The sequence below is a fragment of the Pelodiscus sinensis genome, chromosome 1 (assembly GCF_052426305.1).
Source record: "Pelodiscus sinensis isolate ZL-2025 chromosome 1, ASM5242630v1, whole genome shotgun sequence".
NCBI lineage: Eukaryota > Metazoa > Chordata > Testudines > Trionychidae > Pelodiscus > Pelodiscus sinensis.
Window position 1 is genome coordinate 105,435,405 of NC_143052.1, and position 288,358 is coordinate 105,723,762.

Below are 288,358 nucleotides of genomic sequence, written 5' to 3' on the forward strand. Positions count from 1 at the left end.
TCTTTCCTGAAGAATATAGAAAAGTGAACATATTCCACTTTCTTTGGGTATGTCTACACGAGGCGTACAGATAGATTGGAATGGCTACATAGTTCGAACTATCTAGCCCGGGCCGCGTGTAGCCGCGCGGCACGGGGTTCGAACAAGCCGGCTTTTAAAAATGGCGGAGCCGGCTTTATGCTAACGAAGCCCGGGAAATTCAATTCCCGGGCTTCATTAGCAAGTTCGGTATGCATACATTACCCCCCTAGTTCGAACTAGGGGGGTAGTGTAGACATACCCATGGATATTAGTCTCACCATTTAGATGAGACTAAACAGCACAGACTGCTGAAACATGGCCAGATAACTTCCTTTATGTCTTCAAGACACATCAGGTGAAAATAACTTTGACAGCTATTCAGGAATCAATTTTGCAGCCCTTACATTGAGCAACAATTATTTACATGAGTAATCACAGTAAAGTTGGACTGGTGGGAGTTAATGCTGTTCAATATAAGGATTGCCGATTCAGACCCGTCGTGAACAAGCATTTGCTGTGTTCACCTAATGCTTTGACGTGTTGAAGTCTATGGAAAGTTTTCCATGTACTTCAAAGAGATTTGGTTCAGGCCATTAATGAGTTAATTATTTTATTTGTCAATAATGGCTCCTAATGGCCACTGCAATTTAAGATAGCGATTGTGAAAACAATCCGGCATAGGTGCTTTTGCACCTTGTTTTGTATAGTGGTTAATTTTCCTTTTCTGCCAGGAACTTTGAACTGGTCTAGGTCAAAAAGATCCTAAAGTGATCCTAAAAGGTCCTAAAGATCCTAAATGATTTCTCAAGTGAACTAGTTCATAGTTCAGCTGAGCATCTGAAAAGTTTAAATATTAAATTATCCAGGTTAATTTCCTTTCAATATGAAAAGCTGCTATTTTGAAGTTCACTGTGGAAGACTGATATATAATAGGATGATATTCTGAGATGATTTAGTGGTCTAGTTGTTGTGTGAGCATCATTCCAGATGACCGTGGATATTTTTGGCTTACAATGAAGGAACCTCATAGTAGTGTCACGGTGAAAGGTTAGTCTTAGGATAGTAAAATCCCGGGACATACCTTTATTAGAATCTGGACATGTCAAAGAAAGGGAGGATATTGACATATGCAATCTCACGGGGTACTTTAATCTGATGCACTCTGCCATACTCACACAGTATGCTAAGTTTTGCCATAATTTATATCAAATACTGCAAAAGTATCTCTTTTACAGGCAGGAGGACTCAAATGTAGATTATGACAATTTTTGGAACATTTTAAAATAATTATATTGCACTGCCTATGTCTGTTTAACCTCTGTTTTCCTCTCTGCCCCTTTACTACCATTATCCCTTGATTAGTAGTGATGATATTGCTCCATGCTAATACAAAAGGCAACATGGCCAGCACTGCATTTTTTTCTATAAAATATACATCATCCCCACCAATTCCAGGGACATGCCCAGAGTCACTTGCAGGTGGACACACTGATCTAGGCACAGTTATTCTCTTCTGTAGGACAAATATATCAATAGGAATCTTCTCTCTTTCGGACATTAAGATGGACTTTCTTATGTTCACCTTTCACCTCTGGTAGCTGCAAGCAAATCCTGAACTTAATATATGTGACCATCAGAAATGGCTATAACTCTCTCCTTACCTATTTACCACGTGCTCTTGCTGGGCTCAATTTACTTCCTTGATTTGGACCACATGGTTGTTAATTTGATGAAAATATGCAATTCACATCTTGCTTTGGTTTTCAATCCTAATCCTAGGCAGGGAGGGTGCAAAAAAGAAATGGCTGAAGAAAAATACAACTTCATGGGGGATATTACATAAAAGAGCTTAAGTGAGCTAAATCTTCAAAGACTTTGGCTTATAAGGGCCTCTACACAAGCTTTGTGATACAGCAAACTGGAAGGGACCTCTTCGTTCCCCGCCCTTTTCATTTTCATCTTCATTTTCATTGGCACCAAAGGACCAACCCCCTCGGTAAGAGAGAGGTGAGATGCTTGGAACAATGGATAATGAATCATCGGATCCATGGTGAGATAAAGAACACTTTTGTCTCATATATTTTTGGTGATGGGAGAGAGGTATAGATAATATATTAGCTGTCACAGTTAGCCTATAGTTAGTCTCAACATGAGACCCTGATAAAAAAAAATCATTGTTAGCTTTTAACTTTGGAAATAATCTTTGCAAGATGAGTTTGGATTGTTCCATGTCTCTCTCTCTCCTCTACCTTTCCCCTCCCCAATTCTATTTTATTTCTTGTTAGAGTGCCCTTACAGCTTTTTCTTCAGACAGACAAACAAACAGACAGAATGACAGACAAGACACATAGACAAAGATTATTGTTATTCTATAAAAATGGACAAAAATCATAGATTCAGAAAGCCCTTCTGCATGATACTGTCAGAGAACCAGGAACTGTGCCTCCCGTCCACATTGCCTCCTGACCCCTCCTTCAATCACCACTTCCCCAAGACTCATGGATAGCAACAACAACAACAATAGTAAAGGTTTTAAGTGCAGTTCTCAAAGACTGAGCTGAAGGTCCAGGTCAGTGACTCCACTAGGTTCCTTAACTGCACGTTCCACACTAGAGCATAAAGTGCTGTGGCATTGTTTGTTTTTAAAACTCGAAACATCTCTCCTCTTTCCATGTTTTTTTCTTTTTACCTTGTGGCTCCTATGTTCTTGTAATGACACATAAGAAGGTGCTTAAAGGTTTTCTTAAAGGTAGCATTGCAGAGCGCATAGCAGGCAGGGTTGATGGTGCTGTTGATATAACAGAGCCAGTAACCAATAGTCCATACAGTGTTGGGGATGCAGGAGATGCAGAAGCTGTTGATGAGCACCATCACATTGTATGGTGTCCAAGTAATGATGAAGGCCAAGAGAATAGCCAAGATAGTCCTGGTCACTTTTTTTTCTCTTGAAGGAGGGGGTTTCTTTTTGGCCGGCTGCTTGGTCATCTTGACAATTTTACGTGCCACAGTGTTTTGCTTTTCATCCCCATTTTGGCCATTAGTACCTACAATCTCCACGGTGGTGTTGGTGGGAGCACAGCTGTCACCCTTTTGGGATTTAGTGATTATCCTGATGCACGTCAGCTTGGAATTCTCCCCTTTCACATGGGCGTGGGAGACAGAAGCCGTGGTGGCCTCTTTGGTAACTTCATCCTCCTTCACATTGGAAGCAACAACGCTGACCGAAGTGGAGTCATTAGAACTCTCCTTCTCTTCCCCTGGAACACAGTTCTCTGTCACAGCCTCTCCAGTGGCTTTACCATTCTGAATTTTGCTGTGCTCCAACCCATCCACGCTGGGTGGGATGTTGTTGTTGTTTGGTTTCACTATTTTACCTTGGACCAAACTGGGAGAAACTGGATCCTGGCTTTGTGCTGGTTCCTTTTTTCCTTTTTTTATCCTGCTCTTGCTGGCCCGAGATATCTGCCAGTAGAGGATGGTCATGATGATAACAGGCAGGTAGAAGGCTGCAATAGCAGTGCCAAAGGTGACAGCAGCATTGGAAAAAAATTGGATGTAGCACTCCCCATCAGGAACAGTTCTTCCCCCCACAATAAACTGCCAGAAAAGTATTGCAGGTGCCCACAAGATGAAGGACAGCACCCAAGCGGCTGCAATCATCATGCCCGCCATCTTAGTGGTCCTCTTTACAGGATACGACAGAGGCTTGGTGACACAAAAATATCTGTCAAAGCTGATGATGAGAAGGTTCATGACAGAGGCATTGCTGACCACATAATCAAGAGCCAGCCACAGGTCACACACTACAGGCCCCAAGGGCCAATAGCCAATCACTGTGTAAAGTGTGTACAGGTTCATGGAAAAGACACCAATAATCAAGTCAGCACAAGCCAAGCTGAACAGGAAGTAATTGTTGACAGTCTGTAGGTGCCTGTTGACTTTGATGGACACCATGACCAGAATGTTCCCAATGATAGTCACTAGACTGAGAGACCCTGCCACCAGGACTATGAACACCACCTCAACAGTTTTATAGGGACTCCCCAAGGCCAGAACATCTCCAATGGAGGAGTTTATATAAGTTGAGTTATTCATTTCTGTGACTCTAACAAGAAGCCTGACGACCAATTGTCACTTAAACCTGCAGAGGAAAGAAAACAAAAGAAATATCGTTATGAAATGAGTCTTTTGATTCTGGCAAATGTAGCCCAGAAAAAAGCGTAAGGGAAGAACTCCAAGATAACATGTTGTGGTTTGGCAGAACCACATGGACATGGTTTATCGAAAACATTAGGCTGTTTGTAATTTCCTGTTGCGAACAATATAGACAGGTGGTTAAATTAAAGCTTGAACCAGGATGAAAAATTTACATCCAGAACTAGGCTTTGGACACAGTAATATGCATATTTGTTCAGATCCAAGTTTTTTTCTTGTGACTGATTATAAAAATAAGAACTATTCACAACATTTGGAACTGAATCTTGGTTCCAAGTCCCTCCCCATACCTTCAAAATTTAGACATGTTTTGATCCAGGGTTGTGTTTCAATCCCATATATAAATTAAATATCTCTTGGAAAATAGTCTTGGAGGGGTAAACATGTTAGTTTGTAACTTTAAAAAAAACGAGCAGTCCTGTGGCACCTTAGGCCTGGTGTAAACTAGGACCTTACACCAAAATTAGTTCCCCATGGTTGATTTTCTAAGCAATGCATCCACACTACCAAGCCCGTTATTCCAGAATAAGAAGCCACTGAATTTGAATTCTGTAGTCCTGCTTTTCATGAGGAAGAACACTATTCCCGAACTTGTATGTCCAAAAGAATGTTAGCGTAGGCACTCTGGTGCTGCTAATTCAAACAAATTGGCCTCCGGGAGACCACCTGCAGCTCCCCAGAGTGCTTCCTGAGGCTCTGAGTCCGAGACAGGCTCCATTAATGTGGATGCGCTACCTCGGACTACATTTGATTCTTCCCTGTAATGGGGACAAGGAACTTCGAATTTGTAAAATTGGGTGCCCAGAAGTCAAACTTAGTAAATTTGAAATAATCACCAGTTTAGACATGGCCTAGAAATTAACATATAATAAATGTGTTAGTCTCTAAGGTGTCACAGGATTGCTTTTTAACCTCAGAGAAGTTTGTCAAACAGAATATACAGTTTTTAAAATATTGAAGGAGATTATTTTTTAAATTGGATGGTAAAACGATAACTTAAGTTTCTCTCTACCTGGCAAGGTGAAACCAGGAAGTTTTCTGTGAGGTCAAAGAACTTGCAAATAAGGTTTCATCCTACAAAACAGCTAGCATCACACCTAGTACTTGCTACTTCTGACTCATAAGAGCCAGAGCTCTACCAGATAGCAAAGATCTGGTCTTAATGCAATATAGTTTACCACGTATTAATTAGTAACACAGGGTTTTAAAAAAATCATTAAGATCAGAGTTTTAGATATCTGCAATACTCAGAAAAATTCAGTTAAAAGAATCTTTTTCTTTCTTATCTTAAGCCATTACACCTATGTAAACTTTGTTTGAAATGTAATTATGCAAATACGCTGGCAACACCCCCTTCTTCTCCCCCAATGCAGCTTACTTCAGGTCATTTCTAAAGGAGCTCTTTTGGTACTAAAATAAGTCCTCCCTCCCTTAACAGCCTAAGGTAACATCTACAGATCAAATTTACCAGAGGCTCTAGCTTGCACAGTTCCCAAGGAAACACATAGCAGCACAATCAAGAGCTGTTCTTCCTCAAAAAATAAGACTTGCACAAAAGGGGGTTTTTGCGCAAAAAGGAGCCGTCTACACAGCAAAAAATCTCTTGCACAAAAGGGATCCAAGGAGGAAATGCAAATGAGAGAGAAGAGAGAATTTGCACCTATCAACAAATGAATGCTCCATTTGCATTTCCTCTTGCAGAAGAGTATCGTAGTATAGATGTAGCCACTGACTCTACTAGTTATCACAGCACATCCATGGATAGTAACTGCATGTTTGCAATGAGTAAGAATGGTAAAGGAAAGAAATCTATGACACTTTTTGACCAGAATGGTAATTGGTTTATAGGTTTATGGTCTGTAAACACCATAATGATATATGAAAATGTTCAGTGCTATAAGAATTCACATGTAAAAATGCCTATGTTAATAAGTAGATTGGAAAGCTTTAAAAGTGAAATCTTCCTTGCAACCCATCTCCCATCTCCACTGAACAACTTCATTATCAGTAAACCATTCCCATCCCTTCCTCCTGACACTAGTTTTCGCACATGGGATAGAGGCAGAACTGGTGGATTTAAGGAAGCTGCAGTGGCTGTGCACCCCTGGTGTGACACAAAACACAGCTGCTTGAGTGGGGAGTGGTTGGTGTGGCTGGTAGAGGCAGAGTAGAGATAGGCTGCTGAAGTAAAGGGGATGAGGTCAGAATTTCTGCTATCATGCAAACTCCCCAGGCCTTCTAGTGTGGCAGCTGTTGCAGTAGCTTCCATAAAACATCTCCATAGCTACAGCACAGCTCTTGGGAGGAAAGATTTTTTCCTATTGTTTTTCATGGAGCTCCCTCGCATCCAGCTGAGATATTCTGAGAGGGTTCGGAAGAGAGAATCTGCACCTATCGACTGATGTTTACTATAAATGGGAACTGCCATTTGCACAGTGAAGCAAAATGGTGAAATTCAGTAGGTTAATTCTGTTACAATGCAGACCCCCAAAAGATAAGCAGCAATCTGAACACATGAAGAACAGACGAGAATCTGAAGTATATCACTTCACCAGCATTGTTATCCAATGAACTATGCAGGTTGGAACTCCATGATCTGGCACCCTCAGGAGCTGACGGGTCCTGGAGGAGGGATTTTGCAGGACCAGGGAAGGTCATTTCTGGCTGCCCTGCCACCGGCCCCCACAGTTCTGTGCCAGCCTCCTGGCTGGCTCACCCCCTGCTGCTGGTCACCCACTGCACTGCCGGCAGACCCTGCTTCCCTGCTGGACAGCCCAGCTACTGACATGTGGTGGACTCCTGGTGCCATGCCAGGCTTCCACTGCTGCACTGGGCAGCCTTGCTGTTGAATATTGGGCTCCCGCTGCCTTGCCAACCTACAAGGCTTCCTACTGGACCATGGATGTACCTGGATCAGAGAGTTCCGGTTTAGAAAGTTTCATCCTGTACTTGTAAATTACATTTCCATAATGTGCTTTCCCTAGACCAGTGATTTTCTACATTTTTAAAGTTGCGGGCCCGTAAAACATTTCAACTGATGGTGTGGACCTCTTTGGACTTCTTAGAGATAGTGTTCAGACCTTTCCACCCAAAGTCTGCGGATCACAGGTTGGAAACTTCTGCCCTAGACTAGTGTTTTTCAACCAGTGGTACAAGTACCCTTAAGGGTACTCAAGAGAACCCTTAAGGTATGTCAACACAACTGAAATTTGAAGAAAACTATTTTTTTTATGTTTTGCAGTGCTTTATTATTTTTGTACCTTTTGCACCAAAAAATTTCATTGCCTGCCCAGCTATGATTAAGTTGTTTAAACAAATGTGTTGCAGTGGTAGAAATTTTTGTGTGTATCTGAAAACTAGGTACTGGGAGTACTTAATTTATTTTTTGGAAAAGGGGTACTTTATAAAAAAAGGTTGAGAAACACTGCCCCAGGTTCTCATAGGGTACGTCTAAACTACATGCCTCTGTCGGCAGAAGCATGTAGATTTGTTTGTTCAGCAAAGGCAAATGAAGCCGCGATTTAAATGATCGCGGCTTCATTTACATTTACATGGCTGCCGCGCTGAGCCGACAAACAGCAGATCAGCTGTTTGTTGGCTCGCGCGCTAGTCTGGACGTTCCCCCTGTCGACATCAAAGCCCTTTGTCGGCAGCCCCGGTAAACCTCATTCCACGAGGAATAATGGGGCTGCCGACAAAGGGCTTTGATGTCGACAGGGGGAACGTCCAGACTAGCGCGCGAGCCGACAAACAGCTGATCAGCTGTTTGTCGGCTCAGCGCGGCAGCCATGTAAATGTAAATGAAGCCGCGATCATTTAAATCGCGGCTTCATTTGCCTTTGCCTATGTGTCTAATCTACATGCCTCTGTCGGCAGAGGCATGTAGTCTAGACACAGCCATAGTGTCACACCAGTAAGGTACAGGCTAATCCTTTAGCATAGGTGCAATTCAAAAGCCCTGATTTAGAAGATATATTCAACATCCCACACAAAGATGATAACAATAATTTTGTGTATGTTCAAAAATCTAGCTGATGTCACAGATCTGCCAAGGTTTATCAGGTAAGTACTTCCTTTTTTTCTTTAAGTCCCCAAGTTTAATATGGTGAGTCTGGAAGGAGTTCACTGGTGCTTAGGACAAAACACACAGTGAAAAAATTTGGGAGACATCATTGGAGAATTTAAGAGATGTTACAAATTTCACCTTTGGTAACAAATAACTGAAAATCTTCCATGTATGGGTGATCATAGGGAATCTACCAGAGTCAGGAAGAATCTATATGGAGTGCTATTGCCTCTTTACTCTTACCTTCCCCTCACTTCTGGCTCCCTATACCTTTTCCCTCTCCTCCCTGCACACAGCACATGTTCTTCAAGAATTGTATTTCAGGAGTTCTCTTAACCCACATTTTCCCTGGATCCCCCAGAGGTGGAGTTAAGGACATTCTAAGAATTCTCTGTGTAAATTGTAAGCAGAGCACAGTCCCTTAATATCAACAGAATAAATGCATAGTATGTCTCTTGCAACAGTAGAAAGACATAAATATAAAACTCCCTTAAGAACAGTGAGGAATGATACATGAATAGGTGGCAATGCCTAAGATACTGTCTTAATTCTGTCTTCTGGGCTTTGGGATTTGTACAGCACTTAATTACAACTTGTTCACCTCTGTGCTGATAATCTAAAACTGGTTAATTTACTTACTTTAGCACAATAGTGGGAACTCAAAATTGCACAAGGGAAAACCAAGTCTTGGTAGTATCTCTGGCTGTGGGAAACTCCAGAGAAGAATCTCTGAATATTATTTATTTATTAATTATTAATTATTTTTATCATTATTCCGAAAGGTCCCTATCAGGCTCAAGCTATTTAGTGTCTGTTCTTTAAATGTTTCTCCGGCACCTATTTCTTTGTGGTGAAGTATTTGACCATCTGTATGATCTTGAAAGTATTTACATTCTCCTCTGATCATGGACATCGCTTCTAGTTTTGCTTTTGCTGGGTAAACCAGAAAAATACAAAGTGAACATGCAAACCTTATACAACCCCTTTGGTCTACAAAACTGGATTTTATGCCCTCAAACAAAATACCCACCATGATTCAAAGGTCTGGTCTCTTTGTTCTTGCAGATTGAGTCTTTCTCCCACAGACTAGTGAGAAGATTGTCAAATTCTACCTTAGGGAAATGCTAGTTCTTCTCTACACAGTTCTGGTGAGATTGTACCATGACTACTGTGTGCAGCTTTGGGCACCTGAAACATTATTATGGAGTGGAGAGGGATTTGGAGAAAGGAAATTCAAAGTTAAGGGTCTAATTTACCACTTGATTATTTCAGTTGCATACTGGTGCAGTTCATCTGATTTCAGTAAAAATAAACTATTTGGAGCATTTTGGCTATAGAGATCTGAAAAAGAGACAGATTGGTTAATTTCCCTATTTCATGTTAGGTTGGATGAGGACCTTGGAAATCTAGTGGCTGTGATTATGAGATACCAAATGTCCAGGAAGCAGTACAAAGAAGAAAGTTCAAAAACAACAAATAGTCTAGTAGCACTTTAAAGACTAACAAAACATGTACATGGTGCTACTAGTCTAGGTGTTACTAGATTATTTGTTGTTGTTTAAGTTTTTCCTGTTACAGACTAACTTGGCTACCCCTCTGAAGCTTTTTAACAAAGAAGAAAGTGTTATTGTGGATTTGTTTTCATGGATTCTGAGGCAAACGTGAGCTATCACTATAAGCAGAAGGAAGAGGCTATTGTTGTTCTCTTCATTGCTTCAGCATTGACTGGTTCTGTGGCATTTCACCTGACATTTACCTCAGCTGCAAGTCAGGGCTCTGGAAAACAAAGCTGCAACCTCACTTGACTTCCAATTGGACTGTTCTTCATTTTCCTTTTGCATCTCAAAGATGTATGGAGAAGGAAAGGAAAAGAAAGAATGATCTACCATTCTCTTTTATTTGCTGGGATCCTTTTGGTGGTAGGCATAGGAGGAGATGGTAGCCCTTGGGCTGCTGCAAAAAATAATGTCAGAATGGAGTAGTTACAGTGATATGAAGAACTATGGAATTATAAGGGGGGAGGAAAGGGCACAGAATGCCAATAATGAAAAAGGAAAAATAATGCTGGTTGGAAATTTTCCAGCAGAATGTTTTTCTATCTGAAAATGCTGATTAATTGAAAACTAAACATTTTGCATTGAATATTCATTTTGAAGGACAGATGGAACAGAGCATTCCAATCAGGTTGAAATGAAATATTGAAACATTTTTGGAAGTGAACATTGTAATTTTCTACTTTGAAACAATTGTTTATTTAATATATATGTACATAGTATATTGTAAAAAAAATTAAAAGTCAAAATTGAAATGGAATATTTGGTTTTACTGAAACTAAATTTTTTGATTGACCAAAAATGTTTTTTTCTCTGAAATTTCATTTCCTGGGAAATTTCTTTTGTGTGTGTGTGTGTGTGTGTGTGTTGCAGAATAGGGGGAAAAAATTAAAAAATGGATTTTCCCATCAAACTGAAAATCTTTTTTGTCCAGTTCTATAAGGATATGTCTACACTACAGCATTATTTCAAAATATCTTATTTCGAAATAGTTAATTTGATATATGTTATTTCGAAATAACGCGTCTACACACAAAATGCATTTCAAAATAGCATTTTGCTATTTCGAAATACCGCATCCACACTGAGTGGACACTGATTCGGAGTTAAGGCTGGCCACAACCAGATCAGAGTTAGGGTATCAGGTAAGGAGTGTCTTTGTGTGGCTGTTGCCTGAGGCTATCTGAGGCCTGTGCTTAAAGGGACACTCCCCTCCCCCAGGCAGCCGGTTCTCAGGTGTCCCTGCTTGCTTGCCTGCCTTCCACATACCCCTCCCTAATCCCCCTTCTTGATGTCAAATAAAATACACGTATTTTAAAAAAATATAAACTCTCTTTATTTAACAAAACTGGGGGGGGGGGACTCTGGGGAGACTGAAGAAAGGAGGCAGGAGAGGGGAGAAGAGAGGGTGGGAGAGGGGAGGGTGTAACTGGGAGGAGGGAGCTGGAAGGGGGAAGGAAGGGGAACAAGGCGGAGGGGAGGCTCAGGGCACCGGTGTGGGGGTCTCCTCGAGGTGTACCGGTAGTTCGGAATAGGAATCCTAGTCCGAACTACCTAGTTCGAGCCCCGTGTAGCCGCGTTGCACGGGGTTCGAACCAGCAGGGATTTAAAAATGGCGCCGGCCGGCTTTATGCAAATGAAGCCCGGGAAATTCAAATCCCGGGCTTCATTTGCAAGTGCGGTATGCCTACATTACCCCGCTAGTTCGAACTAGCGGGGTAGTGTAGACATACCCTCAGTGACAGACTAGTTTGCTCTTTAGCTGTAGCCTTTTTGCACTGATGGTCCAAGGAACCCACTATTCAAATGAGTGATGACAAAAATTGTTCTGCAAATATTCATTTGGAGTGAGATGTTCAAAAACAGGAACATAAAGTTAGGCCACTAAATCCCTATTTTGTCACATAATTAACTGATACTGCTTTCATATAGCAGCTCACAATACATTTCTGGATTTCAAATAGTGCTTTAGCACCTATTTTTGAAAGTCTGGGCTTTGAATTTTTAAACAAACTTACTTCAACTATTCTTGTGTGTTGTAGTGGATCCACTACTTCAGGAGACAGTCAAGTAACTCATTTATTTTAATGCAAATGCCCATGGAAAGCAATATTTCCTTTTTTCTGATGTTTTATTTTATAGAGTCATGGATAGAAAGGAAAGAGAGTATAGAATGATACTGCTCTGGTCTTGGAGCAACATATTGCTTAGAAGCAAACAACAAAGAAAATGATGGTTCCACATGGGTGTCAGAAAAAGCAAAGACAATAATCTTGAGTATGATTCAATGGGTCACTAAGGTACATAGTCAGATATCTAAGTCACTGAAGTATCCAAATCAGCATGGTTTACAAGAATCAACCAAACAGCAAAGCACATTCATGTGACAGAGCAATGTTTGTGACAATTGGTTATTCTTTGCCTTGACCAGTATAGTCCATGCTTGACAGTACTACTGCCCAACCTGGGAATCAGGAAGATACACCATTTTTTAAAAATAACATCAGCCAGGTGGCAATGCTGTGGGATTCTTTACTTTGAGAAAATGGTGAATATTTTAACTTGCCCAGGGAGACCAAATTGGAGCATAGGTCAGAAAACTTAAATTATAGCACCAGCATGCATCTGTATCAGAGTTCCCTATTTTTTAAGAAGTGGGAAGGGCTGGAGGCACCCTATTTAAAAACAAGTGTCTACACAGTGCTTATTTTGAATGAGCTATTTCGAATTTGGCATTCTTCCCCGTAGAATGAGGTTTAACTAAATCGAATTAAGCGCCCTGCTTAATAAATATCTCTGCAGCCAGAAAGAGCCACAACCATAAAGTGTCACCAATGTGAAAGCAAACCCACCAACAGGGTATGTAAAGGGGTCCATGGCCCCGGGGTCTGGCAATTTTAAAGAACTCAGGACTCCCAGCCACCGCTACTATGGCAGCGGCAATGGCTGTAGCCCTGGGTCCTTTAAATCACCATTGGAATAGCATGTGGGGCTTTGGAGTGCAGCCTCTGGGCAGCTCAGAGGACTGGCAGAGATGAAGGGGACAGTGCAGTCCAGGCCACACTGGGGGCTGGCAGCCCTGCCTCTTCTTTCCAAGGTCTTGCCCCTTGCTCCTCCCCACATTGCTCGGGGGCCTGGTAAAGCTGTCCCACTTCCCCCTGAGTGAAAGTTAAATAGTAAAGCCAAGATTTTCAAAACTGTCTAGAGCAGTGGTTCCCAACCTAGGGTCTGAAAACCCCTGGGGGTCTGCAAGGGCATTGCCAGAGGTCCATGAAAAAGATAAAAGATAAATAAAAATGATTATAGGAAATAAGTTTTAAATAAATTTCAAAGCTACAGTCAATTATTTTTAAATTAAATATCTTCCAGTAATGTTATTCGTTGTCTGAAAATCCATGTTGTGGCACCTTTGTGTGACAAAACGATCCCGATGATTAGAAGCATATAAACGTTAGCCATACATTCAACATGGATCTGTGGCTGCAATCAGGCTTGCTGAACAGAAAGGCGACTAATGAGCAGAGTGAAGAAACCACAAGTGAAACGTCTAATCAAACAGACATAAGTAAATGAAAAGTGAGAAAATACTACATTGACTACTAGAGTTGCAGCAGGCATTGGCTTTCACGGGGGTCCGCAAATGGTTTGGGAGAGGGGTGACTGGGAATCCGTGAATGGTTTGGGGAGGTGATTGGGGGTTCACACTAGTGAAAAGGTTGGGAACCACTGGTCTAGAGGATTGAGATGCACAACTCCCAATGAAATTAATGGGGAATTGTGCATCTGCCATTCCAGTGGTTTCGAAACAAATTTTTGACATTTCAGTGAATTCAGAAGGTGAAACAGTACTCAGGTCTTAAAACATATTATTTGTCCTGGTGATATTCAACTGTGAGAGCCTCTGTAAAAATGCTGGCTGCTGCATTCTGTGCTTACTGTATTCTAGCCAACATATAAATGGGAGCACTGCAGACAAAACAATTGCAGCAGTCAACTCTTGACCAGCTGAAAGCATTTGTACAATAATTAAATGAAGATCTCAGCGTGGCAATATTCTGATAAGAAATGTTCTTATTTCAATGGTGTGAATCCTTAACATTAGAGGGCCTTAGAGATCCTGGCATAACATTAGAGGGCCTTAGAGATCCTGGCATAGTGTCCGTTGAGGGATCAGGATTAGGGTTACACAGGCAGAGGGTTCATTCCCCAGGAAACAAATTCTACAATGGAGCAAAGACAATTAGCATGAGCTGGGGATCTCTTGCATGAATGCTATACCCCAGGCATATAAGCTCTGCGAGGGCTCTCGAATCGCTACACATTTCCATGCATTAGGTTTTGAAGGGCAAGACAGACAATGGTCAAGAGAGGAGCAAAGCTTATGGATCCTGCATTGAGAAGAAAGCAAAGCAGTGATACAAGTGTGGTGGATGCTGGTGCAGCCAAACCATGCATCAGCTGTGCTGCTGGTCTGCGCCTATGATGGCAAATTCCTTTTGTCTCCGGTATCTTTGGAATCACCCTGGGTATGTCTACACTACCCCGCTAGTTCGAACTAGCGGGGGTAATGTAGTCATCCGCAATTGCAAATGAAGCCTGGGATTTGAATTTCCCGGGCTTCATTTGCATAAAGCCGGCCAGCGCCATTTTTAAATGCCGGCTAGTTCGAACCCCGTGCCGCGCGGCTACACGCGGCATGGAGTAGCTAGTTTGTATTAGGCTTCTAGCTGTGCTCCCCCGGGCTTCATTTGCAATTGCGGATGACTACATTACCCCCGCTAGTTCGAACTAGCGGGGTAGTGTAGACATACCCCCTGTTACTTAAGCTTGGTACAGGGCACAGGATTTACAACACATATTGACATATCCTATTGGTGCCCAAGTTCTTTGTAACAGGAGCTGTGCTCAAAGAAATGCATCACCAGACTGCATGCGCCACTCAACAGATGCTTGGAACCAATCAGAAAATGTTTTATTTTGTTTCAGACTGTAATGAAATTAGGCGTTCTCTCCAGGGGGATATGCTGAAAGAAAACCCAGGCAGGCAAACTGATGGAATCCTGAGATTTCAGTTGATTTGAGTCACATCTGCCAGGCAATAAAATAAAGAATTGAAGTACATGAAAACTACCTCTTATTCTAATTAGAACAACATGTGGCCAAAGAAAAGGAGTAATCCTAACACTGATCCTTCAGGTACATCAGTGCACAAGGGAGTAGGCCTGGGCCTAATTGGATCCATGTTGATGGCCATTGTTTGATACTGCTGACAGGACTAGAACCAAATCAAAGTGGAGCCTCACAATATATGGTGAATATGTCAGAAGAATGTCTTTATCAACTACATCAAATGCTAGCAAAACTTGGCCCTACCTCTTCAGCTTCTCCCCTGGAGCTGGCTAAGCTTGCTGCCATTTTAATTGCTCATAACATGACTCCTGACACCCCAACTGCTTCCCTGCCTTATCCCACCCAAGGCCTGACCCCTGCTCTGCCTCTTCCCTTGAGGCCTCACCTTCTTTCCTGTCTCTTCTCTCAAGGCCCTGCCCCCATCACTTGCTCCTCTCCCTCTCATCCCTTATTGACTCATCTTCACACCCCGCACCGCAGCTGGGCTTTCTCTGCTCTGGGACTGGGTTGGGAGCTGATGCAGCCTGACAAGGACCCTGCCAGCAGGTAGGTGGTGGCCTCTGTTGATCAGGGACTGAGGTGAGTCAATGACTAGGCACCGCCTCCTGTCCCACAGTAACTAGACTTTTGGTGTCTGGTCAGGGCATCTGACAGGACACTTTTCAACCAGACTTTCTAGCTGAAAACCAGGCACCTGGAAACTCTAAATTGCACCCAAAAAAGTCAAACGCTGGACTGCCTGGGTAAAACCAAATACTATGTTGTTTTACACCAGGCCCCTCAGGACATTCTACCCTCTTTGCCACAGCATGCTGTATGCTGCCCTGCCATCTTGACAGACTCATTGGAATTCTTGCTATTCACTGAGCTCAACAAGATGAGTTTGTATTTGAATATAAATGATTTCTTCGAGAATTGTAGACAGAATACTTAAATTACAAACCTGATGAAAATTAGTCATAGCCTCAGCTGCCAAGGAAAATTCTCCTCAGAAAAAAGGAGGTATTTAAACTTCGTTTAAGATTAGATGGAACAATAACAGATTCCAAGGAGATATTCCTGGAATAATTGATGTCATGACAGGTAAACACGCCCTCTGCAGCCCAGCAGGAACAGGATTTAAAGCACTTCATTACCTTCAGCCAGGTGCCATGTCTGCAATATCAGAGACATCTTTTAGAACTACTCAAAGTCCCTGACTAGCAGGTGAAAAAAGCCACAGGTGGAGGAGAGGGATCAGAAAGCAGACTCAAGCTCAAGCCCATTTGCTCCGAACATTTGGAGCTAATTCATGACATGACCAAACATCTTACTCAGAACTTCCATAGGTGGAACTAAACAAACAAACAAACAAACAAGACTTTCAAACTGATTTAAAGGTTGCAGGGCTATTGGTAGTGAAATAACGATAGCAAACAAATCACTTTAAGGCTTTAAGCAATGTACAGAGTTTCTTGGGGATCACTTGTAACATTGCAGGATGCCAGAAAGTCAGAAAATTCCCACAAAGTCCTATGTTGCTCTGGACAATCACTCCAGATCTCCTGAAGTCACACAACATTCTCACAGAGTCCCAGGGAATTCTACAGAAATCCAAAGAAGCCCACAAAATCCCAAAGTGATTCTGCAGCCCATAATATTTCATAGCTGTTTCATACCAACTCTCACTGCAGTCAGTGGGAGTCTTTCCATTTACACTAATGGGAACTGGTTCTAGCATTTAGCTGTTATCAGTGACTTCCTTATTTACAGCAGTGCACAGCACTCACCTGTCATCTAGCCAGGCTCAAAGTCCCTTCACAGACACCAGCCTAACGGATAGCAGATAGCTGAAATTCCCCTGGATGCTTTTCTCACCAGCTATAGAAAGTATCCATCTGTTCCTTGCCTCAGAAGCTAAATACCTCACTGAATGCTGAAGGAAGGCTTTGCTCCCAGTCATTGCTCTCACTAGTACCTCAATGATTTTAAATAGAATTGTGCCAAGAAACTGTTAGATCAACAGCTACAAATTCTCATCAGTGCAGAGGAGCTTGAGTCTGTTGACTTCCCGGCAGCAAAGTTTCCAAGAATGTTCACTCAGCTACAGCTAGAACTGGGCTGGAAATTATTTTCCTATCCCAAAGGAATTTTTTCGAGTTCAATTTTTCCTCTGTTTCAAACTGGAACAAAACATTAAAACGTTGAAAAGACTTGCTAAACAACAAAACCAAAAAGAAATATTTTTATGATGGATTGGACCTCACTTTCGGAGTGCCACTAGATAGATGAGGGTCCCACCGAGCCTGCCAGCTATACCAGCCTGAGTTTCCCTTGCACTGAATTCCTGTGCCAGTCCCTCAAGCCCCTTTCCAGGCACACACCCAAGCAGTGATGGCCTGTCAATACAGGCGAACTAGGCAGTCACTTAGGGTGCCAAGACAAACGACCATTGAGGGCTTTGGAGGCAGGGGCGCCAATCGCGCATTTCACCTAGGGCGCCAGTTGCCGGCAGCTCATCTAGGGCCGCTCTTGCACCCAGGCAAGACCACACCCAGCTGCAGACACAAACTGTAGTCAGATTTACTCTACTTTATGGTGCACACACCATCTGGAATGTGAACCCAAAATAATGTTGTCTGTGCTATACAAAGAGCTGCACAGCACAAGCTCATAAGAATTCCCCACCCACTGTAAGAAGAAAAACAAAATATTACTTGAGATGTATTGAAATCATTTAGCCACTTACGTAAATTTGGAATTCAGCCCACTCCTGTTTCTTTATTTTCATCGTCTTTGCTCATCTGTTTCTCTTCTGGCACAATAAACTTTTGTCACTCACTGAGTTCTGGAAACCTGGAAATGTGGTCCATTTCTACATCTTCTCTATCCGTCCATTTTGGTTGTTACTTACTTCCCTTGCCACAGAACAAATCTGTGCAGACCCTGTGTTGACCTATGGAGAGACCTGGCTCAGATTAAAGCACTGTCCCAATCCTCATCATGAAGTTGGACAAAACTCAAATCCATTTTTTAAACTAAAAAAAAAAAGTTTGGATAACTTAATAATTTATGTTTAACCACCTCTGCAGGTCATAGTCCCAGCTGTGACTATTGTTTAATGATATTTCCTAACCCACTAGAAATGGGAAATACTGGAATTCTCATGATAAAATCTGTTCTTGAAAGATATTCAGCCAGATGTTGCAGTTCAGAAGGTTTAGATAATTTGAGAAAGCTTGAGAGAGACGCATCCTACGGTGTATGTGTCTTCCTCTGTGAAATGGGGAGGATATCCGTTTTTGTAAAGTGCTTCGAATTTTTCAGACGCAGGATGTGATATAACAGATAAGATGTTCTTATTAATATTGCTTTGTGTTTCTTTGCTATGAGCCTGCACAAATTATCTCCCCTTTTTATGAGACTAGAACCTGAATGTTTATTTCTTTGAGGAGCAAAAATTCAATTAGCAGTTTGTCTGTAGATGTAGCCTTTTTCATTCACAGTTGCTACATTTTTAATAAGTGCTATAACTCTCTGGCTGTGTTATGTCTCAGTAAACAACTGGTACCTGCTTTGCTTTTAATTACATAGGTTGTGGTTGCCATCAAACTCACTTTTTCTCCACTAGAGATTTAAAATATCCTTGCAAGAGTAATTCTGGCTGTGACGCATAGTGACCAATATTGGTTGTAATACACTGAGTTTTTGTTTAACAAAGTACCATATCTTAGCTCTGGAAATGAATCATTCACTCTGTGCAGTGGGGGGTGGGAGAGGAAGACAAGCCCCTTATCCTACATTCACCAGAAATATAAAACCTAACAGAATCAGCTTAATAATGGGTGATTTGGGATTTGTTTCTGACCTCATACACCCATAGAGCATCTTTGTACACAGGACTACAACACTCAAGGAAATAGCCCCAGGCTGTTTTCTCATTTTTGTTGTGAGATACTGTAAAGTTTGGTCAGATCAATATCTGACCTACTTTGTCTACTGCAACAATCTACATGTGCAGCCCAGCATCTATGAAAACCTTCATGACACCAAACTAGCTGTGAACGTGAAAGAGCAAAGGAAAAGACATGTCAGGCTTCCAGTGGGGTTATTTCTAATTCAAACTTTTAAGAGTTCTAGATATGGTTCTGAATGACACAGTTCAGATGGGTAGGGAAGAGCAGATTAGATTGCTACAAATTAAGAGCTATACTGTGCTTAGCCTTCTGTGACCTACATTAGGCTTATTTCAATTGCAAGATTTTGGACCCAGGGCTGTATTCCTGCTCCTCCATCATGGGAGGCAGTAGTCTGTGATTATGTGGCACTACCTCATGTCATCAGCTTACTGGCCACTGGAGCTGGCTGGATGCATATGGGTTGATAGAGATTCTGCTGTACTCCATAAAAAGATTTTTCAGTTTACCTTCCCGCAGTTCAACAGAGACAGCTCCACTGCCTCCCAGTGGGAGGATGGCGCATATCTGTGACGCCCCTTTTGGTGGCCTGCCTGCAAATGTTAGACCAGACAAAGTGAATATTAAAAAAAAACAAAAGAAAGAATACTCTTGGAAGGATGGTTTAAAGTTCATATTGATAGTGGCTGGTATATAAATATGTCACTGCATTGTGAATGGCTTTGCAACACCAGTGCAATGTCTAGAGATTGGCTCAGACAAAGAGCTCATCTTTTGCACTAAGGTCATCACAGCTGTTTTTATTAATACGCTATAATTCTATTTGTTTTTTAGTTCTTTTTTCCTTCGTTAGTTCACTGCTCAGCAATTTCCCGCTTATGTGCTCCCTTAGTTCAAAAGGCCCCTCTCCACTGCAGAGAATACTTGCAAGTTATAAGTTGTGCTATCTGAGTTTTCACTTTACTCTCATTATCTGGAATGTCACTGGCATGACCTAATTCTCTCAGTCTAGTTCCATATTTACCTAACAACTCATTAAAGAGGTTCTTCCACACTGAAGCAAATTTATGGGAAATCAAATATGGTCTGGAAAAGTAATTTACTTGGGGGCATGCACCAACAAATTTAGCCTAATTGTAAACTCAACTGTAAAAAGCAAGTTAAAGTTCATTAATGGTCACAATGACTTGTTATATGAAATGGCTGTTTATAAAAAGGAAGAAGGAGACAAAAATTACTGAATTGTTTTCAACAGAAAGTCATTTACTCATACCACTTAAGGACTGTGTTAAGATTATGACTGGTAAACAAGAGGCCTACAGAACGAGAAATCAAAGAAACTTAGATTGGTGTGTTGGAAATTAGGCCCATTGATGGACAAAATAATTAGAGGATCAACTATTTCTCCCAATATTCCTTTCTGCAGTTCTTTAAAAGAAATAATGATGAGGAAAATACTGGCTTCAATGGCACTGGCTGATGAATTAAAAAACAAAACAAAACAGGAGAAGGAACAAGCGTCACCATCATGGATGCCAACCCTCACTATGTCTTAGGACCCCAGACTTTCTTCATTCTCATTCTCATTCTGAGAACTATTCCCGCAAGACTGGGGCAGAGAAAGCATTCCAGATGACACTGCAACCTCCACTGGCTCCAGCTGAATCTCAAACACCATCTGGGCTTTGAGATGTTGGGCAGGTTTATCCTAGAAGCACTACATTGCCTTGTGGTGGCAGTAATAGCTGCACAGAGTAGTTGTGCTGTTCTTGTATGGCGTGATGGGATCAGATTTATTCACAGACATGTCACCCCAAAAATGCTGAAGTGCCAACACTAGTTAAGTCAAGCTCAGTGTGAGGTGTATGGATGTGGGGGGATGGGACAGGAGGTGGGGGGAGGGTGCATTGATGTAGATGGAATAAAGGGGTACAAGAAGTCAAAGATGTTAACATACATCTGAAATGGTTCAATATTAAAACAGTTTGAAGTAAGGTTGTGGATTTCATATACAGAGACCTCAGTCTTCTCAATACCATGTCAGCATTATTAATAATGTTTAATATTAATTAACATTAATGATTAAAGTTAATAATTAACATGATTCATAATCCTTTAAACTAGGGGTGGGAACCTTTTTTGGGTCGGGGGCTACTGACGCACAGAAAAATCATTTGGGGCCTTTACAAAAGTGAAAAGCAACTTCTCCTGCCTGAGAAGGAGAAAGACACTCCCCACATTGCCCTCACACCCCAGAGTCTGTGGGAGTCCAGGATAGTAGATTTTGTCTGCTCCAGCCCCATGGTGGAGTGAGAGCCAGCATAGGCTCCCCAGTGCTGGGGTAATGAGCTCCGAGTCCTGGGTGCTGGATCCAGGCAAGCTGGGGGCTGGATGCAGCCTCTGGACCTGAGGTTTCCTATCCCTGTTTTAAACCCTCTATTAAAGATACAGAGAAGAAGAAAAAACAGTGAGAGGATTTGAAATTTAAAGAATTAATGCTTTCATTTTAACAACGTTCTTTGTTTCCTTTCCCCGTGGCTATAGAGAGCCTTTAAATGAAAAAAAAAAAAAAAAAAACCATCTCTTTGATGATAATAACTGTTCTTTTTGGGAAAAAAGAAGAAGTTAGTTAAGATTGAAGGGATCTATTGTCATGGCTGTTGTTAAAGTTCAATCCCATTTTCTAGAAAACAAATCAAGCCAACACACACACACAAAAGGGAAAAGAAAAGAAGAGGAAAAACACAGGGGCAGAACATGCTCTTATCAGTCACTTGGAGACCTGGCACACTGGTTCCTGCACTGGGCTGTTTAAAGCATTGCTTTTAACGGCCTCCATTTGGTCATAGGCACATGGCAGTGATGCAAATTATGCCACCTTGGACAGCTAAACTAGACTCCTATTAGACTGAAGGCAAAAGGAGAAGTATATTAAAGAAAGAAAGGGAAGAAATAAAGTAGGGAAGGAAAAGGTTACATAGGATATGGAGTGGGACAGGAGAGATACAAAGGGTAGGTGTTTACTACTACTTGTCAATATAACTGATGTTGATCAAGGGTGTGAAAAAGATACCTCCCTGAATGACACAGATTACCCCCAATGCCCTCCCACTAACATACCTTCTGAATCTTACAAAGGTGATGTAATTATAACAAAGGAGAGCACTCTCTCATCGGCATAGAGTGTCTTCACTAGACATGCTACAGCGGCACAACTGTGCCGATGCTCTTTAAAGGACTACTAGCATACTTGATCGGGTTTTCAGGATGCTACAGTGATGGGGTGGAGCACTGCAGCGGAAGATGCTTTGTGAGGGAGAACTCAGGACTGGAAGGATTGTTAATGGCCCCTGACAAAAAGTGGACAGGGGAAGCCAGCGTGTGACCTGTATGGTGGTAGGTTGGCTGGTGGTGCTAAGGACATGAGCTACAGCACCATAGCCTTTAAGGTACTCAGAGTTGTAAGGCACTGAACAGCTTACTGGCTTAGTTGAAATTCAGGGGGGTCACATTAACTCTCTTTTGAAAACGGGACTTAGATGCTTTTTAAAATGTTACCCTTCTAATCATTTGCAAGTCCAGCACTGACTGTTCCACTCCCCAAGGGAGGCGTGGAGAAGGGGTGAGATTATTCCTTTGGACAGTTGTTTTAGGTGGCTTCCTTGCTATTACTTATCTGTGAATAAGAGCACATTCCCTTACAGACAACTCTGTCTTTTCTTCCTGATTCTACTGGTTATAATGATGGGCCAGTCTTGAAAGCTTTGAAGATTCAGGTACACATCCATATGTTCAGATGCTTATCCCTTGGTGTAATTCTTTGTGACTGAATACAATCATTGATATCAGTGGTATCACCACCGCTATAGAATTGCAACAAACCTTGTACAAAATATGTCATTTCAAGTGTCAATGGAACTTAGAATTTTCTCAATATAGTTGTTCTGTTTATAAGCATGTATCATTTTTATATCTGCAGTTACACATATTGCCTATGTATTAGCATTATACACATGTATTGTATTCCTGGGCAACACTCACCAGATAGACTTTACATTAGAGCCAAACAGCTGTGTTAACGGCCCATTAAGGATGCCTCATTCTCTTAGTCTTCAGGACCTTAATTTAAAATGTGCCTTAAAACTATTACATTAGAGTGCTACTGAAGATTATAAAATCCCATCTCTAAAAACTCATCATCCCCCTCTCCCGGACGGTTGTCAGGGATAGGTGCACCAGTTTAATAGTGCTATGTAGGGCCCCATAAATCCTAAGGATGCCTCTGCTTCCTGCTCTCAGTTATTCACATTATGAACCTGTGACTTCAAAAGGGTGGCTTTAAAGGGAAAAAAAGAGATTGCATGAAAATTACTTTTTTTCTTCCCAGGATATAACCAGTTTTAGAATATTTTGGTATGACTGCTTCTTGGTGTGCCTTCCTCCCCTCCCCCCCATCACCATCACTTTATTTTACAAACAAAAAGAACTTGGCAGTGGAAGAGAAAACACAGCTACAGACTCTGAGTCCACTTACTAGTAAAGTCCCCCTACTAGCATGCTTCTCTCTATCTTGATGTATACTTTTTAGGTCAAGATGGAATGATGCATGCGGGGAGCTATAGTTCTCATAGCCTAAGGCCATGTCTCCATTTACTGGGGGACCTTCTGAGGTTCGATTTAGCAGGTCTAGTAAAGACCCGCTAAATCGAATTGACCTCAGTATTCCTTAAACTAAGGTCCTGTTGTGAGAGTTTCTCCCATCGACCTCCCACTGTGGTGCTGCCTCAGAAAACTGATGTATGGTACATCACCTCAAATTACACAATTAACATAGCTAAAGTTGTGTATCTTACATCGATTTTCTCCACCAGTATCAACCTGGAGTAATGGTTTTCATCCTTTTCTGTATTTTGACTGTATGTTACGCCATAGAGTCACAAAATGGACTCCCGTAATGCATTTAGCTATAGAGACTCAGGAAACCCTGAGACCTGTTTGTGATGATCGTCGTGCTTGTGCCCCATCCTGAGTTTCAACATGCTATAGGCCATATCTCTAAAATGGTTTAGATTCAGTGTTCCCTGGTTTTATTCAACTAAGATTTGAGTGGAGATATTATTCACACGTGGGTCTATCTTGCAGCCCAACTCCATAGTTAGTACTTGAGCACCTTCAAAATAGAATCAATAACAATAGTGAAGTGGCTAGTGGTTTTCATGGAATTTCTGGAGCATCTTTTTAGGGTATAAGTATTCTGCTTGTGGCTACGGTTATATTTGGCATATAAAAAGTATAATTAACTATAATTCAATGTAATTTTACTTAGGGTATAAAATTCTACTTTGAGTTCAATTGTGGTTTCATTTGTCTTACTGACGTATTAATTAATGATTTGGGAGGAAGGTATTTTTGTTTATTTTGATTTTTGAATGGCACTATGTTGTCCTTGATTGGTTAAAGTTTGGATACTCCTGTCATAAGTTGCATGATCAAGTGATTTACAGTTGAGTACACACTTGACTGATTATCCAGTTGCATGTCATGGTGGGGAATATCCTTTATATTTTTAATTATCTATATCTTTACATTCAGCTACTCTGCAAAAGAGCATTCGAAAATGTCAGTAGTCACCCTTTTTAGATACCCATAACTGGCTTCCACTCATAGTTAGTGCAGTCATCCTAAAGAAATGCCAGTAAAAACCTATGATCCATCCACACCATTATATATTCACTTTATATACATGAGTTGGCTTAATTCTTCCTTCCTTGGTCCATATCACTCAAGGGGATTGCTGCCCTTCTGTATTTCCCCATTCATTTGTGCCTGGTGATGTGCATTTCAGAACATTACAAAATCTTAACAATCATTATCATACATTTTATGTTGTGTACTTCCTTATTAACAGTCACAGGGGAAAGGGCTGAGCTGTCCTGAAGAAGGAACCTTTTGGAGTAACCCATGGAGGGAAGAAGAGATAAGCTAAACTTTGTGTAATAGACAGGGGCTGTGTCTAGACTGGCCACTTTTTCTGGAAAATCAGCCGCTTTTCCAGAAAAACTTGCCATCTGTCTACACTGGCCGCTTGAATTTCCGAAAAAGCACTGACATTCTACTGTCTGAAATCAGTGCTTTTTCCGGAAAAGCTTTGACGCTCCTGTTCGGGCAAAAGTCGTTTTTGCGCAAAACTTTTGCGCAAAAGGGCAAGTGTAGACAGCTGAGATTTGTTTTGCGCAAAAAAAGCCCCGATCGCGAAAATGGTGATCGGGTCTTTTTTTGCGCAAAAGCGCGTCTAGATTGGCCATGGACACTTTTCCGCAAAAAGTGCTTGTGTGGAAAAGCGTCCGTGCCAATCTAGATGCTCTTTTCTGAAAATGCTTTTAACGGAAAACTTTTCCGTTAAAAGCATTTCTGGAAAATCATGCCAGTCTAGACGTAGCCAATTTATCTTGACAATATAGCAGAATCTCAGGAAAAAGCTTAGTTTGGATTCTGCATCGTGTGTGGACTGTGTTCTTAGGGTATCAGCACACAGTGCAGTATTTACAGACCAGCCAAAAAAATTACTTTTTATTTCAGTCTCTCACTTGCATGGGGAGAGCAGGGAATGGCCTGTAATACCTATTTTGTGTGTGTTGGGCTGGCGAGGGACAGGGGTTGTTCTTAAAAACATTCACCATTCTGACTTTGAGTTGAGGCAGGGGTGGAAAGAAGCCTTGATCTAATTATATGATAAGGATGGCCAGGGTCAGAAAGCAATAGGGTAACACAGAGCTATGTATCACTAGAGCGTCTGATCATGTTGGGGCCAGCGACCCACCTGGTGTTATCAATTAATGAAATCCAAACTGAGTGTCATTCTGGGCTATGTGGTCAATGGAAAAACATACAGTATCATTTACTAGGGAAATGAAAAATAGCTCTGCTGCCCCACTTCACATGCTCATGCGCTAGGAATGAAATCCCAGTCAGCTCTATCTCAAAGGCAACAGGCTGGAGAAGGCACTGCCAGTGGAATCTGGCCTGAGTTTTCCTTGCTCTGTCATTAATGATGGCTGTAGCCTCTGTACATGACCAATGTCTACACAGACTTCAGCGGCCACTCACACATCTCTTTAGCATTATGGCTTGTATGCCTCAACATTTATTTTCCAAGCAAGGCCTTAGCTGTGTATGTGTGTGAGATTGTGATTGTCAGTACTTGTGTGTGATTTTGTGACGATCTGTTTCTCTGGGTGTGCACGTGTGTCTATGCAAGAATGCCTGCTTCTGTGTGACTGTATGTATGTGCAAGTCCATTAGCAAAAATTTTTAATAAATCTCTAAACTCAGGGGTTGTACCATTTGACTCGAGAATTGCTAATATAGTTCCGATTTTTAAGAAAGGGAAAAAAAGCGACCCGGGTAACTATAGGCCTGTTAGTTTGACATCTGTAGTATGAAAGATCCTGGAAAAAATTTTGAAGGAGAAAGTAGTTAGAGATATTGAGGCTAATGGTAATTGGGACAAATTACAACATGGTTTTACAAAAGGTAGATCGTGCCAAACCAACCTGATCTCCTTTTCTGAGAAAGTAACAGATTTTTTAGATAAAGGAAATGCAGTGGATCTAATCTACCTCGACTTTAATAATGCATTTGATACAGTACCATATGGGGAATTATTGGTTAAATTGGAAAAGATAGGGATTAATATGAAAGTTGAGAGGTGGATAAGCAACTGGTTAAAGGGGAGACTACAGCGGGTCATACTGAAAGGTGAACTGTCAGGTTCGAGGAAGGTTACTAGCGGAGTTCCTCAGGGATCAGTTTTGGGGCCAATTTTATTTAATCTTTTTATTGCTGATCTTGGCACCAAAAGTGGAAGTGTCCTAATAAAATTTGCAGATGACACAAAGTTGGGAGCTATTGCCAATTCAGAAAAGGATCGGGATATCATACAGGAAGATCTGGATGATCTTGTAAATTGGAGTGATAGCAATAGGATGAAATTTAATAGTGAGAAGTGTAAGGTTATGCATTTAGGCTATGTCTAGACTGCAAGCCTCTTTCGAAAGAGGCTCTTTCGAAAGATACTTTCGAAAGAGCCTCTTTCAAAAGAGAGCGTCTAGACTTCACGTTGAACTTTCAAAAAAGCGGCTTGCTTTTTCGAAAGAAAGCATCCAGTGAGTCTGGATGCTCTCTTTCGAAGAAGCCCTATTTACATTGAAGAACCCTTTCTTTCGAAAGAGGAACTTTCGAAAGAAGGCGTTCTTCCTCGTGAAATGAGGTTTACCGCCATCGAAAGAAAAGCTGCGTTCTTTCGATTTAATTTCGAAAGAATGCAGCTGCAGTCTAGACGCAGGTGAGGTTTTTTCGAAAAAAGGCTACTTTTTTCGAAAAAACCCCTGAGTCTGGACACAGCCTAAGGGATTAATAACAAGAATTTTAGTTATAAGCTGGGGACACATCAGTTGGAAGTAACGGAGGAGGAGAAGGACCTCGGAGTCCTAGTTGATTATAGAATGACTATGAGCCGCCATTGTGACATGGCCGTGAAAAAGGCTAATACGATCTTGGGATGTATTAGGCGAGGTATTTCCAGTAGGGATAAGGTATTTCCAGTAGGGATAAGGCATTGGTGAGACCCCATTTGGAATACTGTGTGCAGTTCTGGTCTCCCATGTTTAAGAAGGATGAATTCAAACTGGAACAGGTACAAAGAAGGGCCACTAGGATGATCCGAGGAATGGAAAACCTGTCTTATGAAAGGAGACTCAAGGAGGTTGGCTTGTTTACTTTAACCAAAAGAAGGCTGAGGGGGGACATGATTGCACTTTTTAAATATATTAGAGAGATAAATACCAGGGAGGGAGAGGAATTATTTAAGTTTAATACCAATGTGGACACAAGAACAAATGGATATAAGCTGGCTAGTAGGAAGTTTAGACTTGAGATTAGACGAAGGTTTCTAACCATTAGAGGAGTGAAGTTCTGGAACGGCCTTCCAAGGGAAGTAATGGGGGCAAAAGATCTATCTGGTTTCAAGATTAAACTAGATGGGTTTATGAAGGGGATGGTTTGATGAGATAACATGATCTTGGTAACTAATTGACCATTCATTATCAGTGGGAAATAGGTCAATGGAGGGATGATAGGAGTTACTATAGAGAACCTTCTGGGTGTCTGGCTGATGAGTCTTGCCCACATGCTCAGGGTTTAGCTGATCGCCATATTTGGGGTCGGGAAGGAATTTTCTTCCAGGGTAGATTGGCAGAGGCCCTGGAGGTTTTTCGCCTTCCTCTGTAGCATAGGGTACAGATCACAGCTAGAGGATTCTCTGCATCTTGGGGTCTTCAAAGTATTTGAAGGCTTCAATATCTGAGATATAGGTGAGAGGATTATTCTAGGAGGGGTGGGTGAGATTTTGTGGCCTGCACTGTGCAGGGGGTCAGACTGGATGATCATAATGGTCCCTTCTGACCTTGAAGTCTATGAGTCTATGAGTCTATGTCATAGAAGCATATGTGGCTGTCTAAGTGCTAGCGGGCAGAGAAGCAACCACTCCCATGACCCATATTTGATCAGATTCATTCTTTACACCAGGAATACATTCGGCCTTTTATTGTCAACCACACTTTCATGCTTCCACCAGCCAGCTCCAAAGCATGTGTCACTCATCAAGGATAAACAGAAAAGGAGCATGGGGTGGAGGAGAGGAAACTGGAGGAAAGGTTACAACAAATGGCAGGGGTATGAGAAATAGGCTTTTCTCTTGTTGTCAGCTGAAGCAGTTATTTACAAAAAACTCAGTATTTTTTTCAAAGCAATGTTACCACTAAGTACCAGTTTATATCATACATGGGCAATGTGAACTGTCATATTGATGGAAATAAGATCAAGCATTAGGAAGACAATCTTCCTAAAAAACATAGATACATCTGATAGTGTGACAGATGGAGTTCCTGACTACTCCTGCTGGCCAGGAGAATTAACTTTATTCATTCTTTGTTTGTCTCTGCAAACATTCCTATCGCAGCTCAGAAACAAGTCCATGCCTCAAGATGGCTAAAGGTTTGGGCAAGAGACTGGAAAAGCAGCCTGGTTCTTTGGATGAAGAGCTTCTCACCCTATCCTGTACTCTGCATGGAGAAAGATGGCCTCCCCTTCTTCTCTTTGTGGGTGCATTTAGTGCTAATGAATGTGAGGGGCTGATACAACTATTTAGAACTAGGCAGAGCCTATGGGTACGTTTACACTGCAGTGCTATTCAGGATACCGGAGGTATCCCGAAATAGTTATTCCGCGTCTTTTAAGTGCGCCCGTTATTTCAAAATATAACGGGCTCGCTATTCTGATGTCCCTGTAAACCTCATTCCACAAGGAGTAAGGGACATTTCAGAATAGAGATTTATTTCTAAATAAGTGCTGTGTAGACAGCTCCAAATTTTGAATTAAGCTATTTCGAAATTGACTTGAAATAAGCTATGCAATTTGCGTTGCTCACATTGCATAGCTTATTTCGAGCTACAGGTGCATTGTAGATGCACCCTATGAATCCTAAACTACTGTAATCACGTACTTTGATCTTAATATGTAACAAGTTCCAGTTTGTCCAGTCTTGGCTTTCTACACAGCACAGCCAAAGCACCTCATTCATGCCCTACCATACCTTCGCCATTTCAATATTAGAAAGGAGGCACAGTGGTCTTTTGGCATTCAGTAAATAGTGATGCACTGCAGAAAATGTACTGACGCTTCACAAAAGACAATGGTAATATACTTAAATGAAAAAAGTTGTACCATCTTTCATATTTTATCAACTCTGTGCACAGACCCACTGATGGGGTGAGTGAGTGGCAAAGGGTGCATTTGTCCTGTAGCCCAGTGATTCAAAATAGCCTGGAGCTCCCAGCTGCAATGGTAGTGCCAGCAGCCAGAGCCCTGGGCCCTTTAAATGCTCCGAGTGACACAAAGGGCTCCTGGGGTGTATGTGGGTGTGTACAGTTCAAGCAGTACCGAGCACTGGGCTCAAAAATAGCAGGTTGAGTTGTGGGCAATGGTTAGGTGATATATCTGTCCCTAAATGTTGTATCCATCAAGGTTGAACTATCATGGTTACAATTTTCCAAGGCAGCCAGAGTTACTGGGAGATGTGTGTGTGAATCCCCCAGTCGGCTCCGAAAATGTCAGCCTATGTATAGTGTTGCTCCTTTGGCCTGAGCAGTTAGTCAGTATTCAGAGCCTAACAAGATTGTTTCCGTTATAATAAGAAACTGATGATATGAGTCAGAAATATTGTTGGTCTAATCTTGTTTACTTACCCAGAATGTACACAAATCCCAGTTTCCCTGAACACAGACACAAACAACAGCAGAAGGTTCCTTGTCAGAAACCCAAGGTCTGTCCTTCCAGTGAGCTACATACCCAAGAAACCCTGGCCTCTTTTTCCTCTCAAAGCTGTGCTCATGACGCCTTTTGGCTTTCTCTGCGTCCAACCCACACTCGGCCTAATACCAATACACTAGCCCCTGTGTTTGGAACTTGAGAAATCTCTCAGTCTACACACCATAGTGCTGAGCTACCATGTGACATGGTGACTTGGGCAGTAGCCCCATAGCACTCACCTGTTTTTACTACTCACTGGGCCTTGATTGCTCCTTCTGATAAGCCTGATCAAGAGGGGTTGGCATATTCATTGGCTTTAATGAATTCTCTGGTTGACTTTGGACCCAAGATATAGCTCCCAGTAGCCATTACCACCTGTTTGCATAACAACATGTCCTAATGACTCATACATAGGTGTAACATAAATAGTGGTGTCATCTATACCCTCAGTATGTGTGTAAACAACGCACTGAGAAATAGCAGCCCTATAAAGAGAATGGCAATTAACAGCTGTGAAATATTGTTAAGATGACTTCATTTTACAGCCTCCTGTTATGTGCCTCTTTTACCATCACTCTGCCTTTCCACCTCGTGCTTCCTTGGCATGTAGCATGCATTTGCTGATGTGAGGCTTATACCCATTGACATCACCTCAGAACTGAACCCATAGAGAGTTGGTTAGTTGCTGCATATAGATGTCATTCTAGACAGAAAAGACTCTTTTTCTCTATTGAACACCATCAGTGAATCCACCCAAAATTAAAGTTTCACTGAGTGATGTCCAAAGAACTTCTTCCATGGTGGTGGGGGGCGCTGGTAGTGCACCCCAGGACCTAACTGGAAAAAGGACTTCCCTGCATAGGTATTCAGTATCTTATGCTGCCAGGATGGAGGTGGAGCTGTAATGAAATGAACAGGAAGTTAGGTTTATTTTTGCAATTTTAGGGGTTGCCCCTAATCCAGCCATGATTTGGAAAAGTATTAGGCATTGGAGAGTGCATGCTTGGCATAGCCAGGAAGAGTTCACTTGTAGTATCACCAAAAAATCCAGTTGTTTGTTCGTATTGTACAGATCTAAGATGAGAATGAATGGGGAGCTAGGTACATTCTGGGTAAGTATTAATAGGACAGCAGCACAACAAATAAACTAGCAGCAATGAAGTGCATGCCAGTTATCAAACCACATTGCAGACCCATGTGGTTGTATTGTGCAGGAGGTCTGGGTTTGTTTCCCATTGTGGATGTCTGGCTCTCCCAACTTGTATGGACTGGGAGGGCCACGGTGGCGGTTTATTTAACTTCCAAGAGGGGAGACAGTATGTCCATGACTCAGTGGCGACCACTCTAGGCACTTAAAGGTGTAGCATTTGGGGGCACTAAAAGGAATCCTATCCTATTCTCCTTAGCCGTCAAGCAAGGCAGTGAATTTCAAAACTCCATTTTGCCTATACACCCATTTGAGCAGGGACTGCCCCTTGCTTGTGTGTGGCTACAGCGGCTAGTTCAGTGGGCTCCAATATCAGTTAGCACCTCTAAGTGCTGTGGCATTATAAACTAATACATAAACATAATAATAATACCAGTGGTAAGTGAGAAGACGTTCAGATACCCAAAAGAGTTCTGGGGAACCCCCTTCACAAAGAAAAAGTCTGTTAATTAGACTTGATTAAAAGCATACATTGTTTATCTGTTGACAATTTGCCATATATATTAGATTTTTCTTATTTGTGCAATTTTACTACATTTTCCCCAATATGGCATAAAATATTTACTATCTGAAAATTTTCTCTTACTCTTTCCTTTGGGTAGAAATATTAGCTAGATGTAAGGAGCAAGTTTAAGCAGAGTGGCTGTGGGCAATTTGCATGCACCAAACACTTCTGTCTCATAAGAGGACACAGCCTGCTGGCTAGCTAAGTAATGCAACCCATCTCCCATCACATTACAAACATTCAAAAGATACCTTGGAATCCGTTTCTCATCACGGGAGACATGCAGTAAGTGACTGAATGAAGAGCAAGAACATCCAAGTGCTGTATTATAATCTCCTGTGTCTGTCTTCTCACACAGAGGCAAGATCCACTTGTGCAGTGTATATCTGATTCTTCTCAGCTCACCTCACACTGTTTGAATTCAGCATTTAATATTTCTTTCTTTCCCCTTCTTTCCTTTATTTTTTACAAATAGCCCAAGTATTTCTGCTTTGTTCCTATTGTGAAATCTGAGGTATCTCCTATTCTCTCCCTATTTTTATTCAGGAAGCTTCTATGGCAGAAGCAGCAGCCTCCACTGCAGACATTGTAAAATGTAGTCAAAGATAATCATGATTTGGGCTATTTTTTTTTCCTATCTCTTTTTTAAAAAACTGATCTGCAATAGGTGAAATATCAGAAATAAAAGCAATGCCTGGGAAATATAATAGGATAGATATACAGAGATATTCAAACACCTATCTCTCTATATAGATTTATTCTTTCATTTCCCCTCCTTTTTTTTGGTCCTCTTTAATTTTATTGCCTTATTTTTCTCTTCTCATCACCACCTACAAAGGTTCTGGATTTAGTTATGGGTATAGGCAAACTGTAATTCCTGTATAAACCCTAATTATGTGAGCTATTTAAATAAATTGGCGTTTCAATTAGGAAAGACAGAGCCCACTAAGTCTGAGATATTTTGAACCTCTCAAATGCTTTAGGAATTAATATTTTTTTCTGTTTTCACAGCAGAGCTAGGGTTTAGCTAAAATAACAAGAATATTTGCATGAATAAAAGCAGAATTCACTTTTTCTGCTGTATATTCATGCCACTTTTGTGTTTGTCTCTTATTAATATTCTAGAGAATACATTTAGCAGTGGGAAGATTAATAAAAACATCAAAATTTTAAGTGGATATTAGAGAATAGTCATATAAACATTTTTTTAATTCATACTTAACAGCATTTCCAATGAAGCTTGATTTACCTGTATTACTAGTCCAAGCTAATCATCACTGCTTGAATTTCAGATTGTCACAACTGCTCTCAAATAAAGTACTGGCAAAAAGCCTGACTGAAGTCAAAGGGAAAAAAAACTCTCTTACCCTGAATCTTCTGAGACCCTGACTTCTTGAGCTGTTTGGATACTCATTTTGCTCACCAGAATGAAGCAGAGGGGGACAGAAAGTGGAATGCAGTCATAGAAAAAAAAAAAAGAACAAGAACTGTCCTGGATTTGTTCTCGACAGATCTCCAAGCAGAGAAGTTTTCCAAGTTGCTGTCAGTCTTGTAGACCTCACATTGTGGGACTGACAGATACATCATGCTCGGGCTGGAAGTTTTATTTTTGTCTTGTGTTTTAGGTTATGTTTAGAGAGTTCCAGCCCCACACTATCTGTGTTAATGATCACGTGTGTGTCACTGGATGCCGCCCTACCTTCTAGTGTTGAAGAGATATAAAGCAGGCCAGAGTGACAGCATTAAGCCCTCATTCAGATGAGATGTAAAACAGAAGTCTTGAATATTCTATCATGCAAGATCCTCAGGACTAGGGACTTCTTGTCTTGTCCAAATCACAATTTTGGTAATTACATTTTGCCTCATTTCTTAAGTATCACAGCTGGCTCATGGGCAGCCAGACCTACTGGTTGGAGCCAAGGTTCACAGTTTTGGGATGGGAGTCAAGAGTCAGCCAGGTCAAGATACTGGGAGATCAGAAGCAGGAGACAAACCAGAGAGCAAAAGCACATATCAGTAATCAACCAAGATAGGCCAGGGTACCGGAGGGTCAGAGGCAGGAGACAAATTGGACATGAGAGCCATAGGTCAGGAGCTGGAGTCAGCCCTGGTCAGGATACCAAGAGGTAAGAGTGAGGAGACAAACTAGAGTCTGGAACCACAAGTCAGACACAAGGAGTCAAGACAGTTTGAAATGCCACAAAGGCCAGGCAGGAGAACAGTAGCCACACAGTCCACAGCAGGGTAGAGCCCAGTTGCATGGACAACTTTCTGTCCTTTCTTTTGCTGAGTTTATATAAAAGCTGTGGACCAATCAAAGCTCCCAGAATTCTGCCAACCAGGGTATCTTTACACTACAGAGCTTTGTAAAAACGACTGTTTTTCCGAAAAATCTTCAATTATGTCCACACTGCAATCGAGTTCTTTTGAAAGAAAACTGAAAGAACAGAGGGATTTTTCTGGCATTGGTAATCCTCTTTTTATGAGACAGAAGCCTTTTTCTGAAAGACCTCTTTCAGAAAAAAGCGTGTGGACCGGGAAGAGGGAAGAGGGAGTTCTTTTGGAACAAGAAGAAAAAAGTGGCCACTCCATCCATAGTAATCACAGTTTAAATGTGAGATAGCGTCCATTCAATGTGGACCCTATCTTTCGAAAAAGCAGATTGCTTTTTCAATGTGCTTTGCAGTGTGGATACTCTCTTTCAGAAGAAGTTTTTTCAGAAGATCTCTTCCAGAAAAGCTTCTTCTTAAAGAAGCCTGCAGTCTAGACATAGCTCCAGAGTCCAGGCCTGGAGACCTCCATCAGGGCTCAGCTTCTGTCTTAGGAAGTGTTAGCAGGTCTATGGGGCTATGTCTAGACTGCAAGCCTCTTTCGAAAGAGGCTTTTTCGAAAGATACTTTTGAAAAAGCCTCTTTCGAAAAAGAGCGTCTAGACTGCAAGCAGAACTTTCGAAAAAGCAAGCCGCTTTTTCGAAAGGCAGTCTGGATGCTCTCTTTTGAAAAACCCCTGTTTGCATTCAAGAACGCCTTTTTTCGAAAGAGCACTTTCGAAAAAAGGCGTTCTTCCTCGTAAAATGAGGTTTACCACCGTCGAAAGAAAAGCCGCGTTCTTTCGATTTAATTTCGAAAGAACGCGGCTGCAGTCTAGACACAGGTGAAGTTTTTTCGGAAAAAGGCTACTTTTTCGGAAAAAAACCCTGAGTCTAGACCCAGCCTGGGTGGCATATTGGAGCTTACTAAACACTTCCTCACAATATGGAAGAGACTTTCAAAGGCTATGTCTAGACTGCAAGCCTCTTTCGAAAGAGAGCGTCTAGACTGCACGCGGAACTTTCGAAAGAGCAAGCCGCTTTTTCGAAAGAAAGCACCCAGTGAGTCTGGATGCTCTCTTTCGAAGAAGCCCTATTTACATTCAAGAACGCCTTCTTTCGAAAGAAGCACTTTCGAAAGAAGGCGTTCTTCCTCGTGAAATGAGGTTTACCGCCATCGAAAGAAAAGCCGCGTTCTTTCGATTTAATTTCGAAAGAACGCGGCTGCAGTCTAGACGCAGGTGAAGTTTTTTCGAAAAAAGGCTACTTTTTTCGAAAAAACCCCTGAGTCTGGACACAGCCAAAGGCACGGATGGTGGTGAGAGGCCTACATCCTATTAAAGCCAGCACCTTTGACAAGCTGCTAATTAAATACAATTTAGCCTGTGTTTCTGTCTCCCCCCCACTTCCACTGCAAAAAAAGCTGGAAGAGAGCTGCAAAACTGCTCTTCATTCAGATTTGTAAACACTTGGCTTTATCTGTGTTCACACCCGTTTGTGTTTTCTTTCATCTAATGTTTCATCTAAAGGCTGCGATTTTTGGAGGAGCCTAAGGGAGTGAGGTAACTGACTTAATGAATTTCAGTAGGATTTTACCTCCTAACTCACATGAACTCCTTTGACAATCTCAGACCTTGAATAACACTTCAAGCTTCTAACGTAATCTGGGGTCCTTAATAAAAGAATAAAAGGTTCTTTTATGTATGAAAGATTATAGTAAATAATAAAAAGCATGTTAATAATGGTAAATGATACTATTAATGCAGCTAAGAAGGAAAGACTGATCAAAGGAAAGCAATTCAGTCTTTGTCATTAACTTATTGTGTGAAGAAGCCTTGAACAACATATTTTAAAAACCACCTGAAATTAAAACTAAGGAAATAGCCACAGGGGACAAGTTACAGGAATGGGTCTGAAGCATTCCTGGCAAAGATTGGATCTCTGTGTTACTAACAGAAGGAGAAAATAAGTTATATGACTTCCATGGGCTATTGTGTTTATGAATAATATCTAACTCCATAGAGATCTAAATCATCGGTATCATTGGGTGGAACAAGAACTTGTTACCAAGTGATTAAGACAAAGAAAATATTAAAATGCTAAAAAATACAAGCAAAAATATCTACTTCCTACTTTATAAGAACATATGAATGACCATACTGGTCCAGCTAGCCCAGTATCTTGTCTTCCAACAGTGGCTGGTGTCACACATTCCAGAGGAAGTGAATAGAACAAGGCAATTCATTGAGTGATTCATCTACTGTTGTTCTGTTCCAGCTTATAGCAGTCATAGGTTTGGGGATATACAGAGCATTAAGTTGCACCATTGGCCTTCTTGGCTAACAGCTATTGATGGGCCTATCTTCTATGAGAATTATCTAATTCTTTTTAATCCAGTTATATTTTTGGTCTTCACAACATCTGGCAATGAGTTCCACAGGCAGACTACTCCTTGGCTATGTCTAGACTGCATGATTTTCCACAAATGCTTTTAACGGAAAAGTTTTTTCGTTAAAAGCATTTGTGGAAAAGAGCGTCTAGATTGACACGGACGCTTTTCCACAAAAGCACTTTTTGTGGAAAGCGTCCGTGGCCAATCTAGATGCAGTTTTGCGCAAGAAAGCCTCAATCGCCATTTTCGCCATCGGGGCTTTTTTGCGCAAAACAGTACCGTGTTGTCTACACTGGCCCTCTTGCGCAAAAGCATTTGTGCAAGAGGGCTTTTGCCCAAACGGGAGCAGCATAGTATTTCCGCAAGAACACTGACAATCTTACATGAGATCGTCAGTGTTCTTGCGGAAATTCAAGCAGCCAGTGTAGACAGCTGGCAAGTTTTTCCGCAAAAGCAGCTGCTTTTGCGGAAAAACTTGCCAGTCTAGACACAGCCCTTGTGTGAAGAAGTACTTCCTTATGTTTGTTTTAAGCCTACTGCCTTTTAATTTCTTTGGGGTTCTGGGTCTTATGGGTAGGGGTAAATAACACTTCCTTATTCACTTTCACCAGAACCACTCATGATTCATGTGCCTCACTCAGTTGTCTCTTTTTCAAGCACAACAGGCCCAATCTTTTTAAGCTCTCCTGTGTAAGATGGCCCATACCCACAATTATTTTCACAGCTCTTCTCTGTACTCCCTCCTTTCCCCTCCCCCGCCCAGTTCTAATGTATCTTTTGGGGACAGGAAAACTGCAAGAAGTAGTCAAGGTATGAGCATGCCATGGATTTATATAGTGGCATTATGATATGTTTTGTCTTATTATTTATCCATTTCCTACTGTTTCCTTATATTCTGTTATCTCTTTAACTGCTGCTGCACATTGAGCAGTTGATCTCCGAGAACTATTCAGGCTGACTCTTAAATCTCGGTCTTAAGTGATAACAGCTAATTTATTTCCCCCTCCCATTGTGGTATATGAATAGTTGGGATTATGTTTTCTAATGTGCATTATTTTGTATTTGTCAACATTTTTTATTAATATTTCATCTGATGTTTTGATTCCAGTCCCTCAGTTTTGTGAAATCCCTTTGTAACTCTTTGCTGTCTATTTTGGTCTTAACTATCTAGAGTAACTTTGTATTTTCTACAAACTTTGCCACCTTACTGTTTGTCTCTTTATCCAGATCATTTATAAATATATTGAACAGCACTGATCCCAGGATGGATCCTTGGGGGACCCAGATATTTACTTCTCTCCATTGTGAAAACTGACCATTTAGTCCTACGCTTTGTTTCCTAATTTTTCCAGTTACTTATATTTACTTTGCTTAAAGCTTTTGGTGAGGGATTTGTCAAAGACCTTCTGAAAATCCAAGTCGGCTATATCAAATAACTTGCCCTTGTCTATATGCTCATTGACACCCTCAAGGAATACTAATAGATTGTGAGGCATGATATTCCTGTATAAAAGCTGTGTTGTCTCTTCCCCAACATATTGTGTTAATCTATGCGTCTGATAAGTCTGTTCTTTACCATCGATTAAACCAATGTGCCTGGTACTGAAGTTAAGCTTACTAGCCTGTAATTACCAGGATCACTGCTACAGTCTTTTTTTTTTAATGGCATCACATTAGCTATCCTCCCATAGTCTGATACAGAAGCTGACCTAAACAATAGGATACATAGCATAGTTAGTCGTTCAATAACTTCATATCTGAGTTCTTTCAGAACTCTTGGGCGAATACCAACTGGTCCTGGTGACATATTAATGTTTAATTTATCAGTTTGTTCTAAAACCTCCTCTACTGACACCTTAGCCTAGGACAGTTCCACAGATTTGTCGTTTAAAAAGAATAAGAATGGCTCGGATGTGGTGCTCTCCCTCTATCCTCTGCAGTGAAGATGGATGCACAGAATTCGTTTAGCTTCACCACAACTGCCTTGTCTCTTTGAGTGCCACTTAGTACCTCTCTTGTCCAGTGGCCCCAGTGATAATTTGACAGGCTTCCTGCTTCTAATGTACTTAAAAACCCCTTGCTATTAGTTATTGTGTCTTCTACTGGTTGCTCTTCAACTTCTTTCTTGGCCTGGCTTATTATAAAACACTTAGGTTTCTTAGGACCATAAAGCTGAACTAGTCAGATTGAATAGTGAGTGTTCTCTTACTGTAAGGAAATCCCTAGGTGGTGCAGAGCTGACATTTTAAAACACTTTCAAATGTGATTAACTAGAAAATACCACAAGTGGGCATGTTGGAGACTTTAATACAACAAGCACTAATTAAAGCCATCTCTGTTGAAAAGTGATGGCATAGGGGAGTCCTATGGCATATTTGGAAATTTTCCATTCCAAAAATCAATGATGACTACAGGAAACTCATAGAGCACATCAGCACCATTTGCCTTAAAGACCACAACTTTCAATGTACCCATGAATCTGTTCAGAAGGGTAATGGTAGAGCAAGATTCCTTCATTCCCAACAAGCTGTCTAAGCCTGTCTCTAAGCAGGAGGAAAGAATCATTACACAAGAGGTATTTTATACTCAATGCCATTTCAGTCTTTGACTTGACTTTGCTGAGATGGTTAACAGTAGAGCTTATTATCAGTGGTGGTGATGGTGGTTGTGAAATGTTGGTGAAATGCCCACCAGGAACTGGACTCTAGCCACTAGCTCTTTTCACAGCAGCCGGCACACAGCTGACAGATGGCAAATACATCCAGTCACTGTTGCAGTTGATGAGGCCAGAGATCTGTAAATGCAGCTGTTTGTTTGCCTTACAGCGGCCCTATCTTGAAAAGTAGTGTGATGTCAAATCACAGATGGGAGATCAGCAGTGGGGTCATTCTGCATGGTCATCAGCAGGACTGGGCAATGAAGTTGGCAATTAATAGAAATATTTCATATTTGTGTAGCACCTCTCGTTACAAAGCTCTTCGATGGTAGGTCTATCCTATGCACTCCTGGCAATGGTAAGTGTAGCTATATGCTACAGTTGAAACCAAGCTGCCCCCACACTGTGGTGTGTGGTTACATGTGGCAGTGAAAGGCCCTAGCAGAGAGGAGTGGGGAGACAGCAGCAGAGTAGAGCTGCTGGAGCCTCTCTCTGCTACCTCCCTCCTGGCAGAGCCTGTCTCTGTGGCAAGGAAATATTACAGCAGGGAGGAGGAAGCGGGAGGAGGAAGCGGGACACCACGCCGCTAAAAATAGCAGTGTAGAGGGGAAAGGCATTGCTTGGGCATGTAGAGAGCCATGTATGGTTTATACCCACAGGCTGTGTCTAGATTGCATCCCTTTTCCGTAAAAGGGATGAAAATTAGACACATCGCAATTGCAAATGAAGCGGGGATTTAAATCCCTCCTGCTTCATTTGCATAAACATGGCTGCCGCTTTTTTCCGGCTCGGAGCTTTGCTGGAAAAAAGCGCCAGTCAGGACGTGGATCTTTCAGAAAATAAAGCCTTTTCCGAAAGATCCCTTATTCCTCTTAAAATAAGGAATAAGGGATCTTTTGGAAAAGGCTTTATTTTCCGAAAAATCCGCGTCTACACTGGCGCTTTTTTCCGGCAATGCTCCAAGCCGGAAAAAAGCGGCAGCCATGTTTATGCAAATTAAGCGGGGGGGGATTTAAATCCCCACTTCATTTGCAATTGCGATGTGTCTAATTTCCCTTTTACGGAAAAGGGATGCAGTCTAGACACAGCCACAGGGTTCAGGCATGTCTTTCCTTCAGTGGGTCCGACAGCCACTGGGCAAGGTGTAGGGAGGCCAGCTCCATGCCCCTTCATGGAAGGGGCGGGACCAGGGATAGCCAAACCTCAGTGCTGCCCAGACTGCAGCACCCCTCCCCAGCCCTCAGAGCTGCACAGAGCACCCAGAGCAGTGCTCCAGTAGCAATTTAAAGGGTCATGCACTTCCCCCCTCTTGGGCTTTGCATGGATTGTTCCATAAAAAAGCGAGGGACAGAGCCAATCTGTTACTTTGTAGATCCTCAGGCACCCTGCAGATTGAGGCAGCACAGACAGCAGGGCCAGATTAAGACCTTTAGGGTATGTCTACACTACCCCCCTAGTTCGAACTAGGGGAATAGTGTAGACATACCCTTAGAGGCCCTAAGCACTGAAAAAATTATGGTACCCCCCATATGTAATTCAAAATAAAAACAATACCATACCGTAAAATCTCTTTTTTTTTTTTGGTGCCCCTGCTTTGCTGGTACCCTAAGCATGTGTTTAGTCTGCCTATTGGGTAAGCCAGCCCTGACAGACAGTATTGTGGTGTTATACCCACAGAGAGATGCAAAGGAGACCTGGACAGGTGTTGGACCCCTCCGCAGAATGCTCTCAGCATAAGTGGCTGCTATGACAAATAGAGATCCAGCTCTGCCAAAGCTGTACCACTTCCACAGGGCCTTCTAGTTCTATGGTTGGCGCAAACTTATTTGCATCAGTGCAGCAGCTCTTTGGAAGTGCATCTGCAGCATGAGGTAAAGCTGCCCATAGGCAGAGATGAATTTGGCCCTGTGCCTCCATTCATCCCCCATATTTCGTTCCTGTCTCATCCTGTGATAAGAAAATGGAAGCATCTTTGCAAATGGGAACATGCAGATTCTTTTCCAATACAAACAAAGGTCAGTGGATAGGTTATGACCATGCAATCTAAAGAAACTATTGTTTTTCCAGCCTTCATGGGATATTAGTAGCACAGGTTTGCTACAGAGGTGCTTTCTCATTGCCTGAGCTTTATCCTAGTAGGCTCTGCATTCTCTCTTTCCTCTGTCCCTCCACGTACTTTACCAGCAGTTACCCACCAGCTTCAGCTTCTGATCCCAAACACACATTCCTTGAGTGACTAGATGTTTCCTTCCTCACTACAGTAATCCTGACACTCCCCCAGTCTACAGGGATCATTCTGCTTTGATTCTTTTAGATTTCTTTCTAGGAAAACACTCAAAACAAAAGCATCAGTGAGGTCAGTTACCCATAGCTCACTCATGAAGGCACCTAGGTGAGTTTTAGGGTTATTTATCATATCAGTGTTTGAGCCGGATACATGAAGGGCCACGTCCCCTCATATAAATTGGCATGGCACTATGCCATACCACTGAAAGAGCTGTTCCTACATTTGTAAATAAAACCACATTTCAGGAATTCCATGACATTTTCAATATTTGTTTCCATTATTTGCCCAGGTCTAATCATAATAGATAGATTAGGCTTAGCATACATGTCCCTCCCCAGGACTGTCCAGATTTTACTGCACCATTCCTATGTCCTGGAAGTTTAAATTGTAAAGTATAAAAAGAACCATTAAGGCTGTGCAAGTATAAGTGTTGGATCCTTACATGATGCCATTGTATTTATTTACCTTGAGAAGGAAATTAAACATTTTTAATATCTGGGCCTCTATTCCCAATTTTCTCCTTGGAAGTTTTTCCCGCTTTTCATCTGTGTTGCTATTTGGAATGTAGTGTGTACAGTGCAGAAATTGGTTCTCACCAAGTGCTAACACAGTGCTTTGCACAGTGGCATCTCTGGGTGCCACAAATAATAATTATAATAAAAATAATAAAAAATATGCCACAATTCTGCGATGCATGTGTTATATCTCCCCCGAAAGATAAATTATAAAAGGTGCTGAACCTTCATTGCTAAATAAATTATATGCCATTTATTTTTAGCTGTGTGCTACCTGCAGTAAATTATGGCAATAAATTGGTAGGAATTAGTGGAATTCCTCTGCAAGTCATTGGTGGTGGCCATTTACTCATGAGACTCCTTTCCTAAGGGAGAATGTTCAAAGATAATGGAAAAAGCAGGTGCTGAGACAGGAGTAAAAAAACCTAAGAGGATTCATTTAATGCAACAGTGCTAGGCTAAACCCTGGATCAAAGCCGAGAAGTTATTCAGCGAAGTCAGTGTGAGTCATGCAGTCCTGGTCTAAGAAAGCCCATTAAATAATAGGTGATTCATTCTTATCGCTCCCCTTCTCTTTCATCTTTATGGGCTGAACTGTAAGAGATCCTTTATTCCATATATCTCTGTTCAATGGAACAGTAAAAAAGCAAGTGCCAAGCTCTAGCTGCAATAACAAGAATTGGCAAGAGCCCAGTTGGTCTGCACTGTTTGTGTGGTTTTTTTTAAACTTTTTATTTATTAAAATTCTCTGGATACAGATTTACTTTCCTGGCTTTTCCTATATTATTGCTTCACCTGCCTCAATTTGGGAACTGCAGGCACTTTGATAAATGGATTGTAAACTTGTGTAGATTCATTGTGACTTCTGTAACTGCCTGTGTATCCTCTGCCGAAATGCAGTTTTGTAACTTCCTGCAGCAATTGCTCCTCAGTGAATCACAACAAATATTACTCTGCCACCCACAGACCAGAACACGAGGGGGGCTATTTCCTTTCTTCCTAGTGGTAACATTATACCTGCATCACAAAGAATTTTATAACATCATTGAAATCATGTAGCTAGGGTTGCCAGATGGTTTCAACAAAAATACAGGACACACTTGACATTACATCACAATCTACATTACATCTTCTTTAGAAAATACAGGACATTTCTATTTTCTCATTTATATTTTCTCAATTTGTTTCCCAAACAGAAAGCTCAAATACTGGTCTGTCCGGTTCAAAACCGGACACCTGGCAACCCTGCATGTAGCCTCAACTGGTCCTGGCTTTAAAGGTGAACAGTAAAGCTTAATCACATTCTAGGGCTAGACTCTACTTTAGGCCTGATACAATATTCATTGACCTTCTCTGGGAGTTAGGTGCCTCAGTCCCTTTAGACGTCTGTCTGTCTCTTTAGGCAGCTAAATACTGTACCTTTATACATCTATTCTTTACTCTGCAAAGAATCTCACTGATTTCAGTGGGACTCCTTGTGGAGTGAATTACTGTTTATTAATCAGGAAGGGTGTCAGAATCTGGCCCACTGAAACATAGTGTTTCATTGGAATCAAAGTAGCTTATCAGCAATGTAAAGCTAATGCACTGTGGAATATTTTCAGTAAACCAGAGAAAGTGATGAAGGAATTCACACAGGGAGTGGTCATTTTAAAAAGCTATGTTAACAAATGTATTTTTTTGGCTGGATTCCCTCCTCTGAGCCCAACCCTACATAGCGAAGAGTTTCTCCACACAGATCTGTGCATAGTTTAGTGGGTTCTTTTTAGTTAATGATTTAACTGTAGGTCTAAAAAAAATGCACTCTTCTCCATCAGAACACCGGGTAATGATCAGTTCTCTGGAGATAAATGGCAGCTAATTTTTAATGTTGCTTTTCAGTGCCTCAATTGATTTATTGTATACACACACTCTACACACATATACTCCATACACTCTCTCTCTACACACATGCATGCACCCCCACTACAAAACAGCTTTTTCTGGAAGACAGCATATCTGATTTACTATTTTAAGAGATCAGTTTATGAGTCATACAGGATACATTTTATCTTATTCATCCATCTGGGCCTTCCTGATATATTTTTCATGAGTGCTAAATAAGACAGGCTTCATGCAAACAAGGGCTTTTTTCTGTGATCACAAATTCTCAGATGATTCTGCTTGGAACACAGGTGTATTAAAATACTATTCTTAAGTTCTTTTCATTACAGCTTCAGCCTGTGTCAAAATTATTAACTTGCCTTTAGCTTAATCTTATTTATCATTACAGAGTCTCAAATCTACCTGAAATATATGTGTGATGGAAAAAAAAAAAAGAAAGTGAAGAGACAGTTGGTAGTTGTCTTTTCCAGAAACTGAAGAAAAATCACATAAGCTGAGGAAAAGGTCAATGCCTAAAACTTTTTTTTAAGTGATAAAGTGTTACCAATTAGATGTTTTATTTAAAATATGTTTTTCAGTCCAAATCTTAATTAAAAGTAAGGGCCTAAAAGCCAGATAATTGACTCTGTTAAGACTATAGCAGTGGTTTTCAGCCTGTGGTCTGCAGATCCCTGGAGGCCCACAAAATACATCTAAAGGGTCTGTTAAAGATTGTAATTTCCATAAAACAGTGATTCTCATCCATAGACTCGTGGGGGTCAGCAGACTATGTCTGTGATTTCCAATTGTGGTCCTCACCTCCCACTCAAAATTTGCAGGGGCTTGCAAATTAAAAAGGATCAAAAATCACTGGGCTATATCATTCCAGGGACAGAAGGCCATTTTAAGTGACCCACTGAGAGTTTCCATAGGAAGAGGGAATCATGACATATGCCTCCATACACATATGGAGCACATATGAAACATATTCATGGCTTGATATTGATTTCTCAGCTACCACAACAGCTACCTAAGTGCCATTACAAGGGCCATCAATCTGCTCTAATGTAAGACATGGGCCAAACTGCCCCTCAGCAGCCTTGGGGATTAGGATAGCACAAAAGTGGCCTAAACCCAACTTTACTTTCATGCACCTGAGCACCCCTTGTCTGGACCAAAGAATTATGTCCCTGAACTGTAGCTACGCTTAGAAAAATGACTCTATACACGGCCTCACGGAGATCCTAAAGGGCAAACTGGCCTGGACTCAGGTGTCTATATTTCCTTTCTATGGCATTAAATGGCTCTCTTGTTTGGTTTCCACCTGCAGTTTGATCATATTCAGTTTCAAACTGTCTGACCCAGGTATTGGTAAGTTGGATGCAGTCCAAAGAAAGATACCACTGGGCAAAGATGATATATGAAAACTTTGTTAGAAGCACCCACCACCACAGTAGGGGAGAGTTTATGCAGAAACCCAGGTGTGTACATTGCCAGGGGGGCAATGAAGAGGTAGGAAGGAGGAACTCAGGATAGGGCAATTGTGGAAAACCAAGGAATGGGTGAGGGAGAGCACTAGGAAAGTAGGGATGAGAAGAGAGTGAGAGACAAAGGGATAGAAGAAGGGGAAAATGTGGGAAAGAAAGAGGACAGAAAGGGACACCCGGGGGAAGAAAGGAACACCAGAGGAATGCAAAGGGCAGAAAAAGAACAAGAGGAAGTTCAAAAGAAAAATAACAGTGAACCAGAAAAAAAGGCAAGAAAAGGCAGTGATTGTTGATATGGCAGGAAGAACTGAAGCTTGATGAATGAAGCTTTAGAGAATATTAACATTTCCCCTCTTAATGGAAACCCAAGATCATTTATGTCTAAATGGGCCAAAAATTGCTAAGAGAAATCACTACATGTGAGCAAAAGAGAGAAAAGAAGAGAGGGAACATGGGCCACATTCACTGCTACATTGGCTGACTTTTTTTAACCATTCCAGTGATGTAACATAGCCATAAACCAGACAGTTAAACTATGTTTACAGTTTATTTCTGCTTTCTATTGCCTGAGCAATGCAAAGTGTTTAGCATGTGCTAGGAAATATGGGTCTTTACATCACACCTAAAGCTACATTAAAAGAACATTATTACAATTACAAAGTCAAACACATTCAAGATAGAAAATGGTAGAATTAAGGCCACTTTGTGAGTGTGCATTCTGATACAGTGTAATTTTTAGTCTGGATTTGTTTGTTGAGTTCAGGAGTTCTGTGTACTTTCAAATCCTTAGAAATGTCATTCAGTAAGTCCTTTAAGTATTTGGAGGATATGCCTTATTATTCTTGCAAAACAAATAAATTCAAATCATGCTTTGATTACATCTCTCAGCACAACCTTAATTATAGAGCCAGAATGGTGCTTCCATAACATAGAGAGATGGAACCTAGATTTACCTCATCTATCTTTTGTAACATTTGCTGACTTTTCTAAAAGATATTTCTTAATAATTGTGCACCACACACAGGCAAAAGAGCAAACATTTCCTCAAAGAATTCCCTTTTTCTTGACCTACAGTTTGCTACTAATTGAAGCATAGGCCACGGTCAAAAAGCTGTTTGCATTTATCATTACACCTTTCCCTCCTTTTGTTTAACAAAAGATCTCTCAAAAAGCCAGCTAGAGAACTCCCAGAAATGTTCATAGCTCCAAACTCATTATAGTCAACAATCTGTATACCTGATCATCAGATACCAGTTCAAGGAACCTATTGAGATGATTCCAAACACTTATGTTCCCCTACAAATTGTTTGATACATATTATCGGTCTTTTCCTTCCATTAAACTTTACACCAAATCTTGCTACTTTACATTGACTCCCTTCCCCGGCATGTTAGCAAAGATACATTGATTAGGTTTTTCCTCCTTCTTGAATGGACTCAGATGTGAAACATATTCCGCTTGGTATTTCTACTTCCTGATCATCTTTTCCTTTTCTTTCTCTAACACTCTGCCAAAGAAAAGCACTGAATCTGGTATTTGAAGTACAGTGTGTTTAAAATATCCTTTTGGAACCTTCCAGGATTTTTTTCATCTTCCATATAACTGTCCCTGCTAGCAGACCTCTCCCTTTACATTTTATGAACAACAATCACACTCCAGGCACATCCCATTGTCTTGGCACACACACAACCAAACCCTGACCTTACTTTAAGTTATGATGTGAGAAAGCTGCATATCAAATTTGGTAGTTCTAGCTCTTACTGTTTAGGAGGAGTTCTTGAACAAACAGACTCATAGATGGACAGACACACAAAATCTCTCAGATTCATAGTAGATTAGATTACATGTAGTTGCATGGAATCCCATGTTTCATTTGGCACATGGTTGTAGAACTCAGATGCTCTTTTTCAGCTGCTGGATTTGTTCTGAAGGTGACCTCAGGGGGAAACAAGGAAAACTACTGTTATTGTTCCAGAAAATGGGGATTTAATTTCCAGAATGTTCCTCCAAAATGCTGACAGAAAGGGCCAGACAGAGACTTCTTTGCTTGCCAGTGATGTGTGTGTATTCATGAGACACCAAAAATATCAGCATTTAGAAATAGATAGGTCATGAGATAGTTCTCTCTTTAGATAATATCGTAAGGGAGGGTTGCTCTGTTAAGCACTGGTGACTAGAAGCCAGGAGTCCTATATTCTATTCTCTGTTCTGCCAGTGACTTACAGTGCATTTTTGTGCAACTCCTTTAGACTCACTTAGTTTGACACTTGTGAGGACTGAATATAATAATACAGGGCTGACTCATAATGAACCTTAATAAATTGTGTGATATTGAAAACATTAAAAAGCATTATTAATAGGATGTCAGATGGCCATGTATCTGACACTGATGTGTCTACACTGCTCCTGAGGCTCGAAGTAAGATACGCAATTTGAGCTATGCAAATTGCATATCTTATTTCAAAATTTGACATGGTCTACGGAGAACTTATTTAGAAATAAATCGCTATTCCGAAACGTCCCTTACGCCTCATGGATGAGGTTTACAGGGACGTGAGAATAGTGAGCCTGTTATATTTCAAAATAACGGGTGCGCTGTTAAGATGCAGGATAACTATTTCGGGATACCTCTGGTGTCCCAAAATAGTGCTGCATTGTAGACACATCCTGCAGGTTTGGGGAAGAACATTACAACAATGACCAGCTATCATCACTGAATTTCCCAGTCTGGTGAATGGTGAGGGCTGAGCAATCTACGTTTGAGAATGCTCAGGAGCTAGGATTTTCTGCACTGAGATATGTGAACAAGTTGTTGAGCTAAAGAAAAGATCGAAAGTCTGACAGGGAGGAGTCTGGGGAAACGTGTAGCAATGCATGAGGAATGCAATATATTATGATTAAGGCATTGGCTACCCTGCACAGCTTTTAAAGACACAGCCATGTCACTATGTCGCTAAAGGTTGGCCAGTGTAAACACTACGGCTGTGTCTAGACTACATGGCTCCATCGACGGAGCTGTTTGTCGGCTCAGCGCGGCAACCATGTAAATTTAAATGAAGTGGCGATTATTTAAATCGCCGCTTCATTTCCCTTTGCCCAATAAACAAATCTACATGGCTCCGTCGACGGAGCCATGTAGTGTAGACGTACCCTACTTTTTGGCACTTTTGGCAGCAAAAAAGTTCCACCCTTTATACACACTCTCTTGCTGACAATGCAGTGTTTGCACTAGCACTTGCTGCAGCAAAGCTTTTGCCCTGTGGTAAAGGGGAGAGGGAGAGAACGTTTAAGCACCTGTCACTCAATTGCCAGTGTAGAGAAAGCCTAAGAGATACCATGAGAGAGGAATATGGATGTTGCTATGCTGGAGTGCAGCTCTAGCCCATCAACTGAAGTTTCTTCTTTCCAGATAGATTTATAACATTGTAGAGGAGATTGCTCCATAATACATCGAGTTAATGAATTGTGCACAGTATCTGGCCATCCCTCACCCTCTGATTCAAATCTGGGAATACCTGGATCTCATCTCTTTTCCTGTCTCCAATTTGCCCCCTCCCTTTTGTGTAGAGTCTGTAGAAGAAAAATGACAGACTATCGCATATATTATAAATACCTTGAAATGAGTGGAGTAAACAATGTGGTAATAACATTTCATAAAGCTGGCCAGCCAGCCAGCCTCCCTAGTGAGACACTTTTTATTATGTTCCGCTCCAAGTGTCATTTCCCTAATGCTGCCCATACATCTTGTGCTGTGTGACAAATCAAATCTGTATTCACCCTTGCTTTCTCTGGCAGTGAAGAGGCACGGCAGTGGCCGGCTCATGGCATACAAAGTGCGTCATAAAACTGCAAGGGTTCCCTCGTAATTTATTCTCCTGGCTTTTGTTTTGTTGTTCTGAGGGAGGATGGGGATAGCAGGTGACTACAAATGTGCATTCTTCGACTGCCTTGACTGATCTGTTTCCTTCAGGCGCTGTGTGGCTTGTTTGCTTTGACAGTTGCACATGCCAGAGAAACAGCAACAAGCTTCAGGTGGGGCTTGAAGGTCATGCCCTGTCTCAAACATGTGAAGTAGAGTCTTCCATTAAGGAGTGCTTGATGTGGGTGACTGAGGAGACCAAATAAACAAAAACAAAATAAAACAACAAAGCTAGCCCTCTGCTGGTTATTTGTTGGGGACAGCAAAGATAGTGTTCTGAAAGCCTTTGCTTACACACCCACCTGGGCCTGGATGACCTGAAGGGAGAGGCAGAGACAAAGGGTCAGAGGCACACAGAGTTACTAAAGGTGATCTGGGTCTAGTCCCCATTTCACTCACCAGTGAAGTGAGTGTGACCTTTTCATTCCAGAGCTACAAAGAACATGCAACCTGATTTGTGGGACTGAATAATATTAAATTCTGCCCATCTCCCCAATAAGGAGAGACCAATAAGTGTAATTCAACAACCCACACTGAACCATCCCGCTAATCTGCAGTCCCAGGGCAGGAACATCTAAAACCCTCAAGGTATTTACATCTTCTGGAATACTAGTCCCCTCCAACTGAAACAGCTATGATAGTCAAAGACCTCTCTCTCCTCACCATGAATGTCCTTGCTCCTGCTCCCAATAGAATGTATGTGGTAAGCTTTGAAAGCCTCTCCATTGGAGAAAGACACAAAATCTTCACTTTCATCCCCCTAACCCATACCAGGGTTTAATTTTCTTAACTCTTACACTTTTAACTCAGTGTAGTCCAATAATGAAAAAAATAGAATAATTATTTGAAGGAAAAAATATTAATAATATTAATTATTCCAAGCAGTTCTGCTCTCAAGCCCTGCAACTGAGCAGGCCTGACACTTTGAGAATCAAAAGTCTTCTCTCTAGATATTTCTTTCACTTCTTCAGCCTGCATTAAGGTTTATTTAGCTGGTCCTGTTCCCACTGAGGAAGTGAAAAGATGGGTAACATTACTTTAGAGATGAGACAGTTAAGAAGAGACATGATAGTTATGTGAAATAGTGAATGAGATCAGGTAGGTGAGGTACTATTTTTATTGGACCAACAATGTTATCTCACCTACTTTGGCTCTCTAATAACCTGGGACTGACAAAGTTACAACCACACGGCATAACATAATGAATGCCATACAGACGGGAAATTAGGCACTCCTGTTTAGTCCTTCTCAAAATACAGTAACCAGGGGACGTTTGATGTAACAGAGTATCAGCCAATTTATAATCAGTAAAAGGAAATTCTTTTCCACACAGCGCACAATTCACCTGCACAACTCATTGCCACACAGCTTTGTTGAGGCCAAGAGCTTAGCAGGTCCCAAAATGGATTGAACATTGATATGGTGAACAAGACTATTTAGAGTTAGAAAGTAAAGGAGTATGGATACAAATAGAAATTCTTCCACTCAGGGACTTCAAGTCTGGGGGCTGTCTCTAACTATTTGGGTACGTCTACACTACATGGCTCCGTCGACGGAGCCATGTAGATTTGTTTATTGGGGAAAGGGAAATGAAGCGGCGATTTAAATAATCACCGCTTCATTTAAATTTACATGGCTGCCGCGCTGAGCCGACAAACAGCTGATCAGCTGTTTGTCAGCTCAGCGCACTAGTCTGGACGCTCCGCTGCCGACATCAAAGCCCTTTGTCGGCAGCCCTGGTAAACCTCATCCCACGAGGAATAACGGGGCTGCCGACAAAGGGCTTTGATGTCGGCAGGGAGCGTCCAGACTAGCGCGCTGAGCCGACAAACAGCTGATCAGCTGTTTGTCAGCTCAGCGCAGCAGCCATGTAAATTTAAATGAAGCGTCGATTATTTAAATCGCTGTTTCATTTCCCTTTGCCTATAACCCTAATCTACATGGCTCCGTTGATGGAGCCATGTAGTCTAGACACAGCCTTTGGGTTTAAGAAGAAACTTTCCAAAAAGGACAGGTTGTCCCATAACTGTTTTCTGCAGCACTGCTGAACACTATGGAAGACAAGGTAATGAACTACATGGACTATTGTGTTTTTCCAGTGTGTCTTCTGCTTCCATTATTTACCATTGGCTGTCTACTGAAGGATGTTTTGGATCTAGGACAGACCATACATGGTTCTTCAGCCCTGATTAGAACATTAGCTCTCCTGTATTTGCCTGTCGCCAGAAAAGGAGACATCCCTCCACCCCTTCCTCAACTCACTGTGCTCTGTGGGGCTCAAAGTAAGAGCAGAGGGTTTTATTTCTGAACTCTGACATTCAATGGCATAATTGAAATGATTGATAATAGTAAACAAATGCACCCATTCTACAATGTGCAGCGACATTTAGCAATTTGTAGCAATGTTCAATAATTAATGATGCATTCATTAACTAAGCAATGCATTTAATTACTTTGCATGTGGTGTTTAGGAAGGTCCCTTTTTAATTAAAGGCTTAAGGACAGTAAGAAGTTCCCAAGAATACGTACTTAAGTAATTCCGAGTAAATACAGATAAATTGTAGATAGCTATTTTATTCGGTACCAGAAGCTAAAGGCAATGTTGTTGTTGTAATAATGGGGATCCTACAGGTCAGGAGGAAGGTAGTTTGGCAGATCTGGATGGAGTGCTAGGACTGAGGGTCTTTATGTTCTGGGAGGTCTGAGACACATTGTTATATCTTTGTGTGGCCCTAAAATGGAAATATCAAGGGAAGTTGTTGGGGAAAACATTTAGCAGGGCTGTGTGAAGGTATGTTTACCCTACAGCTGTTTATGTTCTGCACCAGACTCTCCTCTGGTTATAAAATAGCATAGCTCCGCTGAAGGCAACAGAGGTAAGCCAACTTGCATTGCCAAGTGTCTGACACTATGTCTGGTTTTAACCAGAACTCTCAGGCTCTCACTCACTAGCACAAAGACTCGCATATGACTTATATGATGTTTGCAAAAGGCAACGATGAATTATGGGGGCAAGTGGCTGACTCGGAGGACTGGATGAAGGGACAATGAGGCTTTCACACCTAGAATGCTACTCATTTCAGGCTGATAGTGACTGAAAGTTGTTGCCATCTGATGGCTATTTAGTAGCCATGTGTAAAATGCATTGCTGAGCTCAGTCCATTTCCCAATAGCCAGGTTTTCACATGCTTCCCCTCCTTCCCGCTGTTCTCCACACAGTATCACAATCAGCACTAATTACCATCACTGCTGATAGTCCTAGTAGAAATGTCAAGGACCAAACAGTTCTGAAGATTAACTATCCTCTCTGCATGTCAGGGTTGAAGCACAGAGGTAAGGACTCTGCTCCTTTCAAAGCTGTGCGTTTGACACCTTTTGCCAGCACATTCTTCCTGAATCTTTTTAAAAAACGTTTGAAATGATAACAGAGAAAATCCCCTCTGTTCTTCAGAATCTCTCAGCTGATTTCTTAGCTTTAAAGCCTCTCCTAATCTCTAGAGACAATCGCCCACAAGTCCTGTCATGAGCGGAATGAAGATGGCACCCTAGCTCTCCAGAAGAGCACTGAGACACCTTTAACTGTAACAATCAATGTTTTTATGGCGTTCCGGATCATTTACTGGTATTGAACATTGCAGTGGCTTAATTCTTCCTCACACAACATGAAAACAAATAACAGTTCGATAGACTTCATCGCTCACAAAGGGCAGACAGAGCAGGCCAGCCAGCATGAAAATACATTAATTAAACTTCACCAGAGAGATAGCATATGCCATGAAACAAAAGTGCATGTTTCTTCCTTCGCCTCTTTCCTTGGGTGGGAGGGAGTGTTATTTTAGACATACAAATGATTGATTAAAATTACTCTTGAGTCTAACCATGGAGTTTCCAGTTGATTAAAAAAAGAGACACCTTTGATACAAACCAAAGGATTCACCTTCAATGGACACCAGCAAGCACTCATTGGAGCAACTCCTCCATTGACTCGGCCCCTTATAGCAAAGCCTGACCAGTGAGTACTGGGTACTCTATTGAAACACTAGACATATCTGATCATCCCTTTGCTTGAATTTAAGAAGGACAAGTCCTCCTTGATAGACACCATGGAGATTTATGCTTTCACTGGCACATGACATTTCAGAGGAGTAGCCTCACTGGAACATATAAAGAGCATTCCTTTGATGACTGATCAGAAGTTCTCCTTAGCCACTGAGGGTCAGATTTTAAAAAGTATTTAGGTGCCTAAAGACACAAATAGGAACCTAATGGGATTTTCAAGAGCACTTGATGCCAAACTTTCATACAGATTTGTGCTAATTACAAAGTCTCCACAGTATTTTTCTCTCTGCTCAGGAGAGACTCAGCTGAAATAGCAAGGGAAAAGCCATGAAGAAATTACATGCATTTTTGGCGCTTAATCCATTGACATTCCAGGACTGCAATGAACTTTAGATTAGGTCTTTGCAAGCTGCATAAAATCTGGTATAGCAGGGAGTATTGAAGATTATCTTACAGTGCATTGGGTCTCTGTACATCTCCCTCTTTGTCTTGTGCATCATCTAATATTTTTATTTTGTGAAGAACAGCATTTGGTAAGAACTTCAAAACTACCCATTTCTAAAGTCCAAGTGATCTGTAAACACATTTTTGTGTGAGTACCTGTATGGTAAAAGTAACTACTCTGTTTATAGTGTGCCATGGTAAATGATAGCACCAAAGAAACTTACCAAGAAACTAGGGCAAACACGAAAAATAATTCTGCTTTCTCTTCCTTGGCAATTTTTGTAACACATTGCAGATGACTTGAATGGCTAAAAAGGGCCACATAAAAGAAATATGTAGCAGAAATGTTTTACTTATGTTAGTTGGCTGCTGGAGCAGGAACAGAGAATGCTGGAAAAGGCCAAAACAGCCAGTCTCATCAGCTGTGCTATCTATCTCCAACACTGATCACCACTGGATACTTCAGAGTTAGAATTAAAAGTGGGATTTCAAAAAGCTCCCAGCATTGACTGACCTCTCCTCCCAATGATGTAGAGTTAGGCCAGTGCTGACTGCTTTTGAAATTTCCATCCTCAGGCCCTAAAACTCTAGTAATGCACTCAGTTATGAAATAATATAGCAGGCAGGGAAACTTTTTTCCAACCCTCCTTGTTGATCGACTAATGCCCAAAAGCACAAGAATTGATACCCCTATGTGATTCATAAGCATCACTCTTTTCCAAATTTTACTAAGCAATTCTTCTTAGTAATATTTTATTGCAGCGAAGGAGACCCATTTAATTAAATGTTGCATACAATTATATTACTTCTAATCCATTTAATATCTATTGCCTATCTATTTGTCCAAGACAGGGTAAACAGAAGTGTCCAGTTGGTCTTCTCTCTGCAATATATTAGTTTTTTGACCTTTCTCCAATTATTTTTTAAACTAAGCCTTCCTAATCTTTTCAATCAGTCCTCATACTGAGGCATTCCTTCAATGCCTTTAGAACTTTAGTTCTTCTTTGTCTTTTTTTTCCCTAGATGGAGTTGATCTAAAGCGAATACAGCACCAAAGCTGAGCTGGAAACATTAATTTATACAATAGCATGATATTTTCCATTGTATTAATTTTCACCACATCGTCTTATCCATTTTTGACCAACACTAGAGTAGTGAAAAGAAGCACTCAACAACAATTTTCTTTCCCCTGAAAGGTCTGGTTCAAAGTCTGTTAGGGTATGTCTACACTACCCTCCTAGTTCGAACTAGGGGGGTAATGTAGGCATACCGCACTTGCAAATGAAGCCCGGGATTTGAATTTCCCGGGCTTCATTTGCATAAGCAGGGAGCCGCCATTTTTAAAACCCCGCTGGTTCGAACCCCGTGCAGCGCGGCTACACGGGGCTCGAACTAGGTAGTTCGGACTAGGATTCCTATTCCGAACTACCGGTACACGAGGTGGTTCCGGTAGATTCGGAACCATCGGTATCGTGTACCGGTAGTTCGGAATAGGAATCCTAGTCCGAACTACCTAGTTCGAGCCCCGTGTAGCCGCGCTGCACGGGGTTCGAACCAGCGGGGTTTTAAAAATGGCGGCTCCCTGCTTATGCAAATGAAGCCCGGGAAATTCAAATCCCGGGCTTCATTTGCAAGTGCGGTATGCCTACATTACCCCCCTAGTTCGAACTAGGAGGGTAGTGTAGACATACCCTCAGTGTGTAGGGGTAGTCTAAATTGTTCCCTCTGAATTGTATTCACCACTACATTGCTTAATTAGGTCCTTCTAGAGTTCCTCAAATCCTTCCTTGCCTTTCCTGACTAACCTACATAACTGCCCTCGGCAAATATTGCCAACTCACTATTCACCCACTTTTCCAGGCAGCTAATAAATATAATGAATCACCAAACTCCCAGTACTGTTCCCTTGAGCACCCCTATTTATTAACTTGTTCTGATGCTGAGACTTAATCACTTATCACAGCTTCTTGCTTCCTATCTCCACAAATTTCTCCTTGTGTGCTATTGCAACACTTCAACTCAGCTCAGCCATTCAGGATAATAGTTTCTGACTTAAATAGGAGCAGAGTGGTAACTTAGCAGTGTCAATGAGGTGTCATTTGTAGAATGGACTACACTCATGTTCACTGATCTGATCTTTAGGTAGTACTACATAGCCTCTCTCATGTACAGTTGTTGGGGAAATTATATTTTTGTCCCAGGGGAAATTTTGAAATCCCAGTATTTGTTTTTATTCCAATAAATAATATAGACAGACATCTGAAATTCAAAAACTTTCACAGAGCAAAAAGTTGCAAAAAGAAAATTTCAGTTCTGAAATATTAAACACTAGGGCTACGTCTACACTGGCCCCTTCTTCGGAAGAGGCATGCTAATTTCTAACTTCGGAATAGGGAAATCCACGGGGGATTTAAATATCCCCCGCGGGATTTAAATAAACATGGCCGCTGCTTTTTTTCCGGCTTGGGGAAAAGCCGGAAAAGAGCGTCCAGACTGGCGCGATCCTCCGGAATAAAGCCCTTTTCTGGAGGATCTCTTATTCCTACCTGAAGTACTACCTGAAGTAGGAATAAGAGATCCTCCGGAAAAGGGCTTTATTCCGGAGGATCGTGCCAGTCTGGACGCTCTTTTCCGGCTTTTCCCCAAGCTGGAAAAAAAATGGCGGCCATGTTTATTTAAATCCCCCGCGGATTTCCCTATTCCAAAGTTAGAAATTAGCATGCCTCTTCCGAAGAAGGGGCCAGTGTAGACACAGCCAAAATGTCTCAAAAAATATCAACATTTGACATTTCAAAATCATCACTTTTTAACAAGTGGAAATGCTGAAATGTCAATTTGGGCACGTCTATACTACAGATAAGACCAAAACAGCCTCAGTCAATTTTCTGGGGTTCGAATTAGTGGGTATAGTAAAGAACTGAGAGGGTGTTCCCAATGATGCCAATAGTCTTGCTTCTACCAGGAGTAAGGGAAGTCACATGCTCCCTTTGACTTCCTGCCATGTGGATGGTGCCAAAATTCAAATTAAGACACTTTGATTTAAGCTACACAATTAATGTAACTGAAGTTTCATATCTTAATTTGAACTTACCCTCTAGTGTAGACCAGGAGTTTGCAACAAAAGTTTCATTTACAATTTTCCCATTGAAAAATCAGAAAAAAATGTTATAAGTCAAATTTTCTCATGGGAAATTTCATTTTTGATTAAACTGCATAATTTGCTAGGAAAATTTTTTGATCAAAAATTTTAACTGGGTCTTTTATCAAGTATTCCACAGCTAAAGGGGACTTATTTAGGGAGAGTATTGTGCCCAGTTTCCCTCTTGGTATAAGTGCACTGAAGTTAATTAAGGGAATTAAAGAAGTCAAGTAGACGGAACAGATGCAGGATTTAAATGTAAAGGAGGTTTAGAATTTCTTTCCAAATCAACTATACAAAGGCTATCTGACTTTTTCATTCCAAGCAAAGAGGGGAAAAAAATTGTAAGGAAACACTCCAGACAAATAAATGTATTTGTGATCTGGAGAAGTAATGTGGGACTGGGAATAGCTAATGTCATATTTATACCTACAAACAGGAAAACAAAATTATCAAGGCAATACGGACCTGCTAGTTTGATTTCAAAAGTATACAAGGCTTTAGAGCAAACTGTGAAGGAAACAATCATTACATTTATAGAGGTAAATGGTAAAGGTGATGAAATGCAACATGGGTTTCCTGAAAGTAGGAATAAGAGATCCTCCGGAAAAGGGCTTTATTCCTGAGGATCGCGCCAGTCTAGACGCTTTTTTTCCCGGCTTTTCCCCAAGCCGGAAAAAAAGCGGCGGACATGTTTATTTAAATCCCGCGGGGGATATTTAAATCCCCCGCGGATTTCCCTATTCTAAAGTCTGAAATTAGCATGGCTATTTCGGAATAGGGGCCAGTCTAGACGTAGCCGAAGAGTTGTGGAGACAGACAACAACATTTATGAGTGTGATTGTATAAGGGAGGGTGGGAGGTAGTTGTCAACGGCCCTGGCCTCACTTCCAGTTTGTGTTATATGGTCCTAAAAGCTCATGCTTCAGGGCTTTAGCAGGCCACCTTCAGGGGGTCAGAAAGGGATTTCCTCCTTCCCCCAATTATATTCTGTGTTAGTTTGGTTGTTTTGTCATGTTTCCTTCCTCAGGCACAGCCACAACTGGAGACTGGGCGGGCCCAGGTGGTACTGAGCATCCTCTCTCTCTCTTTCACTTTCTCAGTTGCTTGGCTGCCTGATTCTTGCTCATATGCTCAGGATCTAACTGACTGACATATGTGGGGCAGGAAGAAATTTTCTCCCAGAACAGACTGGCAGTACCTTCAGGGGTTGTTTTCTGCCTTCCACTGAAATATGGGAATATGGGTCACTTGCCAGGATTACGTGGATACATCTCAATCAGCCTATGTCTATGCTACCACAGAAAGTTGACTTAAAGTACACAACTCCAGGTTCACTATTTCCATAGCTAAGTAGCTAGAGTTGACATGCCATAAAGATCAACTTACTGTAGCGTCTACACTAGTGATTCCCAACCTTTTTCCCATGGAGGAACCCCTAAAATAATTTTTCATATCCCGAGGAACCCCTACTTATGAAAAATTTTGCTTGGCCAGAAAAAGTTGACAGCAGGGAGCACAATTCAATTACAGCTAATTTTTTTCAAGAAAATGTATTTGTAAAGAGCTGTTTTATATATGTCAGTTTATATTGTAAGAAAAAAAGTGGGAGCATTTTTCCTGTCTTTTTTTGTATTATCTAATCTTTTTTTTTTCAAATATCAAATCTCTTCCTCCTCCTGCCTCTCACTCTCTCTTTCTCTTCTCCTCCTTCTCCCTCCTCTCACTCTCTCTTTCTCTCCTCCTCCTCCTCCTGCCTCTCACTCTCTCTTTCTCTTCTCTTCCCCCTCCTGCCTTTCACTCTCTCTTTCTCTTCTCCTCTGCTCCCACGTGGTGGCCCGGCTGAGCTATGCAGAAATCAGACGAGCACCAGGGAGGGAGGCGAAGGGTGTGACAGACGCTCCAGGCTCCACCCAGTGTTATTTATTCCACGATTTCTGGTGGAACCCCTGATGATGGTCTGAGGAAACCCGGTTGGGAAACACTGGTCTACACTAAACCCATTAAAACAACTTCTGGTGGAATACTCTCATGTCATAGATCCCTGCTTAATTTGATGTAGGTTCAATCAGTTCCCTGCCATTGTGGGGGCTTTGGGAATTGGTACACAGCAGTCCCTCCTATCCTCTCTTTCTTTTCTGCACTGCAACTTTGGTCTCATTTTGGTTGACAGGTGCTCAGTCTACATGATCTGGTGACCCTGTCTCAACCTTAAACTCTATGGGTGCATCTACAATGCACCCATAGCTCGAAATAAGCTACACAGCTTGAGTATACAATTTGCATAGCTTATGTTGAGTTAATTTCAAAACAAACCACTATTCTAAAATGTCCCCTTAATCCTCGTGGAACAAGGTTTACAGGGGCTTTGGAATAGCGAGTCTGTTATATTTTGAAATAACAGTCTTGTTTCATAAATGTGGAATAGCTATTTCGGGATCCTGAGAGTATCCAGAAATAGTGCCACAGTATAGACGTACCAGTGTAGAATTTATGACATCATAAAGGATGAACCACTGTATTGTTAGTGGGGATAGAAAGCATTTATGGACTTTGCTCTTTTTGTGCCTTTCTAAAATAATTCCACATGCACTGAAAGACTCACATGGGTGTGTTTAAATTGAAATAAAAATGAGAGTGCATTTTCCTCTCATCCAGTACTTACCAAATTTCCTTAATGACCTCTATTGACTAAATTTATTAAAACACGTTTGAAAAAAATACATCGATTTTATTCATTATCTTGTCTCCCCCACCTTTATTATCCATTTTATTGATGTAATACCCTAACAAATAATTGTATAAAAAGTGACAAAGGGAAAATACTAGGAATAGATGCTAACCTACAAAAATAATTCTGAAATACATTTATTGGGATTTTTTTCATCTTTGTGTGTTCAAACATACAACTGTGAAATTTTAACGTGGCAATTATATTTCCAATGAAGACAAGAAAGTTTGGTGACAAATGTCACACTGCTTTCCAAATTTCAAAGTGACTTCATCTCAGCCTCTAAGATTTGTATCTATACACTGACATCCTGTGTAAAGTAGAGGTAGAAATCTAACTTATAAACCATGGCTGTCGGAGGACAGAAAAGCAGGCAGATTTGAGTGGGTAAGATTGTAAATTAAAACCACTGACATATGTCTAAGGCAGAAAAAATGTTTAAAGCATGTGTGCAACATGGCATTGTATCTTACATAACACGAAAACTGACACCAACGGTCTATGTTGGATTTGTAGGGGGTGCAGCAGCTACCTTTTCATCCTGTTTGCTGGATGCTAATGGAGTCAGGGGAAAGTGCCTGCATTCTGTGAATGCCTCTCACACCAGGCTGGTGTGAGAGGCATGCACGGAATGCTCATGGCTGCTGCCCCTGCCACGTGATATTTTAAATTTATTGTCATAAATCAATTTGTGCTGATTAGAAATTATAGGCATTGTCCTTAGCTGGTATAAATCAGTGTACTGCACCCAGGCCTGCCAATAGTGGGGCAATTGCCCTGGGGCCCAGTGATTCTAAAGGACCCGGAGCTCCAGGCCCTTTAAATCATCACCAGAGCAGTGGCCAGCACACTCCGGCCGTGCTAAGGGCTGGGTGGCAAGCATGGCATACCCCTGGTGGTGCTGAGGGCTGGCTGGCCTGCCCTGCCTCTTCTGCCTGAGGCCCCACCCCTTATGGAAGAACAGAGCTGCCCTCCCCACCTTGTTCAGGGGCCTGATGTGGCTGTCAGCTCCCATGATTGCACCAGCTGATGATCTGGCCTTGAATGTATAATAAAAGTGTCCATTCTTGACCTTTTGCCTATTGATGCCTGTATATATTCTGTCTGGGTAATGGTGGCCTTCTACAAGATGGTCTTTTCCCGCTAAATCTGCCCTGAGTAACACTCTCAGGGGCTAAGGGATTTCACACTTATCCTGAAAATGGCATATTTATGCTGATTGTTAACACTGTGGCAAATTAACAGTTCCAGCTGAGGCACTGAGCTGGTCCAACAGCATTGTTCTGCAGCTGAGCCATATGTAAAAGAGGGAATGGGATTTTTCACTTGGTAATGATGAAACATAAAGATGTCAGGCCTGGGAAATCCATATTGAAAGTGATAGAAGTATTTGGCCAGAGAGCAGAGTAAGCTGTAATCAGAGGATGATTAGCTGCAGGCTTTAGTCAATGCACTTTTAGATGTTATCAAACCACACAGAGAAATGACTGCAAGGAGACATTTCATTTTCTAAATTAGTTCTGGCCTTTCAATCATCAGCTGGGGTCATCCAGCACCATATTAGATGTATCTGTTCACCTTGCCTCTGTCCACCTTTATTGTTTGTGTAATTTAAGAGACTCAGAGCAACTGCTCTTTTGTGGCTCAACTTTAGTTGCTTCTTTTGCTACATGGGTGAAATGATACGTATGCTTTATAATTGTTTTTATCCAAAGATCTTAACACCCTTCATGGACAGGGGCTCTAGAAGCCATGCAATAACCCACTGGGCCAGTTTGGTTTCAGCATATATATTTAACAGATGAAGATCTTACAGCACAGCCAGGTTAAATGATTTGGTCAAGGTTACACAAAAAGTCAATGTCAGAAGCAGGAGTGGACCACAGCAGTGGTGACTAGAGCAATGTGAACTATCTGTTGCAAAACCCCAAATCACTCACAATTTCCTAGACTTCATGTTTTATTACAAACTTGTACCTGATTCCTCAGCTGTCACATCCTTTCCAAACAAACATTGAACCAATTTCAAATAAACCAGGGCTCATTTGTGGGAAGCTGGGTGAAACTTGGAGGGTTCACCTGGATGTTTTGCGTCATTCACATAAAACATTCAAAGTTAACATGAGCCCATAACGAACAGAAACCAAAGAGAAGGTTGGCATGAACATCTATCAGCCAAAGCCATCTGAATCCTCACACCTTTAGTTCTGACACCAAGATCATTAGTGCAACTAACAGATACATTTCTTGCACCATTCTAAGCTGGAAAAAATGTCTTTTTTTTTCGGCAGATGATCTTCAAAGACTAGGAAACCCCAGCTATTCAATAGGACAGTTTCACCTTGTCGTGCTTCCCCTTTGCTCCTGAAGACCCCTCTTTCAGCTGGGTACAATACTGCCAGGGTGATCACCTCAGGTTTCTGTCAGGCTCCTCAAACACTCCATCACATGTCCTCCCAGGTACAATATTACTCTTTCATGAAAGCAGTTTCTTATCCCCAAAAGTGCAAGTAGTTCTTGAAAGCCCCAAAGAGCCCATTTAGCCTACACAGTGCAGATACAGGCAGTCCCCGGGTTACGTACAAGATAGGGATTGTAGGTTTGTTCTTAAGTTGAATCTGTATGTAAGTCGGAACTGGCATCCAGATTCAGCCGCTGCTGAAACTGATCAGTTTCAACAGTGGCTGAATCTGGACGCCAGTTCTGACTTACATACAGATTCAACTTAAGAACCCCAGGCATCCCCAAGTCAGCTGCTGCTGAAACTGATCAGCGGCTGATTCAAGGAAGCCCGGGGCAGGGGCTTCCTGTAGTCAGCCACTGGTCATTTTCAGCAGCTGCTGACTAGGGGACACCTGGGGCAGAGCAGCTGGGGTGCTGCTGGGTTGGTCCAGTGGCACCCAGAGCGGCGCTACGGGACCAACCGGCAGCGCCCCAGCTGCTGTACCACAGGCGTCCGGAGCAAAGCGGCGGAACACGCGGGCAGCGGGACAGCCCAGACGCGCCGTGGCTATCCTGCTGCCCTCGGGCTCCGCGGCTTTGCTCTGCTCTGCTCCCCGTCCCCCAGGTCTGCAGACCAGGGGGAGGGGGAGCAGAGTAGAGCAGAGCGGCGGAACGCGCGGCCAGCTGACAGCCCAGACGCATCTGGGCTGTCAGCTGGCCGCGTGCTCCGCTCTGCCCCCCCCCCCCTGCAGATCAGGGGGAGGGGGAGCAGAGCGGAGCAGAGCAGAGCGGCGGAACGCCCGGCCAGCTGACAGCCCAGACGCGTCTGGGCTGTCAGCTGGCCGCGTGCTCCGCTCTGCTCCCCCTCCCCCTGGTCTGCAGACCAGGGGGAGGGGGAGCAGAGCAGAGCGGAGCGGAGCGGCGGAACGCGCGGCCAGCTGACAGCCCAGACTCTGGGCTGTCAGCTGGCCGCGCGTTCCGCCGCTCTGCTCTGCTCCGCTCTGCTCCCCCTCCCCCTGGTCTGCAGACGGGGGGGGGGGGAGCAGAGCGGAGCGCGCGGCCAGCTGACAGCCCAGACGCGTCTGGGCTGTCAGCTGGCCGCGCGTTCCCCCGCCGCTTTGCTTCCTCTCCCTGGTCTGCTCGAGACCAGGGAGAGGAAGTGCCCCGTTCGTAACTGCGGATCCGACATAAGTCGGATCCGCGTAACTCGGGGACTGCCTGTAGTCCCTTAATGTCCAAAAATATAGTTCAATAATATACAGGTATCAGAATCTACTGCCACATCTGGACTTTCCTCCAGTCCCCAACTATTCTTTTATCGAAACAATGCTCCGGTCCATCTAGCTGAGTTCTTCCTAGGCTTCTTCCTGGTTTCCAGCTCAGGAAGGAGAGCAGGCTAGCCCCTCTTCTGGTCTCTTAGTTCTCAGCTCTTTTTCAGTCTCCTCACACTTACTTTCTGGTTCAGGAAGGTCAGCCAGTTAGCCCCTGTACTACTTTCCTCCCTTCAGCCTTCCCAGAGAAAGCCCCCAGGGACCTCCTCTCCAATTACAGCTGTCTTCCTCTAATTTTCATACCCTCCCATACTTCTCCACTCTCTTAATTGGGCCAATCTGGGATGTACTTGCACTTGGGGCCAGCTACTGTGTAAAATAACCCTTCCTTCCAAATTCAGAACCAAATCTCTAAGGGTACATCTACACTAGCCCTCTAGATCGATCTAGGGAGGTTAATGAGGGCGACTGAAATTGCAAATCAAGCCTGGGATTTAAATATCCCAAGCTTGATTTGCATGTTCCAGGCCGGTCTCCATTTTAGAAATTGACTAGTGCAAAGTAACTGCCCAGGTCTACAAGCGGCAGTGAAACGGGATTCCGATTTAAAGCCCTAACTCAAATTAGCTGGTATTCCTCCTGCAATGAGATTTACCAGCTAATTCGATTTAGGGGCTTTAAATCGGACTCTCGTTTCACTGCCGTGTGTAGATGCGGGCAGTTACTTCAGGCTAGTCAATTTCTAGCCTGATATTTAAATCCCGCGCTTCATTTGCAATTTCGGTTGCCCTCATTAGTCTCCCTAGATCAATCTACGGAGCTAGTGTAGACGTACCCTTAGGGTATGTCTACACTACCCCGCTAGTTCGAACTAGCGGGGTAATGTAGGCATACCGCACTTGCAAATGAAGCCCGGGATTTGAATTTCCCGGGCTTCATTTGCATAAGCCGGACGGCGCCATTTTTAAATGCCGGCTTGTTCGAACCCCGTGCCGCGCAGCTACACGCAGCACGGGCTAGATAGTTCGAACTAGCAAGCCATTCCGCACTATCTGTACGCCTCGTGCGGAATGGCTTGCTAGTTCGAACTATCTAGCTCGTGCTGCGTGTAGCCGCGCGGCACGGGGTTCGAACAAGCCGGCATTTAAAAATGGCGCCGGCCGGCTTATGCAAATGAAGCCTGGGAAATTCAAATCCCGGGCTTCATTTGCAAGTGCGGTATGCCTACATTACCACCCTAGTTCGAACTAGGGTGGTAGTGTAGACATACCCTTACTGTTTTCACTCTATTCTTACTTTGGTAAATTCCCTGGGGCTTCATGGGAGTTTGCCTGAGTAAGAACTTTCTAATTTGGCCAGCTGTATGGATACACAACTGCTTTATTCCCAGACCACTGCCTCCCTCATTTGCTCCTTCCCCGCCTCCTCATTGTACAACCTACATATTGGATTTTGAAAGGGGAAAAGAAATCCAACAATGCTGCATCTTTTCCCTTCCTTTAAGCTTGAATCACATGCACTGCAGGGATCATGCCAGTGTTGTAGAAAAGCCTCTTGGATTCTGCTATATGTGTGTATGTGCAACCCTGGCCCCCTGGCGTGGATGCTGGTATTCATTATCGCTGCACGTTCTCTTTGCTCCAGTTTAAAACTTCGTCTATTCTCCAATGTATGTGAAAGCCTCGGGCTGATTTGCCCTTTGAGTCACTGAAAAAATCCTGATTATACAGACCCAGCTGTTATGTGCCAACACCAAAACTTCAAGGAGGGAGGTGAATTTTCAACAAAGGGTCGTTATGCCTATAGGGAGGACTAATTAAATTCCTAGTTTCCCACCTGGGAAACTTATTCAGTGCACCTCTTCACCCTCCAACCAACCTTCTCACCCATCTCATGTGTTGGTCCTTTAAAAACTATTTACATTTTCAGTGCATCCATTCTAATCTCTGACTCTATTAACACAGTTTTTCTTGAACAGTTATTTGGATTTAACAGAGAACATGCTGACTACATTGATTACTACCACCTGAAATTTAGCTGCTCAGTTACCAATCCTATAGAAAGAAGGGATATAAAGATGATGGGAACAATGGGGTCAAAACTAGGGTCCCCTTGCTTCAACCTAGAGGGACAATGCACATTACCTTTCTTTGTCAACACCTGTACTGTGGTCTTGAAAAGAAAAAGGAGACATAAGTGCTCAGGGTTGCTGTGAGCTATGGGTTCTAGCTGGGTCAGCACAATATTGCATGCAGTGCCACCTGTCAAATGGAGTTAAATGGGATTTGCCACAAGTTGACTCAACTGTACATCCAAGTGTGTGGCAATGCACAATGTATGTACATCACTTTGACGCCACAATAATAGATACCCTAGGAAAACCTAAGATGGATACGTGTTTGTATGTGTATTCAACCTTCACCCTGCAGTTGTGACTGCTATAAATACATACACATAGAGACTGCAGCACACACACATGCGGGTGCTGATTTACCACTGCATTACTCCAGTTTTTGTAGGCCTAACTACACCAATGATGTTTTACAAGGGCAATGCTGAAATCAAGTATAGGATAGTCAGGTCCACATACTCTATATTTTCCCTGCCCTACTCTCTCCTCTTTTATAATACACACACATACATACATACATATATATTATGTATATTGCTATATTTTAGTGGGGAAATATACTGGGACCTGATTTGGGAGAATATTGCAAAAACTAAATATGTGGGAACTTTCATTTGAATAGCTTTACTTCAATGGGATTCATAACATTTGTGTTGCAATTGGAAGTGTTGTTAATAAGTGTGATGACAGAAAGAGAAAGTCTCGTATACTGTTCTAGTGCTACTAATAAAGCAAGACTTGAGCACGAGACCGAAAATAGATAAGAGCTTGACATTGTCATATGTAATACATTTTGCAGGCATGAATCTCTTCAAAAATGTATGAAATTAGACAAGGATGATAGGTTAATTAGCTTATGGAATCCAGCATCACTCTGTAAATGAGTTGCCATCATGGGCACTGGCATATCACTGTCAGACAATTAGGCTACTGAAATCTCTCCATGTACTGTATTTGTCTGTATTGCAATTAGCACATGCTGGCAGATCTTTAACTGTGTACTGTGTTCTTACATTTCAGAGATTCTTGCCCAGTTCACATAAAAGCTGTTTAGACACTTGTTGCGTGTAGGAAAACACAAGATGAAGGGACACAAACTTAGCTGGCTGGTATAGGTCAATACAAGATGCCCCCAGGGTCAGAGGATGTTAGAGATGTAGGACCAGTTCTGGGGCTGCAGAAATCAGGGGAGCTGAGGACACAGGTGCAAATGAGTTTTTATGCCTTTAGGTTTCCTTCTCTTGGACTTTTGAAGTGCTTGATTTGCATCCCTCTGCTGACAGAGGGATGCAGTATGGAGGTAGCTATGTATACCTATGTGCAAATGCACATGCTAATCTTTAGAAGTTTGGCCAGGCATGGTATCATTCATTTAACCCTTTAATAAAAGTAACAGATGCTTGAAAACTGTGTGTAAAACTAAGGCAACATATAGAGTTAAGTAAGGCATCCCATTCCTGAAGATATACCTGCAGAATTTCCTAACAAAACAAGATCAATTTTTATTCTGTTCTGATTCTTGTATCATCAGAAAAACTGACAGATACTTTGATTACAGAATCTTTCATTTTTGGTGATGATGTTTGATGGAAAAAGAAAAAGTATGTTTCCAGCTTGCTTGTTCTGACTTATGAACTGTCCAGGTTGGGTAGTTCTGGTTCTAACTAGCAATGGGTAAATGTCAGAATCTTTAGCTGAGTTTAGGTAAACTACCAAAAGTTCAGATTCCTGTTTGAAGCTTAAGCAAACTTATCTGAACCTCTTTGCTCTAGAAACCCCACTGGAAAAATCCCATAAGAATAAATGTATTGTTTGTATTGTAATAAGAAAATTTGACATTACATTACTTTTGAAAAAGCTGACTCTCTCTATTGTTGATCAAAAGTGTGGGAAATTTTGGCAAACATTTTCTTGAAAATATTTCCCCTGATTTTTGGTGAAATTAGGAATTTTGATGACCTTTTTCACTTAATTTTTGACTCTCTCTGCTTCTGATATTTCCAGTACTGCTTGCTTTTCAGCCTGGTATGAGATATAGTCTGATGCAAATAGTTTTCTCCTGTGCTATTTTGGTATTTCTGTACATGGATGCACATACAAAAGGTGAAATATACATATATAAATAGGAACGAGAGAGTCTCAATGGAAAATAGGTTTAATTTCAGGTACATTTTCAGGCCATTTCTCATTTTATTTAAATTGGATTGGCTATTAATTACTAGCTTGAAACTGGTCCAAAATATACCTTTACCTCTAGTAGGAACAACTTCTGGTGGGTTCCTCCTTTAGTATCTACTTACATTTGTTTGTTGAGGGAATGAAAGTTGCTGCAGCTCATTAGCATTCCACTGCATATACAAACCCAATGTCCTCAAAGTTTCAATTACTTTCAAGTAGCTTACTTTGTGGCCACACAATGATTTTAATGGAGAGAGTTTAACCTTGGGCTCAAAGGTATGTGATACTTCGATAAGAAGCGTCTGTTGAAAATAAAGCAGGATAAGGCAGACGGACGGGAAATGACTCCACCTAGAAACCACAGACTGGCTTGGCAATGTTATTAACTTTTTGCTATCTAATGGGAAGCCACAAGGTGAGGACAGGCAGAGGAGTGCAGAAGGCGATATTAAACACTCCATGAACCTGGAGAATCTGGAGCTGACATTGTGTGAACATAAGAACACTCATTCCGTCTGCTTCAATTTCACCATGATGATTCTCTAGCCTTTCCTACCTGGAGACCTCATGCCTGTCTGCTTTTTAGATCAGAGGCCCAGAAAGAATGGGAATGGGAAAAGGAGGGTTTCCTGATTCCAAGGGTAACACCTTCACATGGTGTAAATAGATGGAGCTTCATTGTGATGTCAGTGACTCTCTGTTTAGTCTGCTAGCTTAATCTTGGAATCACACCACTAGTTCCAAATGTAGACATACTCATAGGTGACTGAGGGCTAGATTTTCTCCTGCCTCAGAGCTGGGAAGCTGGTTACAATGGCCTGCTTTACAGGACCAGCCACAACCAAGATGTGATGAAGAGCACAAACTATTACTGTCAGTGGAAAACATCAGCTCTTCACCAACAGCCCCAACCTGAACATTCAGGCTACGTCTACACTGGCCCCTTTTCTGGAAGGGGCATGTAAATTTCACCAGTCGTCGTAGGGAAATCCGCGGGGGATTTAAATATCCCCCGCGGCATTTAAATAAAAATGTCCGCCGCTTTTTTCCGGCTTTTAAAAAAGCCGGAAAAGAGCGTCTACACTGGCCCCGATCCTCCGGAAAAAGTGCACTTTGAAGTAGGAATAAGACCCTCCGGAAAAGGGCACTTTTTCCGGAGGATCGGGGCCAGTGTAGACGCTCTTTTCCGACTTTTTTAAAAGCCGGAAAAAAGCAGCGGACATTTTTATTTAAATGCCGCGGGGGATATTTAAATCCCCCGCGGATTTCCCTACGACGACTGGTGAAATTTACATGCCCCTTCCGGAAAAGGGGCCAGTGTAGACGAGCCCTCAATGTATAGCAATTTTTGACTTTTACAAAAATCCTCACTTGTCAAAACTGAGAAAAAAAATCTTTAGCTTTCTGGTTTTCTGATAAAAAAAATCAAATTTCTTCAAGGAGAACAGGCACTTTTCCTAAAAATTTTCTTTTAATCAAAAACCCCATTTTTGAAGGCAAAAAAAGAAAAAGATTTGTCCCCTCCTTGTTGGAAGCCATATTGCAGATGATTCTCACACTGTGGTCTGTGGGCCACTGTTGGTCCATGAGAAATATGCCAATGGTGCACTGATACTTACCTCACACCATGGTACTACCTTTTTCTCCTTGTTTATTGCCATTAAGTATCAATATGTTACCTTTAAATGCATTCAGTATTTTTCTAGTATTATTAGGGTTGCCAATGTTGGTTAGACATATTCCTGAAGGTTTTATTACATGATGTAATATTTAATTGAAGATTAATCCTTAGATCCTGGAGACTAAAGGACAGTCCTGGAGAGTTGGCATCCTTAAATAATACTATGCTACATAATCATAATTGTTGGAATAGCCAATATGGGTATGTCTACACTACAGCACTAATTCGAACTAACTTAATTCCAATTAGTTAATTCGAACTAAGCTAATTCGAATTAGTGCATCTAGACCTAAAAACTATTTTGAAATAGCATTTTGCTAATTCAAAATAGCATGTCCACATTGAGTGGACCCAGAACCAAAGTTAAGGCTGGCCGGAACCAGTGACGGCAGGGCATCAGGTTAGGACTTAAAGCGTGGGCCTGCTGCTTCAGGCTAGCCCAGGGATGTGCTTAAAGTGACCCGACCCCCACCCCGGACAGACAGTTCTCAGGGTTCCCTGCTTGCTTGTCTACCTCGATGAGGGACAGCAAAGCAGTCCTGACTTGGAGTGCCTTGAGTTCCCAGGCCTCTGTTTGTGGAAGGCTGGAGATGGATGGCATGAGACAAATTGCTTGGTCATTGTCTTCGGTCCATCCCCTTCGGGGTACCTGGTGTTGGCCACTGTCGGCAGACAGGATACTGGGCTAGATGGACCTTTGGTCTGACCCAGTACGGCCATTCTTATGTTCTTATGTTCTAAGCTCAGGGCTCAGGGTCGGGGGTCTCACTGGACCACCTTGATTTTCATGCAAACTTGCTCCTGGGTTCACATGTGGCCTTTGGTGGTCAGGCTGGCAGCTATCCTGCCCTAGACGGCCGCATTCCTGTGCCTAGTGCGGAGGTCATGGATGTTGGAGGCCTCCCCCCAAACCTCGATGAGGTCCACGATCTCTGCACTAGACCAGGTGGGCGCCTGCCTCTTGTGGCCCCGGGCAGGCTCCTGGGAGCTGCCAGCCTGGTTCTGGGAAGAGGCGGAGGGCTGGGTGGCAGCAGGTGGCTGGCTCATGCCGTGCCAGATGCAGGATCTGCTGGCTAGGTGCTGGCAGGCTTGAAACTGGCACAAGCACTGTAGCCAGACCGTGCCCCTTTAAGGGCTCCGGGGTCAGGAGGGGGGCAGAAAAGTTTCCCTGGTTTGGCCCAGAATGGCCACCAGGGCAAGTTGGGAAGGGCTTGCCTCCAACTAGTTTGAATTAAGTGGCTACACAGCCCTTAATTCGAACTACTTAATTTGAACTAGGCGTTAGTTCTCGTAGAATGAGGTTTACCTAGTTCGAATTAAGCGCTCTGCTAGTTCGAATTAAGTTTGAACTAGCGGTTTGCATGTATAGACGCTATGTACTAACAGCCATTAGTTTGAATTAACTTTGTAGTGTAGACATACCCTATGAGGGAAGATAGTCTGTGAAGTTATGGATAGAACGGTTGGGAATTCACATACACACACACACACACACACACACACACACACACACACACTATGAAAAAAGTATGAGAACCCTTGCTATAAAGTTTTAACGTACTTGAATCATGCTTTGTGATTTCTGAACATAACAATAGCAACTAGCAGTGTGTGGCCTGTGAGAACACAAATATGCAAAGCATGTTAACTTGTGAAGGCAGAAGAGATTTTTTTCTACCATGTTTCTTACAAACAAAAGGAGGAGTCAGGCCATCAAACTCCTTCTCCCTTTCTTACTGCCAGAACAGCAGCAAAATTGCTACTCCACAACAACAGTGGAAGCCACACTCTGCCTACTTTCTATAGCCAAAATGCATTTGATAGCCAAATGCAGCCCGCAGTTGTGTAGGGGTTCATATTCCTTGAAGGTGCTGCAGTGCAGGGAGTGCAGTAGAACAGCTTGCCCTGACAACTGGTGTCTAGGCCTAGACAAAGGGGCTGTGTCTACACTGGGCCACTTATTCCGGAAAAGCAGCCGCTTTTCCGGAATAACTTGCTAGCTGTCTCCACTGGCTGCTTGCTTTTCCGGAAAAGCAATAACGATCTACTGTAAAATTGTCAGTGTTTTTCCGGAAAAACTATGCTGCTCCCATTCAGGCAAAGTCCTTTTCCAGAAAAACTGTTCCAGAAAAGGGCCAGTGTAGACAGCACAGTAGTCTTTTTCGCAAAAAAGCCCCAATCACAGAAATGATGATCGGGGCTTTTTTCCAGAAAAGTGCGTCTACATTGGCCACGGACGCTTTTCTGGAAAAAGTGCTTTTCCGGAAAAGCATCCTGCCAATGTAGACGCACTTTTTACGGAAATACTTATAACGGGAAACTGTTCCGTTTTAAGCATTTCCGGAAAAGGGTGCCAGTGTAGACGTAGCCAAGGTGTTTGTGGTGGAAGACTCAGCTGAGAAGACAGATGGCCCTTATAAGAGGAACAGGCTTCAGAGCAGAGAGCTAGCTGGCTGTTTTGAAGATGAGCCTGTGAGAAGGGATTAAGCAGCAGGCAGGGCCAGTCACAGAACAGAGCAGGTCAGCAGTCAAACAGGAGTATTTGAGTCTCACTGTTTTTGAGACAAAATGGTTGATGTGGTGAAGGGTGATGTACATGCAACAAGGTGCTGTTTGACTGAACCCCACGGTTATGTAGAGCTGCAGGGGAGTTAGTCAGTCATGTGTCCATGCAAGAACAGGCATATGGTTCAGGAAAGACCTCAGCACTTATGTAATTACCAACAGACCTGGAGAGCTTAGTGCATGACTCGCTATAGCTTGAGTTATAAAGGTTAAGGCTGTAGAGCTCACTCATTCCTAACTCTTGCTGTACATGGTCTAAGTGCCACTACATAGGACTGTGAATCACACCCAGTAGGCATGTGGGTTACACCTGCACTTCCCAGAAAACTTCAGACACATAAATTCAATTCCAAATGGCCTCCAGGAATAGCGTGATTCACTGGTACACAACACACCCTCTAGGGCTGTCAAATTTCTAATCGCACAAAACTGAACAACCTTTCCCTGCTCATGTGCTGAGGCCCTGTCCATGCCCTCAGTTACTCAGTGATCCCCAACCTCACTCACACTGGGCTGGGGTTGGCGGTTGGAGGGCAGGGGTGAGAACTACAGATGAGGATGCAGGCTCTACAGTGAGACGGAAATAAGAGGGTTTGGATGCAGGAGGAGCTTCAGATATGGGCAGGAGGTTGGGGAGCAGGAACTGGGAGGGAGTTTGGGTATGGGAGGGGCTCAGAGCTGGTGCGGAGTTTGGGCTGTGAGATCAGGGAAGAAGTTTGGGTTTGGGAAGAGGTTCCAGCCCAAGGAGGAGACTTGGGGTGCAAATTCCAGCTGGGCAATGCTTACCTCAGGTGGCTACTGGTCTGTGGTGCACTGGGGCTATGGAAGGCTCCCTACCTGCCCTCGCTCTGCGCTGCTCCCAGAAGCAGCTACCATGTTTGGTTCCCTAGACATAGGCCCACCGGTACAGCCCTTGCAACTTCCACTGGCTGCAGTTTCCAGCCAATGGGAGCTGTGGAGCTGGTGCTGGGGGCAGGGGTAGCACAGGGAGTTTTCCCAACCAGCCATGCACCTAGAAGCCAGAGGGACCTGTAATCACTTGTGGGAGTGGCATGGAGCCAGGCAGGGAGGCTGCACTGTCAACCAGACTTTTAACGGCCCAGTCTGTGGTGCTGACCCTTTCTGACCAACAAGTGTTCCAGTCAAAAACTGGATGCTTGGCAACCCTACACTATTCCCCTAATAGTTCACATTTGAAATATACTGTGATGTCTCTGGGCCTGATGCAGAGCCCATTGAAAACAATAGAAACCCTCCTGTTGACTTCAGTGGGCTTTGGATCATGCCCCTTTCTGAGAAGTCATGTGGGGAACAAGTCATTGGTGCCCTGAAGTGTGGTAAAGGGAAAAGGAAACATTCAGCATGATGTGACTGGCATTACCTACACTTCGTTGCTTGTTAAACAATAAAAACACTGCCATGAGGAAGAGAACGGGCAGATTCTTTAACAAAAATAGTAGCAAGTGAACAGCAAAGGCTAAATACTAACATTCCTTGACAAGTAATAGAGAGGTAGCCGAGTTAGTTTTTCCTTTTGTTTTAGCAAGATCAGACTATGTAGCACTTTAAAGACTAACGAGATAGTTTAATAGGTGATGAGCTTTCATGGGCCAGACCCACTTCCTCAGATCACATTCTGTAAGACAATTGGCATGACCATATATTCCAAAGGAATACAATGAAAAAAGTGAACACATTATTAAACTGACAAACCAGATTTAGTACAGAAGGTGGGGCAACTCCTGTACTAAACCTGGTTTGTCAGTTTAATAATGTGTTCACTTTTTTCATTGTATTCTTTTGGTATATATGGTCATGACAATTCTCTTCCAGAATATGATCTGAGGAAGTGGGTCTGGCCCATGAAAGCTCATCACCTACTAAAGCATCTTGTTAATCTTTAAAGTGCTACATAGCTATTCCTTGACAAGTTACATACAGGCGTGTGGGGGCCAGGCCAGAGTTTAAATGGAGGAATCCAAGGGCACCTTGGTCTTTTAGTATGAACAGAAAATGAAGCAGAACAACTGTTGCTAGAGGGGCACTGGTTCCCATTTCAGGAAGGGAAAGAAAGATGCCAATGAAAATGTGCTGGTTTCAAATTTGGGATGACACAAAAATCCCTTTAAACCGTTTTCTAATGATTCTTCACTTGAAAAATGAAAGTCCGATGGATTTGTACCGAAAGGCTGCCTGCCAGCCTAACCTAGAGATTCCGTTGTGCCTTCTGCCAGCTGTTAAGTGGTCTTGTTGCTTGTCTCTTTGAGGGCTCAGCATTTCCATCAGCGGAACCAAGTGGCTTTCATTCAGAACGCTCAAGAAGTTCAAACTCAAATCATGAAGGGCTACTGTCATTTCCCCAGGCAATACTGATTCTTGGAAAGATTGTTTAGTGTATTCTCCTCTTCCAAAAAGGGTTTAATAAATCACAGCAAGAGAAAGAATGCACTGACATACCTCTGGCCAGCACTGTCATTCACATCTGTAAGGAACAAACCAACATTTTAAGTCCTCCAGGCAAAGAAGGGAAAGTGACAGATATCTCCTGTGTAGAAGGTATCACTTTCTGCACTGGCTCCCTTGCAGGTTGCTCTGTATCTGAGTGGTCTGTCAAACATTGTACACGCTATCTGCCTTAGTCACAGGGGGTATGTCTACACTACAACATTAATTCGAACTAACTTAGTTCGAATTAGTTAATTCGAACTAAGCTAATTCGAACTAACGGATCCAGACTAAAAAACTATTTCGAATTACCGTTTTGCTAATTCGAACTAGCATGTCCACATTAAGTGGTTAAGGATGGCCAGAAGCAGTGCCGGCAGGGCATCAGAGGAGGACTTAGAGTGTGGAGATGCTGTCTCAGGCTAGCCGAGGGCTGTGCTTAAAGGGTCCCGACCCCCACCCCAGACAGACAGTTCTCAGGGGTGCCCCGCTTGCAAAGCAGTCCTGGCTTGGATTGCCCGGACTACCCACACTGGGCACATCACACCACTCGGCCATCAGCCCGGCTGCACTTGCCGCAGGCTGCCATCTGGGGAGAGGGGGCAATTGGGGGGCTTCAAAGTAGGAATAACAGAGCCTCCGGAATAGGACTTTATTCCGGAGGATCGGGCCAGTCTAGATGCTTTTTTCCGGCTTATCTACAAGCCGGAAAAAAGCGGCGGACATCTTTATTTAAATCCCGCGAGGGATATTTAAATCCCCCGCGGATTTCCCTATTCTGAAGTTTAAAATTAGCATGCCCCTTTCGGAAAAGGGGCCAGTGTAGACGTAGCCATAGGGTATGTCTACACTGCACGGCTATTTTGAAATAAACTATTCTGGAATAGTTATTTTGAAATAGCTTATTTTGAAATAGCACATATACACTGCAGGGAAGCCTCAAAATTAGTCTGAGTCAGGCTTCTCTAATGTAGACATTCTATCTCGATTTAGAGCCCCAGGAAGCACTGGGGAGGAGTAACAATCCCTCAACAGAGCCATTCTATGTTGAAATAGCAGCAATGGAGCACCTACACATGCCTTATTTCAAAATACCTTTTTTGGAATAGGCGTTATTCCTCGTAGAATGAGGTTTACAGATTTCAGAATAAGCCCATCCGTTATTTCAAAATTATTTTGAAATAACGGAATGGCTGTGTAGACTCTAACATTGTTATTTCACAATAATGCTAATTATCTCAAAATAATGGTGCAGTGTAGACACACCCCCAGGCTCTCTGTAAAATGAAGAAGAGAGGATAGATACCTCAGAATGAGATTCACAAAGGCCAGCATGTGAGGTGGCCCCTCAACTATGCTAGTGAATTGGAGATGCCAAGGAGAGGGGTGTGTGCAAAGCCTCTCTTTTTTCAGTGGATTAAGTGCTAAAGTCCAGGTACAGAGAGGTGCTCTGAGGAGTTTCATCTGCAAATGCTCTCAATGATACGTGCTTCTCCTTCCCCCCATCTCCTAACCATCTTCAGGGCCCAATCCAGTATGTGAGCTCTTAGGATGCTTACCAGATTGGGACCTTCAAGCGAGTTAGGCAAAGGAATGCCTATTTTCCTCAGTTCACGCATTGCTCTGTGGCCTAGTCATCCAGATGTCTAGAGCCATACACAGTGACCATCACAGAGACAGAAACATAGGTGCCTAGGAAAACTTGACTGCAAAAATATTAAGCACCTACCAAATTTAGTTGCCTGCAGGGCTCTGTGGCAGCTGCATGGGCATTTAGTGAATTCCATAGGGACTGATTCTGGGATTTAGGTGCTTATAGAGTCAGTTAGATTCCTACATCCTTTTCTGAATCCTAGCCTAATGATGCTACTGCATTGGCTAACCAGATGACTAGATGATGTCACATCTCTCTCAGAAGTACAGTGTTGATATGGAGAAGCTGATGCAGTGATGAAGTTCAGTCTGGTGCCAAACACAGGTTGAGAGGTTTATGACAGGGGAATTCTCTGCTGGTGATTTACAGGTGGATGATTCTCCTTTATGTCATCTGCATGCTAGCAGGGGCTGTAACCAGGTTTCAGGATATGGCCTTTGTATGCATAGGTTGCAGGTAATGTAGGCAAGGGAAGGCATTGCCTCCCCAAAACTGCCTATGCTGGCTGCTGGCCACCTGGGAGGGCTGGGGCGTGGCTGTCCGAGGCACTCTGACCTCCTGGGAAAGGTGGGGTCATATCACTGAGTGGGGCTGGGAGCAGTAACCTGGGGTGGGGACCAGACCTGACTTCACAGGGAGAGATGGTTGTGGAAGGGGCGGGGCCGCACGCAGAAGGGGAGGGGCCTCAGGCTTGTCTTCCCCAGTTGGGCCTTCACCCACTGCCTATGCTTGTATGAAATGAACCTATTGTAGGGTGAAATTCACCTCTGTGAAGAAAAGGCCTTTACAAACTTCTGATATGCTGGAGTCGTATCTGTGTAAAAACAGAGACCACATTTCTAAAGAAACAGCCACACAGATTGCATTTCAGCAAACATGACAGTCCCAATATTGCTTGTGTATTTCCAAAAATCTTCAAAGAAAATGTGGCTGCAGCTAACCTAAGCTCTGGGAACAGTGAGATATTTCTTCCCTAGAGAATAACAAAGCATATTCACGTGGTTTGAGAGAAGGCAGCTTTCAGCCATGCTCCAAGAGTCAATATGCATTTTACTGTTATAATGGAGTTTAATGTTCCAGGTCATAGACCCTTTTCACAGGAAAAGTTGTGTGATTAAAGACCTAATTAAGTTTATTTTCCCTGTATTTACTCTGTATACCCTAACCTGATATTAGAAGTCTAATTTGTTTAAGGAAATCAAAGGTGATTGCCCTAGCTAATTTATATTTGGCAAAGGCACTGTAGGACTCTTGCAGAAAGAACATTACTTCTTTCTTCCGCCAGAGGCAAGGAAATGTGATGTGAGTGACAACCTGGTTGCTGGTTGTGAGTTAAGAATGCAGCTGGGTTTTTTGACTCAGATGAGGTGTCCCCTCCAGGTACAATATGGACTTAAAGAGCAAAATGACATGGAAGTAACCAGCAATGTCACACCTTCCATATGCCTCCGGCAAGCTCAGTTGCAAGACTACATAAAATGCAAAGATTAAAATAAGACCATTGAAAAAATGCAAATGAAGAATCTGAACTGACTTTGCTGAGAAAATTTGTTTAAATGGTTAGGTCTCGGTGTGACTCTGGGTAAAGGTAAAATCAGATCTGAGGTATCTTTGCTGTGGATCTCTTCCTAGTCCCTCTGGCCTGATTTGGGCCAAAATTCTCTCTTGGTATAACTCCAGGGAGAGAATTCCCATTACAGCCAGAGAAGTCAATAGACTGGCCCTTGGGCCCTAGTTCTGTAGGGATGTCACTGGGGCTCTTCTGAGACCCATCAGCAGTAATCACCCGTGACAGCACAGAGCCATAGGGATACTCTCTAGCAATGGTGCCATTTTTAATGGAAATTACAAAAGCCCCCAGGTACCAGCTTGTTGGAGGAGGATAAATACAGTACTTGCAAATATTTGAATACTAGAACAAGGAGAAACAGGTGGGGAAGAAATCAGAAGACTCCCTATAAATGCCATCAAAATGCACTGGACTATTAGAGCGATTTGGAAGGATAAAGGGAGCAATGGTATCTATTTTGCTAAACATTAAGGACTACGCATCTTAAATACAGGCATCTGGCCTGTCTGTGGCAGAAAGAGGTAATATCCAAAGTTATATTACATGGGAAAAAAAATGTAAGATGGAATATTTTTAATATTTTAGGCTGTACCACAAAAATCCTATTAAATGATACAGGAATGTATCATTTAGCTGTATAGCTTTCTGCAATATTAAAATGTACTGATGATGTGGGATGATTGCTTGGTTTTTATAGACAATTAAAAGAGCATTTTTGTTTTCATATACTCCACGTGCTGTTCCAGTGTTCTATATCTGGGATGAATGAGACTGAAGCAACAGAGGAAGTGCTCGGTTTTATTTTTCGTTCTGGAACTGAAGTTGGAGGTCTATAACAAAGATACTGTGAAAGTTCTGGAAGTTTGGCTGCAAATGTGCACCTTTCAATGTCTTTAAGTGGTACTGCAATTTCCGACATTGCAATCTTCTTCAGTAACACAGACCGTGGACTGAATGTGCCCATCAACACTAGCTTCGTATTGCAAGGTGCAGAATAAGTAAGCCACAGAAAGTAGAATTTGGGTTTCATTTTCCCAGGAGCCTCACGGGCACAAGGTAAAATTTTCTAAAGCATCTATCTTACTTAAACAATTACGTCCCATTTTCAGAAGTGATTTGTTTGTTTAGGAATCAAAATCCCATTGACTTTCGATGAGACTTAGGCTCCTGAGTGCTAAGTCACTTTTATAAATGGGGCATAGGCTCTTAAATCACTTGGGTGCTTTTAAAAAATGTTACCTTAATTTTGCTTAGTGCAGAGAATTTGTAATTTTTGTGATAGCAGTTACACCATGTGTAATACAAATACATCAGTTGTATTTGGTTATATTAGCTTTTTTGTTCTCTTTCAGTGTTAAAGATTGTACTGTAAAAGAATTCTCTCCACATACCTCGTCCTAAACATGTAGCCCTTCAACAAATTGGTAAAATAATATAGACTCAAGTACCAAGGAAAAGAGGGAACAGCATGACCTAAGAAGTAGATCAAAAAGAGGACTGTTCCATAGAGAATTAGAATAATCAATTTTGTTTCTCTTTATTTGCATCCAGATGGCATTATCTTAAAGTGGTTAGGGTTTGGAACAGAGAGACATTGCAAGATTCTAAAACAGAATTTTAGAAGTAAAGGATTCTAGAATTTTAGGATTTCAAAACTGGAGAATTCTAGGATAGCAACATTCAGGAACTTAAAGAACTGGAAGATACAAGACATAACTAGCTATGCTTTTATGTAGTCTTCATTAAACTAATATTTGGGCACCTTCCAAACATTAATGTATTTATCATCATTGCAGTCCTGAGAAAGAAAGAACAAAAGACTGGTCTAAGGAAAACTGTTTAAAAGTAGGAAGTTTGACCAAGATAACCTATGTTTAGTTCTGATATAGCTTCAGAGAATTAAGTGCTTACCCTTTAAGATTTGAAACTGAGAAACTGGTATTGCTGCAAATGCTTATGTGTCAGCCAGAGGAGTTTATGAGGCCTGCACAAAACCTAATAGACCCAATGTTATCATATTTTAAAATGGAACTTTATTGAACAAGTTCTGGATTTATTTACAACTCAGGTGATCAATTAAATTGAGTGCTATTGCAGGAAGTGCCATCACCAAATTTGGTCAGGTAACTTCAACAAACACTAATACGTGGATAGTATTTTCAGCTCTATTCTAATAAATAAAGTTTAAGGCTTGGCTTCAACATCCCTTAGGAACAGTGGGTAACAATTTCAAAAGCACTTCAGTTACTTACGAGTCTAAATCTAACTGAAAGTCAATAGGACTTAGGTTTTCAGTCACTTAGGTATTTTGAAAACGTGACCAATATAGTTTTGTTAATAACAGATACACTTTTGCTACCAGACAGTGCAGAAATTAGGGGAGACAGATTACAGTCCCATACCATACAGGTGCAGTGTGCCCTCTAATCCCCCATCCCCTCCCAAGTATCTTTCTCTGCCCCCCCCCCATGAAAAACAAATCACAACACTTTGTCAAGAAAACCAGGCAAATACAGTTGATTTGTTTGTAGGGGACCTCTGATTTGGGGTGCCTGATCTGAGACAGTTAAATGCCTTTTGTCGGTCACCTAAATGCTGAGGCTTCCAAAATGAAGGAGCAACTCCTTTTGAACATGTTGCAGTAAGCTTCTAGTGATCCTTTCTGAAACCATAAAGAAAGTTCCTCATTGAGGTGGCAAGTTAATTTACAGCCTCTCTCCTTGATAAATGTACATATGATTAGGACTCCTAGGAAAGTGCTGTCCTTCAGCCTGTGTACAAAGACAGGCTGTCTGAGTAGTGACGGGAAGGCCATTCAGCATAACTAATGAATACACTTGCATCCTCTTGGGCAAAGAGATCTGAAGGGAGGGAACAAATGAAAGAGGAGCAGTATGATGATCCATCCCAGGGCTGTCAGGGAAACATAGCTCTACTAGGTAAGCAGCCCAGCACAGTTGGCTCCCTTGTGCCAGGTGCAATAGAAGAGACCAGGACTTGAATGGGTGTAGAGGCTGAGTTAGTCCATTGCATTGAGTGGTGGGCCAAGTTTGAAGCATGCTGGTGGTGCAGTCTGGGGGAAGAAAGATTTTACTGCTTCTAACCATGCCAGGGATGCTGTCTGCTCAGTGCCCATAGTGTGGGGGCAAACACAGACCCTCATTTTCCTCATCTGTCAGCATGACACTGTTCAAGCAACATTGAATGACTTTTAAACTTTAAAAGGATACTTTTTAAAAAAAAATCTGTTCTCTTACACATGTTAGACAATCAATTCCTGTCTGCCATAGTCATCTTTCACAGAGATAAATGACATGTCCCTATCAGGCATCCTTCAGGGACTTGACCTCCTTTATCATAGTGCTTATTATCATGAACCAATGGTCTTGCTAACATCCTAATGAATCCAAATCCACTTACAGCATAATAGCGTTCTCCCTGGAAAGCCTTCAGAAAACCAAGGCAGAGTCTAATAAAGGCTCTCTGGTTGGGAGTGTTACTGTATTCAGTAATCAGACCACACTTTACATCTCCAGAGGACTATAACATACTAATTAAACCTCATCACATTCCAATGAGGTAGCTAATCCTATCCTGTCAACGACTCTGCAGGACAGTAAAGGTCTGCCTGCATGGAGCAGCTTGCAGGAGTGGGATCATATTCCTGGTTACAGAAAGAGAAACTCTAAATTATCCAATGTTATTTTAAGTACATTCACTGTGAGCTTCCACTTCATCCCTGTCAAGAGTATGAAAGCCTCAGCAATGGCATGAGAGCTAAAGCAATCTCGACAACATAGTAATGGGAAGAGAAAAGACAGAGGAAACAGAAGAAAAAAAAGAGAGAAAGGAAGGGAAAGCACAAGAAATGAAGAGGAAATATTGCCCAGCCTTTTCGGAGACAGTATGTCTTTTCCCTGGAGGATTTGTCAGTGGTGATTGTAGATTGGGAATTGCCCAATATTTAAGGCTTCTGAAATTTTTATCCCCTCTCTGGTTACACAATAGCTGGAAGCAGTCTGGGATGAGTGCAGTTCTTTGTTCTTTTCATGTGCAGGAAGAAAGGCTTGGGATGCTTGAAACCATTAGAGGTTGTAATGATTTTCCCCCTTTGCCTTAATTTCTTTGTAAATTAAATAAAAAGGAAAAAAATTGCTGTTGCAGTGGCCCACGAGAATAACCCATGGCTGTCACCTGCCTCTGTTTTCACATCATAATAGCTGTATCTTGAAGGACACACTCAGTACATAATATCTGTGAGCCCTTCTTAGCTTTTTGATTAACATCAAGTGAGAGACCAAATTTCATGGTCCGTGACATTTTTATAGTCATGAATGTGGTAAGTCCCTACATTTATGAAGGACTTGCATCGTGTCTCTCACTGTTGCATCATATTATACCATAATCACACGAATGCACCATTATGACATCATTGTATTTTTGTACTTTGTCCTAAAAACAGAGGGTTTTAAAGGTGATTCCATGGAGGCAGCACACTCACCCCGACGGTGCTTCCTGCTGGTCACTTTGGGAATTGGCTCTCCAGTCCTGAAGCCCCCCCTCTTCGGCTGGTGTTATGTCTGCTGCTACCATCCGAGGTCACTGCCTCTGTACTCTAGGGTCCTCCCTTCCCAAGGAGTCCCCCATTCTCCTATACCCACCTTGCCTCAGTGTCCCACTGCCAGTCATCCTCTAGCCCCTGCCTCAGGGGCAAACTGCAGTCTGAAATGGCCACTCATCACTGTCAAGGGGCCTTCCTATCAGCCTGCCTTTTCCTATCACTGGCTGTGTCCCCACAGCCTTAGAACACTCAGATCTTGCAGCAGACCCTGCAGCCTGGGAGTATGGTCAGGCCAGAGTTCCCCAGCCCTGCTCTGTCTCAGGAAACCGCCAGCTTCCCTGGCAGCCAGGTTTCTCCTGTTCCCCAGCTAGAGAAAGAGTGTGTGTGTCCTCCTTCTCCCCAGGAACCCTTATTTATGCAGACCCAGCTGGGCTCTAATTGGCTGTATCTGCTTCAGCTGTTGGCTCCACTCTTTCAGCCCTCCCCAGGGCTGGGTTTTAATTCTTGAAGGGCCAGTGAGAGGCAGACATCCTATCAGAGGTGACAGCTAATCCGATTGGGAATACTGTTTTATCACCATGAGAGTTTTGGTGCAGAGGTAGTTTAGGGTTGTGCACAATAAAATAAGACCCTATTAGAGCACATTGCAAAAGCACCACACAACTGGAAACATTTGGGGGTTTTGCACAATTTGTGATGAGCTGAATTTCTGTCTGATTGGAGGCTGTGTAAGGCATTACCTACACCAGAAAGCTGTACTATTTTAGCAATAAATCCCTGAACTGGAGTTTGTCCAAGATTCTTAGATTAACATGCCTAATTTTATGAAACATACCATAAGATCTATAACAAACACAAGAGTCTCATTCCAAAATCCATTGGCTTTAAAATTACATGAATAAAAGATGAATTTTATTCATTTCCATATACATACCATGTGCCTTAACCATGCCTACTGTAATTAACTTTACAACACACCATAAGACACTATCAAATGATTTTACATAATTAAAATATGTATTATTCAAACTTTTGATATGGGGTTTCAAGAATTGTTACTCTCACAATTAACCCAAATTATCTTGTCATTGTCTGTCACATGGATTGAAAAAAATCTATACACGTGCAAACAAAGCATAATGTTTAAATTCAGTGTACCAAATTTGGAGGGAGACATCTACTCATGTGTCACTGGGAGTCGGGAAGGTTAGGTTTTATATAACATATTAATTAATGACCTGGAACAACATATTCAGCATTTAAATGAAATTTACAAATTATACTAAATTGGGAAGGAATCCAACCAACTGAGCAGATGGAAAAATACATATGGACATGGAATGATGCAGGAAAGCACTTATACATTTGCTTAAAATGCTCTCCTGTACAGGCATAGACTTAAATACAGATTTGACTTTATGTATTTACTTAAATCCCATTGACTTCAATGGAACATAAGCACATGCCTATGGTTAAAAATGTACCTAAAAGCTTTCTTAGAAAGGGATGTTTTCATTAATCAGGGACTTAGGTTTGAAACATGAAGAGGAAATAAAATCTTTCTATTTGCAAGGTTGGGAGAATAGTCGGAAGCAAATATTACAGTTGAGAGAGGAAAAATAATGTGGAAAGATACTTGGGGTTATAGCAGATATTAATTGCATGTGATTTTTCAGTGTGATATATAAGTGTAAAAGAGCAATATGATTTTGGACTGCAGAGTGAGAAGCACTGTATCATGATGGAAGGAGGAAATAGTCACTCTCTCGATATCAAGTCTTCTGAGTCTGCACATGGAGTACTGGGTACCTCATTACCAGAAAGATGTGGACAAATTACAGAGGATTTAAAGAAGAGGGTGCAAGAACTAGATATGACAATGACTCAGGGAAGGGATGGGATATCTGATCCATATCCTAGAGGAAAAGGAACTTTTCAGCATGGCACAAGATAGTATAGTCATAAGGGAGAATGGGATGAAATTAAGAAAAAGGAAAAATGAATATCAGGAAACCAGGAAATAACAGTGATATCACCTTCTCCAAGATAAGAGGTGGAATCAAGCTGGAGAAGGAATAAGAATCATACTATGGCGAACGATGCTGGGCTAGAAGAATGAAGTTTCACTAGCTGCCTTAAGAAGTATTTTTCCACTTCTGATTATTATAATTCTGTAATTCATTTCATTGTATTTTTCTTAAGTATGGCTAGCAAATTAACACAAAATCTTAGTGCATCAAAAGGATGAAAGAACAATACTATTCCAGAATACATACAGGGCTAAGGTGCATCCTTACTCGAAAGGCATGCGCTAGAGTTTGCACTTTAGTACACTTGTGCAGAGAGTATGTGAAATCTACTTACAAGTTCTGGAGAGGGCCCAGGAGGTGTAACACACTAGCCTTATGTGAAGTGCTTAGTAGCATTAGGACACTCAGATACCATGGTGATAGACGTGGTATAAGACTAGACTAGGTGCTTTAGTGTTGGGCACGGGAGGGACGTGGCCCCAACTCACTACATGCTTGCCTAGACATTAAACTTTTAAAAAGTGATTGGTAAATCACTTTTATAGGTGTAAAAAGAGCCACTTTGCATAGTGCTTTCTCCACCCCTAGTGCCCCAGAAGTATTATAGGGCAGCTTAACTACTCAGCTTCTCAATTAGTGTAAATTGGCACTGTTACATTCTTTTCAAAGGAGCTACACCAATTTATAACCGCCAACAATTTGGTCCAATGTCTTTTAAAGGCATAGTATATTTTAGCATCATGTGATATTACTCTTATGCTACGTCTACATTGGCAAGATTTTGTGCCACGAGTACAGGCAGTCCCCGGGTTACGTACAAGATAGGGACTGTAGGTTTGTTCTTAAGTTGAATCTGTATGTAAGTCGGAACTGGCGTCCAGATTCAGCCACTGCTGAAACTGATCAGTTTCAACAGCGGCTGAATCTGGAGGCCAGTTCTGACTTACATACAGATTCAACTTAAGAACCCCAGGCGTCCCCAAGTCAGCTGCTGCTGAAACTGATCAGCGGCTGATTCCAGGAAGCCGGGGGCAGAGCAACTCTGCCTCAGGCTTACTGTAGTCAGCCGCTGGTCAGTTTCAGCAGTGGCTGACTTGGGGACGCCTGGGGCAGAGCAGCTGGGGTGCTGCTGGGTTGCTCCAGTAGCGCCGCTCCTCAGCGCTACTGGAGCAACCCAGCAGCACCCCAGCTGCTCTGCCCCAGGCGTCCTGATTCAGCCGCTGCTGAAACTGACCAGCAGCGGCTGAATCAGGACACCTGAGGCAGAGCAGCTGGGGTGCTGCTGGGTTGCTCCAGTAGCGCCGAGGAGCAGCGCTGCGGGACCAACCCAGCAGCGCCTCAGCTGCTCTACCCCAGGCGTCGTGGGCAGAAAACCCTGGTCTGCTCGGGGGGAGGGGGCACTAACTGCGCCCCCCGCCCCAGCAGACCAGGGAGACGCGGAGCAAAGCCGCAGAGGACGCCCGCAGCGGGACAGCAGACCAGGGACACCGGTGCGGCAGCCGTGGCGGGGTCCCGCGTCTACCTGGTCTGCTGGTCATGACTACATGGTGAAATATGAAAAATTATGCAAATCAAAGAATAAAAAGAAATAATTGCATGACACTGTAGAATCCAAGTTCAAATGCCAATTCAAATGTTTGCAAAGTGATATAGGACAGGGGTAGGGAACCTAAGATGTGGAGTGGTAAAAGACTAGGGGCTGGCACATACAGAATGTACTAGCCTGGACCTTACTAGGCTTTGGTGTATGAGGAGAGTGTTGGGAGTGTTTTCCTTCTTCTTAGTCAGGGGCCATGTCAGTGAGGGTTGGTTTGTTTGTTTAGTATTTTGGTTCTTAATTGAGTGCGGCCCCTGACTGATTTCTCTGTGGGTTTCATCAATTGAAAGCAAAATCCTCTAGTAGTTTTCTCATGAACATTCAATACTTTAGTGTCAGAGCTTTTAAAATTACATTAAAATGGGCATAAAATTCATACATATGCTTATTTTGCAAAGGATACTGTTTACAGTAGAACTTCAAAGTAGTCATTAGTAGCCGGGGAAAATCTGTGAAGTAACTTGCTGTGTGTATTCAGATAGAGAACACACACTCACTCTCTTTCTCTTCCTCTCCACTCCACAAGTTTTAGCTTTTATTCCCTGCCATTAATTACAATTTTGAATTTCCACTGATAACTGTAACCTTTGCACATCTACGCTATATTTGAGAGTTTGTCTGTGCATCTGTGTGTCTTTCCATATGTTCAAGAACTCCTCCTAAACATTAAGAGCTGAGCTAAGGCCACCAAATTTGATATACAGTTTCATTTTATCATAACTTAAAGCAGGATAAAGGTTTAGCTGTGCCGGGACAATGGGATGTGCCTGGAATGGGATTGCTTCCCAGAAAACCATACAGAAAAGGGACAGAATCACCAGGCAGGGCACTGTCCCTGTTCCCAACCCATCTGGTACTGCCCCAAACCTCCCACTCCTCCTTTAGGGAGGGCTGGAGAGGGGACTTTAACTTCCTCCACCAATTCATATGGGAACATTATATTCCTCACTTTGGCTGGGGAGTGTAGGGGGCAGACAAACTTGGCCCAGCCAGATGTGTGCACTGGAGCTTCTGCAGCCATGGAAAGATGCTTCTCATCTGGCCCCAAGCTGCTATGGTGACAGAGGGCTCTGGTTGTCCTCCCTCCCCAGGGCATACCAAATCTCTCATCCCCAGCCAAAAGCAATGATTTAAATGAAGCATGTACATTTTCATTTTATTTTCCAAAAAAACAAAAATTGAGTTGAAGACCAATGTTGGATGAATCTTCTACTATATTCATATTTTCAGGAAGCTCCAACTATACCGGGGCTTTAAATTTGTATGGCTTATTAACATGGAAAATTCTACTATTACAGAGCTCTCAGGAGAAAGTATGTTCACAAGATGTACTATTTCTGTAATATTTTAAACTGTTGCAAGTCTAACAAAAAATCACATGACTAAAAAGTTGTTTCAGTAGGACGCCCATATTTCTCAATGCTCCAATATGGGACACCTGGTAAAATTACTCATATTCAAGCGAGTTCAATGGCAATCAATCAGATCTATGCAGTGTAAACGTTCACATTAAAATCAAGTTGACTGAGTCCCTATTATAAAGAAATGCTGCATGGCTGGATTATTTTTGTTTACCTTCTTATCTTTAAGGTTCGTAGCCATGAGGTGATACACGCCCAATCCCCGCATACCTCTTTCACACAGGTATGGGGGTGACTGACCAACCTGACCCAACCTCTCTGTCCTTTGCTCTCTATTCTCCATGTCTGACTGGGCTCCCAGTATGGACCTGACTCTCCTGGTATCTTGCACTACATTTTCTCAAGGCAACATGTGGGAGCATGCCGGGTCACAGCCACCCCTCCCCAGATTTCTGTCGGGGTTCCCAACAGAATTTGGCACTGTGCGGGAGAGAAGGGATGGGAGCTGCTTCCTGCTGAAGGGAAGCTGGGATGGTGTAAGGACGTCTTGACCCATGTTTTCCAGAGCTCATCTCTTCCCTCCATCCCCTTGCTCCTCTGTGGCTAGAGGCACCTCCCTTCCTGTTCAGAAAATATCAAAAGGCAGCTAACACCTCCAAGCTGCCGCTGGCCACCAACATAACCCAGCTGCCTCCTGCCCCCTGGCTACAGGGGGGCAAGAAGGGGTTAAGCCCCAAGGATAAATTGGGCACCAGGGTCCAGGGAACCTGAATGCAGGGCACCACCATCCCGACCAATACACAAAACACACAGCTGTGTAGGGCACAACGAGGCTCCAAATTGCCCCAAATGTCAGGGTTGACATGTAGCTGGCACTGCAATGAGCTCTGGCAGCCTCTAGCCCCATCCCCGGCTACTTCCTCCCTGACGGCTCTGTGTCAGCCAGGCAGTGGCAAGTGGCACAAGTGTGGGCTGGAGGACAAAGGAGGAGCAGAGGGTGGGTGGGCAGCCAGTGGCTGGAGAGAAGCAGCGGTTTCTCCTTCCCACTTCTCTCCGGCCGGCTGCACAGCTACCCACTGCCACTCCGGCCTGAGCTCATGCTGCTCGCTGACACCCACCTGCTCTCCTGAAGCTATCACGTGAGCCTTGCACCCTGCCATGGGCCTACCTCAGGTTGCCACCTCTCCCCACCAGATGGATGGGACACCATTTGCACCAATGAAAGTTCATGTCTGTCCAGTCTGAGAGAGCTGGCAACCTACTCCTGCCCTCCACTGCTTCTGCCCCCACAGAGAGGCCTCTGCCTTCATGGGAGTGTGCTGGTGCTGGGCTGTGTAAGGCACCAGCATTCACAGGGATGGTTGCAAACAGGTTGGAAATAGCTTTCTCCCTATCACTCCAGAGCCTAGCAGAGGGGCAGAAAAGCTTCCCCATGCCAGGGCTGTGTGAGGCTTTGGCACATGCAGGGCTTGGCTCCTCCTGCCCAGTGCCATAGGCCAGAGCTTTCCCTGGGTGCCAGCCCAGCCAGAGGCAGTGAGGGAGGAAGGAGCCTGCCAGGCAGGCTGTTGGTGAGCTAAATGATCCGACCAGCAGCTGGTTCTCTGCACGGTGCTCTGTCTTGGGTGTGTGCGAAGGAGCAACTGGGCTGGGGGGAGGGGGATTGAGTGGGCACTGCCATGAGACGACAATGAGAGAGGAAGCATGTAAAGGGCAGATGGGTGTGCAGCAGAGGTGATAAAACTGGCCACCACCAGCTTACACTCACCAGCCACCACAGCAAACAGCCAGTACTGACTGGAAAGAGAATGAGGTGAGGTGAAATCCTGCTGGCCAATAGCCAGCACACAGCAGAGCTGTGCTAATGGACCAGCACAGGGAGCAGCTGGCCCTACACTCTTGAAACCAGCCTTGCACACTCACCCATCGTCAGCCACAGGAACCCCTTCCCCCACTCACTGCTGGTGGGAGGGCAGCTGGCGAGCAAGGATCTGGCCAGCAGTAGGACCCACCAGTACTTATGGGAGGGGAAAGACAGAATATACAGAACGATTTGTCCATTTTTCTAAAAGTAGGGACACCTGTGGGAGGGGCTTAAATATGGGAGAGTCCCTTTAAAAACAGAACATCTGGTCACCCAACTTTTCAGGTATTTGCATAAGTTTCATGTGATTTAGGAATAATTAAGGATAAATAGAAGAGGAGCTGTAAAGCCTGTTGGTGCATTTACATTGCACTCTGTGAAAGCCATGGCTTTCAAGGGAAACAAATTTCTTGCCTGTGATCATCAGAAAAAAAGGTTGTATATCAGAACCCCAATCTCAGGAGTCCTGTCCATGGGTGAATATACTTAAAATCAAATATGCTGCTGAAATAAAATGTTCATGAGATCTTCTTTAATTAAAGAAGATGTTTTTCACTGTGAGAAAATGTTGTTTGGCTCATAAGAAGTTATTTGTATCCAAATGTAGCTATTAGTATGTAAAAATCAAAGTACATTATGTCGGAGGAAACGGGTTCTTTAGATGTATCTCTGGAAGCAAACAGAAGTGATTAGAAACAAAAAAGTCTACCAAGTGCTCTAACACACGTGTAAGGCGCTCACAGTTAATTGGCTCATTACATTAGGGTGACAGTTGATGTTATTTTGGGCTAGCCCTTGAAGCATAGTATTGACTACATGCTTATTTCTATAAATCATTTTTTGCAGGATATTTAAAGTCAACTGAATTAAGTACCTTGGGGGTGGGATTGGGACTCTCTCTGTGTTGGTACAGCCTCCATCATGATGGAGTTGTTATTGGGGCCTTTGGGTTCCACTGCTCTGCTCCAATAGGAAGAAATAGATTTAGCAGTCAATGGAATGTCTTTGCAAGAAAAAATAATGAAGAGAAACAACTTTCTCCCAGCTGATGCCATTAAGACAATGGTTTTGAAAATGACATTCCAGGACTTATCATGGGTTACAAGCTCCAGACCTCCGATCTTATCATGACAGTCACTCTTTCAAGAGGAGAGATTGTTTGTAATGCTTGCTAATCTTTTAACAAGTTGCTGTCTACACAGACATACTCTGCTCTCCAAAGGCATGAGAAAATTCCCTCTCTTGGCTTTGGTGGGACAAAATGAAGCCTCAGCAGAGTGACAACTTCCAACCCTAGCCAGCTGCTACACACTCCTACACTTACATCCTGCCCATGCGAACAACCCCTCTCCTGCTGTCAGAACATCTTCCCCACATCAGTACATTGAAGACAGCACCTCTACTCCTCACTAACATGCCAATCAAGTGACTCCTCCCCTGCCACACCAATCAAATCATCCTCTTTTTCCATACAGAACAAACCACCCAGTCAAAAAAAGACCACTACCTGCAGCGCATATATGCCTTGCCCTTCTCTACCCATGCCAATCTATAAACAGGGGCAACCCATAATACTCACTCACAGTGTTCCCCTTCATACAAAGCCCAATAGGAGAGCTTCATACATCTTATCAGGCAGTAAGCACACCTCTGTATACTGGGGTAACTGGGCATACCTTTGGGAAAATCTGAAGCTCTTTCTTCTCCCCTCATATCAAAATCCATCACTTTCTGTAGCAAGGAGCCCTGGTGCTTCTTGGAGGGAAAATTCATTAGAAATGACAGCCTCAGACAGAGGCATGAAAACAGACGCATGTCCCTCTTCCCCAACGTGCTGCCATTCCCTCACGTCATGGTGCTCCAGGCTGCAAGGCAATGATCTGGCTGCATGGAGAGCTAGTTAATTGGTGTGCCCCATGGCTTTTGAAGCTGTACAGAATGGATGAGAGCAAGGGAATCCCAGTGAGAAAGGTGACATCAACTGTATCCCACCCTGAGCACTGTCAGGTGCAATATCACAATGATCTCCCCAGGCTGAGCTACTGGCAGCTCATCTGGGTCATTACCAATGATGTCTATCCAGCTGCAAGAAGATAATACATCTCTTGTGTGAGTCCCTCTGTCCATCACTCTCTCTCTTCATATTTCATCATAAAAGTTATAGTGAGGACTATTGGGAGGCAACACTTTCAGGTTAAAACAACTCTCCCCCCACCACACACACACACACACTGTGGCTACGTCTACACTGGCATGATTTTGCAAAAATGCTTTTAACGGAAAAGTTTTCTGTTAAAAGCATTTTCAGAAAAGCATGTCTAGATTGGCAGGATGCTTTTCCGCAAAAGCACTTTTTGCAGAAAAGCGTCCCTGGCCAATCTAGATGCGCTTTTCCGCAAAAAAGCCCTGATCGCCATTTTAGCGATCGGGGCTTTTTTGCGGAAAACAGTACTGTGCTGTTTACACTGGCTCTCTTGCGCAAATCATTTGCGCAAGAGGGCTTTTGCCCAAACGGGAGCAGCATAGTATTTCCGCAAGAACATTGACGATCTTACATAAGATCGTCAGTGTTCTTGCGGAAATTCAAACAGCCAGTGTAGACAGCTGGCAAGTTTTTCCGGAAAAGCAGCTGATTTTGCGGAAAACCTTGCCAGTCTAGACACAGCCAGAGTGTTTTGAACATGGCCATGATGCTCTTTGGATGTGAACTTTCCACTCCTGATGATAAAATGGAGTGAGCTACCACTCAGAACAGGAGTCCAGATGTGTAGGTTTTAGCCACAAGTGAGAGACACCATCACACCATTCTGCTGGAAATACCTTAGTATTTTTATGATCATTTTTCTGTTGGCATTAGCAATCATTGACAATGTGCAAGGTAGTGGGGTTGGACAATTTTTAGACAGATTCTCAGTCCTCTGTGATTAGTGAAGATTTATCCCCAATGGTATTTTCCCTCTCTCGATTATGTATGAAGGGTAGAACTCAAAGTGAGAAGAGATGAGATGCAGGGAAGTTTCTACTGGAAACATAGTAGGCTAATACCAGCTTGTTGCCTACCTTGAAGCATGGTGGTGACTACAAAAGTGACTGTAGAAGTGACCTACATGCGATTCCATTCCAAGTCGGCTATCTTGCATTGATTTCTCAATCATATTTGCTCAGTGTGAAAGTCAAAAGATAATCTCACTTCTTGCTGGTCCTGCAAATCCCAGCCCAGAGTCTGAAACTGAGTTATGGTCTTCCTGGCTTTTATATCACCCCCAGTAATAAGAATGTAGTGATTAGGACTTTGCTGAAAATGTTGCTTATGCTGCATATGTCAGAATAAAATACATCACATTCTTGTAGATTGTAATAACTCTGTATTGCTAACAATAGACAAACTTGGTTTGGTCAGTAAATGAAGCAGAAATCTCTCAAGTACACATGCATACTGTAGAGAAAAAAGTGCTGCTTCTCACGGACTCTTTATAAACTTCATCTATATTTTAAGTTGGGGTGGGGAAACTTTTTTGGGTCGGGGGCTGCTCACCCACAGAAAAATCATTTGGATGCTGCACACAAGTGAGAAGCAAAAATTAAAAAAAAAACAAATCTCCACTGACGTGGCACCTGACTGAGAAGGAGAAAGACACTTCCCACATTCCCCTCACACACCAGTGCCGAGGGGGACCACGCTAGTAGATTTTGTGGGTTCCAAACCCACAGTGGGGCAACAGGGGGCTGGAGCACCAGTATAGGCTCCCCAAAGTGGGGAGGGGAAGGGAGACCTGGAGCCTCTGGGGTCAGATCCAGGCAAGCCAGGGGCCACATCTGCCCCTCACGCCTGAGGTTCCCCACCCCTGTTTTAAGTGCTCCACTTTGATATTGAACTACATCCCTGCATTAGTCAAGGGAGTGGTTCCACCCAAGCTAAATAGGAGTACAACAATCATTGTGTACAGTCCTTCATATCTTGAGCACAGCTGGGCAGATGTGCTGCCTGATACCGAGAGCAAAGTTGGTCATAGACTCTCCCTCTCCCACCCTGTCCTGGAGTGACTTATGCCTAGAGGCACTAGTAAGGAGCAACCCTTGTGGAAGGATACAGGGACAATAGCTGTGGCTGGTCTTTGTGCAGCATCCAAAAGAAAAGGTAGACTACTTCCCTCCATGGCCTTCCATGCCAGGCAAGGGCAAGTATCAGTCTAGCCAAGAAATGGGTTCTGTATTCCCTTCTAAAGCTGTTCCATCATTTATTGGTTCCCTCTTTATTGATTTTCCTATCTGATAATATAATATTCAATACAAGCAGAATGTTAGACTTTGCAGCAACTCTAGTTCATGCAAGAACCTGTCAACACTCAAGGTATGTCTAGACTACATGCCTCTGCTGACAGAGGCATGTAAATTAGGCTACCCGACATAGTCAATGAAGCGGGGATTTAAATATCCCTGGCTTCATTAAAATAAAAATGGCCACTGTGCTGTGTTGGCTCAGCTGATCGTCGGCACAGTGCGCGAGTCAAGACTCAGATCGGTCGACAAGGTAAGCCTTTATCGACTGCTCCTGTAAACCTCGTTTCATGAGGCATAAGGGAGCAGTCGACAAAGGCTTCCCTTGTCGACCGATCCATGTCTTGACTCGCGCATTATGCCGACGATCAGCTGAGCCAGCACAGCACGGCGGCCATTTATATTTTAATGAAGCCGGGGATATTTAAATCCCCACTTCATTGACTATGTCGGGTAGCCTATTTTACATGCCTCTGTCGGCAGAGGCATGTAGTCTAGACATACCCTCAGTGCTCAGGATACAGAGGGCAGTCCACTAAAACACTCCATTATTTATTCTTTTCCTTAAAATAAATCAGAGAAAGGATCTATGGATTAGGGAAAGTCAAACGTAATGTTGACAACTCTGATGATTTTATAACAAGTCTTGTAATGCCAGGTGTTGTACTTAAAGTGCTAACTCCTGGAATCAGGTGATGATGGCAGTCTCGCTTTTCAATTCAGTTTATGACTGCAGAGGAAACTGGGAAAATGTGAAGACTAAAGACTCAAGCACCAGGGGGCAAATAAGAAGAATCCCAAATTCATTTCTTAAAGAAACCTCACGATTTTTAAACCAATCTTGTGTTTTGAGGAGGGCCTGACTTATCAGTTTTGAATGTCTGGAGTGGGCAGTACTGTATACCTGTTCTCCATTTTAAATCCTTTCAGTCTTTGTTGCCAACCACTGCTAAATGCTCTACATCAGCGTGCTGCAGAGAGAATCTCTAACAAGACAGGGGAGCACTCAAGGTCACAATTCCTTATCCCCTTACCACAGGGAGATGTAACTGAATAACGTCCTTCACTCCACTAGCCTGTATGGGAAATTGTGGAGCTAAATCTCCCTCCACACTTCTCTACCTCCTACCTATCCACCTGCAAAGGGGTACAAGACATTGAATTTTTCACAATGCTCCTATTCCCATTCTGTTAAAGTGAGGGGCAGGGAGCCCTGACATGAAGAAGCATAAGGGTTTCTAACTCCCTACAGTAAGCTAGACCAAACTCTGACCCTTTCAGTGCAGCTTGTTAAATGATTTGCCCAGCCTTCCCCAAAACCAAAAGGATGAATGTACAGCCCTTATAAAATTGGCATGTTGAAATGTGCAATTTGATTAGCTAGTTGCTCCATGTGCTGAACAGCTCACAAGCTAAATGCACCAGCTGGGACATCTCAGCCTGTTAACAAATATCCATATGCTGTACAATTCCATAAACAATTAAAATCGTCTTTTGTTGGTCCAAAATGTAGCTGTAGTTAAACCTACAGGTACAACATACTGAATAATCAGCTGTCTTGCTGGACTGTAATACAACACTGATTGCAATTTACAAATAAAAACCCAAAGCAGGAGGAAAAGGTTAAATTAGAGATGAGATTTTTAAAGCAGACTGAGGGAGTAAGAATCCATTTTTGGAGGTGAGTTGAGGGGAACAAACAAACAACCCACCTCTGTTCTCCAAAGACTACCCGAGTGTCCTGGCCAGTGTTGTCCCTTTCAGTGAAACAGCCTGACTAGGCTAGGCCGTGTGAGCACTGTTCATGAAAATGCCCAGCAACTGCCCATGCAGTCCCTGCACTATTGCATCTAAGTCATTACATGGCAGAGCCCTTTCGAAAAACTGTTATGTGGCATATATGCTGGGAATGCGAGTTCCTGATTCCCATGAGTGGCATGAGCATTTTGAACATTTCAGTGATTTTTAGCCACTTTGGAAAGCAAACGTTTCCTGTGTCACATTAGGTCATTGGCAAGAAACACTATCCTGTGCGCACTGTCGCTTTCTCAGGCTGGTGCGCACAACTCCTGAAGACTTTCTTTGGAGTCGGCTCTTCTTCCTCCTGTGTCCATTCAACAGTATGCTAATGGAGCATTTGCAAATGAGCAATACATTGACTCCACGCTATGTGACTATCAACCCACTCCTCGTCCCGCGTCATTACGAACAGTTTTAAGGGCACGGTAGAAAGAAAAAAATAAAATGGCCGTTCAGCAATAGACTCTTTACAAATTCACAGCACATAAAAGATCCCAAGCAAAGTGGAGAGCAAGCGAGCTTGTAATTCAAAGTAATTGCAGGGCCACTCACAATCAATACAGTGTAATACAAATGCATTGTTTGTCTCTTGGAGTCGTTTACCCCCTCCCAACGATTTCTTTCCCTCCCCCCACAAGACAAAGAAAATGTAGAAAAGCCTTTAAAAAGTCAGAAACCCATGAAAAATCCATCACTTTAAATTGCGTGTCAGTGGCAGCCCAGCCATATTTAAATGACAGTTCAATGCAGCATGCACCAGGATGTCTTGCTTCATTTGATTCTTGCTCTTGTTTATTTCCCTTCCCTTTTTCTCTTCCTCCCTCTCCCAGCCCCCCCCCCCCCCCCCCCCCAAAAATAGAAATCATTCTGTGAGAGAGAAGAGAAATGTAAATGGACACACATCTTGTAAGCAATGAACTCACTTCTGCCATTGGCAATTTTTCAAGTCAATTCTGCTTCACCCTCCCCTGTCCCCTCCTCCCCCGAGTGTCTGGTGCTCCTAGGTACAGCAAGCCAATGAGTCTACAGATTGCTGTCCCATGGCTTGCTGAACTAAGCAAGTGTTTTCATCCCCCACAATTATTCTTACCTTCCAGCCACATATAGCACAAAATGCATTTGCTCACTTAGAGTACATCTACACAGCAGAGTTATTTTGGAATAATGTGTGTTAATCCAAAATAACATTATGCACTGTCTACACAAGAAGTCTGCTATTGTGAAATAAATTTGAAATAACGGGCTTCTTACTCCGACTTTCTGTAAACCTCCTTGTATGAGAATTAAGGAAGTCAGAGGAATTGCAATTTATTTCAAAATAAGTGCTGTGTAGACAGCACTAAATTTCAAAATAAGCTCTTTTGAAAAACTACACAATTTGCACAGCTCAAATTGTGGAGCTTTTTCTGAGGCACGCGCTACTGTATAGACGTACCCTTAGGCTGTGTCTGTACTACACAGCTTTTAGCAACGAGGCTGTAAAAAATGCTGTTGTCAGCACGTTTGCTGACAAAATGTTCCCACCCCCTATGAGGCGGGTTTTCTTTTCATTTGCTGCAGCAAAACTTTGTCATTCATGGAGGAGGAGCTAAGCACCCGTGAACAAACATTTTGTTGATCAAGTGCAAGTGCAGACATACCCTTAGAGATGTTAAGCCCAGGTGAATAACATAGGAATCAACATGAATCTAGTCTATATAAAGGTGTTTGCTTTCATAAGCAAGATAAGATCTTGTTTGTAGACCAGGTTTGGTTTAATTCCCTAAAGGACACATTCATATCATATTTCAATAGCTTTTCATGTTCATAGCATTGCATATTCATGTGGTCATCATTATCCTCTCAAAAACATAAGAACAGACAAACCATAGCAAGCCACTTGTTTAGCTAGGTTCTATCTCTGATAATGGCCAGAGTCACATGATTCAGAGGAAGGTGGAAGAAACTCCACGATGTACAGATCTTCTTTGGTGCACAACATGATCTTATTCTCATACTAATATCGGGTGGGTATCCTCAAGTTGTGGATGATTCGCTGCTCCTTGTCTGCAGGGGTGGGTTTTTGATTTCCCAGCTGACACCCACCAACTTGGATGAAAATGAATTAATCTGATGAGCTTCAGTGGGGGACAGAGAAAATGGTCAGGTAGCTGATAAGGAGTCATTGGCTTCCGCTGCTTGTGAACAGCTCAACAGCATGGAGTCCTCCAGGTTGGTGTATCTCTATAATCTTGACCCACCTGGAGATCCATGGTGTCGAACCATGAACTTATGAAGACAGCTCTGCCTCCAAGCGGTGGGAAAGCTCTTCTTCACCCCCAGCATGTAGAATAGTCCAGTACTTGTCACTTTCTTTCCCAGTGGTTACATTCCACAAGTATTCCTTTGTCTCTTTTACTACTCCTTTCCTGCCACCTGCTTTTGCCAATACCATTCCACAACTTAATGCATGTGTGTGACTAGAAGCAGTATCTACCAGTTTGTTTTAGGACTTTAACTTCCATCTGTCCCCTGAAACTAGTAATAATGAGGCTCCTAGTGGACTTCATGGGATCCCCTGGCTCTTGCCCCCCTTTTTGTGCTGTTAGTAGGTCTATGTGATGGAGGGTTTTTTGTGTTTGTTTATTTTGCAAGAAGATGAGGGGAAGTGAGAAACGATTGTGCAGGTGCCTGGGGGTAGTGATAAAAAGCTTTATCAAAGAGGAAGGTTGTGTGATGGTTCCTGAAGGTGGTCAGACCCTGGATCAGTCTAGCTGACCTCCCAGTGAAATCCAGTTGAGTGGTGGACTCCAAGAAACATTAGATGCCAGGGAGAAACCAGTGGGAGTCTTCTGACATACTTTCCTGGCATTGCCTGTGACTCAACATATGATTTTGTTCTTTCTATGCCATTAGTTGGTCCCACTGATTCCTCATTTGCCAATGTGAAGGTTCAGCTAAATGATTTCAATTTACACAGCATTTCAGGACAGCGCAGAGGTGTACATACACCTTCCTCTAGTGGAGAAGAGTGAGCCTACCATTGAGTTGCTATCTGTTATACTCATTTGGCATTGAATAGATTTTTGTGTACAGCATGGGTTGAGACAAGACTATTTGCAGAAGCTGAAAATATAAAAAATAAGATGAGCTGGATAATCCAGGACAATAAATAGTGTTTCAGCATTTTAGAGTATTCTTTCCTGTAGATACCTCACAAAGTTAATCAAAATATGTGATTTGGGGAAAAAATTAATCCCTAAACTAGAAAGTTTTTCAATTTCTCTTCTCTTGCATTGGGCAACTACCCACAGCAATACAAGGACAAAATGCATAAGCTGGTGTAGTTGTGGGGAGGGGAGATAGGTATATATGTTTAAGCATTCATCTTCTCCTGCTGCTTATTCTTCCACCTGAAGTTACAACTGCCCTGTTTATGACGTAATCATTTGTTGCAGTGGAGAAGATTACAGTGGCAAAGAAGAGGCAACTAATGAATATAAACAGCAGGATCAAATGAACTCTGAAGCAACGAAGAAACTGACTTTCATGCACGGGCTCATAGTAATTTAAAGCAGTACAGAGACACCACCCACAAAGACACTTAGGGCATGTCTCCTACGAGGAAATTATTTTGAAATAACTTATTTCAAAATAATAACTCCAAAAATAACTATTTCAAAATAGTGAGTTCACGTTACAGGGAAGCCTCAAAATAAGTCTGAAGCAGGCTCCCTTAATGTGGATTCATTACCTAGACTTAGGGCCCCAAAAAGCACTGGGGAGTAATTCCTTTGAATGACTCTGGGGAGTAGTTATTTCGAAATAGCTGCAGTGGATCATCCACACTACTGCTATTTCAAAGTAACTATTTCAAAACAAGTGTTATTTCTCATGGAAAGCAGGAGTTGTTATTTTGAAATAACTAGCCCATTCTTTTAAAAGAATGGGCTGGACAGTGTGGACATTCTGCTTGTTATCTTCAAATAACTCCCTAGTGTAGACCAGGGTTTAGGCTCCTAACTTCCACTGACGTCAATGAGTTAGGAATCCAAATACCTGTGAGAAGCTGGGCCACACAGACAAACCTGGATCTTGTCATACTTACAAATATGTAGTACTATCTTATTCCTTAGAAAGCCCTATTAAGTATGTGTGACTGCTGTGAGTAGCAATTTACTCCCTGATAAGCCTTTTGAAGTATAAAGAACTACTGGTAGCCAGCACATTGCTTCTAGAGTAGCACTATTTAAATACATAGGACCAGTACTTTCCCCCCCCCCCCCCCGCCCCCTCCCAAAAAAGTGCCGGTACTCCAGGGGAAAAGTTGTTCATCAAAAAAAAAAAAAAAAAAAAAAAAAAAGCAGTGAGGCAGGCATTGCCCTTTTAAGAGATGCGACCCCTTTAAGAAACATGGCTGTTGGCCATTTTCATCACAGAGGAGCCAGTACGCTCTGTTCTTTCCAGGTAAGCTTTGACTGGAGGCCGGGCAATACCGTTACAAAAAAAGCAATGCATAGGACTATTAGGGCACATCTACACAGCAGCGTTATTTCAATCTAGGTGCTGCATGCCCCTTGCAGGGCAGGGGAGGGGGTGAAAGACTCCATATGCTCTCATGTCCCCAGGCCCTGATTGGCTTGGAGATGAGGGAGTGAGCAAAGTCTCCTTCTCCCACCAGGGGCGAACGGTGCCTAGAGTGAACCGCTAGCTGTTCAAAAGAGCTGGTGGTTCACTCTAGGCACCATGCCCCCTTGCAGGGGGAGGGGAGAGGGTGAAAAACGTCATGCACTTCCCCACCCCCAGGCCCTGATTGGCCTGAAGATGGGGGGAGTGCTCAAAGTTTCCTTCCACCACAGCGAAACACCACACCTAGAGGGAATCGCCAGCTGTTCAAAACAGCTGCTGATTCTCTCTAGGCATGTGGGAGAGGGGCGAGGGCAAAGACTTCACACATTCTCGCACCCCCAGGCCAATCAGGGTCTGTGGGAAGGGGAGAATGAGAAATGCCATGGCCCTGCCCATTCTGACTGGGGCCCTGGGGCCACTTTAGAAATTTGTGAAGTGGCCCCCCTTCAAAAATTATTGCCCAGACCTGTATCAGATCATTTAACTTGCTACTAAGCTGCATGTTTTTTAAAGCTTTCTACTAAGTGTCAGCAGTCCCTTGATTAATTTATCAGACAACAGGAATGTAGATTTACTGGGTTTTTATTCCATTTTCAATGGGCATCAATCTGTCCAGTGAAAATTTTACTAGAGCAATCAGCAGCAGAAAGTCTGGGAGAACTAGTAGCTGCTTCCATAATATAGTAGTGCAGTCAGAAGATACATTAAGATTAAATTCATGTTCTCCCTGCCCTTGTTTTCTTTTCAGGTGTTTCCTCTGCCTCATCGCCAGCCCTTGATGGACTGTAAACAAATCCTTCAAATATGCTGTCGTGAGACTGGTTGTAAGATACCATAGCACTGAAAAAAAGGTAATTTATGTTGCATTCAGTTACTTTCACTTATAGTCTTGTCACTACCAGAGTATATTAGCCTCATATGTAGCATCAGAAAGCATTTGTTCAGCATTTTTGGACTAGCAATGACAACACAAAGAGACAGACTCATCAAGGAATGCCTAGAACAGTCAATTCTTTGGAGATGGAAAATAAATGGAAAGCTCTCAACGTACATTCAATATCTTGGAGAGATAATGGGGAGAGGGGATTCTTTAGGCTCCCCATTGCACAGAATGGCTACATCTAGACTGCACGCCTTTTTCAACAGAGGCTTTGTCAACAGATACCGTCGACAAAGCCTCTGTCGAAAAAGAGCGTTTAGACTACAAGCAGTATTGTCAACAAAGCAAGCCGCTTTTTCGAAAGAAAGTCTAGATGCTGTCTTTCCAAAAAGCAGTTTGCATGCAATAGCGCCTTTTTGAAAGAGTACTTTTGAAAAAAGGCATTATTCCTTGTAAAATTAGGTTTACCGCTGTTGACAAAACTGCCACGTTCTGTCGACTTACTGTAGTTAAGGTAGTTTTGTCAACAAAAGTCAACTTTTGTCGACAAAACCCTGTAGTCTAGACACACCCAATGAGACATATATCCCATGCCTCCAACACTGGGAAGCACCGGCTGTTTCAGAGGAGGGATCAAAAACTCTCTGAAGAGAGCCATGGGATAGCTTAGAAAATTTGTCTAAAACCCAACCCTTCCCCAACAGACAGAGGTTGGCATAGTCCCTGAACCAGGAGAGTTCATATTCCTTCCAAAACCTTGGAAATGAGTTTGTTTATTTTAACTTGGAAAAGGGAGTTAAAGATTTGCTATTATAACTGCATATTCTCTTTGTTCAAATAAATGTCCCTTTTTTTAATCTTGTAGAATTTTTGGCCTCAGTGTGATTGTGGCCATGAGTTCCAAAGGCTATGTGAAAAATAAATTATTTTTATAATTTTCTTCTCTTTTCTTCCCTACTGGCTCCCTTAAAGACCCCTCTTATGGTCAATTTCAACTATTAAAGGCCTGATATAGCTATCTCCATAGCCCACAAATGATACTGTGTACAAACATGAATGGCTCAAAGGACCTCTTCTTTTCTAGAAAGTGAACATGCTATCCTTAGGAGATCAGATATTTTGGTACTTTTCTACAAGTTGGGTAATTACATTCTTCTGTCTTAAATTTCTCCTGCAGTTTTACAATTAGATACAGTATTCTTCCTTCCTGCCCTCAGCTGATATGCAGTATTGTTGTGCATTCTGAAATGTTTCACTCCAGAAGTGGCTCTATTTCAGTGGTGGGTGAAGCATAGAACTGGACAATCAATTGGTACTGTCTTTTATAACTGCATTTACCTGAAAGTTAACATATAAAAGGAAGTCCATTATCATTACCATCTTGGCTTTTTTAGTAAACATTTCTGATATCTGGTTTGCTTTTTGGTTTTTGTTTGTTTTTGTTTTTGAAGGGGGAGCAGTAGTTGGTTTTTTACCTAAAAAGGTCTGATCTTCAAAAGAGGTAAGCACCATCCGCTGAAGTGTACGAGAGTGTGGGTGGGTATCGGTGTTCCCTAGAAGCTTTGAAAAACCATGCCTTTCCCTAAGGTACAACTGTGAAGAATTCAATTTAGTGTTTCCTAGTGATACAAGCGATTTCCCTACATGTAAGATGGGAGCTGAATCGAAAGAATAATTTTCACAGCACTGACAGCAGAGGCACTGAGCATGAAAGTTACTTGTATAAAAATCAGGTTCTGCCAAGTCTGAGGAATTTCATGTCTGTTAAAGGTAGTAAATCAAAGGATAAGCCAGAGGACAGAGGAGCATTTTTTAATCTGAAAAACTAGGAGTAAAATCCGGACTTCACTAAAGTCTATGAAAAGACTCTCTCTGATTTCAGTTAGGCCAGGACTTCACCCTAAAACAGTCAAATACCTTATGGCTATGCAGCCTGCTTAGTATTTTAAGGGGGAAGGACCCAATTTCCTGCAGAGATTCATCCTATTTTAGTCTGAAGAAAGCTACTGTCAAGTATTAGTTGTCCACCAGCTTGTGGGATGGAATCCTGGTCTCATGAAGTCAAAGGCAAAGCTCCCATGACTTCAGTGGGGCCTAGGTTTCCCCCCTTGGAGGCTACTTTTGATGTAGGATTTCTGCCTACATTGTGAGGCCAGCCAGAATCTATTGTATATATCGACACTCTGTCTACCATTGAACTAATGAGAACTCACTGACGGGGACTCTAACTGAAGGGCTTTTCACTGTGCTGAATCACATCCTTTTTGCAGTCTGTCCAAGACAAGAGTGATTTCTATAAGGGCCAGGACTTGCCTGAAGACCAATAAGGCCCAACATTCATCATTCTAAAGCTTTAAAAGGGACAGGGCACATGATCAAATTGCTCATCTCAGAGGTGATGCTGGCATTACCCAATAACTTAGGGTATGTCTACACTACCCCCCTAGTTTGAACTAGGGGGGGTAATGTAGTCATACGGCGTTGCAAATGAAGCCCGGGATTTGAATTTCCTGGGCTTCATTTGCATAAAGCCGGCCGGTGCCAATTTTAAATGCCGGCTAGGTTGGACCCCGTGCCACGCGGCTACACACGGCATGGACTAGCTAGTTCGGATTAGGCTTCCTATACGAACTATCTGTATGCCTCGTGGATTAGGAAGCCTAATCCGAACTAGCTAGTCCATGCCGCGTGTGGCCGTGCGGCACGGGGTCCGACCTAGCTGGCATTTAAAAATGGCGCCGGCCGGCTTTATGCAAATGAAGCCCAGGAAATTCAAATCCCGGGCTTCATTTGCAACTCCGTATGACTACATTACCCCCCCCTAGTTCGAACTAAGGGGGTAGTGTAGACAAACCCTTAGTGTGTCACTGTGTACATGCCGTATTGCAAAATAATCTGCTCAGATAATTATAACCAAAACTGAAAACAAGACATTATTTCCCCTATAAGTCAGGCACCTATCTAGTCACTTCAGGAAAGAAACCCAAGAAAAAACAAGGGAGGAAATCAACTGACTAACACTGGAATGATTAGGTAAGGACACCAGCATGTCCAATAATTGCTTATTAAATGCAAAAAGTACTATAAAAAGAAAACAATGGACAGACTCCAGATCTAGTCTCTTTTGTCTGAAACAATATGTTTGGATGGTTCCAGGGTGATATTTTCCTATAAGAACATAAGAAGGGGCATATTGGGTCAGACCAAAGGTCCATCTAACCGAGTATGCTGTCTGCTGACAGTGGCCAGTGCTGGGTACCCCAGAGGCTTACAAGGGAGTGCTAAGACTTCATCCACGGGGCAGTTCAGGTATAAAGAGGAGACTATCTGGCACATAGAATGCCACCCTGTTTAGCAATGAACCAGCAGAACCCTTGTATGGAAGGCTCATATGCAAACCACAACTCAATTTACTTCTTAAAAGCCAGGCTTTGGAGATTCATAATTGTTACATGACACTTAGAAAAATTTGGGATACAGTCGTACCCTGGAAAGAAATTTGATCCTTTGAAAAGGGCATCCACCAACAAACCAGTATGTACTAAAAATAGATCATTGGGTGAGGAGTCTTTCTCGATAACTCCCTCACGTAATAAATCTATTCTCTCACCTCTATCATATGTTTAGTTCTGAACAAGTGTGTGTATGTGGGGGGGAGGGAATGATGTGGTCCTATTTTCAAAAGGAAATGCATAACATATAAATGTGTAGCTTTGCTGTCTCTACCTGCTCCTTACCAGTTGTAAATATAATAAAAATAATAACACCAAGCTCTTATATGGTGCTTTGCATCTGTAGATCTCAAAATACTTAATAAAGCAGGTCAGTATTGAAACTGTCATGTGAAAGGCCAATCTTCTCATGCAAAACTCTACACATGGAATGCCACCCTGTTTAGCAAAATGAACTACCTGAATCCTTGTATGGAAGGCTCATATGCATACCACAAGTCAATTTACTTGCTTAAAAGCCAGGCTTTAGAGATTCATAACAGCTACATGACTCACTTTGCACATTATGCGATCACAAATTTTGGCTTGGCAGAAACAGCGCTCTTGAAAAATGCCATTACAGAAACAGTCCATTTCTTAGCCATGTTTGAGATAAGACATAAATCTTCATCAGCGAGGGGTAACATCTCCTGCTATTGCAACTATGGTTTCCGTGCAGTCAGGGGCTTCAAAATGCTCCACTCGCTTACTATTAAACTACTTTCATAAAATATGAACAATGGTATCCCTTGGAGAATGTAGGTGGCATTAACATTCTGGTCTCAGATTTTATTTTACAAAGAGGGCAGAGTACGTTGCCTGACAGGATCTGTGATGGTGGCTGTCAGGAGAACAGGAAGCAGGGGAGGCCTCGCTCACATGTGTCATACTCAGTTTTGTGATTCGCCTCAGATGTCAGGCTCAGGAGTTAAAGGCTATGCCCCATTCTGCAGGGGCATGGTGCCTTTCTGGATACATTTGTTTGAAAACCCATAATTATTTCTCTAAAACTGCTAGATGCCACTCTTGACAGATGGCAGAGAGAGAAAGAGCATCTGGGAAGTAGGGAAAACCTCAAGCACAATTACTAAAGCAAACTCTCTAAAGCGAAAGTGAAGAAGGGAAGAACATGAGGAGACAATACCTTATCCAATAAGGCAAAAGCATATATTGTTACACACGTAGCATTACTGTTAGTTAAACATCAATGTGTAGAATAGCAAAATCATTTAACCTTTAATTATACCATAAATGAGACAGCAACAGAACCTGGAGAAAAGATGAAATTTACATAAAAGACAAATTGTGCTAAAAGCCAGATATTCACATTTTGGATACTGCAAGACAAAGCAATACTAATAGGCTACTGATTGTAAATCTCTTTCTTCGCCTGTTTTGTAATGACCTTCCCTAAAAAACTTGAGGGAAAGATCAACAGACAGACAGATATATAGACAATTGTGTATAGGGTTGTTTGGGAAGATATATTAAATGTTGCTTAACAATGCAAAAGGAACTAACAAACAAAAATCAATACCAGGAACAAGTTATTTCCATTTATTTTAGCCTTCAGTAAATAATAGTTATAATTTCCCATGGTTAAAACATTATTAAGCTAACTTCTTTTTCCCAGTCAAGCAAAAGGAAATTCTGGTTTCTTCCTGGCTACTTCAAGGTCACTTGGGGCATGGGTGTTTTGAGCGTGGCTTTTACAGTATGGCATTGTCTAACACATGATCATCACCAACAGTACTTAATAGAATTGCTGTGGGACATGTCATGACATTGTATGGGAATGGGTTATCACTGAGTAATTCTGAAGGGAATTCAACTTTCATAATGCGAAAAATAGTGTTTCAATGGGTCTGTCATTGTAATACCAATTCCTACAAATTACCACATTGCAGAGGTTTAGAAAGTACAATAAGACATTCAGCATCAGGTGCGAGAGCAAACAAGGCCAACCCTAAGTAATAGCCTGGGTTAGTATGCTTTTCAAAGAAAGGGGCTACCTACTGATCCAAGCTATTGTGGGATCACTATTCACTCTCTGGAATACAATCAGCCTGTTGATATGATAATCAAGAACATGATGACTATGTCTAGACTGGCCCCTATTCTGAAATAGCCATGCTAATTTCAGACTTTGGAATAGGGAAATCCGCGGGGGATTTAAATATCCCCCACGGGATTTAAATAAACATGTCCGCCGCTTTTTTTCCGGCTTGGGGAAAAGCCGGAAAAAAGCGTCTAGACTGGCGTGATCCTCCGGAATAAAGGTAGGAATAAGAGATCCTCTTGAAAAGGGCTTTATTCTGGAGGATCGCGCCAGTCTAGATGCTTTTTTACGGCTTTTCCCCAAGCCGGAAAAAAAGTGGCGGACATGTTTATTTAAATCCCGCGGGGGATATTTAAATCCCCCGCGGATTTCCCTATTCCAAAGTCTGAAATTAGCATGGCTATTTCAGAATAGGGGCCAGTCTAGATGTAGCCAAAATGTCACACCGCACTTCCACCCTGCACTCACCATGCACTCAACATGCAATAAATATCATGTCATCTCACAAAGTAAATTGGGACATTGCTGCAGCTTTGGACACACCTTGTGGAATATGCACTACAAGCATGAGGAAAATGGAGCAGATGCCTACAAAGAATTCCATGTGTATTAGGAGTAGCTTCCTGCAAGTATGAATTCCTTTTCCCCCTTGTTCCTTTTTCTCTTGTTCTTAACTTACTTCCTGTTTATCCCTAATTTATATAGTAATATTTTCAGCTCTATCTTAACCAATCATTTTACTGAAATTTAACTAACCAGTCCTAACATATTATATAACATGATTATCTGACCAATTATATCCCACCAAAAATGAGGCCTCAGAGGCTACATCTAAACTGCAATGCTATTTTGGGATACCAGAGTATCTAAGAATAGCTATCCTGCGTCTTCACGGCAAGCCTGTTATTTCAGGCTCACTATCCCGATGTCCCTGTAAACATCATTCCACAAGGAGTAAGGGACATTTTGGAATAGGGGGTTATTTCGAAGCAAAATCGAAATAAGATACATAATTTGCGTAGCTCAAATTGGGTATCTTATTTCAAACTACAGCACAACGTAGATGTTGCCAGACTGTCACAGTGAGAAAAGACACATACCCAGGCAAACTGTGATTTTAATTCTTTATTTGTATACCCCTGAAACTAGTTAGATGACAAGTATATACTTAAATTCTTAAACCAGAGGCCTTTACAAGGAGGCTGAATATCTATATCATATAACAATCACATCTCCTCCAGAACCCAGACCAGGAGAGGGTGGGGGGATGTCAGTGTTCCCAGTGAAGTGGCCCAAATGGCAGTACCACATCTGCACACATGTGAGCCTGATCCAAAGCCCATGAAAGTCAATGGGCTATTTTCCACTGACTTTAATGGGCTTTGGACCACCACTTCTAAGCAAAATGAACCAGGAAATACTATGTGAGGAGTGTGGATGTAGAGCCAAGGCTTCCCAATGGGCAATAATTTGTCTCAGCCAGCTTGGCTTTGCCGCAGCCAGCAAGCACAGCGGATTGCCGAGGGGACGTAAGTGGAAAGACAGGAAATGAAGGAAAATTTAAAATGTATTTTTAATGATAAGGAAACAAAAAGAAAAGGAGTGAAATAAAAATCAAGGGCCAGGTTTGTGGCCCTGCCTCCAGATGTTTGGGGCCGACCCAAGGTTGCTGGATATTACCTCCAAGCTCCATTTTGGCCTTTGGCTGGCCTAGAATTCGCAGAGCAGAAAGTTGGCACAGAGCTACTTTTTGCCTCTTATTCCACTCTCTTCAGCTGCATGGTCTCTAAACTCACCACAGCTGGTGATAAGTTTACCAGTATCACAACTGGTGAGAGCCATAGCTACAGGAAACCAACATACAAGCAACAAAATGGATAAGAAACATCAGGGGAATGGGGTGGGGGGAAAGGAAAATAAATAAATAAAAAGCCAAAGCATCTGGAAAATAAAGGATGAAATGAAAAGCAACCATAAACATAATAGCAACAGAAGAAAGATGAGCAAATAATAAATGGGAACAAAGATAACCTCTGGCAATGCCAAAAATAAAGGACAGGTTAAAAAAATAAAAAAAACATACAGAAGAGGAAAGAAGATGTTGAGTCGATGAGAGAGACTTCAGAACCAAACTGGACAGAAATCAAGCAAATGAGATGGTGTCATTGCTAATTTATTCCTTGACGAAAATTTGTGCAGGCTGCTGGAGTCATGTAAGGTGCTATCATCCGACTCATGGATGCATTACAGTGTTGCTGCATCTTCCTAGTTCCTTCTTTCCATTTTTAATTAGATTAGACTAGATATATTCAGAATGTCAGGAAACACCTTTCCTACCCTGCCTCTGTAGAGGAGGCATACAAAACAACAAAGAGGAGGCGTCAGTCACTCATTTTGGCTCTGAGTGAGCAGGCACAAAGACTTGATCTTGTCATTTTTATACAAGAATATTTTGCTGGCCTGAGGCCAAGATGAAAAACAGAGCAAGTTGGATTGCTTTTGTGTGGGTGTAAAATTGTATATAATATGTATGACCTCCCCAGGACCCTGTAATGATTTTCTTTCAGCTGCAGCCAGAAAAATAGACCTTGAGATTGAGTTATTTCTTCAGAAAGGAAAGATGATGTTTTTAGTCTCTTTCTTCCCTCTTGCTCCCATCTGTTCCCTCTAAATCACGGGTTTGTTCTAAAGCTGGTAGAACAGTTAAACACTGGTGCTTAATTTGTAATGAAAGAGGTGATGGGGCTCAAGCAACGCTTTGAATTTTAAACTTGTTATGACTTTGAATGTGCAGTGACATTGTTGTCATTACCAAGGACAATAATGACATGGTATGGTATTGTTACCCTTACTTCTGCACTGCTGCTGCCTTCAGAGGTGGGCAGTGGCTCCTGGCGGGGAGCCCAGAAGTGTTGGGATTATGAACTGACAAGCCTACAACTGTCAGGGCACAGCCCCAGTAAGCCTTGGCACAAATGTAGCACTCTTAAACACAATAAAACCAAGGCTCATTAATATTTTTACAAGCAAATGCAGAGACTGGGCTCAGTTCACAGTGACGTACAGTATCATACTACTCATCATTTGCAATTATTTGAACACTTGCCAAGCATTTGCACAAATGCTTGCAAATCCCAAGATTTTCCTTAGTTTTAGCGCAGATTCCTTGTCTGAAATTTCAATCCTGAACTTTATGATTTGCTATTTGTTTCTCACTGTTCCCAAGTTCCAAATATTTCACTCAGTCAGGCCCCACTTCAGTACGAAAGCACATGCCTTGACTTCTGGGGGATTTATCCTGTCCTGAACAGGGATACCGTTGTCAATGAAGGTCTCACTCTAGTAACACCAAGCCACCGATGAAGTGGATCAACCACAGTCCATGAATAGCAATTAGTCAAATAAAGCATTTAATGAACAGCCCCAATAGGAAACTTATGGCTCCAAATTATTCAGCACTTATTTATGTTTGATGAATAAATTCAGAAAATGAGATCAGATTGCAAGTGATTCTACAACACAAAAGAAGTGAAGGTCCCAATCTGCAAGCACGCTTAACTCCATCATGTGAATAATCACACTGAAGTCAAGGGGGATAGTCATGTTTCAAAGTTAAATATGTTTAACTGTTCACAGAATCAAAGCCTCTATTTGTAATGAATAGGTCTAGTATACTTGAGGAATTTCCTATATTAGTCATTATCAGTATGGAAAGTTACCTATCTTGTGGTAAATAGTAAGGAATTCAAAATGTAGACTAATTGCTATTCATGTAATGTGGTTGATCTACTTCATGGATGGCTTGGTACTACTAGAGTAAGGCTGTCATTCGGAACTGTATCCCCGTTCAGGACAGGCTAAATTCCACAGAATAAACCATTCAGAATAATTACACTTTAATTTTATTCACTAAAATGTTAACATTTTGGCCCAAAGTCTTTTTTCAGGACGTATTTCAGTAATAACAAATACATCTTCTCTCCCAGCCACTATGTCACAAACCTTTTCTGTATTTACTTCTTTCCCCTTTCCCTCCATTCTCTTCTTTCTCCAGTCACCCAATCTGGCCACATTTAATGTGTGAGCCTTCTCCTTTGCAACTCCTGGCATGTGTAGTCACTGGATGGAAAGTAGGATTCTTCCCCCTCTGCATGGAAAATTTGGATAAATATTTCAGCAGAAATTTTTGACATTTAGTTGAATAAAGGAAAAGATGACAATCCCAACATTTGGGGGATTTAGCCAAAAAGTTCTGATTTTTGTAATTTTGGTTTTCCCATTAAAAAAATTAAAATTTTCAAAACAGACACTTTCTGTGAAAAAGTTCATCTAATGGAAAACTTTTTTTTTTTCATTGAAAGAGTTTTGGTGGGAAATTTTTGCAAAGATAAAATAGCCTCCTGACGGCCTCCCTGGAATTCATTTAGCATCCATCACTTTTCATATTAGAGCTGAAAATACATAATTTCTCCCCCGCCCAGGGTGTTTATTTTCTCCCTCCCTCTGATGTTACGTATTATCTCTCATTAATTTTAAGGGAGTTTATCTTAAAAAGCTATAGTCATATTGCTATACAGTATTTTAATCAATTCTGATTTATTATTATATGCAGTAGTTAAATAAAATATACATAATATTCAATAGCCGTGATACATAATCACTGTAATGAATTACTATTGGGAAGGAAGAGCCACATCATTCCAAGATGTGAACTCAGACCTGAAATTGAAATTAGAAGATTTTTGTAAGTGATGCAATATCTCCCACTCTCATATATGAATTAGGGAGTGAAAAGTAAGATGACAAAGAAACAGGAAGAAAGACTGAGACAATAGTACATACTAGTTCTAGACTTTGTCTTGGAAAACACTGAGGCTTTGTCTTCACTGCCAGTTTTTTCCGGCAGAAAATATGCTAATGAGATCATGACTCATGCTAATGAGTCCCTCATGAGCATATTTTCTGCTGGAAGAACTCGCAGTGAAGACGTAGCCTGAGATTTTAGGACTGCTGTCCCGTTTGGTGAATGGGAGTTTGATCACAAGTGCTACTTCACTTCCTATGTGCAGAAAACAAAATCACAACTCAGAAATTGTACTGTGTGAACAAGTCCAGCACACTCCCTGGATTTCTTACATTACAGAAGACTCCAAATGGAGACCAATGCATTCAAAGCTAATTAATCCACTGCTACATTCTACTAATGCGGCAACATGCTGATGGAAATCAGCAGCAAAATGAGTTAATTTTCCTGAATGAGATGTCCCAAGACAGAGTGTACACAGAAATGTTTTCCTCTGGAAGGCTAGCAGTGTAATCAACATGAGCTGGGCTGAAAAACTTTTGTAGTTAATTAGGACTGGGGGGCAAAAGCTCAGGTGGTGTAAAATCAGCTGAGTTCCACTGACGCACACAATGGAGGATCTGGCCCATACACTTCATTATTAATTTGTACAGTGATTTTTTCCCCAAATACTAGGGAAATAAGTGATTAGAGATTTCCACACACACACACTTTCTTTTAAAAAGAGCAATGGCAACTTCAACTGCCTTGTCATTTGCAAGTTTCTTCTACATCATTATGAAATACAGAGTGAAAATCAGATTTTGCCAGGGGTTGGAGAGAACTCCTATTAAGCAGAAAATTCTAGTTTGATAGCAGCCTCCAACTTCCTGAAGGGAGGTTCCAAAGAGGATGGAGAGAGGGTGTTCTCAGTGGTGGCAGATGATAGAACAAGAAGCAATGGTCTCATGTTACAGTGGGGGAGGTCTAGGTTGAATATTAGGAAAAACTATTTCACCAGGAGAGTGGTGAAGCACTGGGATGGGTTACCTTGGGAGGTGGTGGAATCTCCATCCCTAGAGGTTTTTAAGTTCCTGTTTGACAAATCCCTGGCTGGGATGATTTAGTTGGGGTTGGTCCTGCTTTGGGCAGGGGGCTGGACTTGATGACCTCCTGAGGTCGCTTCCAGCCCTAGGATTCAGTGATTCTATGATTCTTTGACATGTTATGTCCAATTAAGGAATCCAATTCTTCAACCTTTACTTTAACTACTAGCCTGTACTCATGTGAGTAATCCTTCAGGTGTCAATGGGTCTACCTGTGTGAGTGACCATGCAAATTCTAGCTACAAAAGGAAATTACCCACCAGAATTTGGACTGCTGAGGCAGCATTAAAAAAAATGCACACAACACCATGCACAAAAATACAACTTGATATTATTATTTACAGACTGTACACAGTACATATATTTAAACCAAAATGCAAGTTACTTGCAAAGTACTGCTAGACTTTATAGCCAAATGTGATTTAAAGGAGTCTGCTGAGACCAGTCAGAACTACACACTGTCATTGCATAGTATTCAACAAGTTATACACACAGATGTAAGCAGAATCTGAAAGAATGCTTCCCTTACAACCAGTTGGATGGGAAGAGAGACCCTGGCTGTGCCTATGTAAATATTGTTTGCTCCTGCTTTGCTTAGATGTGTTAGATATTCAGTAAATGGAATGGTATTTTGCTCATTGTAATCAACCTAATTTGTGACTCAACACCAGCTATGTTTGTATTAAATGCAGGGATAGCTAAAATATGGTTAGCCAATGTTTGTAATTTTGTGGGAATACAGAAAACTAGGACTATGCTAAATTGTTCCAAAAGAAACAGCTCTCAGTTAGCAGAAAGAATCTTGCTAAGCAGGAGCTTGACTTACAGAGCTTAGTAAGAGTAGAGGGTATGAGGGAAGGTCATTCTGATCAGGAGGCTGCGTATCTTTCCTTGCCTGGACTGATTCGACCTGGTCCCCATCACTGCTCAAAGAAAAGAGCCAAACAGGCATCATTAAGACCTAAGGTTAAGGGTGGACAATATTTTTATTGGGGGGGGCACTCCAAGAATTTAGTAAGTGGTCGAGGGCTACACTCTTCTATGATATTAAGGGAGGAGGTGTGGGGTCTGGGATGGAGGGTGGGTGCAGAAGGGAGCTTGGAGTAAGAGTCAGGGGTATAGGAGGGGATATTGAATCTAGGAGGTAGTGTGGGTAGAGGAAGGGGTTGTGACCTGGGGGAGGAGACTGGGGTGCAGGATCCAAGAGGGGGTTTGGGTCAGGAGAGAATTCTGACCTGGAGGAGGGATGTAGGAGTGGGTGCAGGGTCTGGGAGGGGGTTATGAACAGGAGTTCGGGGAGGTGGGGGGTTACAGGTAGTTTAGTTATGACCAGGGGTAGGGAATTGGGGTGCAAGGTCTGGGAGGGGGTTGTGACCAGGAGGAGGAGTGTTGGAGGGGGTGCAGGGTCTGGGAGGTGGTATGGGTGCAAGAGCAGAGGTGCAGAGGGTTTGTGTTAAATGGGGTAGGAGTGCAAAATGGGGAACAGAGGGTTGAGGGGGAGGGAGGAGCTTGGATGCCAGAGAGAGATTCTGGCCAGCTCCTAGCCAGCAGGTTCTTCAGCCAGGCTCCCTGCCTTCCCTACCACTGCAGACCACTCAAAGCAGCTGCTGTGAATGCTGTGAGCCTGGGTGGAAGGGGAAGGGGTACATCACATGCTGCCTGTCCTGCCAACAGTCAGCTCCCATTGGCTAGAAACCACCCAATGGGAGCTGCGAGATTGTGCTGGGAGCGGAGAAAAATTCACTTTCTCCCTCCACCCAGGCTTGCAGCAATACATGGCCATCACAGGGCTAACCAGCATGTCTGAGGCTCCCGCTGGCTGTGGGCTGTATCGGGTGGCTTGGCAGGCTATATTTTGTACGTCCCTCATAAAGAGCCTCTTTTCTTACGTTAATTGTGTTGGAGTTGTGTTTCTTCTATCCTGCTTGCTAAGAGTGAAATCACTGGGAGCTGAAATCACTGTGGACTGATGGGCAAAAGTCACAGCCAAGAGGTAGATGGCAGTGGATGGTGACAGCCAGCCTGCAGGGCAGCGGTGGAGAGATGTGATGAGAGGCCAGCAGGGCAGTGGAAGAGAGGTGTGATAAGCAGCCAACAGGACAGCAGTGGAGAGGTGCGACAAGCAGCCAAAAAATGGCAGTAAAAAGCAGAATGGAGGTGGATGGCAAGTGACCAGAGGAGTGAGTAAGATGCCTTTTTACCTTCCCCAATCCAGGATGGGAGATGAACTCTGTGGATGTACCTCTGAACTCTGGTCTGCCCTGAGCAAGTGCAGTAACTGTGAGTGGGGTGCAGAGAAGGGTCAGGCATGTGAAGGGGACATTTACATTGCAGGATTTAAGAACCTGAGAGGAAAAGGATACTCCCCTACCTACTTAGAGTGTTAGTGTCCGGCTTTTGCTTTTTATATGACTACCTTAGCCCTATTACATTTACAAAGCAGTGCAAGTCGACGAAGGTGCATCTATACTGCACCCATAGGTTGAAATCAGGTACGTAATTTAAGCTACACAAATTGCATATCCTATTACCATCTAATTTTGAAATAGCTTCTTTCAAAATTTGGCACTGTCTACACAGCACCCAATTTCAAAATGTCCCTTACCTCTTGTGGAATGAGGATTACATGGACACCAGAATAGTGCACCCGTTATTTTGAAATCTATTTCGAAATAGGCACATTTCAAGATGTGGAATAGCTTTTTCGGGATACTTCCAGTATCCTGAAATAGCCTGTCTAGACATAGTCTAAGAGAATCTTCTTCTTTCTCTTTCTCTTCCCAGCCTTCCTTATAATTGAGATAGGTTTTTCAAATGAAATATCCTTCAGTACCTGTAAGTATCCATAAGCACTGAATAGAGGAAGAGGTCTGGAACGTACAAAACACAAGCCAAGCCCTGCCTCTGTTGGGAGCTAGAAAACAATAGCAGCTTCTGACAGGCAATAACTGATTTCAGTGGCAAAACACGCCTTGTGATAAAGGTGCAATCACTCTTCCCCTCTCCTGTGGTCTTGTTTCTTTACTGAAGAAATGGCACTTGCAACTGTTCCAACTGTCCTGATTCCAGGCTGCAATTTATACAATATCAGCTATTGTATGTCCTGGCAAGGAAAGGAGTGAAGGTGAATGGAGCTCACATGTATGGAGAGGAATTCTAAGAAAAGAGGTGGGGGGCGAGGGTCAGTCCCAAGTTGAAACCGATTTTCCAAAGGGGTGGCACTTAGCCAGGCTAATCTGTTTTCAGGTAGCTACACTCCTCTCTTTAGTTCTCCTTCCATTCAGGCCACCGCTGTCAATTATAAATAAAGCTCCATGAGGAAGGTAGGACATTGGAGTGGAGGACAGGCGATCTGGATTCTAGTCCTGCCACTTGTGATGCAACATAAATGTTTTGTTTCTCTCATTTCCCTCTGCCCTCCCCATCAGTAATGATGAGGATAGTGAAATCCTTCCTGGGGTGTTGAATGAAAGTTTGTAAAGCACTCTGACACAGTCATAAGGAAAACATAGAAACAAAATGGCCATCCTGCTTGGCCTTCCTTTAGTTCACACAATGTTCCTGCAATGTCATCTGTTCTCTCTCTCTCTCTCTCTCTTCGGGCTAAATTCATCTTTAGGCTGGTAATAAGGAGGAGGGGCTGCTGTGTGTTCTCTAGTCTAGGTTAGCTCAGCTATCAGGGCTGACTGAAACTGCATATGGATAGGTCACTGGACAGGCATACAATTGCTGGGCATAAGAGCACCCCAGCTACCACCTTTTCATCCTTCAGCCCACCCAAGCGAACTCCCAGAACTGTCTCAGGGTGGGGATTGTGCTACTTTATATTCTAGCTGTATTAAAAGGGTCTGTACCCTGCCTAGAGCCTTCATCACAGTAGTGTATCAGCACCCATGTATGTGGGCTGCTGCGAGGGAGGAGGTGCCATAGTCCTGTTGCTATTCATGTCATGGAGTATGGGTGGGTGGAACAAAGGGCGGGCAGGGTAGACTAGAAATAGCAGTATCAGTGGGCCCACGGCAAATTACTTGATGTGACTGGAATAGAGGCAAAGTGAATGTAAAGTCTGAAGATTAGCCAATGAATCTGGATCATATTCTGTCTCCCCCTGCCTCGCTGTATACATAGCCTCATGCTTTTTCTAGCGAAAAGAGGGACAAGAGAGAATTTAAAAGTTCCCAGTATTCCCTATGCCAGCCTATCTATCATGCTCTCACCCCATGGGGGTTTCGTAACCTACTGGTTTCTTCAGACTGCTGCTCCTGTTTACAAGGGCTATGTCATCCAGTCAGGGAATAGAAACCAGGTCATGTGAGTCCGGAGAGCCTCAATTCCCAGCGCTGAATACTGAGAGGAGCACTCACTACGGACAGCTTGTGAGAACCCATCAGCCCTAATTTGTTCATGAAAAATATTATTCAAGCCACCAAGAACACAAACACTTGCAAAAATCATGTGTTGGCTGGCAAGTCACAAATAGATGGGGGAGAGGGAGACTCTAGTGGACAATAATCAACAGTTCCGTCTGCTCCAGGCAATGTATTTTCCTTGTCAGCCAGTCCCTCTGGGAACAGCATTTATCTGTCTCTTAGAACTGATTGCCCCATTCCCGGCTGCTATTCTCAGTGAACACTTCTCCCTCAAAATATGGGTAAAATCTGCTCCAACAGTAACACAGTTTCCCCCCCCCCACCCCACCTCCCATTGTTCAGATTAGGGAGAATTCATCATCCACCACTGTTTTTCCACCTGGAATTCTATTATGTCCCCATAATAACCAATTGTGTTGTAGTAGGTTCCAGCTCCTAGCACAGAGAATTCACAGAAGTGCTATCGAGTAGATCTCCCCCCTTTCCTTTACTGGTCATTGCAGTGGGGAGAGGCATATGCTCTCTGTGACTACCAAAACAGGAATGAAGTTGGTGTCTTTAAATCTCAGAACTAGATTCCAGGCTGGCTGACAGACTTTGCCGGGTCTCAAGCAATGTGGAGGTGCAGCTCTAGGTCCCTAGAAAGGATGGGATCTCAGACAGAAAGGGCAGGGCTGGAGCTAGCCTCCCTCAGCCAGACCTTCAGAACAGCCCGGCACCTGCTGCCAAGGCTCCAGAAATAATTTAAAGGGCCCAAGGCTCCAGCTGCTGCTGTTGCCACTGTAGTGGTGGTGACAGCTAGGAACTCTGAGCTTTTAAATTATTGGGCCTCAGGGAAGATGCCTTCTCTGCCACTTGCCCTGGTTGACAGGCCTGCAAAACGCAGAGGTGTGGGGTACCAGCGATGCCACAGGACAGCTACTAAATAGCATGGATCAGAAGTTAGGCCAGCTGGAACTCAGGATACTTGGGTTCTGATCCTGGCTCTGTCAGTCAGCTACACTGTGTCTTTTCCTTCACTGGTTTCCAATATAATCCCTCTGACTCCTGTAAGTCATTTAGTCAATAAATTACCTCCATCACACTACACAAAATGTTCATAAAGTTCATGCAGAGTTGGCACATTCCAATTTTAACAAATACCTAGAAAAAAGGATACCTTTGGATTTTTCAATTATTTATCCCATTACGTCCTTCCTTTCTAGCCATGTGACAGACATCACAACTATCTCAGGGCCAACAGCAGCTGTATGGCACAAACCCCTGTGCCTCTGAGAAAGTCTGTTTTTGCTCTCCTGGATGCTGGAGGTAGAACAAGGGCAGCAGATGCTTCCTTTAAAAGCTAATGTCCCACAACTCATGAGCTGAGTTAGCTACAAAGAGCCTGATCTTACTACTTTCCACTGGCAAAGCCCTCACCAGCTTCCTGCACACAAGGACTGTGGGACTAAATCCAACACTAGAGTGATATTTGTGTCACCACAAGCCCCTACACTGTAAATTCATTAAATGTCAAGATAGTCATTTTTACATGCTGCACATCTCCTCTTAGACTGCAAACAGTGCACTGAAAAGCAAACCTTTACCCTTCCTTCCCATCTACACACACTCTCCTAAAAGATAACATGGTGAGATCAGTCACCTTAGATAAATCTTTCCTCCACAGGAAAAGGGTTCCATTACACACAGGCAGCAGCATGCATAGAAATGAAATCTGTTGTCTGGCTCCTACCAGGAGGGCTAAGTGTTGTTAGTATAATTACTTGAGAGCCCAGGTGGGACTGTGGTATAAACACCAATGTGACTACCTGCAAAGTGCCCCTCTCCTTGTGCTTTAGATTTGCAGAGCATAATGTTTGTGGAGATACCAATGCCTGGCAGTGTCATAAGACTGCCTCCAGGCTGAGAAAGGGGCTTTCTGTAGATTGCCACCTCACTCTACTTTCCCCTCTGCATCCCCTGAGGATTCTGTTATTCTCCCCGACCTACATCCCTCCCCAAATCCCTTCAGGCCTCAGGCCTCCAAGGTCTCATAGACTAGGAACCATACTGCTAGCTGCAGAGGAGTGGATTAGACTCCTGAAACTCACTGACGCTGTCCTTTAACTAGCCAGAGGAGTTTACTGTTGAGCAGCTGAAGGCCTCGTCTCACATCAAGATGACAGAAAAGCTAGTGCAGAACAACAGATAACAGGCTCTAAAGCCTGTACCTTTCCATGTTCCAAATAGGACAACAGCTCCTATTGGTGTTTAGGGAGATTGGGGTCCCACAACCAGAGCTCAAAAAGTTGTGAAATCAGAGTGGAGGACACACATTCCTCTCCCCCAGCCATCCCCTCTGCTCCATGGCAGAACTGAGCTCTGCTGAAGATTAAAAAAATGCATGGGAGACAGTTGGTGTGACAATTATAGAGCGGGTCCACATAGCCTGTGAAATAACTAATCATTATAAAGTACAAGGGTAATCATCATTTCTTCATGCCGCAGTGCAGGAACCCAGCTTCATGGCCGCGTACACTGGGCTGAAGATATGGAGAGCTAATTAGTGCAACAACAGAAACAATGTGGTTGATCCCCACAGAACAGACCAGAGAGGACCTCCAAAATAAGTAATTCATTGCTCCTTATTTACTCATTATCTCTTTCCTCGCTCTATGGTAAAGGGTATATTTTCCTCCCACATTGTCTTTTGCGGGTTTATTTTGTTTTTCCTGTTTGGTTTAGTGAAGCAAGAAGAGATAATTTTTTTAAAAAAATTATACTGGTACTGAGCTCCAACTATATAATAAAAAAAGCCAAAAGTAGACTCCTAGAATTTCCTCCCCACTCCTATTGCTGTCTCATATCCAAAACTAACCATGTGCGAGGAAACAGGTCCTCAGAGAAATCCTTGAAGGAGGGGTTGAGCTCTTCCTTAAGCCCACCCACCAACCTAGTTTGAATTAAAGTAGAACCAAAACTTTTTACCTACCAGGAGGTGGGCTCTGGGGCCTGTGCTCCTGCTGCAGCAGTCAAGGATAAGGCTGGCATCTAAAGCAGTGAGAGGCATGAAGGCAATGCAGCTCCACGGTACTGCTGTACTCTAGATGCTTACGATGCCATCATCTGTAGGGAGGAAACACAACATTCTGAACTAGGGGCCTGGTTGCTGGCAAGCGGAGGAGGAATGGATATTGCAATTGTCTTTTCACAATAAAAGTCAGTCTCACTCCCAATCGGAGAAATGAAAATCCCTAAGATTTGGGTTGAGGTGGGGTGTTAAACTCTCTGAATCTGGGTCCATGGTTTGCAAATAATTCAGAGATTTCTGATGAGACATACCAATGCCCTGAACACCCCCAAAGTAAAAGGCGTTTGAAACGCTAAATCCTTGATTCCCAATAACTTGTGTCTGATGAGACAAACCAACCCCTCATCAAAGGGCAGCAGCAGATTTCAACCTACAACTGAGCGGCCACACTCTACCACAGAGGATGAAATCTTTGCTCCAATGAAGTCAATGGCAAAGCTCCCCTGAGGGTGTAACACTCTGCTCAGTGGCTCACCAAAACACCACCGGGTACTTAAAGGTTCAAAATCTTGTCTTGCTGAGATCATTTCTTCTTAGCCTATAGTACGCTGTCGGGTTTTTTACACTTTGCGTGCATGCTACAGCACTGGATCCTGCTACGATGTGTTGAACACTTCTTTGGAGCACCCTCAGCTCCCACTGAAGTCTCTGGATCTCTCTCACTTGCTGATTTCAGTTTTCCCACTGATTTCAGCAGGACAGGATCTGAGCAGCTGGAAGCTGAGCACACTCAGCACAATCACTGCTCAGTACCTCCCAAGAATGGATGCTTAGTGATTCTATTTACTGATTTTAAGGCTTTGTCCTTCACTCTTTGCCCAGCTAACATTTGAAAAGTGATGTACTGAGATGCCCATTATAGCCTCTGTCTTTTCTCCACTCCCAAATTCCATCTCTCAGGAAAGAATGTCACTCAGAGATATGTCAGAAGAACACAGTGTTGCTGCTTTAACTCACAGAGGTCTGTAATAGCATTTTATCACCTCCCACTAGCTTCTGAAACCCACAAAAATCAGCACTACCCCCAGAACAAGATGCCTTGATTATTCAATGCACATTGGGCCTGATTTTCCACCACTTTGTACCCAGCGTAGTCATCTACACCTGTGCAAAGTGGGGGTAAAATGCTACCAGATTGGAGCAGCAGCATGTCACGCCCACTTTGCACAGCTGAGAATGACTCAAGAGGCAAGACCGTGGGAGCTGGGCCTATTACCAATTTATCTATCTTTAAAAGGTTGTGGCCAAAATTTTCAAAGACGTGTGCCTAAAGTTAAACATCTAAATCAGTACTTCAGTACCTAAAAAATGCCAATTTTAAAAAATTCTGACCACTCAGAGGTCATTCTACAGATCAGCATTTAGCTCTTTGGAAAGCCAGGGCTTTTATTTAGGTCCTTAAATATGAACTTCTAGAAGTCAAACTTGCCATTTTTTTAAAAAAAATTGGCCTCAGTTTATTTCAAAGCTTTTCAGCTCTCCTTTACTTTCGTGTTAATTCACACCTTTAAATTGGTATAAATATTCTGTGCAGAACACTCCTGAATAAGCTAAAGAATGACTGTGATCCACACTGGATCAATGATGGCCAATTTGGCAGGATGCTAGCCTAGATAGCTTAAGGCATGTCTACAAATTAAGCTGCGTAATGTGAGCTACCTCAGTTGTGTAGCTTGAGTCGAAATAGCTTAATTTGGCTTTTGGCACTGTCTACACAGCAGGAAGTCAAAGGAAGAACATTTTTCCTTTGACTTCCCTTACTCCTTGGCTGTGTCTACACTGGGCTACTTTTTCCAGAAAAGCAGCCGCTTTTCCGGAATAACTTGCCAGCTGTCTACACTGGCCTCTTGCTTTTCCGGAAAAGCAATGACGATCTACTGTAAAATTGTCAGTGTTTTTCCGGAAAAACTATGCTGCTCCCGTTCGGGCAAAAGTCCTTTTCCGGAAAAACTGTTCCAGAAAAGGGCCAGTGTAGACAGCACAGTAGTCTTTTCCGCAAAAAAGCTCCGATCGTGAAAATGACGATCGGGGCATTTTTCTGGAAAAGCGCGTCTACATTGGCCACGGACTCTTTTCCGGAAAAAGTGCTTTTCCAGAAAAGCATCCTGCCAATGTAGACGCGCTTTTTCCGGAAATACTTATAACAGAAAACTGTTCCGTTTTAAGCATTTCCGGAAAAAGATGCCAGTGTAGATGTAGCCCTTGTGACATGAGGGTTACAAGAGTTGGAGTAAGAAGTCCTCCAGCTCGACATTATTTCGAAATAAAGCCTTGTAGTGTAGACGCACTTTGATATTTCAGAGTACTGTCAGATATTCCGAAAAAACGCTGCTGTGTAGATGTACCCATAATGACCTCCTATCCCACTACCTGGAGACTTTAAATGCATCAGGAATGAGAGATCACTTTCAAAAAGCACCATTGTGCCTTCGTCTCCTCTTTTTATTTAGTAAATTTGATTTTTTTTAAAAGATTTGCTAATTACAAACAATAGCCCAAATCCTGACATGAGCTTACACAGCAATATGGGCACATGAACCCCATCAGGCTGCATCGACTTACTATGCATAGGACCGTTGCTATCTGCAAATGGGAAGGGAGGATCTTACGCAAATGAGAAGAACTCCCTGGGCAAAGACCTCCCACTTTTGTAGGTGTGCTAAGGCCTATCAGTATACCCATCAATGCACTCCTTGGCTGCGTCTAGACTGGCATGATTTTGCGGAAGTACTTTTAACGGAAAAGTTTTTCCATTAAAAGTATTTCCGCAAAAGCACGTCTAGATTGGCACCCATGCTTTTGCACAAAAAGTGCTTTTGCACAAAAGCATCCATGTCTAGTCTAGACGCGATTTTGCGCAAGAAAGCCCCGATCGCCATTTTAGCCATCGGGGCTTTTTTGCGCAAAACAGTTCTTCCCTGTCTACACTGGCCCTCTTGCGCAAGTATTCTTGTGCAAGAGGGCTTTTTCCCGAGCGGGAGTGTGAAAGTATTTGCGCAAGAAGCACTGATTTTGTACATTACAAAGTCAGTGCTCTTGCGCAAATTCAAGCGGCCAGTGTAGACAGCTGGCAAGTTTTTGCAAAAAAGCGGCCGCTTTTGCACAAAATCTTGCCAGTCTAGACGCAGCCCTTGGATTTTGGGGGGGAGGGAACTGATCCATCATTCTTCATGCAGGTAGCAGGATGCTAACAAGAGGGCATGGGGGAAGCAGGCCTCTGGCCCTCTCACTCTCATGGCTATTCCAAGACAAGAAAATCAATGTGAAAGTTAAGGGTCTGACACACGTGGGGGGTGCAGCTGCATAGATCAGAATACAGTATCATCTCTGACGACAGTGAAAGGCGGGGCCACGTAATGGAGCTGGCAGTGGAGTACTGCACTGACCCTCCTAGAAGCCACAAGTGTGATTTGATTTTCCCTCTGTTCTAAGTGAACAGTGTCTAGATAAATATAAAATCTTTTCTTATTATTTCACTGAGAGGCAAGGGGTTAATTAAATTGCTTTCAAAGTATCTTGTGCTTCTTTCGGTGACCTTCCATCCAAGGATGACAGCAAGGATCTGACTTGCTGCTAGATTAAAGCTAATGCCACTGAAGGGTACTCATCAGAGGAGCACACAGTCACCCACACAAATATATATGCCCATTCTGGGTATATACTGCTGATGAGCATACAGCCTGAGACAGTGCTCCCACAGGTAAATAGAAAGATTCCCATTGTCCCTAGTGAGGTTTGGAGCAGACCTATACCGTATTCCTATTTTTATAAGGAATAAATCAAATGTTTTAAAAGTTCCTTTTTTTTTTCTTTTTTTTTTTTTGGAGGTCCAAACCAAGCACAGGGCACATGTATCGAGCACTTCATGAGACAGTTTCTGGCCAAAGAGATTACAGGCAAGACCAAGAAAGGAAATGCTATTATCCATAATTTACAGTTGGGAAATTGAAGCATTGGTGATCACATTATTAGCCCAGAGTGATATTGGAAACTTGTGACAAAGTCAGGAATTGAATCCATATCTCCAAAGTCCTAATCAAGTGCCTTAACCACAAAAACCACACTCCTTCATTTAACTAATCCTCTTTTCATTTCCACATTTGCTAAATTGTTAATCTTTAAAGAAAATGATTTGGTACTTCAATAGCCAAAATCTTGTGCCAAACAGTGACACTCTTTGTGGATTTTCTTAGGCCAGATATTTTACATCCATCTGTGCCCCATGACCAAAAACGTGTTCTCTGACTCTTTCCTGAGATGAGAAATTCACTCATTTTCTCAAGGCAGGGTACATGAAAGCACTATTTTCTTTTTTACTTGCTTCTTTCCACTTTTATATTTTATTTCCTTGCCTTTATTACATCACAATTATAAAAAATAATAGGTAGGATGTTTCTCTTAAGGGACTTTTCCTGATGTCAAAACCTCTTGGTAAAGCCCTCTAAGTCACTCCAAGCATATGAAGTTGGAAAAATTATTTATAGATATCAATTCCTCACTATAATGAAAACTTAACAAGCCCTTCACATTTGATTCTCATGTTCTTTCCCTCTAATGAAGGAAGTATGTTTCTTATCATAGATGTAGAAGCAAAGTCCTAGCCTGCTCTAACTTCTTCCTCTCCTGTCATTGTACCTCAAGTGAGTGATCTGTACATGTTTGGGTGGGAAGAAAAAGCATCACAAGTGAGATGACACACTTATATTCTCCCTGCTCGGACTCAGGCACAGGCCTTTGGCTGACTGAGAAGATGTGACATTGTCCGGTTAATACAGAACCTAGTTTGGTGGTGGCCATCTCTTTCATGTCACTCATGTTCTGATGGCTTTCAGCAGCCAGGAATTCAGTTAGAAATAGAAAAATGAACTTAGTGCTGGTGAAAGATGCCAGAATGTCAGATCTGGAGATAAAATCCTTCAATTTAGCTACAGCACAGAATGGGATACCTCAGGGCAAGTTTTCCCCATGCCTGTCTCCTTTCCCCTAAAGCTCTTCTTCCTGTAAAAATGATCACTCCAGGTCACAGTTAAGTTCATGGAGAGGTTCATTGTCTGTACATTGATTCTGTCCTCAGCCACAGTGAAGTAACAGCCAGAGCAGGGCCTGAATCCCTATTGCCTGGCACCTTGTGTAGTAGGAAGGCAAGTATAAGAAACTATAGGCTGAATTCTCTAGCACTAGGAGGAGGATGGGACTGTCAGGCTCCTACAGCCTGTGCCACTTGGTCTTAGCATGACTTAGAGAAGGTGAGGAGCTGCTCTACCTGACCACAGTGGTGCAAGGTTCCCAAGTGACTTTAAATAGCTTTACATCAGTAGAAAATAGCAGAAGCACAGCTACACTCGGGCATGCCTGCTTCTATCCCTGACCCCACCCCACACATAACATCAGGATTCAAAAGCAATTTCTTGATGTTTCTGACCCAATTCACTGCAACTGTAACTCCTTGTGGCTAGGTCTAGGAATCTTCTCTGACCCTATTTAGTATCCTCCTCTCTTGAATGCTTGCTCTGGTCCCTCGCGATCAGTGACTGGGGGAGCTCCTTCATGACTCAACCTTCCAGCCACATCACTCTACAGCTGCCCTCACTTCTGAGGTAACAAAGTCTCACCCAGCAAGCTGTTTTTATGCCATCTTAGGCAGTCACCTGTTCCAATTGGTCCTGTATCCATCCACTACTCCATGTTCCAGCCCACAGACTCTGTGGCTAGCAACCTAGAGCAGATCAGGCTCAGAGCCTGGGCTCCTTGGTTCCCCTATGTCTCCATCACCTTTCCTATCTCTGGAGCTTTATCTGTTCCCACTGGCTGCATCATGCCCCTTGCAAGATGGCCTCTTCTGGTCAAGACCAGGTTTTGCTTTTCACTCTCATAGCCCCTAGCCATGACCCCCTCAGGAATAACTACAGACCTATTCCCTGTAGCCCCTTCCTGGTTTTATAATCTTAACCCAGTTCCTTCCCCAACCTGGACTTCATCAGTCATAAACCCTATCAATCCAGGTTCCCTTCTGGTTGCAGCATCTAAAGTTAACTGGCCCCACCTGGAACATATTGACTCATTCAGGGCTTGTTTGGAGAGAGCACCCCACCATAGCGCCTGAGATGGTTCTTTCTTGGAACAATTAATCCTAGAGTTACACAAAAAGAGAAGCTATTCTCCACTTAAGTCTTAAGTAGCATATAGAGTTGGTTAAAAAAGTCATTCATTTGTTTCTTGACTATATTTAAGACCACAATACAAATGAGTTTATCATCCTGAGTGCAGAAGTTGTTCCAAGAATTAGCACAGTGACACTACATTTAAAAAGTAATAATTAATTTTTTAAGTTAGCAAGTTAAAGACCCTAGAGTAAAAAAAAAGGGAATTAACATCTTTAGACTCAAAATGGAACTACTTAAGCACACCATTTTTAAGTCAGAGAAGGCATGAATGCACTAATCAGAAAGGTATGAGAAAAGCATGGAGGAAAAATGCTTTGTTAAATGGCAAGGTTCAATAAATTATTTCAGCCAAAAGAATAACTTCCATGAAATGAAAATCCACCCTAGTGAAGTCAAAAATAAGGAACATAAATTATGGGGGAAAATGTGCCAGATGGAAATTAAGTATTCCAGTTTAAGAAAGCATTTGATAAGCAAATACAGAAAGATTTTCTTTAAGCATATTAAAATCAGGAAATCTGCAAGAGAAATGGTGAGTCTGTTGGACTACCAGGGAATAAAGAGAAAAACATTGCAGAAATGTTGAATTTGTCTTCACCACAAGAAGATGATGTGTTGATGTCTGCAATAGGTCTGTTATTTTCAGGGAAATAAAGGAAGCATAAATTGTGATATTAGGGATGGGAAGGAAATAATTTTTCTGTCCTGTAAATATATTTGAATTTTGAAAATTTTCTCAACCCAAATTGCAATGGAAGTCAAAAATCTCAAAAAAATTCCTCTCACTTTAGATCAATCAAAACAGGATTTTTTTCAATAAATTTGAAATGTTTCACTTTAATTGTCATCATTTTCCTTTTTTAAATTTCCAACCTAATTAGCTTAAATTTTAAAAAGAAGTAATTTTGAACTAGAAAAACAGATTTTTTTATTGTCAAAATGATGCATTTCAATGATTTCAGAACTTTTTTTCAACAGCTTTTGAAGTCAGGAAATTTGTCTAACTCATGTGGCTGCCCTGAAAAAAGTTTGTTTTGACAAACTGGCATTTCTGTTGAAGAAGTTATTTGTTGGAAAATTTCTAGCCAACTCTCTCTCAGATCTTCAAGTGTAAAGAGAGAAAGACACAGATAAACTAAATAGCACCACTGTCACAAAAACATCACAGAGTTTGAAAGGCACTTAAAAATGAAGTGGCAGGGATGATAACAAAAATATGCAATCTCTCATTGGAGTCATATACACTATAAAAGGACTGTAGAACAGCAACCATTATGCCTGTGTGTAGGAAATGTACTGGGGTGATTTCTAGGAATTATAGAGCACAGAACCTAACTTCACTACCAGCTGAATTGGTTGAAAAAATAGTCAAAAGTAGAATTACAAAACACCTACATGAACACCAAATGAGAGAGACAAATCAGCACAGATTTTGTAAAAGAAAAATATGTCTGTTGTATATATTAGAATTATCTGAACACATGAACAAGATCACAGATAAAAAAGAACTGGCTGATATAATTTGTTTGAACTTTACAAACAATCTTTGATAATATCTCTTGCAAAATAGTATTAAGGAAACTAAGAAGTCATGGGGTGAGAGGTAAAGTAGCATCATGAATTAGAAATGGGGTAAGAGATGAAAACAAAAGACTACCCAAGAATCGTCTTTTATCTATAGGGTAGAAAATAGACAATAGGGTGTTCAATGGTTCTACATTAGAAAATAATACTGTGTCTTTATTAATCATCTGGAAAAATGGGAGAATAATAAGGCTGCAAAATATGCAGATACTGTGATATTTGTTTACCTCAAATAACTGTAACATTACAAGGAACAAAGATTTTGTTTTTAGAAGGGTTATGAACTTTGGTGTTCCTAAAGCATAAACCAGCCACGAACTGGTGGGTATTTGGAAGAAATTTCCCTTACGGGCAAGTGCATAATTCTCTATGATGGTGTTTTTTGCATCTTCCTCTGGAGGATCTGTTATTCTCTACTGTCACAGACAAGATACTGGACTTAATACACCAGAAGTCTGTCTAGTGTCATGAATTACAAACAATTCACTTCCAGTTAATTATTCATGCTAAAATTCATGAAGCGTTTGAGATGAATGCACATTTTCATGAATACTAGTCTCAGGGGTAGCCATATATATCTGTATCTGTAAAAAGAATGAGGAATCCTGTGACACCTTAAAGACTAACAGATTTATTTGGACATAAGCTTTTGCGGGTCAAAACTACTTCATCAGATACATGGAGATGAATAAATCTTTGGTCACCCAATATTCATCGACAACAAACAACATAACTTTGAAAATAACAAGTGGAATGAATTTGCCATATTTATTCATTACAATATTTGTGAAATTGTTTTTAATACATGATCTGTTCTAATTCTAAGTGGTAGGTTGGCCTAATGAAAAGAATCACCTGCTCCTATTCTCTAAATTTTGATTCCATGGAAATTAACTGGCTAAATATGAGTAAGATGGGTTTGTAGAAAAGGACATTAGAAAACCTACTGTAGAGCTCTAGGGGAAAATTCATTAGTATATAGATCTGAAGACTCTACAGTTTCTGACTAGGCAGAGCGTTATTTATTTCATGGTCAAAATGTTTTATTTTTCATTCCTCACAAGCCAAAATAGATTAAAAAAGATGAAGGGTCATACCTTCAGACGATATATATCAGCATTGCTTCACTGAAGTCAAGAGAGCGATAACCGTTCAATCCTGCTGTAGATGGAACCCAAATAAATTAGAAAATGAAGAGGTCTTGTTTTGTTTGTTTTTTTAACAAAACATTTTTGTTTTTAATTTGTCTCAAGGAGTGCTTTTCACTACCATTGAAACTAGCTGGACTTATTAGGGAATTGTATCTAACTCTGTGCAGGAATTGTATCCATCTGCAATTTTTCCACTGCTTTTCAAAAAGTTTGGAGCAAATTCTGAGAGGAGTTAGGAGTTGCAATTGCTTGGTGCTTTTGTTTGTTAAAGCTGTTGCAATTGCTATCATTATTACAGGGTTTTTTCCCCCATCCTACTACTGGATCATGTCCATTATCTCACAGCATTTTCCCGTTAGTGGGAGCAAGCTCTCTAGAAATGTTTGGTAGACAGTTGTCAAAATCTCAGCATATCCTCATGAATTTTCTTCAAGAAAAATATTACCATTAAACACAAATTCTGAGCCAAAATCCATTTGTGTAATTCCATTAAAAGCCAGTGGCATTATTCCCCATTAGCAGGAGTGCAATTAAGATCAGAATCTAGCCCATAGGTCCAAATAAATTGCTAGTCCTAAGGAATCAGGACAGCATCTAGTCAAAACACAGACAGGTGGACAGAGCCTCTGCTAGTGTGAGTCGATGTAAAACTGCATTGGCTTGGTGAAGATCTCACCCCGAGTGATGTTTTGGTTTATTTTACCCTTATATTCTTGAAAATGAATATACAACAGCACATGCACTATTGGGACCCCACTGGGTAGATATGTTTTATTAGCAAACATACTCTATTAAGTACTTAACAGAAACAAGATGAAACTTAGTTCACCTTAGCCCCAGCCTCTCTGGTATTAAAATCTAATGGAAATAATGGTGATAGTAGCATGAGGAATGATTCTATTCAACTTATTCATCAATTATCTGGAGAAAGGGGTAAACAGTGAGGCTACGTCTACACTGGCAGCTTTTTGTGCAAGAACTCTTTTGCAAAAGAGTTCTTGTGCAAAAACTCTTCCACAAGAGAGCGTCTACACTGGCATGTGCTTTTGCGCAAGAGCATCCATGGCAGTGTAGACATTTTCTTCCGCAAGAAAGCTCTGATGGCCATTTTAACCATAGGGACTTCTTGCGCAAGAAATTCATGTTGACTGTCTACACTGTCCTCTCCTGGAAGAGTTCTTGCGCAAGAGGGCTTATTCCTCATGGGGAGAGAAATAATTCTTCCGGAAGAAGCCCTGTTTTACAATGCTATACTGTAAATTTACTTCTGGAAGAACGCTCGTGCAGTGTAGACAGCCGGCAAGTTTTTGCTGAAGATCGGACGTAGCCTGAGGTGGCAAAATTTGCAGATGACACAAAACTGCTCAATATAGTTAAGACCAAATAAGACTGTGAGGAGCTTCAAAAGAATCTCACCAAACTAAGTGATTGGGCAACAAAATGTCACATGAAATGTAATGTTGAAAAATGTAAAGCAATGCACATGGGAAGAAAATAAATCCCAACTATATATACAATATGATGGGGACTAATTTAGCTACAACTACTCAAGAGGCAGATCTTGGAGTCATTGTGGATAGTTCTCTGATATCATCCACTCAATGCGCAGCAGCAGTCAAAAGTTATTGAATAAATGGCTAGTATAAACTATCTACCACCTCCAGTAACCTCTTACCTGCTCCTCTGGAGTTGCATGTGCTGTTTAGAATTTGATATCTTAACCCTCAAGGCCATAAAGTGAGATCTGCTGGATTTTTAGAGTATTCACTCTATTTTTAGAGTATTTTAGAGGAAAGAACTGATTGGAAACAGAAAGCAGAAGGAAACAAATTTAACTCATTCTGTTTCCTTGCCTTTCTTCCCCTGGACTGCACAGGTGTCACACAATTGTCTCTAATACCTCCAGGTTTAGCTTGCTGTTACATAGATTCAATGTTTTTCCTTTTTGTTATGGTGAATAACTCATTTCAAAGAAGTATAGGATCAGAAAACTGGGGTTATAGAACACTTTGCAAAAAATGACCAAATAAACTCTGCAGATCTCTACACTAAAGTGCATGTGTGGTGGGGAGGGCGGGGGAGGGTTGTATGGCATGATTTTGGGTGTTTTACTCATAGTTGAGCCTTGGCAGATTATGAAGTACAGAGCTGGGGCAGAGAGGGCAAAATATAAATGAGAAGTGATAGGTATTGCCCGGAATGGGAATGTAAGAACTCTTAGTGCTTAATAATGTTTTCATCTTCAAATCACTTGACAGGCATCAATTAATCATTATAATGCATCATCCCACTGGATATATATGTATGTATTATTAACCCCCACTTTAGCTGGGGAAACTGAGGCCAAGAAGCTACGTGTACTATGTGGGTGTAAGCCAGGCCTGGAACTGGCGTGCCCTCTCATACCCAGACCATCTGACTGCTGCATCTGCTGCTATCCTGCAATAGCAGATACAAATGTTAGTGTGGTCTATAAAACCCTGTGAAGGGTGGGTGAGCAGAACTGAGATGGAGAGGATAGTCGAAGAATGGAATTCTAGCCATGGAATTAAGACAAATGCAAGCAAGCCTGCAGAATGAGCAATAATTCAAGGAATGATTATGTACACTGAACAGAAAAGACACAGTAGAAAAGGACTGGAATCTCTTGCTGTTGATAAATTCATCAGACTAGGTATTTAGAGCTTTTGGTTTCTTTCTGGATCACGTTCAACACATGCTGTTAGCCTTCTGCACCTATCCCTTCCTTTGGGGACCAGCCCCTTCCAAGGGAGGACAGGAAAGTGACTTCCCTCTTCTCCCATGATGAAACCATACTCTGCCAAATGTGCCCCCCTCCTGCAGACATCTGGGGAAACTGTTGGCTACACTGAAAAGTGGCTGAGCAAACTCTTTGCTTCTTTCACTGAACACCTGAGTTCAGTTTCAATGGGTTGAGAGTGCAGCAAGGGAGGTTTAGGTTGGACATTAGGAAAAACTTCCTGTCAAGGTGGTTAAACACTGGAATAAATTGTCCAGGGAGGTTGTGGAATCTCCATCTCTGGAGATAGTTAAGAGTAGGTTGGTAGACATCTATCAGGGATGATTTAGATGGTGCTTGATCCTGCTCTGAGGGCAGGGGACTGGACTTGATGACCTCTGGAGGTTCCTTCCAGTTCTTTTGTTCTGTGTTTCGCCCACATCCCTCTCCCCCATCCAATTTGCTATCACATTCAAGGCACCTAGGAACCAGGTACATTCTGAACTTAAGACTCCCGCAGGAGCTTAGTTCCAAACACATCACCAGATACCCATCTACCTACAGCTGTAGGTCAGCTCCCGGAGCCAGCCTTCTCCTTGCCTTTCTCGCCCACTAGAAGGCGCTGTCACATGGGACTCCGATAAACTCCCTGCGGATTCGGTTTCACTTCGATTGAACTGGCTCTCCGCGAGGTCTCTGTTGCGCTGGGAGAGGATCGGGTTCCTTACGCCGGAGCCGGCTGTGTTTCCTGGGCCATATTGCTATGGAAACAGCGCTAAGAAAGAGCGCGATGTATGTAGGTCATAATCTCAATGAAGATGAGAAAGTTTGGGAGGGTGTGTGTGTGGGGGGGGGGGGGGAGTTGCCTGGGATTCTGAAGTGGAAGGGGGGGCTTTCGCATCAGACACCTGCAGGGGGAATAACACAGACGGTCTCAGACACAGTGAGTAATAGAGACCCACAGACTGCACATGGAGAGCCAGAGTAGAGTGAGGAAAATTGTGTGTGTGTGTGTGTGGGGGGGGGGGGGGTATATGGCAGCGGCTAAAAGTGTCCAAAGTCTCTCTTTCTCTCTCACACACTCTCTCTCCATCCCTCTCTTCCCCATCTGTGCAGCCCAGCTGAGGGAACACGTCTGGGAAACAAACTTGGATTCGGACTCTGGCGTTGACCTGGTGGAAGTAGAGACCGGACAGACGGGGCTTTGAGCCCTCTGCCCCCTTTCTCCATAGGAATGAAATACACCGAAAATAGGGCGACCCTCATTTCAGTGGAACCCGTGTTGAGTCTGCGAGCCGCCCCTGGCTGCAATGCAGACCGTGCAGGTAGGTCTGAGCAGAGCAGAGCGGAGCGGAGCGGGCCAGCTTTCCTGCACCCGGGGCTGGAGCAGCGTGCACAGTGGGCGTGCTGAGAGTTGTGGTACCCAACTGTCGAGTCTAAGTCTAATGGACACCGCTTCACATCAGAGGGTGCACTCCCCCCCCCCGACCCCCCAGCGCACCCCGAGTCCCAGCGCCGATGCCCATTGGATTAGCCCAGAGCGCGTTCTCCGGCTCCAGTATGAAAGCACACGCTGCTGGAAAGTGATAGAAATGTAGCCGTGTTAGTCTGGGGTAGTTGAAGCAAAATGCAGGACAATGTAGCACTTTAAAGACTAACAAGATGGTTTATTAGATGGGAAAGGGCAACCGAGAGTGTTAAGACATCATCCAGGGGCGGGGGAGAGGAGGGGAAGCGGAGCCAAGCGTAAGAAAGAGTAGCCTAACTCAGAGCGGAAAGCATGCCTTGATCAGCGTTTCAAAGTTTATACATGTGTCATCGGAGGGGTTTGTTTTGTGTCATAAACCACAAGGCGGAGGGCTGGCGTGCGTCTAGGCACGGAACACTCAGCTCAAATTACAGGCTTCGCAACGCCATAAAAGCCGACCCTGTGCCTACTCCTTCGCTCACATGTTAACCTCCCATTCCCCCCCCCCCACTCCCCGTGCAAATACAGAATGTCAGTCGAGAGAGCAGCCCCCATGCCTGTCTTTCAGAGCAGAGATGGGGACAACTTCCGCAGGGGGAGGCTGAAATAGGGGCATGCTCTCTGCAAAACCACCACTCACTGGCAATCCCTAACCAGGGGGAATCCTAGTCCAGAAAGATTTCCGACGGGGAAATACTCCTCCCCCAGTCTAGAACTCATTCCCTTAATCGAACCTGATCAGAGGAAGTCAGAGAGGAAGGGTGAGGGGAGAACACCTGTTTACACACAGCCTGAAGGGGAGATATATTACCTTATTCCTATATACAATCTGGCCAATTAGTGCCTGATCCAAAGCCCACTGAAAGAAATGGAAAAAATTCCCACTGGCTCCAATGAATTTTGGATGAGCCCCGTGTAAAATAACCCTGACGGTCTCTCTAGTTGTGACATTTTAATCCCGCTGGTGCTGGCTCTCATGCCGTGATAAATGAGTGTGCTGTGATATGACATGGACACAATCCCTCCCTTGCAAGACAAGAAGCATCTAGCTATCTGTCAGAAGGAACACAATGTCCCGATGGAACTTGCTCTTTAGTCTTCTGTACAAATTCACACCCCCCGGGAAGTCTGCCCTTGTCAGTTACATAAGAGCGGTCTCATTAATATCAGGCTCTTTGAAAGTCTTTAATTTGCTGGAACAGCAAAGCGGAGGCCAGAGGGAGAGTTTTGTGGTGGCCGCATGGAGGCCAGGAAAATGGGCCCCCAAACGAAGAATTTTAGCAAGCCTCTTTTGAGATCGGGGGGAAACGGGGGAGTAATTTGAGCACAGTTGAACCCAGTTTAGATTGATTTTGAATCCGTGTGTCATTTACAGCAGCCATCATCGGCTTTAAACTTGTCAACTCTACAGCTTGATTTCTTTTTCAGGGTGGCTTCATCAGCCTTCTCCCGGCAATAACACCCCGGTCTCTTGGGTTATTCGGTGGCTGCAGAAAAGGTGTGCAGCGGACAAAACCATAAACAAAGCTGTTGGTTGCATGTACCGGGGACTTCCTACTCCAGCATCCTGGACACACAACACCCTCTCCCTCGTGCGGCAGCCTCAGCTTGGGGCTGCTGCAGCATTTGCACCACGGGCTTGATGAGGAAGAGGAACGGAAGGGGGGAGGGCTTAGACGGCCAGGCTGCACGGAGAAACCGAGGAATCTTTACAGCAGCGGTCAATGGCTGTTTACATTTGAACAGGTGGCGGAGGGCCTGGTGGCGGGAGTGGAAGGGCCAGTGCACTTCTGTGCCTTGGGGCTGCGGAAGGAGCTGGTAACTGAGAGATGGATTGATGAGCCAGAGAGACACACGGGACCTCGGGTACCGAGAGCTAGCATTTCGGAGGCGGATTCCCCCCCAGAATTCCGGGTCTGGGACCTTACTCCCTTGCGATATGCGTCTCTCTCCAGGTCCTCCTTAGTCACCATACCCACACGTGGCCATGGCCAGAGACAGACTACGTGAAACGTAAGGGCACAATCCTGCTCAGTGCTCAGCAAAGGCTTAGCCCGTGGAGATCAAAGGGGTTGACAGGGCATGATCTGCCCCCACTGCCATTCATTCCCTCACACCGCACCATTTTGGTGGCTTCTTTCTGACTTTCCTCCTGCAAGGAGCAGAGGAGGAAGGGGGGGGGGGGCATTGCCTCGCGTGTGGAGTCGTGGGAGGCAAAGAAGTCCTGTTCAAAGGGGAATAGAAAGCGCCCGGGAAAGACTGTGTTACGACTGGGGTGACTAGAGGCTTTGCAGGTATACACTCTGCGTCACAGCGGTACCATCTGGTGGATCCCCGCCCCCGCGGGTGTAGACTCCGACCCCAATCCTGCCTCGGCTGCGCCCCATCGCAGCACTGCGAAGAGGCGCCGTTCGAAAAGGGGATTCTCTCTCTCCGTTTACACCAGCTGCGGAGCTGTGCGGAGCAGATGCGATCCGGCGGGTGGCTTCCGTGGCTTGTGATCCCACACATCGTTTCCCGCAATCGCACCTTCACCTCTCGGACCTGCTGCCTCCTTCCCTCCCTCTCTCGCTCTCTTCCCCTTTCACAACAGCTCCCGGGCCCCGTCGGTCTTCCCACGGATCGGAAAGTTTCAAAGATAACACCCGCCACAAATAACCTGTGCGCGTCCACAGCTCCACGCGCTCCCCTCCTCCTGCCCACTCCCGCTCTTTGGGGGCATTTAAACAGAGCTGCTAGCGCAAGTGGAAGAGCATCGAGGCTGGCTCATCAATTAGCTGGCTGATCTCTCCCCACTCCCCACGCGCGCGTTTGTAAAAATCCGCGCGTCCTGCGCGTTACATGTCCCCCCCTGGTATCCGAGCCTGCGAGGTAACTCCCAGACTGTCTCTAACGCGTATCTCTGATTGCACCTCCTCATTTTCCCAGCCCTGTGTCAGGGATCGCCTCTTCTTCCCACTTCTCTGCGGCTCCCCTCCCACTGCCTGGCACACATCTGCTACCTTCTTTTAACCACCCTGGATAAAAGCGGCGTCCTGCGGTACCAAAACAAAACCCCTTTCATGGAAAGGGCAGGCTGGATTATTACCTACCGGGGAAGTGGCAAATAAACATGTCACCTCTCTAGGCAGGAGTGACACGGAGCCCCGAAAATACCAAGCCTCGTCGGAATGCCGCAGTTATATAAAAACCCGTGGATGCTTCTTAAAAAGGCGAGGGAGTCTATCATGAGGTCCCTACGTCTCTGACCGTTTTAGCCTCGCTTTTGGGGCTAAATCCGACCAGACCGCTGTCTGTTTGATGCAATCGCTCCCCCTTAGCCCTCTAGCCACTATCGTCCTCCCCTTTGAGCAGAAGTTTCCTTTGGCCACAACATTTTTTTCTCCTGGAAAGCAAAATGAGAAGCAGCTGGGTTCCAAGTCAGCCCAGGAAGGGGGCATTCAATAAAGCAAAGGCAAAGTGGCAGCCGACACAAAGGCATCCTCCTTACCTGGCATGCTGCTGCAGGCACAAGAAGTTGCATCCTGTCCCTCCGCAGGCGGTTTGCTGGGGAAAGCGACTGGGAAGTCCACCCAGCCCTGGAAGCCAAGAGCCAGCTGCACACGGTCAGAGTCCAGTGGCAGCCTCTTTATCTTTCCCTTCCATATCTTCGAAAGGGGGTGGGCTCGGGGAGGGGGGGGGGGCCTAGATTAGTCGGTGCTGTGATACTGGGAGAAAGAACAACAGTTTGAAAGCTTCGGACAAGAGGTGGGATGGTCCGCGCTGATCGAGTTTGTCACACACACACACACACACACGCACGCACACCCGCTCGGCGGCTCCTGGCACCGGGAAGCCTCCTGCCTCAGCTCTGCCAAGTTTAATTGCTTTCAAAAATAAGGTCGAGCCGCCGTGCTATCAAAGCGGGCTCTATGGTTCAGACAACGCTCGGAGAATTAAAAAAGAGCAGAAGCTGGGGCTCGGAAGCGGGTCGCTGATAATTCAGTCTTCTCTGCGCAAAGCGCTTGGAGGAGCAGCGAAGACGCGCAAAGTGCTCGCGCAAAGCGTCCTCGTTAGCCCAGGAGTTCGAGTCCTCCAGCAGCCCCCTTGGTGCGGTGTGTGCGTGTGTTCGATTAGATGCAAGGGGCAGGCAGTTTCTGCAGCGCACACTTACCATTTTCTTTCAATATGACAGGATTAGCTGCTGTTGAAGGCTCTCCTCCAATAAGATCAGCACTGCTTTCTGATTTGGTAGCTTTGCTGAATAGAAATTACTGCTTCTTGTTATCTCTCCCCGCACCTCCCCCCCCCCCTCCTTCTCCCTCATCAGAAGTCTTTATCTACAATGTGCACATCAGAACCGAGGGGTTTTTTCAATTACTTTCCCCCCTTTTCTTTCCCCACAACCCTTTTTATTTCTGGTTGCGCTTGCAATTCCCTCGTAGCTGTAAGTCTCAACCAATGTATAGGGGAAAGGAGATTTTGCTTCTTGATTATTGCAATCAGAAAAGTCTCTGTGCACTGGGGGGGTGGGGAAGTGTTGTTACACTAACTCCAGTTGCGTTTTAAAACATGTTATCGTGCTGAAATATTCACGGGATGTTGTTTCCTTGGCACAATGACAAACGAATTAGGGAAAGGAGATACATTCTGCAAACAACAGCTAATTCTCCTTGGGTGTAAAACATTCCCTTTTAATTAATAATAATTAGGCTGAGAAGTATTTACTTTGCTTTAGGGAATTTGCCAGTTCAGGGAAAATAATCTAGCTATGAACATTAGCCGCTCTGGAAACCAGATATTGATTCATGTGGATTTGAGTTATGGGGTGGGGGGTGGATTTTGCCTTCTGGGGGAAAATACTGGGCGTGAGTAACTAGAAGAGGGGAACCAATCGGCTCTGTTATCCAAAGGAACCTATGTTGTAGGACAGACCTGAAGCGAGAGTGAGAGTTTGTCAAGGTGACATCAGTTTATATCTTGGTTTATGTGCCCAGCATTTTGAAAGTCTAGCCAATAATCCCAATGGTTTAGATCAAATAGCTAACCCGGAGTTAGAAGGGCCTACAGCTTTTAGAACAGGATCCCAGACGATGTACTGTCAACACAATACAGCGCACCCTGAACTGGTTACTATTATTGCGATTACCGAGGCCTATAGATAAACGTTCTACACCAGAATGACACCGGTTCCTCTTCACCTCAGTTCCCCCAAAGCCACACACTTCAATGCATGTGGTTCTCAGGCTGCGCTTGCCTGTTCTGCTAATCATTCCACGTCACTAGACACCGCCAAGCTGCTGAATTCAGATGTACCAGTGAGCACAGAGCCAAAAATGTCTAAGGGGACCGAGGAGTGGAGACATCTGAGTTCTTATCTTAGGGATAGGAGAATGTTTACTGTGTAATCATTTTCATTGGCCAGCCCTTGGTGCACACAAGGCTATCAATTGCTACGGTGTTGCTGTGTAACCCACCTTGCCTAGGAAGTCAGTGAATTTTGGATTCATACGGGAGAGGGTAGAACATAGTCCTGTCACCTGGATACACTGTCCTGGGGATTAACTGCTAGCTGGTGGGTAACTCTTCGGGTATAAAATAGAAAGCGTACGGAAGCAATTGGGACATATATTAGAAGCTGGAACTTCCTGTGTACTTATACTAGAAAGATGTCCCCTGGCCCTCACAGGAATGTATGATAACTCTGAACTAAAGGGGCTGATTTCCTTTTCTCTTAGACCTTAATCCAAAAGTCATTTAAATCAACAGCTTCAGTCAGCAACTACTTTTGGCCTCCACGGTCCCCTTCCATTGGGTTTACAACAATGTGACTCCATGGAGATACTCTTGATTTACCCCAGCAAATATCAAGCCAGTACCCACTAACCTACATTTGCACCAGTCTTGCTGGTATAAGAGAGCTATGGGAACAGACGCACCACTCTTAAGTCACGTTAGCAGACTGAGACCTCGTCGCTTAACATATTCTAACATTCATTAATCAAGATCCTCATTAGGGGGAACGGGAGAGTACACGCCTCTTTTTTCCCCCAGGTGCGTTGTGAATGTTTGATTGTGCACGTTGATTCCTGTAGAATTAATTAGAGTTCAATTATCATATATATAAATCAGTCTTTTTCTATGGCGAGGCAGATTAAGAGGTATGACAAGTATGGCCCAGTGTGATCTGTTTTCCCTTCTCAGGTATTTCACTAACACGGTACCCGAAAATCTCGCTTTTTGGAAGGGGACACTTCCCTTGCTCCCCATCAGCTTCTTAGAAGTATATTATCACATAGAAAGTCATTGAATGCAATAAAATAGCCTGCGGGATAGGGCGTTAGTGCTTCTAACTAGCTACAGGGGGGCTTCCCAGCAGATTTAAGTGGGTTCCTATGGACTGTACCGCACTGCCAACCCAAAGGTGAGCTACAGACACGCATCCGGATCGCGTTGGATCAGAGCCCTAAGCGATGAAAATGTAACCAAATGACGCCTCAAAACATGGCTTGTTTCAGTTCGGTCCGTCCTTCCTTTCTCAGAGAAATAAAGCAACGTTGCTGCTAATCGTAGCAGTATATAAAACTGAACTTCTTCTTTCCTGAACGCCGAGCCTAGGGCGTATTAAGACTTCTTGTCTCTGAAATTTATAGTCCACGATATTTCTTTTCGAAGGAAATTAGAGGGATCCCTCCCCGCCTCGCCCTCTAAGCTGTATTCAGACGAAGTTTTAGCCGATACATCTCCAAGATACCCGGTGACTCTTCGGTAAACAATAGCTTTTCACTTTGACAGAGCATCTGTTATTGCAACCCCCTTTCTTCCGAGCAGTAAATCTGTTTTACAAACCACCCACAACACACTTGCTGCTCCCGAGTCTAACATATTTAAAAGGCAGAGCCCTTTCTCAAACAAGCCAGAGCAAACAGAAAGCCTAGCAAGGTTAAACACTGGTAGAGGGAAACTGATGTTCAGAAGGGGGGCGGGAGTAATGCAGTATGAAGCGGATATGCACTAAGACCAGATTTATTCCCTCTTCCCCTCCCACCCCCGGAGTTCAGGGGCCCTTCTGGAAGAGGAAATAAAGTTAGGAAAGTTTCACTATCTGTGTCTTGTTCCTACTGTGACTCACGTTATTATTCTCTAGCTACATGGCAGCAGGGCCCAGGCAGGAAGAAGCCCTGTTGCGCTGAGAGCGGGAGGGGAAAAGATCTTTGCCCCGAGGAGTTTATAAGCCGGATAAATGCCATGCGGGGAGAGATGGAAAGGTACAATAGGGTGTGTTCCCCAGGAAGCCGTTCTCACTGACCTCCCTTCTGTCTTTTTTTATTGTATAACCCGCAGGCAGCCGGGGGGATCTGGCGCAGCCCTCTCCGAGGTAGCAGCACTTGCGAGATAAGAGGGAAGATGCTCGTACCACGAGAGCAGTCAAACCCAGAGGAACCCCCGGAGCTCCACTCGCTGTAACAGAGGTCCCACGGAAAGCTACATCCTGCTGGTCTCACTCTCACTAGGGGGCTACAAGGCAGGATTTTGCTCCTCTCTGGTTTTGGAACTTGTCCTAAAATCTGATCATCCTGTTCACCCCGCTTTCAGGTAACCACGATGTTCTCTGGGCATGGGACTAAACTCATGCACAGAAGCTGTCCGAGTACTGTAGACCGCTGATGCATGGGACGGACGCATGCAATGCATGGCTCGCCGTTAGCTAAATTTCCCTAGCAAGTGTCTGAGGGTTACAAGCCAGGGGCCTTCCCGGCACCTGCTCCATGAAAATGCAGGCTCGCCTCAAGCAAGCAGCATCTCAGGACATCGCAGTCCCGTGGCTGGCTGGAGCTCGCGTTCCGATTGATCGCTCCCGAGGCAAGGGGGTGAGATGAGAGAGCACATCCGTGCTCCCGAAGAGAACCAACCTGGAACACTTGGCTTCCCCTTTTAGACCTTGCGTCTGCTGGAATGTCTAGGGACAGATCATTCCTTCAGAGGGGCCCTAGGACAGGAAATAGTCCTCTTAAATTGGGACTGCGGCTCAGGGGCATCCATGGATGGACCCCTCTTCCTTTAGGAAAGCAACCAGCCAGACACCAGTGTATCCTGATTTTAGGCTACAGGTCTCCCATAATAATTAATAACAATCCTGAACTGGACTGGCCATTATAAAACCTGCTTTCATTAAATTCAAAACCCAATCAACATCAAAATCTAAGTATGGGGCACGTCCAGCCCCCTCAATTAACCTCCTTAGCACTGGCACAACAATTGACAGGAAATCCCCTCCCCCTTACAAATTCGGAGGATCCCACCTTTTCTTTCCATCCTGCTCATCTGAGGAAGTGGGTTTTGCCCACAAAAGCTCATGATACTCTATATATTTCTGTTAGTCTCTAAGGGTACAGCTGCACTACAAGGTTTTTGTGCAAAAACCAGCTGGAGCATCCACACCTCAAATGAGCTCTTATGCAATTAAACAGGTGGTTAAATAGCAGAACAGGTGACTTCTTCACCATAGGTAAACCTCCTTTTCTGAGGTATAACTGCTTTTAGTGCTACAGCTATTGCACAAGAAGGTAAGTGTGAAGGCCTATGGGAAAAAGCACAGGTGCTCTGATGGCCGTTCTGTGACTGGCCATCAGAGCTTTCTTGTGCAAGAGCATCCATGCAGTGTGGGCGCTCTCTTGTGCAAAAACACATTGCTTTTGGGATGTGCTTTGAGGTATGGATGTGCTCTTGTGCAAGAAGTTTTTGTGCAAAAACTCTTGTGTAAAAGGCTTCTTGCACAAGAAGCATGTAGTGTAGACATAGCCTAAGGGTACATCTACACAGCCGGGCTATTTTGGGATACTGGAAAGTATCCTGAAATAGCTATCCCCTGTGTTTTGCACCTGCCCACTACTTCCAGATAGGTCTTGAAATAGCAGATGGCTATTTCAGCATCCCTGTATCCCTTGTTCCATGAGGGCTAAGGGATGTCTCAAAATAGCGTGTTATTTTGAAATTTGGCACTGTGTAGACATGCCAAGATTTGAAATACATTATTTCAACAGTCAATTAAAATAAGATACACAGTTTGCATAGCCCAGATTGCTTATCTTATTTCAAGTTTAGGGTGCTGGATAGATGCACCCTAAGGCTAGGTCTACACTGCAACACAATTTTGGGATACCAGAGTATCCTGAAATAGCTATCCCACATCTTCACAGCAAGCCTGTTATTTCAAAATATAATGGGCTTGCTAGTCAGACGTCTCTATAAAACTCATCCCAGAAGGAATTACAAAATAAGATATTTTGAAATAAGATTGAAATAAGATACACAATTTGCATAGCTCAAATAGCATAGCTTATTTCAAGCTATGCGTGACTGTGTAGAGGTACCCCTAAGGGCACATTTACACAGCACGTTATTTCAGAATAACTGAACTCATGTAACAAGGAGTAAGTCCATGGAAGAGTGTTCTTCCTTCCACTTCCTGCTGTGTAGTCAGCGCCAAAAACCGAATAGAGCTATTTCAACTTCAGTTGCATAATTGACGCTAATTTGACTTTTGCCCTGCTTTGTAGATGCCCTACAGGACTACTCCTTGTTTTAAAAGTTACTAACAGAGTTAGCCCTCTGAGACTAATTTTTTTAAAAATTGTTCTTTGGTGGGAGCATTAGTCTTTGGGCGCCTCAGTGCTTTTGATGCTCCGTGTTTATTTTGTGCCTCTCACACTGACTGCCAGGCAATGCAGGGAGAAGCGTTACACTAGTTTAGTCGGAGCTAAGCCGATGGCACAGGTGATTACCAGAGGTACTACCTGTAGCACTGTACTCACAACCTATCTGAAAACTACCGTAGCTCCCCCCCCCCCCCTTGAAGACTCCCGCGGAATTGCCCATTGAGGCACTGAGCATAGGCTACACGGCGCAATCTAGTCTAGGGCTACGGCGTTCATCTAAACAAGATCGGATTGACCTTAGTTTGCCGCGATTTCGCTCTTCCTATGTGCCACTACATCCATTTAACTCCATCCCTGGAGTGGAGCCTTCCGAGGGCTGATCTGAAGGAGGTGGGCAGGCGTTGGACAGAGGGCAAGACAACAAGGAGAAACAACAATCCAGGTACAAACAACAGAGAGCGAGAAAGAGACAGAGGAAAGGCAACAGCCCCAAACCGCGCCATCCGGCTCCATGCACAGCAATGCTTCAAGGCACTTACCAAACCGCAACGGAGCGCTCTGGCTGAACTGATGTCCCTGCCCTGAGCAGATAAGAGCAAACCATCAGCTGGCTATGTCCAGATCAATCTGTCCATCTGAATAAAGTAAAGTTACCGCGAGCAGGCGATGAATCATTGTCAGACTCGGGAGCTCGCTCGCCAGGGAAGAAGAGCACCTTCCTCCCGTCGGAAAGCACCCCGAGGCAGACAGGGAGGAGATGCCTAGTTTTCCCCAAGCTAAAGGAATTCACTATTGAGTCGGCGAGAGACACTCGCTATCTTTCTTCTTGCCCTGCCTGATGACTGTTGCTTCCGATAACCTGGGAAGCTCACAGCCTGGGAATCATCCAGAGCAGTCCATGCCGATTCATTTGAGATTCCCAGCGATCCGGGATGATTTCCCCAGCCAAACCGGAGCGGTGGACACTGTACACCTAATGCACTATTCAGGGATAAACCGTGTCTGGAAGGACATTCCGCCAGACACAGCGGTGCTAAGAAGCTAACAAGTCGTAAGCCTTGTCATATGCACGCGCAATGAGTTTACCGAGCAATAAACCCGTCAAGTTGCAGGCGTCTCTTTGGGCGCCTAGGTATAGCTGGCATGGCACGATCTTTGCAAACACCATATGTTCCCACCCGGCGGCAGGTGTGTGGGCAGATGGCAAGAGTATTTCAAACCAATCTGCAAAATAATATCTCTGTATTGAGCCATCAAAGCAATCGCGTAAGTGGAACTTTGCATAGGTTCGTGCAAATGATTGGAACAGTGGCGACTGAAAATGACCAGACCAGAACAGAACGCATGGTCAGGGCTAGGAGAAGGATTTGTGGCCCTAAACGCACACCGAAAATGCCTGGAGTGTGTTTGGATGGTTTGTGGCTTGTAAGACCAGCCGGCCAGCTGGGGTTCTCATAACCCAGCTCTTGCTGGCTGCCCAGCACCACCGAGCCTACAGAAAAGGCCGGTAGTTTTAATACAGTTCTGCCTGAAAGCAGGGAATAAAACCAAGAAACCGAGTTACCTCCCACCTTGTGTGTTCTTAGTTATTGCACAGAGAAGCACAAACCTACATGACTTAACCCCCCCCCCCCTCTTCCCCTAGTGCTTTGGAAACTGACCTCCCCCAAAGGAAGCTTCAAGTCAGAAAGAAGCTAATGTGTGTTTGACCGGGAGGATCACAACTTTACCAACCGCTTTCAGCACGCTGGACAGTTCAGCGCTTCTCGCTCCAGCAGTTGGAGAGGGGCAGACTATCCCAACGCGCGGGCCAGGGCGAGCCGGCCTCTGCCATTCTGCCCGCTGATTAACCGGAGCGTCTTCTTTATCTTTTAGCTGGAAACCTGGACACACAAACTCCACCCCCTACACCAGCTGTTGGAAAGGTTCTAAAAGCGTTGACCCCAAAGCCCCTCTTCCGGGTACACTGCAGAGGGGAGAGAAGCCTTTCTAAGGAAGTGATAGAAATGTAGCCGTGTTAGTCTGGGGTAGTTGAAGCAAAATGCAGGACAATGTAGCACTTTAAAGACTAACAAGATGGTTTATTAGATGATGAGCTTTCGTGGGCCAGACCCACTTCCTCAGATCAAATAGTGGAAGAAAGTAGTCACAACCATATATACCAAAGGATACAATTAAAAAAAATGAACAAATATGAAAAGGACAAATCACATTGCAGAACATTAACTCACAAACATCCCACTCTCCCTACCTTTAATATCAGCAATTCACAGACACTTACCTTCCTTCCTCCCCCTTCCCACCCCCCCCCATCCCCCTTCTGTTCTGCAATGTGATTTGTCCTTTTCATATTTGTTCATTTTTTTAAATTGTATCCTTTGTTATATATGGTTGTGACTATTTTCTTCCACTATTTGATCTGAGGAAGTGGGTCTGGCCCACGAAAGCTCATCATCTAATAAACCATCTTGTTAGTCTTTAAAGTGCTACATTGTCCTGCATTTTGTTTCTAAGGAAGGGCACCCATTGTAATGTAACCCTCCCTGCTAAGCAAAAATGACCTCCCTTCCCCCCCCCCCCCATGCTTCTTAAGGCTCTATTCCTCTATTTAAGGCTCTTTTTTTGAGTTGGGAGCTGCAGACTCGCTGAAAAAAATCAGTCAGGGGCTGCAGACAAGTGAGAAGCAATAACAAAAACAATCCTCACTGAAGTGGCCCCTGACTGAGAAGGAGAAAGACACTCCCCATATGGAACTTGTGCACCAGAGCCTAGTGGGGCCCAGGCTAGTAGATTTTGTGTGCTCTAGCCCCACACAAGGGGGAGTAGCTGAGGAAAGAGGGCTGGAGTGCCAGCACAGGAGTGGAGAGGAATCCTGGGCCTCAGGGGTCAGATCCAGGCAAGCTGGGGTGGCATCCAACTCCCAGGCCTTAGGTTTCCCACCCCTGTGCTATTCCCAAATAACCTGAGGTAACTCAAATCAGAGTCATGGATCAAATCCAGAGCTGGAATGAGGGACATTGTCTTTTCTGCTTTTCTTCCTTAACTCTTTGGTCCTCAGAATATAATATTTGTATTTCTCAGGCACTATTAGTTCTCCTTTTGCTACCAGCCACAATGCTCTCCACAGACCTACTTGTGTATTCCTCATTGTTTCCTCTATCCAGCAAGACAAATATTACCTGTGTGGGGGTGAGTGATAGGGAGGGTATTGTGTTCAGGTTGTTTGCTTGCCTTTGAGGAGGACTTTCTTTAATTTAAATGGCTAGTTCAATTAGAAAAGTTTGCAGCTACAAATCAGAGAACCCTCCAATGTGTTAGTAAAGTTCTAACCTCCCTTCCTCCGCAAAACCCCAGTAACCTAAGGTTCAGTAATATCAATTTCTCTCTTCAGACCAAGCTCTAAAGTAACTAATTAGTAGCCAGACTGCAAAGGTGTCAGTGGAACCTCCCTATAATGAGATCTGAGTCAATAACAGCCTGCCCAGCTGTATTTTTAAGTACCCACTTTCCTCTGACTAGACACGGGGGTGGTGTCTGCATACAGAAACTGGAGTGTAAATCAGATAATATTTTTTCTTCATTTTGATTAACTGGATGAAGAGGAAGATGGGTCCAAAATCCAATAGGTCATAAGAGATGATAGTTGCTGTAAATAGAGAGAGCTCCAGGGACTTCAGTGAAACATGGTTGATTTACACCAACTGAAGCTTGCATTCAGCAGGGTGGATCCTGCTTATAGAACGAGAGAGGGTTGTGAATCCGTAGATGTTTTCTTTTTCCTGAAAATGTTCTGTAACCTGGCCTGAGAGTGACAGAAAAACAGTGCTGTGTTCTCCATTAGGCATTAACATGGTAATTTACCGATACTTGATGACAAAGGAAAACCATTCTGATAATATTCTGCCATTGAATAAACTTTCAGGGTTCTCTCCTGTCATGCTTCAGGTATTCAGTAAAAATCTACCTTGCTGGCTAGGCAACTTCAACCTTCTTAGGAACCGGGGTACAGCTAAGCACAGGGGAAATGAGAGATCTGGGAGGGGTTTTTAGAGCTGTGTGTGAGAGAGATGGTAGTGATGATAATCAAGGAGGTAAAAAGATATGGAGAACACTAAAGGACTGTGCATATGTCTGGTGCAGACACGCAGCTCTGCCTTGGCCTTTTTCAAGGCCTATTCCTTTCCATGCATGGATGCCTGACCCAATACAGCTCCCTCCATTTTCTAGGGACAATGCCACAGAGGTGTATGATGCCAGTCAGACCTCCATCTATGAATCCAAGTAAAACAATTTTATTCACTCTATGTGGATAAAGCTCTAATGTGCAATGAGGGTCTTTGTGAATTAGAATATTTTTCTATGATTAATAATTCAGATATATATTACTGTGTTGTTATATCATTAAAATATGACCATATAGATCATTGTTGTAATCACTGTTATATATTTGCAACAAAACTTGTACAGAATATGGTGTCTAAGGTTTCTCTGAAAAAGTTTTGATTTGCTATTTGTAGGTATGTATCATTTTTGTGCTTGATGTTATGGGTATTATCTCTTTACCCGTATCTCAAATGTTTGTCTGGTGTAACATCCATAAGGTATTCAGCCGGCACATTGTGAAGGGGCTATTTAAGTTGAATGCCCTATCAAAGGACACTTAGCTCACAATGGACCAATGGAGACACTTACCTGTACCTAATGGCCATTCTTGTGGACGAGTTTCAACTGAAGTATAGGAAATGGTGGCTGCTGTGACTAAACAAAATTATGCATGGACATGTGACTTAACCATGTGACTCCATATTTCATCTTTGCCTGTAATTTTCCACAGTAAGAACAATGGGATTCCTTCCACATGGCAGATGCTATAAAAGGCCCTAGAAACACCTCCATTTTCCTTTTTCCTGCTCCAACTTTTGGATTATGGACTTATACAGATAGGAACTTCTAACAAAAGGATTCCAAATCACTGGTAGGACCTCAATCCTTTTGTTAGAATGCTCCCATCTGTATAAGTCCACAGTCCATCATCCCTAGCAGTATCCTCATGGGTTGCACATCCGGGGCAGGCAAATCTTTGACTTCCAGTAGTACTGGATGGCCAGCCTGAAGGCTGCCTGGGAAACCATGCACAGTCTTCCAGTGGAGGCTGCTGCACTGATTTGTTATTCAACCTACCATCATGCTTGCTTTTTTAATCCCAGCTATACATTGCGCTCAGGTCTTCAGTGAGCTGTCCTCAGTCATGTCCAGGTCCCTTTCCTGAGTGGACACAGTTAATGTAGACCCCAGCAAAGTATATGAATAGCTGATTCTCCTCTCCCCTCCTTCACTGTGTAACACTTGAACACTTGGCATTTGTCAACATCAAACTTCATTTGCCATGGTCTTGCTCATTCAACTTGCTTGGTTAAACCCATTCATCTTTCTGCACTCCCACATCTGCCTCCTGTTCAGCTGTCATCCTAGTACTCCTCCTGAGTGTCCTTGCTCTTCCTTACTGCCTCTAGTTACCGCTCAGCATAACTAGTTTGCAAAAATACTTTCATGTTTATTATTGCAAACTTCTAGCTCTTTTTTCCTTTGCTTCAGTCTACTCTCTCTCAATAGGCAGTTTCCCTATTTCCTGTGTGAATGCTTTTAAACATTTTACTTTATTAAGCTTCTCTTTCTAATGTGTGTGTAGTTTCTTTTGAGCTTTGTGTGATGGTCACAATACAAAAATTCAGATATAGGGCCAGTTCATCAGCTGGTGTAAATGTAATACACGTTAACTGCCAGGGAGCTATACTTTACATCAGTTGAAGATCTGACCCTTATTTTATTGCATGTATATACGGTATCCTGATTTGAGAACGAATATAAAAGAAATATCAGCTACTGCCATATATCCTAGCACCCACTCTTTTACTCCAAAACCCTTCTCTTTCTTCAATCTTGGAAATTGCACAGCCTTTTATATATTTTCATTGAAGCACATAACCATCTCTTCTTTATTATTTTAGTGTTATTACTGTTGTTGTTATTACTATAAACAAGGTTTTTAAAGTTGTCCTAAGAGATCTGATAGACTTGCTGCTCTACTATCATTACTGAAAAACTAGTCACTGTTTCTATAGCAAGGCTGAAATATGTTTATAAAACATGAGAGTAGTAAGCAAAACTTTGCTCCCCATCGCACCACTGCTTTATTTAATTAGCTTACTTTAAAATAATAAAATAGATAATCCTGATTGCTTATGCAAGAAGCCCCTTCAGGCTTAGGATAAGTGAAGCCTCACTGGAACTATTCAGAGATGATTCTATAAGTGTTACGTGAATTGTATAGGTCCTTGCAGCAATACATCAACTAGCTTACTTTACAAGGAGGTGAGAATCTTCCTTGGGGACATGTGACAATAGCTTAGTATATCAAAACTGTATTATATCTGGTTGAAATAGCCTCTCTAATATGCTTTCTTATTTATAAGGAGGAGAAAAGAAAAGTCACAGATGACATTTTAAATGGTTGGAATGATAATTGGGCTAATAATTAATAACGATAAATCCAGAGTGGCTGAAGTCCAGCCAACAGGCCAAATGAGACTCACGGAGGTTCTATAAAATGTCTTTCAGGCACTATCTTCTTTGATATGGATATGTGGCCTGTGATGGCTACATATTCCAGCATATAATCCTGCACAGAAATTGAAAGTTAAATTTTGGGATCTGTAGTCTGTAGTCTGCATTAAAGATGAAGATAGTTGAAATCTCCTTTCCATATGGCTCTTAGCCGCTTGAAGTTACCACTGTGATCCGTGAGTGGGCCAAGTTTCTGTGTCTTTTCATTAAAGCATAATTTCTACTATTGATCTTTCTGATTGTACCACATACATTTTATGTATCTTTATTAATGCTGATAAGAACAGTTTATCCTTCTATCCATCCCAGAGTGAGATGATGATGAAATGGAATGTGGTACAATTCCTCCAGAAAGGCTCTGCAATGATACCACACCTGTTCTCCTAAAAATCAGTACTGCACCAATGCACAGGCACATTTCTGTACTAATATCAAACTGAGGCTGACATATATATCCAGTAGTAGTGCTTGTTGTGAGATATTGGGAATATTATGAAGTCTGTGTATTTTCACACCATTTGGGAAAAATCACTCTATGGGGTAAACTTAATAAATTATGAAGCCTACTAACATTCTCCTCTTGATTTGCATCTTCAGGAAACAACCTGATTTAACTCTATGAACTGCATGGCTCCCTTGCATTATTCCAGTTGATTATGTATATTTAATTTTGCATGACTTCCTTTGAAATATTACGGTGAACATTCACTCAGAATCTTTGCATAGTGACTGATCCAAGTAAAAGAGCTACTTTTCTGAACTATTGGGGGATATTTTATAGTCATATTTTATCCCGTATTAAAAACAGATACAAGAAATGTAATAATAAATGTGATTGATAACATCTGGTGATATTCCATGACATTTATCTCTAGAGATTTAGGCACCAATTCAGGGAAGGACTTAAGTAACTGCTACATGTTAAGCATGTGTTTACACACTTAAAGGTGAGCATATGCCTAAAGTGCCTTCCTGAATAGAGAAACTTTCCTAAATTGGGTCTTAGTATATTTAGTACAGGACTGAGAGTCAGGGTTCCTGGATTCTCTTTCTAGTTCCCATTTTAGTGAGTAATTTTAAGCCACAATAAAATAAAAGAGCCTACTATTGGTGCCGTAGTTTTTGAATTCTCAACTGAAGCCCACCCCGCCCCATAGTGACTGCCTGGTTTAGGGGTGTGAACAATCACAAATCCAGATGATGTCAATGTGAGCTGTGCGCCCTCAGCATAATTGAAAATCAGGATCTAGGTATCTGTCAAACCAACCTGATGGGGGAGAAGTAGATACACTGGAGGGCAGGGAGAGGGTCCAGAGTGACCTAAACAGATTAAAGGATTGGGCCAAAAGAAATATGATGAGGTTCAGTAAGGACAAGTGCAGAGTCCTGCACTTGGGATGGAAGAATCCCAAGCATTTTTATAGGCTGGGGACTCAATGGCTAAGTAGCAATTCAGAAGAAAAGGACCTGGGGATTAAAGTGGATGAGAAACTGGATATGGGTCAACAGTGTGCCCTTGTAGCCAAGAAGGCTAATGGCATATTAGGGTGCATTAGGAGGAGCATTGCCAGCAGATCCAGAGAAGTGATTATTCCCCTTTATTCGGCTCTGGTGAGACCACATCTGGAATATTGTGTCCAGTTCTGGGCCCCCCACTACAGAAAGGATGTGGATGCACTGGAGAGGGTCCAGTGGAGGGCAACCAAAATGATTAGGGGGCTAGAGCACATGACCTATGAGGAGAGACTGAGGGATTTGGGTTTGTTTAGTCTGCAGGAGAGAAAAGTGAGGGGGGATTTGATAGCAGCCTTCAACTTCCTGAAGGGAGGTTCCAAAGAGGATGGAGAGAGGCTGTTCTCAGTAGTGACTGATGGCAGAACAAAGAGCAATGGTCTCAAGTTACAGTGGGGGAGGTCTAGGTTGGATATAAGGAAAAACTATTTCACTCGGAGGGTGGTGAAGCACTGGAATGGGTTACCTAGGGAGGAGGTGGAAACTCCATCCCTAAAGGGGCTTAAGTCTCAGCTTGACAAAGCCCAGGCTGGGTTGATTTAGTTGAGATTGGTCCTGCCTTGGGCAGTGGGCTGCACTTGATGACCTCCTGAGGTCTCTTCCAGCTCTATGATTCTATGATACCTTTCTTTTTCAGGATAACAAGTCTTGTGGATAAGGAGGAAGTGGTATACCTAGACATTAGTAAGGCATTTGATATAGTCTCATGTGGCCTTCTCATTAGCGAACTAGGGAAATACAACATATATGGAGCTACTATATAGTGGATGCAACCATCATCTTGTTCCATAAATGAGTTCCTTAAGAAAATGTAGGGCATAACTTCTTTAGGGTTTGGTTTTTCTATCTGCAAAATGGCTGTGATACTTACCCAACACAGAGGAATGGTACATAGCTTTATTAATTATTGTTTGATAAGCAATCTAAGATACTTAGGAGAAAATTGCTACTGCATGTTAGTTCAAATAGAGGCAGCAGCAAACATGCATAAAGCCATTCAGTTTCAGGCACTGTTATTTCACTCCTACTACTTGACAGGTGTGTAATCCAAGTGTTTGCTTACCCTTAAGTTGAGCATATATTTAAGTGCTTTGCTGAATAGGGATGGACACTTGCAGTTAAGATGGACACTTGCTTAGGTATTTTATTGAATGAGCATATATGTGCATTGGAACTATATTGTAGCAGTTAATGAGAACATGGGTGGTCTGTATAGAAATCCCAGCTATTTCTTTTGTTTTTATAGCATCAGGAATTATTTACAGGCAGTCCCCGGGTTACACAGATCTGACTTATGTCAGATCCGTACTTACGAACGGGGCTTTTCTCGCCCCGGAGGACGCGGGCGGCGGGACCGCCCAGACGCGCCACGGTCCCACCACCCACGTCCTCCAGGGTGAGAAAAGCTGCTCCGTGTCTCCCTGGTCTGCTGGGGGGGCCCCCAGCAGACCAGGGAGATGCGGAGCAAAGCCGTGGAGGAGGCGGGCGGCGGTACCACGGCACGTCTCGGTCCCGCCGCCTGCGTCTCCCTGGTCTGCTGTGGGGGGGGGCGCAACTAGTGCGCCCCCCCCCCCCCAGCAGACCAGACCAGGCTTTTCTCATGGACGCCTGCGGTAGAGCAGCTGGGGCGATGCGGGTTGGTCCCGCAGCACTGCTCCTCGGTGCTACTGGACCAACCCGGCAGCACCCCAGCTGCTCTGCCCCAGCCGCTGCTGGTCAGTTTCAGCAGTGGTTGAATCAGGACGCCTGGGGCAGAGCAGCTGGGGTGCTGCTGGGTTGGTCCAGTAGCGCCGAGGAGCGGTGCTACTGGACCAACCCAGCAGCACCCCAGCTGCTCTGCCCCAGGCGTCCCCAAGTCAGCCGCTGCTGAAACTGACCAGCGGCTGACTACAGGAAGCCCGAGGCAGTGTTGCTCTGCCCCGGGCTTCCTGGAATCAGCCGCTGATCAGTTTCAGCAGCAGCTGACTTGGGGACACGTGGGGTAGAGCAGCTGGGGTGCTGCCAGGTTGGTCCCCACAGCGCCAAGGTGCGGCGCTGCGGGGACCTACCCGGCAGCGCCCCGGCTGCTCTGTCCCTGGTGTCCAGATTCAGCTGCTGTTGAAACTGATCAGCGGCTGATTCCAGGAAGCCCGGGGCAGAGAAACTCTGCCTCGGGCTTCCTGTAGTCAGCCACTGGTCAGTTTCAGCAGCTGCTGAATCTGGACGCCAGTTCCGACTTATGTACAAATTCAACTTAAGAACAAACCTACAGTCCCTATCTTGTACGTAACCCGGGGACTGCCTGTATTGGATTTCCCTCCATACTCTTCCTCTGTGCATATTTTTTATGAAGAGCTTTCACTTTAATAAGATGTTACTGAACTTTTGCATATTTCACGTACTTTATATTATTTTCAAGTCTCCATCGTTGACAGACACTTCAACTTCTAATCTGGATAGAGAGAGACCTAGAAAGCCCTCTAGCAATAAGACATAGCCCCAAGAGAAAGCCCAATTACCAGTTCCATCTTATTACCCAAGCTGTTATTTTAGCTGAATAAATAAAAACATTCAGCAGTGCAAAGGCTAACACCTGTTTTGATTTAGACAACACAGTTAATAAGGGGAGCAGGGTATTGTGTTAAAGTGGAAGGAGGAGTGAAGAGCGGAACCTTTTTTCAAATCATACTGAACATATCTCTGGGACTTTGAAGGAAATGCACTTAGCTTTAGACCCCATATTGTAGCCTATGCTATAAGGAAAGATGAACCACTGGATAAAAGGGAGGCATATTTCCAAAGACTGAAGCTCTTGTCAATTATGCAGGTGAATTGGGAAGAGATATGCTTGGGCCCAGGAATGACAGCATCCTCCCCTACCCCAGGATTGGGGTTTTGAAGATTAATGTTGTTTTCCTTGGGGTTGAAGAACTTAAGCTAACCCACAACCAAAGCATACTCTGGAAAAGTGTTGTCTTTAAGTAGCTTTCATTACATGTGTGGTCTCATTCTACCATAGAACATGCACCCTAAATTATAGGGCTGTTAATTGATGTGCATTAAGACCTGCGATTAACACAGAGCAGGATTAACACTTTTTTTTAATGTGTTAATCACAGGCATTAATGCTGCACTGCCCCTTTGAAGCGCCGCTCCAGCACTTCAAAAGGGCAGCACTGCACAGAGCCTGTGGTCAGCTGGGGAGTCCAGCTGGTCCCAAGCTCCTAATGAACTACCCCTTTGAAATGCTGGGGTGGCACTTCAAAGGGGCAGCGCAACACAGAGCCCAGGATCAGCTGGAGTGCCTAGTATCAGCTGGACTCCAGCTGACCCCAGGCTCCCACAGTGCTGCCCTTTGGAAACGCCAGGGCAGCCTTTCCAAGGGGCAGTGCTGCACTGAGCCGGGGTCAGCTGGGGACTCCAGCTGATCCCGGGCTCCATGCACTGCTGCCCCTTTGAAACACTGCCACTGCATTTCAAAAGGGCAGCTGCACTAAGCCTGGGGTCAGCTGAGGACTCCAGCTGATTCCAGGCTTCTGCAGCGCTGCTCCTTTGAAAAGCCGCCACAGCATTTCAAAGGGCAGCACATGCAATTAATCGCGTGATTAATCGTGATTAATTTTTTTAATCACGTGACAGCCCTAATAAATTGGCATTGGTTCAAATCTGCCTCCAGTTAGTTGCCCAAAGTAATTGTGATGTAGTGACTGTTTGATAACCCATGTGAACAGTTATTGGCTTCAGTCCAATTCTCAGTGAACGTTATTGAGCAGGGATTTGAGGCTTATTTTTGCTCCTCACTACACCTCCCCACTCATTCCTTTTGACTCTTTAGTGGCTCCCAGCAGTGCTGGTTACTGTTTGCTGTCAGTGAAAAAGTTTAAACCAGAGAATTTAACCCAGGCAAATTTATTGAGAAGGAATTATAACAGCAGTAAGAGAGTTACATTAAGCATGTAACTTCTATGTTAGACACAGTAATACATGAGAAGCTATACATTCCCTTAAACGAGCCTCTCTTTGACAAACACGTGGAGACAGTTCCTGTGCTGGCCCCACACAGTGGCTCTCTGGCAAACAGGGAAGGTGTTTACCAATCTATAGATAACTCTTTTTCACCTCATTTGGGCCTGGTCTGTGCCACGGGAGCAAGGCTTTGGTTTCCTTGAAAGTCCTTTGGTTCACAGTCCCTCACACTGGGGCATAACTGGCTTCTTTAATTACGTGAATTAAGGGATCCCCACCACACTAATTTACTTTGCTTGATTTTTATACCTCCTTCCGCCAAAGGAGTAACATTTTTCAGTTTAGAAAAGAGGAGACTGAGGGGGGATATGATAGAGGTATATAAAATCATGAGTGGTGTGGAGAGGGCCAATAAAGAAAAGCTATTTATTAGTTCCCTAAATAGAAGAACTAGAGGACACCAAATGAAATTAATGGGTAGCAGGTTTAAAACGAATAAAAGAAAGTTCTTCTTCACACAGCGTGTAGTCAACCTGTGGAACTCCTTGCCAAAGGAGGCTGTGAAGGCTAGGACTATAATAGAGTTTAAAGAGAAGCTAGATAATTTCATGGAGGTTAGGTCCATAAAAGGCTATTAGCCAGGGGATAAAATGGTGTCCTTGGCCTCTGTCTGTCAGAGGCTGGAGAGGGATGGCAGGAGACAAATCGCTTGATCATTGTCTTCGGTCCACCCTCTCTGGGGCACCTGGTGCTGGCCACTGTCGGCAGACAGGCTACTGGGCTAGAAGGACCTTTGGTCTGACCCAGTATGGCCGTTCTTATGTTCTTATGTCTTAAAAACCTACCCAAGTGGGTGTCTTCTTCATTTTTTTACTTAATTAGTATTTATGGAAGGGGCTAGGAGGGGTTTATATTACTCCACTTTCATTCAGTCATTAATCATCCATTTGGGCTTGTGCGTGACCTTCTGCTGTTAGGTTATGATGACCATTTCAGATCGAGCTCCATGCTAGAACTTCACCCATGATATTTACTTTTGCATAGGCCCATATTTACTGACCAATACGTCCAGTATTGCTTGTGCATGCAGTCCAGTCTGCAATCCTAGCCGGTACGACTCATCAAATTGACTTCAGTTTACTTCATCTTTGAGAGGACCTGCTCCCAGAATCCTCTGTTATTTGGCCATGTTTAAGCCATGTCAAGTCATGCTCACACCATTCATTCGGTATGGTCACACCAATTTGGCACCATCCCAACAAACATGTTTCCACATGACAAGCAGAATTGCTACTAATAGGCTGTGAAAACAAAATGATCAGGGAGTTTTCAAACCAGAGCTCTGTGGCCTCAAAGCAGCTTCCAGTAGCACTGATTTGAAACAAATGGGTTACTCAAATTACAGATCACTCTTTGGGGAAAAAAACCACCCTCATCCTCTAGGAATTCTCTTTCAATGAATTGTGCTACACAGCTCTTTAACTCCGTAGTATCTCACTCTATAGTATTCATATCAAGACCAAAGCTTTTCTTTCAAGCAGTCATTATAGAGTCATTTCAGTTAGAAATGTGGGAAGAGGAAACCCCAGCTTGCTGCACACTCCACCGATAAGATGTTCAAACTGCTGCAGGAAGTATTTTTGGTGATCCTCTAACTTTACCCTTTCCACTTAGCCTACAGTGAACCAGTGATACAGCATATTATTAGGGACCATTCTAAAGAAAGAGGTGTAAAACCAAGTTTCTGGGCCCTAATCTAACAACCCAGGAAGTTAATGAAAGACTCCCATTACCTTGAGTATTTGTAATCATTACAATTTAACCACTCTTTTGGAAAAAAGTAGGGAAATTAATTTCAGTGCCCTGGCCAAATTCCTGTGTGTGTAATTATGCATCTTCTTCCAATTCCCTCTTAAATTTCAGATGGACACTGTGTTCTTCACTTCTTGCAAATACTGCTCACTGTTCTGTGTACTCATATCACAAGTTTCACATCAATGGTATCTACATACGTTCTATACAATAACTCGTGTATTTCCATACATGGTTGTATAATTGGTAAAGTAGTGGTAACAATTCCCTACTAATACGTGTTTGACATTTTTCAGTAAGTTTGCTTTGGCTGTGTTTGTACACATGTTGTCTTAATGCAAAATGTACTATTTTGTTAAATATTCTACAAAATAAATTGTTTTTTCAAATACCCATGAAAAGCAAATATTCCCCCCAAAATTAATTTGGAACTCAAAACTGCAAGTATTTGCACCAGAAACTTCATTCTAAGAGCTATGTTCGTGCAATTGGGAAACATGATCAATACCTACTAATCTATGAATCCAATCCATACAGCTTCTAGGGGTAAAATGGGATAATAACTTCTTCCATTCTTCTTCTCAAATGTGCCTCATGAGGCTTGAACAGTTGATGTACTTTCAATATCTGATAAAAATAATAGGTGGGACTAAATTATGGCCCTCATTTATGTTTGATCAATAGAAATTAAATGACCTGCTTACTATTGTAGGAAGATGGGAATCATAATATGGAACACTAGTGATGCATAAGTTAAGGGAGAAATCCTTAAACACATTAAAAAAGGAAGAAAAAATGCTATTCAAAAAAAGAAAAGAGTCAATTAATGAACATTTCCCCCCCATTCCCAAATTATAAATACTGAAATGGTTAAAATATTTTTGTCCCAGAATATGTTTAATTATGGCATTATCAGATGTTATCTAACTTTAAAAATATTTTACCAAGCATTTTAACTGTTAAAAATTTGATTTATTTAAAATATAAAAGCTCATTTAATAATCACGAGACACATCAGACCACACAGCCATGCTGATCAATGAACACCTCGGGTGCAGGGAAACTGAGCAGTGAATTAATCAGCATGACCATACAGCCCATGGTGCCTTATGACTCAGACAATCATTAGCATGTTGAAGCAGCCTTTGGCAGTGGGAAATGAAATGCAGCAATGCAAGGGTAACTGGCATGAGCACTTGGGCAATTTATGCCCAAGGCCTGCGTGGAAGGAAGCAGTCTGCATGATGTTCAAGCATTTTGAGCTAACATTGTTTAAACCTTTCAGTAAGGAACATCCCAAACTATGTGGATCTCAGTTTGGGATTTAGGTTTTGACCAAGAATCATGTGAAACTCAACTGTTTCAAACATGTCTTGTTTGGAGTTTTCTGGTTCAAACCCACCTAAAAAATGCAAGTAAAAAATGTGGAAGTGTAAAATCCTCTAAATCAAAACCAACAAGACAAGTACATAAAACAAACCCACTGGTTTTGGAGTTGTAAAAGCCCCCCCGGTAGGACCTATAGCCATATCTTTATTACCTTGCAGCAATATGTGGCCTTTTGAGGACTGGGCAGAAGAAACTTAGAAAAAGGTCCTTGGAGATTTTCTCTCCTCCCCTCAAAATGGAGGTAGGCAATAATGCTGAGAGAACATTGTAAGAAAGTATTCATCAACATTCCTCTAATGAAAACTGCAAATTCTTTTTTGGTGGCACTGGTAAACACCTCCATTTGTTTCTCATGAACATTCGTATAAGCACATTTCTGTTCACATAAATATTCACACCTTGAGAAAGTATCACAAATGATCACACAGACATGTATACATTTACATTTACATTTGAAGTTTTGGTACAGCCATTTAGTCAGAGAGCAGAATACCATGCGGCTTAGATGACCAATCACACAACACAAATAGTCAATTATGAACAGCAAATACTCAGATCATACTCATTACATATAAGGCCTGATTTTGATACCTTTACTTTAGATGACTACTTCCTTACTATAGGTTTTAATGAGAAAACTTGCTGGGTAAGGTTCCACTGAGTATGAGTTACAGTATTAAAATATAGGCTATAGTTCCCAGGAAAGCTAGGGAGGGAATATAATATACCTGTAACACATTTATTTGGATTCTCCAATCCATCTATCTGTATCCTTCGATTGCCTCTCACCTTATACTTGATCTTAATCTTTTTGGGCTAAGAATTTTCTTTTTGTTCTGTGTTTGCATAATGCCTATCACAATGGAGTCCTGATCCATGGTTGGGCTCCTCAGCACTGCAATAATACAAAGACAGTGCTCCCTCCATCCTTGAGGAGTGAGTTCTGTCTTGTGAGCCAACAATGAGGCCATGTGCACTTGTTCAGATGTGTGTCCCCACCAGGGGCAGAGGGAAGCTGCTGCCAGCGCTCAGGGTTTGCAGGGAGTGAGGTATTGGGGGTGGGGCAGCGACTCATGGAGAGTGGGGCAAAGGAGAGTGACAGAAGTCTGGGAGGGACAGGGGGCTCTCAGGATGTGTCTAAACTACACCCCTCTGCCCACAGAAGGATGTAGGTTAGGCACATTGCTATTGCAAATTGAGCAAGGATTTAAATATCCCGCACTTCATTTGAACAGAAATGGCTGCTGCTTTTTGCTGCCACGGCACTTTGCCAGCAAAAAGCAGCAGTCTAGATGGGGATCGGTCAACAAGGAAAGCCTTTTCCGACCGATCCCTTATGCCTCGTGCAGCGCGGCTTTGCAAAGGAGGTGGGCGCGCATCTTACAAGAAACTATGTAAAAATCCTATATAATTTACTGAATCATTTCATAAAAATGACTGAGTTTGTAGGCCTAATCTCATATGTTTCCCCTGAGACTAGTTCTAGTTTTAGTGAGCACAAACTGCGATGGGACAATGGCTGGATTCTGTTTCCCTTCTCCTGATATCAAATTTCTTGCTAGAGTTTAAATATACCATTGAAAGAAAAGGATCAGAGCCTAATTTTATTTTTTCTAATATATTCGTCATTTTAAAAATAAGTTACATGTATGTTGTTGTTATCTTTTTCCTAGATAGACATTTCTGCATGTAAATAGAATGGAGAATCTTTTGGAGACATGTAGTTCTGTGACAGCCCATTGAATTATATGTCAAGAGAATGGATAGTAAAGTATGTCTGCACTACATGGCTCCGTCGACAGAGCCATGTAGATTACCTTTGTAGACATAGGGAAATGAAGTGGCGATTTAAATCCCACGAGGCATATCAGGGAGGTCGACAAATGCCTTTGATGTCGACCGCAGAGTATCCAGACTACACCGCTGAGCTGACAAACAATGGAGCCATGTAGTGTAGACATACCCTAACAGTTATATGACCTCACAAAGGTAAGTCAAAATACCTTTGTAACATTGCTTGGAAATTAGAACTGGCTGGAAGACAACAGTTCTGTGTCACAGTTTTCTAGGTTTCAGGAAAAAAATTGTTTTCGTTCTGTATTGGAATGAGATACAATTTTTAACATTTTCAAAAAAAAAAGGAATTGCATTAAAACATCCATTTCAGATAAAAAAAGGTCAAGTTTTGATGTTGGTCTCTCTAGCACTCTGGTCTGAAGCATTCATATAGCTCTGAACCTCCGAAACGATCCCATCAAACATTTCTTCAGATTGAGTGCGACTTCATGACATATTTTGGTTTTGACAAACAGTTTATCTAATTGAAAATAGGATTAGTTGAAAATGATCTTTTCAACTTTATTGGAAATACAACAATTAGAAGGAGAAGTGTGCTAGGAAGAAGTTGGGGAGGAAGAGAAGAATTGGAGGCGGAAACTCAGAAATGTGCTCATGAATAATATCCAAATGATTGTCTCAGATATCTTTCTTGACCCCTGGGTGACGGAAGGCAGAAGATACTGGAAATGATGCACTGGCTATGTAAATAGTGTAGTGTTTGGTTTTGTGCCACATTGTTCTCCCTTCTGTGGGGAGGGGACTTATAGTTAGCATCCCAACACAGCCCAGAATGATTTGATTAGGCAAGGGAGCATTAAACTAATATCTAATATGGAAGGTAAAGTCAGGGAAGACACAAACACTCAGCCAGCACAAAATTGAGATGCTGAGAAGAAAACTAATCAAGGAACCAAAGAACACAATGAGAAAAAATTATTGAATTGGCTATATAGCAATACTAAGAGCCTAAGTAACAAATAACAGGAATTGGAATTGCTCATTTATGAAAACATATTTAATTTAACTGGTGTTACTCAAACCTGATGGGATGAGTCACACTACTGAAATGTTATAACCTATTTAGATAGGGCTGAGTGGGCAAAACAGGAGGGGCTGGCGATGCTCTATGTCAAAAATGGTATTACCCGTTTCTGAGTCACTGGTAACTCAGAAGAAAATGATCCTGGTGCTTATGGATCAGTTTTCTACCAGATAAAGAGCAAGATGGGATTTTAGCTAGTGTTCACTACAGATGGACAAATCACACCGGGGTATAGACGACTACCTTCTATTGCAACAATCTATAATATACAGGGGAAAGAAGCATGTACTCATGGAAGACTTGAATTTGAGTGACACATGCTGGAAGACTCATGCTGCTACTTCTAAAACATCCTTGGAATTATAGATGACAATTTCCTAACTCAGAAAGTATTGCAGCCAAGATGGGGAAAATCTATATTAGACCTTGCCTTAACAGAGATAAATATACATTATATTATTATATATATTATGGCCACTTGGATCTAAGGGTATGTCTACACTACAAAGTTAATTCGAACTAACAGACGTTAGTTCGAATTAACTTTAATAGGCACTACACTAGCGCTCCGCTAGTTCGAATTTAAATCGAACTAGCGGAGCGCTTAGTTCGAACTAGGAAAACCTCATTTTACGAGGATTAAGCCTAGTTCGAACTAGCTAGTTTGAATTAAGGGGTGTATAGCCCCTTAATTCGAACTAGTGGGAGGCTAGCCCTCCCCAGGTTTCCCTGGTGGCCACTCTGGCCAACACCAGGGAAACTCGTCTGCCCCCCTCCCGGCCCCGGACCCCTTAAAGGGGCACAGGCTGGCTACGGTGCCCGTGCCAGGTGCAAGCCTGCCAGCACCCAGCCAGCAGACCCTGCACCTGGCACGGATCGAGCCACCCACCCGATGCCCCCCAGCCCTCCAGGCTGGTGGCTCCCGGGAGCTTGCCCAGGACCATAAGTGGTGGGCACCTGCCTGGGCAAGTGCAGACATCGTGAACCTCGTCCACGATCTCCGCACTAGGCACAGGAAAGTGGCCGGCTAGGGCAGGAGAGCTGCCAGCCTGGCCACCCAGGAGCAGGTGTGCAAGAGAAACAAGGGGGTCCACTGAGACCCCCGACCCTGAGCCCTGAGCTTACAATGGCCGTCCTGGGTCAGACCAAAGGTCCATCTAGCCCAGTAGCCTGTCTGCAGACAGCAGCCAACCCTAGGGACCCTGGAGGGGATGGACCAAAGACAGTGACCAAGCCATTTGTCTCGTGCCATCCCTCTCCAGCCTTCCACAAACCTTGGGCAGGGACACCATTTCTACCCTCTGGCTAATACCACTCCATGGACCCAACCTCCATTACTTGATCTCATGTCCCTTTAAACTCTGTTCTAGTTCTAGCCTTCACAGCCTCATGCAGCAAGGAGTTCCACAGGTTGACTCTTTGCTTTGTGAAGAACAACTTTCTGTTACTAGTTTGAAGCCCGCTACCCATTCCTTTCCTTTGGTGTCCTCTAGTCCTTCTTTATGGGAACTAATGAAGAACTTTTCTGTATGCACCCTCTCTACCCAACTCCTGCTTTTAGAGACCTCTATCCTGTCCCCCCTCTGTCTCCTCTTTTCTAAGCTGAAAAGTCCCAGTCTCTTTAGCCTCTCTTCATATGGGACCTGTTCCCAACCCTGATCATTGTAGTTGCCCTCCCCTCTCCCAGCCTCTCTCTTCCCCTCTCCCACCTCCCTTTCCCAGTCTCCCCCAGTTTTGTTCAATAAAGACAGATTCCATTTTGGAAGACACGTTATCTTTATTTTGTACATCAAGAAGAGGGGCTAGGGAAGGGTAAATGGAAGGAGGTGAGGGAGGAATGGGGCACAAGCCCCCCATGGGGAGGATTGGGCTGGCTCTGGGGGCTTCTGGGGATGGAAGCTCTCCTGCAGCCCCCCAATTGCCCCCTCTCCCCAGATGGCAGCCTGCGGCAAGTGCAGCCGGGCTGATGGCTGAGTGGTGTGATGTGCCCAGTGTGGATAGTCCGGGCAATCCAAGCCAGGACTGCTTTGCAAGCGGGGCACCCCATAGAACTGTCTGTCCAGGGTGGGGGTCGGGACCCTTTAAGCACAGCCCTCGGCTAGCCTGAGACAGCATCTCCATGCTCTAAGTCCTCCTCTGATGCCCTGCCGGCACAGCTTCCGGCCATCCTTAAGCCCGGTTCAGGGTCCACTTAATGTGGACATGCTAGTTCGAATTAGCAAAACGCTAATTTGAACTAGTTTTTTAGTCTGGATCCGTTAGTTCGAATTAGCTTAGTTCGAATTAACTAATTTGTACTGGAACGGTCCACAAAGGCTTCCCTTGTCAACCGAGCCATGTCTAAGTAAGTTCGAATTAACGTTGTAGTGTAGACATACCCAAAGCGACCATTAATTTTTAGTTCTGTGATCAGTTCTAAATATATATATTTACACTTGATTTTTTAATAGGGCCAATTTCACAAGGTTGAAAACAATTATGAGCCAAATCAGCTGGAAAGATTAAATTAATCAGAAAGATGTGCATGATAATTAGCAAACTTTTAAGAACACCTAATGAGTTGCCTGAAAATCCACAAGACCACAACTGAGAGAAAAGGCAGTACTTGTTTTTAAAAATCTATTGGTTTATAGAGGAAGTGAAGGAAGCACTCTCTTTCTCTCTCACTCTCTCTGTCTCCGTAACAGAAGAAAGGGGAAGTTAATAGTAGTGAAGTTAGGAATTGTAAAAAAGGAAAAGGGAAAAAAAGGGATACAAGGAGAAAATCTTTGGCCAGCTGATTTAGGGACAATAATGATAAGTTTTAAAAGTATATTAGGAACAAAAAGAATCCTGACAATGTTATTGGTCTATTACTAGTTGGTAATTATAGAATTACCAACAATAATGCAGAAAAAGCAGAAGCTGAATACATATTTCTCTTTTGTTTTTAGTGATATAGTCTCATTATATGGTGATTATAACACTCTTTCGTTTCCATTAATATTTCTGGAGGATGTTAAACAGCAGCAACTAAAGTTACAAGTTTTTAAATCAGGGAGTCCACATAATTTGCTTCCAAGGGTTCTAAAAGAGCTGGCTCAAGAATTTGCAGGAGTGCAAATGCTGATTTTCAGGGTGTCTAGAGACTACATGGCTCCATGAATGGAGCCATGTAAAGCAGTTTACTTGACATAATCCATGAAGCGGGGATTTAAATAATCTCCGCTTCATTAAAATAAAAATGGCCACCGCGCTGTGCTGACAATCAGCTGATCCGGCACAGCGCAGTAGTGTAGACGTGGTGCGGTTGACAAGGGAAGCCTTTGTCGACTGCTTCGGTATGCCTCGTGAAACGAGTTTTATTGGAACGGTCGACAAAGGCTTCCCTTGTCAACCGAGCAATGTCTAGACTGCCCCACTGTGCCGGATCAGCTGATTGTCGGCACAACACTGTGGCCATTTTTATTTTAATGAAGCGGAGATTATTTAAATCCCCGCTTCATTGACTATGTCGAGTAAACTACTTTACATGGCTCCGTCGACGGAGCTGTGTACTCTAGACACACCCTAAGTCTTGGGGCAATTGGGAAGTTCCCAGAGATGGAAGAAAGTGAATGTTTTGTCAGTTTTCATAAAGAATAAATGGAAATAGTTGGATAGTTACAGGCCTGTCAGCCTGACACCAGTCCCTGGCAAGACAAGGGAGCAGCTGCTAAGGAACTTTATTATAAAGACTTAAAGAAGGGTAATGTAATTAATGCAAATCAACAAGGGTTTATGGAAAACAGATCCAGTCAAATTAACTTGATGTCATTATTGATGAGATTACATGTTTTGTTGATGAAGGTAATACCGTGGACATTATATATTTAGATTTCTGTAAGGCATTTGATTTAGTACCACACAATCTTTTGATTAAAAAGTTAGAATATATACATTTTACAGGGCACAAATTATATGGATTAAAAACTGACTAAATGATAGGTCTAAAAATGTGATTATAAATAAGAAGTCATCATTGTGTGTTTGCTTTCCTTTGGGTCCTTCAGGGTTTCGCTTTACACTATTTAATATTTTCATTACTAAGCTGGAAGAAAAAATAAAATACTGATATAGTTTGCAAATAACACAAAAAGTTGAAAGAGTGGTAAGTAATGAAGGGTGCAGGTCATTGATTCAGAAGGATGTGGATCACTCAGTAAACTGAGAGCAAGAATACAACATGTGTTTTAATTGGGTAAGTGTAAATGTGTACATGTGGGAACAAAGGATGTTGGCCATACAAGACTTGATCCTGAGAAGCAGGAACAATAAAAGAGTGCTGGAGGTTGTGGTGGATAAGCAGCCTCATATGATCTCTTAATATGATATCATGCCAAAAAGCTAATGTGATCCAGGGATGCATAACCAGGGAAATCTCAAATAGGAGTAGCGAGGTTATTTTACCTCTGTATTTGGCACTGATGTGTAACTGCTGCTAGAATACTGTGTCTGTTCAAGAAGGATATTGATAAATTGAGGAGGGTTCAGAGAAGAGCTACCAGAATGATTTCATGGTTAGAAAACATGCCTTATAGTGATTGACTCAGGGCTCAATCTATTTTAATAACCATGAAGGTGTGACTTGATTACAGTCTTTAGTTATGTATGTAGGGAACAAATAGATAATAATGGGCTCTTCCATCTTGTAGAATAAGGTATAATGTGGCTAGAAACTGAAGCTAGAAAAATTCAGATGGGAAATAAAGGGCACATTTTTAATGGCGAGAGTAATTAACAAAACTGGAACATATTATCAAGGATCATGTTAGAGTTTCCATCACTAACAATTTTAAATCAAGGTTGGATGTGTTTTTTTTAAATATTACCAAGGAATTATTTTGGGGAAAATTCTATGGTCTGTGTTATATGGGAGGTCAGACTAGATCACAGTAGTGTCCTCTGCACTTGGCATTGATGACAAAAACCAGTGATTTGCTTGTCACAGCCAGACATACACTCAAAACACTTCAAGAATGTATCATCAAAACACTTCAAGAATGTATCATTTGCCCATTTTACTGGTTGGGGAACTAAGGCACAGCACTGTCCTGTCCAACTTCATAAAGACTGTAAAGTAGCAGAACTGAGAAGGGAATCTAGCTGTCTTAGCTACCAGGTCAATGCCTGGTCCTCTGGACCAAAGCCTCTATGGAAGATAAATAGTTTCCTCTACTAAGCCATTCCAATACTATTAGCAATTACAAGGTTCCCTTATTGGCTTCATAGAGAATTCAGAGTCATTATTGTAGAGTCAGAACTCATTGTCTTTGCTTAATTGCTAGTAGGATTATTCAATTCATTCCAAAGGGGAAAAGTGAAGAATTGTTGCTATTTTTATAGCATTGATTGCCAGAAAAAAGAAAATGTTCATTAATCTAAACTAAATGTTTAATATTGGTTTGGTTGGCATCTTTAATTTCAGACGGTCAGCAATTATTGGCATCTATTGAACTGCCTCAATTCATGGTTAGAGAAAGGGAGAATTAGCTTAAACACTACACTATTCTGAATCCCATCTCTTCTATTACTTGGAACAAGGAGCTTGTGGGATAGTGTCTCTGAATATATCTGTCTGTGGTCTGGAAAATTATTAGGCTTTTTGTCAAACAATTACTCACTCTCCTTTCTCTAAGGAATTTTATTTTGGCATTTTACTTTTATAAACAATATCTACTCAGTGTTTTGTGTGGTGAGTAGTATTTGAACACTTCCCAGATTGATTAGATTGTTACAGAGAGGTCACTAATGAAATTCTTGGATTTTACCACTCTTCTTTCTCTGGTTCGAGGAAGTTCTGTGTGGATTTGGACCTTGGATTCATGTATCCACAAGTAAATGGTTTAAATCAGCACTTTTCATCTTCAAAGCCCTGTGCAAATATTAACTAATTAATCATCCCCGCAAGGTAAGTGCCAGTATGTTAGTGTTATTATCCCCATTTTACAGATGGGGAAACAGAGACAAAGAGGAGATAAGGGATCCTACCTCTTCATTCTAGTCTATTAGACCACACTTCCTCTTGATAATGATACCTGTACTAGCAACCAATTCAATAGGCAAATGTCTATCATTCTTAACTAGCCATTTCAATGGTACCCATGGTTTCCAGTATATTTTTGTTTAACCTTTAGTCAGAGGCCACCTTCACTAGGCAACCAGCAGGTTCTGGGAAGCAGGCTTCATACAGGCCAAAATCCAAACATTCAATCGCTGCTGAACCAAGCCAGGGTCCTGTTCTCATACATATTGGCCAGGGAAGGTGGCAATGTGAGGAATTACATCACAGAACCTATGAATGGATGTATGCAATGATACAGCAGTCTCCTAAAATATAGGTGTGTGTGTGTGTGTGTGTGTGTGTGTGTGTGTGTGTGTGTGTATAATGGGGGTAATTCTATATCTCATCTCTTAGGCTATGTCTAGACTGCAGGCTTGTTTCGAAAGAGGCTCTTTCGAAAGCATCTTTCGAAAGAGCCTCTTTCAAAAGATCGCGTCTAGACTGCAGGCGGATCTTTCGAAAGAGAAATCCGCTTTTTCGAAAGAGAGCACCCAGCGAGTCTGGATGCTCTCTTTCGAAGACGGCCTCTTTACATTGAAGAACGCCTTCTTTCGAAAGAGGAACTTTCGAAAGAAGGCGTTCTTCCTCGTAAATTGAGGTTTACCGCCATCGAAAGAAAAGCCGCGTTCTTTCAAAATAATTTCGAAAGAACGCGGCTTGAGTCTGGACGCAGGGGAAGTTTTTTCGGGAAAAGGCTACTTTTCCCAAAAAAAACCCCCTGAGTCTGGACACGGCCTTAGTGAGAGAATTGGTCTGTGAATATGTTCAAACCACCCTGACTGCACTTCCTTGTGCAAGATTACTGTTTACCTCCTTGAGTTACATCCACTTTTGTAGATGGTATCATTATAATTGTTCCCTCACAATAGAGGGAAAGACAGCAAGAAAATCACCCGTTGTGTTTATTAGGGTTAGCTGGGTTCTGAGATAGCAGTAGCAGCAGCACTACTGCTGTAGTCTCAGCTACATCTGTTAATATGCTGTGACATGGAGCACTTTTTACTCTCTTGATGTTCTTCTACTCACCTCTACTCATACTGGAAATTTTGCATGTCTGTTATGTTCTAAAATAAAAATAATAACAACAACAGCAACAATTGTGCAACTCACCAGGTGTAATGTCAGAAGTAAAGCATATCTCTCATCTAGGAGGATGTGAAAGGGAACAATCGACAAACCTCAAAGATTGATATATTTGTTCTTGCAGCCTAAAGGGGATAACATACTGACTAACCAAGTGGGTAGATTATATTGAGCCAAAGCAGATAGTCATTACAAAAATAAAATTAGCATGTTATTGTGGCATGGTATTTTCCAGCCTTATTTACATTTCCAGTGTTGTAAACAGGACACAGAAGCAGAATCTTGTGGAGCATATTCATACCAAAAGCAAATTCATACAAAGGACCAGCGTTGTTTGAAAGAGTTAAAAATCTAATTAAATTCAGAATAATTTATTTCAGTTCAAAAGGCTGAGGAGTTGCTTTGCTGGAGGAAAAGCTCACCTGACAGTGAAGAAAATAAAGGTTCTTCCATGACATCTGCAATGTGTGAATCACTAATATTTATCCTCCAATATCTTCTTTATTTTGGTTTTCAAGACAAAGAAAATAACATAAAACCCTTAAAAGAATCATTGAGTATGTCCCTAATCCAAGGAGGACAATCTTCACTAACTCAGGGTACGTCTACACTACAGCGCTAGTTCGAACTAACTTAGTTCGAATTAGTTAATTCGAACTAAGTTAGTTCGAACTAGCGCATCTAGAACTAAAAACTAGTTCGAACTAGCGTTTTGCTAGTTCGAACTAGCGCGTCCACACTGATTGGACGCAGGGGGGCATTTAAGGGCAGCTGAAACCGGTTCTGGCAGGGCATCAGGTCAGCAGTTGCTTTGTGTGGCTGCTGTCTGAGGCTATCTGAGGCTCGTGCTTAAAGGGACCCCCCTGGACAGCCGGTTCTCAGCTTTTCCTGCTTGCTTGCCAACCTCGCCGAGGGACAGCAAAGCGTTGGTCTCTGTGCCCGTCTGTGTCGGTGCTTCCCTTTGGGGGGGACCGCCGCAGGTGGCAACATGGAGCCACGGCTCGCCCTGCACCTTCTGGTGCACGTTCTGGACTTGCTGCTGCAAGCCTGCCAGCAATGGCTCGAGGCTGCCTGGCACCACCTGGGGAACGTCAGCCCCCTGCCTCTCCGCCTGGCCGCCCTGGGGGCCGTGGAGGAGCCGCGGCGGCGCCCCGGCACCGGCGTGCCCCGCCGCATCTGGCGTCTGGACACCAGCAGCGACTGGTGGGACCGCATCGTCCTGGAGCACTGGGACGACCGACAGTGGACCCAGAACTTTAGGATGAGGAGGGACACCTTCCTGGAGCTCTGCGAGTGGCTCGCCCCTGCCCTGCAAAGAAGGGACACTCGCATGAGGCCCGCCATCCCCCTCCAGAAGCGGGTGGCCATCGCCCTCTGGAAGCTCTCCACGCCGGACAGCTACCGATCCGTCGGGAACCAGTTCGGCGTGGGGAGATCCACTGTCGGAGCAGTGCTCATGCAGGTACGGCGCTCGTCAGCCACCGAGCCGGGGGGGAGGGGGGCTGCGAGGAGGGGATGGGCCGCCCCAGGGACAAAGGGGGGGGCGGGAGGAGGCGAAGGCGCCCCGCACCGGAGGGGTCGGGCTGTCCCGGCCGTACTACACGCCGCCAGGGGGGTTGCTTCCGGGAGTGGGGCGCGGGGCACTGCCAGGGCATGAATGCTCCCAGCCACCCGGGCGCCCCACTGATTGACGCTTTGCTGTGTCTCTCTCCGCAGGTGGTCAAGGCCATCAACCGGGTGCTGCTCCGCAGGGTGGTCCGCCTCGCCGACCCGGATGCCGTCATCTGGGGATTCGGCGCCCTCGGCTTCCCCAACTGCGGGGGGGCCATCGACGGGATGCACATCCCCATCCGTGCCCCGGAACACCAGGCGTCCCGGTACGTGAACCGCAAGGGGTACTTCTCCGTCATCCTGCAGGCCGTGTGTGACCACCGGGGACAGTTCACGGACATAAATGTGGGCTGGTCCGGCAAAGCACACGACGCCCGGGTGTACCGGAACTCCTCCGTGTGCCAGCGGCTGCAGGACGGGACCTTCTTCCCCGACCGCCACATCAGGGTCGGGGATGTGGACATGCCCGTCTGCCTGGTGGGGGATGCCGCCTACCCACTGCAGCCGTGGCTCATGAAGCCCTACACGGGGCACCTCAATCCCTCCCGCCAGGCCTTCAATAACAGGCTGAGCAGGGCCCGCATCGTGGTGGAGGGGGCCTTCGGGCGACTGAAAGCCCGCTTTCGATGCCTCCTCACCCGTCTGGACCTGGCCGAGCACAACATCCCTCCCGTGGTGGCGGCATGTTGTGTGCTCCACAATTTGTGTGAGCGGAAGGGGGAGGCTTTCTTGCCAGCCTGGATGGCTGAGGCTGACCGCATGGCTGGACACTACGGTCAGCCCCGCACCGCCGCCGTCCGGGAAGCCCAGCGGGGGGCCATCCGGATCCGGGAAGCCCTGCGGGAGAGCTTCCAGGTGGAGGAGGAGGAGGACTGACCTCTCCCTGCATGCCCCACCGGGGCCTTCTTCCACCCTACCCCCCCCCTTCCCCTTTCCCCTCCCTATCTACTGTACAATAAAGACACCTGTTTTTCAAACAAAAACGTCTGTTTATTTCAGAGAACTGGGGTGGGGGAGGGAGGAATGAAGGTGGGAGAAGGGAGGGGGAAACCTGGGACGAGGGAGCTGGAAGGGGAGGGGAGGGAAGGGAGGAAGGGAAAGGAAAGCTCAGGGGTGGGAGTCTGGGTGCCTCTCCCGTCTCGCCACACTGCGGGTCCGGGGGCGTCGGTGGGGAATGGTTGTGGAGGGGGGGGCAGAGAGGACAGGCGGTGTGGAGGAAGCAGGAGCGGAAGCAGGAGCGGAAGCAGGAGGAGCAGGGGGAGCAGGGGGAGCAAGAGGGGGAGCAAGAGGGGGAGCAAGAGGGGGAGCAGGGGGAGGAGGAAATGGAAAGCGGTCCAGCAGGCTCTGGAGGTGGCCTCGCAGGGCACGTCCCTGCTCCTCCAGGGCCTCCAGACTCCTCTGGCGCAGCCTGAGGTCCTCCTGGACCCAGTGGTCCTGGAGACGGAGCTGTCGGTCCAGGAACCGGAGATGCCGCCTCTGGTAGTCCTCCTGGTTCCTGGCTGTCCTGCTTGCCCGGGCGCGGGCGGCTGCTGCAGGCGGTGTGGTGCGCCCTGCAGGCCCCGGTGCTGCAGCTGTGGTGCAAGAAGACCAGCGGTCAATTACCCCAGGGGCCCAGGTGTGTGAAACCCATCTCCCCTCTGCAAGGCCAGGGCCCCTGCAGGATCCCCAGCTGCTGCTCTGTGATGGGCAAGGCCCAGGCGCACGGTCCCGGGGCTCCCTCTCGCCCCAGCCCCCCGTACACATAAGGGGAACACGAGGGTACTCACAGGTGGACGCCTCCCCGGCCTCTGATGATGCAGGCGAGCGGCTCTGTGGGGTGCCTCGGGGGTCCCGGGTCCTGGGAAGGCTGGCGGCAGGCTCCTGGCTCTCAGAGCCCTCTTCCTCCTCCTCCGTGTCCAGGAGCGGTCCCTCTGCCCCGGGGTCAATCACGTCCCGGGGGGCAGGGACGGCATGAGGCCCCAGGATGCGGTCCAGGGCATGGAAGTGGGGGCAGGCCTCCGGGTCAGCCCCTGGCAGGCAGGCCCGGGAGTAGGACTGCCGCAAGTCTTTAATCTTGCAGCGCACCTGCTCCCGGCTGCGCTGGTGGCCCCTGGCGGCCAGGCTGGCAGCCATGCGTCCATAGACGGCCGCGTTCCGGTGGCTAGTGCGGAGATCGTGGACATTTGAGGCTTCCCCCCAAACCTCGATGAGGTCCACGATCTCCGCACTTGACCAGGCGGGCGCCCGCCTTTTGCGCCCCCGGGCAGGCTCCCGGGAGCCGCCAGGCTGGTCGTGGGGAGCAGTGGAGGGCTGGGAGCCCTCGGATGGCTGGCTCATCCTGTGGCAGGTGCAGGCTGTGCAGGCACGGGTGCTTGCAGCCTTGCAACTGGCACAAAGTGAGTAGCCAGCCCGTGGCCCTTTAAGGGCTCCGGGGCCGGGAGGGGGGCAATAGAGTTTCCCTGGTGTTGGCCAGAGTGGCCACCAGGGAAACCTGGGAAGCCTTAGCCTCCCACTAGTTCGAACTAAAGGGCTACACAGCCCTTAGTTCGAACTAGCTAGTTCGAACTAGGCGTTAGTCCTCGTAAAATGAGGTTTACCTAGTTCGAACTAAGCGCTCCGTTAGTTCGAATTAAGTTCGAACTAACGGAGCGCTAGTGTAGCGCATAGGAAAGTTAGTTCGAACTAACGTCCGTTAGTTCGAACTAACTTTCTAGTGTAGACATACCCTCAAATTGTAAGGGTTGCCGATCTTCATGGGATGGGAGTGGAGGATTCTTTTGCATAACTGTGCCTTCTAGGACATGATGAGGCCAAGCATCATCATTCTCCATCCAGCAACAACAAAAAAAAAACTATCCAGTGGGGCATGCTGTTACATGTGTATTTTGTGCTAAAAGGATTTGGGATTGAAACTTGTTGACTAATGTAGCATATAATCATTTTAAAACTTCATTATTTCAAATTTGCAGGTTCAAAGAGTAAGAGGATATCAGTGACAATGGCAAGCAGGAAATGGTCCAAGTATTAAGTTATCCTTTCAAGCTGGCTCATTGCCAAAGTGAAATAGTTTTATGAAAAATATGGGCCTTAAAGTGATGATTTGAGCATATCCCCAAATGGAAACGAACATCCCATGTTTTTGTTCTTCAGGGAGTAGTTTGCATTTAAAAGATTAAATATGACTAAAACTCTATGGAAATAAGAAAAAGATGATTGTTTACATTGCAAACCAAATGATAAACATATTCAAGTGCATTTGTAACACAATACACAATACAACAAATTGATGCATCATTGCATCTTTCAGAAAGACACTATTTCAATTTGGGAGGTATTAAGATTTAAGACGCACCCATTTAGATTCAGAGCTGGTTGAAATGCGGTAACTATATTCTGTGAACAAGTTATATTTTCCTTATTTTTCAAAATAAAGACAGTGTTTTTCATTTCTGATCGCTTTTTATTTTTGAAAACCAGGTTTTGTTGGTTTTTAGTTTTCCATTAAAAATAAATACAAGGAAAAGGTCCTTTCTCATAAAAAAAGTTTAATGAAAAATTAATGCCAGCTTTATTCAGAATTTTGTTGCAGTCATTGGGGATTTCACCATCCCACACAGTGCTGGTGACAAACTTGCCTATTTCATCTTGCATCTCTTGCTTAAGGAATATTCTCCTTCTTGGGTCAGATACTCTCCCTCCCCACTGCAAAGCTTTTCTTTTCTGGATTAATCTGCTTCATGCCATGCCCACATTTGTCAAAATCTCATTTCTTCATCCTACAGCTTTTAGAAGTAGCTTTGGTGGAAGACTGGGTTTGGAGTTGATTGACACCAATATTATGCCTGCCTCCGTTGTGGTCTCCATTATTGATCTCAGTCCCCATCTCAGTGATATACACTGAGAGCTGAGCAAAGTATATCAAACAAAGAGTTTATTTCTTCTAAAAAAACCTGTAATTTCAGTCAACCCAAAACTATATGCAGATTTAATACAAATTTGCTGTACAGTTTTGGACACAAAATAAAAACCAGGCTACATTAACAAGGCGAGTTAGGTTCTATTCACAACATTGAAGAAGAAACTGTGGTGCTGCTTCTCCCAAAAATTAATAGCCCTGTGATTAGTAAACTAGCATGGGATTTGGGAGGGCTAGGATGAAGTCCCTCCTCTACCTGACATAGAACAGGATTTGAAGCCAGTCCCATTCTCCTGAAAATGTCCCTAGCCCCTGGCTTGCAAAGTGTTCTAAGGTCGATCTTACTCAATCTCTCCTGTTGAAATTGTTCCACTTTGTACAAATAAATAGTTCTTGGAGAAGTGCAAAGCTTCACATAATGTTCTGAAGATTAAAACCATGGGCTCTGGTGGATCAAGTGGGAAGTGGTTTCCAAGTCTGAGGATCTGCAGAACACTGGACTCACTTCTAGGGCACACATCATGGCTGGGAATGGCCGAGCAACTCTTTCCTCATCTACTGCCCCCTGCAGACAGCTGTTCCCCTCCTGTGGTAGTCTTTTTACTTGTGACTCGGCCCTTTGGCTAAACCACGTTTAGTGCCACCTTCTTCGTAGTAAACAGCATTCCATAAACTAAACTCATAACACAACTCTTTTCCGCTACACAAGCTCACTTCCCCATGGGCTCTTCTTCCCTTCCTGGGCTCTGCAGTATTATGCTTTTATGCTGAACAACATGGGCCTTTTTCTTAGATACCTGGATAAAAATGCAACAATTCTTTTCATCCTTGTGTCAGAGTGCACTTTCTTCTGTGCCTGGACATTCTCTGACCTTGGTCTTCCTTCAGGCTCTTTCCCACAGCAACTCCCTAGGCTTACCAAACATCTGCCTCTTCCTGGGCCCTTTCTTCACTCCCTACCAACCAGAGTGGGACTTCAGAATTCTTCCCCTTTCTTATCCAGGCTTCTTCCCCTTAAGTTTGTCCCCCAGCTACTCCCCCACCTGCACTTGTACTTATACTTCTGTTGGGCCTGGCCCATGCCTCAGGTGCTTTAACTGAGCTCTCTGGCTCCAGTTAATCCTTTTAATATACTCCTGAACAGTGCTCTGCTTCTATCCACCTCCCTGTGGTATTACAGAAGATATGCCTTAAATACAGAGCTTCAGGGCATGTAGCTATTCAGTGTTCTTCAGCAGTCTTTGCTTCTCTGAGGGAATTTTCTAAAATGCTGCCGCATTATCAGTCCTGTCTGCAGAATCCAAAACTCAACTCTTCCTCCTGACAATAAAGTACTTCTTCATATCTGCTACATCTGCTTCAAGGAACACCTCCTCCATTAGTCTCTGCTGAGTATGGATCCAGCCACCTCACAGGAGAAAAATACAATTATTCTGAAGAAGAGCTCTGTGTAAGACTGAAAGATTGTCTCTCACCAACAGAAGTTGGTCCAATAAGATATCATTACAGCCACATTTTGTCTTTTTTAATCCAAATTTTTAGAACAACCACAAGTCACTGAGCAACTAGCAATAACCATATTTCAACTAACCAATGGCTCCAGCTGGGATGAAATTGTATCTGTGAAAAAACCTTCCATCATCAGGGTCACTTGAATTACCCGGCTTGGAGATACAATGCCATCCGCAACCATTAGATGGATGTCTCCTGGATTTAATTGTGATAATCCAGGGACAGGTCCTCGAACCTGATTCATCTTCTACTGAACTCCACAAGTCAGTTCAGGATTTGCCATAGTGGTTCAGGAATGTCCTGGATTATCACAATTAAATCCAGGAGACATTTCCGAGGCTTCTTTATTGGGATGAATGTGCTGTAATCTGGAGGGATCGAGATGCTTTTTAAATAATCTTTGTTTTAGCTAATTCAATTGTGTTAGAAGAATCTTGCCTGCTGAGGAAGCAATAGGAGGGGAGCTTGGAAAGGAATTGCTAGTTAAAAGAGTTGCACTAAAGATGTTATCCACTGGTACTTTGTCTAATTACTCATATCACTAGTACATGCATTAGTGACTGAGAACCTCTGGAATAAACATTGCTGTAAATGCCATGAAGCTTCCAGGGAATCCTGAAAATGAATTTGACAGGGAAAAAGAGAGTGAAGTGTCAAAGTGGCCTTTAAGCAGCTCCTGATTAATAAATATAGCCATATATGGAGAGTAATTGACAGTAAGATCATCTATTTCAAAGGATCCTGTAATTTCTTTTAAAATGTTGAATATTTGCTTCTCAAAGGACTAATCTAATTGACGCAGCTACTTAAGGCTCACAGTGTCTTCAGAAATTCTCTGCTGAATAAAGTCAAAACTTCTGAAGTCAGTATTAGAATATACATCAGGACTGCGTCTAGACTGTCATGATTTTGCGGAAATACTTTTAACGGAAAAGTTTTTCCGTTAAAAGTATTTCTGCAAACGCGCGGAAAAGTATTTCCGTTAAAAGTGCTTTTGCATAAAAGCATCCGTGGCCAGTCTAGATGCGATTTTGCACAAGAAAGCCTCGATCGCCATTTTAGCCATTGGGGCTTTTTTGCGCAAAACTGTTCTTCCCTGTCTACACTGGTCCTTTTACGCAAGTATTCTTGCACAAGAGGGCTTTTTCCCGAGCAGGAGTGTGAAAGTATTTGAGCAAGAAGCACTGATTTTGTACATTACAAAGTCAGTGATCTTGCGCAAATTAAAGCAGCCAGTGTAGACAGCTGGCAAAATCTTGCCAGTCTAGATGCACCCCAGATGTTTATCACAACAGATTGGTTTAGGAAGCACTTCTCTGTGAGTATGGAGAAAGATGTTTGGTCATTTTCTGTCTGGTATTGAGAACAGAATACAAAAATTAAAAGGTGATGTTTTTGGAGTAAGATAGACTGAACATAAATCTGGAGGACCTGATTTCCATGTCATTTACAAACTGGTTTTATACCAGTCTCAGAGGAGAAGCCAGGTTAGTCTGTAACTTTAAAAAATGAATAGTGTATATATATATATACACACACACACACACACACACACACACACATGATTGGAGTATTGTTATAGAAAGGTACAGCTTGCTCAGGAAATATAGGCAAGGAAAAAAAGGTGGAGGTGGCTTTACATATTATTTTTAAAACATGCATTGCTTATATACTCAGCCTCTGCTGCCATCAACTCTTGTGTACAAGAACAGTAAGCTAGATTTGTACACTTTAATACTATGGTTAAAATCCTAGCATTTCTCAGTACAAGCCAAAGCTTGGATGAGTTTGAAATTTGATGTCCAAATACTACTAGCAAATAATTCCATTCTCTGAGCTGCCCAGATTATGCTCAGAAGCTCTCCCTGGCTGTAATTTGGCCTTTCTACCTTTTGCTTTTATGCTGCCATTTTCACAAATATTAACTCTCTAAGGGTACATCTACACAGTCGTGCGTAGCTCAAAACAAGATACGCAATAACTTATTTTGAGCTAGCCTATTTTGAAATTTGGTGCTGTCTAGATAGCACCAGACTTTGAAATGGAGCGCTATTCTGGCATCTGCCTTATTCCACGTGCAACAAGGTTTACAGGAATAAGACCCCCATTATTTCAAATCTATTTCAAACTAACGGATGTGTTAAGACACACACATCGTTATTTTGGGATATTGGATGTTATCCCGAAATAGTGCCACTGTGTAGACACCTGCCCTCTCCCCTTTCCACTTTGCTGCAGAGTATATAACTGATAGTAAAATATTTTGCAATGCCTGCAGTATATAAAATATTCTCCACAAAAATTAAGGGCCAGATTCTCAGTTGTCATAAATTGTCACTGAAAACAAAGAGTTACATTGATTTGCACCTGATGAGAATTTGACTCAAAATGTGCGGCAAGACTTGGCTTCTAGGTTTAGGTGACCTTTGTCCCTCTGCACAGTGAACTTAAGAGGAATTCCTGCAGTATTCCTCAGGGAAGGGAAGGAACAGCAGTGTCCATTCTTGAGACTAACCATCATTAGCCATGCCAATCACATCCTGCCCTGGCAATAATTACTAGCAAGTGAGAGAATGTACCTGTAATCATAAAGTGAATTAAACATATAAATAAGGTGCAGGCAGGTAATTGCAAGCAAAATGAAAGAGAGAGAGAGTGTGTGTGAGAAACAGAAAGGTGAAATGAACAGAGAGAGATTTAAATGAGAAACTGATGAAAGACTTTGAAAATCTTTTGCCTTTAATTGATGGCTATTATTCATATTTATGCAATTCATGGAAAAGAAATTGAAAGGGGAAATGAAAGGAATATATTTAAGACATGTTTAAACTAGAATGACTGCCTTTGCTGCTGCTCTGTTATTATCTGTCTGCATTGTTCAAGTGCCAGAAAGGACCAGGGCCATTCCTCAATAGCTGGGATTCTTTCTGACCTCTTTTCCGTTTCCTGAAGGCCATTTTGACAACTGATTCAAAGCCTGGCACCAATTCTCCCATATATAGAGAATAACACAGCTTTGGTTTCTAAGGGTATGTCTACACTACCCTCCTAGTTCGAACTAGGAGGGTAATGTAGGCATACCGCACTTGCAAATGAAGCCCGGGATTTGAATTTCCCAGGCTTCATTTGCATAAGCGGGGCGCCGCCATTTTTAAAACCCCGCTCGTTCGAACCCCGTGCAGCACGAACTAAGTAGTTTGAACTAGGCTTCCTCGTTCGAACTACCGTTACTCCTCATGAAATGAGGAGTAACGGTAGTTCGAACGAGGAAGCCTAGTTCGAACTACCTAGTTCGTGCCCCGTGAGCCGCGCTGCACGGGGTTCGAACCAGCGGGGTTTTAAAAATGGCGGCGCCCCGCTTATGCCTACATTACCCCACTAGTTCGAACTAGTGGGGTAGTGTAGACATACCCTGAGTTACTTGCCAGAGTTCTAAACTTATAATGCGCAGAGTGGCTGCAACCATCTCTGGGAACACAGGCATCAACACGGCCTCACCCCAAAATCTGACTCTCAGGAAATTGCCATGGGATCTCTGACACTTTGTCCTTATGTGTCTTTTGGAAATGTGTTTTGAATATGAATATGCATATCTCAAATATGCTTTATGCAAATGGGGACATGCAACCTATCACTGGAGAGCCTGTAATTCCCCAAATGTGTATATTTTATTTATGTGCATGTATCATTATTTTATGTGAAGTTAGAATTATGAAGTATAAGCCCATTCACATATGTAGATGTGCTAATGAAGGCCATTAGCAGTACTCAAAAAAACTTACTGACCCAGTGCTTAAGGCAATGATCTGTGAATAGCCTTGTTTTTCCCATTAGCCTGCATTGTGATTGATTCTACAGACACATGTGACCATGCTTTCAGATACTGGACTCCATCTTGAATTTTGTACTTTTCCTTAAGAAGGGGAGATTAAACAAAGACTTCCCACCCTAGGGAAATTCTATATAAGGAATGGGAAGCAAACAGTGATGGTCTTCAGCTGCTTCACAGACAGTTCCCAACACAAGACTATATATGAGAAAACCTGGGAACAAAAGACAGGACTATGTAGCACTTTAAAGACTAACAAGATGGTTTATTAGGTGATGAGCTTTTGTGGGCCAGACCCACTTCCTCAGATCAAATAGTGGAAGAAAATAATCACAACCATATATACCAAAGGATACAATTAAAAAAAAGTGAACACATATGAAAAGGACAAATCAAATTTCAGAACAGAAGGGGAATGCAGGGGGGGGGGGGTAAATGTCTGTGAGCTAATGGTATTAGAGGTCATAATTGGGGAAGCTATCTTTGTAATGGGTAAGATAGTTAGAGACTTTGTTGAGCCCCCCCACGTAGAATGTTGAATTTGAGCTGCTAAACCCAGGTCAGCAGCTGGCCTGAAAAAAGCATTCACCTGAAATAAGAATCAGGGTGAGAAATTATGGTTTGTAACAACTTAGTATATTAGGCTTAGCTAACATGTTTTGTTTTGCTTAGTAATTTACTTTGATCTGTCTGTTGCCACTTAAGTCTTACTTTTCATACTTAATAATATCTCCTCTCTTTATGATAAAATCGGCGAGGAGTCCTGTGGCACCTTATAGACTAACTGAAGTGTTGGAGCATAAGATTTCGTGGGCAAAGACCCACTTCAGTTAGTCTATAAGGTGCCACAGGACTCCTTGCCACTTTTGCAGATTCAGACTAACATGGCTACCCCTCTGATACTCTCTTTATTATCAAACCCAGTGTAAATAATCGTTGCTTGGGTGGGGGGCAACACCTGTGCATCTCTCTCTTTTACTGATAAGGGGAGTAAACATATTATGATCTCACTCTGTATAAACTTTATGCACAGTGAGATGGATTTATTTGTGGTTTTGCTTCCACTGTGGCTATGCACCAGAGTGTGCTGTCAAAGCCCTATGACTGAGCCTTTCCAGAGTTGAGCTGTTCTCTGTGTTTGTGTTGCTCTGCTGTGGGCTGTAATCCCAACTCTGTGCCTTTGCAGGGGAAGGGGGAGGGGACAGAGGCTCTGTCTAAGCAGGACAGGGTGGTGGGGCACCCAAGAGAGCAGGTAGTAATGATCTGTAATGGGGTCAGTGGCATGATCAGCCCATGAGATGACAATCTCAAGGGGATCTCTGTGACCCCAACCTGCCAGAGGCTCAAGAAAAGTTTTTGCCCCCTTTTCAGAGAGAATGTTTATACAGTCTTCTTTGCTCAGTTGTATTAGCTCAGTGGTATTCATACCACCTGTGTATTAATAGAAGATTAGGTAGCTCTTAGAACAGCATAACCCTATGATTTGATTTTCCAGGGAAATAGAAACCTGTGGATGACTGACCGATCCCTCCTACTCTCTTCCTTTGACCTGAATGCCACAGCCCTGGTCCTTCTTTTGGAGCAAGACCAGCCAGAATTCCATTCAGAACCTATCAATGCCACTGATTTAAGAATCTGAAGTTGCTGCTGCCGCTGTAAGAGAAGGTGTTTGCTCTCCACTCTGATGAAATGTGTATTGCTTCCATGGCACTTGGGATCGCTGCTGGACCAAAGAGTGGGAGAGCAATATTAGAGGATGATTCATTTCAGTTTCCATGGCTGGAAATAGAGTGCCTGCAATCTGAAGCCCTCATGGATGGGTTGTGAATCAAGGAAAGTGTACTTATCTGTCTGTATTTTGAGAAGTGATTTCTCAGAGCTCCAGTGGAGATACCAAGGAAAAAGAAAAAATAAAGAACAGCTCTAGAACTGGTTCAGTTTAGCAGCCTATCAATAATACAGTGCAATTTTATTTTTCATATCTTCTTTCATACAGACTATATCCCAAAATATGTTATTACAAATTTAATTATTACAAGGCAGTGGATATTATACAGTATAGATTATGAGAAAACAGGGGCAAAAAGATGCTGTATATAGAGTATATTAAAAACAGATAACAGCCAAGATCTGGGAAAGAGAGAAAGGAATTAAGAGGTGTAAACAGGGGGATTGTGACGGGGCAGTCCAGCCCCACACTGGCTAAGGGGGGAGCCAGCTGGCCTGTTGGGCAGTGCAGATCCCGCCCCTGCAGCAGTGCTGGGCATGCTCCAACTGCCAGCCAGGTATAAAGGCCAGGGAGACAGCTCAGTTGGGGCTGGCCTCCAGGGAGGGAGGAACTCCTGCCCAACTTCCAGAGCCACAGCCGGACCTGCCACCAGAGCAAGAGCTGCTGAGCCTGCCATCGTCACCTCTGCAGTCCCTGGGCCGAGCACGACCGCAAGTCTGACCCTGGGGGGCAGCCCGCCCCACCATGGTGGACAACCCCATTGCTGCTGCCCCAGAAACCGAACCTGCCTACGTCATGGTCACCGCCAGCCCAGTGCCTGCAGGTGGGGTCTCCGTCAGCCATGGGGCTGGGGTAGGAAGCAACCCAGGGCAGGGGGCAGGGAACCCCCCGGTTGGCTTGATGTGTTTTGGGGAGAACTCCCCGCCGAGCCAGTGATGGGAACCACCCACCACTAATAGGGCCCTGGGTTGGGGTCCGGTGGAGGGGGAGGGCCCAGACCCCCCCCTACCCCATCCCCCCAGAGCCTGGACTAGGCCTCAGGGCCTGCGTTTACATTGAACTAGGCCTCTGGGCCTACGTTTGTGATGAACTAGGCCTCTGGGCCTGGGAGTGTAACGCCTCGACCCCAGGGCCGAGCATTGTGGGGTGGGGCACCCCGCAACATGGATAAAGAGATGTTTTTAGATGATAGTTGAAAAGAGAGGGAGAGCTGATGAGGCAGAGGGTTACTGCAAGTCTGTTCCAGATGTCAAGAGATTATACAGAGGGACAAAGAGGAAGCTGGTGTGAATGAGTGGAGGAAGAGATGGTGAAGTGAGTGCCAGGTCTGGAGTTACACAAACAAGAAAGGCATTTCTGAGCTAACTCATGAAATAACTGGTAGGCCAGCGGATTCCTCTGAAAATGGATGGCACCATACGTGCAAGAGGGTGTGCATGCTGCTAAGAAACAGAGGAAGCAGGGGCAAGGGTTATTTTCAAATCCAAGTAACTTGGAGTACCATAGAAACAGAACAACAACATAACTTCCCCTAATGTCTGAACTGGATGTTCATATTTGTTAAACAAGTACTAAGTGACATTTGTCCCGAGTTCTTCAAGATAGCAGGACTGAAGGACAAACAAATCTATCAACACTTCTCTCTGTTAGGCATTAGAGGTCACTTTGTCACAGCTGCTGGGGCTGCCTCTTTCTACTTATTGCCACCTGGCAACTTCCACAAGCATTACGTTGTCTACAAGCTTCTACCAAATATTTTGGATTCTCGAAAAATCCATGACCTACAGGACAATTTTTTCTGATATGGCCTCCAAATTTTCACTGGCAATTTTATCCGCAAAATTATTTGAGCATGCCAAGTCTATACTTGGATGAGCAAATTATACTTGGACCCAAAAATCAGATAATTGCCTAGCCATTTAATCAGTGTGCACCAATTTCTGCCCACTACTAACGACTTCTCCCTGAGTCTAAAAGAGCACCAAGTAGACCTAACCAAGGGGCATTGGTAGATCCACCTCAATCCACAGTCCTGGGAGAAGACCATGTTTGCCACCCCTACCAGGCTCTCACTTTTTCCAGATGCCTTTTGGCTTACATGGGGCATCGGCAACCTTTCAGAGACTGATGGACCGCCTCCTGAGCACCGACAAGGAATATGCCACCACCTACTTAGACAATGTTGTGGTGTACAGCAAAGGATGTGACACTCACCTACTTCAGGAAGCAGTCATCCTCTGGACTCTATGATGGGCTAGGCTTATGGCCACCTGAAAGAAGTTTCATCTTGGGTGGCAGGAAACAATCTACTTAGGGTACACACTGGGCTGAGGGCAAGTCCGGCCCCTCATTGGGAAGATTCAGGCACTATAAGAGAGGCCTGCCTCGATGACCAAGCATCTGGTTCAACAACTCCTTAGCCTAGTGGGGTGTTATCATTGCTTTGTGGTATGGTTTGTGACTATTGCAGCCTCCCTTATGTTGCTTTTTAAGAAGAATGGCCCCTGACAACCCTGATGGGAACCATTCATCACTAATAGAAGGCCTTTTGCATCTGTAAGAGGATCCTATCTCAGGAATCGGTGCTTTTCAGTCCCAATTTTGATGAGGAAATCCTGCTATAAATGGATGCATCGGAGGTTGGGCTTGGGTCCTCTCACAGGAGCATGATGGAGAAGAACATCCCATCCTCTGAGTCGGGCACTGTTTCCCTGGGAGTGTAAGCGTTCGACAATAGAGAAGGAGGCCCTTGCAGTTAAGTGGGCCATTGAAGCCCTTCGCTGTTATTTATTGGGAATGTGACAGGGTGCAATCATAGATGATGCCATGGGGCTGTTCCCTGGTGTGCTGATTATGCCACTGACATTCGCCTCCTTGCTGTCTGGGGTTCTCCATCACTCCTGTCCTGCTGGGCCAGCTTGTCTGGTCTCCCAAGGCACAGAGTTGGAGTAACTACCCCTTCCTGAAGAGCAAGGCAGACACTGAACCACTTTAGCTCTAGGAGAATGCAGTTTTAAGGCACAGCACCCAGGAATCCTGCCCCCGAAAGGGATCAACCCCCCCCCCCAAATAAATGCATCATTCTCTGAGTAAAAGTTGAACACAAAGAAAGCTCATGAGGATATTTTCCCTCTTTATCAATGAAAGAGAGAAAAAGTACACTGATTGCTTCCCCCAGGTAACAATTATTTACATTGGGCTAGATAGTAAACAAAGGTGACTTTAATAAATACAAACAATAGGATTTAAGTGGTTTCAAGTGAAAATGGAGAGAGCAAAGTAAATTACAGATTTAAAATGAAAAGAAAATGTATAGTTAGTTCTAATTCACTAAAAAACTCATTACAAGCAGTTCCTTTCCCTCAAGAGCCTGTTCTTATTTCAAGACAGTATTCAAAATCAAAGATGATTGTTTACTCAGACTGGGTCTCGGGTGATTTATTTTGTATCTTACTGTACCAGGCCTTTCTTCAGGCCAGCTGAAAACAAAGCCACAGATAGCTTCCCATTGTTTCTATCGATTCTCCTTGCAAAGTGCAGGGGAAAAGGGAGGAATATTTTGTTCTCTACCCTCACCTACCATGGAAAATTACCTGGTCAAACTGGTACCCTACTCCCAGGTGGTATGTTTTCCTAAGAACAGCCACTGCTTAGACTATAGGGTGAGTTTACACAGCAGAGCTTAACTCAAAATAAGCTATGCAAATTGAGCTACGTCAATTGCATAGTTTATTTCAAAATAACTTATTTCAAAATTGTGAGTGTCTATATAGCACTCATTTTGAAATAGAGCACTCTTCCTCTGACTTCCCTCACTCCTTGTACCATGAGGGTTACAGGAGTCAGAGTAAGATGTCCTCCAGCTTGACAGTATTTCAACATTATTTCAAAATAACTGTCTGCTGTGTAGACGCGGACTAAGTTATTTCGGAATAGCACTAGTTATTTTGAAAAAGTGTTGCCGTGTAGACGTACCCTAAAAGGACAAACAAGGCTGTTCTCAAGTTGTTAAGTTGATCATCCAGTCATTAAGGCTTTCTGGAGCACTATTGAGAGCTTACATTTGCACATTTAAGACCACAAACAATTTCATACCTATATTTCTAACTTTTCAGACAAGAATGATACATACACTCAAATAAGATATACAGATCCAGCAGAATGTAACATTAAAATTGATCAGTTACATGAGGTATTATGTGTAAAATGTCTTTGAGTTATGCATATTTATACTCATAAATCAATTTCATCAAGTATGGAGGGGAGGTATCACAACAGGGATCTCCCTTTGTCCTCATCATGGTCCATGCCCCTCTGCAGTGGTTGCATCAAATGAAGGATACCAACACTCATCTCACGTGTTGATTCTTAGCTCTATAGCAATATGTTTTCTCAGTCTGTCATCTGACCAGGAAAGAACATTTAAATGTGGACTTTTTAAATGAGAGAGGGTCTGAAGACCAATCCCAGAGATCAGGGGCTGGACATGGTGGGAGGAAGTTTACTGAGGCAGTTTGGCCTCACTCTGACCTGGAGGGGAAGAACTCCAAGAAACCTAGAGCAATCTAGCCCTGCTCCCAGGAAACAGAGGGGTGGGGCTGGAAGTAGAAAAGCTGGAGCTGGACACCTTGCCCAAGCTCCCTAGGTGGGAGGCTTAGCCACCCTGCCTGGAAGAGGAAAACTGGCCAGGACTGATGGCAAGCTCAGTAGACCAGGACCAGGACCGCTGATGCCCCAGACTCCAAGCCAAAAGAAACCTTGCTGGAGTCTTTGTTGGCTCCAGACGTGGAGGAACTGGGATCAAGCCAAGTCGGCCCATAGGAGGCACAGCAGGCATTCGGGAAAGGGAATGTGGGTGGGGCTATGCCTGGTGGTTTGGGAAGACAAAGCCTTTCCCCACCTAGGCCCATGGACCTGAATGTAGCTCAAGGTACACCCTGGCCTGAGCACCCTGACTTGGTTTCTGCCCTCCCCTGAATTAGGGCCAAGGCATATTGACTCCTGCTCAGCCTGAACCCAGGCCTCAGCTTCTGTTTGCTGCCCCACCCTGAACAAGGGCCTGGAGAAATTAACTGTAGCTGTGCTGGAACACAGGCTTGAGCTCTCTGAGCTGCTTGTTGCCCTGCCCTGAACTAGGCCTGGGCCTCACTTGCCCAGCTTGAACACAGGCCTGAGCTCATGTGCGGTTTGTGGCCTGCCCTGGGCTAGAGCCAGTGCATAGTGACTGCTACTTAACCTGAGCATAGGCCCAAGCACCTGGACTCTTTGTTGCCCTGCCCTGAATGAGGGCCTGGGCATCTTGACTGATATTCAGTCTGAACATAGTCCTGAGTACCTGAACTGTTGTGGCCCAGCCCTGAAGCAGGCCCTGGGCTGGACTATTCACCCTGTCTGCTTCATGCTCATGATGCCATCAACATGTTTTGTTAGTCTTTAAAAAAAGCTACAAGACTATTCCTCATTTTTTAAGTTTTTCCAGTTAGGGTATGTCTACACTTACCCCCTAGTTCAAACTAGGGGGCAAGTGTATACATATCCTTACAGACTAACACGGCTACCCCTCTGATGCTTGAGTTAATGCGAGTTGCCATTTTCCTAATGGCTTCAACGTGCTTGAGGACAGGCCAGTCTAGCAAATACTGAAATATTTTGGGAGGTTACAGGAGCACCTTAAATGATACCCAGCTCTTCAAGAAAATAGAAAACCAGTGCAAAGAAAACAGATCTAATATGTTTCCAAGCGGTAACACTAACAGAGGAGACAAGTAGTCACATTCTACCACAGCTGTGGCCTCCCAGAGGTCTTCAACTTAGTATAGCCCCATGTGGAAAATATAATGTTCTGTGCCTCAGAACAGCTGGTTTTCACTAATTGATTAAATTAGAAATTCAAATGTTGGCCATTGTTTCATAGTCAGTCAGAGGTAAAGACAATTTATCTAAAACTCCTCATCAATGTGAAAATCAGCCTATTGCAAAGGGTCAGGAAAAACCCACATAGGCACCACTGAAAGGTAACTTAAACCTTCAAAACAGGATTTAAACAGGACTTATGTGGCACATAGGTCTTTTCTTCTGCATATGGGGTAAATGTCACATTTTGAGAACAGCCACCACAAAAGTATTCATGGAAATGTTGATAAAGCAGCAAAGCTCAAATCCAGCTATGAAATGAAACATGCACAGACCTGGAGAAAATGTAAATACATTATCGCTTCATGTTTTTGAGTAGTGGCGAGTGCAATGGATTTGCGGACTCCGGAAGACCTGGATGGAGGCTCCTTTTAGCCCACTGTTTGGCTGATACGAGTAACTTAAAGCAAGAATCTATACTGGCAGCTGTCTGAACAACACACACATGATAAACCCTCCAGACCCTGCACATGATAAACCCTCGACTGTGGCTTTTGCCCTGCATGAAGGGAGCATAGCAGCCAGAGTCAGTATGTAAGCGGGGGAATGATCCCGCTATTGTGGGGAACTTTCCTGGCTTCTATACACCCCAGTGAAATGAACCAGCGAAAGGATCTGAGTCCCCGCTCCCACTTCCTTTACCCCACGGCTCCCTGATCCTGAGGGCTCCCCCTCCACTCTCCAGAGTAGCAGAGCCCTTGAAACCCCAACAAGGCTGGGCCCAGGTTTCCTGGGGCTTAATCCCTGACCTTGTAGTCACGAGGGGCAGGAGTTAGGGTGTCCCCACTCCGAGGTGCTCTCTTTACACTGCAGGCCTTCTTGGCCCAGTGATCACTTCATAAGGTTCAAAGCAAATACAATTTATTAAACATCAACTGATTTAAAGAGAAAAGAATAAGAAAAAAATGAGAATGGTTAAATGAGAACACACAGCGCTGCTCTGTAGCATAGGGACATCAAAACAGCAGTCTGCAGAGTGTAAGGACAGTCCACAGTCTCTTTCTTAGAGGCCCTGGATATGCTGCAGGAGGGGCTACAGGCTGGACACACTAGCTCTGGTAGTGACCACACAGTCTCAAGCTCGAAGTGGCCAGACCCCTCTCCCAGTCCAGAGCCTTTCCCCACACTTTGCTGGTCCCAGGTGCTCACCACATCCAGCTGCAGGCTGTGCTGCTTGGCCAGTTCCAGCTCCTTGTGTTGCTTCTCTGTTCCTTTTGGCTCTCTGAGCATTGCCAGTCTGCTGCTCAACACAGGGTCTGCACTCCTTGCGCTGTGTATGCCTGGCTCTGCTGCTGCAAAAGCTGCCCCTCAGCACAGCTTGCACTCCTCTTAGCAGTGTCTCAGCTCTCTGTTCCTTTTGCAGGACTTCTTTACACAGTTTGTACTCCTCTTTCAGCTCTCTGTCTTTGCAGCACCTCTTCTGCACACAGCTTGTTTGTTCAGAGAGAGAGCCAGAACAATCCCAGCTCACAGGGAGGACGGGGGCTGGCCTCTCCCCTTCCTCACTGGCCTGTCCAACCTGTCAATCAGGCTGAGCTGGAGTGTTGGCTGCTTTCCATTGTCTCTGGGGTCAGTCAGTCTCATGAACTCTTCCCCTTCAGATACTGCGAGCTGGCAAACCAAAAACTCCCACAGAGTTTTAGTAAGGGGTAACAGTCCCCTTACAAGTAGGGGGAAGGATAGTGCCCCTCAACCAGGTCCCAGCCCAGGATCCTGTCAGCGGTGGAGTGGATCACCACTAGCTCAGTGATGATTCTTGCCAAAACACACTGACCAGCTGGGGTGCAACTCCCTGCCCTGAGCTACTTCCTACCAGTGTCTCCTTCGTAGTCTGCTCTATCTCTTTACAAATAGAACTGTGCCCATAAACATTATGGCTATGGTAAACGGTAGGTGATAGAATGACATAAAATAGAGACCAGTGAATTCAACCAAATACCTTGGGCAGGTACATACAGTGTAACAGAATGAGCAATTGCAGCAAACATTTTGAAAGAAAGCTTCAAATTCAAATTTGTTTGCACAGAGCATTTGTTGAATAATTATGTGTAGTAAATAATTAAAAAACCCACAGTGTGTTCTTAGACAATTCTCTAGCCAAAACAGTGGTTAAATTAATTGAATAAATTATTCATTACAAATTCTCTTTCCAGCTTTCCTAGAAGTCAAATGCAAGTCAAACTTGAACCAACTTCTCATATGTATGATGTTAGAGTTGAATATTTTTCATGGCTCTCAGCAGCAGCACTATCTTCACTCACCACAAAGAGAAGGTTGCCAGTCATGCCAATGGATGTGTTACAGGGTTGGAAGAGATGTTACACCTATGGGCAGAATTCCAAAGGCCTTTAATGCAAAACCATACCTTTAGATAGATACCTTTAGATAAAGCTGGCTGAAATTTTTCATCCTCTCTCTCCCTCGTCAAAACATAGCCTTTTTTCTAAATTAAATTTATTGAATGGATTTTTCATTGCTGTTGACTTTGGGAGGGCATGATTGTAAAATCAAAATCTGAAGTAATTTTGGAAACCAAAATTTTGTTTTTTTTTTCTTTCCCATCCTTCCCCTTCATTTTCCCTTCCCCTTTATCATTTCCACCCCTTACCAGTGACAAAACATAACAAAGGAAAAATAAGGAAATAGTGAGAAATGACAGTAAAAGAAAACATGAAGATGTTGGCTTTTGAAAACCAAAACATATTCATTTTCAGGAAACTATATAACAAAAGAATCCATGGAATGTTTAGAAAAATTAGAATAATATATGTGTAAATAAATATGTACTATTTGTCAGCTATTTCTACCTTTTCTTCATTTGCAAGACACTATCATTGAAATATAGGTCAACAGACACCAGCTTGACATACATAGTATTTCAATCCCACTCCATTTAGCCACTCAGTTGAATTTTCATGAATTTCCATTTCAGAATGTGGGAGACGGGAGAATGAAAGCATGGAGTGGGTGGACTGAGGACAGAGGCTTCAGAAGTGTTACTGAGCATACGGGAAACCTCTATTTTTTGGCAGACAACCAAGCAGTTAGCTGACAGAAGCACTGCATCTAATTCCTATATCAAAGAAGTAAATTAATATGTATTAGACCCACTCAACTTTAACACTAACATAGTCTGACATCTTGTGGCAAGTCACTTAAGGGACACTGGATAGCCTTAACATGTTAATGTATATTCTTACTTTGTTACTAACTCTGTGGACAGAAAGAGACCCTGTCAGGACTCCTGGGCTCTATCTCAGCTCTGGAAGAGAAGTGGTGTTAAGGGGATTACAGCAAAGCGCAGATACATTTCAGCTCTATATAAGAACATTTCAGCTCTATATAAGAATGGACCAGGGGTCAGATCAGTCCAGTATCCTGTCATCCAACAGTGGCCAATGCCAGGTGCTTCAGAAGGAATAAACAGAAGAGGCATGATCCTTCCCTTGTTGCCCAGTCCCAGCGTCTGGCAAACATAGAATAGGGACACCATCCCTGCCCACTCTGGCTAGTAGTCATTGATGGACTTATCCTCCTTGAATTTATTTTTTTCTTATTGGAACCCTATTATAGCTTGGGCTTCTCCACCATCTCCTGGCAAAAAGTTCTACAAGTTGACTATGAAAAAATAATTTATTTTGTTTGTTTTAAATCTGCTGCCTATAGATTTAATTGGCTCACCTTCTTGTGTGATGTTAGTGAAGACATAAATAACATTTCCTTTTTTATTCTTCCACACTTTTCATGATTTTTGAGACCTCTAACATATCCTCCCACCCTTTAATCATTTATTTTCCAAGGTGAATAGTCCCAGTCTAGTTAAGCTATCCTCATATACAAGCTGTTCCTTACCCTCTAATAATTTCTGTTGCCCTTTCTGTACCTTTTCCAAATACATTACGGCTGTGTCTAGACTGGCCACGTTTTCCAGAAAAGAAGCCGCTTTTCTGGAAAAACTTGCCAGCAGTCTACACTGGGCGCTTGAATTTCCGCAAAAGCACTAACGATCTCATACTTATACTGCCACTGCCCATTGAACAGATGTTTTCAGGAAACTATCCACAATGATTCCAAGATCTCTTTTCCGAGTGGTAACAATTATTTTGTACACAGTGCTTTTTTTGTGACGGTATGCCCCGGGACGGCGTATCGGCACCTATTTTTCCTGCATAATTTAAATGAATTGCATTCCTCTGGGCCATTTCGGCCCTTGGCGTAGATTTTTTTTTTTTTTTTGCTTAACAACTTTCCCCCCTGGAGTACCAACACCGTTTTTTTCTAACATTCAGTGAAGGTGTTAACAGCTCTTTGCTTCTGTAGATTCTTGTGTTAGTACCTTTCCTATCTAATTGCTGTCCTACTGATTACCAGTTATGCCTATTAGATTTTCCCTTTGATATTTTCATACCCTCTGCTCCTTATGTCCTGCCCCCTTCCATTTTTTTCCTTCTCTCCTCTCCCTTTTCCCCTATTTATTTTGGGTCTGCACATCCTAAACTCAAAACTCCCATCATCTGAAGAAATGGGCTGTGCCCATGAAGGCCCATGATACCATCTACATGTTTTGTTAGTCTATAAAGTGCTACCAGACCATTTATTGTTTTTTAAGTTTATCCTGTACAGATTAACTCAGCTACCCCCGAAGCTTCAAAAAAATCACTGTTTGTATGTAGAGCTAGGATTACATTTTTACATGTGTATTACTTTGCACTTATTAACACTGAATTTCATCTGTTTTTGTGTTGCCCAATCATCCATTTTCGTGAAATCTTTTTGTAGCTTTTTGCAGTCAGTTTTGGATTAGTCCCTGTTCACCCCTTCTTTAAGAACATTTATAAGTTTAACACAGTAATTGAAATGCAAATCCCAGCATCACAGCACTCCTTCCTACTTCTCCCCCCATTTTTTAATTGGAGTACCTGGAAATGTTTTCAAGATGATCTAATGATCCTTCAATTACTGGAATTTTGTTATTCTTAATCAACCTGACTTCCTCTTTTTATAATAAACTCCCTGCCCCAGTGGCAAAGCTGCAGGCAGCTCAAACTCTGTTGCAGTTAAGATCTGCTTCTGGAGTGATGGCATGCAGTTTTAAGCAGATCTCAGATATGAAATCCAGGGAGTTCAAATTCAGGATGGGGTCTACTGTCCTTCCATCCCCCATAAATGGTGCCCATGAGTTCCTTTCTGAATCATAGACACCAGAACCGGATTCAGTATTCCCGCAACGGTCACACCAGTGTCACATACAAAGATAAAATAATCCTTTACTCTTACTTGAGGTTCCCATTTATGCATTAAATGATTACATTAGATGATTGCATTAGCTTTTTTGGCCACCACATCATTCTGGGAGTTGATGTTCATGTTATGCACCATGATACCCAAATCTTTTTCACAGCCACTGCTCCATTATTTACCTCTCTTCCATTTTTTGTGTTATCTGAAAACATCATCAACAAAGATTTTATGTTTCCATCTCATTAATAAAATATTAAATAATATAGGGCCAAAAACTGATCCTTATGAGATCCCACTGGAAACACACCTGCTTGATGAAAATTCCCTCAAACTAGGCAAATTATTTTCATACCTACCAGCTAGCCAGTTTTTCATACTTTTAATGGGTGTCACATTAATTTTATATCACTCTTGTTTTTTAATCAAAATATTGTTATCAACTCAAAGATCTTTCAGAAGACTAAGTATATTACATCAGTACTATCAACTTTATTTACCAAACCTGTAATTTCATCTTAAAAAGATAATTAGTGAGGATCTATTTTCCATAAACCCAAGTTGATTTGCATTGGTTATATTACTCTTCTTTAATTTTTATTAATTATGTTTTACAGCAGCTCCGTTATTTTGCCTGAAATCAATTCCAAGTTGAAAGGCCAGTGATTACTTGGCTTATCCTGTTTATCCTTTAAAAAACTGGCAAAACTTTAACTTTTTTCCAGTATTTTGACATTTCCCCAGTGCTTCAAGATTTAGCAATATTAATGGTCCATTAATATGCTGATCCAGCTCTTTTAAAACTCTTGAATACAAATTACCTGGACATATTAATTGAAAAATATCTAAACTTAGTAGATATTTGTAATTATATGTATTCAGTGGCCCATTATGCTAAGGGATATAAAGACATAGTAATTGATGTTGCTGCCCCAAATGGCTCACAAACTAAACAGAAAAACTTAGTAAAGGAAAGATTATTAACCCAATTTACAGATGGGGAATTGAGGCACAGTTAGATTAAATAACTTGCTAAAAGTCCCATAGGGGATCTACTGCAGAGTTGGGAACTAAACCAGATCTCCTAACTGCTATTCCGGGCTAGACATTTCATTGTGAATATTTAATACATTAAAATTATCTCTTGGGATTTTTTTTAAAGGAGAACTAATAGAAACCTACATTACAAAATGTATTCCTAGTTGTACTCAGAACTCTACCGGTAGGAGAACAAGTTTCCATGTTGGGGTTTCCTCACATAGAGACATCACAACTTCAGTCATTCAAAACTAGACTGCACAGAACACTAGACTATAAACTGTAGAGAACAATCATAGCAGTTTGGCAGGTGAGATAACCCAGTAATACTCCATCACCCCTAATTCCTAGGATACTGGTTGGCTCAAAAATGGCACATTTTGACTCAAGGATAATATATTTTTATTAGAACGAATTATAAAACTAAAGCCCCAATTGGCCCAAGCCTGCCCACGTGACCACTCCAACTTAGAAATGGACTAAAAATGATCCACCAAAGTCAATGAATCATCTCCAGCTTCCGAACTCATGACATCCCACAGTCACGGTGGGTCTATGAAAAGCGTAGCTAAAGAGGGCAGAAAGAATTTGACGTCTAGTTTTGCAACAATATCTAGAAAAAATAAACAGTCAATCATAGCAATGTAATTAAGGGGTAGGAAGAGAGACCAAACAAAGGCAGCAAATTCATTTGCCTATAACCCTTCATAGCTCTTTTCAGTGACTAACTTCTATTTACTTCCTCCTCTTACAGCTTTGTTGCTGTACTCTGGCACTGGAAAAAAAAGTCTTTAAATGATCACTCCAAGCTTTGTGCCAGCCAGGCTCTGTGTCCTGGATTAAAATCCACGACAGTTCTTTAAAAAAATTGATGTCCCCACTCCCTGTGGTTGTCTCCATCTTTTTCAATATATTCACAAACAAATGGATGACCCACAGATCTGATCAATTATTTTGCCCCTTTTGTGGCAATGAAATGTAATTACAAGAAAGAAGGTAAATGTAATGGTGCATAGCTGGCACATCCGTCTGAAATTTGTGAACAGCTGAGCTATCATGACAGAAAGCAGGTGGCGTTCTGGCTATTAGGATCTAATTGGCACGGCAAACTAGGACAACAATGGATGGACTCATTACTACAATTTAGCTGATTCAACCTCTTCTTCAGCCATTCAACCCTAATCTTTATTTGGTGTGACAGGCCAATGACCATTGCAATATTCCTCCAGTTGGCTTTATGGGAGTTTGGAGGATATGCATCCTTCAGGAATTGTTATATCAGAAAAGAATGGAGTGGAGTAAGAAGAGAAAAGGAGCCAAAATAGCAATGTAATTGTTTTGTTCTTGGGGTGGGTCAATGTGGAAGGGGGGGATCTGTGTGCAGGGTACTCCCTTCTAGGGGAAATTGAAAAAACTGGGCTTATTACCATATGGTAAAGGAAAAGGCAAGAGGAAACTGAAGAAATATGTTAATTAATGAGTGATATGGAAACAGCTATGTGGATGTTCTTATTGATCTTTCCCTCACAGTATAAAAGCAAAAGGGGAAAGTCAATGGAATCAAAACGCAACACATTTAAAACGGATAACTGGAAATACCACTTTCACACAAGAGCTACTTAAACTGTCTCACTAAGTAATTTAGCAAGCTATTTTAAAGGAATAGGTATTTGCAGTCACTAGAAAGAAGGTGACAAAGTCTAACAAGCTTCATATTTTAAAGCCTAAAATAATGGCTAGGTGGCGGGGGAGTGTCAGGAAGAAATCTCTCCTTTACGTGATAAAGCAATGCTCACTTAGCCAGGTGGCAGTATACATTGTGCAGCCACCTTTCCACCCTCCCCCTCCTGCAAAGTCATGGAATCAACATGACAGTTCTGCTATCACATTATTCACCCTACTTGTATTTTCTCTATCTTGGGGCAGCAAGTTTTCTATATGGGGCAGCAATGAGCATAAGGGGACCATGACTTCTAAAGCACTCCAAGGTGATGTCCACTACCTGGCCTGAGTAGGTCTTGCTAGTGCATGCTAAAGGTTCTCTGGTAAGTTGAGAGCCAAATGAATGTATGCAAGCATTTAGGAGCTGATGGATATGTAAGAGAAATTTGTTAGTCATACCTAGGTTTCTACTGCACTCTGGAATGTAGGAGTTGGGTTAGCACTCTCAGACTAGAGCAGAGTCTGCCCACTCCACTGGTGTTCTTCAACAACATTCAGGGTATGACTACACAGCCCACAGAACTGAGTCTCCCATCCCGTCAGACTTGGACTGATGGGGCTTAATGTACTGCATTAAAAATAGATCTGTAGACAACACTTTGAAGTTGTGTCTCAGGTTCTGAGGGCCCTTCTCCCCCAGTCTAGCATCAGAGCCTAAGTTCTTGCCTGGGACACAATATCTACACAACTATATTTAGTGTGGTATCATGATTCCAAGTCTGTCAATCAGTGAGGTGTGATGGATCTGAAGAAAGATGGTGACCCAGGCAAATAAAAGCAGCAATCTCTCTGCTCTGTGCCTCCACCCATAGCCCTCTGGGATAAGCTGATTGCTAGCACTTTGAAGGTGAGTATAAAATGAAGCATCCTTTAAATTAATAATAGTTACACTTAACAAATACACTCTTTTATTTGAGCTTGGGGCCTATGGCCAAAGCAAAATTAGCCTACCCAAATGCATGAACACAAAGTATTCAAAAAGAGATGAGCTGAGACAGGAAATGGGTTAATAGCTGCACCTGCAGGCCCTTATCTTCTCTCTGTCCCTTTTTCCCCTTCTTCTTTGGTGCTAGGTCAGCAGCTGCCTTCTCAGAAGGCCAGTGATGCCTGATACAATGGCAATGCGCACTAGCCCTCTGTGAGGGTGCAGTTCAGGGAAGGGAGTCTGCACCCTCCTTTTACTGCAGCCCTCTCCTGAAGAGGAGGCACTCAATGGTGTTTCCCCTCCATCCTTAGTATACAGGAATATTCCCTTCACCAGTTTCACCCGTGCTTGATAAGGCCCGACCCTCGAATCAGCAATCCTAGTGTCCTAGGCCGAACCAATATTCCCTGTGTGTCATCCCCTATACGTTCTGCGGTGTCTTTGTTCAGGTCCACAATACTTTCAGTTGGTACACTAACAACAAATGCCTCCGTCACCTCACCAGGGAGTCGGGGAAGGGGTAGCGGGACCCAGGTCCGCCCTCTCCGCTGGGTCCCGACCCAAGGCCCTGTGGGTAGAGAACCACTCTTCCCCCTATGGCTGATGGGGATGCAACCTGTAATACGCCAACCCGTGGGCCACAGCCAGGGACCCCACCCTGGGTCACTTCCTATCCCCCTTCTGGAGTTATAGACCTCTATCCACGGAGCCGACTGCCAAGGTCCTCAGCTCCTTACCCTTCCAGCCCCAGCAGGCTATTGCTCAGGGCCTCCGACTCTACTCCAGGCCGCGCTGTGGGGCTTCCCTCCCCACAGCCATCCTCTCTCCTTCCCCCTTCATCTGGCAATGCACCATTTTTAAATGCCACGTCGCAGTGCCGCACAGGCCGCCGGGTGCGCCACATGGCAGGATCCTTCTCCTCCCCCGCCTTGCACGCGCTTACTGCGGCCATGTCTGGGGGACCCAGTGCATTGGCACATGTGCAGCCGGGCCATTGCCATGCCACTCACTCTCCTCCCTGAGGCATTTTTGTCTTGGTGGGAGTGTGGGGTTCGGATGCCCCGTCACACCATCTTAGATTCGGAGTGTGTCTCTGTTGCCTCCCTGTCTGATGTGGAGAAGGCACTGTATTGTTCAACAGCTGTGGTGCAGGATGAATTGGTCATACTTGATTCAGGAGTTGGGACAGATTCAGGAAGGTCAATGCTAAAGGCAGAGCTGGGTACCAATGGCATAGAGGGGAATTCACTGGTCCAAGTGTGCATATAATAGCAAACCACTTTATTTCAGTGATTTGTGATGAAGCTGAAGGATCTGGAGTGTGTAAACGCTGGTACATTCTTTCCATAACCCTGTGCCTATCTCTGTGAACCTAGCCTGTGGAGTGAGAGGCATCATAGGGTATTTAATAGCCAGCAACTACTTGATAATATCCAGAGCAGCCTACAGCAGGAACTATCCCAAATGAACCCTTTGAAACAAAATACAGGACTATGTAGCACTTTAACCCTTTGAAAGTTATCCTAGACGTCCATTGCATCCCAGAAACTGATGTCTGGTGTGAGGCCACCATTTATCGACACAGAATGCATTAAAGATCCTAGCACTCCAACTGTAGCAATAAAAACTAGAACAAGGGTTTTGAGGGGGAAAAAAAGTATTGCAGACATTGGTAATCCCTACTCTAGCAACAGATCTGTCAATCCACAGAGTGAGCATTAAAGACTATGTGAAAATCTCTGGAGGCCAATTTCTGCTTTGACTCAGCTACAATAGCACAATTCATTCAAGTCAATAGGGTGGCACTAGTGCATTTGCTAGAAGATTTTTGCCTGAAATTCCTAGGATAGAAATAGGTGGATTCTGCCCTAGAATTAACATATGACAAAGGCTGCTGGTCACGAGATTACAATCCTGTCTCCCATTCATAATGAGAAATATTTCATGTGTTTTAATTAGGGAATGTTGACATTTTGGCTGCTGAGTTTGGAAGGTGAATTGTTAGGTGGTCAGGTGGTTTTAGATTTCCTACTGGGTTTTGTAACAGAGCAGTAGATCTGGGGACTCTGAATCCCCAAGTGAAATCAATGGAGACAAATAGAAGGATTCTGATGGTTCTGGGTAGGGCTCTACCAAATTTACAGCCATGAAAAATGTGTCATGGATCACAAAATGTGGTCTTTTCTGTACTTTTCTCCCAGACTCTACAGATTTTGTGGAGGGGGGAGGGAAAGGGGAGACCAGCATTTCTGAAATTGGAGGCCTTTACCCAAAAAAGAATTGCAGGGAGGTTGCAAGGTTATTTTAGGTGGGTTGCAGTATTGCTACCCTTACTTCTGCATTGCCTTCAGAGCTGGGTGGCCACAGAATGGCAATTCTTGTCCAGGTTCCCAGTTCTGAAGGCAGTGGCCCCATCAGCAGCAGCACTGAAGTAAGGGTGGCAACACTATACCATATCAACCTTACTTCTGCACAGCTGCCTTCAGAGATGGGTGTCTGGAAAGTGTCACCTGCTGACTGAGGGCCCAGCTCTGCAGCCAGAAACACAGAAGTAAGGTCACATCATTCCAGCTTCACTTCAGTGCTGCTGCTGGAAGTAGCTGTGCCTTCAGAGCTGGCCTTCTGGCCAACAGCCACCATTCTGCAGCTGCCCAACTCTGAAGGCAATGCTGCTGCCAGTAGCTGTGCAGAAGTAAGGGTAGCAATACCACAACCCTCACACAGTAACCTTGTGACCACCCCACAAGGCTCTGAATCCCTACAATTGCACCACTGTGAAATTTCAGATTTAAATAGTAGAAATCATGACACTGACAATGTTTGCAATCCTATGACTGTGAAATTGACCAAAATGGACCATGACTTTGGTAGGGACCTACTACTGGGATGTCCACAAAGGAAGGGCTGAAAAGATATCGATTAACAGGACAACCAGAGTCAGATTAATGCTGTCCTGACATCAAGTCACCTGATGGAATGCCCTGATTCACCTGCCCCCATACCATGGTCCCCATCCCTCACTGGTCTTTCCTGCCAGAAAGGCAGGTTCATGGAGGGCCTCAGAGAAGCAATGTTCTCCTTCTCTCTCCCCTGTTATATAGAGACAAGGTGGTGGCAGGGGAGCTCCCCAGTCCTTAACCCAGCAGCTGAAGTGCATCTGATTGGGTAGGTGGTTTGGTTGAGCTGACTACTCTCTTACCCTCCTGCCACACAGAGTACACTTCTGGGATAATACTGGCAAAGTCCCCCAGACCTTGGATCTGGGCATTAAACACCCAATTGAGATGAATGGATGAGGGGCTCCTTTCCGGAGACATTTCAAACTCTCTGCAGACTTAAGTAGGCATTGCTGCATCTGTTAAACATGGGTCAAGCATTTCTTCACAATAATGAGAGCTAGAAATCCCCTATTAAAAAATGAAACCAGAGATTGTGATGTAACTACATGACTCCAGAAGGTGGGGCTAAGATGTGGTGCTATGGAAGTTATGCCCTTATTTGGTCCCGAGGACAACAAAGCATAACAGGATAGAGGTAGGGAGTCTTTAGTGGTTAGTTTTCACAAAGTTGGAGATTTTGCTTGGCAAGAAGTGTGGGGGAAAACTTAACATCTACTTGCCCCTACAAACAGGGAACCTTCTAATAGAACAAGCATGTAGGAAGCCAGGCTAGATGATAAATGAAATGCCCCCCTTCGGAAATAATTTTCTTGGAAAATGGCACAGGGTGGAAGGTTTTAAAGAGCCCTTGTTTCTGCCCCCCACACTTTTTTAAAGGGTAGGATTTATGTTTTCAGTATCCCCATCTGGAGCCACAAATGCTGTCTTGGGACCCTCTTTAGTGTTCATTTAGGCAGCACACAGTAGGCATTCACAGATGCCCTCTCTGCAGTATTTATGGAAACAGGTACAGAAGCTTTTAAAAAGAATTATAATAAGCAAAAAACTGCCACTATCCAGCAAAAAGAGAGAGAGCCTCCAGAAGCTATGCCATCTCTTTCAAGTCCTCTTGTTTCCACATTATCAGCAGTGGACACTCCTGAAACTGTATCTGCTCACTTTGCTTTGTTCAGAACCACATTAATATACCTACATACATTTCACTTGGCTAGCACTACTTAACTTTTGGGGGGAGGGGTTGTTTGTTTGTTTGTTTGTTTTTCCTTTGGCTAAGATGGTAATTCTCAGCCTTTTGTATTGGCGACCAACCCCTTTCACATGCCAAACCTTCAACTGCAAAATCTCACCTCTTATAAATTAAAAATAGTTTTAAATATATTTAACACCAGTATAACTGCTGGTGGCAAAGCAGTGTTTGGAGTAGAAACTGACAGCTCATGACCCTTCAGCTAATACTCTTATAATCTCCTGAGGGGACCCACTCTCCAATTTGAGAACCCCTGGGGTAAGACGTACCTTGGCAGGTTATCTATTACCTACAAAGCAAGGAGAAAGCTGAGGCTATGTGTAAGATACCTTGCTATGTAAAAAGCTAAAAAGCAAATGGGTTTGCCAGTTTCACTCTCTAAAGATTCATAATTTACTCTTTGTCACTGTTGTGAGCAATCAGCCCTACTTACAATAACAAAAGAAGGGGTTAAAAGACAGATTCCATCTTCTGCAATTTACCAGGTGAATTATTAAACCAGAGCGTGAAAAAGGCCATTTTAAGAACCACTAACCTATGCATAGACCATGCATTACAAGTTTGTCTTATAATTGTGTGTGCACTATGCTTAGCATGTCATGGAACTACTGCAGTTGACAAATTAAGTATACATTGTATGAAGGAATATTCAATGAATATGAAGCTCCCTCATATGTTACAAGTCAGGGGCAGGTATTGGGTATAGATATTTTATAAGTGAAATTTTTATATAAATAAAAATACAATCATCAGTTTTTCCTATAAGATTTAATAATCGGGAACATTAAAATACTTTTTATTACACACAGCACATGGCTAAGAGTCATTTTGTAATGGATTGAAAGGAAATATGTATGTAAATGTTAAGCTCTTCAGGGCAGGGCCTGTCTTGACACGTGCTTGTATATCACCTAGCAAAGTGGAGCCCTGACCCCTATTGGGTTTGTAAGAGATAGTGCAATACAAACAATGTATTATTATTATTATTATTATTAATCATCATTATCATCATCATGATAATAATAATAATAAAAATAATAATAATAATAATAGGTTCACAAGGCTTGAAAGGACACCAAATGTCTTCAGTTTTTCTGTATATGGCTCAGATCTCAGAAAGGCAACAGATGACAACTCCACAACACCAATATGGTTCTCCCCAAGACATCATACTCCTTATCCTCCAGTGAAGCTTTCAAAGTCCGAGTGTCAATCTCCAGGACCATTTTTGGCATTTAGTTCAGACATATCCCCATTTGCAAGTGTTCCTCTGATGCACAAATTTTCCCTCTCATCACTCAGTCAGCATGGGCGGGGCAGGTTAAACATGATTAGTAAAATGTATTCCATCTGCAGGTATTAGAGACAAATACTTTTTGCACTTACACTGGTGTAAATTAGAAACAGGTCCACTAATGTCAGTGAGGTAATTCTGATGCAAAACTAGGGAAAGTAGAAGGAGCACATGTGAATCAAAATGATGGGAAATGCATATCAGCAAAATAAAATAAAATAACCCTACCAAAACAAAAACAGCCAACCAAAATAACCAACATAGATGAATCCAGCCAGGTAAGCGAGCCCTCTTCCATGGAACACTAAGGCTATGTCTACACTGGAGGGTTATTGCGCAAGAACTGCTGTTCTTCTGCAGAGCGTCCACACTGCCCACCCACTCTTGCGCAAGAAGATTTACAGTAAAAGTGTAGTAGGAGAGGGCTTCTTTTGCAAGATATACGGTCTTTTCTAACAGATGTAAGCTCTCTTGCGTAAGAGCTCTTGTGCAGGAGGGCAGTGTGGACACACGGTAGGGGTTTCTTGCACAAGAAAGCCCTATGGTTAAAATGGCCATCAGAGCTTTCTTGCACGAGAGAGCGTCCACACTGCCATGGATACTCTTGTGCAAAAGCACATCTCGCACAAGGCAGTGTGGACGTATTCTTGTGCAAGAGTTCTTGCACAAGAACCCTTGCGCAAGATGTTCTTGCGCAAGAAGCCACCAGTGTAGACGTAGCCTAATAGTATGTGTAGAGGTTGAACCTCTCTAGTTTGGCACTCTGGTTCAGCAACATCCATGGTCCAGCATGATTTTAGTTAGCTGGATATCCACTTATCATGGGTGTGGCCAGGTTTCCTGAAGTCCCATAAAGTTTGTTTGTAAGTACCAGTCCTGGCCCTCTGTGTTCTGTTATGTTAGGGTATGTCTACACTACCCCGCTAGTTCAAACTAGCAGGGTAATGTAGGCATACCGCACTTGCAAATGAAGCCCGGGATTTGAATTTCCCGGACTTCATTTGCATAAGCAGGGCGCCGCCATTTTTAAATCCCCGCTCGTTCAAACCCCGTGCCGCGTGGCTACGAGGAGTAACGGTAGTTTGAACTAGGAAGCCTAGTTCAAACTACCTAGTTCGTGCTGCATGTAGCCACACGACACGGGGTTCGAACAAGCGGGGATTTAAAAATGGCGGCACCCCGCTTATGCAAATGAAGCCTGGGAAATTCAAATCCCAGGCTTCATTTGCAATTGCGGTATGCCTACATTACCCCGCTAGTTTGAACTAGGAGGGTAGTGTAGACATACCCTTATTTAGCTCTAATTTACCCCTAAATGTCTTTTGACAGCCCAGTAAGCAGTGGAAGTGTTGGAAATGCTGCTAGACAATATTGACCTCCCATGGTTCAACAAATTCTCTAGTTTGGCACCGGTCAGATCCCAAAGATGCAGGACTAGAGAGGTTCAACCTGTACAATGCAGTTGGAAATATATCTTCCAACACCGGTAGACTTATGTAAACTACTTTTGATAAAGCTAACATGCTAAAAATAGCAGTGGCATCAATGTACCTAATTGTTCCTGGGCCACTGGTCAATTTCCAAGGTCCTAGTTAGTAAGTACGGTAAAACTGAATGCCAGATTCTACCGTGACTCCCACCCCACAAACCAAAGCAGAATCCAGCCCACAATTATCCCACAATTAGGACTTGTAAAAAAAAAGAGAAATAAAAACCCCTTTTCACTGAAAAATAATAAGGGAAAACCTGCCTAATCCTAGGAGAAATGTACCTGCCACCAGATCAGGAATGGACAGTAATTTCAAAAGGAGATGAAGGATCAAACCCCAGTCACACTATAGCCCTCTCCTAGGTGGGTCGTAATTACCTCTGACAGATACCTGAAGGCACTGCCTCTTTTTTTATGCCTTGGCTATTTTTGTATAGCTTGCCATGCCAATTAAGTCTTATTGAATGCGACTGAATTGAGGAATGAATCACTAGTTGCAATCCAGTTCCTAGTGTGCAGGTGTCCACTTCAAATAACACATCACAGCAATAACTTGGCACCATGTAAGGTTTTGCTTATATGAATATAATCCATCAGCAGCAGGCAACTCTGCCCCTAAAGAAATTATTTTGGTCACAGAGGGCATGTCCACACAGCAGGGCAAAAGTCAAGTTAAGCTATGCAACTTCAGCTACATCAGTTACGTAAATGAAGTCAAAATAGCGTAACTCAGCTTTTGGTGCTGTCTACACAGCAGGAAGTCGAACAAAGAACCCTCTTCCTTCAACTTCCCTTCCTCCTCATAAAATGAGGGTTACAGGAGTCAGAGTAAGAAGTCCTCCAGCTCAACATTATTTTGAAATCAAGGCTTGCTGTATAGATGTATTTATTTCGAAATAACGTCAGATATTCCGAAATAACGCTGCTGTGTAGATGTACCTTGAGAGATTAAGCGGGATGGGGGTAGCATTACAAGTTACGAGCTTGATCCAATAGAAAGCCCACTGGAATCAACGGGGATCTTTCCATTGAATTCAATGAGTTCTGGGTCTGGCCCTTTGTGCATAGCTTCTAAGCTGAACCACACCACCTCTGACAATAAGCATTTTCCAAAGAGCTAACTGCTCATACAGTCAGATAAAGAGAACCAGCAGATCATCTGAAATAGCTCCAACTGGCAACTTCTGACAGAGTTATGGCCATAGATGGCACCCTTCCTGGAAGCCTTATGGGATGGTAATGACTGAACACACATAGAAACTGAACTCCCACAACACCCAAGAGATGGTCTGGCCATTCAGGCCTGATGCATATGGTGTGGAGAGACTTGAGCTGCATCTTCCTACGTTGTTGTATGTGTTTGATAGATAAAACAGCATATTTTAGTGTACTGTGTAGTGAATCACCAACTTCTACCAGCACTAAATTCACCAGAGGACAGACTACAAACCAGCCAGTATTATCTAGGGAGGAAGGTGTTCCAAAACTTATTCTTTGGACACTTTACGGTAAGAAAAGTGTCTGCAGGGAAAGAAACCAAGCTCATTGCCTTACCAGTAAATCTCTGAACTGATTTGTAATTCAAAGCAATTTTAAATTTAACACTAAATTAAGATAGCACGCGAGGGTAGATTAAAGTTCTAATTCACTTTTCAACTTTAGAAATGCACTAAAAAAGCTCTGGGTAGGTATAATGTGATTTACAGGACCCTAATGAGACATGAGACTAGGCTCTTGGATTTTACTTATAAGCAAATGGGGGGGAAAGGGAAATTTGCAGAGCCTTTGTTTAGCTGTTGCTAACATACACTCTGTTTCTGCTCATTTCAAAGGCAGCAATGAGAAGATCAGTGCAGGTTCATACTGTGCACCAGAACCTGGATGTGGCCATGTGAATTTGTCTGCAGCTTAACAAGAACAAAAGAGACAGTGATTGCTTTTATAGTGATGCGGTAGCTTTTGTTTTTACCCCTTTTTACCTTGTTATAAGGCAGGATTGGATGAAAGAGAGGTAAGTGTCAATGTTACAACAACAACAACAACAAATCACCAGTTCACCTAGACCCTGAATATTCCATAGAGCAATGGTTCACAGTCAGGAGTCTGGGACCCCAAGCGGGGGCAGGAACAGGTTTCAAGGGGCACCAAGCATGACCAGCATTAGACTTGACTCGCCATGCCACCTGGACAATTGCCCTGCTTGCTGCCCTCTACTGCAGGCTTTTACATGCAGCAAACCAGTTGCTGTGGCACAGGGGGGCTAAGGAGTTTTTATAGTGGGCTCAGGGGGCTGGGAGGGGCAGGCTCAGAAAAAGATTAAGAACCCCTGCTCCAGAAGCAAGATTGTGCCTCAACTAAAACTTCCTCTGGCTACATAGGTAAACTCCCATTGGGTATGTCTACACTACAAAGTTAATTTGAACTAACAGATGTTAGTTCGAATTAACTTTGATAGGTGCTACACATACAAACCGCTAGTTTGAACTTAATTCGAACTAGCGGAGCGCTTAATTCGAACTAGGTAAACCTCATTCTACGAGGAGTAAGGCCTAGTTTGAATTAAGTAGTTCGAATTAAGGGCTGTGTAGCCACTTAATTCGAACTAGTGGGAGGCTAGCCCTTCCCAGCTTTCCCTGGTGGCCACTCTGGGCACCACCAGGGAAACTCTTCTGCCCCCCTCCCAACCCCGGAGCCCTTAAAGGGGCACGGTCTGGCTACACGTTTTTAGGTCTAGATGCACTAGTTCGAATTAGCTTAGTTGGAATTAACTAATTCGAATTAAGTTAGTTCAAATTAGTGCTGTTGTGTAGACATACCCATAGTCATCAAAGGGTGTTTATACCCGTTAGGGCCAGATTCGTCCACATTTACTCACACTATATAGTATTCTATTTAGCAAGTAGCATCAGTGAGACAAATTCTGCTCCTATTTACACCTCATCTACATTTATATAACGTCATTGTTTTTAAGGGTGTCATTATGCTGTATTTACACTGGATTGAGATCAGAATCTGGTCCAGTGGAGGCTATTTGTGGAATGAGCTACTACTTAGTCAGGCTTGAACACAAAGGCTTGACATGGTATCGAGTTGCAATCGTTTCCATTCCTGAAAAATAATATAAAATAAAATTGGATGGCATTCTGTAGGAATAGCCATCCAAACCCTGCAGTGTCATTCCTGCAAGATGTAGGGTTTGGGGTCATTCCTGTAGGCTAATGTAGTTTATTTTTGTAAGTGGAGCCAGGAAATACCGAAATACCTGGAAAAGGAGATGATAATGAGATGACCTAGGGCAAAGCATGCATAAGATCACATGTGGGTGGCAAACGCTTAGGCCTGGTCTACTCTAAACCAAGCAGGTTGGCTTAAGGTACACCATCCAGCTATACAAAATGCGTCGCTAGATTCAGCTTACCTCAAGCTGCGTTGCCTCAGTGTCGACACAGTGCGAGGCCAACGGGAGCACATGCTTCTATTGACTTCCCTTACTCCTGGCAGAATGAGGAATACAGAGCTACAGCAGGGATGGTCCTCAGCGTTTGATTTGGGGGTCTGCACTAGGCCAGCTAAATGAATACTGGAAGATGGACCTTTGGAGGGTTGATCTTCTCTATAGTGTAGACATGCCCCTAGAGCTTCTGCCATTGAAATCTAGATTTCCATATGCTCTGTAGCCTCTTCTCATGAGAAGCAAAATCCACTCTAGGCCTGAATTGTTTAAGTTTAGATTTTAGATTTAAGTATTAATCTGAACTTTAAATATGAAGGGATCAGACTCAATTAACCCAAATATTCCAAACTCAATTTTTTCCCTGGATACTCTTCATGATTTAGCCACCAGACCACAAAAAGCCTCTAGTGAAGTAAAAGGAACTGTACAGAAGGTAGGACAGAGGAAATACAAGATTTCCATCTTTTTCTAAATGATAGCACAATAAGATTATTAAAATGTATTTCAGCAGCATGATTAATTTGTGTTATGGTAGTAAAATAATATATTAATATAATTCTTATAAAATGTAACAATAAAGTGTACTGGCAGCTGCTATTCTGAAGGCATTTTAAGAAGTGTTCAGGTAATAAATACATTAAAAATTAGGAAGCACTGAACTGTAATGGTAATGGCAGCTGTATCATACCTAAGGTTCTTACAAACCAATGTCTCAGTGCCTGATGAAGTCAGAACTTTTTGATTTAAGGATTTTGCAGAAAGCAAGTGCTGCACTGGCAAATTCCCCAAACATTACAATTGCTCCCCTGATTTCTTCCTACGTCTACTTTTGATAATTAAAAAGAAAAGTTAAAGCAGATGTGACCTAATTATCTGTTCCTTGCCAGGTGAATTGAGACAGGTTGTTGTTTACACTCATTTGCAGTGTATCAGTTTTATCATGAGCTTGAGATGATGTATGGGGGAGGGGAAGTTAGCATTTTAGGATCTCCCAGGATGCCCTGGGAGTTACAACACAAGTAACTTGGCAGTGGGGTTTAGTTTCAGAGCAGGGCAGGTGGTATCTGCTCTGGGAAAGCTTCCAGAAAGAGGGACAAGGAAAAAAAAAAGAATGAATATGATCTGCCTTCCTGCTAATAAGCGCAGGGCATGAGGCTGAGTTCCCTGAAAATGATGAGTGCGTGGGCAAGCTAACTCTATTATTTTAATGGCTTGGAGCCTGGGCAGACTGCACTAATGCATTGATACTTCAGAGGAACAAGGAAACATTTTTAGATTTCATTTACTTAATGGCTTACGGATTAATTGAGTTCCAGACAGACCTGGACAGTGTTCTGCTAGTTTTAAATATATCACCTCGCCAACAGCATTTTTTGCAAAAGCCACTTTGGAAATGGAAAATCAGAGTGAAAATGTTACCAAATTTTTTTAAAAATCCGCACCCTTCCCTGAAAATAAAAATAAATGATGGCAGGGAAAGAGATTGGGAAATGTAAACAACAGAGAAAGTAGACAGTGGAAGGGAGAAAATTTGTCACTCAGTGAAGCACGGTGGTTTCGAATAACTAGAATCAGTTTCAAGGCCACATTGCTCTTAGCTGATCTTGTCTCCCCACCCCTTTCTTCTCACTTCAAATACATTTTCTGGGATTCCAACAAAACTTCTTGTCATTTAAGGTCTAGCCCAATGCAAAATGAAGTTAGTGGGTCTTGTGTCCTTACTGATGTTCCTTATCATGAGACTAGAAGAGAAGGTAGTGATTATCTGGTCTGACCTCCTGTATAGCACTGGCCATACAACTTCCCTCAAATCATTCCTAGAGCAGATCTTTTAAAAAAATCAAATCCCAATTTAAAACTTGTCAGTGATGGAGTTGGAATGGTGAATTAGTCTCACTGTTAAAAAGATGCTTCTTATTCAGTCTGAATGTGTCTATCTTACACATCCATCCATTAGCCCATTATGCCTTTCTCTTGTAGACTGAAGAGACCATTATTAAATATTTATTCCCTATATAGATACTCTCAGACTGTGATTAAATCATCTCTTCACTTTCTCTTCCGTCAGATTGAGACTATCAATTTAAGACATGTTTTCTAATCTGTAATCATTCTTGTGGCTATTCTCTGAACCCTCTCCAGTTTATTGACATTTTCCTTGAATTGTTGACACCAGAAGTGGACCCAGTACTCCATCAGTGGTCACACCAGTGACAAATACAGATGTGAAATAACCTCTTTATTCCTACCTGAGATGACTCTTTATGCATCTCTGGATCGTGTGTCATGGCTTCATATTAGGGCTTATGTTCAGCTGATTATCCACCATAAGCCTCAGGCCGTCTTCAGTCATGGCTTCTCTGAATAGAGTCCCTCATCCTGTAAGTATGGCCTCTCTAGTGTATTCCCCGATGCATATATATATTTAGTCATATTAAAATGAGTATTGGCATCTTGCATACAGTTTTGCAAATGATCCACATCATTTTGAATGCTTAATGTCTCTTCTTCATTATTTCCTATTCCCCCCAAGTTTTGTCATTTGAAAACTGAATCAACAATGATTTATGTTTTCTTCCAACTCATGGAAAAAATGTTAAATATCATAGGGTCAAGATCCAAACACTGCAAGATCCTACGGACATGCAGTACAACCATTCCATGATAATTATCCATCAATTATGATATTTTGAGATCTATTAGACAGTTTTTAATTCATGTTAATTTTACATCATTCTAGATTTTTATCAAAACATTGTCCTGCATTAAATCAAATGCCTTCAACCAAATTTATAATCTTATAAAAAGTTATCAAATTAGTTTGACATGATGCATTTTCCATAAACCCATGTTTATTTGCATTAATTTTCTATTAATCGAGTCCATGATCAGCTGCTTCATTATCTTGCCCAGGATAAATATCAGACTGATAGACTTATAATTAGGATGGGTTATCCTGTTTACCCTTTTTAAAAATTGGCAAAACTTAAGGATTTTTCTTTTGCGACTTCCCCAGTGCTATAAGACTTATTGAAAATCAACATTAATGGGACACCAAGCACCTGAGATAGTTCTTTTAAAACTAGTGGGTGCAAATTATCTGGGCTGCTTGATTTTTAAATGTCTTTGTTTACTAGTTGCTGTTTAACATCTGTTAAAGTTACCAGTGGAATGGAAAGGATATTATCATCACGCTATATGAGATATGAGATTATGTCATCTGTTTTTTTTCCTGATATACCAAACAGAAATATTTATTGAACCACTCTCCCTTTTCTGTATTATTATTGGTAATTCTACCAAATGAAGTAGTGCTATTGATTGGATTCTTTTTTAAAGTCTCTATTTTCCTTATTTCTGCTGGTCATAGATGTCTCATTGTGTCCCTTTGCTCCCTCTATTAGTTTTTGAAAATTCCCCATTTCTGATTTATGTTTATATGTATTAACTTCCCCTTTCCCCCTCTTGTTTACACACACACACACACACACACACACACACACACACACACACACACACACACACACACACCTTAAATTTCCCTGTGAACCAGATCTGTTTTTTAACCAAAATGGCATTTGTTAGCTCATGTCTGCACAAGAGTTCCACTCCTTGTTCCCCTCACCAAATGCACTGTTTCTTATCCACCCTGATCATATTCCTAGAGGGTCAAGATTTGGGTTAGGCTACTGAGTAGATTATTTAAGACAAACCTAAACTTTAGCTAGTAAGGTAAAATTGTTCACATTGTATGAGGTTTGTTTCCCCTCACACAGCAGTCCCTAGGCAAATTGTTTGAGAAAAGGAAATACATAATTACCACATGTGGGTTCTTCCTACCCACTGCTAATGGCTCTGCAATAGAAACAGAATTTAAAAGAATCTACGAGCACAATGGGATATAAAAGCAAAATTAACAAATTGCTTTATTTATCTTGATTTATAGGATTCCTCCTGTACAACTATGTTAATTATCCTAATCAATAGCAAGGCCTAAAGAGTTTGTGAGTGCATGAAAAACAGGATGAGTCAAATCGCTGTAATGGTTGAGTCAGTTTGCCAAAATATTGCAGGATGCAGCAGCATTCAGCAATTGCTACTTTTTCAGAGACATATGCATTTGGCAGTGTGCTATGCATACTGAGCCTACACAGCTTAACCCAACAACTTGTAAGTGGATGACAAAATTGAGATGAAAAATGTTATTGCATGGGATAGAGAGATGTACATGTGACAATGGTAAAGATATAACATTTGTTATAGGAAAGCTGTAGTAAGTTGTTTTGGAATCTGGAACATGTTGAATCTGTAAAGTCCTCGCTCCCTGAAACAAGTCTAACCACTAAGTCTAACACTGTCTAACCACTACCATAATTTTGTAAAAGGAAAGTAAGTTGAAACTGAAGACCAGCACAGCTTTTCCTGCCTTATAAAACTTCCTTTAAAGCAGGATTTTCGCACTGACACACGCAAAACAGAGACAAATATATCAAGGTATGGAATTGTGTTTCTAACTTACAATTGCCACAATTTTCCATATTGTGACTATTAATTAACAAAGACATTTGCAGATAGGTAGGAAACCACAAACAAATTGACAACTTCTAGCCTGAGTTTTCATTCTCCTCGTTATAATGAGGATATTAATTTTAAATATAGATGCTTTACTAGGCATCTATCCACATGCTGCAACCAGAGGCATGAATAACCATCATTTCCCTAAGTGCCAGTTTCAGTATAGATGTAGAGGTTTTATTTCAATACATATATTTGTAGATTGGGCTCTTTGATGTCAAACATTTTTTATTTCAGCCATATACAGGCATGTGAGGTTGGTTAGCACTCAAGGAGCCATCTCTCTTTATGCCCCCATGAAAGGACTAGGCATAGGGGCAATCTTGGCAGTCTCTTGAGCACAGGATGACTTGAAGCTAGTACCCACAGTGACACTGACCTATTTAAAGGGCCACACTTTGCTGTGGCCCCAACCTCTCTTCTTCAAAATACATGGACAGAGGGCAGGGGGTAGAGGGTATGTACATTTCTTGCATGATGCACAGGGATTCTTGGAGTTTCCATAGGCATGGTGAATCTCTGCATTCTGATATGAAAGACTTAAAGGCCTGGGTAGTCCCTTTGTCTATTACTCTCATGTATTTTCCTCTTTAATTGTCTCAGAACATCCAAATCTCTCTCCCGCCTCTGATTTCACTGTGACTGAAGCACTGCATGCTAGCCCTGTTGGTTCAAAGTTCATCCTTCCATGTCTTCCTTTAAGCACCTCTTTATCCCTCCTCCTTTCCCCCCCAAAAATTCTTACCTGTCATAACAAAATGTCAAGAATCTTGTGTGGCTCAGACTTTAATGGACTTGCTGGCTGCTGCCCGTGGAAACAAAGACAGAGATCTCAAATTCTTTTGTGCTAGCTATGGAGGAAGCTCAGCAGAAATACTGCAATAAAAATTTCTAAGCTCTGAAAAACTGTTTTTCCCGGCAGAGTTTCAGTGTAAAGAGACTTAAGAAGTGTTCTTATTGCCAACTCAATCCCCAGCTAAAAGGTTTTCAAACCTTTCCTGTTTTGGAGAAAGCCTTTCTCATCTTAAGAAGACCCAAAGGGAAGCTTATGAAAAGCAGGGGCTTGCTACTTCTAAGTTTGAGATGTCACGAACCGGGCAGATAGGCATGCAGCAAAGTATGACCTTTCCTTCTAAATTCCTGGCTGTTCAGGATAGAACTCCTCTGCATTTCAACACTGCTTCTAATAGTTAGTTCTGTAATCTATTATATATTTTGAAGAGTTTGTTTGTTTGTGGATTTTTTTGTTCAAAATAAAGTCATACTTTTCAATTACCTACCGATACCAAATTTTGCATAAACAATCCTACCACTTAAATTAGCTGAATGTACAGGCAGTCCCTGGGTTACATGGATCAGACTTACATCGGATCCCTACTTACAAACGGGGTGAGGCAACCCCGCACTAGCTGCTTCCCCCCAGCAGACCAGGGAGACGCAGAGCGGCTTTTCTCAGCAGACACCTCAGCTTGAGAATAAAGGACTGAGGGAAGTGAGGTGTGGGAGAATAAAACTGATCTCTGGAGAAATGTTTGGCTAGAGTTTCCCCTACAATATGTACCAGTTCCGACTTACATACAAATTCAACTTAAGAACAAACCTACAGTCCCTATCTTGTACGTAACCCGGGGACTGCCTGTACTACTTTTTACACCAGAATATGCTGGGTGAAAGCTTTAAATATTTATTTTTGTTTTTCATCAGGAAAAATTCATGACTATTATGATTAGAATTCATAAAAATATTTGCTAACAAAATTAAAATCATGTCATCCATTCAACTGTCATTTCAGTGCAAAGAAGATTTGTACTGTTAAGAATCACAAAAAATTCAGATTAGTTACGGAAAGAGTAATGGAAGCTTTACGAGTTTCTGATTCAAATTTACTGTGTAAGAGAATGTTTGAAGTTGAAACCCTACAAATTTAAAACTGTTTTTTTTTATTTCCCTTTTGCAAGCACATTATTAAAAAATTCTATTCCATATATTTAATTTCTTAAACGTTCCTATACATGGCATCTATGCAAAATGACTTTGTGTAGTCAACAACGGGCCTTACCTAGTTGTATTTAGAAGGAGTTTTGTTTCCAGATATGCTAGAGTTATACTGAATATATTTTTGTTGCATTTTGCGAACACCAAAGATCCTGTGTTGTTGGTTTAGCACAGTGGTTTGCAAAATTTTCAATTTAAGAATTAAATATGAGGAGCTATTTGTCCATGAGATGGGACTGACCTCTTTCACTAATTCCATGTAAGAAAGAGGAACAGTCTATCTGAGATAAAATGAATAATGATAAAAATTCAGAAAGCCAAATCTTGCCATTCTGATACAAACTTTTACTTAGCCCTTGCATCGGCAAATCCCTTTCTGGCTTTATTTAGAGTTATCCCCAGTAAAGATGAGAACAACTTACTAAGGACTTTAGGATTTAACCTATCATGTTTTATTTTCTTTTGGATCATTTCCCTTTTGATTCAGCATGGGCAGAACTGTCTATCAATTAGTAGATATTCACAATGGGAGGATTCAATAGATGTTTTTGCATATGCTGAGCCCTAAGGGTAGCAAATTAAGCTAACAAGAAAGAAAAATGCTAACACTACCTTTGCCTATATCTTTTAAATAGTCTTCCAATAACCCTTCTATGGGGAAAGTATTACCTTTTATCTCAACCCTCAATAACTGATCAGAACAGTTTCCATCGAGCAAAACATATAGGTATAGAAAAAGTATGCCCAATTGTTGGCAATCCAATTAATGATTTATTATAAATTATTATTATTACTACTGGTATTTATTTGTGTGACATACCAGTAGTAATAATAATACTTTATAATAAATCATTGATTGGATTGCCAACAATTGAGCATACTTGGACAATTTGAGGCCCCAAATGAGCTCAGGCCCCAGTTGTGTGAGGAATTGTATATACACATAATAATGACAAGTTCTTGCCCTGAAGAGTTTACAATCAAATTAGACAAGACAGATAAAGGTTGGGCATAACAGAGTCCTCAAAGAACCAGGTGGCAAACTGGTTAGGACACCCACCTTGCAGTCTTCAGCCTCCCAGTGGGAAGGGCCTGCAGTCCATTGCCTAATCCTTGTAGGTGGCTTATCATTATCATCCCAGGGTTTTCAATATCCTTACCCTCTCCTTGCTAGAAGGGGAAGGAGTGGAAACAAGGCTTATGCCCATCCTGCAACAAGTGCAGGTGTTAGGAAAGCCACCAGGATGTGCCATAGGCCCTATGAAAAAACAGTGTCCTGCACTCTGGGATACCCCAGATCTGTTGCCATGATCACTGCCTACCATCCATTTCCCCCAATGAGTCCAAGTCCAATATGAGATAGCAAGGAGGGGGAGGGGGAAGACAACTAAATCTTCAGCACTAGCCAGGCATTCTTCTTCATAGGGAGGCTTCCTCAGCACCCTTGTTCTTGAGCCCTAAGAGTACTTCTATCTACCTCCTCAGCTTCCCCATTCTGAATTGAGTTACTCTATTAAGTTTCCTTTCCAGTTGGAGCATAATCTATAGCCCTGGAGAAGTAGGACTACCAGGGTCCAGTGTTGTCCTTTAACCCCTTCAGGCCCAGTGTGGAGTTTGTATGATCCCTCACAGTGGGTAAAATAAGCCTTGTTATCACCGTTTAACAGATAAGGAACTGAGGCACAGAGATGGTGAGGTACTTATCCAAGATGACAAAGAAAGTCGGTGGCAAACCTGGAAAACGAGCCCAGAACTTGTTTCCTGGTCCAGTGCTTTAACCAGAGATGATCCTTCCTTCTTCACTGTGACCAGCTTGAAAGCATGGTATAAATATGCCTCTTGAAATTGTAATTATCATGTCCTTCTTTGGAAAACAAACACCGCTTTTACTGTTTCATGGAATTAGATTTAGGTAAATACTGTTGTCTTGCTTATCAACCTGGAACTTAATATCAGGTAATGTGAATGAATAAATTTCTTTTCTGTTTCCAAGTAGTCTGCAAGCTGTTTACAATTCCCTATTTAATTTGTTGCTGAATTCTTCCAGTGAGCAATTCTTAATCTGTAGATTGCATACAAGCAGTTTGCAAATGAATGAAACTGGATATTTACTGGTTAATTTTGATTGGATGAGTCCGATTATGTTTCTTCCATCACTGATGAGCAAGGTAAACGGGTGAATATTTTCATTTCTATTTAAAATTACCTTGCTTTTGGTTGAATAGAAGCACCCTAGTATATGAGAAACAAAGTGGCAACTGGTTTGGAGACGCTGTGAAGAGAGAAGCAATCTCAGAAGTGTCTTGGGTCAGTGCCAGAGAAGGCTTTGGAAATGAACACCATTACTTTCCATTAGACCTGAATCAGTGGGGAGCAGAAAGGAAAAAGGAGCTAGGGTAAAGTACTGTAAAATTAAGGAAAGGAAAATGTGGAGACAGGTGAAGACAGAGGGCAGGAAGAGCATAAGGGCATAAAAAGAGCTGGTGTGTTGGGCAGGAGATGAGTGAGAAAGGGCAATGAGAAAGGGATAACTACAGGTTAGAGACAGTGGAGGAGATACAAGGTAACATAAGTTTAGGAGATGTAAGCTCGTGTTTAAAAGCCACCCAAGTAGACCTACATTTATACTTGTGGCTCTCATGACTGGATGCAGTGGACCACACCATGAACACAGTCTGTAAAGCACGTTGGGTTCCTTCTGCAGGCAAGGAGCAGCTGGATAACTGTAAGTTTCCTCTGGTGGAGGAACTGACCAAATATGATGATTAGGAAGTTGATTAGGAAGGCAAGGGACAGTTTCAAAGAGATGTCTGTACTCAACATGTTCTTTAAAGCTGGCTAAAGTGTTCTTCAATGAGAGATTTTTGGCAAAAGGGCATTTTTTTAAATATCCCCCCAATTATGAAGGGTTTTATTCCCCACAAAATTAAACTTGACTTTTTCTTATCCAAATCATTGTCCATTTCCATATTTTTGGATGTTGTGGTGTCGGCAGACAGACAGCATACCAATCTGATTATCCAACCTTGGTAAAGTGATCATGCGCTGAGTTGGGTTAATAAAATTATTTCGCCTATGAAAACTTATGCTCAAATTCTGTCTTAAACAATAAGTGATCTGGGCGATGGTTTTATTCTCCTCACTAGTGGACTTTTCTCATATCAGAAAACCATCATATATTCTGGCACATTTTTCACGATTATTTGACTCTGCTCACCATTAAAGAGAACTGGAATACTTATGAGGTCAGAAGATTGAAGTGGCTGAGGCTGGTGGCTGTTTAGGATTTAAGGAGATTACATAGTTGTGCTAGGGAAGCTTGCACAATGTCTACCTGAACTTTGCTTGGTTTGAGCCCTCTAGATTGATTCAAATTGGACACAAGGCATACATTTTTTAACAGGGAGGATAATTAATGATTGAAACAATTTAATAAGTTGTGATGGATTCTCCATCTTTGGAGATCTTAAAATCAAGAATGGATTTTTGTAGAAGATATGCTCTAGTTCAAACAGCTAATCTTGCAGCCTGTGTTATTCAGGAGATCAGATGAGGTGATCACAATGGTCCCTTATGGTTTAAATATATGAACCCAATCTTACACTTGGCTGATCTCTAAATTCACCATCCTATCCCACTGTTTTTACTTCTCTGAAATAAAGTTAGGATCATTTAAGTACTACATCAAATCCATGCAAACCCTTAAAAGTGGGTAAATATTCAGCCACCTTTTACCATGTTATAAATCCACACATCATTCAACCCTTTCTGGATTTACAGACTCTGCCCCTTACAAAATAACTTCAGCCTCTAATATTGCATATCACATACACACACCAAATACTTCCCAAACATTCCACTGTATCTTTAAGCTCCTTTAATAGGAACTTTTATTCTAGAATTTGTCCAAAAGAGAACAACATCAATGTATCTTTAATGTCTGGTAAAAAGAAGTGGGCTCAGATGAACTGGAACATAAAGTTTGCTGTGTATCCAGTTTACTGCGTTAAAACTGATATTTCTGATCAACCATGATTAGAATGTCGGGATCCTGATGCCTACAGACGTTCCTCCTGTGAAAAGACTTTAGGTTATTTTGCCTTGATTATATATTTGTACCATTACTAACATCAAATCAGTTTGCAATAAAGAACATTGTTTTTAAGAATGGTATTTACAGCAAACATTTTACATCCAGCCATGAACACTCTTAAGTACACTCCTTCATAAGACAGTATAAGAGAAGAGAAATACAAATAATCAACATGAAGGTAGTAAATGGGCTTGCCATTGGGCTGTTATAGCTATGATTGTAAGAACACAGAAGGGCATATTCTGAAAGAGAATGTGAGCTAATATAAACCAGAAGCATAATACAAGAATATATGACTGTGTCAATCTCTTAGGTGAAGCTGGGACTTTATATCATACCTGTACCTCACATAATATACTTTACAACTGGCTCTTTTAAAATAAATATGTTTATCCATGTTGACTATTTCATCCTCACACTCAATCAGCAGTTTTTGAAAATAAATGGCACACTCAGATTCATTTATTTTATTCAGCATTTACGTGTTTCTCAAATAAAATATGGACAAATTAAGGTTTTGAGTCTACAGAGGCTCTGAAGTACAGTCCTCAATCAATTTGCTAATTTGGTGGTGTCCTAATCCATTACTTTACTATCCCTTTTTTAGGCTCTGTCTATACCCTATCAGCTTATGTGCATGCAGGCTCAATTGTTATAAATAGCAATGTATTAAGTACAAACAATGTGCACAGAACTGTACACAAAGGCCTATGGGAAAAGGTAATTCTTGTGCTGATGAGCTTGCAGACTAAACCTCCAGTCCTGCTCCCATTGAATTCATAGCCAAAACTTTCACTGGCTTCAGTGGTACAAGTTTAGTCACTAAATGGCCATTCAGCAATTTGTGACGGACTCCCTTACTTCTCTCCATCTTATGCCCTGACCAGCCTTAGCATGTGTCTGCCTCTCCGAAGGAGTCAGACTTCAAAAGAGATTTGAATAAAGGTGGATGTGTGAGATAGAGAGATAGGGAAAACGTTTAAGGGAAAATATGGAAGAAGGCAGAGAAACCACAAAAAGGGAAGGAAATTGAGGGAGTGCCAGTGAAGCTGAATTCCTGGGAGGAATGAAGGGCCAAGAATCAGTATGATGAGAAAGCAGAGCAGAGATTTAAGCAAGGCTTCTGTGAAAAGAGCTGAATTCGATTCTGCATACTGGAAGGAAGCCAAGAAGGGATTCAGAGAAGGAGATATAATTTGTGGCATTTGAGAAAGACTATTTTAATTGCCCGTTTCTGAATAGACTAGAGGGTAGTTAGACAGCCTGGGATCTCCCTATATTTAAACAAACTTTCAGGATGACAAGCGCTTGAATGGCAAATGTTCTTCCCCTTCATAGGGAATAACAGCAATCCAGGCAACTCCTCTGCTCATACCAGGGCTTTCAAACAAAAATTCTTGTAGTCTGTGAGTAAAAGAAAAGCATTGCCTTCCTGAGCCTGGTCTCATCCCTACCCAGTTCCCAGTTCTTATTTCCTATGATTTTTATACTCAGCACCTGAGCCCTGCTAGCCCAGCTGGATGTGCTCTATGCCCCTTAACTATGCCCTGTCTGCTTCTACACTACTGTAGAACTAACATGGAAATAGTAAGTTGGGTTGAGACACATCCCACCCACACAGACAGGACATTAGAAGAACTTTGTGAGGCCCAAAGGGGCTGCAAAGGAAAACCCTTCCCTGTCACTGGTGGGATTTCAGTAGGCCAGGGAGGTCATCAAAGCATAAGCAAGTGTGTCAGCTGTGGAGGCAGAAGGAAAGCTCTGTTGGAATGTGTTACTGCCTACAGCCACAGATGAAAAGCTTCAGTGGAACACAGAGAAGTGTACTTCCTGCACTTCCCCCACCGTTGGCTCTTCTCCACTGATTGGTAAGCCGTGCAAGATACTACCTGAAGGGTGAGAGCTTTAAGATGACACCTTTTTCTCCTCATCAAGTAACACTTCCGTGCATAATAATGGAAATTCTTCTAGCTGCCTATTAGGAACATCTTGAGAGTAATAATGGTCTTTGCCCTGCAAATACATCCTTTCCCTCTCACTGCCATCCTATTAAACGGGCAAGCCACTCGACCGCCTAGACTTGACATCTCTGCGTATCAAGTAGTCGGGAAGTAAATGTGCTATATTAGAGTCACATCAGGAGTCCTCATCTGCCAATTAAAAAAACCATAGCAAACGATCCTTATCTAATATCCATTACCTTGCTTGCTGGAAACACTTCTTTGTATTCTGAATTCTCCAGCTTGCCAAAATAAAAAAGGAATTTAATTTAAAAATGAGGCATCATTTTTTTTCCTCGAGTGCAGAAGCAGAATGATACATGGAAAAAACAGGGAGGACACTAGTGGGGAAACTTGTTTTTATCATTTATATTTGGGTTTCATTCAGGAACACGTAGTAGGGGGAGGGAGGGCACACAGGGGCACAGAACTCCCATGGCCCTGGAGCAACAACAGGGAGATTCGGTCCCTCCAGGTTACCAAGGGATGCCACAGCATTGCCAGCAATCCTACTGTTGCCAAAGTTTCAGACACATAGACTGAACACACAGGCACCTGGCCTTCAGGACCTAGCCTGAGATCAGTCTGAGTTGTGCTTGATCTGAAGGAAAGCTATGTCCCCTGTTAAGGTTTGTCAAGGTGACGATGGTAGGACTGCAGGATTACACTAACACAAACAAGGAACCTTTTAGTTTCCTAGTGCAGCATCCATCCGGGGGAGTTACTGTGCAGCATAATTCAAACTGTGTGTCTGTGTAGCTAAACCGAGAGGTAGCAAATCCCAATTCAGATCCTTACTTCCCCTCAGATGGAAGGAGGATTGGAACTCCCAGAGCCCAGGGGAGTACTTTAACCCTGGGATAAAGTGATGAGGGAATTCCTCCTGTCCAACAGAGCATGGGTGCCTGACACCAAGAAAGGCTTGTCAGCTGACAATTCCAAGCAGAGGAAGGCACTGTCCAGCATCCCAGATGTGGGCATCTAACTCCAAGGGAGAAGCTTGGTGGGTCCCATTGGCTATGTAAGGCAGGCTTTGCAAATCCCAGTGTTTTTTGAAGTGCTTAAAATTTAGGTATGAAATTCAGGATCAGTTTCTTTGTAAATCTAGCCCTGTAGTTCTTCTGGTTGTTCTGAGAATCTGTGAAGGGAAGCTGTTTGGCACCACTGATTTGTATGCAAATGCCTAGAAGGCATTTCCATTTCAGCAGCTGTACCGTGGTAGCTGTATTGGTATGTGAATTATGAGCTAAGTGTTGTTATTACTGTGCTACCTTCAAGTGGCAGCTTTTTGAAAACGGCCCGAGTGTTTTAATTGAGTGGAAGTGCCAGCATGGCACTATTTTATGGGCACTAATCCAAAAAGCTGACAAAGCCAGATTGTTTATGCTCCTAACCAAAGTGATGACCCTGTTCAATGGCAGAACAGTATTATCATCACCGACACACAACTTGGATTGTGACTGGGGCTTGTCTGAGGTAAGAATTGCTTCACAGAACCAGGCAAACCAGCATAAGAGCTACACCGAGGGGAAAAAGCAAGAAGCCATTTTGTGATGCAAGTACTCTGAAATAATGTCCATACTTTGGCAAGTTATGTAAGAAAGAAAACTGGCAAAATAAATGGAATGAGTTCAGAAGCAAGCAAGGAGAAGAGCACGTCCCACCCAAACGCTAACTGAAAAGGGAGGTTTATAAGGGAACCCCCTGATCTAAGTGGCACGTCTTTGGAAGTTGAAATAATGTTTTCATGATGTTTGAAACATCTGTGCAATCAGGACAATAAATCAGTCTCCTTCCTGACCACCACCTCTTTTTTTCTTTTAACTTACCATGCGTTGCTCAAACACTGGTTTGTTACAGTTTGGTTTCACAGCAGTGCTGTACTTTGCAGGCTTGTTTGTTATTGTAGGGTTGCTCCTGAGGCTTGACCTCCTGCCTTTGACTTGTGGAGGAGAAACAACTGTTAAAAGAAAAACAGACAGATCATATTATCAAAGCAAATGCTGACTAACCCACCAGCGAACATGAACAAATTCCCCCTCGCCTGCCAACAAGCCATAGGAGATGAACATCAATGCCAGAGTTGTAGGACTGTGCAATCAGGAATCTTTTTTTCTCCTCCTCTTGGAGTTTTAAAACAACTTCCTTCTCCCTCCTTCCTGTTTAGTATTAGTTCAAAAGCAGAAGCCATGCTGTTTAATACCACTTCCCTCCATTAGCCATGGGGACTATGAAAGTACTCTTTTAAAGGGGAAAATATTTTGAAAAATAACAGAGGAAAATTTCTTCAGAAAGGGCTGTTTCTCTTTTCTGTTCAACCATCCTCCTCCTGGGATGAGACCACTCTTTCCTTTGTGAACAAAGACAGCACCAGCTCCAGGAACTCTTGTCACCAGGCACTCATGGAAGAGCCATTAAGGTGAACATGTTGCCAACATAAATGATCACATTCAGTGGTCACTCCATTCCCATGTGAACAGCCTGTAACAATCAGGAACAGCTTCCAGGGTCAGATCCTGAATGGGTGTAGGTGAACACCGCTCTATTGGCTTCAAGGCATTGATTGATGTCAGCGGAGCTATGCTGATTTACACCAGTCAAGAGTCTGGCCACTCAAATGGGAGTACAGTCCAGATGGGAGTAAATAGACCAGGGAGGAGGTGGAAGAAAGCGTGGTCTCTAAAGGCGCAGGGGCAGAATCAATGCACAGAATGTGGGCTCATGAGGCCATAGGGATAAGGCAAGGCAGCATGAAGAGCAAGCTCCTTCTGAGCTGGGGAATCTAGAATCCACAAAGCTCCATTAGCCGAACAATGAGAGGCCCTGCGAGTGCCCCCTGCTGCCCCTATTGTTAGAACACGACTGGATTGCCTGGAGATCTGTGTTTGCAGGAAGGAATAGAATAATAGAATAATAATAGAATAATAGAATAATAGGACTGGAAGGGACCTCGAGAGGTCATCGAGTCCAGCCCCCCGCCCTCAAGGCAGGATCAAGCTCCGTCTACACCATCCCTGACAGATGTCTATCTAACCTGTTCTTAAATATCTCCAGAGAGGGAGATTCCACCACTTCCCTTGGCAATTTATTCCAATATTTGACCACCCTGACAGTTAGGAATTTTTTTCTTAATGTCCAATCTAAACCTCCCTTGCTGCACTTTAAGCCCATTACTCCTTGTCCTGTCCTCAGAAACCAAGAGGAACAAATTTTCGCCTTCCTCCTTGTGACACCCTTTTAGATATTTGAAAACCGCTATCATGTCCCCCCTTAATCTTCTTTTTTCCAAACTAAACAAGCCCAGTTCATGAAGCCTGGCTTCATAGGTCATGTTCTCTAAACCTTTAATCATTCTTGTCGCTCTTCTCTGTACCCTTTCCAATTTCTCCAATTTCCAGGAAGGAAAGTTAAAGAAAAGGGAAAATAAATGAAAAGGCAATGGGGATCCTCACAGATCCAGCGGAGAAACCACACTTTAGAGGCCAACAAGTATTTGTCCATGATGGACACAATGGGGATAGTGATAGCTAGGAGTATAGTGAGTGCTGCTTCTCCGGCTCAGACTCAAACCAAGGGCCAACTCTGTAAACTGGAGTATGTGTTCTCAAACTGGGGTTCACCAACAGGTGCCAGGGAGTGTGGCATGTGATCTGCTCTTCTCATATTGCTAAATGAGAGCTGGCTCCCAACTAGATCCCAGCTATTCAAAAAGGAGGGGGCAGGAGAGGTATCTCCCTGTGGAAAATGTTGTGGGCCACTAACTTAGAGACCCCCCCTTGGTCATATTCAGGGTAAACAGAATTGATTCCAGGCTGGATTTATCAGCTTTGGAGTATTCAGGAACAGCAGACTTACTATGTATCTCAATAGCTTCCCCTCCACAACCAGGAAGGCTCCCAGGCTGGGGTGTGTGTTTGTGTCCTACAATGATGGTGGGGGGGGAAGGGTATCTAATAATAGAAGAAAGTATTCTAAACACAAATTCCAGCCACATTAGTTTACTGACCCATTGCTGACTGCTGTGGTCAGTAATTAATCCTCCTGAACAGCTTAAAATGTGTCTACACTGCACATGCTCAATATATTGAGCTATGTCAATTGCGTATCTTATTTAGAAATAGCTTATTTCAAAATAAGTGTCTACACAGAAGTTATTTCGAAATAGAGCACTCTTCCTCCAACTTCCCTTATTCCTCATACAATGAGGGTCACAGGAGTCAGAGTAAGAAGTTCAGGCTGACAGTATTTTGACACTATTTTGAAATAATTGCCTGCTGTGTAGGTGCGGACTAAGTTATTCGAGAATAGCGCTAGTTATTTAGAAATAGTGTTGCAGTGTAGATAAACCCTAATTAGTTAAGAAAGTAGCTCACAAGACTGAGTCATTACAGAAAGTATGATGGAGATTTAGGAAAAGTGGTACATTAAGGTGCAGCTGAGGCATAGCATTGTTGGCGTTTGAAGGGAGATGAGTTGAGCTACTTTGGGCTATATTATGGGACTCGTACTCAATGCATGATTATAGCTTCTAAGTCTTGGAACTAGTTAATTTTTGAGTGACTTATAAATCATACTTTATAAAAACAATCTGGTATTTCTAAAGCCACATGTGTGCTCCTGTGGACAGAATGCTGAGCTGGAAGCTAGGGGAGCAGAGTTCAATTTCCAGCTCTGTCACTAACTTTCGATGTTACATTAGACAAGTCTCTGCACCTCTCTGTGCTTTTCTATCCCACCCCACACTGGCCATTTTGTTTGTTTAGATTATAAGCTTTTCAAGGGAATTGCTTACTACATGTATGTGCAATGCCTAGCACCATGGGGCTCTGTTCTTGGCTGTGTCCTCTAGGTGCTGCTGTAACTGCACATCATAATTATCACCATCGTGCTGAGTTACACATAATATATTGCAAGGCCAGTATTACTTGCTGAGGTTGCAGCAGCCAGTCTCCCAGCTTGTATTCCTAAGCCTCTGGTCCCTTACCATTTCCAGTCCCCCCTGAAACCTAAATCCCTGTCTCCAGTTCCACTCCTCATACCACAGGAGATTACTTGGTGCACGATATAATCTCAAACAAAAAAGCAAATGAAAACAGTCATTTGAATAAAATCGTTATACTGAAATGCAAAGTGCCAGACTAAGTTCCCCTGCCAACCCTTTGGAGAAAGGGTACTGGCAGGGCAGCAAATGGGAAGACTGCCTGAACCTGTATGTGAGAAGTGTCTTTCTAACCTGACCTAGCCGGAGTGTTGAGTCTTGAAGTGGCAGCAGCTGCCCATTGAGTATGAGGGGAGGGCAGCAGACCAGAAGAGAGATGGAGTGATGGCATGCAACTGTGGGAAGAGGTGTTGACCTGGTGAGCAATCCCCCAGCGTGACCTGGAGGAGGTACCATCCCAGCGGTGAATGGACCACCCCCGTCACATAGGCCCAGTGTGGATTGTCTCCTCATGATAATGATATAGCCCAAAGTAAGCAGAAATTCTCCATGGGGAACATGAACATATGAAACTTATCCAGGAGAGAAGAAGTGTGAGATTGTGTGGTTCACCCAGGCCAGCAAGGGGTTTGATAAAAGTCTGCCTTATCATCAGTTCTGTGTGGCTATTCAGCTTTGGTCCAGAGCTCTGACCCCAAAAGTCTGCCAGTAGCTCACAAACCTCACCCTGGCTTTGTCCAACCTAGCTACTTCTTGTGGGATGACCTTCATGTTCTTCCAGGCCTGAATTAACCCCCCAAATCATCCTGCTGCACACACTAGTATCCTCACAGAGAAAGTGTGGGGTTCACTGTCTTTACAGAGGCAGTTAAATATTGCAACCTGTTAGCTTTCTAGGAGCCCACACTTCACTGACCTTACACAGAACTGTTGATTTAGCATGAACACAATATACATTTATAAGTATCCACACAGTAAGTGGTATAAAGTAAAAGAGATAAAGGAAGAGATGATAACAAGCAAGTAAAAGTGAAAACATGCATATAAACAATTAAAACTGAATCTAGCAGGATGCAATCTTTGTTCATGATGGTTTATCTCACCCACAGTCTCCTGTCCAGCTTTTCACCAACCAGCCTTGCCCACTCTCATCCCAGAGGCCAAATGGCTTGGTTTCTTGTCTCCTAAGGGGAAGGAAAAAGATGGAATCTCGCTTAGTTTCTTATGTCCCTAAAGGAACATCTCTGTTTTACAAGCTGGGAAGGCCTCTTGTGGATTCAGTCTCCTGTGTCTCTCTGATGTGCAGGAGCCATGTTAATTCTGTCTCTCAAGAGGAGGATCACTTTTACCAGTTTACCCTCAATGGTTTTGTTTACTACTAATATATACATTTAGGAAAAACCACATTTCCTTGTATATGACAGACCTATGTATCACCTTTTCCTAGGCAAGGCTGCCTGGTCTTAAATATGTTCTGGTCACATTATACAGAGGGAAATCATGACTCCACATAAAATGTTCTCACTTGCATTTTACAGTGGTGTTATTAACCAGTGTGCTACATCAGAAAGCACATTGTGTACAGCTATGATTGCAGTAGTGTAATGATTGCAGAAGGGGGCTTAGGGCCACAAGAGGTAAAATATCTTTCCATAAGGGGCAGGAGTTGGACACCCTGAGGGCTGAATTCACAGTAGACTTGAGTTATTTTCATAATTTCTGGCACGTTGGTAGATGATTAACTGAGTGCAGAAAAAATGTCAGCGTATAGTTGTGCATCACTGCACATTTCTTTAGGACTTATACATACAAATGAAACAATGTAGATTTAAAGATTTAGGATTTACTATATATCTAAAATGACAGTTTGTGAATATAATTTAATTTATTCACATAAAAAAAAGATCAATGTTAATCCCCCATGCGGGGCTGTTCTGAAGCCACACCATATGTATGCACACTTTCGTGCTTATTAAAACAAACCCAGTATTACCATTTTGCTCTGCAGACTATTTGGCCTAACCCCATTCTCTTTAAAGACCTGCTGGTGGTGGATTCAAGACACTTTTACTATGCACCAAATCCATAAAAGGGAAACCTGGGAAGTCAATTTAATAAGCCCTTGCCCTTTAATTCCAGGATGGGACAGAATTTCTCACAACTAACTGCCTCTCTTTAATCTATCTCACTTTGGAAATATCACCATATCATTTACTGAGGTCAAATGCACACCCCTATCAATCAGTATATGGTATTCTAGACTGCTATTCACTTCCACAGTTTCTGCATGTGTGAAAGAAAATGTATAATATTTATCTACCCTAGTAAAGCATGCTATTGTCCTTGGTAGTGCAATGGAAGAAATACCCCAAGATCTAGACGAGATTAGGGTTTTCATAAAGGCTGGCTGGAGGAGACTTTTTCCAGACAAGATAGAGAGAATGTTGATAGACTGTGGGAAGCAGGTGGATGAAATGAAAAGAATTTACACTGATATCCCTAATTAAAGGTGTATGGCCACATTTGTTACCTGGGTGCCCAATTTCAGTGTGTTACTGGTTCCTGGGCTCTTCCTGGATGCCCAGTTAGGGAATGTTTTTCCATCTAAAAATGGCGAACAGAAGGCAAACTTTTTTTCCACTCTGGTTTAGAGACCTTGCCACAATTATCCTTTTCGTTTTTGCCTTGAAATTACATTTACATAGTGCTTCCTTGAAGTGCCTAACATTGAAACCAAAGATAAGGCAAATTATATAGCTTGATTACCAAGCAATTTCACATCAGGAGTACACTGATGCGTAAATGTTGTGGGATCTGCACTGACTGGGATCAGAAGGTTTCAAAGGTCTAAAATCTAGCACCATAAAAGGGCAGTCCAGAAGTAAGGGTTGCATGGTGTGGGAGTTACCATACCTCCATGTTTTCCTGGCAGCCTCCATCCAGCAGCCAAAGACTTTTCTGCAACTGGGGTTCATTCCCAGAGGTGGGTCAGTTCCACTTCTGGGAGTGGCCCCTACGGAGGAAGAGGAAGTCTCATCCCTTTCCAGTCTGAGCCAGGACTAGTAACCAGAGACTGTCCAACAGTAGAATCCCCTGGCTGGGGCAACTGCAGTCCTGCCCCTCCTCTACAATACTCAGTTTTTATGGCAGAGATCAGATTTCATGTGTTTTTCACAACGGTGAGTTTGGTAGGGCCCCACTCATTACAAATTAGTGGGACTTTCAGTAAGATCTCCTCCACCAGGGATTCTCTGCTTTGGAAATTTACTTTTAAGGGGGAGTTGCAGTTAGTTATGGGAGTGACATTATCTGCCTGTGTTTATTTTAAAATGGAGAGAAAAGTTGATTTTGGTGCTTTTGCTTTTGATTCAGTTTTGGGATTGTTGTTTTCTTGTCAAGTGACATGATGTCAGGGAGCAACTGCTGGGGTTGGGCATTTCTGTATCTCTGTGAAGGGGGGTAGAATAAAAGTAAATAAAACACAGGGCTCTATCTCTCAGTATATACATATGTGGTAGGACCATAAGGGTGTGTCTAGACTACAGGGTTTTTTCGAAAAAAGTGGCTTTTCTTCGAAAAAACTTCCCCTGCATTTAGACTGGTGCAGTGTTCTTTCAAAAGTAAATCGAAAGAACGTGGCAGTTTTTTCGACCGCGAAAAACCTTCTTTTATGAGAAGAATGCCTTTTTTCGAAAGTGCTCTTTCAAAAAAAGGTGCTATGTAATGCAAACTGTGCTTTTTCAAAAGAGAGCATCCAGACTGCCTGGGTGCTTTCTTTCAAAAAAGCGGCTCTCTTTTTCAAAATACTGGTTGTAGTCTAGACGCTCTTTTTCAAAAGAAGCTTTTTTGAAAGTATCTTTCGAAAAAGCCTCTTTTGAAAGAGGCTTGCAGTCTAGACGTAGTTTTATTGTCAGCAGTTCTCCCCTAAAAATCTCACATTTACAGGCACTAAAGTCTTCAGAGTCCTTTAGTTTACCTGTAGAACCATGGAAATGGCAGTTTTCAATCTAAGCTTTAATCTGCTTGAGGAAAACATTATACTAATATGGGAGATAGTCCTGAAAAGGCTGATGCGCGTGACTAATCTTTACCCGTATAAAGGAATCACACTGAGGAAAATGGATCTACTTTTAGGGGTAAAATTATGCACGTGTATTAGTCTTTGAAAGATGAGTTCCTTAATTTTCTAAAGTTTAACTAGTTGTAGCCACATGACCATGAGCAGTAACAACAGATCTTTTGGCTCAGCACCAGCTTCTCCGTGTCTGATACTGACCCACAGCTACTGGCACCACCTGATCAGCACACTTCACAATAATCCTGAATGAACAGGAATCCTGGCAAGTAGATGCAGGCTTTGGAGAAACATCAGTGCGTCAGTAAAATGTTGCTACTGATACACAAGTCATAACTGTTTATGATAGTGAAACGGAGCAATATATATTATGAACAGGAAAGTACAAACATTGAATACCATGTGAATGAGCAAACTATTGAACAGTGGAACTAGGCTTTGGAGAAGCAGCCCCTGCTGATAAGAACATTACGTCTCTCGAGGTCACAACTTATACATTGCCATTTGGGAGCCAAGTTAAAAGGATCTTTACACACTCTTGTGGTTTGTTATTGGGCACATAGTATTGCTATTTTAAGGGGCAATACTACCTGCAGAAGGCCTATTATCACTTTAGTTTCATTGCAGAGGAGGAACACTATCTTTCCTACAGGTATCATACATATATAGTAGCCCAATGTCTGTGACTCTGTAACGCTGTAGTGTTACAGTCTTGCCTCTGGGGGGCACTGTTGCCTCCCACTGTGGCGCTCGTCTGACTTCTGTGCTGCTCAGCTGGGCGGCCGCGGGGGAGTAAGTGGCGCAAGCGGCCATTTTGGGTCCGCGCTCCCCATGCAGCACTGTGCTGCACTGGGAGCGTGGACCCCAAATGGCCGCTTGCTCCCCCGTGGTGGCCCTGCTGAGCGGCGCAGAACTCAGCTGAGCGCCACGGCGGGAGGGGAAGGGGGGCAGGGCGGTGACGTACATGGCCAGGGGCCAGGGCCGTGTACATCACCACCCCGCCCTCCTTCCCCTCCGCCATGGTGCTCAGCTGAGTTCTGCACCACTGAGCCGGGCCGCTGCGGGGGAGCCCAAACGGCCTTTTGTGCCACTTGCTCCCATGCGGCGGCCCGGCTGAGCAGCGCAGAAGTCGACTGAGTGCCACGGCAGGAGGGGAAAGGAGACAGGGTGGCAACATATATGGCCCTGCTCCCTTTCCTGTCCCGCCGTGGCACTCGGCTGACTTCTGTGCCGCTCAGCTGGGCCGCCGCACGGGAGCAAGCAGCACAAGAGGATGTCCAAACAGCCACTTGCGCTGCTTGCCCCTGCATGGGGAGTGCGGAGCCCAAACGACTGTTTGGGCTCCGCGATCCCCAGAGTGAGAGGCAGGAGGGGGAGGAGAAGAGAAAGAGAGAGTGAGAGGCAGGAGGGGGAGAAGAGAAAGAGAGACGTAGAGAGAGGCAGGAGGCGGAGGAGAGCTGAGAGAGAGGGGGGAGGCAGGAGGAAGAGGAGAGAGAGAGAGACGGACATGCAGGAGAGACCCGAAAATTCCGTTTTACGACGGGCTATTGGCTAGTTTTATATATGGTTCCAAGCTTGATTCTGATTATATTACATCTGAATGAATGGGTGGGAAAGGGCTTAAAGGAAGGCTGGCAGAAAATTTTCTAATGAAACATTGTTCTTTCCAAAAATGGGGTTTCATCAATATCAAAATGTTTCATGGGAAAAGACTGATTTTGGCTGCATTTTCTATTGAGAAAATTTAATTGAAACATTTTGTTGATCCTGTAACTGAGCTGTGATGATGTATTATGGGATTCATCATGGAGGGGCTGGCGTGTATGATGGGAGTTGTATTCCATCCATGGTGAAGGGTGTATAGAGGAGATTAGAGGTACAAAAGATCCATACCTACATCTGTCATGAGGCACTGTGGTGTCTCAAGCAGACACGCATTCATGCCAACCTGAAATGAAATTAAATATTTCCAAATTACAATTTATTTCTTATTTAATGAAAAGTTTGATATTTTAATTTTGTGTTGTGATTTGAAACTAAAATATCAGTATTGGAGTTTCCTACTGGGTGGAAATTCTGTTTTTTGATCATCTCTAAGCTTAAAATGGCCAGCGTTAATTCTCTTTCCTCACCTCTCAGCCAAGGATCCCCTGAGTTTTTGTCCAAGCCCTCAGTGGTGACCATTTGACCTTAATACTGTATTACACTCCAGGCCAAAAAAGAAAGAATTTCATTGCGCTTTCTTTCCTTCTTCTAGAGGCTTGTTTGTTTCCATTAGTTCTGCTGTATTCCAAGGGGACCTCAGAAACATTCAGTGGCCAGAGAGGTTAATTACAGCAATGTCTTTGCAGTATCTTTCTTTGGGATCCTCCATCGCACTGACCCATTTTAGAATGTTATTGTTGATTGGTTTAAAATATAGTGGTAGTGAAGGGTGAGAGGGTCAGTCAATCTAATAGTGTTACTCACAAAGCAGATAAGCCAGGACTCAGGTGCAATAGACACAAAGGGGATTCTCTACTGACATCTCTCAGTAAATATAAACACTAACTTTCCCTAGGTCTCCAGATAGCAGAGAAAGAACCCCTGCTTGTGCTCCATAATTACCACATAGGATCTGTCTAAATCTTGGACTGGATATAATAACTGGAGAATGGATTGTTGACAACTCTACAGTTTTCTGAGCCTTTCGGTCCTTGAGCTGTCTGCTGAGATTGTTAGCTAGTGTGCCAATTAATGCCAGTTGATGTGACAGCTTTTGTGATGTGGACACCCAGTTACTAGAAAGTGGGCTGAGATCAGTTCACACAGTGTAGATACCAGAAGAGAACAGCTTTGGGAATTGATCTGATTTGGATTTAAGGATGAACCGGGACTCTAGAATGAATAAAAACATGTTTTTCTTATTTCCGATTCCCTGAAATTTTCAATCTCCAAGATGCTCATTTTATTCTTTAAGTCAATCACTTCCCTTCTTCCTCTGCCTTTCAACTTCTCTTTTGTGTGTCCATGTACGTGTGACCACACACTGCACTAATATGCAAATTCTTAGAGAACATACCTTGAGAAAACCATGAGGTAAGGCCTCTGCTCCTTGGGATTATGGTATATACAAAGGTCGACCTTTCAAACCGAAATTTCTCAGGTGAATGTTGTGAAAATGTTAATGAACCAGAATAGAAATATTTATCAGGACCATGTTGATTTCAAGAAAACTGTGGTAGCCAGACAGGATTCTGATTGGCACCCTGCTTCTCAGGCTCACTGCTTTGGGTCAGACTGCCGGATGGAGTGCCTCAGAGTTGAGATCATAGGGCTTTCAGGCTCCTCAGACAAATTTGGAGAGTCTTCTAGAAGAGTTTGGGATTTGGCAGCCGAACCACTAGCCTTTCTACTAAGAAGAAACCTCATCCCAGTGATGAAAAACATTATGATTTCAGTAGGGCCAGAATTTCACCCCAGACAGGCTCACAGAATGCCATTTAAGTTGCTGACCTTTCAGCCAGGGATGGAAAATACTATATGAGTGCAACAGACCACGGTTTAACATTTAACTGAGGATGGAATGTGGACCCCTATAATCCTATATAATGTACTACCCTCAAACTGTCAAAATGCAAAGAAACTCCCCTAGGTTGGAAGAGACGCTCTAACAATTAAAATACTGCTCTCTGTCAGGGTAAAGCTTGCGTTTAGAGCAGTCCCTGCAATCCCTTCACTGCCAAACAAATAGATATAAAGTTAAAATCCCCAATCTCCCAGTTTCTACTCCTCCACATTCAGACAAGCTTCTCTTCCTAATAACCCACCCTGAGGACATGAGTGATGGAGGACAAATCCATGAAGTTATCCTTTATCAGGCCTTCCAACAAGGAGCAGGACAAAACCATGAAGTTATCCTTTATCAGGCCTTCCAAAAAGGAGGCAACTGCCTCCGGGCCAGGCGATTCAAAGGCCCCCAGCCACCACTGCTTCTACTGCGGCAGCGGCGGTGGCCGGAGCCCCAGGACCTTTTAAATTGCCACCAGAGCACCGCACAACACTCTCCAGTCAGCGCATAGGACTTGAGAACTGGGGAGGGGGTGGGGAGGTACACGCCATGCTGTGGTCAGCACTGTGGGATGCCTCTCCTGGTTCAGCCCCTTCCAACTGCGGCCCTGCCCCTTTCAGGAGCGTGAAGCCAGTCCCCACAGTGCCTAGGGACCCACAGTGTCTGTCGGCTCCCTTACCTTTTATAGGCGTAGTCCCATGTCCACCAGGATAAAGAAAGAGGGGGACACATACAACCTGTTTTGTATATCAATACATGGCTAGACATTTTACAGGGATGCAGAACATTTCTTCTCTGGCATGTTTTTAGTGCAAGCTCAAATGTGTGAACAGTTACCAGGATGTGCAGACCCTACTGAGTACAGCTTTCTCCTCTTACATTTAACCTTATAGCTTCCCTGTGGCTAAATGCTTTTTCAATATTAAAATCAACCACTAAGAAGTTTCTCCCTCCTCCCAGCATGTTAAATTCCTTTTTCCAGTTTATGACTCTGTACAGTTATTGTTCAGCAATTTCAGATTGCTGTTTCCTTCTTCTAAGACTATTAGAAATGCAGCTTCACACTTCATGGAAGGCAACACAATCAAATTACATTTTATTTCTACATAAATAACAAAACAATTAAACACACACACAAACTGTTCCTTAAAATGTTATTGTAGCAAGAAAAGCAACTGTGTAAAACTGGTGTCATTGCCAACATATTGGCTCCCTTTATGTATCTCTGAATCACATCTGTTTCCTTTAGTGACAAAATGAAATGCTGTTTTTATTACTGTTAGCACTGCAGAGCCAACACTGGTATGGAAGACTGAGTTGGATGCTATTTTGCTTCACATATCATTAATAAATGTGCCAGCTTGGTTCTGAACATTGAACTTTTGTTACTGGTGATGCAGAAGAAATACATTTCATTGTCCAAGTCCAAGTTCAGTTTGAAGAGTGGCAGTTGTTAAAACTGTTTTGGTTTGTAAACAGAACAATTTTGATATGAAAGCAACTGTGAAAAACAACACAATAATACAATTATATATCCCCCTTTCATTCAAGAATCTCACAGCACTCGACACACATGAAATCATTCAAGCCTTCTAATCTCGGGGGCCATGTCTACAGCACAGATAAGACAGATGCAGCTTCAGTTGATCTTCCAGGGTTCGAATTAGTGGGCCTAGTGAAGACACACTAATTCGAACTGCCAGGGTGCCCCTGTCAATGCCAGTAGTCGTGCTTCTACAAGAATTAAGGGAAGTTGAAGGGAGAGTGTTCTCCCTTCAACTTCCTACAGTGTGGATGGTGCCAAATTTGAGTTAAGATACTTGGACTTAAGCTACACAATTAATTTAGTTGAAGTTGCATATCTTAATTTGAATTTATCCCCTAGTGTATACCAGGCCTGGATAAGATGAGTCTCCAATTATGGATGGAGACCATGCGACACAAATGGTAAAGTTGAAATTTTCAAAAGAATGAAGGGGATTTAGCCACATGTCCTCCAGAAATATTCAGCCAACATGCTTATCCCACAATCCCAACCTGCTTCCCACATCTTCTCCCAGCTCCAAACCCTGCTTTCACCGAGCATCTGGTGTTCCCAGACAACCTCTGCAATGCAGTTACGTATTGTCAATCACGACATTTGCAGCAGAGTGAAAATGTCAGAGAGTGGAAATGCATTAGATTTAAATTCAAACCAAATAATGGTGGAGCTGATTTCATTATTAATTTTCAAAGTTAAGCCAATAAAACTCTCCATCATCTATTCCAGATGAAGCTGCCACGGAATTTCCAGTTTGCCACACCGGTGTGTTGTGAAATCCAGGAACCATGGCCGAGAATAGAATTTAGATCCATCATGCAACAGTGTGGCTAGGTCTTTATGTATTGAAGAATAATCTGTGGGACTAAAGCCTTGTTTAAATTTAGGATTAATCCTGATGAAGCCATTGGGGGTCAGTGACAGTTTAGTTGCACTGGTGCATACCTCAACTGTAGACAAGGAAAGTCATGACACGTATTAGAGGAGGTTACACTCATTTCAATGGGTGCAAATCACAAGTTTCCTTGTCTATGCATTGGTGCAATGACAGCAGTTACAGGCCAGGGATGGCTGAATCCCAAGCAGTGATAGGCCTGATTGTTGGCTGTGTTATGGAAGATCTTGTGTTTTCCAATGTAACTTTGCAGAGCTCAATATCTGACCAGCCTTGATTTGGGAGAACTATTGCACTTGACATTATCTATTCGCCGCCTTCCCCCCCCCCTCAACCCCCCAACTTCATTGAGATCTTCAGCCTTTCATTTCTGGTAATTCCGAATGTTGAGATTATTTATTTTTTCTACCCCCAGTGGCTGAAAAAGTGCATGCTGAAGAGTTAAAGGCTTTTCACAGCTGGATGCTTCTTAGCTGCTTAGCAGAAACACTAACAACCTTCTGCTAACCAGAAATGCCCACCAGTTTTAAAGATGCCTGTGCTCATCAAAAGCAAGGGACAAGCAGCTCCTTGAAAGCAATGAGCAAAAAGCAGCAGAGTTCTACCATATCTAAAGTATGCCTGGTTCTCCTTTGAAACAATCTGAGCAATTAACCCTATAGGGTGAAATCCTGTTCTTGCATACACAAATTTTCCCCCGGAGTGGAAACGATGTGTTTCAACTTTGTTTTCTTCATATTCTTCTCATGGGGTATGCCTACACTACCCTGCTAGTTTAAACTAGCGGGGATAATGTAGTCATCCGCAGTTGTAAATGAAGCCCGGGATTTGAATTTCCCGGGCTTCGTTTGCATGAAGCCGGCCGGCACCATTTTTAAATGGCATGGAGTAGCTAGTTCGGATTAGGCTTCCTAATCCGAACTAGCTGTACTCCTCCATTCCACAAGGAGTACAGCTAGTTCAGATTAGAAGCCTAATCCAAACTAGCTACTCTGTGCCGCGTGTAGCCGCGCGGCACGGGGTTCGAACTAGCCAGCATTTAAAAATGGCGCCGGCCGGCTTCATGCAAATGAAGCCCGGGAAATTCAAATCCTAGTTTGAACTAGCGGGGTAGTGTAGACATACCCATGGGAAGCAGTGGGGAGACAGCTGCTATTCAGAAGAGGCCAGAGATTTGAATCCAATACAGGAAACATGAGCTTTTGCGTAACCATTTATACCTGGGCAGAGTGGGAATCCAAATCAACACTGTCCACTCACAGATCCACTGTGCACAGGTGTAAACGGCAACCCAAGAGGCAAGGCAGTGGAGATGCAGGCCATGCTTCTTAAGGGGCCTGGCAGAGGCAAGGAGCTAGCTTCATGAAGTCCCAAATGAAATTGTTTGCCTTGTACATCCACTTCTCACAGGATGCTCTACTTCTAGCTCTGGCCAGCTTAGGGAAGGAGTAGTATTCAGCCCTCCTTGGTCAGAAAGGATACAATAGCCTGCTATGGGACTTCTGAGGGTGATAAAAGACCTTGTGTATACTGGGGATGTGCCCTGATTATACTAGTGGAACTGCATCAGTTTAATCCCTGAGCCTAGGTGAGGCAAAACTGTTCCTTGCACTAATTGAACTCACACATGCTTGAAACAAGTGAAAATGTAACCAGTGCTAATAGGAGCTTGGCCTATTGTGCTAGCCACTGCAGGGGTGCCTGTTGACAGCTGCAATCAGGACAAGTCCTCAATCTAGACAAGGTCAAAGTGTGGAAAATGAGGGAGGATTTCAAACAACCCCTTCCCACACCTGAATTTATATAAGCCTTTCAGATAACGATATTTACATGTATTAAGTAAATCTTCACAGCTTCATTCAGTGGGAAAGTATTATAGTTCCTTACCTCCCCTTGTCTATTTCCTTGCCCCATCCCTTCATTCCAGATAGGATAGGATAGACCTGCACTTCTCTTCAGCTGTACCTATGCAACCACTGGTCTTCTCTTGACAGCCACTTTCACTTCATGCTTCAGGAGACAGGACCCTGCACCCTCATTCGTCTGTGTCATAGGGAGGAAGGCAAATATTTCAGCAGAGTCTGGATTCCTTTGCTGTCTCATGGAGCAAGGAGCACTGTGTAGGAATGAATAATGATAATAGCCCATGTAGGGTCATTCTGGGGTCACTTGCCTATCCATTGCCCTTTCCTGGCTGCATTATTATTATTTGCATGACAATAGCACCCAGCAGCCACAATCAGGATCAAAGCAGTCTTGCGCTGGGGACACACATATTGAAAGGCAGTCTTTGGCTTAAAGGACTTACCATCTAAACTGAGCCACAGTATCATTTGTTTGCCGTGTTAGTTGTGGCAATACTCAGTACCAAGCAATAAGCCAGCAGCTCTCTGACAACAGCCTTACTTTACCAAGCACGTGACTAGATTGTGCTCCAACACAGCTGTATAAGGGAGTAGTCAGGTTTCCTCACCTCTTATGTGGCCACGTGAGATTTGTACACAGCCTCATCCTCAGGGAGGAGGAACTGTGCCTCACAGACAGTGTTCGGGTGCACAATGTTTCTCAGGATCAGTGCACTACCATATCAAACCTTACTCAAGGCTGTTCCCAAGGCACAATGTAACCCTAAACAAAAATAGAAAGATAAAAGAATTTGGCCAACAAGGTTAATGCTGGCATTTAAATAGGTCTTATGAATGGCGCCAGTGATAATGGGGCTGTGAACAGTAGAAGGGTAGTAAATTATCTACCCACTAAATCACAACCCTCCTGGATTTAGAGAAAGCACTATAATCTTCCTAGAGTTTTCATCCTCATCCTCTACCTGACACCATCATGACCTTTTTCTTGTTCTAATCTATTTGGTTCTATTCCAGTCAGATTTTTATACCCTACTCATCAACATAGTAGCAGAGCATCTTCCAGGAATGCATTAAGCAATGTCACTACACTTCTGTCATATGTTATTTGTTCTCAGATCCTCTTTCCAGAGGGAGAAGTGCGTGCAGTGGAGTGTCTTGTTAGTGTGTGTATATATAATGGACCTGTGGCTATGTGATATTAGAGACGGTCAAAGGTCAAAGCAATGTGCCTTGTATTTAAGGCAGAAAGTGGGAAGCTTTGTGATGGGCCTTGGTAATTGGAGGAGTTCATTCCACACTCTTGAACTGCCTCCAGAGAAAGTTCTGTCTTTGCAGAGGTGAGCTTTATTTGTACGGATGAAAGTTTCCCTGTGCCACAGGAGGTCTGACCCACGACTCTCTCTGCTTCTTTTGCACTGATCTGCAGCACAACAAAAATGGAGACCAGCCTCATCTCCTTGGCTGTTGACTCCACCATATGCATGGGAATTCACAGAAAATGTCAAAAGTGTGGTTGCTACGTCATGGTCCCTACAAATTGCTCTGCAATGGGTGTATCCCAGATAAGAGGGCCAGCGACAGAGCATAGCCAGTTGTGGTAAGAGGAGGGCCTGACACAAAGCCCATGTAGCACAGGCCTGATCTGAGGCCTGAGGCCTAGCTAACAACGAACAAAACTTGGCTAACATAAAGCAAATCTAAGCTGTGAGCAAGAGGCAGGCCCTGCCCACAGAACTTGGCATGAACAGGGCCGAGAGTGCAAAACACTCATTGGTAAAAGGCCCAAGTGTAGAACAGTAATTGGTACTGAGCATAAGTTGAAAGCACATTCCAAAAAGATGGTACCACCAGCTCATTAAAAAGGACCTTGGTACCCACACTCCCCACAGATACAGACCAAGGTCCAGGAAAGGGTCTAAACTGACAGCATGATGGATAGTGATGTCCTAATTGAACTACGAGGTGCAGTGTGATGGGTGGTATCAAAGTAGCATCAGTGGGTGGCAACCTGACAGGTCAGGAGTAACGTGTAACTTGTTTGTACCTGTATATAAAGTGATGTGCTGGAGGGGACAGTCTTTGTCCATCCTAGGGGGCAGTGGGACCTCCCATTGACTGAGCTGATCCATTGTTATGGGTATATGTGCGCAGTGGTTCGGTAGAATCTACTGACAACTGTTACTGCACTTAACAATAAACCCGGGTGCCTTTGATCCTTATCTGATTTGTAGTTTTGGGGGGCTCTCTCAGAGTCTGCTGTGTTGACTAATTGCACAAGCCAACACAGCACACATCATCGAGCGTACACGCACGCAGCCTTCTGGTTATCATCACTGACAGAGCAGGACACCTGTCAAGGCACCATGACAATAACTCCTGACCTACTACATCAGTGTGTGCTATGTTCCAGTTATTCCCAGCAGGTGGATGGTCATTTGGAGACCATTACTAATTGGCAGAACTTACATCAATGTATATTCTCTTCTATGCAAGATTCTTGTTTTGCTCTCATCACCGTAGTCTCAGACCAGCTTCCAGGAGTGCATTAAGCAATATGAGTGACTGTCATGAGTAGTTTTTTTTTTCTTTCATCCTCTCCCCAGTAGAAAAGTTTTGTTTTCTATGTATATGTGGCTATGTGTCAGAGAAGACAGGCTGAAAAATTGCCCTTTATACTTGGAGTGGAAGTTGGTGAATTTCATGACGAGCCTTTTTTCCTGGAGAAGTTCATTCCATAGTCTGAGCCTGGCCCCTGAGAACTCAGTCTCTTGCACCAGCAAGCTTTACCCTTGTTATAGAGTTTTCCATTGTACCAGAGGAGCAAAGTGGTTTCCCATGATCCTCAGTCTACTGCTTTAGATGGCTTTTACATCTCCTGAGTTGACACCATTGAGCATGTTGGTGAGAGAACCAAGCCCTTGAACTTGACTCCATATTTTGTGGAAAGCCATTGTAGAATGAGAGGACAGGTCTGATATGCTCTGATGACACATGCTACTGAGAAAACCTGTCCCTGAGTGCTGATGAGTTCATATCTAGGATAGAAGTGGAGTCAACGCAATACTGGCTTCGGCATCAGAGACACATAACTAGCTTCTTGGAATACCTGCCTTTTACTGTGCAAAGAAGCTAGTAAAGAATCTGTCCCTATAAGCACTGTATAAAGTTTATGAAATTTATCAGATTTTTGCCATCTGAATCATGTTGGAACTATACATATATATTGTGTGGCTAATCTCTGCTTAACTATTCTCTCTGCATCCTGTCTGGGCTCACAATAATATTTTTTTTCTGATTTATATTCCATCCTCTTAAATATTTAAAATTGATCTAATTTTCTTCCACTGTTTACTAAGCAGATATAGCATGTTTAATTAAAAGGGATATTTTCAACTAGTATTTACAATCCTTTCCCTCTAAAATAATCTTGCAAATGTAAGTTAAAACAGATTAAAACCCCACAGGTATTAAATTTAAAATAAATATTTCAAACTCTTCCCAAGTATGAAGCAGAACACTTTGATATTTCTGATCAAAGGTAAAAGACTTTGTGAAAACTCCAAACCTCTTTCTCTATGGTTTTAGCCTTTTCTTCCTCTAGTACTTTTATGTTGTCAAAAATTGGTAACCTGGTCCTAATAACAATATTTTTCACTTACTGTGAACACAGCTATCGTCTTAGGGACAGTTAACATAAATTTGGCTAACTACTTAGGGTGATATATTTCAGAGTGAACTATGCATGGAGAATAAATGCCAAGGTTATACTATGCGATACCACTGCTTGAAATAAATGAGATGAAAAATACTAAACCATTCCAAAAATTAAGCCTTTCTGTGTTCAGAAATTATCTGTGGACAGACTTACATTTTTAATACTTTGATCATTTTTGTTGACTGACAATGACACAAGAATTCATGAAAATTTCACCATTAAATGGCAGAAGAATCCAGCCCTTAATAAACTTTTTGACCTTAAACAAGATGCAAGTTGTTCCATACAAGCAGACCTCTATGCTCATCCATTTATTATGATACCGGGCTGAAGGGGGGGGGAGGGGGGTCTATGTGTCTATGTAGGCCCACGGGATCTGTGCACATGCCACAACTTGAAGGATCAGGGTTAGCATGTGGGTTGATTGCAATTTGTTTAGTGATAACTTTGTAACTGGTCACCAGAGTCACATAGTACTTTTTCTGCTCCAATGATCACAACTATTGTACAAGAAGAGAAGGGAAATAAAAAAAAATTCAGGATGGCTGCCTGAACATGTCTGGTATGAACTTTTGTCTAAATATAAATCTGTGCAATTATCTGTTAGAATTTCTCCCCTTTTTAGAATATTAGTGAAATGAAAAAATCAAACCAAATCATTTTCAGAAATGCTTATGAAAAAGTGGTTGTGAATACTGCTTAAGGGATGTTCTATGCTTATATGAACAAATTTTTATTCCTTTCAATGCATATCTCTTCTACTGCAGATATATTTAAAACTGTTTTCACTCTGCATTTTTTATATTTTGACATATGGAGTCCGACCTTTGGCCATCACATTTGTGCCCTATCTCCAGCAGTGCTCAGTACTTGACGCTTAAGAGAAGGCAAAAGAAACAAACAACACAAAGCAAATAACCCTTCCCCCTAGCATTATGTACCTTCTAAATTGTGCAATTCTATTCAAGGGAAGTAAAAAATCCCTTCTGACTCCTGTAGTGATCAGCATGATGCATGAGCTTTGATCAGGCTTATCTTAGTCTGCATAACTATAAATGTTATTGGTCAAAAGTCCTTATTTAAACCTAGAAGTAGCAGCATTTACTTCTATAGCCTCCTGTGGTTGTGAATTCCACAGGTTGACACATAACTAGGGAGCCATGTGAAATTCTCTCTCTCTCTCCCCCCATTTCCCTTTTCCTTGTTTCTACGAGTAGGAGATAGAGGGTAGATTGGTTTGGGTTCTTATTTTGTTTTTGTTTTTGTTTTGTTTTCTTTTCTTTTGAGGGGCAAGAGTTGGCTAGAAAGAGTTGCAAACATACAACAAAAAAACAGTGGGACTGTGCTTAACAAACCTGTTTTTAAAGCGATACAGCAACTCAAAAGCCCCTTCACAAGCCCCTTCATAATCAGTAGCAAAATAATAGTACATTGGCCCCAGATAAAATCTACCAGAGTTCTGGTTGATGAGAAAAAAAGAGAAAGAGAGAAAGAGTGCATAATTCCAAGGGACAAAAGTCAGGCTCAAAGTAGAAACTCAATTGCAACCTTAACTAGGAAGCAACTCCATAATGCACATGCTGTATGGAGAGCACATGGTTGCTCAGCAAATAAATAAACACTAACAGCAACAAGATGAAATGCCAAATTTAGAGATTTGGAAATATCTTGATCCAAATAACTATGTTTCTACTCTAAACTTCTCCTGTTAAATGTTTAATGTGAAGAGATCACAGCTGTGCTGTTATGTAGACTGCAGATGGTGTCTCCCAGCATTATCAGCCCCTCGTTTTTGCTTGTGTTCTGCATCTCTTGGCCCTAGACGCAGGAAGAGATTAGCGGAAGGCTGTAAAATCCTTCACAATGCTATACTCTGAATTCAGTGGCAGGGGCTGCTTGTGGATTTGTCTCACTGAAAAGGTTGGGTTACAGCAGGGCCATCCCTGCTCTAGCACAGATCAGAGACAAAGGCAGCTGTACAAAAGTGAGAAAGACAGCTGTTTGAGCACAGCAAATGCTTCAGACGTGCGCAGATTGCTTGCAGTAGAGGTGTAGGTTATGAACATAAGAACATAAGAATGGCTGTACTGGGTCAGATCAAAGATCCATCTAGGCCAGTAGCCTGTCTACCATCAGTGGCCAGTGCCAAGTGCCCTGGAGGGGGTGGACCGAAGACAATGATCAAGTGATTTGTCTCGTGCCATCCATCTCCAGCCTCTGACAAACAGAGGCCAGAGACACCATTCCTACCCCTGCGCTAATAGGCTTTTATGGAGCTAACCTCCATGAATGTATCTAGCTTCTCTTTAAACACTGTTATAGTTCTAGCCTTCACAGCCTCCTCTGGCAAGGAGTTCCACAGGTTCACTATGCGATGTGTGAAGAAGAACTTTCACTTATTAATTTTAAACCTGATACCCATTAATTTCATTTAGTGTCCTCTAGTCCTTATATTATGAGAACTAATGAATAACTTTTCTTTGTTCACCCTCTCCACACCACTCATGATTTTATATACCACTATCATATCCCCCCCTCAGTCTCCTCTTTTCCAAACTGAAAAGTCCCAGTTGCTTTAGCCTCTCTTCATATGGGACCTGTTCCAAACCCCTAATCATTTTAGTTGCCATTTTCTGAACCCTTTCCAAGGCCAAAATATCTTTTTTGAGGTGAGGAGACCACATCTGTACACAGTACTCAAGATGTGGGCGTACCATAGTTTTATACAGGGTCAGTAAGGCTGTGTCTAGACTACATGCCTCTGTCATCAGAGGCATGTAGATTAGACACATAGGCAAAGGCAAATGAAGCCGCGATTTAAATGATCGCGGCTTCATTTACATTTACATGGCTGCCGCGCTGAGCTGTTTGTCCGCTCAACGCACTAGTCTGGACGCTCCCCTGCCGACATCAAAGCCCTTTGTCAGCAGCCCCATTATTCCTCGTGGGATGAGTAAGACATCATTTCCCTTTACAGAAACCATGTTGACTTTTGCCCAACAAATTATGTTCGTCTACGTGCCTAACAATTTTATTCTTAACTACTGTTTCGACTAATTTTCCCGGTACCAACGTTAGACTTACCGGTCTGTAATTGCCAGGATCACCTCTAGAGCCCTTTTTAATAGCAAAATGTTCTTTATATGCATTTTGTTCTTTATATTACAACAATAGCTTGGAGAAACCACATGGACAAGGTGAGGTCCAAATAAATTATAACACTATTTACTAAATATAGGCCACCTATGTGGTCTGTGTACATATGTGCACTGCTTCTCTGGCTGGTCTCCAAATAATAGAATGTAGTGAGTGCTACCAGAGGACTTACCGACTATTTAAAGGGATACGCCCCTTTTGCTAAACATTTTAGTGTGCAAAATATTCTTGAAGAAGACTTAACACTTTCCGTGGAGGCTCTCCAATTTTATTTCAGATTTTTAAAGATGATCTTGTTGCCTGAAAACCTCTGACATGCCAGGGCTTCTCACATGAAAACAGTCCCAGGGTTAAGTTTACATGAAACAGATATGCACACATAACACCCAACATTCAACACGTCAACTCCCCATTCAAGTGAAAAATAGTTTGCACTGAAAAGATGCAAAATATCTCATTTCTCATGGGTTTGGATGGGAAAAGATTCCTTTCATGCACGTTTTGTAAAAGTCAACATCTCTGAGAAAATTGAGACAGCCCTGTCCAGTAAACCTCACAAATGTTCATTTCTATTGCACAGCTGCAGTCCAGGAGGACTAGATTTTTAAAGGTATTTAGGTGCGTAAGGATGCAAGTAGAGACCTCATGTGATTTACAGATATGCCTCAGTACCTGACTGTATTGAAATCTGCTATCCTGATTTCAGTGGAAGCTAGGCACCTACATGCTTTTGAAAATCCCAGAAGGTGCCCATCTGTATCTTTAGGTGCCTAAATACCTTAAACATCTGCCACAAAGCCTTCAATTCAGGAAAGATGCTGATTCAGAAAAGCACCTACCCATATACTGAAGTCCCATTGAAATCCATGGAATTTAAACAGTGCTTATGTGCTTTTTCTGAACAAAAATGAAATGTAGGCACACTCTTAAATTCAAATGTAAGTGTGTGTTCAAATGGTTTCCTAAATCAGTGTATAAGCACATGCTTAACTTTAAGTACTTGAAGAGTGCCACTGCCTTCAAAGTGTCAGTGAGACCACTCCTGTGCTTAATCACATGCTTGTTGGATCATGGTCTCAGAGCGTGTATTCAACATCACTCACAAGCAAAGCAGTTAATATTTATGTAGTATTTGCATGAGAGAGCTTGAAGGAAGATCTTGAGTTCTGTAGAAAGTGATTCTGGTTGTTCCCTATGAGTTGTTCTTCCTATTATGTGCATACTGAACCAAAGATCTAGCACTGCACTCACAGCGGTAGTATTGATGGGGGAGCTGTCTTTCAAATGGGACGTAAAAACAAGGTCCTGACTCCCTGGGTTCAGTATGCAGATTAAAAAACAAAACTTATGTAACTTTTTCAAGAATAATTTTAGTAACTGTAACTATAGACATACCTTTACAGTATGTGAAAGAGGAGATATTCTCCTACCAATGTAGCATTTCATATTGCCTGACACAGGACCCTTTGAACAAGGAGTTGTTTGTATATGTCTCATTGCCACTGCCAACAGGCTAAGAGGAGTAGCATTCAGAATATTTTGTTGAGCTTACCTCAAATTTTGAAAAGAACATACCCTTAAATGTTCTTTTCACTCCAATTATTCTTGGTGGGAAAGTAGAGGATGCTTTTTACTTAGGCTATGTCTAGACTGCAAGCCTCTTTCAAAAGAGGCTCTTTCGAAAGATACTTTCGAAAGAGCCTCTTTCGAAAGAGAGCGTCTAGACTGCACGTTGAACTTTCGAAAAAGCGGCTTGCTTTTTCGAAAGAAAGCATCCAGTGAGTCTGGATGCTCTCTTTCGAAGAAGCCCTATTTACATTGAAGAATGCCTTCTTTCGAAAGAGGAACTTTCGAAAGAAGGCGTTCTTCCTCGTGAAATGAGGTTTACCGCCATCGAAAGAAAAGCCGCGTTCTTTCGATTTAATTTCGAAAGAACGCGGCTTGAGTCTGGACGCAGGGGAAGTTTTTTCGGAAAAAGGCTACTTTTCCCGAAAAAAACCCTGAGTCTGGACACAGCCTTAGACTGTAAGCTTTTGGGGGCAGGAAACATCTTTTGTTCTGTGTCTGTCCTGAGCCTAGGACTAGGATTCTTACACACTGCAATAGTACAAATAACAGCTCTGACTATTTCCACCTGCTTTCACCCTGCATTCTCAGAAGACTGCCTCCTGAGATGTCAGCCACATGTCTTAGTTGTCCAGATTTAGTTGCCATTGTGTAAAGCAAGGCATCCCTTCCTTTGGGCCTGAATATTCATTGGTCAAAATTCATAGCAGCCAAAGGGGGCTGCCATGACAGCGATGAGGATGGCATATAGGCTGGGGCAGTTCTGTCTGCCTGTTGCATTTGATTTCTTTAAGACTTAAAGTGCGGTTTTACTCTAATACACTGGTGGGCCACATGAAGCCCAATTGGGAGTCTATGTGTGGCCCACGAGACATTTTATTTATCATTGACCACATGCAGGGCTGCTAGATTCCACTGGTTTCCATCCACACACTTTTTTTCCTACTGGTATTACTAAAGTGACGCACACATAAAGCAAAGGGACATGAAGTGAGGTGCATGCTGATTGCACAACAACATTGAGTGTGAGAGCCGTGTGCTCTCTCTGCATCCAGTCAAAGCACTAATATGGTTCAATTGGCCCACCCAACAAATTCTAGGCAGGCAAGTGAAGTTAGCAAAATTACCCCATTCCAGGAGATTGTCTTGGCTACAGCAATCTTGAAGACCACTGAGATGAAGAAGAGCCTTTCATGTGGCCCACTTGCTAGGCTAGGTTATCCATCACTGCTCTAATGGGTGGTAGCATGGGATCCATGTTTACTGTCTGTCAGGGTGTGTCTACACTGCACCATAGCTCAAAATAAGATACACATTTTGAGCTATGCGAATTGGGTATCTTATTTCAAAACAGCTTATTTCGTATTTTGGCGCTGACTACACAATGCCAAATTTTGAAATAACTTTCTCTTCTGAAACATCCCTTTCTCTTTGGAGAATGAGGTTTACAGGAATGTTGGAATAGCGAGCCCATTATATTTTGAAATAACGGGCTTGCTGTGAAGACTTGGGATAGCTACAGTATCCCGAAATAGAGTTGCAATATAGACATGGCCTCAGTGACATCAATAACAGATTGGTTCCATTGACACATAAAAAGGCAATTTATCTAACTGCCAGCTCTGCAGACTCAGTCTAGGTTGTGAAACCTAGCTGTGCTCTGACTAGCTTGTATATCATCACTAGTAATAAATGTTCTGAGAGCAAAATGATGCTTGTACTTGAACTTGCGCAACCCTACCGTCCTCAAATTGCCCAGGTGTAAGGGAAGGCAGACTGTTGCCTTACTTCTGGAAATTGGTTAACAATTTTGTTGATGATGTGCAAGTCAGGAGGGAATCTAGCTCACTCACTCTGAGAGCAGAGTTGTCTCTGCAGTGCCAACAGGAGTAATAACTTTTGTCATTAAAGCAAACAGAACTGTTTTCTCTAAATACACACAGGTAGTACGTCTGTTGATCAAGATGTAACTGTTGCAGTCACTTTTCAAAGTTTGACAGTTTGGGTAATGTAATCATGTGATGAGATCATGGTACGTTTTCTCACAGTATTACATTATTTCTGTGGACTTATTTAACAGCTTATCATAATTAGTAACAGTTTTAATGATGTTCTCATAAATAGCTGTTATTAAGCAATGAGTAATGTCAAAATATTTTTCAAAGTCTTTCAAATCAAATTTTTATTCAATTTTTATAACAAACTGTGGGAGCTAGAAACGGAAATGGGAATTTCATTAATTAAATTAATTTTGCTCCTTGTCATGAACTTAAAGGTTTTGCACTATAGGCTTCATGAGCAAATGATGTGGGGTTCAATATGTTGCCACCTGCCAGAATTCTTGGATAAGTTGTCCATGTATCTGGACTTTCATATGCCAATTCTGGTAGCTGGTCTATTTGTCAGATATATCTCCACCTCACATGGAATCTGTACAAGCTGACAGGCATAAATGGGCAGAGTTAAGGTTATATGAAGCACCTCACACATAAATTAATTAAGAGAAAAGAAAAGGGTATCCTTAACTTTGCATTTTATGAATTTTATAAACATATCTGTTAATATTTTTACCCTTAAATGGTTAGTACAGATTAACTAACTTGTTTTTTAAAAATGATAATAAGGTATATTCTATAATATTTAGTTCTGAATAATTTTATCTGTATTCTATATTTTATCTAGATTTTATTAGCATACATGTATAAAACATTAGGAACTGTCAGACATATGCACCATCTGCAGTATTTGAAAAGTATAGCTTGGAGCATGAACTAGGGACAAAGGGAAAGATAGATTCAGTAAAGACCTTAAGCACATACTTCATTTTAAGCACACGCATGACTCCTAATGAAATTCACTTGCATAAGTATTTTGCTGCATTGAGGTCTCAATTACATAAGATCTTCAACACCCTCCTCAAATCAACAGGAAATGAAGGTATTCAGCATCTTACATGGTGGCTGGAAGGATGATAGGGTGGGATTTTCAAAAAGATTTCTCTCTCTTGAAGATTTTGTAGAATTGAAACCACAACATTCAGGGGAGAATGTCTAGACTACACACAACTTCCAAAAGAAGATATGCAAATTTGGTTGGAAGAGGCTTTTCCGATATTTGACCCAATCTAGGGCCAAATATCAGAACAAAACCCTCTTTCAAAAGTCCTCTTATTCCTCCTAAAAGGAGGTTTACATGAGGCTTTTGAAAGAGGGGGGTTGCCGATATTTGGCCCCATATAGACAGGCCAAATATCAGAAAAGCCTCTTATGGGAAAAAAATGGAAGAAGGTATGCAAATTTGAGCCAAATTTGCATATCTTCTTTCGGAAGCTGCTTGTAGTCTAGACATGTGGTCCTCATTACATAGTCATTGGGTCCAAGACAGCATAAGAATGGTTCTATAGCCTGGTGGTTGGCACACGCATCCAGAATGTTATCCGGAATCCATTCTTCCTGCTCAAACAAACTGTTTTGTAATTTATGCAGAATTTCAACAGGAGAAACCGAGGGACCCCCCCCCCCCCACACACACACACACTATACCAGAGTATCCTATAGCCCCTAAATCGAATTAGGCGGTAAACCTCATTCCACTAGGAATACCACCTAATTCGATTTAGGGCTTTATTCCAGAATCCCGTTTCCCTGCCATGTGTAGACACGGGCAGTTACTTCAGGCTAGTCAATTTCTAAAATGGTGACCGGCCGGGAATATGCAAATCAAGTGCGGGATATTTAAATCCCAGGCTTGATTTGCAATTCCAGTCGCCCTCATTAGCCTTCTTAGATCAATCTAGGGGCTAATGTAGACATACCCTTAGATACCTGTCTCTAGGAAAGGGTTCGCAGCTGCAACTCCCAAGCCAAGACAGAGACCTAACCCTGAGCAAAGTAGAATTTAGCATACACACTCCTCGTTGTCACACTGGCTTTTCGTAATCCCATTCTTTTTGGTACCTGTCTCTTTCCACTTTTTGGATAGGGAGTCTAGGCACCAAACCCAGGCTTTGTGAATTCCTGTGATTTTTTTTGTGGTGCCTACAAGACAGTCATTATCACTCAGGGTATGTCTACACTACAATGTTAGTTCGAACTAACGGACGTTAGTTCGAACTAACATTCATAGCCGCTACACTAGCGCTCCGCTAGTTCGAATTTGAATCGAACTAGCGGAGCGCTTAGTTCGAACTAGGAAAACCTCATTTTATGAGGCTTAAGCCTAGTTCGAACTTACTAGTTCGAATTAAGGGCTGTGTAGCCCCTTAATTCGAACTAGTGGGAGGCTAGCCCTCCCCAGGTTTCCCTGGTGGCCACTCTGGCCAACACCAGGGAAACTCTATGCCCCCCTCCCGGCCCCGGACCCCTTAAAGGGGCATGGGCTGGCTACGGTGCCCGTGCCAGGTGCAAGCCTGCCAGCACCCAGCCAGCAGACCCTGCACCTGGCACGGCACAGAGCCACCCACCCGATGTCCCCCAGCCCACCCCCTCTTCCCGGGACCAGGCTGGCGGCTCCCGGGAGCTTGCCCTGGACCGCAAGAGGCGGGCACCTTCCTGGGCTAGTGCGGACATCGTGGACCTCGTCCACGATCTCCGCACTAGGCACAGGAAAGTGGCCGGCTAGGGCAGGAGAGCTGCCAGCCTGGCCACCCAGGAGCAGGTGTGCATGAAAATCAAGGGGGTCCACTGAGACCCCCGACCCTGAGCCCTGAGCTTACAATGGCCGTACTGGGTCAGACCAAAGGTCCACCTAGCCCAGTAGCCTGTCTGCCGACAGCGGCCAACCCTAGGGACCCTGGAGGGGATGGACCGAAGACAGTGACCAAGCCATTTGTCTCGTGCCATCCCTCTCCAGCCTTCCACAAACTTTGGGCAGGGACACCACTCCTACCCCCTGGCTAAGACTACTCCATGGACCCAACCTCCATGACTTGATCTCACTTCCCTTTAAACTCTGTTCTAGTTGTAGCCTTCACAGCCTCCTGCAGCAAGGAGTTCCGCAGGTTAACTATTTGCTTTGTGAACAACAACTGTCTCTTACTAGTTTCAAGCCTGCTACCCATTCCTTTCCTTTGGTGTCCTCTAGTCCTTCTTTATGGGAACTCAGGAAGAACTTTTCTGAATGCACCCTCTCCACCCAACCCCTGCTTTTAGAGACCTCTATCCTGTCCCCCCTCCGTCTCCTCTTTTCTAAGCTGAACAGTCCCAGTCTCTGTAGCCTCTCTTCATCTGGGACCTGTTCCCAACCCCTGATCATGTTACTTGCCCTCCCCTCTCCCAGCCTCTCTCTTCCCCTCTCCCATCTACTTTTCCCAGTCTCCCCCAGTTTTGTTCAATAAAGACAGAGTCAATGTTGGAAGAAACGTTATCTTTATTTTGTACATCAATAAGAAGGAGGGCTAGGGAAGGGTAAGTGGAAGGAGGTGAGGGAGGAATGGGGTACGAGCCCCCGATGGGGAGGACTGGGCTGGCTCTGCGGGCTTCTGGGGGTGGAAGCTCTCCTGCAGCCCCCCGATTGCCCCCTCTCCCCAGATGGCAGCCTGCGGCAAGTGCAGCCGGGCTGATGGCCGAGTGGTGTGATGTGCCCAGTGTGGGTACTCCGGGCAATCCAAGACAGGACTGCTTTGCAAGCGGGGCACCCCTTAGAACTGTCTGTCCGGGGTGGGGGTCGGGACCCTTTAAGCGCAGCCCTCGGCTAGCCTGAGACAGCATCTCCACGCTCTAAGTCCTCCTCTGATGCCCTGCCGGCACTGCTTCCGGCCATCCTTAAGCCCTGTTCAGAGTCCACTCAATGTGGACTTGCTAGTTCGAATTAGCAAAACGCTAATTCGAACTAGTTTTTAGTTCTAGACGCGTTAGTTCGAATTAGCTTAGTTCGAATTAACTAATTTGAACTAAGTTAGTTCGAACTAGCGCTGTAGTGTAGACATACCCTCACAGTGTCACCACATCTAAGTGTCTTGATGAATCTATCCCAAAGTGCCCAAGTCCCTTTTGAACTTGACAGAGGATGTAGTAAAGGCTAGTACTTTAACAGGGTTCATAAAAGAGCTAGATAGGTCCATGAAGGTTAGGTCCATCAATAGCTATTAGCCAGGATGGGTAATAATGGTGTCCCTAGCCTCTGTTTGTCTGGAGGTGGGTGACAAGGGAGGGGTCACGTGAGGATAGCCTGTTGTGCTCCCTCCCTGTGGGGCGTCTGGTATTGGCCGCTATTGGCAGACAGGCTACTGGGCTAGATGGACTGTTGGTCTAACCCACTACGGCCATTCTTATGTTCTTATGAAAACTGACATAGATGCTTTTGAAAATTTTATCTCAGGTCTATTTTGGGTGACTCCATTTGGGCACCCTAAATTACTTCTTTCTTTTGAAACAAAAATGTTAATTTAAAATGTATTCCTAGTCTAATTTATTTTTTGGAACTACCAATTTTCATAATTGTCTCTTGATTAATCCTTTATATTTTTAAAAAAAGGGTTAAAAATAATACTCCCTACGGCAAAGAGGTCTTTTAGTCAACATCACACCCAAACCCCAGAGCAACCCCAAACTTCAGCCTCACTTGGGAAAATGTCACGTCACTGTGAATTCATTCGCTGGTGGGGATGTAGGGGTTAATGAAAGGATGACACGACTATTGTTTGAAATCCTTTTTTTCTCTCACGGTAATTTAAAAACCTATGCCCATGAATTTTTTTATTCACTCCTATTAATTATTATTATCATCATTAACTGCAAATTGCAGGCTCCAGCTTCTGTGGCTGCTGGAAACAACCAACCTGGCAGAGAATCCTGCTTCTATACAGTGACTCACCCATTGATGGCAGAGAGCATGTTTATATACACGCTGGAACCTCATCTCTTACCCAAAGGCCTATTTACACACATTGCAGTCCCTGGAGATTTATTTTAACTTTTAATAACATTTTAAAATAATCATTGTTTTGAATTTTAGTAAATATTGATGGGTGAAGACACTTTCTGGTAGATGATGGACTAGACAAACTGTGGTAAGTGATTAAACGGACTCCTTCTAAAGCTGCAGCTATTGTACATTTAAGATTCTAACCTTAGCCTACATCCTAACCTAAAACAAATGGACAAAGCCCATTGGCTCCTGCTGTTTCCCTCCCCCCTGCTAGCAAGTCATTTCAGAGCCAACTTTAAAAGGCCGTGTTGTGAGGAAAATGCACCCTACCTGAAATGCAGCAGGCCAGGTTCTCAGTTGGTGTCAGTCATCATAGTTACATGGAACTCAATAGAGTTACGCTGAGTTACAGCAGCAAAGAATTTGGCCCAGCTGAGAACCAACAGTTATTCCAAACTTACCACAGTGCCCCCTGCATTTTCTTCCTTGAAATTAGCACCTAAGGTTCATTTTCAAAAGTGACTTGGGCACATGAGAACTGATACCTCACTGAAAATTCTGGAGACTTAGGATCCTAAGCACCTCTTCCCAAGCCATTCAATAATGCACAAGAGTTGGGGGTGGTGATGAGAGGGTGATTTTCAAACTATGATGTGTGTGATTTTCTCCTGAGGAAAATAAAGCTCAGGATACCTTGAAGAATGTGTGGATTAAAAACATGAAGCCTGCTACCTTTTTCATAAGAGAAGCCACATGACAACATACAAGAGAAAGGAACAAAGCCTAGGAACATGGACAGGCAGAACACCAATATTCCTCTGAATACTGTTCCTTCAATTCCCCATAAAACACACCATAAAAAAAGCCTTTCATGTCAACTTTCTGCTTTGAAATTTCAATGATCGATAAGGACAGGCTCCCCCCAGGGCACCAATGGAATGACTTTGAGTTAAAAGTAAGGCTATTTGTGTCTGAATAGGTCTATGTAGCTATTGGCAAGGCTATGAAATAGCTGCTGACACACACGCACATGTGCACGCACTCCCTTTACATTAGTAACATCTGTTCAATGGGGGAGGATTTGAGAGCCAAGGGAAGGGAGTAAAAAGAAGTGAAAATTTAAGTACATCACAATCTGACATGGTGTTATGTGAACTACTAAAGTAACAAGTGGAAACAAGAATACAAAGATGATCTCTCCTAGTGCTTGAATAAGGGCATATTTAGAGTCTATGCCATTGAAGTGTGATCAACATTTTCAGATGTGATCACTTATTTTGTGATTCCTTCAGCATGAAACACATCAGGCCTGATTTTCAGATGTGCTGAACATCTTGAATTCCAACCGGAGTTAATGTGTTCAGCCAATGACTCTTCTACTGTATGGTTCTCTCCACTTGGAAATTGTTTCAGAAGATAGTAAGGCATCTTTAGCAGATAGTTCCACACTCTGCTGTCTGGCCACCCTTAACCCAGTCTGTTCTTTCTTGTAATTGGCCATACTTCTCAGGTATAAGAGAGTGGGGATTTTAACACATCCTAGACCTAGTGGAAGTAGGAGGTGAAAAAAGTCACAGGGTATGTCTACACTACAGCACTAATTCGAACTAGCTTATTTCAAATTAGTTAATTTGAAATAAGCTAACTCGAAATAACGCCTCTAGACCCAAAAACTAATTCAAATTAGCATTTTGCTAATTTGAAATAGCACATCCACACTGATTGGATGCTGGATCACATTTAAGGGCAGCTGAAACCGGTTCTGGCAGGACATCAGGTCAATAGTTGCTTTGTGTGGCTGCTGCCTGAGGCTATCTGAGGCTCGTGCTTAAAGGGACTCCCTTGGACAGCCAGTTCTCACTTTTCCGCTTGCTTGCCTACCTCACCGAGGGACAGCAAAGCGTTTTCCTCTCTGCCTGCCTGTGTCGGTGGTTCCCATTGGGGACGTTGGCACCATGGAGCCAGAGATCGCCCTGGGCATGCTGCTCCAGTTTTTGGACTTGCTGCTGCAAGCTTGCCGGCAATGGCTGGAGGCTGCCTGGCACCATCTGGTGCATGTCAGCCCCCTGCCTCTCCCCCTGGCCTCCCTGGGGGCTGTGAAGGAGCCGCTGCAGTGCCCGGATGCCAGCGTGCCCTGCCACATCTGGCATCTGGACACCAGCAGCAACTGGTGGGACTGCATCATCCTGGAACGCTGGGGAGACAGACAGTGGACCCAGAACTTCAAGATGAAGAAGGACACCTTCCTGGAGCTCTGTGAGTGGCTCGTCCCTGTTCTGCGGCAACGGGACACTCACGTGAGGCCCGCCATCCCCCTCCAGAAGTGGGTGGCCATCACCCTGTGGAAGCTCTCCATACTAGACAGCTACTGATCCGTTGGGAACCAGTTCAGCGTGGGGAAATCCACCGTCAGAGCAGTGCTCATGCAGGTACGGCACCCACCGGCCTCTGGGCTGGAGTGGAGGGGGGCAGCAAGGAGGGAATGGGCCGCCCCAGGAAAAATGGGGGGGGGAGGGAGGAGGCGAAAGTGCCCCACACGGGAGGGTTCAGTCTGTCCCGCCGTACTACATGCCGCCCATGGCGGCCAGGATCACAGCAGGGGTTGCTTCCGGGAGTGGGGCACAGGGCAGTGCCAGAGAACGAACACTCCCAGCCACCCAGGTGCCCCAGTGATTCACGGTTTGCTGTGTCTCTCTGAAGATGATCAAGCCCATCAACCAGGTGCTGCTCCGCAGGGTCGTCTGCCTCGCCGACTCGGACACGGTCATCCAGGGGTTTGGCGCCCTCGGCTTCCCCACTGCGGGGGGGCCATTGACGGGACGCACATCCCCATCCATGCCCCAGAACACCAGGCCTCCCAGTACATCAACCGTGAAGGGTACTTCTCCATCCTCCTGCAGGCCGTGTGTGACCACCGGGGCCAGTTCACGGACATTAACGTGGGCTGTTCCAGCAAGACACATGACGCCAGGGTGTTCCGGAACTCCTCCGTGTGCCAGAGGCTGCACGCCGGGACCTTCTTCCCCGACCACCACATCAGGGTCAGGGACGTGGACATGCCCGTCTGCCTGGTGGGGGATGCAGCCTACCCCCTAAAGCCCTCGCTGATGAAGCTGTATTCGGGGAACCTCAACCCCTCCCGGCAGGCCTTCAATGCCAGGCTCACCAAGGCCCGCATTGTGGTCGAGGCGGCCTTCGGATTTAGATGCCTCCTCACCCGCCTCGACCTTGCCGAGCACAATATCCCTCCCATGGTGGCAGCATGTTGCGTGCCGCACAATTTGTGCAAGCAAAAGGGGGAGGCTTTCCTGCCAGCCTGGATGGCTGAGGCTGAGCGCATGGCTGGCCAGTACATGCAGCCCCACACCGCTGCCATCCTGGAGGCCCAGTGGGGGGCCATCCAGATCCGGGAAGCCCTGTGGGAGAGCTTCCAGGTGAAGGAGGACTGAATTCTCCCTGCATGCCCCACTGGGGCTTTCTTCCACCCTCTCCTCCTTCCCCTTTCTCCTCCCTAACCTTCCTTCCTAATGTAAAATAAAAATACCTGTTTTGCCAAAAAAACCTCTCTTTATTGTACATACCTGGGGGGGGGGGGGAGGGAGGAATGAAGGTTGGAGAGGAGAGGGGGAAACCTGGGAGGAGGGAGCTGGAAGTTGGAGGAAGGGGAGGAAGGGAAAGGAAAACTCTGGGTTGGGGGTCCTGCTGGCTCTCCCGTCTCGCAGCACTGCAGGTGCGGGGATGTCATGGGGGAGTGGGTGTGGAGGGTGGGGCAGGAGGGACAGGGGGTGCGGAAGAAGCAGGAGGGGAGCAGGGGTGGGAGGAGGAGTGAGAGGTGGGGCGGCTGCAGGGGCTGGAGCAGGAGGAGGCAGGAACCTGTCCACCAAGGTCTGGAGGTGGCTTCTGAGGGCACGGCCCTTCTCCTCCAGCACCTCCAAGCTCTGCTGCCACAGCTGCAGGTCCTCCCAAACCCAGTGGTCCTGGGTGCAGAGCTAGTGCTCTAGTAGCCACAGGTGCCACCAGTGGTAGTCCTCTAGGTTGCACGTGCGCCTGCTGGCCTGGATGCGAGTGGCTGTTGCAAGCGAGGTGGTTCGCCCTGCAGTCCCAGGTGCTGCGGTTGTGGTGAAACAAGAGCAGTGGTCAGTTCTCCCTGGGGACACGGTGGGTGAAACCCAGCCCCCCTCTGCAAGGCAAGGTCGGCGTGTGGGGAATGGGCAGGGCCCCTGCATGACACCCAGCTGTTGCTCCATGGTGGGCAAGGCCCAGGCGCATGGTCCCTGGGCTCCCTCTTCCCCTGCCCATACACATAAGGGGAGCATGATGGCACTCACATGTAGAGCACCTCCCAGTCTCAGATGACACAGCCGATGTGCTCTGTGGGGTGCCTTGGGGGTCCTGGGTCTTGGGCAGGCTCCCTGCAGGCTCCTGGCTGTCGGCATTCTCCTCCTCTGTGTCAGGGACGGGGCCCTCTGCCCCAGGGTCGATCACCACCTGAGGGGCATGGACCATGTGAGCCCCCAGGACGCGGTCCAGGGCCTCATAATGAGGGCATGCCTCCGGGTTGGCCCCTGGCTGGGGAGCCCTGTAGTAGGCCTGCCGCAGGTCCTTTATTTTGCAGCGGACCTGCTCCCGGGTCCACATGTGGCCTCTGGTGGCCAGGCTGGCAGCCATGCGGCTGTAGACGGCCATGTTCCTGTGGCTAGTGCAGAGATCTTGGAGGTTGGAGACTTCCCCGCAAACCTGGATGAGGTCCACGATCTCCACACTAGACCAGGCGGGCGCCTGCCTCTTGCAGCCCCGGGCAGGCTCCTGGGAGCCGCCAGCCTGTCCCTGGGAAGACGCGGAGGGCTGGGTGGCAGTGGGTGGCTGGCTCATGCCGTGCCAGGTGCAGGGTCTGCTGGCTGGGTGCTGGCAGGCTTGCAACTGGCACAAGCACTGTAGCCAGACCGTGCCCCTTTAAGGGCTCTGGGGCCGGGAGGCGGGCAGAAGAGTTTCCCTGGTTTGGCCCAGAGTGGCCACCAGGGCAACCTGGGAAGGGCTAGCCTCCCACTAGTTCGAATTAAGTGGCTACACAGCCCTTAATTCGAACTACTTAATTCAAACTAGGCGTTACTCCTCGTAGAATGAGGTTTACCTAGTTCGAATTAAGCGCTCCATTTAAATTCGAACTAGTGGTTTGCATGTGTAGCCCCTATTAAAGTTAATTTGAACTAACGGCTATTAGTTCGAATTAACTTTGTAGCGTAAACATACCCATAGTGAAGATTGGATTAAAAGATGCAGAGGACAAATGTTACAGATATGCTCAAAGAACTGGTTGTTGGGTTTGTAACATGTTCGCTCAGATTGGAGTGAAAATTTTGAGACCTGTTTGTACAATATTTTCCATGGCAAGCAGGAAAGCATATATGTAGTTCTGGTGCATTAACTCATCAGATGTGAAGCTTCTCCATGCATTTTTACAGCCGTTTGGATGAATCTTCTTGTGTATATTTCCAAATTTTATCAGCTACAAAGAAGGTGTTGAAGACAGTGCTTCCAGCAGCTCTTAAAACAGCATTCCTGCTATGGCACTGCTTAAAACCACACTGACTACATGACACAAAGGCTAAAATCAACTTTTTCCTTGTTTTGATTACCCACCTCTTTGACATCCATACACACTCAACTAATGGCATGCAAAAGCATCCTGAAACAACTGATAGCATGGGGAAAGAAATAAGACCCAGACAATCCTTTTAAAAAGTAAGTTATTTAAATGAATTCTTCCAGAATTGTGCTAGAACTGTGCCTTTACTCTGCCTCAGAATACACTGCTTTATGTTATGTACTGAAGATTGTGAAACTGTACAAACAAAGGCGTTTCTCATAAAAAGCCAACGTGGGATTGTAATGTGACTAGAGTTGGCTGAAAAAACTGAGAAACAGCTTTTCAAGGCACAAAAACATTTAGATGGGAATGTCTGTTTCCTTAAGAATGTATCGAAGTTTTAGTTAAACAATTTGTAATAAAAATGGTTTTGTTTTGAATCCAAAACTGGGACCTGGGATTTGAGATATGAGATTAAGTGCTGCTCCAAGGATATGTAGAACTGAGCAATCTGAAGACTATACAACAGGCACTACCTACTGGATGATATTTAATGGCATTTTATACTATCCCTTTCTAGCAACCAGCTCCAAGGTTCCTGCAGGCCTAAAAATCTTATAGGAGTCTGACATTAAGCAAGTCAATATTTATCACTTTCTGAACTTCTGGCCCCTTTAAAATGTCTAAAAATGAGCACACAAAAACTGAGGCACCCAAAGTCACTAGTCCATTTTGAAAATGTAGACAGAGTGATCCAGTCACTGCTGCTGCTTCTCCCTCTGACCTTTACCACATTCTTTAAGAAATGCTTTAGTCAAATACAAGTTATCGGGCTCCATTCAGAGGTAACTGGGTGAAACTCTGTGTCCCGTGATATATGTGAGGTCAGACTAGGTGATCTAATGTTCCTTTCTGGCCTAAAACTCTATGGATTGATGAGGTCTGGGTCCTTATCCATCTGAGTCCACTAAAGTAACTTACATTCTCTTCCCTATTCTGTATGGCTGCAGTGAATTCATATTTGATCCTTTGCTCTTCCTTGAATCATTTTCCTACATCTGGCACTACTGGTAAATCCAATAGACTTTCTTAAACCAATTGCTTACAGAAAGGTTCATATTGCGCAAACCAGTGGAAGGCAGCAGAATCAGGCCAGGAAAATCCTATTTCTTTCCCTTTGCAAAACTAAAACATGACAACTGATGTTTTACAAGAGCAAAACCATTCCTGATTCATCCCATTTCCAGTGGACACACATAGCCCCTGTGCACAGGACTGGAGTAAGACATTTTGGTGATCACACACCACGACCATGGCATTTCTCCTATAACCCCGCCCCCACATCATTCCCTTTCCCCTCTTCTTGGTGTAGCAGTGATGACTCCGGTAAGTTACACATGGGTTTGACAAACACAAGGGCTAAAAGATTCTATTAAAAAATGAAACCTACGATCCAGACATAATCATATGACTCTGGAAGCTGGCACCTGAAGCATGGGACCATAGTTTTCATTCAACCCTGGCTGCACACACCTTAAAAGGGGAAAAAAATATTTTCTGTTCCAGAAAGGAACAAAACTGTATCAGGAGGAATTATTGCCCTCTGTTCTCCCTCTGGTGTGAGCTAAGCTTAAGGCCAGCTTTGATTGTATTTTTTTTTTAAATCAATTAACTTCATATGCAAATAGGCAAAATATAATTTCAGTTAGTATTCTACACAAAGGAAAGATCTCACTGAACTGCAGTGTGACAGTAAACCACAGCGTGGGCGAGGGTCTCTTCTAAGGTAGGAAAACCCTCTGAAAGAGCCACTGAACCACTGAAAGACATGTAATTTAGCAACTACACTAAAATTTCCCCTTTACCACAGTCAGGCTTTTTCTTTCATCCTACTGTCTCTCCCCCCCCCCCCCCCCAGCACTGGCCCGTCCAAGAATGTTAGGGTTTTAGCATTAAATTACTGTGTATGTTGGAACAATTACAAAGCAAAACTAAACAGTATGTCCTGGCCATTTTCATAGTGTTATGGTGACTGCCAAGTAAAGCACTATTTTAAAAGCAAAAGTTCCTTTGAATGGTACTGAGTTATACAGGGCTAATTGTTCCTCCCAAATGAAAATATGCATCCACACGTGCACTTATGCAGAAAATCTCACTAATGTTTGATCACTGTATGTCTCATGTACCAGTCCATTGCTATTCGTTCCGCTTTTCAATCTGCTTCCATAAGCTCTTCTTCGTATTAGCAACAAAGGCAAAACTGGATCCCCATTCTCATCCACACCTACTCAGAGGAACATAGAAATTCCCTGACTAATCAGACAGAAGGTCCATTCATTCTGATATCCTAGCTCAGATTGTGGCTAGCACTAGCTGCTTCAGAGGAAAGTGTCAGACTCCTGGCAATAGGTAAAGGTGGGATGATGTTGATCTTTACTAATTAGAGGTGATCTTAAATCAGTCAGTTTCCCTAAGTGGTATTTTTACTTACAAAGTAACAATTTGAGTGAGAAAGGCTGGGTTCAGTCTCTTCCCTGAAACCTAAGGGTACGTCTAGACTACAGGTTTTTGTCAACAAAGCTCTGTCAACAAAGAGCATCTAGAGTACGTCCAGTTCTGTCGACAAAACAAGCCACATTGTCGACATGACAGTGTAGAAGCAAAGGACAGTGTAGATGTAATAAAGCCTTCTGTCGACAGAACTCTGTCAACAAAAGGTGTTATTCCTCGTAGAATGAGGTTTACAGCTATTGACAAAACTGCTGAGTTCTGTAGACATTATGTCGACAGAACTCAGCAGCAGTGTAGAAGCAGGTATAGTTTTGTCGACAAAAGTCCACTTTTGTCAACAAAACCCTGTAGTCTAGACACACCCTAACCCAAGACTTCTATTAAAATGTTCATTAGGCCATGCAGGGTAGAACTGGCTGAAATATGAAAAACTGATTTTATGCCTCTCTCTTCCCATACCATAGTTTATTTTTTATTGTGGAGTGTCTGAAGTTAATTTATTTTTGTTTCTTATAAATTTCCATGATATTCTTTCAAACTTTCTATTGAAAGTAATACAAAAAATCAAAAAATGCATTGATTGTTTTCACGCTGATAATTTTTTTGGTGATAATTTTTGATGAAAAGGAGGGTTTGGGAGTTAGAAGGTATGACATTTTTCATAAACAGTCAAAGTCAACAATTTTTCTCTAAAATTTCAATTTAAAAATAAAGGCTATTTTTCAATACAAAACCTTTTCATTTTCCAGCCAGCTCTAATATGTGATTCCCTTACATTTAATTTAGTTTACATTATTTATATAACTGTTTTTAGAAAAAAAGACAAAAGCATTCCAGTTATATTATAGAACTGGTTTTCCTTAAAGTCCGGAAGAGGAAGATGAACTATGAAACAAAGAAGGAAAGCTGATCTTTTGGTTAAGGCAATGAACTTGTCCTCAGAATTTGCAGATGGGTACCTAGTAGATTGTCAAAAGGTCCCAATTAAGTTAGGTGCTTTTGTAAATCTCACTAGGCATCTATCTGCATCTTTAGACACCCAAATACCTTTGGAAAAATATAGCCTTAGGAGCGCAGATCCTCAGACTTTTCAGTGAGATGTCAGCTCCCAAGTGCCTAAGTCACTTTTGAAAATGACACTTAGGTACTTTGGAAATGTTATTCTTAATCTAAAATATGTAAAATAGGGACCATAATATTTCCTTTTTCTGTCATGTCTACAGTTTTTAGCTTCTCCTCTGGCAGGGTTTTTCTATTTCTAGATGTATATTCAGTGACTTAGCAAAGTGGGGCTCTGATCTCGGCTTCTGACTTTAATCCTCACTATACTACTACTATTACTAATTATTATTATTAATCATAGGAAATCTCTGCTGTGTAGACAGTGTATGCAGCATTGTATATAGGTAATAAATGGAAAATGAAGGGATGGATTTTTTTCATAGATGAGATTTTACAGTTTACAGCACACATCGAACTTTCTGTTAGACCTTATTAAGAAGTGAGAACACACTGTCTGGACCTGCTTTGGAAATAGGCAAACAAATAAGGAAGCTCTTGCTGCATACCCACAAGGCACATTTATTATTTATTCTTCTTTTGTTCATCAGTTTACTTTCAAGGCCAAGAAAAGGTTTATTCTCTTCACTGAATCCAAAATACTTTAGGCTTTGCACATTCCGTTTATGGTATGGTCAGCCAGCTTATTCTGCCCAGAATATCAGGCTACTTACCAGAAATCCTGAACCTGGGTGACATTTGGAAGTTTCTTTCCAAATATTTTCCATGCTTTCAGAAACAGAAGGAGGACTAGAAGAGAGATGTGTTAACAGGGAGCTCGCACTGCCTGCTGCAATAACTCTGGCTGGACCCATCTGTTGTCTCTTGCTAGACGGAAAGCTCTTGGCAGACGAAGCCACTTTTTATCTTATGTCTGTACAGCGCTGAGCACACTGAGGTCTGGTCCATGACTAGTGACCCTAGGCACTGGGGTTATACAAATAATAACTCTCTAAATACAATAATTAGAAATGCAAAGAAGAGAGTGGACCATTGAATCTCTGATTCATTCCAGTCTTCAAATGCCTTTCTTTAAAAAAGCACTCTCCCTTCTAATTGTATTTTAAATGTTTGAAATGTGTAACTGGCTTTCCTTTCTCTGCTCCTGTTAATTCCATTTGGCAAACACAGATGGTTTGTGTCTTCATCTGGGCTCCAGATTTATCCATGAGGTCAGTCCACCTCTGGACGCAGAGTCTGTTAGTTAAATGTTGCGGAGTTAGTGGAAAGTACATAAAGCACTGTGCTTTGCCTCGGCCACACTTAATAAAACTGTGGGCATGTCAGAGAAAACAGAAGAACTAACCTCCCTGATTGTGACACAGACATCCCTCTATGCAGGAATTACCTATGGAGAAGACTGTGATGTCTATGATGATCTCTTTGCAGGTTTTTCCACACCTTGTTCCCCCATGGGGACAGGGTTTACATTTTTCAGGTGGAGGGGCATGAAGGAAGTCAGCCTACAAACTCTGATGATTCTTTGAGAACTGTAAAGATCTTGGGGACACCATAGGCCAGGGTTTTCCATACAGTCCTTCCCTCTACCTCTGCACCCTGTAGCCCAGCTCCCTGTCAGTACAATTCTTGTTGCAGAATCTGGAAGCATTTCCCTTACAAGGGTGAGTACCAAGGAAAAGCGAGATTAACAACGCATCTTCATTAATGCTGCCTCGGGTAATACTAATTTATCTAGGGGATCCTGGCAGTGTGTGTTTGTGGTCAGTGGGAGAAATATATGTTAAGAGATGACCTGTCTTCACAGCCCATTTCTTCTCCAGCTATGTATCTTCTTGATCTTTACACAGTTGCCCCAGAGGAACTTCCAAGAAGTCAGGAGGAGTGAGGGAATGATGCCATAGACTGCAGGGAACATTCTCCCTCCCCCATCCTGGGGCATCTGTGTAGAGGTCTGCTGGGTTTTTGCCCTTTCCACTCACAGGGCTGGAGGAAGTGTTCTAGCCCCATTAACTTATTAACACTTAAGGCAGCCCCTTAGATATCACTTCAACATTCAAATTTGTTCTATACATAGCTAAATACCACCAAAAATGACCTATCTTGTGGTGTGGGTAATAGAAAACACTTCTCCCTTCGAGCTGACTGTCAGGATTAGGTTGCATTATTTGTTTGGCTTTGAAGTGAATTTTAATGCTGGCCAAAGGCATGAGGCTGATGTTTTAGAAACTGATGTTGCCTAACTAGTCAAAAAAGAAGCATACATTGGGCAATAGCATGACAGACTTCATCCTACACAGACAGGTCTTTTCAGAGACCTCACCCCTGACAGGGAGAGACCAACTCTTAAAGTGAGAAAGTACATCCGTCTTTATGTCCTTTCTGTCTTGGGACTGTCTGTAAAAATATCTCACCAGGGACTCAGAAGACCTGGGTTACATTTCCAGCTCTGCCATTGATTTCCTGTGTGACCTGGTGCAAGACATTTAGAGTCTCCAGCCTTCAGATCCTTCTCTATAAGAGGGAGTTCTAATGACTGAAGTGGGCAGGAGGCATACATTAAAAATTGTGAAGTGCTTCTATACTGTGATAATTGGAGCCATATAAGTACCTAAGATAAAAATATAGATCGACAGGAATTGGACTGGTTACATTCCTAAGAGCTGAAACTCAACAATGCGCTTGTATGGCAAACCAGCAATGCTTCCGAGTGGGGCTGCTGAAGGGACAAAATGCTTGGAATGCCACATCACACTGACATAACAGTTCCTATGTTTGTCACAAGAAAAAGATCAAGAACATAATCAGTGTTTAATCCTCAACAAGGCACCAATTCTCCTTCTCACATCCACTGTATGAATTCACAGAAGCTGCTTGCAGTCCACTCGCAGAAATCCTTTTGATATCGGGGGGGTTCACATCTAAAACACATAGGCTATGTCTAGACTAGCATGATTTTCCGCAAATGCTTTTAATGGAAAAGTTTTTCTGTTAAAAGCATTTGCGGAAAAGAGCGTCTAGATTGGCACGGACGCTTTTGCGCAAACGCACTTTTTGCGGAAAAGCATCCGTGCTAATATAGATGCGGTTTTGCGCAAGAAAGCCCCAATCGCCATTTTCGCCATTGGGGCTTTTTTGCGCAAAACAGTTCTCATTTGTCTACACTGGCCCTCTTGCGCAAAAGCATTTGCGCAAGAAGGCTTTTTCCCGAACGGGAGAGTCATTGTATTTGCGCAAGAACATTGATGATCATACATTAGATCGTCAGTGTTCTTGCGCAAATTCAAGTGGCCAGTGTAGACAGCTGGCAAGTTTTTACGCAAAAGCAGCTGCTTTTGCGGAAAAACTTGCCAGTCTAGACGCAGCCATAGGCTTTGTTTACACTGCAGTGTTTTTGCACAAGAAGCTTTTTGCAGACGAGATCTTCTGCAAAAACTTCTTGCACAAAAGTGTGTCCACACCTCAAAAGTGCATCGCAAAAGTAATGTGCTCTTGCACAAGAGAGCATCCACACTGCATGGGCACTCTTGCACAAGAAAGCTCTGATTGCCACTAACAGAATGGCCATGAGAGTACCTGTGCTTTTTCTTGATAGGCTCTTTTTGTGTGTGACAGGGCAGCTGCCCTGTACTGGCCCCTTAAGAGCCAAACCCCAGCCTGGAGCAGGCCCGGGGAGTTCAGCCCAGCTGGGCGGCATTGGCCAATTAAGGCCCAGCTGGGGGCTATAAAAGGGAAGGGCTGCTTCAGCCAAGGCAGTGTGAGCCTGGCTGCCGAGGGAGCAGGACGCTTTCTGGAGCTAGGGCAGGGCTAGAGAGTCAGGCTGGGCCAGGACGCTTGGACAGCCAACCGGCCAGCCTGCTAGGCCTGCGGCAAGGCTGTGAGCCTGGCTGCCGAGGGAGCAGGATGTTCTCTGGAGCTAGGGCAGGGCTAGAGAGTTAGGCTGGGCCAGGGCGCTCGGACAGCCAACCGGCCAGCCTGCTAGGCCTGCGGACAGGCCTGCTGGAGAGACACCAAACCCCCGGAAGAGGGGCTCAGAGCGAGTGACTTGGGCACTGCCGGAGGGCAGTGTGGCAAAGAGAGCAGCGTGACCAGAAGATTCCAGAGGGGAAACGCCACGTGAGCGGAGGCCTGTGCGGGCGGAATGGTCTGATTCCAGGGACAGACGATGGACCCCCGCTACGGTGGTGAGTGACCCCCTCACATTGTGCAAGAAACCCCTGTGGAGCGTCCATAAATACCTTTTTGCGCAAGAGCTGTAGTGCAAAAGAGTTATTCCTCGTGGGGATAGGAATAACTCTATTAGCAAAAGCCCTCTGTCCTGTTGATTTACTATATTTTTTGTGTGCAAAAACACGCTTGAGGTGTGGATGCTCTGCTGGTTTTTGCGCAAAAACCTTGTAGTGTAGACATAGCCATAGAGTATAAACAAGCCCCACTGAATGAAGTTGGGAACCTTGCTGGGTGAATGTAGCTTGTTCAGATGAGTGGAGATTTTACCAGACATTTATGTCTGTGACTTTAACTGACAAGCCGAATACTGGAAAAAGCAGCTGCCTAACCCTTCTATGGTAGGACAGGAATATGTCAGCCCCCCTTCCTGGTAGTACACTAGTTACAAATGTAGAACTAGATTGTACCTCTAGACAGAGCCCTAACCACAGAGAGGTGTGTAAGTTACATCACTGCAGGAACAGGCTTGCCAGTTTTGGTTGGATGTGTTCCTGGGAGTTTCATCACGACATAATTTTTAATCAAAGATTGATCTTTAATTCCTGAAGGGCTGGTGAACCTACGCAGGAATAGCCTTGGTGAGGCATTGTGGGTTGGAGAGATTACACTGAGAGCTTGTCTACATAAGCTTTTAGTTTGTGGAAAGCAGGAGTGTAAATCAATCCCTCACTAACTGTCCGTGTGGAACCCACTGTATGGCCTGTGCATAGCTTTAGCGTGCTTTGATCTATCTGGCTTTGAAATAGGAGTAGATCAAAGCACGCTAGGGGACCATTAGGCTATGTCTACACTAAGGAACTATTTCGAGATTCTGCCAGTATCCCATAATAGCTATTCCGCATCTTACAAGTAAGCCCATCATATCAAAATATAATGGGCTCGCTATTCTGGCATCCCTGTAAACCTCATTGCATGTGGGTTAAGGGATATTTTGGAATAGCGCTTTATTTTAAAAATTGGTGTTGTGTACACAACGCCAAATTTTGAAATAGGCTATTTTGAAATTACTCAAAATAAGCTATGCAATTTATATAGCACAAATTGCATAGCTTTTTTTAAGGTAAGAGTGCTGTGTAGACAAACCCTTAGAGTACAGCCACAGGAGTCAGATGGGCAGTTAGTGTAGGGTAGCTTTGCATCCCCACTTGCTTCACATCAAATGTTCACACAAAGAAGCCACAGTTTCTCCTCTGCTTCCTCCCTGCTTCCATGGAGTAACAATTGGCTGCTGCCCAATAACTGTAGGAGTGTGCTACACTGCAGGTCTTAACTCAAAACAAGCTACGCAAATTGAGCTACGTCAATTGCACATCTTGTTTCAAAATAGCTTATTTCAAAATAGGGAGTGTCTACACCACACTTTTTTATAAATAGAGCACTCTTCCTCCGACTTCCCTTATTCCTCTTATACAATGAGGCTGTGTCTACACTGGCATCCCTTCCGGAAAAGGGATGCTAATGTAGCACTTTGGAATAGGCAAATCCGTGGGGGATTTAAATATCCCCCGCGGTATTTGCATTAACATGGCTGCCGCTTTTTTCCGGCTTGGAGATAAGCCGGAGAAAAGTGCCAGTCTAGACGATATTCTCCGGAAAATAAAGCCTTTTCCGGAGGATCTCTTATTCCTACTTGAAAGAATAAGAGAGCCTCCGGAAAAGGCTTTATTTTCCGGAGAATCACGTCTAGACTGGTGCTTTTCTCCGGCTTATCTCCAAGCCGGAAAAAAGCGGCAGCCATGTTAATGCAAATACCGCGGGGGATATTTAAATCTCCCATGGATTTGCCTATTCCAAAGTGCTACATTAGCATCCCTTTTCCGGAAGGGATGCCAGTGTAGACACAGCCTGAGAGTTACAGAAATCGGAGTAAGAAGTCCTCCAGCTTGACAGTATTTTGACACTATTTTGAAATAACTGCCTGCTATTGTAGATGTGGACTGAGTTATTTTGAAATAACACTAGTTTTTAAAAAAAATAATTTTGCAGTGTAGACGTTCCCCTAGTAGATTATTACCTAGACACATCAAGAGCTTTGCTCTGCTACTCCAGCCAGTGAGTAGAGCAGATTCTCCACCCATATACTGCAGGAGGGGAATAGAGCTGATTATTAAAATATGGCCATAGGCTAGGTCTGTGTAGCCCTCCTAGGGAAGAAAGTGGGGTTCTTGTTCCTTCAGAGAGGTATATTGTCAACTTCACAACCTAACCCTATGCTTTTACTCCTCCTGTGTTATTGTGATTAAGTGCTAGAAGTACACAATTTATAGGACATTTCTCAATGACAATGTAATTTCAAAGAAATGGAGTGGAATTGACTTTGAAAAACAGCAAAGGGTACAGGAAATGTAAACATTCATGAGCTTCACTGAAGAAGAGTAAGACAAAAAATGAGAAGGGGGTGCATATTGACATGATTATAAACTGCAGAATATTTTTCAATTTCTAATGCCTGTGGAACAAAGGGAAGTCTAATGCCACTCAGTTTAAATCCCATTGTCTGAGAAGGCATGCAAAATGGAGAAAGATTTATCATGAGTTCTTTAAGCTCTCCGTTTTCTGCCTAGAAGATATGCGGTCCCCATTTGTAGCCTTTTCTGCATCTTGTTAACTTTGAAATAATTGAGTCTTTATGAGATTGGCAGGAGATCAGTGCTGTGGAAAGGGGGAAAAAGTAACTAGAGAAAAAATATCTTTGCAGCTTGGATGGCTTTGTGAGCCATTACCTTATGCTTCCATCCCCAGTCTCAATATAGAGCTTTATTAATGCGATCTTCTTAACAAGGGTGTCGGCAAGATATAGATTTCCAAACTGGTTACTATAGAAACCGGTTGTTCATTAAGCCCCCTCTCAGCCCCCCTTCCCTTTTTTATATTCTTAGATCTGAGGATGACAATACATATAGACTCAGACTTTGTATTTCCTTCAGTCAAGTTTCAAGGTTCCCTATGGCGCTGGGATCATTTGCCATGGGGAATTACAATGAATCACCAGAATACCTAAAATAATACTTTTCTTTTTCTTCTTTTTTTTTCAGTCACCAATAGTTCAGCAGTAGCAGAGTGCACAAAGAGAAGGGAAACATTCATGACAAAATGCAAATCCAACTGAAAAATTATAAACAGGTCTGAAAAGGCTCCAATTCAAAATGGATCCTAAGGTAGGTTCTGAAACTGCCTGTGTGACCCTGAAAGAAATGCTCAGCCTTCCTCCCCTTTCAAAGGGCTTTCTGAGTGTTGGTAAGTCTATGTGGGCAAAGGAGGCTTGCCAGCTTTTCTCCTCTGTAACAAGAGTCATCACCTTTTGAGTCACAGTAGCTTCCTTGCTGTTTGTTATCCCTTCCTGTGACCTGCTCTCTGTTTTAGGCATGCTTCAGCCAACAGGACCAGACTCTTCGGCTACGTCTAGACTGGCATGATTTTCCGCAAATGCTTTTAATGGAAAAGTTTTTCCGCAAATGCTTTTAGCGGAAAAAGAGTGTCCAGATTGGCACGGATGCTTTTCCGCAAAAGCACTTTTTGCGGAAAAGCGTCCGTGCCAATCTAGATGCGGTTTTGCGCAAGAAAGCCCCGATTGTCATTTTCGCGATTGGGGCTTTTTTGCACAAAACAATACCGCATTGTCTACGCTGGCCCTCTTGCGCAAAAGCAAAAAGCATTTGCGTAAGAACACTGACAATCTTACATGAGATCGTCAGTGTTCTTGTGGAAATTCAAGCGGCCGGTGTAGACACCTGACAAGTTTTTCTGCAAAAGTAGCTGCTTTTGCGGAAAAACTTGCCTGTCGAGACGCAGCCTTCGGGTGTCTATTTAGTAGAGTTAAGCTGTGAGCAAGAGGTAGGCCCTGCTCACAGAAATTGGCAAGAACAGGGCTGATATTACAGAAACACTCATACCTAAGAGGTACTGGGCATAGGCTGTAAGCACATTCCAGAAGGGTCGTAACAGAGCACCTTGTTAAGAAATATCCTGGTACCAGCACATACCCCACAAATAACATACACACTGACCCAGGTTCAGGACCGGGTCTAAATTGACAGCATGATGGATAGTAATGGAAACCTCCTTCTGAGAGATAAGGGGCAGTAACTAGCTAACAGAGGGTAGTAACCTGATGTGTCAGGGATGATGTGTAACGTGTTTGTTCCTGTGTATAAACATGCACCTCAAAGGGTGATTGTCGACTGACTGTGGGGGGATGCTATAATCCAAAGCACTTAATTGGGTGTAAGTCCATTGTCACAGTTTACATAGATGTAGTGGCACAGCGGCGAGTCTATTTGCTGATAACTATTATAGTATGTCACTTGGCAATAAACTTACTCAGGTGCTTTCAATCCTTGTCTGATTTGTGGTCTCTGGGGGTTCTCTGGGAGTCTGTCATGTTGACTAATTGTGCATGGTTAATGCATTTAGACAGTGGAGCACACACATGAACGCAGCCAAAAGTTTATCATGACTGACGGAGTAAAGGGCCTGTCAGGAACCCATCAGGATGACTTACGATACTCTGGCTACATCTAAACTACGAGCCTTTTCCACAAGAGGAAATGCAAATGGAGCGCAAAAAATGAGGAAGAACGGCTCTTGTGCAAAAGGGTTTTTTTGTGCAAAAAGGAGCCATCTACCCAGGGATCTGAGGAAATGCAAATGAGAGCATGATATATGCAAATGAGTGCTCCATTTGCATTTCCTCTTGCAGAAGAGGCTTGTAGTGTAGACGTAGCCTCTGCTAATCAGCTGGGTGGCAATGGAATCTCTCCTGAGTGGCCACACAAATGCATAGCTTACAGGTAACGCTGCTGTCGGCTTCCCTCGCCATGACAGGCACTAGGGCAGAACAAGTAAATAGGCTCAAGCTAGAGGCTTACAGAACGCATGACAGAAGCAGCCCACCTGAGAATGCAGGCATCATGATCCAGCATAGGTACTGTGGAATGCAATGTGAAAAGCAGAACAAAAAATGCCCAACCTACACGAGAGACTATCAGGTTAGCTGGAAAAAGAAGAACTGCTTCTTATTCCAGTGCTGCACCTACCCCAGAAAGAAAAAAAGAGTACATTCAGTACATGCAATCACTGAGGACGTAGAGACTGCCATTGAAAAGCAGGAAGCCTATAGTGTGACTTTAGCATAACCAAATCCTCTCAGCATACACACACTGCAGAAGGGGGCTGCCAGTCATCCAATGTCATATTTGCAATGACACTGTTGGATCAATGAGCAATTTGAGACCAAATGGACAGTGCAATCAATGGCAAAGTAATCCCAGCATCACTGATAAGCAGCAGTGTTAGACTGGAGAAATGTGCCCAGGTGGTGGTAATGTATAATAGTACCATTCTGAGGCCAATGGGCAAATGCAAATGATAAGAAACCCATGAAATAAGAGATGTTATCATTTGGAGTTTATAGTCAGTGACACACAGGAGTGCCATCCACTGTTGAGTAGCAAGCCCTGGATCTGGTCATAGTACAACTCCAGAATATCCTCAACATCCGAGAGAAAGGAAGGTCATCATGGGCCCTGTCCAGGATTCTAACAGAATATAATACTTCAGGTTGAAGTTAGAAGTAGATCCCCACATGTAGCTCATGAGACTACAGAAACACAGAGTTCCAGCAGCCCTGGGAGAACCACTAGCAAAGGAACTTCCGAGAAGATGTATCATTATACCTGTTGAAACTAGCACAGAGTGGATCAATATCTTTCTAGTGGTGATAAAACCTTCACATAAACGGAGGATCTGCACTGACCCAAAAGCAATGTGTCACAGCATGTTGCACCAGAATTTGAGACACCAAATAGGATTTTGAGCACATGATGTCTTCTCTTGGGTACTCACAAAGCAATAGGCAGGCAGAGTCTGCAGCAGGGACAGCCAACAGACTGACAGCAAATGGAAAACAGACCAGAGGGGATGTCTACGTAGCAGTGTTAGACAACTGCAGTGCACCCTCTCAAGTTCCAGAGAGTAGCCCAGCATAGAGACTGGGGGTCTAGAAACACAAGAGTGTTTCCCATGAAAGATAATTTCCTACAGCCCATCAGGGGAGTGATTGACAAGACACAGGCACCGTTAAATGAATAGCAATTTAGGCAGATGAAGGAGTTGAGGATCAGAAGTATCCACGGACAAGTCTGGGTCCATCCATCAAAACACAAAATAACAGCAAAATAGTCCATGCTGGAGTGGGGCACTGTAATCAGCAGTAACTACAGACTTAGGAGAGTAGTGGAGAAGAAAGTGAAGACAGATGCAGAGTAGTACCAGACAACAATCACATCCAAGCTGATTGGACCCAGGCCAGGACTAGGACTTAGAAAGAGCCTGTGCTATCAGCTGGCCTGATAGAAGAGAGTCAGAAAAAAGGAGGATTATGAGCAATACAGACAATCAAGAGGACACCACCCAATAGCATGAAGGCAACAACAGGGTGGAAGCAAGTCACAGCCTCTCTCCCTCAAGCACTCTTGAAGAAATATGAGGGCAGCCATGGAATAGTAGTACCAGAAGGCCACGCTGTTGGATGACTACTGAGGTTCAACCAACAGTATCCAAACAGGCTTGACTGTTTTCAAAGCCACTTCCCATCTCTCTTCATCATCCTTGAAGGGATTACTGTGTAAGTGCCAGTATGCCCAGACGTCTCTCACTTCAAACTGTTTCATAATGTAATTGCCATTTCAGCACTGTTTGCTGGTAGGATTGCAAGCATAAGTCAGCACTGTAAGCTGCTGGGATCACCAGGCAGAGCCCAACAATTCAGTTTTGCCAAGGGAGAGCTTTGTTGTGGGCTTACTCTGTCAGGTGTCTTAAAATAAAACTGAAGAGATTTCACACAGACAGGATAAGAGGTCTAGCGGGGTTTATACTCAACACTCTGGGTTTAGAAGTTTGCCTTCCCTTAGCTCTTTCATTAGCTTCCTCTTCCTAACTTCTCTCCTCTTTCTCTGACTTCCCCTGAAATAATCTTTATCTTCATTTTAGACCTTCAGCTACTTCAAAGAGTAGTCTTGACTCATTCACTCAACTCCCTCTCCCCACTTATTTAGGCCTCAAAAGCCAGAGCTCAGGACAGATTTAACTGTTCCCCTGCCATAGCAAGGGTTGGGTTACCACACCCTGCCACAAGAAATGGGAGTGAAGAAGACTGGGGTATAGCAGTGTCAGATCCTCAGGCACTGTACATTGGTGTAGTCGCATTGACGACAATAGAGCTAAATTGATTTACACCTGAATGAGGCTCTGGATCTAGTAATTTAAAAGGTCTAAAAGAAATGGCTACTTTGTTAGCTGTCATTTAAGAGTGTGATTTAGTAATGAGAGTCCCCTTTACTTGCATTCCCTGGAGTTTCTTTTAATAACTGCAGCAAGATTCATGAATTCTGAGCCAAAGGAGATAATGGACGAGGACAGCTATCAGGCGGTAGCACTAGCAACAAAAAGAGACCATTGATGTAGCTAATGCTACCAGCACAAGTTTTGTACATCTGAATACTTTGGAGCCAGCGTAAAGCACTAGCAGCTTGTACATGAAGATGATCGGGGTTTATAGAACAGAAGTAAGTCTGTAGGGGATTAGGTTTGGAATATTTCATCAATTATGTAGCTGTAAGCGATAATAAAAATAATAATACTTTGCACTTGCAGTGCGCCTTTCATCCTCAGATCTCTTCTCAAAGCACTTTATAAACATTAATTAAGCCTCCCGTCCTCGTAAAGTAAGTGTGTATTATTATATCCATGTTAAAAATGGAACAGAGACATTAACTGACTCATGCAGGGTCATATCCATCATGCTGGAAGGGGTTTTCACTAGTCAGTTGTTAACATTCAGTCACAACACTGAAGGAAAGCATAAGGTGATTTGAGAAGGACGGGGGGATTTCCCTCCTTCTGTGTGGAGTTCACATCTATCAGAGATGGAGAGCATATGTTTAGTCTATGGAATGCATCAGATGGACCCAGCTGTCAGATACATTTTAAACAATAATGTCCTAAGTTGGATTCCTTTGGTCCCGTCAACAAAGTCTGGTCAGCTCATCCCCACTTCGGATCACATCAGCTAAGTACATGCTATTCCATACAAAACAGATTTTTCCAGATATGAAGTCTCACATGTTTAGCAAATGCAGTCAAATGAAGTTTGTTTGCCATGTGGGGCTGTCTTCCTCCTTAGTATGTGGTTTTGTTAATAAATGTACAGATTCCTCAGTCTCTTTCCCTCTTTTCTGCTTCAAAGGTTATGGCATACAGGGTTAATTGCAGGCTAGGGAGAAGCCCATTGTTAAAATATTGTCAGAACACAGGAAGTCAATGACAGAGACACAAGAAGAACACAGGAATGGTGGCTCACAATCCAGTGCTATAACCTTTACACACATTGCTTCACACAAGAAAAATCATATATGGCCTAATACATCACTCAGCTCCTGGTTAAGCATCAAAACAAGTGAACTGATTCAGAAAAAAAAAATAGTCACAGCATGCTGAGGTTTTTTTGAAAATCAGGCCATAAACACTTTAAAATCTAGCACGTCTTTTTTCTGTCTACAACGGCAGACAAGTTCTTTTGAAAATCTGAGCCACACTAAATGGAAGGAGAGAGCTGAGAGAGTGGAACCAACATGCCAAAACCATATGTATCCTAGCAGGGGCATGGAGCTATGAACTACACATTTGCAATGTTTAATGGCACGTGTACTTCTAAGACTTTTCCATTGCAAAAGATTGTGCTAGTCTGGGAGTACTGAAGTTCTAGATCAGGGGTGGTCAACCCATTTAACAGAGAGAGCCAAAAAAGAGGCAGAAAAAAATGCACCCCATAACAGAATTGTTGAGCAAAACCAAAAAAATTAAAAAACAAAAAAAATTAAAAAGGAGGCTTCTCCTTTAAGATGGCCGCCATCTTGGGCACCGTGTTAAAACCCCACAGCTCTGACCCGGTAAGCACAGAGAAGCCGGGGGCCAGGGAGGAGCTGGCAGGGGCTATTTGGGGGGGGGGGGGGCACAGAAGTGGCTTCATGAGCTGCACTTTTGGGGGACAAGAGCTGCATGCAGCTCGCGAGCTGCGGGTTGGCCACAGCTGTTCTAGATCAATCAAAAATACCACTTCGCTCATACATAGCACTTATCACCAGGTTTTAAAGCAGTTAAGTGTCAATATCCTCATTTCTTAAAGGGAGAAACTGAGGCACAGGGAAGGGAGAGGTCTTGTCCATTATCATCCAGTAGGCAAGCCAAGATTGGAACACAGGTCTTCTCAACCCATGTTCTGTGAGCAAGTCACTAGGTCACGGAGAAAGTAGTTCAAGAGTCTCCTGTAAATAAATATATTTTATTGTTCCTTTGTCCTGGCAAAGTGTGCTAATGCCTGATCAAAACATTCTTTCCAACAGGCTATTTAGACTGGAGAAGAATCAAATGAAGATACCTTATGTCTGAAATATCACTCTGGATTATATTTTCCAAGTGGTTACCCTTTTCCTAGACAGCCTCCCTCTTTCAGCAAGAAAACGATGTAATGTTAATGTAATGTATATCTTCCTGTCTCTTCTATTTTCACTGGTTAGTGCACTAAAAAGGCAAACATTTGCAGCTTCCGGTTGTGGAGGTATAATCTGTTCCCTAATGTACAGCTCTCTATTCTGGGAGAGTAAATTACTTTTACTGGAAACTTAATACAACACAGAAATAACAGGCTTTATTATTGCTCCACTGTGTTGTTAAGGAAAGGATAGAATCAACCTATCTTCAAAAAGCAAGAGAAGGATGCATCTGACTAAGTGGTTTTTAATCACAAAAGCTTATGCCCAAATAAATATGTTAGTCTTTAAGATGCCACACGACTCCTCATTGTATTGGCAGATACAGACTTATATTATCTGTAATCGTGTCTGTTGTAAATACACACACACACACACACGCTAGCTCTCCATCTCTTCATTACATCCCTTTTTGACCTCCCTTTCCCACACCTGACATGCCCCCTTTGCAAGGATTACTGAGGGAGCTACAGTAGAGACAATAAAATCACTCACTGTTTGGTGGGACATCTTGGCAATTGCAAATAACTGGCAAAGGCAACCATACTCTACTCCAAACTAAATAATACACTCATAAATCCAAGTTAAAGGCACTCACTGGGGTACAGTATAACTACATTTAGTTTTTTGTTATAAAATCATATTTCCAAATTATGTGAGGCCCTGGACCAGTGGCCGGCAACCTGTCAGAAGTAGTGTTCCAAGATTTAACTTATTCATGGATCTGTGTGCCAGGCGAGGGGGCAGAGTGGGGGAGCAGGGTCAGTCTGGGTATGGTGATTATATTTTCTGAACCAGCAGCAACTAGGGAGAATGATTTAATTTAATTATTAGACAGATTAAGCATTTTAACTTTCTCATGTTAGTTTATTAAACTTCATTTTAAATAAAGTGAAAAATTATGTTCAACACAAAAGGTTTCCATGTTTTCTTTATTTATGGCAGGGGTAGGGAACCTTTTTTGGGTTGGGGGCCACTGACCCATAGAAAAATCAGTTGGGGACCACACAAGTGAGAAAAAAAACCTCCTCCAAAAACTCTCAACTCTCACTGATGTGACCCCCAATTGAAACACCTCACTTTTTTAGCATTCCAGCCTCACAGGGTGAGGGGAAGGGACAGGGAGGACTGATGTTCAGATGTATTTTTCTGGGGTGCTGGAGTTAATGGATTTTATGGACCACCTTAGGCTCTGGGGTAGGGACAAAAATGAAGGGTTCAGTGTGTGGGACAGGGCTGCCAGTGTGTGGGATAGAGATGAAGGTGCAGGATCTGGGAGGGAGGTGGGGTGCAGAAGGGGGAGAGATTGTGAGGTCTGGGTGGGAGGTAGGGTTCAGAAGCAGGCTAGGAGTAGGGTGTCTGGCCAGGGGGGAGAGAGCAGGAGCAAGGGAGGGTGCAGTGTGTGGCCAAGAGGGAGGTTGCAGGAGCAATGGTGGATGCAGGAACAGGGTGGGGCAGGCGTCTGGCCAGGGGAAAGGGTGCAGGAACAAGGGAAGGGGTCAGAGCAAGCTGGGGATGTGGGGTATTGGCAGGGGGAGGGGAGTGAGAGAGGGGGAGTGGGATGTGGGGGTCTGGGCACGAGGTGGAACACTTACCTGGCTTCGCATCCCCTTGTGGCAACTGCCGCAGCCATGCAGTCCAGGGCCAGCCCCGGAGAAACTGCTCTGCTCCAGTTCTGCCTCCTCCCACTGTAGCCTAAGCTGCCGTGGAGAAGAGGGACAGCTCTCCAGCAGCTGTACGAACTGCTGAGCTCCCGCCCTGCAAGTCACTGAAAATTGGCTCACATGCTACTTATGACACACATGTTGTAGGTTGCTGACCCCCTCCCTAGACTAAACATTCTTCTCGGGCTTTGTTGCCTTGGTTGACATTGTCTGCTGTGCTAGGACTTCATAAAGTGCTGCACAAAAGGCACCAGGGAGAACTGGGGGTAAAGGTGCAATCCCCCCTCAGATCTACTGACACAAACATTTTGTGAATTTGTATTAGTTTCACCAAGTTGCTTTGGGGAAAACAAATGAGCAGACAAAAACACTGACTTTTTTTTCCAACATTTTTAAGCAAAACAATTTGATTTTTCATTCTGATACTACTTTTCATTTCAGAATTTCTCTTGAAGGGCAAAACAGTCCCTGCAATAAATGGAAGCAGTCCCAAGAGTTCTCTGATTTATATCATCTTCCCAAGGTCTGCCTCACAATCTGGAGCAGCCCAGAAACTCCACAAAGGCAGGAACCAGTCAAACTCCCTCAGGGCTGTCCCCACCATGGGGCGAACTGAGGCGGCTGCCTCAGGTGCCAGACTGTGCAGGGGGTGCCACTAGGACTCAGAGTGTAGAAACTATGTCTGCTGCTGGTGCATATGTACATATGGGGGCATCATTTGAGCTCCCCACCTCAGGAGCCAAAATGTTGTGGGCCGGCCCTGAACTCCCTGTCCCACCCCTGGCATGCCCACTACAAAAGGGTTACTGAGGGGACAAAAGTAGAGGTAATAAAATCCTCCCCAAATCCCAAGCTACATAGTTCTGGTCCCTGTACATCATTTCAGCATTCCTGAGATGTGGGTGGAACAGAATTTGTCTCACCATGTTTGCTTTACCTCATGTTTACCTTTTCCCCAGTCTGTCCCTAGGTAGGGTTTCTTTTCTCAAGAGCCAAATTCTAATACATTTGCTCTGCCTGATGGCTATTCCTGCTTCCCTTGCACCAAGGCCCTTTAGCCCACCTCCCAGACCCCAGTAGGTCCAAAGCCATTTAAATCTCTCCCAGCAGGCCCACTACCAGCTATGGTGCCTTTTGGTGACAAAATAGTGAGAGCGTTCACACTGCAATGAGAATTTTGTGGGGAAAAACACCCAGTGTTGGTAACAAAAAACTTTCATCCCTATGAGAAACTTTTGCCTTTTCCCTCCCTTTATTGTAGACAAAGACCCAGTGTAGATTCTACTGTTTGTTTTGTTGACAGAACTGGCTTCTGCTAATACCCCACAATGCCAGCCCTGATGGCTGTGCTCAGTGTTTGAATCACTTTTGCCCAGCAGGCATATGTCCCTCCCCTTTCAAAGCTCTGGGATCTGACAGCTCGGTGAGTTGCTCTGTTTAGGGACCAAATAATTGAACTGGTCCTGTACTGCCCTACACTGGGAACACAGTGGCAGGCAAACAGCTGCTGATGGGCAGGGAGTAGGGGCAGTGGGACAGACATGGTGCTGCTTTGACATTTCTCCGCATGGAGAGCTCACAGGCTACTCATGATGTTGCTTCCAGCAGACAAGAATATTTTGGGAGAACTTGGAGGGATCAGCTCTGCTGTCCTACAACACTGTACTGTGTGATACATATCCACAGTGCAGTGTTCACACAGGCGATGAAGGTGACCCCACTGTGGACATGAACTGTCTCCATATGTTGAAACCCCTCATTAACAACCTCCACAATAGACTTCAAGGAGTGGATGTTAGGTCTTTTAAGGTGTGTCTACAAAACAAAGTTATTTCAGGATAATGGCAGTTATTCCGAGATAACTATGCAAGCATCTACACAGCAATTCTGTTATTTCAAAATAATTTTGAAATAATGGATGGCTTATTCCAACTTCAGTAAACCTCATTCTATGAAGAATAACGCCTATTCCGAAATAGCTATTTTGAAATAAGGCGTGTGTAGACACACTACTTCTGCTATTTCGAACTAGCCCCTCATCAAGGCCATTCTAAGTTATTCCTCTTGGGGCTCTAAATCGAGATAGCATATCTATATTAGGGAAGCCTGCTGTGGACTAATTTTGAGGCTTCCCTGTAGTGTAGACGTGCTATTTCAGAGTAACTATGATGGAATAGCTTATGGTATGTCTACACTAGCTCATTAGTTCGATGAGCCCTCATTTGCCTACCTAGCTCGACCTAACAAGCTAGGGTAGACATACCCTTATTCAGAAATAACTGTGCAGTGTAGATGTAGCCTTTTTTATATAACTCCCTTGTTTATATAAGTCCTAGTAGATTTACCCGGTGTTGCTTGGGTCAATAATTCAGGAATTTCATCAAGTGTATTTTGTTTCTTCATCCCTATAAACTCCTATGATTCACTATTTTTTAACAAAAAAGGGCTATAGTCAATTTGGTCTCCAATAACTTTGTTTTCTTGTTTTCAAAGCTTAAGCATTGATTTATTTAGCTGTGCCAAAACCATATAGTACACCTAATATCTGTGTTTTATCTCTTTTCCGTAAGGTTTATTGAGAAGCAATCCTATTGCAGGTTCATCCTATTTTACTGGCTCATCTTAGTTCAGACCCTTTCAACATTTGTTCAATTATGTCAGTTGTGAGGACTGTATTTGCTTTGGTGATTCTGTCTCATTTCTGTTTGGTTTTATGAGAAACAATCCCATTCTAGGCACATCCCATTTCCCTGGCATAACCAAAAACTTATGCTTCTTTTAGTTAGGATAAGAGGAAGCTGTATATCGAATTTGGTGGTCCTAGCTCTTACCATTCAGCAAGAGTTCTTGATCAAACTAACTCTCTAAAATATATAGTAGATATGTGTGATTGTAAGTATTCTCCCATCACCCATGCCTTCGGAAGCATTTGACTTGTCTCTTTAGGAGACCAGGCATTCCCAAATACCCCCACCATCACCCTCACTCAGCACAACTCTGGCTCTGAAAGCTGGAAGAGAGCCCTAAATGTTTCAGACTTTTATTGCAATTATTATTCATACAGGTGTTCCCGACACTTTACAGCTCTAATTTCCTTTTCTTTATGTAGGAAAGTGGTGAGAACTCATCAGCTTCTAATCACAATGAAGGCAAAGTAGTAGTAGACATTTAAATAAAAGAAAGATTAAATATTTTTGTAAAATATGGAGAGTATCTTTTGATACCAGAGTTAATTAGGTGTTGAAAATTTAGTGATCCATTTGACATCTCAAGAATAATAGATATGAAATACTTCTACTAAAACTACAACCCCTGGGGCTTTAAATTCAGTTTCTATGCAACAAAAGACAGACAATGAATCTTCTGTTCCACTGTTTAAATGAAATCATAAGAATGTACAGGTTTTATATTACATTGGGCTTCCCACATACATGAGAAAATATAATATGTATGTGCGTGTGTGTGCAAGCAGTTGTGTATGGGTAACTGTGTTAATAATGGAGTTTTTTTAGTTCATTAGGGATCATTGGTGTCAAATGAAGTTTCATTCCAACAAAATCAAAATGTTTTGTTTTAATTTTGAATTTAATTTTCTTTTATAAAAATTCAGTACAGCTTGAACCTCTCTAAACTGGCACACTCTGGTCCGCCAACATCCATAGTCCTGTAGGACCACAGATGTTCTAGGACCAGAGCCCTGGTGAAGGGCTGGTGGCTGGGAGCACTGTGGGCTGGCAGGGCACTGTGGGGAGCCCGGGGTGCTACAGGGAGGCCCTCTGGTGGGGCCAGGAAACCCAGTGGCGCTGGTAGGGCTGCGGGGCTGACAGCCTGGGGGGAAGCTGGCTAGGAGGCCATTGGCTGAGACATGGCTGAGGAGGGTCATTGGCACAGAAGTCAAAAATGACCTTCCTTGGTCTTGTAAAATCCTCATTTGGGATCAGTCAAGTCCCAACGGTGCTGGACCAGGGAAGTCCAACCTGTATATTTTAAAGGAAATTTTGCAATGAAATGTCACTTTGGACCAAAAAAATCAAAATATTTTGTTTTAAAAGTGTCAACTTCAAACTTTGTAACATTAACAACCTCCCTCAGACCGCCTATTCTTGTCTCCATAAATTGCTATTTTCCTGTGTACCAACATCCCTCACAATGACAGAATTGTTGCCTTCCTTAAATATCTACCAGGTAATGGACAACACTCAAATATTTACCCCAAGCACCTCACCAAGCTCATCTTTACCCACAATAATTTTACATTTAATAATTAATATTGTCCAATGATAGGAACAGCCATGAGTGATATAGAATGATTCTTAATAAACCAGTCTTTTCTATGGGCTGCCTTGAGGAAGAATTTCTGTTAAACTGTACCACAAAAATCAATGATATACTTGAGATACAGAAATGATATTTTCATTCTCTGAACAGATGTTCTACATTCTCTTCTAGATTTCCTACCACAACTACAATAACCGCCACCTAACCATCAACATCTCTAGAATCCTGGATACCATGATCATAGCAGCAATGGAAGCTTTATAGACAATTATATGCAAGAAACGAACAGGTCACCACACATACTTCCACAGTTCCAGTAACCACATCAAACACACTAAGGCTACGTCTACACTGCAAGGTTTTTGCGGAAAAACCTGCAGAGAGTCCACACCTCAAATGAGCTCTTGTGCAATTAAATGGGCAGTTAAACGGCAGAACAGAGGGCTTTTTCTGCCGTAGGTAAACCTCCTTTTCTGAAACTGCTTTTAGAGCTACCGCTATTGCACAAGAAAGCAAGTGTGGACATTCCAGAGGGGTTTCTTGTGCAAGAAACTCCTATGAGAAAAAGCACAGGTGCTTTCTTGCGCAGGAGTGTCCATGCAGTGTGGATGATCTCTTGCAAAAAAGCGCATCACTTTTGCGATGCGCTTTGAGGTGCGGATGTGTTTTTGCACAAGAACTCTTCTGCAAAAGACTTCTTGTGCAAAAACCTTGCAGCGTAGACGTAGCCTAAGAAATCTGCAGGCTAAAGCCAGGCATTCAGATGCCAGAGAATATGCTCCAAGGAGAAAGTGTGAGATTAGCATACTTTTTAAACCATCTTCACTCAACAAGAACACCTCACCAGTAAAAGTAGATTGCATCATAAAATGGGCCACCCAGATATCCCAAAAGAAACTGATTCAATATAGTGGAAAAATAAACTCTGACTGCACACTAGCATCCCACACTGGAAACCGTATGGGATATCATTAAACAATTTTACATGCCATATTCGATGGAGACAACGCTTTGTAATTTTTTCCCCTGACTCCCTCTTCTGGCCTTCAAACAACCCTCCAGTTTCACCAAGCTCATTGTCAGAAGCAAATACCCACAGACCAGGACACCCCAACTCAAAATGACACCACCCTCTGCCATAAAAACATATGCAAAACTGGTAGACATATTGCCACAGCTGTGATGATCAATATTTCCCAACACATCTTTCAAGATCTATGGGTACCACAGATTCCTATTTGAACCTGTTACGTATCTCATCCAGTTCACTAAATTCCTCAGTAACAACTATGTGGGTGCAACTAACCAATCACTATGCTCTTGAATTAACTGACATAGAAAAACAAAACAAGACAAAGACACCATATTATCCCTGGGTGAACAATTTTCACAATATGATCACACCATATCTGACCTCTGAGTCCTCATTCTCAAAGCAAACTTTCACCACAACTTTGAAAGACAAGCTTAAATTCATAACTCTGTTAGACAGCAAAGATCATGGACTTAATAAAAATACTGGATGTTACAGTTCATTACAATGATCTATAACATACTAAACCTCCTATGTCCTGTGACTATACAGGTGTTAACTTTACCGTGAATGGTCTCTTGTAACACGTGTTAACCCCTTATCTGTTCCACTTTGCATTTAGCTCTGACACTCTGAGTAGATTCCAGGTGTAAGATCTCAAGCATCAATGAAGGATTTTACTATTGATCATCAAAAATTGTAGTTAGTCTTCAAAAATGTTACTTTTAAAAATAGATATATTAAATATGTATTGTATGTGTCTATTTCTATTTTATACACTATCCCCCAATAAGGGGCTAATAAGGGAATATGACTATAAAACACATTTTCACAACAATTAGCCTATGAATATAACAACATTTACCATGTAAACACACACACATACCCCCAAGTGAAATCAAACACATTGTTTCCTCAATTCCTCTTTTATTCCTCTATCACATTCAGCTACAAGTGCCCACAAGAGGAAATCCAGCTTCACTGGCTTCATTCCATTTTGGCCTTAAATAATACAAGTGACACCTTAGCCAGCACAGAATCCTCACAAGACATCCTGCCAAGCCAATACCTGTGGGGAAGTTGTGTGAAAGAGGATAAAGGATTAAAAGAAACCTTGAAAATTCAGAGGAACAATAGTCTTGTGGTAAAGCCTGAAAACGGGATTTCTATTCACTGTGAGTGTAGCCATGTCAGTTGCAAGATATTAGAAAGGCAGAGTGGGTGAGATAATATTTTTTATTGGGTCAACTTCTGTTGGTGTGAGAGAGAAGCTGAGGAGCCACACAGAGCTCTGCTGCAGATCTGGGAATGATACTCTGAGCCTCTCAGCTAAATGCTAGGTGGAACTGTTTGTTTAGCATAAATAGTTATCAGGTACTGTTAGGAACTAGTCAAGGTAAAATGACCATTTAACATCTCTGCAGTCACTGCCTGTATGGCTTACTACAACAATGTTTAACACACTCACTAACCCCCTTTTTGTCCTATGACTGCAAAGGTCATTGTTCTTCTGGTTTGTGGTTCAGGAAAACATCCCTAATCAGGACAGCACTGAAGAAGGAAGCCAACAGGACTTATGCACATGCTAGAAGTTAAGTATGTGATTAAGTGATTTCTGGAGGTAGGCAATGGGGAGCAGCTGAGTACTGAGAACTTTTGATAATCTTCCCCTTAATTTGATGCAGAAGGAAAGCAACTGAGCACTCTGCCTGAAAAGGGATGATTTTCCATAGTTGGGTCTTGGTACCTTAGTTCCCCATCTGGACAATGGGGATAGTGCAGGGAAGAACCTCATTTCTTCCTTCCTTTGTCTTGTGAGTTTGTGCTCGGAATTGTCCAGGGGCATAAGGGAGTTAGAGTGTCCAAATCCCATTGAATCTCTACAGGCATTGAAACTCCCTCAGGCTCTGTTGAATAGTCCAATATTAGATGTAAATACCTCAGGGCAGGGACTATCATTATACATCTCTATAATGTCTGACATAATGGTGATCTGCTCTTATATGAGGCTTCTTGTTAGGACTGGTGGAAAAATTGCTGGCAAATCTCTTCTTGGATGGAAAAAACACGTCTATGGAAAGTATTTAATTTCCTCAAACAATAGCATTTTTTCATAAAAACCTGACTTTTTTGGATTTTAATGAAAAGATGAAACTTTCCAGTAGGGTGAAAAAAAATCAATTCTGACCTTCTGTGCTTGTGTTATTTTACATTAATGAATAATAACAATGAGGTAAAAGAAACAGAACAGGTCTGCAGCAAATTATTATCCTGCAGGCTTCCTAAGGTATTAAGGCTGTCAGTTGCTAGACAATGATCTCAAATTATATTCTCACTTTTTCTTGCTACCCTTAAGCTAGCAGTAATATTTTTACCAGCAAATCATAAGCATATGTGTAGGAATATGGCTATCAAAATATGATATAATTACCAATAATTTTCTCCCACTTCTTTGAGAGGTACATAATAACTGAGAGAACTGAAAGCTATTTCAATTTTCTCTGTGATATTAAAGCAATTAAAATGAGTTGGGTAACAAAGCAAGGATGGCCTTAAAAAATTACAAGCTTCAATATTACTAGTGTGGGTGGGTGGGCTGTTCTCAAATTACAAAATTCTCAAATGTATAATTATATAGGGCATGATTTTCAAAAGCACTAAGTGACTTGAAAATCAATGGGACCTCTGCTTCTACCATCACTTAAAGTGCTTTCCAAAATCAAAATCTGAGCTGAACTCTGAAGTAGCAGTCATCAGATATTCATGTTTGCCTGCTCCTAGCTATTGTTCCAGTCTCTGCTCCTGCTCCTGCTCTTGCTCTGCTCCAGCACTTGCGCCTCTTTGGCTTCAATACTTGGCTATACCTTGAGCTTATGACTCTGGTTAACCATCTAGCTCTGGCATTTGGCTTTTGTCTCTCTTATTCTCAAGCCATCTATGGCCTATGACTTTGGTTTACCCTCCAGCTCTTTTATTCTATTGGGGACATGTCTACACAAGGAAATTATTTCAAAATAACTAAATTCAAAATAATAACTCCCAGAATAACCATTTTGAAATAAGCATATTCCCCAAGGAAAGCAGGAGTTATTATTTCAAAAAACAGCCCCTTATTTTGAAATAATGGGCTTGGTAGTATGGACGCTCCACTTGTTATTTCGAAATAAAGGGAGTTATTTTGAAATAACTCCTTAGTGTAGACCAGGGCGCAGTGTCTCCTATTTTTTGCTTTTATTCTTTGTTTCTTTTTTAAAGACACTGTACAAAATACATCATGCATTTCTCTCTCTCTCTCTTTCTCTCTCTCTCCCCCTCCCACCCCCACTGAGTGTGTGTGTGTGTGTGTGTGTGTGTGTGCTTGTGTGTGTGTGAGTGTGTGTGTGTAAAAATATAGAATCCTAAGCCCCTGTGCCACTGATTTCCTTGAGGTTGTTTTTCTTTTTGTTAATATTCATTTGTATTTTCAGTACATACTGTGACCTTCATCCTGCAAGCACTCAGGCATGTGTTTAACTTTAAGTAAAAGAATATTTCCAGCAACTTCAGTAGGACTTCCCCCATGCTACCTCGAGATAAAGATACTTGCCTCTTTTGCAAAGCACTTTGAGATCTGCTGATGAAAATTGCTAAATAAGAGCAGGGTATTATTATGAAGGCTAAGCATGTGCACATTTTCAGGATGTGGGCCTATTTCAACACAGCAGTCACAACAAGCAAACGACACCATTAACCAAAATCATATGGATGGTATTTAACTGAAATAGAAAGCACCAGATAGGTGCTACAAAACAAACAAACAAACAAAAAACAAGGCATACATACAAAGGACTGAAAAAACCTCTACCTGCATATGCTAGTCTCCAGACTGCAAAACAAGTCTGTCTAAGTTGTATACATGGCTAGCCAGGATGCAGAAGACTCTGTCTTCATTGTCACTAGAGATAAGTAATCACAATAGGGGCTTTGAAATGAACTCCATAACAATCCTAGCATTCCTTTTCCTAACAAAAGAACCTATTTTTACATTTGGCACTAGCCAATAAAACACTGATCGAAACAACAACAATATGAGTTTATTTGCTTTTCCAGTTCATTCATATTATTATTATTATTATTATTATTATTTGCAATTTTTGCTCTCTACTGGAACTACTTCCTGCCCCCCCCCCCCCATTTATTTAAAAGATGTAAAATTTCTTACTACCTGACAATCAAAATGAAATCCCCCAAATCAGTTTATAGTTCTTTTAAAACCATCTCTCGTAAAAGGTATGACTGTAGAAAGGAACAGTTTTTTTACCATGCACACAAATGGTGACCTTATTTTCATCATATCTCTAACAAATTACAGTTCTTAACACCCTGATTCTGGATAAGCAATTCCATACAGTTGTGCACTGATTTATATTCATGTGCTGGACCAGAAATATTTGTGAATGTCATAAGAAATATTATCCCAATCTGAGAGAGAATTTTTTGGAGATCTCATTCCCTGTAACACCTTCAGCATGTTATTTGGGTTTAAATGCTCATTTAGCAACTTGCAAATCTTTGAGGCTGAATGCTGAGATTGGATAAGATCAATATGTAGCTTTTCTACAATGGCAGTGTTGCATTTCTTTATGTGATTATATCTTTGTATTTGAGACTCTGGTAGATGAAAATCTCACTGTAGCATAGTAAACAATTTTAGATTACACTCCACAGTAATGTCTGCAAGGTAATGATTTCCATAAGCAATTCACTGATGTCAGAAGAAAGAAGGCATGATGATCCAAAGGATCATACAAATAAAGGCTTATTGAAGAATGGATTAATTCTGTGCAGGTCATTGTGATGCTCTCCCCAGGGTACCCAGAACCAAAAGCTACTGTTACAACTCTTCCTCAGCAAGGGAAAACTTTCTTGGAGTTTAAACTATGCATCAGCTGCCTGCCACACCTGTCTGTCTGCCTTACCAGCAAATGCAATGAGACTCTGTCAGTCTTAGGGTGCTTCTACACAGCGCGGCTTAACTCAAAATAAGCTACGCAAATTGAGTTAAATCAATTGCACAGATGATTTGAAATTAGGAGAATCTACATAGTACTTATTTCGAAATAGAGAACTCTTCCTCCGACTTCCCTCACTCCTCATACAATGAGAGTTACAGGAGTTGGAGTAAGAAGTCCTCCTGCTAGACAGTGTTTTGACATTATTTTGAAATAACTGCCTGCTGTGTAGACGTGAACTAAGTTATTTTGAAACAACACTAGTAATTTGGAAATAATGTTGCTGTATACATGTACCCTTAGCCTTCATTTGCAGGCAACATTTAGTGAACCTCGTTCTCAAGTTCCCCAAGGGTACATCTACACAGCAACATTATTTCAGAATAATTGATGTTATTCCGAAATAACATACTGTGCGTCTACACTACAAGGCATTATTTCGAAATAATGTTGAGCTGGAGGACTTCCTACTCTAACTTCCCTTACTCCTCATAAAATGAGGGTTATAGGAGTTGAAGGAAGAGTGTTCTTCCTTTGACTTCCTGCAGTGTAGACAGTGCCAAAAGCCAAATTCAGCTATTTCGACTTCAGCTATGCAATTGCCGTAACTGAAGTTGTGTAGTTTAATTCAACTTTAGCCCTGCTGGGTAGACATGCCCCAACATATCTGTGCAGCATCCAGTCCCTTTCACTGGACAGTCACAGAATTGTTATGTGTGCTGCCTCCAAAGACAAACCTGTTGACTTCCTGAGGAGACAGACTTTACTTTAAAATAGGACACCGGAATGGTTTATAGTAAAACTTAAGAATACGTTTATTATTAAAAACCAAAGATATAATTGATACTAAGCAGAGACAACAGAAATAGAAAATGGCTACAAATAAATGAAAATAAAACACACTTTCTTGTGTCTGAGACTTAATCTTGGTAATCTGCTATTTTTGCTCTCTTAAGTACATCAAACCACCTGCATTTCCAGCCCTTCTGGTAGCTGGAGTCACAGAATCAGAAGAGAGAGATACAACTAGAATATCTCTTCCTCCTTTTATATTTTCGATAGTCTATTGTATTTGCCTCAAAATCTTGATTGACCTCCTAGGGGTTCACACTACAGTTTGTCATCTGATGTGCTCACCAGACTGTTTCCTCTGCCACTTGCCCGCTTGATTAGTTTGTCTATGTTGTATGTAAATGTGCTTTCATTGTCCTCTGCCTCTAACCAAGCCAGGTAAACAGGTAAACTACTTCCCTTTGTCTAAAGCAGGTCTGTTTATTCACTATCTCCAAACCATATTTTAAGAATTTGATTCTGAGACACATTTGTAACTCATTATACACAAACTGTAGCTGTCCTGCCCACAGGCGCTGAGAACTAATGGCTGAAACAAGAGTTCATCCTGGTGATTAGAGCTGGTTTTAGGGTGGGCAGACTCCTAGGGTACGTCTACGAGGCAGTGTTATGTTGGAATAACTAATGTTATTTAGAAATAACATAGTCCGCGTCTACACTACAAGCAGTTATTTCAACATAATGTCAAAATAATGTCGAGCTGAAGAACTTCTTATTCCAACTCCTGTAACCCTCATTTTATGAGGAGTAAGGGGAGTTGGAGGAAGAGTGCTCTTACTCAGACTTCCTTCTTGTAGACAGCACCAAAAGCTAAAATAAGCTATTTTGACTTAAGCTATGCAATTGACATAGCTCAAGTTGCGTGGCTTATTTTGGCTTTAGCCCTACTGTGTAGACGTGTCCCTAGAGTGAGCCAAGGAGGGACACAAATATGCAAGAGACTTAGATATGAAAGAAGGACAAGATAAAACATCAGATGTGGTCTGATTAGAGACAAAGACTGTCTGGGCTAGAAAGTTATGGGGAGACTTCTTCAGGCAGCAGATTCTGAAAAGAACAAGCCTCCAGCACCAGTAAATGAGATTGTGCATAGAAGAAGGATCTAGTGGAGTGTGCTGAAAGACAACCTCTATGGGACAATAAGCATAGAGAGGTGGGTTCAAAATCTGACTGGCCAAGTTGTTTTAAGAGTCCCCTAATCTACCTCTTCTCACCACTACAAATGAAGCATGACTAAATATTTGTTAAGGAAAGTCAGAAACAGGAATAGTATGGCTCCAAGCTGCTCAAGCCATAGACTGAGTTGCACTAGCAATTTTGGTACTCAAGATAGGAAGCAACTGAAGAGGGGATGAATGGAATATATAATTATACTTGTAGTGAATGAAAAGCAGATGAGGACTCACTCTTACATAAATATCCCCGGTTTCATTAAAATAAAAATGGCCACCACGCTGTGCCGGCTCAGCTGATTGTCAGCACAGCACGTGAGTCAAGATGCGGATCAGTCGACAGGGGAAGCCTTTGTCGACCACTCCCTTATGCCTCGTGGAATGAGATTTACAGGAGTGGTCGACAAAGGCTTCCCCTGTCGAGCGATCCGTGTCTTGACTCGCGTGCTATGTCAACGATCAGCTGAGCTGACACAACGTGGCGGCCATTTTTATTTTAATGAAGCCGGGGACATTTAAATCCCGGCTTCATTGACTATGTCAGGTAGCCTATTTTACATGCCTCTGTTGGCAGAGGCATGTAATCTAGACATACCCTTTGTGACAGGGCTGTGTCGATACAGCCTTGTCTTTAAGAGTTGCATAAAGTAGATGTACCCTTATTTTGAGGTTTGTGCATACTCCAATTTCTCCTTTAGTTAAATGTAAACAAGCCTAATAGATCTGAAAGAAATACATAGTTGGTGCCTCTCAAACAAAAGTTGCACTTCACATCTAATTTAGTAATTTCATGTAAAACCCCTACTTCAACAGATTAGAAGTAATCATGGCTCTTATTATCATAGGGACATGTAATTCCTGATTGCTATTAACATGGCTGGGCAAAGAACAATCAAAACTATTGGTGGGAGAATGCTTAAAGGATGGGAAGTAGGGTTTGGATTGAATAAGTATTCAAAAGCATCTAATTTTACAGTATGTAAAACTGGTCTTGAAATCTCACAATAATGGGTTTTCTTTGGGTTTTCTGGGACTTCTGCTTTTGATTCCAGCTGGAAATACCATAACATCTTTTCTCATAGTGAAACACCTACAAAATATATATGTCTTAATTATGCAAATATTCCAGATATTTAAAAAAATGTTATGTTAGATTCTAGTATTTAAAAAGTGAAAGTTTGGGGAGTGTAACGTTAGCCTAAATGGCTCAGTAATATCTCATGC

The 288,358-nt window shown here is 43.1% G+C and overlaps 1 protein-coding gene across 3 annotated transcripts; it reads right to left on the reverse strand.

Annotated features, from left to right (window-relative positions):
- Nucleotides 1-916: 916 nt before the first annotated feature.
- CHRM2 (cholinergic receptor muscarinic 2) lies at nucleotides 917-136,790 on the reverse strand. Of its 3 annotated transcripts, none has more exons than XM_075940154.2 (3): nucleotides 136,150-136,783; nucleotides 119,454-119,587; nucleotides 917-4,162 (listed from the first exon to the last, which is right to left on the reverse strand). In XM_075940154.2, the coding sequence occupies exon 3, from the start codon at nucleotides 4,114-4,116 to the stop codon at nucleotides 2,707-2,709; it is 1,410 nt and encodes a 469-aa protein (XP_075796269.1). In that variant the 5' UTR covers nucleotides 4,117-4,162; nucleotides 119,454-119,587; nucleotides 136,150-136,783; the 3' UTR covers nucleotides 917-2,706. The 3 variants fall into 3 exon arrangements, 2 of the variants coding, with proteins under 2 accessions (XP_075796269.1, XP_075796274.1); XR_012906703.2 differs by lacking the exon at nucleotides 917-4,162 and adding an exon at nucleotides 107,318-110,370 and having other exon boundaries at nucleotides 136,150-136,790; XM_075940159.2 differs by lacking the exons at nucleotides 119,454-119,587; nucleotides 136,150-136,783 and adding an exon at nucleotides 16,755-17,021.
- Nucleotides 136,791-288,358: the final 151,568 nt, after the last annotated feature.

Bases quoted from the DNA above. Each gene is read 5' to 3' on its own strand.
- CHRM2 (XM_075940154.2), bottom strand. From the start codon at position 4,116: ATGAATAACTCAACTTATATAAACTCCTCCATTGGAGATGTTCTGGCC.